Raw genomic sequence first — 276,470 nt, 5'->3', positions numbered from 1 at the left:
ATCGTCTTTGCACACATGTTAATACACGTAAACATCTGTATGTACGAAAAACAGCTGATTACTCTACTGAATGTACTCGTATCGGCCCTATATTGCAAATAAAGCTTTGGGGGCTTTCAGAGAACCATACATACATATGTTACTCGCGATGCTTTTGGGCTCTCTAAATATGCATTTCTAAATAATTTCATATGAAAGCATGCATATACATACATATACGCGTATGTAACATATGTACATGATTCAACCCGGTATGCATACATATGTATGTATGTATAGAAATAGCCTTGAATGCACTTTTGCGCAGCGACTCTCAATTTGTTTACGTATGAAGTAATGCTAGGAAATTGGTTGGGTGCGCCTTTTGGTATTTTTTCGTTTACATATGTGCATATATAGTATGTGCACACATATGTACATAAATTTTTATTTTCACATTTTAAGAATTTCATAATAAACTTTTTAAATTCTACTTAGGTGTGACTGAATGTGATATAATATAAACTAAATAAACTAAACAGAAATGAATATCATAATTTTATTTATTATATTACTTCTTCATGTGCTGTATAATTTTAGAACTTGTTAATGTTTTTACTTATTTGTTTTTTTGTTCATTTTTTTTTTTATTTATTGAACTTACACATTTTTTTCACAAACTATCAACACAGCTAAGCTCAATTCTTCTTCTTCTTCTTAATTGGCGCGATAACCGCGATTTTGGTCGAGTTTAACAAAGCGCACCAGTCGCTTCTTTCTCGTGCTAACCGGCGCCAATTGGGCACACCAAATGAAGCCAATTCCTTCTCCACCTGATCTTTCCAACGCAGAGGAGGCCTTTTCCTCTGCTCCTACCAACTGATACCGCTTCAAATACTTTCAAAGCCGGAGCGTTTGTATCCATTAGGACGACAGACGTAGCCGATGGATCTTTATTCACTACGCTATATCTATGCCGTCGAAAAGCTTATCGTTCCATCGTCTGCGATATTCACGTGCAAAGGTCCAAAAATCTTACGCAGAATCTTTCTCTCAAACACTCCAAGCGACGCTTCATCGGATGTTGTCATCGTTCAAGCTTCTGCGCCATATGTTAGGTCGGGCATGATGAGAGTCTTGTAGAGTGTTAGTTTTGTTCGTCGAGAGAGGACTTTACTACTCAATTGCCTACTTAGTCCAAAGTAGCACTTGTTGGCAAGAGAGATTCTACGTTGGATTTCAAGGCCGACATTGTTATCGGTGTTAATGCTGGTTCCTAAATAAACGAAGTCTTTTACAACCTCGAAATGATAACTGTCAACAGTGACGTGGGTGCCGATACGCGAGTACGCCGACTGTTTGTTTGAAGGCAGGAGGTACTTCGTTTTGTCCTCGTTCACCCACTCGCTTTGCCTCTTTATCCAGTTTGGAGAAGGCAGAACTAAAAGCTCGGTTGTTAAAGCCGATGATATCAATATCAAGGGCATAAAATATTGTGCCTGAGCGATTAAGTTCTGCGGTTCATACGATGCTCTCCAACATCAGGTTAAAGAAGTCACACGACAGCGAGTCACCTATTCTGCGGAAGATCGGACCTTTGGACCTTTGCACGTCGGCGACGGCGAATATCGCAGACGATGGAACGATAAGCTTTTCGACGGCATAGATATAGCGCAGTGAATAAAGATCCAGCGGCTACGTCTGTCGTCCGAATGGATACAAACGCTCCGGCTTTGAAGCGGTATCAGTTGGTAGGAGCAGAGGAAAAGGAAGGACTCCTCTGCGTTGTAAAGATCAGATTGAGAAGGACTTGACTTCACTTGGTGTGTATAAATGGCGCCAGTTAGTACGAGAAAGAAACGACTTGCGCGCTTTGTTAAACTCGGCCAAAATCGAGTAAGCAGTTAGCGCGCCAATCAAGAAAAAGATGAACAATGCTGAAATCGATAGATTTTTTTATGATGATGAGTTAATGGCTTACCCTTAATTACTCGGACAAAATACGATGCACTGCTCATTATCTGAGGAATCCCAAATACAACTTCAATGATTTTCGCAGACAATTATTATTCTTTTTAACACTAAACCTACCGGTATTTTATGTATTCCTATTCCTACCAAAATGGGTCAAATGACCCGTCTTTAAAGTGTTATATATATCGTCCCCTTAGTATTAAAATAGCCTATAAATTTTTTGATGTTTTGAGAAAATGAATTTCAAACTTTTTGTCGAAAGTAGCTCTCACTCAAATCTCGTTATGTCTGTAAATATTTATTATTTTTTGACTGACGTTTTGACCCACTTTGTGGAACTAGAATTTGGCAAAATTTTGACCACATATAAAATTGACGATGGAGAATCCAAAAATTCAATAAAAAAATAATAACCTATGAGCACATAGGCTATTGTTATACTAAGGGGACGATATTATTAAGATCACATATATTTCTCGGTAAAACAATTCACAAGAGAAGAGTAAATCTTGAAAAATACATTCGATCTATTTTTTAATAAAAGTCGTGAAGGCAAACGACGATTTAATAATGTTATTTCTAAGAACTTCTGACAAAAAGTTTAAAATGGGTCATTTGACCCGTCCATGGTAGGTTTAGTGTTAATAAAGCCAACGACTTTTTCCATGTTTTCTGGAGGTAATCCACTCAGCGGACGACCTGGTCTCCCTTCGACACTAAACGTCCCACTATCTGATTGAAATCACTTGTGCCAATTGTAAATTTGTGTACCTGTTAAACAATCATCGTCATTGACCACTTTTGGTGGCATTCGTTTGGTGACTCGTTAAATGTGACTTTAGTAAAATCTTCAATCTGTGAACTTCCATTTTTTTTTTACCTCGTAAGCAAATGAAATTTTGTTGCTTACCACTTCGGCAATTCATTACGTCGTACGTAAAAATATCAACTAACGAAGTATCGCGCTTGGTGTCAATGCCTCTAATAACTATCAACAAGGCGCAAGGTGAATCGCTTCGTGCGTGCGAACTAAATCTTGGAAATACTTTTTTATATTGCCAGCTACATGAGTTGCCTGTGCACGAATTGGACAACCAAATTAATTATATATTTAGTGTCACGCAACATTTGAATAATATTGATTTATTTACTCTTGCAGTTCTCACTTAACCAGATTGTTTTCGAGGGGGGATAGCAATATAAGCGATGCACGGCAGCTACAATCTACATTCTAACATCACGTGTTTACCACATATTTTATGTGCCTAGATAGGTATTATCGGTGCTTTATGAATGGAATTTTTGATATCAGGAATTGCAATTCATCTAATTTTATTAATGCGGATAAAGATCAAGTCAGTATGTCGCAGTTAATTACTGTTTTAATCTCAGCGGCCGCCGTCGCTGAATGGGTTGTTGGTGGTGCGGGGGTTGAATGCTCGATGTGGGCATGAAACAGCAAAATAATAAAAAATAGTTTAAAAAAACTAAAAAACACACTTTTATTGCTAATCGAACTAAAAAGTAGAAAATAAATTTTAATGACAAGGGGACCTATAATGAAGTAATAGCAAATCGAACGATCAGTCATAGACAACTACCTCAGAACAGAATTATAACAAAAATTAAGATACAAAGAGAGTAACTCAAATTAGAGTTAAAAGCGTGGGATGCATTTTGCTTCACTTTCATAACCCTCTGTACAAAGGTAGTTGCCAATAGAATGATTGTAATATTTACTATAACAAGCATTCGTGTTTTTTAGTTTTTTTAAACTATTTTTTGTTTTATACTTTTTAGTTCGATTAGCAATAAAAGCGTGTTTTTTAGTTTTGTTTTTAACTATTTTTTATTTTTAGTATATGTAGGTGTTTACGAGTAATATAAATACTATTACACAACCGCACACTAAATACTAACCTCAATGGTGGTGTGGAAACTAAAAATTCCCAATTTTTGTTTAAAAAAATACCCAATTCATGTTTCTACCGGTGTGGCAATATTGGCAAATGTTATAAAAAATGCACATTTTCAGCGCTCTCACGAGAAAAAGAGTTTCCCATCTAGTCATCTATGTTGTGTGTTCCGAGTCGATCAGATTTTTAGAAGCCAGTGAAAATTAAGCTCAAAGATTCCGTTACATACATATATAACGGGTGATCAATTAAGAGGAGTTTTTTTCATTTGCGTTTTTTTTACAGATCGCGCGCGAGTTGTGGCAAACTGTCATCGTGGATTTGTTGAACAGCGTTTGGCATTTCATCATGGAAAGACTCACACCGCAACAACGTCTACAAATTGTTCAACTGTATTATGAAAATCAGCGTTCTGTGACAAATGTTTTTCGTGCGCTTAGACCGCATTATGGTCAACATAATCGGCCTGCCTTAAACACTATTCGACATAACTACCATCAACAAATTTGAATCCGAATATTCATTGGTGAATAATTCTCGACCGAATAGACCACGTCCAGCAAGAAGCATTGAGAATATAGCGGCAGTAGCAGAGAGTGTACGTGAAAACCGCGATGAATCGATTCGGCACCGTTCTCAGCAACTTGGACTGTCGTATGGAACAACTTGGTCAATTTTACGGAAGGATCTTCATTTAAAAGCATACAAAATACAGCTCGTACAAGAACTAAAGCCAAATGACCTTCCTGCACGTCACCGTTTTGCTGATTGGGCTCTTGAAAAGATTGAAGAAGATCCGCTGTTTTCGAGCAAAATTTTGTTCAGCGATGAGGCGCATTTCTGGCTCAATGGTTACGTCAATAAGCAAAATTGCCGTATTTGGGATGAAGAGCAACCAGAACAGCTGGTGGAATCATCGGTCCATATTTTTTCAAAAATGATGATGGCCGCAACGTAACTGTGAATGGTGCTCGCTACCGTACCATGATATCGGACTTTTTGCTACCTGAAATTTAATCTAATGATCTCTACGACATTTGGTTTCAACAAGACGGAGCCGCTTGCCATACAGCTCGTGAAACAATGACTTTATTGAGAAGTCATTTCGGAGAGCAGCTGATTTCACGTTTAGGACCTGTGAGTTGGCCACCAAGATCTTGTGATATCACACCTTTGGACTTTTTTCTTTGGGGATTCGTGAAGTCCAAGGTCTATGCTGATAAACCAGCTACGATTGAAGCTCTGGAAGCCAACATTACACGTGTTATTCACGAAATGCTCGAACGAGTGATTGAAAATTGGACCTTCAGAATGGACCACCTGAAGCGTAGTTGCGGCCAACATTTGAATGAAGTCATATTCAAAAAGTAAATGTCAAAGAATGTCCTTTCAAATGATAAATAAAGGTTTTGAACATAATTTACATTTTTGTTTTTTTTTATAACATTGAAAAAAGCACCTCATGATTGATCACCCGTTACATACAACCCGACCTAATAAAAGTGTGTTAAATAGGAAAGGGTTTTTAATAATAGCGGTCGCCCCTCGGTAGGCAATGGCAAACCTCCGAGTGTATTTCTGCACTCGTGAAAAATCAGTTGTCATTCGGAAGCGCCTTACAACTGTAGGTCCCCCATTTGTGGTAAAACATCAAACTCGCACAACAATTATGTCCCCATTTACACAGGAAAACATTTGGCAGCGAAATATTTTGTTCGTGGGAGAGGAGACTTTGTTTCCCGTACTGGCGACACGCTTTTTCTTCTTATTCGTATTGCCTAACTTAAAGAAGTAAACGTCAAAATCAACGAATGTTGCCGAAAACAATGTTGCCCGTGTGACCACGAATGAAGCATCAAAAGAGAATTTCCAGTATTTCCCTTCCAGATGCCTCTGTGTGTAAATCGGGACTATAAGACAAGCTACCACCAAAAGATGTAAGCATCAAGTGATTAGTTTGTGAACGATTTATTTACTTTGCATAGCAGAAACCGTAGGAAAAACTTTCGCACCTCCTATCAAGCAAATATTATGAACAAATTTAATATAAAAAAAGCCTAAAACTTAAATTACCGCATTGAGATTTGCGTTTGTCTATTGAAGCCATAAAGACAAATTCACTGTCAGCATTGATTTCGAAAAGTTCATATTAAAAATGTGGCAAAAACTGAAAAAAATCTGGAAAATGCAATATTGTATTAGGCTTCATGATGGGCTTTGGGGGCGCCAAAATTAAATACCGAGTAGAAGTTTAACGAGTAGGTAGCTCAATAAAAATGGAAGCGCTGACTCATTCATTGCAATTTTTACAACGCACTGAAATTCCAATCAATCCAATTAACGAGTTAGCAATACACGTACATAGTCCAGTATATATTTTATATACATATGTAAGTATGCACATATATATGTACAATGGTTGGTTTTTAGTGCGCCGCCATCTACATCATAAAATTGTAAAAGTTTACGTAGACGATAATGAATATTAAATAAACAGCAACACTACTGTGGGCAAAAAGTAAGGTGAATTTGGTTGTAAAATGAAAAATCTTTATTTATTCTTGTAAATCAATTTCATCCCTTCAAAATAATCTCCCCCCACTTATGCCACTTATGCGATTTTTCCAATCCCCGAAACATGCCAAATAGTCCATTTCCGGTATAGCCATCAGCACCTTCTTCGATTCAGCTTTTATCTCCTCAATCGACTCGAAACGCGTTCCCCGGAGTGGTTTCTTGAGTTTTGAGAATAGCCAGAAGTCACACGGAGCCAAATCAGGCGAATACGGTGGTTGCGGAACGATATGCGTGGAATTTTTGGCGAAATGGTCACGAAGAACGAGTGCAGTGTGAGACGGTGCATTTTCGTGATGCAAAAACCAAGAGTTGTTGGCCCATAATTCTGGTCTTTTTAGACGAATTGCTTCACGTAAACGACGCATAACGCTCAAATAATATTCCTTATTAACAGTTTGGCCAGGTGGAAGGAATTCATAGTGCACCACTCCACGAAAATCGAAAAAAACTGTCATCATGACCTTTATTTTTGAACGACTTTGACGTGCTCTTTTCGGTCTGGCCTCGCCTTTAGCACGATATTCGCTTGATTGGTCGGTTGTTTCAGGGTCGTAAGCATAAATCCAAGTCTCATCTCCCGTAATGATGCATTTAAGCTTGTCCTGATAGTCTGAAAGCATTGTTTCACACACATCAACGCGACGGCTTTTTCCAAGAAATTGAGAGTTTTCGGTACCAAACGAGATTTGACTTTTCGTAGGCCCAAATGGTCTTTCAAAATGGTTTTCACAGATCCTTCTGATATTCCGATCATATCAGTAAGGCCTTTAACAGTCAACCGACGATTTTTGAGCACTAACTCCTTCACTTTATTGACGTGTTGGTCATCTGTTGACGTCGATGGTCGTCCGAAGCGCTCCAAGTCATCAACACGTTCTCGACCCTCTTTGAAGTCTTTGTACCACTTATAAACATTTTTCTGCGACATGGTCGAATCACCAAATGCCTTCTGCAACATGCTAAACGTTTCCGCAGCCGAAATTTCATTCTGCAAACAAAATTTGATGGCACTTCTCTGCTCAATCAAATCAGGCATTGTAAAAATCGAAAAATGCACTCTTGGTCGCTGGGTAAACACAAGCGTAAATATATTACTGATAATGACATTCACATGAAAGTTGGCCCGGATGTTATTAACAGTGCTGCCAACTCATGAAAAAAATAACTAGAGCGAAATTTTAATCCCGCGAAGTTTGACAAATAAATTCACCTTACTTTTTGCCCACAGTAGTGTGTAATAATGATTATACAACTTGTATATATGGTACTCACGTACACCCTCACATATATAAACTTCTAATGTGGCGCTTAGCGAAATGTAAAATCTCTGCACTCGTACCGACGATGGTCTCTAATTCTTGTTGTGTGGGGTTGGTCAATGTTTACTGGTTTTTAACCCTCATGCTTGGGACAAGGACAAATTCTTGGGCGAAAACAGCAAAAGAAAAAGCAAAAATACTCGCTGATCATTTAAAAAAAAACCATTTACAAATCAACATAATAGCCAAGGTATTGACAACTCTGAATTTCATATACCAATTAAGAAAATAACTTCGAAAGAAATACGAACACCAATTGAGACAAAAATTGACGTAAATAAATCCCCAGGATATGACGGAATCACAGGAAGGATTCCAAAGGAGTTACCTGGGCAAAGATACTCTCTATTTAAGAAATATATTGGACTCAGCATTACGAATGAAGTATTTTCCACTGCCTTGAAAAGTTGCTGAAATCATTGTAATACCCAAACCTAATAAAGACGCCTCTGATGCTTATTCATACAAACCAATTAGTTTATTACCATCATTATCCAAACTTTTTGAGAAGCTTATACAAGGTGGCGCAAAAGTAACCTTGCGATGTTTTTTGCCTGTAATTTAAAAACAAAATGAAAAACTTTGATTCTTCTTATGGATTATTTTTATTTGGTCTTTTAATTTTTTTTTTGCATCAAGTCGAGAATATGATGTCATGTATATAAATGGCCGCCGCCACGGTTGATTGCCATTTGAGCCCTTCTTATGACATTTTGCATCACTTTGGCCAAAACTTCCGGCGATAGGTCCTCACATTCTTGACGGATATTGTCTTTAAGAGCTGCAAGAGTCTGAGGCTTGTTTACATAAACCCGCGACTTCAAAAAGCCCCACAAAAAGAAGTCTGGAGCGGTCAAATCAGGCGATCTTGCTGGCCGGTGCAAATCGCCAAAACGGTAGATTAGGCGCCCGCGAAATGCATCCTTCAGCATATCGGTTGTGGCACGTGCAGTATGTGCCGTTGCACCGTCCTGTTGGAACCACATGTTTTCCAATCCCAATTCATCAAGTTGCGGCAAAAAGAACCCGTTAATCATTGCTCTGTAGCGCTCACCATTCACAGTAACCGTTTGGCCCGCGACGTCTTCGAAGAAAAAAGGTCCGATGACTCCTCCAGCGAAAACAGCACACCATACAGTGACTTTGAACGGGTGTAATGGCTCTTCGTGGGTTACACGCGGATTTTCAGTGCTCCAAAAGCGTAAATTTTGCTTATTTACGTACCCGCTAAGATGGAAATGGGCCTCAGCACTCATGATTATTTTTGATGAAAAATCATCTTCCTCTTGGTGGTGATTAAGAATGGCTTGAGCGTACATATGTTAGACGCGATTGGCGGTCAGCAACTAACAGCTGATGCACCGTCTGGACTTTGTACGGAAACATCTTTAAATCTTGTACCAAAATTCGCTGTAAAGACAGTCGACTGATACCCATTTGCGTGGCATGTCGTCTGGTCGATGTCGACGGCGCTTCCATGACATCCTCGGCTACAGCAGCAATATTCTCTGCAGAACGGCTACTCCGGGGTCTGCCACGCCTGGCAGCATCTCGTGTTGTGCCAGTCTCTGCGAGGCGAGCGGCTAAACGTCGCAGTGTTTCACCAGTAGGCGTTGGACGGCGAGGAAATCTGCGACGAAATTCACGTTGTGCCAAAGTCACCGACCGATTATTGGGGTTTAACATTTAAACTTAAACAGTATCTTCCGCTTGACTACTATTGGTTAATGAAAAGCTATTTAGCAAACAGATACTCTATGTGAAATATGGAGATAAATACTCTAACATTCAACTTATGGAAGCCGGTGTACCTCAGGGCAGTGTACTAGGGCCTGTACTATATACCTATGCTGTATACAGCTGATATTTCCTTGGCTGCAAGTATCGACATGATAGCAACTTTTGCCGATGACACCGTCCTATTGGCAACTAGTAAAACCTTAGGAGCTGCAACAAACAAGTTACAGCAGATTTTGAACAAAACACTAACATGGTTTAATGCTTGGGGTATACAAATCAATAGTCGCAAAACAATTCGTGTAGTTTATTCTAACAAAAAAGTAGGAGATAGGAATCTGACAATAAACAATTCACAAATCCCGATAGACACCAAAGCAAGATACCTTAGAATGACGATGGACTCCAAACTTCTCTGGAAAGAACATATCACGTTGAAAAGAAATTAGGTAAAAAACAGATTTCGACAACTATGATATATTGGCTACTTGGCAGGCGCTCGAAACTGTCATTGCTGACACAAAACTGTGATTGTGCCAATCTGGGCATACGGCATAGAAGTCTGGGGAACTGCAGGTAAAAGTAGCATTAACATTATCCAACGACTATAATCGAAAATACTGAGAACTATAACCAATGAACCTTGGTGCGTCCCAAACGAAGATGTTCAGCGCGACCTCAACATCGATACAGTAGCAGAAATCATCCGCAAACGCAGCACAAATCATATTGACCGTTTAATGAACCATACGAGTACTGACATGCGACAACTCTCATCAGCAGAAAGGGCAAACTCCAGGCGGCTCAAACGACCAACCCCAACACAGCTGATAACTAGAATCATTTAAACCTGTAAACTCACATAAAAACTTTACCGAAATGTAATATTGATAACACCGCGTTACACACATTCTGTCCTATGAACCAAATATACTTTTTCGGAAAGGAGATAAAAAATAAAAATACACGTGTATCGGCGATTTTCATGTACACGTCACAATTTTTTTGAAGTGAAACTTCTTTAGGCGCGTCGGGGGCCCCAAGGCAGATTGAAAATAGGCGAGTGAAACGGTAAGTTCGGAGCGTTACCGAAATCCGTCAAATGGGCGGGGCCAAGGAGCAGCTGCTCCTTCCCACTCTCGCCTATTGGCTCTCTCTGTCGCTCTCTCGCATCGCAAGCGCTGAACGATGTGAGGGAGCCACCGAGACACGCCGTCTCTCCCCTTCTCTCTCGAATGCCTTTCTTTCTCTCCCGTTTGCTCTATAGCAAACTACCCACGCCGTGCATCAGCCGTTCAGTAAGTGTGAAGTGTGTGTTAGTACAAGTGTGTGTGTGTGTTAGTACAACTAGACAGGGAACAACAATAGACGCAGTTTTCGCACGATTCATCAACAATTTGAGCGCAAATGTATATATCTCCCACTTTAGCTATCATAAGCCGATTATTAGTATATTAGGAAACTAGCAAACCCGGCCCCCTTCGCTGGGCACACTAAAATAGAATAGATATGGTTTAGAACAGAAAATATATGGTTTTCATACTATTTATTTCTTTATTCTTTATTCAAGCGCTTTGGCATAAACAATATTTTTTGTTTTTCTATTTGTTTTTGAGTAAATATAAAATATAAATTGAAAATCAGGAAAAAAGAAGATTGTTTTTAAATTTCAAATCAACGCATATGAATAAACAATCGTCTTTTTTTCCTGATCATCCATGAATTTTTCGTTTCAATTTATATGTTTTATTAAGCATTGGAGCTTTTTTAACCATTATCCATTTATATTTTTCAAAAAAAAAAACGAAAAAAATTTTTTTTTCACGAACACATAATTTCATTCGGATTTCACATTAAATTCTCAAATTTCGTAAGAAATTATTCACTGTTCCAAAATCCACTCCAAAAAAATTCACAAACAATTTTTACATGTTGCACTTACGTGTTTTCCTTATGGCATCCAAATCAGAAAGAAATATAGACCCATTGTAACTCACACTGTCAATTTGACAGTTCAGTTCCGCCCCAAGCGTTAAAAAAGTAAGCGACATTATGGATGGTTCAAAAGAACGCTGTACCCGTTGCCAGTGCTCCGAATTACAACCAAACTTTACGAAACCCATTTTCAATACTTACTTAACAATGTGCATAAGTTTGGTTTAATTCGGTGCAAAGACACGGCGGGTCCACGTTTTGGCATATATTTCGAGACCCTAGTCATCAATAGGTATGAAAATTACCCCGTATTAAAGCACTTATCAACAGCTTTCATTTGATACCCATATTGTACATACACAACCAAAGGTTACCCGGGTCCACGTTTTGACCTATATCTCGAGACCCCAGTCACGGAGCGGCATGAAAAATACTCTGTACTAAAGCATTCCCCAACAGCTTCAATTTGATATCCATATTGTACAAACACATTCTAGGCTCCACGTTTTGGTCTCTATCTCGAGACCCTAGTCACGGAGTGGCATGAAAAATACTCTGAACTAAAGCATTCACCAACAGCTTCCATTTGATACCCATATTGTACATACACATCCGAAGGTTACCCGGGTCCACGTTTTGACCTATATCTCGAGACCCTATCTACCAATAGGTATTCAAACTATACGGAAATCATCTTCAATATCTACTTAAGAATGTGTGTAAGTTTGGTTTAATTCGGTGCAAAGACACGGCGGGTCCACGTTTTGGCATATATTTCCAGACCCTAGTCATCAATAGGTATGAAAATTACCCCATATTAAAGCACTTATCAACAGCTTTCATTTGATACCCATATTGTACATACACAACCAAAGGTTACCCGGGTCCACGTTTTGACCTATATCTCGAGACCCCAGTCACGGAGCGGCATGAAAAATACTCTGTACTAAAGCACTCACCAACAGCTTCAATTTGATACCCATATTGTACATACACATCCGAAGGTTACCCGGGTCCACGTTTTGACCTATATCTCGAGACCCCAGTCACGGAGCGGCATGAAAAATACTCTGTACTAAAGCATTCACCAACAGCTTTCATTTGATACCCATATTGTACATACACGTCCGAAGGTTACCCGGGTCCACGTTTTGACCTATATCTCGAGCCCTATTTCCAAAATAAAATATAATCCATGTTACTCGTGGATAATGTAGCTTTCGAATGGTGAAAGAATTTTTAAAATCGGTCCAGTAGTTTTTGAGCCTATTCGTAACAAACAAACAAACAAAGTTTTCCTCTTTATAATATTAGTATAGATAACCACTGTGAGAGTGATCCTGAAAATTTTGCGATGTCATGTGAATAATTTGTGAATACAATCGATGTATATACTAGAAATGTGTTGAAAAGGTGCCTATGATTCCATTGTAATTATAACTATATTTTATCAATGTATAATAAAAAATTTATGAGTAATATTTACGCTTTTCTGAAAAAAAAAATGAAAACCTGAATTTAACACGAGAGAGGGGGGAGAGATCTAAACCGGGGCTCCCATGCATGGAACAACCAACTTAGAAGTTTCACTTCTACCGTGCGTGAGTCTGACAGACCCTAGATTTTTTTTGTATTTTACAACTTTAAACGAGCAATTCTTGTGTGCATATCTATATAGCCACACGATCTCAGGATTAGGTTAACGGATTTGAATGAAATTGGGCACACAGATAGTGTATCACATTTCTAGGCTTATCACCTAGGTGTTGCCAATGACAATGTTTCACAGGGTTGCCACCTGTTCGAAATTAAAAAAAAAAATTGCATGAGATATGCCGATGTGGGCATCAAAAGAAAGGTATTTCACTCCGCATTACAATAGAGATATAGAACCCCGAACTTTTTTATTAATTTTATTATATTAAAATTAAAAATTGTTACATTAAAAATTTTAATGCTTTTAAAGAAACTTAGGTCTTATATTTTTGCGTTCGTAAGCATTTGTGTCTACTGTTGGTTCTCCATCCCTTAATTCGGGAACATCATCAAAAATCTCCATTGAAGCCGCTATACGTTCTTCTGGTGAGTACAGAACCGCTGAAATAACCGATTCTACATTAGCGTAGCGAATTTTGTTGCGGCGAAAGTATTGGTACCCTTTAGTTTGAGTAAAAGTTAGGCAAAAGTAACACAGTTCACTGCAGTGATCCGTACGTGGTAGCCAAATTGTTGGTACAGAGTACTTTATTGTTGACCTTCCATCAGTAAACTTGCATAAATTTCTATAGCAATAGTCGCACACGACTTCCGGGGTATACCACAAGTAAGGAACATAAGCAGTCTTGAATATTTTCTGAAACGAATTAACCACTGTTTTCGTAATATTTTTAAAATTTTTACTTGGTGCGAATAAGCCACAAACGTAACAAAAGTTATTTCGAGTCGGGCACTGCATTTTTCGTAAGATGAAATATACAGAAAGACGTTTTCGCGCAACAGAACTTAAAACAATTGTCAAAGTATACGTCTCCTAGTAGCGCAACTGTCAGATGATCGGAACTTCCGGAACTGTAACAAACACACAAACGGCACAGAGTGTGTTGTATGAAACAATAAATTAAAGGTTAATAAGTTGTTTAAAAATTTGGAGTCCCTTCAAGTTATGCCGAAAATTTAGAAAAAAAATTTTTTTTTTTAGAAAAAAAAATTCAAGAAAATCTGAGAATTGATAATTTTTTTTTTAATTTACATAATTAAAACATTTCCACGAGTCTGCCTGCAGAAATTCAGCGCGATTGATCCAAAGTTTTTCACACAGGCGGACTACGAGCTCTATATTTTATACATAAAAAAAATTCTGACGTGTACATGAAAATCGCCGATACACGTGTATTTTTATTTTTCTCCCTTTTCCGAAAAAGTATATTTGGTTCATAGGACGGAAAAAAGCTCGTTTTTGTAACGCAGTGTAATGATTAATGTTGTAAAATCCAAGCTTTAGAAAGAATTACTTAGTGTCATACGAGAGGTGTAGTAATAAAAAAGGCAAAAAAAACAAATGCTTAGAGGAATTTAAAAAGTTTCAATACAGTAGTTAATGTACTGGATGGTGTCTACTGAATTGCCGCGAGCAACTGGTTTAAGTTATCTAAACAGTAGAAAAAGTGTGCTCTAACCCTCAACAAAGAGCTCTGGAAATTGGAAAAGCAGGCTTTATCATTGAGTCTTTATCATCCTCTGAGATAAAATCTGCAATAATTCTAGAGTACATAGAGAGAGTAAACCCACTATGGGCACGCACTTGCATTCAGCTTCTACAAGTATGGCTCCCTAATCACACCCGGGCATCCAGGGCACAGGAACGCGGCAACTGAATTAACCAGGGAGACTTGGGCTTCCAAACTTATAGGATGTGAACCTTACCTGAAGGTCGGCAACACAGCATCAAGGATGAGACCATAGGAAATAGCAAAAGCTCACTAATCACTCTTATCGGTTTTGCGACTCGTCCCAAACTCTCACTGCTCTTGGTGCTCGAATTGATGCCACCTCTATCTGGGATACATAGGTGAAAGGGAAGCAAATACGCTTAACCCAAACCTGTATTATCTTAGATCATCGGGATGCAGAAGAAGTTCATGTGAGGAGTTAGACGACGTGCAAACCTTCCTTTCCTATTTATGTATCTATATGCCAAGGTGACATGTCTACTACAAAGGAGGACTAACTTTACTCAGCTCAGATCTGATTCGTTTGGGAAACCGTCTAAATGAACTATATAGTGACATAGGTATATGGCACCCGCCGTAGGGGAATCGGTAGGTGTGAGTACCATTCGTTAGTGCCCGAGTTCGAAACTCCGGGCATAAAACACCAATGGTCGCTCTTCGATAGGCGTGTTCTTCTGCCATGAAATAAATTCTGTTAAAAAAAACCATCTGCCGTTAGGTCCGTCAGTCATCGTTCGTAATCCACCAATACTTAACCCTCTCATTCCCCCACCCCCTCCTCTCTCTCTCTCCTTTCGCCCTATCGGTTTCCTTAACCTTACTTCCTCTGCAATGGTATCGCAAAGGATGAATTTGATTTCTTCGTCCAAGTGTGCATACTCTTTTGGCAACCATTTTTAACCTAACCTAACCTAGAAGGCGGCATACAACTGTAGGTCACATCATTTGTGGAAAACTTCAAGACTAACGCCACAAATAGGAGGAGGAGCTCGACCAAATATTCGGCGCTTACATTCCTCCATATCGCGTCATATCATACACGTGTAATGTCGAGAGATGGTCGGTGTCAGGAAAAATATTTTATCTGTGCGATTCACTATACGGAGCGTTTACAGAACTGTTTGACAGTTTTAGGAGCAGTTCAAAGCTCAAATAATATCCGTTTGAAATATTTTGAAGCTAACATGCGCTGATCTGAATCTTTTGCCTGTATTGCTTTTATAGAATGAGTGGCCTGAAGATGGCAAATCGAAATGGATTTTGAAGTCTGCACATTTGGAATGCCTGCCTTAGATTTCCTACATTTTTTCAGCCTTTGACATCTATGTATAACTCGCCTTCAAGGGATTTACTCCTACCTTATTAGATTCGCCAGAGAAACGCGTTTTTTTTAGATTCTCTGTATATTTGTGTCGAAAATAAAAACTAAAAAACTAAATTCTGGTGCTTTATTGGAAAAATTCAAAGGTAATAAGAACATACACAAGATAAAGTTAGAATTCGAATTTTTAGATTTATTTTGTTTATTTCTCATTTTTTCAGAAGTACACCACACAACAACTCATTCCAACTCTGATTTTGAAATCCTGTTGGAATTGGTGATCGATAATTTTGTCACTATAATGGTCAATGGAAATTTGCGTGTATCAGACCCTGCATATTATTTACCATATCAACTTTTTATGGAACATATGGACCGAATGAACACAAAAAAATAATTTAGTTTTGTTTTGACTTTTTGCAACATTTTGGTTTTCAGTTAATACAATAAAAACAATACTGTTTTTTCGTGAACACAAAATTCTAAATTTATTACGTTGTTTCTTTAGAATTTTTTTAGAAAAAAAGTAAATTTTTTGGTTTTGAGGAAATTTGTTTATTGTTGCTATTTGTGAAAGCGTAGATATTTGTAAGTATTTGACTATAATCCTAAAAGTTAAGGGAATACCACTATGACACATAGAAAACATTTTTTCAAAGGGGTGTTTTTCGAAAATTATAAAAAAAATTGTTTTCAAAAATTTTGAAGAAATAAAGTAAAATAAAAAAATTTCGAAAGCATGAAATTTTTTCAAAACCAAATTTTCCTCAAAAAGATAAAAGAAATTTCTTCGAAGAGGTGTTTTTCTAAAATTACAAAAAAAAAATTTCAAAAATTTTATACAAATAAAATAAAATAAAACTTCTTCAAGGGTATGAAATTTTTTCAAAACAAAATTTTCTGAAAACCAAACAAAATTTAAAAAAAGAATAGTGTTTTCAAAGCATTTCATATTCCACTATTAATAGAGAATACATTTTTTCGAGGGGGTGTTTTTCAAAGCGAAAAAAATCTTTTTTAACAAATCAATTTAAACTTTTACAAAAGTATGAAATTTTTTCAAGAACAAAATTTTCTCAAAAACGTTAAATTAAAAAAAAATAGTTTTTTCAAAATATTTAATTTTCAGCAATTAACTGAGAAGAAATTTGTTAGAGCGAAGAGTTTTTCAAAACTTCAAAAAACACTTTTTAACCAAAAAAAATAAACCTTTTTTCAAAAACAACAGGAATGATAACATTGCCTAACAATTTCTGCACTTTTGCATAGTCTAAAGAGGCATTGACACAGAGTGTATTTCCAAACATAGTTCAACATTACAAAAACCATGATTGACTCAGCGAAAGAGCAATTTTAGCTGGGAAAAATAAGGACGTCAATGATATAAATTCAGCTATTTTAGATCAAATACCTGGTGACATAGTTGCGTATAAGTCAATGGACACTATTGCTGATCAAGATGAGGTCGTAAATTATCCAACTGAATTCTTAAACTCACTCGATTTGCCAGGCTTACCACTTCATAATTTACGATTAAAAATTGGAGCACCGATTATTATGCTGCGCAACATTAATGTGCCACGACTTTGCAACGGTACCAGACTCGCTGTGAAGAAGCTAATGGGTAACGTTATCGAAGCAACAATTTTGAAAGGGAAGTACAAAGGAGAAGACATTTTGATACCCAGAATTCCACTGATTCAGACGGATTTACCATTCGATTTCAAACGTTTGCAGTTCCCTATTCGCCTTGCCTTCGCTATGAGAATTAATAAGGCGCAAGGACAGTCTCTACAAATGTGCGGTATTAATTTAGAATACCCAATTTTTTCTCAAGGACAATTGTATGTAGCTTGCTCACGAGTTGGCAAACCATCGTCATTATTCCCGCGAAAGATGAAAAAACCAAAAACGTTGTCTACCAAAAAGTGTTACAATAAAGTTCGAATGAAATTGTATCAAAGAATTTGCTTTGTTTCGTATTAATTTTATTCTCTTTCAGCAAATCATTGAATTTATCGTCTAGCGAAGCGGGCGAGGGTACGCTAGTTGAATATAAAGTGCCATACTCTGTATGTTCGGAACCACTAAATATCTACATATCTTGCAGGCGTTGTCAATATGGGCATAACATAAGATTTGTCTAGTCCAATAGAAGAAGTTTCTGGCGCTTCAAATAACAAAAGGCTTCACTTCTTGAATTTATTTGATCCGATAAAGGTGCGAGTTAAGATCTTTAGGCAAAATTCGTCACAATTCAGGCTGAGAGACTCTTAATTTATGTGAATAATATGGATCCGATTGTATTGGCTTATTTGGAATAAAGTTGCAATATTTTTTGTACATCGATCGGCGCGTTGTCACACAGCCACAGGAATATATTGATTCGACTTTATCCGCTATAAAATGCAGAGTGTGTTTGGGGAGACAGGAGACTCAAAATTTCGGTAATCGTTTTCCCAAACGTTACTCGTTCATGAATTTCAAAATAATAAAAATGTCAAATGACGGTTTGATTTTGCCAGATTATAAAAAAATTGAAGAGTGCATTTGTATTTAAGTACAAAATTGCTATGCCCCTATTTAAACACCTTATTGGCGATGCACTATTGCCCCATTGAGGCGCTCATCGAACGCCCAACTCATGTTCGTTTGAAAGTGATTCTATGTGCAACTGAAACCACAATGACGCACAACAGCCTGTTACGAAATGATAACAAATTTCCTATGAAACAAATGTGTCTCATCAGCGGTTGGAATGTCCCTATGAATTGAATCTAGTCATTAGCTTATTTCAACTGAGAATTTAGTCTGTTGGATTCTGGTATAGACTTTACGAGTACATCAAACGACGAAGCCGCAATTTTTTAATTTTGAGTTACTAGATTGTCCTAAGATTTCAACGGGCGTCTCCGTTAATTGTGCTCTTCCTGATTAAATAAAATTGAAACTCATCCTTTATCGACGAAATATGAGTCTCCAATCATGCCTGAATGCTCGGGTGTTCTGGGTGCTAAAGAAACAAAAAAATATGCATTGCAAATAAACTGTAGTGGATATGTGCAAACGCATAAATGCAAGTATTTTCGCTATTAACGGTTCCTTGCATTAGAATGCATTATAGGGGATGTGCATATATATACATATATACGTATAACTAATTGAAAATGCAGTCACACGTAGTTCATTTCACGTGAACTATTGTTAATTGTTGGCTTTTTTCCGCTCTTTTTGTTATGATGATTTGCATTTGCTGTAAAAATGAAATAATCGTCACTTTTTAGCGAGAGAATACAAATAATTTAAATACTATTTGTTGTCCACTATCAGCACTTTAAGAAAAAATGTAAGTAATTTTCTTTTGAATTGAATAGAATGAAGATTAAGGGAAACTAGGATGAATCATAGAATATTTTCTTAGCGACCGCAAATTACCCAAAAATCAGTGAGTAATCATTCATTACTTTTACATCGCTGAGCAAAATTTCATCATGAATGTAATACAACAACAAAAGCAGCAACAATGAAATAAATACTAATCTCTTTTTCTACTCGATTGGCACGATAACCGCTTACGCGATTTTGGTCGAGTTTAACAAAGCGCGCCAGTCATATCTGTCTCGTACTAACCGGCGCCAGTTGAACACATCAAGTGAAGTCAAGTTCTTCTCCATCTGATCTTTCGTTGAGGAGGCTTTTCTCTTCCTCTGCTAGCACCGGTGGTACCGCATCGAATACTTTCGGAGCGTTTGTATCGATTCAGACGACATGACCCAGCCGATGAGCCGCTGGATCTTTATTCTCTGAAATATGTCTATGTCGCTGTAAAGCTCATACAGCTCATCGTTGAGAGCCTTATAAAGTGTGAGTTTTGTTCGTCGAGAGAGGACTTTACTACTCAATAGCCTACATAGTCCAAGTAGCACTTGTTGGCAGATACTCTGCTGGATTTCAAGGCTGACTTTATTACCGGTGTTAATGCTGGTTCCTAAACAAACGAAGTCTTTTACAACCCCAAAATAATAACTGTCAACAGATACGCGAGTACGCCGACTGTCTGTTTGATAACAGTAGGTATGTACTTCATTTCACCACCAGACCCATTCGCGTTGCTTCTTTATTAAGTTTGGAAAAGGCAGAACTAACAACACGGTTGTTAAGTCCGAGGATATCAATATCATGGGCATACGGCAACATTTGTACACTTTTATGAAAAATTGTGCCTGAGCGATTAAGTTCTGCGGCTCGCACGATCCTTTCCATGAACAGGTTAAAGAAGTCACACGTCAGCGCGACCGGCTCGAAGAGGTTCTTCCCAATTCTAACGGCGCTGCTGGTATTGAGCAACGTCATTCTGCATAGCCGTACTAGTTTTGCGGGGATACCAAACTCAGCCAATGTGGCATGCAGATAACTCTTTTTCGTACTGTCGATGCAACTTTGAAGTCGGCGAAAAGATAGTGTGTATCGATTCTCCTTTCATGGGTATTTTCAAAGACTTGGCGTATTATGAATATCTGGATTTTCTTGGTCTAAGTCCACACTGATCAGGTCCAATCAGTTGGTTGGTGGAGGACTTCAGCCTTTCAATCAATATCTTAAATTCGATCCAATGTACTAGCTACGATTTAAGGATATTCCACATTTTTTTCCTAGAACGAATTTTTAGGATAGTGAAAAGCTTTCGGTACCATTCATCGATGATGAATTTCGAGTCGAGATTTCTATCTAAAATTAGATGAGTACCTAAAGAGAGTACAAATTGTACTTTCCTCAACATGGATATTTTTCACTGCTCAATGGAATATACAAAAAAAAATTGAATTGAATATATTAAATATAGGTTAGATTAAATGCTAAACGGAGAGATTTAGTCCCATCAAAATATAGTGAAGGCAAACGTTTAGTAAGCAATTCGGGACACAAAAATGTAAATTAATATATTATATTTCGGGTATTCACAGTCCCAGTTTAATGTGTGATAAAGAACATGAGCTGAATGTCTGTTTTGTCATTGCTCCTATGAACTCAATTAGCTTGTATATATTATATATATATATATATAATTGGCGCGTACACTCTGTTTGGGTGTTGGGCCGAGCTCCTCCTCCTATTTGTGGTGTGCGTCTTGATGTTCTTTCACAAATAGAGGGACCTTTCAAGCCGACTTCGAACGGCAGATATTTTTATGAGGAGCTTTTTCATGGCAGAAATACACTCGGTGGTTTACCATTGCCTGTCGAGGGGCGACCGCTATTAGAAACAACTTTTTCTTAATTTAGAGTTCTCCAATTTTGGCCATTTAGTATGGTATAAAGGGTGGTTCAGTTTCAAGGGCAGGTGTTGATTTTGAATAAATGCAAGTTTTTTTGGAAATGATTATAATTTCTCTTTATTATGATAATATTGGTATAGCTCAATTACGTATGGAACAAAATATCTGCCAAATGGCCGCCGCGGCCTCGGCGGCACACCTCCATTCAATGGTCCAAATTTTCTATGACGCTGAGGCATAATTGAGGTTATATGCCGTCAATGTGCCAAATTATCTATCTTGAATTGTTGCTGGCTTATCGACGTACACCTTTTCTTTCAAATAACCCCAAAGAAAGATGTCGAACGGTGTCGTTGACGTTTAAATGTGGTTCACACTCAACATCGGCCCTTGAAATTTAACCACCCTTTATATATTATATTACTACAGTACAATCGTGATAGTCCGACATTTCTTAATCCGACACGTTCGGTAATCCGACAACCTCATAACGTCTATGGATGCAATTGGCATTATTTTATTTTGATCAGTCGTAGCAGAGCAGCAGAGGGGATTGTGTTTTGTTTCCCGGTCACAACGTATTTGTCATTAAATTTGAACGACGCCAGTTCTCTCGCGATTTCTGACGGTGTTGATGTGATTTTTTTTCTGTCTTTTCGTGTCATTAAATGGAACCTTCGGTAGTCCGGAATATTTGATAATCCGACAACGAGTCGGTCCCGTATGTGTCGGACTATCACGATTGGACTGTACTTTTACAAATCGAAATGTAAAGTATAGGTTTTAGCAAAAACCAGGAGGCAAACCAAAAATCTTAAAACCCACCTCAAATTTACGTTCGGCAATTAATGCCCGAATTCTGTAAGCAGTCTCAAGTCACTAATTGAGACTTTTCGTGGTGAAATTTGATTTTGAGACTAGTTGCAATTCAGTAAGCAATCTCACGTCATTAGTCTCAAAAAAAGGTCACTAATTAGTGATCTACTTCTGAGCAGCTCACAAAACGAAAAATATGGAAGAGGAATTAATTATTTTATATATATTGCAAAAAAAGCGCGAAAATGAAGCAAAGTAATATGTTTTGGGTAAAAATTTCTTAAGAACACGAATAATTATGTATTTATTAACGTTTTAGAAATATGCGTAGACGGATTCCGGCAAGTTTACGCAGCACGGAAGACCCATTCCTTCTGGAAGAAGACATTTTCAGGAGGTTTTTTAGATTCCCGGAATCCTTCTGCTGGGAACTTATTCAAGATCTCAAACCACTTGACAAGTTTGAGCGGAATTCCCAGCTCGGTCATTTCAACGGAATGTATATAGAGATGCAATTCAACATTTATCGATTATTCATTTTGTTTGTCTCAATTGAATTGTTGATAAGCCGATTCAGGTAAATGGGTTTATAAAACAGAAATTAAAAACGTTATTTTGTATGAGCTTAGTAATATTCATATTCTTAATGTTTTTGATGAAGAATTTCGGTTGATAAATGAGTTTAAAAAATTCCATTACATATGGAATCGATAAGTGAATTTTTGCTCAACTTTTTGACTATCTCTAGCCGATACGTGCCATCAGCTGTCTCTATTTATTTTCACCATGATATTTGGTGAAATTCTTGTGACTTTCCCTTACTGAATAGCAAAATCGTCTCAAGTCACAAAAAGAGTCACTAATTTATAATCTCAATTTTAGTGACTTGAGATGAGATTTGCTTACAGAATTCGGGCATAAGACTTTAGTCGCTTATAATTCAGTCACTTCGTTATGCGGCATTCAGTTCATATGAAGTGGCTTATAAATCAATTCAAAAGAGTACGACTCTTGGTGCTCGAGAAATAATTTCATAAAGAGTTTAATCTAATATGTGCTAAGAAGCTATTTACAAACTACAAATATGTAACTCCAAGTATGTAGTTGTAGATGCACGAACGTTTGTAAACATTAAAACAAAATTCTCAAGAAAATAACAATACTTGGTAGACTTCCGCGTTGCAGCGAAACGTAGCAGCTGCAATTCTATGGAAATTCGCCATAAAAAGCGCGCCAAGTTTATATGAAAACAAAGTGATTACACACATATTTGAGACAACTCGCTCACACACACACCCTAACTATAAGACTTGTAAATATATGTACATATTCACTCGTATTTACATACGTATGTGTGGCTACTCAATTGAAAAAGCTATCGACTGCCTGAATGTAGCGAACTTTTAGAATTTTTCAAAATATTTGTGTATGTTTTTGGATTAATATCTCACTTCATATGTATGTATTTGAACTGCAAAATTACACAAACAAACATATTCACATACAAATTTGCAGAAGCTTTGGTGCCCCACTAGGAACACAATCTCATCATCATTTGAGCATTAAAGATTACAATTAATGGAAATGTTAACTCTCAAAAAAATGTTAAAGTCCGTTAGCATGGACGAACAGAACGACATAAGCATGAAGGAAGCCTTGAAAGCCACTGGAATGGCCTAAAATTGCTAAATCTGACAACACTAATAACACCTGGTGCGGACTTAACGTAAATATATTATTTATAAATTATTATAAATATATAATATATATAAATAAATATATAATTATATATATATTATTATACATATATCTATACTAATATTATAAAGAGGAAAACTTTGTTTGTTTGTAATGAATAGGCTCAAAAACTACTGGACCGATTTTAAAAATTCTTTCACCATTCGAAAGCTACATCATCCACGAGTAACATGGATTATATTTTATTTTGGAAATAGGGCTCGAGATATAGGTCAAAACGTAGACCCGGGTAACCTTCGGATGTGTATATACAATATGGGTATCAAATGGAAGCTGTTGATGAATGCTTTAGTCCAGAGTATTTTTCATGCCGCTCCGTGACTAGGGTCTCGAGATAGAAACCAAAACGTGGACCCTAGAATGTGTTTGTACAATATGAATATCAAATGGAAGCTGTTGGTGAATGCTTTAGTTCAGAGTATTTCCATCCGCTCCATGACTAGGGTCTCGAGATAGAGACCAAAACGTGGACCCTAGAATGTGTTTGTACAATATGGGTATCAAATGAAAGCTGTTGATAAGTGCTTTAATACGGGGTAATTTTCATACCTATTGATGACTAGGGTCTCGAAATATATGCCAAAACGTGGACCCGCCGTGTCTTTGAACCGAATTAAACCAAACTTACGCACATTGTTAAGTAAGTATTGAGAATGGGTTTCGTAAAGTTTGGTTGTAATTCGGAGCACTGGCAACGGGTACAGTGTTCTTTTGAACCAGCCATAATGTCGCTTACTTTTTTAACGCTTGGGGCGGAACTGAACTGTCAAGTTCACAGTGTGAGTTACAATGTGTCAATATTTCTTTCTGATTTGGATGCCATAAGGAAAAAACGTAAGTGCAACATGTAAAAATTGTTTGTGAATTTTTTTGGAGTGGATTTTGGAACAGTGAATAATTTCTTACGAAATTTGAGAATTTAATGTGAAATCCGAATGAAATTATGTGTTCGTGGAAAAAAATTTTTTTTTCGTTTTTTTTTTTTTGAAAAATATAAATGGATAATGGTTAAAAAAGCTCCGATGCTTAATAAAACATATAAATTGAAACGAAAAATTCATGGATGATCAGGAAAAAAGACGATTGTTTATTCATGTGCGTTGATTTGAAATTTAAAAACAATCTTCTTTTTTCCTGATTTTCAATTTATATTTTATATTTACTCAAAAACAAATAGAAAAACAAAAAATATTGTTTATGCCAAAGCGCTTGAATAAAGAATAAAGAAATAAATAATATGAAAATCATATATTTTCTGTTCTAAACCATATCTATTCTATTTTAGTGTGCCCAGCGAAGGGGGCCGGGTTTGCTAGTAATTATATATATATATTATTATAAATATATAATATATATAAATAATATATTTTTTTAAAAACGAAGCTGGCGCCAATGTAACAGTGAATGGCGAAAACTATCGCGCCATGATTAACGAGTTTTTAATGTCGGAAACTGAAGCCCGTGATCTCCACAACAAATGCTTTGTGAATAAACCAACTAAGATTCTTCATGAGATGCCGCACGAAGCCCTCCAGCGAGTTATTCAAAATTTGTATTTACGGATGGCCAAATTACGGCCCAGTTGGTGCCAACACTTGCAAGGGATTATCTTTAAAAAATGAATGTCAAGAATGGTTCTACACAAAAATAACAAAGATTACCCAATTTCGTTGTTTCATTTCAATTTAAAATCCTATACCTCTAAATTGATCACCCTTTGTAATATAACAGTATTATAAGCCAAACCCATATTTCACAACGTGTTTATGTTAGGTTTCCGTGCACTTTATTATTGAATGGTGGCAATAATGTTTATTTACACGAATTTATTCTCTTTTGTTATTGCTTATCGAAACACGGCATCGATCGGGGGAGGGGGAGGGGGCGTGGCACCACTCACTACGCCCATTAGAAAGAGCAAGGTCACACCATTATAACTGTGAAAGTCCCAACCTCTTAGGGTCCCTATAGAACCCCCAGGAGATGTTTAAAAATTTGGTTTTTTTCGACCGCATTTGCAGTTTGTACTGAAATACAGTTCAAGAGAAGAGTATACAGCAGTCGTCAACCCAGCAAGCATTTAACTTAGGTTTTATAACTCATAGCACTTATGAAAATGTTGTTTTATCGTAAAAGTTATGAGTGCCGATGGCGAAAATTTAGGCCAAAAATTGTCCGATTTTGCACTATTTCACTATTTATAAAATTTTTTTTTGTAACATGTATGTATGTATATATATTTGAAATCAGAAAATCCCCGCAGGCGAAAATTTGGGCTGAAAATCGCGCAATTTTTATTCCAAATTTTCAGTATTTGTAAAAATATTCTTTTTTGTAATATATTATATATGTAAAGGGTTGTTCAATAGGTGCGCTTCAACTTTTTTCCGATAGGGAGGGCGAACGACGCAATATTTTTTATTTTTCGCTTGTCATTTGTAAACTTCATTAGTATACATTTCATCATGGAACGCTACACACTTGAGCAACGATTGCAAATCGTGTAAATTTTTTATGAAAATAATCGTTCTGTTGCTGCTACTTTAAGAGCATTACGGCCATTTTACGGTCCATTTAACAAGCCGTCCCGTTTTGGGGTTATGTGAAGTCATTGGTCTACAGTAACAAGCCGGCAACTATTTGTGAGCTCAGAGCCAATATTGAATGCGAAATTGCTGGAATTTCGGCCGATGTATGCAAAATTGTGGTCGAAAATTGGGTTCAACGATTGGACTTCGTAAAACGTGCACGCGGTGGTCATGCAAAAGAAATCGAATTTCATACTTAAATGTATATGTTCAAACTCGATAATAAAAAAAAAAAATTAGTTAAAAAAGTCAAACCGTTTGTGTTTTATTCAAAAAAGTTCAAAAGTTGAAGCGCTCTTACTGAAAAACCCTATATATTTGAAATCAAAAAAGCGCCCCTATAAATAATGATAAAAGAATTGTTCCCTTTTGGTTAACTGGGTTTTTCTTATTTCGCTTTGTTGTTCTCTCTCTCATCGTTCGTTTGGCAGTTCATTTATTCTGCACGGTATTACAAACGGTTAGAAGAACATTTGTAATAATAGAATTTTAATAGAATTTGGAGTATTATTTAGTAAAAATAGCTTTAAATCGAATCATAATGTAATAAAGAATGTTTATAAGTAATTTTGTTACTTTTCTGTGTTTGTATTTAAGTGAAATAAGCGTCTGTAATAGGGCATTTTTTCAAGCTTATGCAAAAAAGATGCATTTTTAACGTTAAATATTGCTATTAATTCTTAATTATAATTTATAAAAAGTAATATAAATCAAAAGGCTGATATAGTGACTACATTTGCGTGTTATAATTTTTAAATTCGGTCCACGCACTTAGACATTATAAGCAAATACATCGTGGTAGAAATGGAAAGCGCAGCCAAAATATTATTTAAGGAAGTTATAATCCGGAACAACAGCAAAAATATACGGAAATCTCGGTAATATTGGCATCCCTAATGTTATGAGAAGCACTAGCCTTTGTGATGCACCACAGTTATGCGTATATACATACATACACATGTATAATATATATTGTATATATATATATATATATAATTGGCGCGTACACCCTTTTTGGGTGTTTGGCCGAGCTCCTCCTCCTATTTGTGGTGTGCGTCTTGATGTTGTTCCACAAATGGAGAGACCTACAGTTTCAAGCCGACTCCGAACGTTAGATATTTTTATGAGGAACTTTTTCATGCAGTAATACACTCGGAGGTTTGCCTGCCGAGGGTTGACCGCTATTAGAAAAATGTTTTTCTTAATTTTGCTGTTTCACCGAGATTCGAACCGACGTTCCCTCTGTGAATTCCGAATGGTAGTGACGCACCAACCCATTCGGCTACGGCGCCGCTGTACAATACATATAAATAAATATGCATTCATAAAACATAGACGCCTAGAAGACGCGATTGCATCATTTAAATATGTACGTATTTTTATTTTCAAAAATTTTCACTATTTAGAAAACTGTACAAAAACGCCGATTTTTTAGCCAGAGTACAGGGCGTATGATAGACTTACGCATATGTATGTATGTGAAAATCATTTCAAATTATGTACCAAACAATGCTTGTACACACATTTATTATTATTTTTATTTTTTATTCTTAATTTTTTGTAATATTTACCCAATATTTTTGGTTTTGGTTAAATTGTTAAATTAACACTTTCCACTTAGTTTGATTGTGGCAGGCAATTGGAACTATTCCACGAAAAATATTATACATATATCATAAAACTATAACAAAAATGGTAAACAAGTGAATATGCATACGAATGTGCATATGCGAAAATTTGACGAGTAGTCGCACTAAACCCCGTTCTCTGCAAGACAAAAACGTTTTTTGGCCGCCAAAGCGGCACTAAACACTGAAAATACGTCGCAGGGCAATTCTAGGAATTCGCTATTCTTCGAACTTTCATTTACGTACATTCTCAAACACTATTGCATCTAACCGTGTGTGTGTGTATGTAAATACTTAAAATGCTCTGTATAATTTCACATACATACATATTAATACGTATGTTTACTCTCTTTTCTATTTTATAGTTCTCCGTTACTGTCTATAGGTAAGCACGTGTGATATGTAGTTCTGGGAAACTCAGAACACGCACATATGCATTTCATATTTCTATACGTAAAAAGCGTGCATTCATTACATACCTATTTATGTATATGTGTGAGATTAAGTTTAGTGAGAATATTGCAAATATGGAAGCCGCCTGTTGCAATTTGCAAAGTTTTGTTAAAAGTTTCTGTCTATGAGCTCTCTTTTGCCAATGCAACTGTATTGATGCATTTATGTAGAGGTGTATATACATACATGTTTTTTTATTTTCATAGCCAAAGTAAAAATTCTCTCTCTCTCTAAAGCTCCTAACTTCTTCAAAACATAACAAATCTTATGCTGAAAACAGTGCACACCGCACGCAGTCCCTTACCGCAGTCCCTTACCGTGCACAAAAACTCACCCCCGAGAACAACTGTGTTCTTTTAATTACATATTTATACAATACATCGGTTTGTGTGTGTATGTGTTGGGTTGTATCTACATAATGTTGCCATTGATATTTTTGCCTACACACTTTTTCACATATCCGCGTTATCAGTTACAATTTTTCATTGTTTAATAAACCAAAGCCAAAACCCAACAAACGCAAATAGTTCATTTGTCTATAATTAACATTATTCAACAGTGTTTTTAAGTTATTTAAAAAAAAATTATAATTTTTCTAAGTTTATTTTGTAAATGAAGCACTGTGTGGTGAGAGTGCACTCAGCTGACAGGGTTTTACGGGATTTTTCAAATATCGTGAAATAAAATCTACGATACTACGATACGGAAGGAAGGAATTTTTCATTTACATGGGGTTCTCATTAGTTTGATCGTAACAGCTGACTGGGGACTGGGTTTACGTCGTTCACTGTTTTCAGCATAAGTCTGTGTTTATTTAAAACTATGATATGAAAATTATAAAATATACATACAGTTAGTAACATAAATAAGTACACAGGAGCCTGATTTATGGAATTGTTTGACACTAACGCTTTCCTTAATATGTAATCAAAATATTTCATACATGGTAATTATGTACTGGGATAAGCTTTCATATGCGCCTTAATTTAGCTGTAAATTTTAGGTACCTTTATCCACGCTTTGCATTGTGGAAAAAGTTAGTATACAGCAAACGATTGTTCAGTTAGCATAACATTTACTTTTACGTATTGATTAAAAAAGCTAAAGCTATTAAAAGGAAATAATTAAAGTGAGTATAAAAATTTAGGGAAGTAGGTTTTGTATAGTCTTGTTAAGTCTTGCGGTATTTCCGCAAGCTTGTCTTTGCAAGCGCGTAGTTCTAGTTGTATTCGTCGCATCGGTTCACGCTAGAGCTTTTTGGAAAGCTCTTTTCACGTGCTAACACGTGTTTGATTAATTGTTGTTTGCTTTTAGTCGTTCGTGAGTTATAGCGTCGCAAACATGGAGCAAAATAAAGAGAAAACACGGCATATTTTACAGTACTACTACGATAAAGGCAAAAATGCATCTCATGCTGCCAATAAAATTTGTGCAGTTTATGGACCCGATACAGTTTCCATTTCCATCGCACAACGATGGTTTCAACGTTTTCGTTCTGGTGCAGAGGTGATCGAAGATGCGCCACGGTCCGGAAGGCCTGTCGTCGAAAATTGCGATAAAATCGCTGAATTGATCGAAAGAGACCGGCATAGTAGCAGCCGTAGCATCGGCCAAGAGTTGGGCATGAGTCATCAAACCGTTATAAACCATTTGAAGAAGCTTGGATTCAAAAAGAAGCTCGATGTATGGGTGCCACACGACTTGACGCAAAAAAACATTTTTGCCCGTATGGATGCATGCGAATCGCTTCTGAATCGCAACAAAATCGACCCGTTTTTGAAGCGGATGACTGGCGGTGACTGGCGATGAAAAGTGGGTCACTTACGACAACGTGAAGCGCAAACGGTCGTGGTCGAAAAGCGGTGAAGCTGCCCAGACGGTGGCCAAGCCTGGATTGACGGCCAGGAAGGTTTTTCTGTGTGTTTGGTGGGATTGGCAGGGAATGATCCACTATGAGCTGCTCCCCTATAGCCAAACGCTCAATTCGGACCTGTACTGCCAACAACTGGACCGCTTGAATGCAGCACTCATGCAGAAGAGGACATCTTTGATCAACAGAGGCCGAATTGTCTTCCATCAGGACAACGCCAGGCCACACACATCTTTGGTGACGCGCCAGAAGCTCAGGGAGCTCGGATGGGAGGTTCTTTTGCATTAACCGTATAGTCCGGATCTCGCACCAAGTGATTACCACCTATTTCTGTCCATGGCGAACGAGCTTGGTAGTCGGAAGTTGTCCACAAGAGAGTCCTGTGAAAATTGGCTCTCCGAGTTTTTTGACAACAGGGAAGCGAGCTTCTATAAGAGGGCATTATGAAGTTGGGAACTCGTCATCGAACAAAACGGCGCATATTTGACTTAAATCGCATTATTATAACCAATTTTATGAACAATTGAAAATTCAATAAAAATACCGCAAGACTTTTTTGCCAAGCTTTATTAATTTTTGCGACATTTTTAGTAATGGCACCAAAAGGAAAAGAGCTTTCTGATGATTTAAAAAAACTGATTATAATATATCACAAGGAACATAAATCATTGCGAGAAATCGGTCGTTTGATAAATAAGAGTTTTGCTACAGTTCAAAAGATTGTGAATAAATATAAAAAAGATGGGAAGCACCACTAATAAAGAGCGGTGTGGGCGTCCGCCGCTCTTAAGTCCCAGAGGAAAAAGCTGAGTCGTACGGAAAATCAGGACAAACCACAAAATAAGTGCCCCCAAATTGAAATCTGAAGTTGAAAATGAGACTGGAAAACAATTTAGCAAACTATTCGCCGGGTTTTGCATAGTGCTAGTTATCATGAGCGCAGTGTTAGGAAAAAGCCCTTCGTGAGTAGTGTCAATCGGAGTAAACGGATTTCATTTGCAAAAGATCATGAAAAATATGACCAAACGTTTTGGAACCAAGTCATATTTTCTGATGAGTGTAAGTTCAGTATCTGTGGATTTGATGGGCGTGAAAACGTTTGGAGAAAAGTTAATGCGGAATTGGATCCAAACAATATGACCGGCACTGTGAAGCATGGAGAGGGCTCTGTGATGGTTTCGGGATGTATGGCTGCGAACGGGGTTGGAAACTTGGTATTTATCGAAAATATTATGGACCGATATGGTTATTTAAATATTTTGAAAAATATTTTAAAAGAAAGCGCTACGAAATTGGGCCTTGGAGGAACGTTTATCTTCCAGCGGGATATTCACCCCAAGCACACATCCAATATTGTACGAGCGTGGCTGTTATATAATGTACGAAAACAGCTGAAAACACCGCCACAGTCCCCGGATACCAACCCAATCAAACATTTATAGGAACATTTGAAGCGGAAAATACTTAAACATTCGATTAGAAATAAGGAACAACTGAAAAACGTCCTTCAAGAGGAATGGAATAAAATACCACCAGCTGTAACTGCAAACTTAGCGAAATCAATGCCATCACGACTTAAAGCGGTTGCAAAGTCTAATGGTTATCCTACCAAATACTAGGATTTGATTTTAATTATGGTTTTGATTTCACAAATTAATAATATGATGAACTGTATACTTACTTTTGAGACATGAATTTTTATAAAGTTTAATACAAAAAGCTATAATTTTGTTGCTTTTTAAAATTTTGTCAATATTTGGATTAAATATGACTTTTGGATTTCATTCATGTAAATAAAACACAATTTTACTATAGCTTAGGTTGTTTGAAGGAATCGATTGGGGGATAATTGAAAACGTCTCCCGTGTATACTTACTTCTGTTACTAACTGTACATACACATTTCTGCTAATAATGATGTTCTTACCTCTGTCGACTTGATGTGCACTTACATATATATATATACTTCGGCACATACCGTTGCTTCTAAACAGAAGAATATTTATGCCGGTATTGATTCCGCTCTATCCAATAAAATACACTCTCTCTCTGTAATAATCCATAAAAACAATAATGTTTGGAATAAATTTACTACTATTGTTGTATCCAATTTACTACTATTGTTGGATCCAATATTAATACTGAGCTGAACGTTGCTGTACGTTTGAAGTAGTAGCATTTGACATCGTTGAAACCTTCGGTTACAGAAAAGAATATCGTGAGTTATACCTCATGGAAATAGGTATATGTGCATGACAATTTATGTGAAAAAAATATATTTCAAATGAAATAAAATTTATTGACTTATTTTTTACTTATAAATCTAATCAAAACAATTAAAAAACAATAACAAAAACTTCATTTTTTTTTTAACTTACAAAAATAAAAAATAAAATGAAAAAGTTTAATAGGAAATAATTATATGTGCATTTCACAATTTTGTCGCATTTCTTGCCGAAGTTCAATGATTTCAACTTATTTTTTTTAATTTAATAATTAATATGGTTGCCTTTGGCTGAAATAACTTTGTTTAAGCGAGTGGGCATTGAGTCGGCCAACTTTTCTAGCGTGGATTTGCTAATTTTTGCCCACTCAGCGACCACAGCATCCTTGAGGTGCACAATGGACTCAAACTGACGTCCATTTTTGTAAACCTTGGCAGAAAGTATGCCCCAAAGGTCCTCTATTGGATTAAGGTCAGGACTTAATGCTGGCCACTCTAAAACATCAATATTTCGTGATGAAAAAAACATTTTGGACAAGTTTGCAGTATGTATTGGAGCATTGTCCTGCTGAAAAGTCCACTTGTCAGGATAAAATGTTTCCGAATAATCAATGAGCTCTTGGTCAAGAAGCTGTATGTACATTTCCGCGTTGGTTCTTGTCGGAATAAAGCATATTCGGGACTTTCCGGCATATCCAAATTCAGCCCATACCATTAACGACCCTCCACCGAAGTTGCGTTTGTGACGGGTTTGTCGGGGCAGTCTTTTATCTTGCCAATACTTGTGGCAGCCATCTGGACCGTCTAAATTAAATTTTTTCTCGTCGGAAAAAACCACATTTCGGAACTCGTGAGTCCAAAATTTGTATTTTTCCGCGAATGCCAAGCGGGCCTTAAGGTGACGTGGTAGTAGCTTTGGTACAGGCTCTCGCAAAGCATATGACAGATTCTTATTTTCGCAAATTATTTGGTTGACTCGTCTCCTGGAAACGTTCAGATTCAGATGGCTGCAAATTTCGCTGTAGGACATCTCTTTTTGGGCAGCAAGACGCCAAATCTCCCTTTTGGAGCGTTCTTTAAGAGACGTTGGGCGGCCGCTGCGCTTGCTTTTACCATAACTGGATGCATTTTTGCAAAAGTTTGCTATGGTGTTGATGTGACGATCTACGCGGGAAGAAATTTCTGCAATTGTTTTGCCACTTTCTCTCATTCCCAGGATCAAACCACGCTCTTCAGCGGTCAAATGGGTCCCACGTGGCATTCTACAGTTCAATTCAACAACAATATGACAATTTCTAATTGCTCACGCTTTTAATTAATTACTTACGTGATTAACAATTTAAAAAAAATTAAAAAGAATTGCCAAAATATTTCAATGTGATCGCGATCGCTGCCAAATACCCACTAATGTCATATTGCACATATACTTATTTCCTATGAAGTGTGCTATGATGACACACAAAACTATGATAACGGTACCGCGAATGGTGACGAAGAAGAATTTTACAGTAATATTCTTGCAGTAGGCTCAATTGTGTATACCAAAAATAAATAAAAAATAAATGTACCATTAATTTTAGTAGAGATACAGAAAAAAACTGTGTGCACATATACTTATTTCCATGAGGTAGGACTAAACATGCTAAGATGGATGGTCAAAGCCAATAAATATAAAGATCAATAAAAAAAGAGTAAATTTTAAGCTCGGAGTACTCTACTACCACTTAGAGAAATTACTATGTTCGGATATATGACGAGTTGATGTAAGAGCTCGGCTTTTTTCGCGAAGTAGGAGTTGCTCTATACTACGAAAATGTGAGTGGTATGCGAACAAAAACCGCTCAATTTTATCGCGAAACAGCATTACATGAGTAATGATATAAGTTCTATACATGTAAAAATTATCCAGTAACTTGCCAGCAACTTAATTTCCGTAAATTCGCTCTCAAAGGGAAAAGTATCAAAAAAAAAGTGCATGAACTAAGAACCAGTAACAATTTGCAAGTTTTACAAGCAGCTGATTCAATTGTTGGCGAGAAAATCACAAAAGTAAAAAAATCAGTGGAGTTACCTTGTGTTAAATTATACAAAAAAATATTAATAAAGCAAATAATCTACAAAATAACGAGCTCAGCATCACATGTTTTTATTTTGTCCACAATAATTCTCCATTTTAATCACAATTTTTATTTAAATTTAGAACTTTGACTAAATTCGCAAATTTGAATTCGTGTTTTTGTTTTTTTTTTTTTTGTTTTACGCAATCAGCTGGCGGCCGCCGTAGACAAATGAGTTGGTACGTTGATGCGCGGAATTCAGAGAGAACGTAGCTTCGAATCTTGAGGAAACACCAAAATGAAGAAAAAGTATTCTCTAATAGCGGTCGCCCCTCGGCAGGCAATGGAAAACCTCCGAGTGTGTTTCTGCCATAAAAAAGCTCCTCATAAAAAATGTCTGCCGTTCGGAGTCGGCTTGAAGGTCCCTGATGTCACAATAGCCTTTTCTGTACGTTTTTAAAATTTGATTGTGGTGGTCACCTATATACAGGTAAGGTGAAAGACCCTATAAAAACTTGTAATTAAACTTCGATTCTTTAATTTCCATTTCAATTTTTTACGCTAAATAAATTATGCTAAAATAAATAAAGTTAAAAATGTTTCTCCAGTTCCTTGAATGCTCCAGTTTTTATTATATTTTCGTCCAAAATTAATATTAACATAATACACTTACAACCACAACAGTACAACAGAAACGCTCATAAGCGGCTGTGTATTTGTTGTTGTTTTTCCCATAGAGGCATTTCGTATGAGAGGAAACCATTACTCACATAAAATGTCATAACTCAGGAACGGCTGCACCGATTTCAATCAAACTTCACACAAACTACCTCCTCAAAGATAGAAAAGAACTCTAATTTTTGTGTCAATTGGTTCGGCGGTTCTTGAGTTATAAGATTACCAAGGAAATGTAACTTCTTTTTATATATATAGATTTCTGTTAAAATATTTACTTTTGTTTTTAATTTACAATTGACTTATAGCTTAAATGTTTAAAAATAACACACTGTAAGTGCTTAGTCTATAATCATACGAGTATACATTTTATTGCTTTCCTCAAGTGCTACTTCTCCGCTTCTCCTCATTTCTCACAATGCTATCTAAAACATTTTCCAAATTTTGTGTTGCTGCTGCTAGTTCTGTATTATCACTGAAGGAGTCCTCGACAATCTCCTTAACTTTATTTAATAGTGCCTTGAAATTCATCATATCCGTGTCACGTAAATCGACAATTTCGAAACCATCATAAATTTTTGGTAGTATTTCCCAGCCACCATCTATATTACGACTTGGCATTGGAATTGAAGCAGAAGCTCTCCGCTGATTAAACCACGCACTCAAGTCATTAATTGAAGCATCCGATTTGTTCGCATCCAAATAACTCCGATTTAAATCCGCACCATTGACTGGAAAAAAAATTTCCTTCGTTATTGAAATATTCGGCGACAATTTATCGTCACCTAACGAGATTACTTACTCGAACGCGCCAAAGTACTTCCCATGACACTTGAGTTATCTGTAGCGACTGCTGTAGCTCCTGTTGTCTGGGGTTTTCCAGAAATGGAATTTTTCGGCGTACTTGATGTTGGATATAAGCTCAAAGATTTGGATATTTGCTAAGGATTAGATGAAAGAAGCTTGATTGTGTGTGGAAACAAACGAATTTTGTATTTTTTTACATACCGAAAACCTCCGCATTTCATTTATGATGCCTATTAAGAACTGCTGATGTGATTCTAGAAAATTAGAAATTTCCTCATTGGTGGCAGTCGTCACGAATTTGATTTGTTTTTCAAGTTTACTGAAATTGAAAGAAAGACAATTTTTATAAACTAAATATATCGATGTTTTTATTTTAAAAAAAGCTGGTTGTTGGAGTTATCGCGTTTCTACTCAAAGTATGTGGCTGTCTCACCAGTTTCAAGTTGCCCTGGCTAAATTATCTCAGTAAAAGTGCTATAATTCCCTAATTTTTACTTTGATTTGCTTGGAATTTTTACACAAGATCACAAAAGCGTCAGCCTTATGCCAAAACGACAAAAATCGGGTGAAAAAAAAACAGTCATGTGACCATACAGACTCACTAGTTCCAAGTTGCCCTGGCTAACTTCTTTCCGTCCATGCATGTGGCGGTCGCGGTGGCCGAATGGGTTGGTATGGGGCTAACGTTCGGAAGTGCACAGGTTTCAAATCTCGGGCGTGCAACACCAATTGATGGAACACATTTTTCTTTAATAGCGACGGCTCCTCGGCAGACTATGGCAAACCTTCGACTATATATTTGTACTGAAAAAGCTTCTCATAAAAAATCCAGCTGCCGTTCGGTGGCGACGTAAAATTTTGGTTAGATTCAACGCACTAAAGAGGGCTAATTCACTGGGACGGCAGGCTTTGTTCGGAATTGACTACTGTTGGCAATTCTTGCTGCGCTATTAACGCAGGAACCACCCTTGCAGGCACTTTCTGGAACGTTTCCACGGCAGTCGGTTCTACGTTACCGAAACGACCCGGATTTATATCCGGCCAAGGATTGCCACTCCAGCAGCATTCCCCATATGTAAGAATAGGGAATGTTTATGCTGCAACAACAACAGCTGCTGCACTTTCTGGTGGTCTTAAGTGGAACGACCCCGATTTATATCCGGCCAAGGACTGTCACTTCAGCATAAGGCCTTAAACGGCATTCTTCGGGGGTCTCTTACCATCTTTTTAAACTCCCGTCCCCGAATACCGTCACCTTAGTCCAACCACTATCCATCGCAGACGAGAGGTTCAGCTGCCTCGTAAACCCGCGTCATCTTGGCACAATTGCGTCCTAGATGTTGTACTAAGTTAACGTCTCACCTATCCAGAGTCAACCCCGCCATATTCAGCATGTATTCGGCATGGGAAGGTACTCCGCACGACTACCACATAGCGACCTATCCACGTGCCCCCCTAACCCATTCACCCAACACCCCTCTCCCTTTGGACCCACCGCGCGAAAACGCATTTTTCTCGGGCGTACTAAAGATAGATGGCAGGGCTTGATGAACTGCTACAACAACAACAATAATAAAAATTCTTCAGTCACTCGCATGGACCCCGTGAAAAGTTTATATACTACTTACGAGTTCTGTTGTAATAGCCTATCGATGATAGATTGCAAATGTTCAGACACGTTTGAAGCAGTTGAGGCGCTAGTAGAGAGTCCAGCAATTGAAGCTGCAAATAAGAAACAATTATAACGTTATGTAATAGTGTACTTAAGTATTTTCCACGCAAATAATATAATAATATATTTCAAATATCAAATATAAATATAAAATTAAATTATGACCCAGGTTCATGCTAAGAAGTAACACCACCGTGAATTAAAACAAACACTTTTTTAATAACTTAACTGTATGTAACACAGCATAATGCTTCATAAATGATTCTCTTGAAATTTTTTTAACCCTGTATCACTAAACATTCGCCTAATAGATTACGCACGCCTGCAGTTTTGCGAATTTGACATACAGTGCACTCGCGATAACTCGAACTAATTAAAACAGGCGCTGTTCGATTTATCGAATTTGTTCGACTTATCAATTGAGTGTGCTATGTTAAAAAACAGTCATCGATATCGATTTTTCGATCGATTGTTGAAAATGGAAGCCAGTAGAAAATTTCTGTAGTATAGTTTCGTTATACGAATTACATTTTGGTCCATTGGCTGGATCAATGGTGTCGCATTCGGCGGCAAAAACATAGTTAAAATTAAACCATCCTCGGACTTTAATTCGATTTCGTTGGGATGTGATTGGGCATTATCAATTAGAAGAAGAGCCTTCTCAGGTAGTCCCCCATCTTTCAAATATTTTCTTACCTAAATATTAAAGTCATTTAACTTGGTTAAAAAATTGTTTTAATGAATCTGGATTTTACCTGCGGCACGAACGAATTATGAAACCAGTCTTTGAAAATCGCCGAAGTCATCCAGGCTGATTTGGAATTTTTGTACTCCACCGGACAGTTAAAATTTTTGAAAACACGAGGATTTCTTGCTTTGTCAATAACGAGAAGTTTAAGCTTATGGTTGCCGGTAGCGTTAGTGCAAGCCATAAATTGCCTCATCTTTCTTTTTTATAAGACTTATGGTGGACTTGGCTACCCCATATTCCTTCGCTAGAGAAGTAACACTACGTCCACGTTTAATTTTGTTAAGGACTTCAGCCCTCTCTTTTAATGTTAAACACTTCAACCTTTTACGATCCATTACTCACGTGCACTGATACACCACAAATGACAAATTTAAAGCAATTTGGTCAATGCAAGATGTTGTTCCCAGAAAACTAACGGGATATTAACGCCGAAATATTCATATGGACAATACACTAGTATACATATAATTTATATACATATACTATTACATATGTATGTATGTACAAAATGTACATGTTTGAAAAGAATGTGTGTACAAATAAATTTGTTTTTTTGTTCGAGTTATAGCGCTTTTTTATTGTTCGAGTTACAAAGAAGTCAAAAGGGGAAAAAATGTGTTCGAGTTAGCACGTCGTTCGACTTAGCGGCTATTCGAGTTACCGCGAGTGCACTGTATTTCCGTTACGCCACCTCACTAACAAAACTTTCATAAATAGGTAAATAGTTCACTCATTTAAGATAAAGAATATAAAAATATACTCGTTTTTAATTTGTAATCTGTGAGTCGAATGATTAGTGACTGAGTAACACTGATTTAAGTTTAGTGATCTAGGGTTTATTCTATTTTTCGTTTCGAAACAATATTTGCAAACAATTTTTTTCTTAATTAAAATTTTAATATTATTATTTACTCTCCAACCAAAAAAATAAAAAATATATTTGAATGGATTCGTTTTTGTGTTGTTATAGTGGTATTACTTTCGGGGGTAGATTGGATTAATTAGATTTGTGTGGTGTTGGGCAGGTGCAAGCACTCAGTCACGAGGACCATTGTACTACACCCGGATAGATTAGAGCGGAAGGAATAGATAGACAGGATCGATTTTATATGGATGGTAAGACTGAAAAATTGATTTGAGGTCACTCTTCCACAAAGCTTTCGAATTTGAAGATCTAGAGGTTGCAAGTTTAGGATGGCATTAGGGGCATCGCCAAATGTTTTACTCATTGGACCTGTGATGCCCAAGCACACACTTCCTGTAGTCTGGTTAGGGGTTCTACTCTGGAACTAACAATAGTACCCTTCCACCAGACTACTGAGGTGTTTGTACAAATGGAAGGAGAAAGGAGCTATAGGTCTGTTATATAAATAATTTTAATGATTACTTTCAATTCCATCAGTTTTGGCTTCTATAACTGTGGTCATCGCGAAGCTGGTTGTAGTGGTATCAGTATTTATCATTTCCTCTTCCGTGTCATCAACACTAGTAGATTCATTTGTATTACAAAAGCCTCTTGCATCCTCATGCCTTTGGTTTTTCATTTTGAAAATATTACAAATTTTAGCAAAGAAATGTGATATCCGTTTTTGTGGTTCATCCTAAAAATAATAATATTCAATAATTGTAATAAAAACAATTTTAGCAAAATAAATATCAAATAGTACCTCACTGAACATTTCACACATCCGATGCCTTGCGTCGTGTTTGCTTGTAGTGTATCCAGTTGCGAAACAGGGAAAGCAAAGCGACAAATTTTGACAAGTCTTGCATTTAAAACGAATTCCTACAATGCCTACACCGCAAGCGGCACAGTTGGTGCTATGTATTAGTTTCTCAGTGTCTTGAATGCGTTTTATTAACTTGATCAGATTGGCGAAAATAGTGAAACGCGTGTGTTTATCACTCCATAAGTTTTTGAATTGCAATTCAGTTAGGCCATATGAGTTATGAGACTGAAAAATTAAGAACAAAGAAGTCATATCAACACTATATCAATCACAACACTATTGGATACATCTAGTTTTCCTGGCGATGCCAAATATTGAATAACTTTTAGAGAAATTTGTTAAACAACACCTTCGGTTTGAAAAGGACATGCCAAAAAGCCACCCATTTAAAAATATATATATACTAGCATTACCCAGTGGGCTTCGCACCACCATACATAAAAAGTTTTTTTTATATCGCAAGAAATTTTTCATATTAAGTTTTCTTTATAGAACTCGTAAAATGTTTAAACAGTTGAATTAGTTGATTTTTTCATTCGACATACTTTCTAAAGATGTCACAATAGCCTTTTCTGTACTTTTTTAAAATTTGATTGTGGTGGTCACCTATATACAGGTAAGGTGAAAGAGCCGATAAAAACTTGTAATTAAACTTTGATTCTTTAATTTCCATTTCAAGTTTTTACGCTAAATAAATTATGCTAAAATAAATTAAGTTAAAAATGTTTTTTCAGTTCCTCCTGGAGAATTCAATTTTTTATTATATTTTCGTCCAAAATGATTTGCAATTCGATAAAAAATGTATTGCTAAAAAGATTTGATTTGTGAACACAATAACGTACAAAATAAATTGAAATAATTTTTATTTTTATTTCGGAAAAAGAAAAGCAACGTTTAATTTAATACAATTGTATACACAACATTTTTTGTTTTATTTTGTGGTGCATAAATAAACAAATTTTTTGGCTACAGTTGACCGTGGGAAAAGCAAGCTTCCTCTAAATTTACTCCAGACACCTGGAACGTTTGCCCTTGGGCTTTGTTTACGGTCATAGCAAAAGATAGCCGAACAGGAAATTGAAGACGTTTAAATTCGAATGGCATGTCCGTTGGTATTAATGGGATGCACGGTATTGGTACAATTTCACCTTTTGCTTTGCCAGTGAGAATTGTTGCTTGAATTAAATTTGGCATCAATTTCTTCACTGAAAGTCTCGTCCCATTACAAAGTTTCGGTGCATTAAGATTTCGGAGAAGTATAATCGATGAACCAACTTTCAAATTCAAATTATGCGGTGGCATGCCTGGTGGTTCCAAAGAATTTAAAAATTCGACCGGATAATTGACTGCTTTTTCATTATTCATAGCAGTAGCAATGGATTTATACGTTACCGAATCACCTGGCAATTTTTCCTGGATGTGGAAATTGATTTCATTGAGATTGATATTTTTTGGTGCTAAAATTGCACGTTCTCGTAACCAATCATGGTTATTGTAATTTTGAACAATATTTGGGAAAACGCGATCAATGAGTTCTTGTTTTGATGATACAATTATGCAAAAATTATTCGGTAACATGATAAACCCATTTTGATCACTTGCAATTTTTCCATCGCCAATCTTCAGCAATTGCTTTGAAAACTCACGTGCTGATGAATCATTTTGAAGACGCACCCACATATTGGTCGTCAACGAAAGCCTTTGTACGTGTGCCCACAAAAATGAACTTTTCAAACATGCATTAATTTCATCAGCTGGTGTTGATCTCGGAATAACAGGCAACGTTTGACGAAAATCACCAGATAATAATATTAATGCACCGCCAAACAGCTGTTGACTCTGTTTCAAATCTTGCAATGTTCGACTTAAGGCTTCCAAAGATTTTTTATGGGCCATTGGACATTCGTCCCATAAAATAATCGAGGTTTGTTGCAAGACTTTAACCATTCCAGAACTCCTTGAAATATTGCATGTTGGTGTTTCAATTGCTTGCATGTTCAATGGCAATTTCAAGGCGGAATGTGCTGTGTGGCCGCCATCAAGTAATGTAGCTGCAATACCGGAAGAAGCAAGTGCCAATGCGATTTTTCGTTCCGACCGAATCGTTGCCAATATCAATGAAATCAAAAATGTTTTTCCAGTGCCGCCAGGTGCATCCAAAAAATACAATTCACCAGTGTTGTCATTGACAGCTTGCATCACTTTGTCATATGCATCTTTTTGTTGATCATTTAATTGTGGAGTATACGTTTGTACGAACGCACGCATTTCATCACGATCGAATTGCTGTTCGGGTTGCAATTCTCGTTCAAATAAATCATGCATTGGACGATTTGGTTGAGTCAATCCTAATTGCCCTAATGCTTTATTTGCAATAGTAAGGCACAAATCTTCGATCATTATCAAGGCTTTATTATACATTTCCAATGTGAGCAGCAATGCAGGATCATTGGAACGATGTTGAAGTCGAATCAAAATGTCTTCAGCCATGAAATTTTTGTATTTATTTCACAATTCCAGTGGATTTGATGGAAAACATGTTGATATTATGATCGCAAATAACATACGAATTTGATTTGGTGGAGACGAAATTGATGCATCACGAAGCGTAGCATCCCAATGCGTATCATCTTCCAGCAAATACCTACAATTGTTGACATGCTTCACGGTATGTGGCGCACATTTGACCATTGATAGTTTGGAATGATTGCGGTCCATGTACGTTCACCAACAAAAGTCGCAAGTAAAAACATTCAATATTAACTGGACTAACTGTATAAATGCGTCCCAAAGCATCTGTTCGGAAAATACCTGGATAATCATCAACAGATGTGCCTTGTTTGCGACGTTGAAATTTTTTTGTTGATGCATTCCATGTGAAATAGTGTGGCACTTCTGAATATAGCAAAGTCCTGGCAAATTCATCCGTTTCACATAACTGGAAATAAGCTGTCAGTGTAGTTGCTCGTGGCTCTACTGCTCTTTGTTCGGCATTTGCAGCAGTGAAGTAAACACGTTGGCCGTTTTCAAGATGAACTGCCAAATGTACAACAACCGGATGTCTGGAATTGGAAACGATAAAATACGCCATACAGCTTCATTCGTACTAATATAGCGCCCCATTTGATACTGCAAAATTTCATCATGACTATTTTCAGGAGCCACTCCAAAAATAGCCATATCGCTGCCCTTATTCACATGCTTGCAAATATATTTGATTGATTTTACAAAATTGCAATATTCTACATTTATGTGAGCGTTGAACATTTTTGATAGTATCGGTGAGTACGGAACTATCCACCGGTTATCGATTTCAACGTCTTGATTTTGAAGTTTAATTACAGTTGATTTACCGCTGTCTTCAGTTGATCGTCGATGATACTGTGGATATCCATCATCTCCTGTAATTGTTTCAGCAATCAATTGTTTTGGAAAACGTTTCGGCTGTGTATTTGTTGTTGTTTTTCGCATACAGGCATTTCGTATGAGAGGAAACTATTACTCACATAAAATGTCATAACTCAGGAACGGCTGCACCGATTTCAATCAAACTTCACACAAACCACCTCTTCAAAGATAGAAAAGAACTCTAAAATTTTTGTGTCGATCGGTTCGGCGGTTCTTGAGTTATAAGATTACCAAGGAAATGTAACTTCTTTTTATATATATAGATTACGGAAATTTAATCAAAGAAGTTCTCTGAAGACTTTGCAGCAGAATAATCATTTAATTTTGAAGAAGCTTTATTGACTGGTTAGAAACTTTATGGAGGGATTTTATTGTAAAACAAATCATCGGTTTATTGCAGTTCTTAATCACATTAAAAATTTGCATTACTTAATTGAAAGGTAGTGATTTAGAAATAAAGAAAGACTAGCAAACTGAATTTAAATAATATAGATATATATATATATGTATAATATATATTATTATATTCATATATATATATATACATATATACATATATATATATATATATATATCTATATATGTGTATATATTTTTTTTTCGAGTTCTTTTCATTAATATTTGCGCCAATGGAAATTAAAACTAGCGGGTTTTTCATTATATTCATTGTTTAGCAAACTCAATCACATTACAAAGATGGCGTGCATATAAAAAGTATTAGTTTAAATTGCAATTATACAAACGTTACCTTCGCAAAGCATTCCTCCATTATAGGAGTTTTATTTTGTGCTCCATATCCGTTCTCTTCCCCTATGTAGCTAAAAACTTTTGTCAAGATATTCACTAAATATTCAAAGTTTTTCTTTGAAACACATTTCGTTTTTGGGTCATGCAGCAAATTATAAAATTCCACACTCAAATCCAGTGTAAGGTAATGTTTGCAAAGCAACATAAACGTTACTTTGATTTCCAATGCCGAAATAGAATGACGCCGGTTTCTGAAACAATAGCAATAAAACGAATTCGACTAACCTATTTAAAGAGCAAGTTAAACTTACGGATCAAATATATTCCAAAAGAATGTCGCTAACACGCTTGTGGCCGTTTCAATTCGATATGCAGTTGATTTGCTGAAATGCCCCAAAGTCTCACAAGCATAATAAAGGTCGTGTATAAATGTTGTCAGTTGAAATGGTGGTACCATGAAATTGGCATCTACGTCAATTATTTTATATCGATCCATTAGAACTTGTACTAGCTTGTATGGAATATTCGCAGCTGGAATATTTGATTTTTTAAATTTTCTAAAACTTTTTATGACAAAACTTACTAAATAAAAGCTTTTGTATGCTCAAAATTTTGGAGGCGCATCGGTAGACGGTGAATTTGTAAGCGGCATGTTCATCTTGTATAAACGATACAATGCTTGATATTTTGGTGCAATCACAAGTACGCATTTGTTGCGAGTCTTTGCAACGCGCAACTGGTAATTCATTCACAGAAGGCGGCTGTACAAATAAGGATGCGGCATTCATTTTGAAAAGCACAATTTACTACTGCGATAATTATAATATGTTTCAGCAATTTGCAATTTAATCCAAATAAACTGTTCGCGGCTACCTGTCGGTTTTAATCCAAATGTCATATTTAAAATTGGTGTTATGGTCATGTTGGTAGCAATACAACAGGTTGCGATGAACGCTGCCAACATTTAAAGATGTACTTTCTTAAGGCTGCGTTCATACGGGCGATTTTTGCGAATTTTCATTAATGTTGCTCAAGACATTCGCACGTCAGGTCAAGGCTACTCAATTTCAATTTATTTCATTTATTTATTCATATTGCTGGCTGAACATAAGACATGATCCAACCCATTCGGTTACAGCGGTCGGTCACCCATACACGAACACAGTATACCTAATATAATATATTTTAGTCATAGTAGTTTGCGGCCCATCTGACGAAGTGGTAGGTAAACAAGCGCGAAAGCAGGGCGCATGTTCTTAGTGTAAATGTCATCTGTTTTTCAGAAGTCTGCATTGAGAGTTCTTGTGACGACCGATGCGCATTCGCATCGCAAAATTGCACTGGCTAACCAGCCTTTGAACTTCGTCTGAAGGCACGACGTACGTAATACAAAGGCGTAGCCAACTATTAATCGGTTAAGAAATCAGCTGATTGGCTGACGTAGCCAGGTTTTTGACAGACAAATTTTGCATAATTCCAAAAAAACTCAAATGAGCCAGATATCAGACGTTGAAATGAAATGATTATAAAATTCACTTTCTTAAAAAAATTTTAGATCATTACAATGTTTGCGTTATTCGTTTAACAAACTTACTGATAATATTTTTCGGATAGCTACAGTTTCGGGTGAAATCGAATTTCGACGCCAACAAAAAATTAATTTCGTTCTCCGAGCGATTTCGTACTACAAAAAATAATCTTAATTCAGGGAATAGTTCTTTGGAATAAAAATTCCATAGTCTGAAATCCCTTAAAGCAATAATTAAAAGCAAATACTTGTTGCATACAAGTACGGTTTCACATACACATCCTTCCGGATATTCATTTTATTAATACAATATATGCATATGAATTTTAAATTCTAGTAAAAAATAATATTTATTTTTAAATTAAGACCGACTAGAGTACCTTGTATCTGCCTTTATTGAAGACGTGATGGGCTGAGCTTAACTTTAATAATTCCTCTTTAATAAGACGTGTTATTTCGCGCTTCGCCTTCTGTACAGCCAATTCGCTGCAGCTTTCGATAGCCAAGTATAGTTTACGTTCACCTTCAGGTGGATTTTTGCCGGTTGGTACATATGTACCGCGCACAGTCAGACCAGCTTCAGAATATTCTGATATTTGAGCCAACGCTTCCTTAGATGTTACCTTCCAGCGGGCCTGCTGAGGGAAGTCATTGATTTCCAGCTCTTCTTCATATTTTGTGAATGAATTTGGTTGATTGGGTAACAAGGGATTAGCTCCATCTTCATCATCTTTAGGTTGGTAATTTAATTTGTTATTTAGTTTAGCTGCCAATTGTTCTACTACGGAACGGGCCGTTATCATAGGTTGACCTGTACTACCACCCTTGAGTATTGTTTCAGCAGAAACCTGGGTGTTCACTTTACCATCAGCCCCCAAATTCTTTGTCGTACTTATCTTCGAGGCGAGGCGTTTTGCCAATTCTAGCTTGTCTGAGCCGGAAGCGGCGACCGTCACGCTGGCGACACCAGTTGTATTTGTACCGGCTGTTGCTGTGACTGTCACAGCAGGCGTGGGAACCGAGGTATCTTTTACCGTTCGTTTAGCTGCAAATATCTGCTCAATTTGTTGATCTATGTCTTGTTCAATATCCTCCTCATCATCCGAATCGGCCAGTCCAAGAGCAGCTTTCTGCAATTTTTTGCTTTCCTTTGCAGCATTGGCTTCTTGTTCGTCAAACTTGAATCCTTTGCCACTAAACCCACCACCGCTATGAACTTTTTTGCCTTCAGCTTCTTGCGCAGTTTTATACTCAGTCCAGAGCTTTTGAAGTTCTTCAGGAACTTTAGCTTCAGATAATTCAAGAGCACGAACAATATCGCCAGCATATCGGGCTTGCTCTGCTGTGAGGAACGTCCAAGCACAACCCTTCTTGCCAGCACGTCCAGTTCGACCACATCTGTTTTTATTTTTAATACATTTAATCAAAATCACATGATAATTAAAATAAGCCTTTTACCTGTGGACGTAGTCTTCGTAGTGATTTGGTACGTCATAGTTTACTACCAATATTAAATCCTTAACATCTAAGCCACGGGCAGCTACAGACGTTGCAATCAATAGACGCACTTTTCCCGATTTGAAATCAAGTATAGTGGAATCTCGATCAAACTGGTCAATACCACCGTGCAAGCTCATGCAGGGATATGAAGCCTTCATAAGATCCCTGAGTAAAATGTCGGCATTCTCCTGCTTATCCACGAAAACTATTATACTTCCATGTTCCTGATAAACCCCTAGAAGCTCAAGAAGTTTAAAGAATTTCGCCTCATCCTCCAAAATGGCCACATTTTGCTCGACATCCTTGCACACCACAGACCGTCCGCCGACAATTACCTCAATTGGCTTTTTAAGTATTCGACGGGCCAGCGCCTCCATTTGACGAGGAAATGTAGCACTAAACATCACCGTCTGTCTATCTGGACGCACATTGTCGATAATGCGCATCACTTGTGGTTCAAAGCCCATATCAAACATCCGATCAGCTTCGTCCAGCACGATATACGTCACACGACGCAAATTTGTGACGCGTCCAGAGTTGGCTGCTAACATGTCGATCATGCGTCCGGGCGTACACACAATGATCTCCGCGCCACGCTTCAACTCAGCTATTTGTTCAGAAATACCAGTGCCGCCATAGACGCATACAGGACGCAGACCTATACTTTTTGAGAATTTGCGTATGTCCTTGCCGATTTGCATACAAAGTTCGCGCGTTGGTGCCATTATTATGGCAATTGCACCATCACCATCCTCTAGTGGCGGCTGATCCAGTATGTGCCTAAACATTGGTAAAATGAATGCGAGCGTTTTGCCACTGCCAGTTTTAGCAATACCTATCAAATCTCGTCCAGACATAATGGCCGGAATCGCCTGACACTGGATGGGAGTCGGTTTCTCGAACCCTAGCTTGCGCAAAATATCCATTTCTTTCTTGCTCACACCACACTGTGCCCAAGTCTACATATTGAAAAAACAAATGAAGATATACGTTTGGAAAATGGTATAAAAGTGATATTAAAATTTGTTTGTAAGCATACTTATGCATTTAACTTAGAGAATAATCTATACAGAAAAGGTTAGTTTAAAAAAATAAGTAGGGTATAAGAAATCAAATAATATTTATTCGACGTATTGAATTTATTATAATACAATTTACCTTAATAGGTTTGGGACACCCCTTTCCTTTAACTTGAATACCTTCCAGTTCAGAGCGATATTTATCCACATCTTGTTGCTTCATTCGCGCCAACTCTGGCACTTCGACATAGAAATTTTTGCGAAATGGCGCGTAATTTACCCCAGAGTGATCGATCTTAGCCAATTCTTTACGATGTTTGTTGGCCAAATTTGCGGCAGTGTCTTTTATGTCTTCTAATTCTTCTTCACTTGAATATTCAAGGCTATCCATATTTTGTTCCAGTAGTTCGCCTTTATTCGACTTTTCTGTATTCTTTTTGGCCACTCCAGTGAGAATGACAACGCCCTGTTGCTTTTTTGGTTGTGTTACTATGTGATTTACTTTCCGCACTTCCTTATCTACCTCTTGCATATAAGCATCCAACGGATCTATATCATCATTTTCTTCAATTTGGCTTGTTGTAGGCTTTTCGTCAACATTGTCCTCGTCGTCAAGTTTTGATAATTTTTTTATTTTTGGCTTTTCATCATTTTCATCATCGTTTTCATCTTGCAATTTTTTCAAACGTTGGAATTTTGGCGGTGGCGAGTCCGGCTCTTTTTTAATATCAGTTGTGGGTACTATTGGATTAACATTATTGTCTTCCTCCTCGGACTCGTCTTCTAAGCTCCACTTCTTCGACGTGCTAATTGGCAATTGTACTGACAAAGACTTTAGATCCTTTTTATTACCTTCCAATTCTTTTAGTTTACGCTCTGCTCGCCAGCGTTCAATGCGTTCTCGTCTTTTTATCATCTCTTGTTCAAGTCGACGTTGCTCTTCTTCTTTGTCAATTTCTTCTTCTGAGGAGCTGCTTGGTTCTTCTGGGACTATCTTTGCCACTGGCTGTATAACATTGCGCCTATTTTCGTTTTCTGTTTCACGAACGCGATCCCGATCACGGTCTCGATCCCGCTCTCGATCACGCTCACGGTCACGATCACGTTCCCGTTCTCGTTCCCGGTCTCTGTCCCTTTCTCTATCACGGTCACGTTGTTCTCGTTCACGTTCACGATCCCTTTCCCGTTCTCGTTCCCTTTCACGCTCCCGCTCACGTTCTCTATCCTTTTCTCTTTCACGATCTAAAAATCTCCTAAAAAAAATTTTAAATAAAAATATACTTTTTTTATTACTAGAGCAACTTACGATTTTTCCCGGTCGTAATCTTTAGGAATGGATTTTGATCTTGACCGCTTCCGACGTTTATCTTCCCGCCTATTGCGGTCAATTTCTCGCTGCTCCCTATCTCTGTCTTTTTTTCGATCATCACGATTTCGGCTATTTCCATTGTCATTTCGAAATGGCTTGGCCTCTTTCGGTGTTCTCGACCGGCTTCTGGAATAGCGCCGCTTCTCGCGCTCCCGATCCCGTTCTCGTTCACGATCCCGGTCTCGGTCTCTCCTAGAAAACACTTTAAGGATTTTCATTAACAAATTATCATGGCTACTTACCCCGAATACGATTTCGACATTTTGTTAGAAACTATCTATCACCCCCTATTGTTTCAGCACTTCCCGGCAAATAGCAAAACCTTGTACCAAACTTTTGGTTTTGTCCAAACAAATGTGAGCTCTTATTATATTTCTTAAAAACACATTTGCGTAATCTCACAATTAACAATTCTCCTGTTTTAATATTTCAAAGATAAAAAAATCTTTATAAACCAACTAAATCAGAAAACCACGATACGCTTCTGCAAATTTGTCAGTTCATTGTGAACTGAATAGATAATAATAGGACAAAGTCAGAGATGTAATTTAAAAATAAATTCATATAATTCGACGTGTCTATTTGTTATTTATTAAAACTATGTATTGACCATTTTGATTATATATATTTATAGATGTTATAACACGTTTTAATTATTTATTATAGTTTTAATAAACGGTTCTTACTGAGATAAATATTCTATACATATAAATTCTATATTTGTTTTGACATGTCCACGTCGTTCCATCAGCTTCAAATGCCAATGATTCTATCAATACTTGAAACAATTCTTTTAGTGATTTTCGGTCCCATACCTCAATATTGTCGAAACTATGTCCCCGAAGAATCGTCTTGAATTAAAGGTGTAGCTAGAAGCAACCCAGTATTAAGAAAGTGGTGGTGGTTATGGAGGGATATTTGTTGAATTGTAAGCTGGTATTTGGAATGTCAACATTTCAATTAGAATATAAACAAACAATGCAAAACAAAAAACCAGATCACTTAGACCATTAAACCGTCAAATTGCGAGAAAAAAAACAAAACGCTTGCTTTAGTAATAACATTCTGGATGAATTAGTCTAAAATATTACATCCGACTTTGTGATGCAGATTAAAGGCCAATCACAGCAGAAGTAGAAAACTGCAATAAATTTAAAGATGATAAAATTTTATTTAGTGGTTTATTTTGGGATTCTCTGTCGTTCGGTCCAGTACTGATGTGTTTTAGCCTATACAGACGGTGGCGTTAATCCTGTTTAAAATTGTAGTGTGACAGACGGTTGTGACGCTGAATAAATAATGAATAGCTGATTTGCTTATTTTTAGCTTTGTTTGTAAAAGATGGACCGCAGGCAACAAATACGCGCATTAGCTGCTCTGATACTAGGAAGTAATTATTTATTTAAAATATCTTAAAATTCAATTTCTCAAACTGCTTCGAAATATGAAAACAATTAATTTATTATTATTATTATTATTATTATTTAGTGACTGGTATGAATACCAGTACTTAAATTATGTTTGAGCATTGGCTGCAGAGGCCATCAGCTCTGTGTCGTCTGTGGGTGTCTGGATTATTTGTTATATTGTCATTTCGATAGTTTTAATGAATTTGCTTATTTTTTCGAACGTGTTAGTGCAAACTGGCATTGCATTCAGTTCTCTTTAAAAGTTTCATTCAAGTTGCCATCGAAAATTCTCCTAATCCGCTGAAATTATTAGAATTGAGTCTGGTTGTCAATGCGCATTCGTTGCACTTAATTCCTGAGATAACTTTGAATTAATTTGTTGATCCCAATTAACGCCACCATTTGTCCCTCTCATCGCTAAAAAAATACGATCTGGTTTCAAACAGTTCCGGTTTTGGCTTTGTTTACTTTCTGACTATTTTTCATAACAACACGAATATACTTAGCGCGGATAGAATTATTCTGATAAAGTATGGCATCACAATGTTTTCATTAGTCTGGGCAACACTGTCTGTCAGTTATGGGCATCTACAACACTGGAAATCAGCTTTGGTGTTGCTGTCAGTGTGTGTGTGTCAAAAAACCAAAAACCCGACCGACAAATTCCGGAAAGAAAACACATAAATAAAGCGAAATACTTAAAACTTTAAATTTAGCAGCAGCAGCCTTGGCTTGTAAGTTAAATGTGTGCTTATATCTATTGGCATGGACTTTTTAGTTGCATTGTCGGCAGTGTACAATGATAGATATTGACCGAGTGAGTGACGTCGAAGTGATAGATTGCGAATGGACGGGTAGTACAAAGAAGGAAAGAATTAAAGGGAATTGGGAGGGGGCGCAGTGACGATTATAGTTGAAAGCGAACATAAATGAGGAGCAAGTTGAAGCAATCATAAAAAAGTGAAAACATAATCTTCATTTAATTGAGAATATATTCTACAAGCAGTGCATTTTGTTCTTCCGGTTTTCGGGTTCATATGTCGGCATTCGTAAGTCCTATGGGAGCTTAACGTAGTCACTCAAAGAAAAGGTGTTGGCCACCACCTTAGTAGGCAATGTTCTGCTCGTTAATCTCGTTTAATTTTTCTTTGTTGGAGAAAAGCTAGTTAATGATATAACATTGTGTCCATCTGTACGCTTTTACTTAAATTACTATTTTCCAAAATTAAGAAAGAAAAAAATATGTGCATATATTTAAATCTTCGACATATTATTTCTCCCAAAGGACTTCAAAAGCCGCCTTATATGAACATGTGTATGTATGTATGTATATACTTGCGTTTATATAGAGAATTTTACTAAAACACCCTGATTGACCAGCTTATATCCTTGAGTCTCGTTTTTAGTTAACTTATAAATGTATGGCGGGCGCCGTAGCCGAATGGGTTGGTGCGCGACTACCATTCGGAATTCACAGAGAGAACGTTGGTTCGAATCTCGGCGAAATTACAAAATTAAGAAAAACATTTTTCTAATAGCAGTCGCCCCTCGGCAGTCGATGGCAAACCTCCGAATGTATTTCTGCCATGAAAAAGCTCCTCATAAAAATATCTGCCGTTCGGAGTCGGCTTGAAACTGTAGGTCTCTCCATTTGTGAAACAACATCAAGACGCACACCACAAATAGGAGGAGGAGCTCGGCCAAACACCCAAAAAGGGTATACGCGCTAATTATATATATATATATATATATATGTAAATGTATGCCAATACAGGTATGGACGTTGCTAAAAATGTCACAAATGTCGTTGTCAGTGCACTTGGTCACATTGAAACCCATAAAAAGCTTCAAAATAGACTACACTCTGATCAGCTAATAGTTGCGAATTTGACTGTTGTCAATACAATTTCCAATTCGATTAACCACATTACGTTGCTTAAATTAACTTTACTATTGTCAATAACTCTTCTTGCTATATAAATGCTTTAAAAGTATGTATGTATATACCTATACACGTATGTTTATCACGAAATATAATATACATATAAAATAAAATATTTTTTTAGGTTAACTCCTTTACTGGTATAAAAGTAAAATACCAGGGTTTTGAGATTATGGACAGCAGTGGAGCTGTTGGTCGTCGTCGATGCAATTCACGCATAAATGCTGAAGATCAGGCGTTGGACCAAATCGCAAAAGAGGTAAGTAAATTAAATAAATCTTATCAGCGCCAGATGGTCGCATCCACAAGGCTCGTTTAAGCCGGTGCTCCGATTACGAAACAAATAATGAAATGAGCAAATTGCAAATGCATCATGTATATGAATAATATATAAAAATTAATGCAAGTTTGTTCCATATATGTACGTTCCAATATAGTTTATCCCATGGCTATGCAGAGTGAAGAGTTATAAAATTGTTGATTTGCTTGGAATGTTGCTTAAGTCGCATGATATAAATATGGGATGTTCCGGTGTTCAAGACACTCAACTGAATTTCCGGAACGAAAACTATAGCAAATTTTTACACAAGAGTCCATTAAGCGAACCATTCTGTATAAAACATTGGTATAGTGTATTCTGGGATATATTATATTAAATTTATAATAAAAAATGTGCTTTATTTGCACAGAAACTCACACCCTATTTTGCGCACGCACACATTGCCAGTAAAAACTTGAGTGTGAATGATAAGAAAATTCGAAGGAAAGTCCTTAAAACAATTTAAGGAGCAACATGCCAGCGGAAAACCGTTGCCTGCAAAGAAACGCTGAGTACTGCCAACAATTTATTTGCCATTAATTGATTATTTTAGCAACATTTTGGTATTTAGTCGTACTTTAACTCAAATACAATGAGCTTGTGAGCCGTAGAGAAATGGCAAAGGAGTTTTTCTTAATGAAGAATCGAAATTTTACAGAATGTGCACGATGAATGGAAATAGATGCACCCACCTTCAAGTTAGATAGTTACATATTAAGCATTGAATAGCGAAGTGGAAATATGGCGTGATCCTCTGTTTCTGGTACTGCAGTCATATCTTTTATAAAATAGAGATTATAATAATCCTCTTCTTGTTAATTGAGGCGATAACCCTTTACACGATTTTGGTCGAGTATAACAAAGCGCGCCAGTAGTTTCTTTCTCGTGCTAATCGGCGTCAGTTGGAAACACCTAGTGAAGCCAAGTCTCCACCTGATATTTTTAACGTAGAGAAGGCCTTCCTCTTCCTCTGCTACCACCAAGTGGTACCGCATTCAATACTTTCAGAGCGGGAGCGTTTGTATCCATTCGGACGATTCTTTCTCTCAAACACTCCAAGAGACACCTTATCGAATGTTGTCATCGTCCAAGTTTCTACGCTATACAATAGGACGGGAATGATGAGCGCCTTATAATTACTCAATTGCCGACTTTGTCCGAAGTAGCACTTGTTGGCAAGAAAGATTCTTCGTTGGATTTCAAGCTGGTTCCCAAATAACCACCAGCGTTCGGTTCCCCGAAGTCTTTATAATGATCCGGATTGTCGAAGGTTATAATGATCCAGATTTTATCAAAACAGAATAGTGGAATACGACTCTCCTTTATTTGTTTATTCATATGACCGCTTAAACCCACTTTTCTAACACCTCTCTCCCTTTTTTTGTTTTGCTATTCTGGGCCTACCGTTAGATGACATCGACGAAAACAATTAATAACTAGTTACTAACAACATTTAGCCATTTCACTAGATGATTTAGCTACTACAGGGTGGGCCATATAGCGTTTGCTTTTTGAACCACCTATTTTTTTGAGAATGGTAACACAAATGACATGTCAAATGTGTTCATAATTTACTTAAAGGTTTGACATTTACGAAATGGGACGCTCTACCCTTGAACAAAATTGGGAAGTATTGAAAACCTATTTCCAAAGTGATGAGTCTTCTTCTTCTTTTCTGATGAAGCTCATTTTCACATCGGTGGCTACGTCAATAAGCAAAATTGTCGGATTTGGGGCTCAGAAAATTCACACGTTACTGTAAAGAAGCAAATGCATCCACAGCGAGTCACTGTTTGGTGCGGTTTTTGGTCTGGCGGCATCATTGGGCCATTTTTTTTTTTTTTTCGAAAATGAGCGAGGAGCCGCGGTTACAGTAAATGGCGAGCGTTACCGTGACATGCTCAACGAGTTGTTTCCAAAAATTGAAGAGGATGACATGGATGACATTTGGTTTCAACAGGACGGTGCAACTTGTCACACTGCCATGTGTGGCACAACTACGTTCTGGATACTGTAGCAGGTTAAACTCCTACATATCCAGAATCGACCCCGACATACCAAACACATGTCCGGCATGTGAAGGTACCCCGCACGACACTAACCACCTCTTCACATGCCCCCCCCAAACCGACTCATCTAACCCCCCTCTCCCTTTGGACCCAACCTGTCGAAACAGCATGTTTCCTGGGCCTACCCTTAGATGAGCTAGACGAAGACGAAGGGGGGTAAGGGATAAACGCTAAAAAAAACACTTTTTTCATGAATTTATTGTAGCGAAACGGTTCAAGTCAGTTTATTAAAAGTTGTTGCATATTATAAAGTAACATTTCAAGAATATTTGATAAAATTTTCATGTAAAAATATTGCAAAATGAGCGAATGAGAGCACATTTACGTAGACGTCTTTTCAAAAATACATTTTGCAGTAGTCAGCATATCTCAGCGTAGAATCATCTGAAATCAAAAAAATCGAATAATTTAGTTAAAGTATGAGTTAAACTTCCTCCCAACGTTTATTTTGACGATTTATTTTCATTTTCAGCCATTTGGTAGTCGTTTGAACTAAAAAGTGATTTTTGACGAAAAAATGCCGCCATTTTGTAGGTGTAATAAATATAAAAAAATTAATATAAAAAAATTGCGAAAAAAAACGTTGGGAGGAGGTTTTTTATATGTAAAATATGTGTGCAAAATTTCAAAAGGGTCGGTTGAGTAGTTTTCAAATGCCAATGACTACGCACTTTAAAAAAAAAGGTTCGAGAAAGCCGCGTTTAAAGTTTGTAACGGACTACGCGCGCAACTGCTGCGTCTCGGCAGATGTTTGAGGCGGCTCGGCTTTACGCTCCATAACTTAAAAAGTTTTGCTCGGATTGACTTAAAATTTTAACACGGTATTTTTGAAATGTTTTACTACAATAACATGCAAAAAAAAATCGATTTTTATCCCTAACCCCCCCTTTAAAGAAAATAATTATTCCAAAAGTTAAAATTGTAAAGGAAGACTGTCTTTAAATATACGAGGGCTAATTAATCGTAAAGTAGTCACGTTATTTTGTGAAACGTGAGTGATCGCGTGCAGAGCATTTTGCCCCACATATTTAAAACGATTTTGTTTTGTTTTTTGCATTGAAGAGTTGTCTCAACTTTAAATTATTTTATAAGAACAAAAAGGGAGGTACACTATGAGAGAAGTGACATTGAAATTGAGAGAAATTTTGCAGTTCTAGGCAAAAAATAATACTTGAATAAACTTAGGCAATCATTTTCAGGTGACAAAACATTCATAGGACTGCTTTTCAAAATATCCCGGTTGAAAGTGTGCAAAATGTAATAAAAATATATCCCTACACTGGGAAGCACTGACTGCTGTTGTTCTAGCAGTTCACTAGGTCCTGTCAATTTGGTGTAGTCACAGAACGTCATCGTCTAACTCATCTAACGGTATACCCAGAAAGTGCGCTGTTTCGAGGGGTTAGGCCTAGAGGGAGAAGTGAGTGAGTTTGAGAGGTTATATAAATAGGGTGTTAGTATCGTGCAAGGTACCTTCACATGCCGGTCATATATTGAGTATTTTGGGGTCCATTCTGGATAAGTAGGAGTTTAACCTACTACAATATTCTACAGTTGAAACTCTTCGTCTGCTATGGGTGGTGGTTGGACTCCGTTAACTGCATTGGGAGGCTGGGAGTTTAGAAAGGCGGTAAGAGACTCCCGATGAATATCGTTTAATGTCCAATATATGTCCTATAGGCGGCCGCCGTAGCCGAATGGGTTGGTGCGTGATTACCATTCGGAATTCACAGAGAGATCGTTGGTTCGAATCTCAGTGAAAGCAAAATTAATAAAAACATTTTTCTAATAGCGGTCGCCCCTTGGCAGGCAATGGCAAACCTCCGAGTGTATTTCTGCCATGAAAAAGCTCCTCATAAAAATATCTGCCGGTCGGAGTCGGCTTGAAACTGTAGGTCCCTCCATTTGTGGAACAACATCAAGACGCACACCACAAATAGGAGGAGGAGCTCGGCCAAACCCCCAAAAAGGGTGTACGCGCCAATTATTTATTTTAATATGTCCTGTCCGTATCTGAACAAAAAAAAATAATTTCGCCTTAGGTTTACAAGCTCAACCTTGAATGGTAAAATAAGGCACAAATTAACATCAGATACGTTTGTTCAGATGCGTAATAAATAAATACATTTAGAAAATACTGTTTTTTTTTTTTTTATACTTTCATTAGAAGAAAAGTTATAGCAATGTGCCAATACTTTTTTGACTAAATCCATTATTTTTTCAATTTAAGTTTATGTTCGTTTTCAAGGTGACATTTTACGCTAAAAAAATTATTTTACAGTTTTTTGTTTGTTGCATTCAATTGTGAGTTACAGGGTGTTAACAATGGAAGTAAAAAAAGAGAACATTCGGTATATTTTAAATTTTTACTGTGCACAGTGGGCCAGGAGACCCTTATAAGTGGCCAAAATTCATAATTCCCAAAACACCAACAATTTATAACTTTTAATACCGCTATGTACAGGTTTTGGGGTCTCTGATTACGAATATGAAGTCAGATTTCAATAATTCAAAATGGCGGCTCCAATATGGCGGACATGAAATTTAAAAAATTGGATTTTTTTCACCAAATTTGGTATTTAAGGGTTTTGATGGTCTCTGATTACGAATATGAAGTCAGATTTCAACAATTCAAAATGGCGGATCCAATATGGCGACATAAATTTTTTAAAATTAATTATTTTTTACCAAACTTAGTATTTAGGGGTTTTTGGGAGCGCTGATTACGAATCTGCTGCCAGATTTTAGAAATTAAAAATGTCGAATCCCTTATGCGGACCTTTTTTTTAAATGTTATATGATTAATTTGAAACTTGTTACTCGGCTTGACTCTTTCGACGGTATTAACTTTTCTTTGGCTTCTCTAATCGCATTATACGCAGGCCAAATGTCTGCTCCACTAGATTTGGTCGCTAATCGCATATTCTGATAGACTTGTTTAGACATAGAATTATCGAAAAGAAATGCTAAAGCCACTTCTGGACTTTTCTTTTCTATTGTAGGAAAAGGTGTTGTCATTATTTTTCTAATTTTCTTAGCCTGTTCCTCGCTTTTTGAAAGTTCGTTAAGTACCGATCGCAAATCTGCTTCCCCTGACCTCGTGCCGCATGACTAGTAGCCATTAATAGTTTCTGACGATCATTATCATGTTCTTCACTGATTTTAGACACTTCTCGTCTTTTCGATCTAGTAGATTTTTCTGCAAAATCGAGCGATGGACGACCTCTTTTAAGTATTTCAGTCTTACTTATTTTAGCTGTGAGGTCTAAGTCAGGAATAGTAAATTCAGAATCTAACCACTCTGAATTTTGTGACTCAAAGACAGCTATTTTCCTACTGCAATGCTGATATTTTGCATTTCTTTTTGACTTTAATCTATTTAAAGCATTTTTCAAGCGTTCCAATCCTTTACAACCTACATCTGATTTATTGATACCAATTTTAGTTAAAATTGAATCAACGGTTATATTCATGTCATTATTACCTAACATAATTTGAAGAACCTCTTTTTTCTTCAATGAAGTCATTATGAATTAAATAAGTTAAAATTGTGTGACTCTTAATACTTGGTTAACTTTTTACACCCTATTGGCAAATGATTGATATACAGTCAACTCGCGCATAGATCAGTAAAACTTCATTTTTTTTAAAAAGAAAATGAAAAACCGCAGCAAACCGCACCTTTAGCTTGTTACACATGAACTACTGAAGGCGTTAATGTAAAGAAATTGTTAATAGCTTCTGGAGTTTTGCCCAAGGCTCAATCGGCGTATTAACAAGTAGTAAAAAAAACAAAATTTTTCACAATTATTCTCAATATTTCTAACATCAGATTTATTTTTTCAGCTATTGACTATTTTCACATACTACATGATTGCAACTAATGAGAAAATGCAATATAATTAATGACAAATACTACATTTCAGTAAAACAGTGACAGTTTAGAACAATAGCTATATGGTGATCATTTAAGCCTTACACTTATATTAACTTATTAAACAAGCTTAAATATTTCATTAAAACTTATAACATTTACAAAATAACTACTTTCACTTATCTATATGATGATACTATATTGCATTTTGAAAAATCTTTCAATGACTTTTGGCCAAATTTTTTGGTCTTCTGGCCCACAGTGCTGTGATAAAGACGAAAATACAGGTCAGGTCGCTAAAATAGTGAATGATGTTTATGGTGCCGCTACGATTCCGTTCAGACGTTTATCGATAATGTCAATAGAAATAATCGAAGTTGAACGGTCGCTCTGGAGCTAAAGATCGACCATAAAACAGTTTTAAACTATTTGCGCAAAAATAATGCATATCTTTATCCTCAAACCTTATTTTGATGGGAAAAATATAGACTGAAACCAAATTGGTCACATTGGATTATTTAGCGCTATTTGAAATTCTATATAAGGTGGGTGCTTTAGTTTTGACCAATACTGTATATACTTAATTATATGTATATGGATATGTATGTACGTAAATAAGGGTTGGAGTGTTTGACATGAATCTAATGTCAGAATATCCACTCAGTGCGTTAAAAAGGTGACCGTATTAACTTGTGTGCGATCTAGTAGGATCATTCCATACTTTTCGGAAAAGAGTAGAAATAAACATTAGCAATTGGCCGCCATAGCCGAATGGGTTGGTGCGTGACTACCATACGGAATCCACAGAGAGAACGTAGGTTCGAATCTCGGTGAAACACCAAAATTAAGAAAAACATTTTTCTAATAGCGGTCGCCCCTCGGCAGGCAATAGCAAACCTCCGAGTGTATTTCTGCCATGGAAAAGCTCCTCATAAAAAATATCTGCCGTTCGGAGTCGGCTCGAAACTGTAGGTCCCTCCATTTGTGGAACAACATCAAGACACGCACCACTAATAGGAGGAGGAGGGGTGTACGCGCCAATTATATATATATATATACAGTTATGTGAAAAATAATAAGGACAGTTGTATTCACCGTTTTTGTGTTTACGACTTCATGTAAAATGAAAGAATTTGTGCTAAAAGAGCGTTGTATAACAAAGCTTGTAAACGTCATTGAGAAATCCCGTTACAATTTGTGTGTCTTTTTCTTTCGTTTAGATAACAAATTATTTTCTTTAAGAAGTGCGCGATTTCTGCTGTGAAAAATAATAAGGACAGTTTTTCGTTTTGGTAAAAATACAATACTAAAAATTAGAGAGACTTGTTTTTTTTAAATACCAAGTGCGTCAAACAAATACACAGCTTCACAGTAATTGCTAAATAAATTGCAATTTTGTAACTTTTTAGGCAAATATGGGTAGAAATACGCACTGCGACCACGCTACTAGAAATAATATTAAAAATTTAAGTAAAAGCGGAAATTCGTACAGAAAAATTGCACAAATGCTCGGTATTTCAAAAACGATGGTCGAAAATGCTATTAAATGGATAAACGCTAACAAAAAACACTTTTTTCATGAATATATTGTAGCGAAACGGTTCAAGTCAGTTTATTAAAAGTTGTTGCATATTATAAAGTAACATTTCAAGAATATTTGATAGAATTTTCATGTAAAAATATTGCAAAATGAGCGAATGAGAGCACATTTACGTAGAGGCTTTTCAAAAATACATTTTGCAGTAGTCAGCATATCTCAGCGTAGAATCATCTGAAATCAAAAAAATCGAATAATTTAGTTAAAGTATGAGTTAAACTTCCCCCCAACGTTTATTTTGACGATTTATTTTCATTTTCAGCCATTTGGTAGTCGTTTGAAGTAAAAAGTGATTTTTGACGAAAAAATGCCGCCATTTTGTAGGTGTAAAACCACCTTAATATAAAAAAAAAATGGCGAAAAAAAAACGTTGGGAGGAGGTTTTTTACATGTAAAATATGTGTGCAAAATTTCAAAAGGATCGGTTGAGTAGTTTTCAAATGCCAATGACTACGCACTTTAAAAAAAAGGTTCGAGAAAACCGCGTTTAAAGTTTTAAGTTATCTCGGCAGATGTTTGAGGCGGCTCGGCTTTATGCTCTATAACTTAAAAAGTTTTGCTCGGATTGACTTAAAATGTTAACACGGTATTTTTGAAATGTTTTACTACAATAACATGCAAAAAAAAAAATCGATTTTTATCCCTTTTTTTTCATGGCAGAAATACACTCGGAGGTTTGCCATTGCCTGCCGAGGGGCGCCCGCTATTAGAAAAATGTTTTTCTTAATTTTGGTGTTAATTGCTGTAGTTAAAGAATAAAACATTTCAAATACATTTTTGAATACTGCTACTGTGGCGACAATTCATGGCCGGATATGATTCGAGGTCATGCCGGTAGTGCAGACAAGGACTTAAAAGTTTGTGGTAAAGATAGGCTTGTTGATTATATAAGCATTTTTATTTTCATTAAATATAGGTATATGTATATGTATGTTTCTTTTATATAAAAACTAAGTAGAATGTGCCTAAATATTTGATTTGATGAAAAACTGAAAATATATCTTAAAGTTGCTGCTTAGTTATTTGCTGTGAAAGTGATAATTCGACAACATTCATTGTGCAAATATTGCCAGAAATAGATAAGATTATAATCGATATAAAAAATAGGTAACATCAAAATATCTTAGTTTTTCCTTTGCGTTTTTCTCTCTTTTCATGAAATATGAATGCTCTTCCAATAAATACCGTTATGATTACCCATAAGTACATACTTATTTTGTAAGAAAACATCACAACATGCAGAACAGGCGGTTTTTTTCTCGGTTTCTAAAAATTTATTTACTAATTTTTTGTTGAATATTAAAGAAAAGGCAAATGGCAATATTAGTCAAACAAAGGTTATTTAGCGTCAAGCTGTTAACTTATGAGCAACATTCATATCTGCCTACCTACCTACATATGTAGATACATATAAATGCATATATACATACGTAGTATGTACGCAAGAGATTCAGGTACACTCGCTGCATTCAGCTGGGTATGTACACGTACACTAGGGTAGTTCAAAATTATATTCGATTAATTAATTTGTCTTATCTTGAGGGTTCAGATATTTATATGCGAAGAGCTTCAGGAAACTGTAAACAAAAATTATTAGAGTAGAAACAAGTAAAGAACTGGTTTAGTACGAACAGATGATATAGTAAAATGTGAATAGGGTAGAATGATGCATTTAAGATCAAATTTCATTGTGTGACCATTTACTCCAACATACTTTCTAGCTATACATAATATTTGAAGTTCATAAAAATATTCTAAATTTGAGTAATTTTTCTCTATTAGTTATTAATTATTATACATATATGTGATTTGTAAGGTTTTGGTTTTCTTGGTGTTTTAATAACAGTTATATAGCCAGGGATATTGAAATTTTTTGTTCCCACGTCTACGTTACCAAAGCGATTCGAATTTATATTTGGCCAAGCACTGTCACTCCAGCATCATTCTCCAAATATATATGGGGTATGCTTATGTGGTTGCAACAAAAACAACCTTTTTTGCAATTTCCTCTATAACACCCAAAACCAAAAAACTTGCCAAAAATCAACGTGGTCTTTGAGCCACTTAAAACCTGCACTTCATTATATAAACATTTAGTGAGCAATAAAACTGTATACCCGAATTTTACCTAAAGATTCTGAGTAAAAATTTGGATGAAAATTTTATAAATTTTGTACAAAGTTTGAAACTATTATAGTTTAGTAGTTGAACTATATATTTGTAAAATCAATAATTAAAATGAACTTGAATGAGCCACTTAAAACCTGCACTTCATTATATAAACATTTAGTGAGCAATAAAACTGTATACCCGAATTTTACCTAAAGATTCTGAGTAAAAATGTTGATGAAAATTTTATAAATTTTGTACAAAATTTGAAACTATTATAGTTTAGTAGTTGAACTATATATTGTAAAATCAATAATTAAAATGAACTCTACAGCTGTCAGTAGAATAGCACAAGCAAAAACTTTTTTTGTTGATTCTAAAAAATAAAGATTTAATCTTTGTTGTAGAGAATATGTTTTTTTATATTTTTATTTTTTGTTTTTTATTTTTTGGTTTTTTATTTTTATTTTTTAATTTTTTAGGGTTCTCAGGGTCCCTAAAAAAATAGTTTAAATTATTTAAAAATAACATGGTTTATCATTCTGACATTTGTGCATGAAAATGAAAGGGGGAGATAAAATAATATCGATCTGTAAATATTTTATACTAAATTTACGGAAAAGTGCATTCAATAGTAATTTTCAAAATAGGTGTCTAACTTTTTTGGCTCTCAGAAATTTGGAATTACCTACAGAGATTCGATTCTATGTCCATAGTGGGATTCGTTTTCCGGATAAAATATGATTAAAAAAATGTAACAAAATTTTTATGACCTATGCATTCTGAATGGTTTTTAGTGAGAAAAATGCAATGTTTTGCTCTATATTAACGCACAAGTGGCTCAATATTGTTTTGTCATATATCTATGCCCACAATCATTTCGGTAACTAATTTAACTGAATAAATTTTTTTTGGTTATTTTCATGGGCTCTGCGCATGTTTTATTGTTTGTTGTTTTATAGTGGATTCCACATTTTTTGTTGTTTTATAGTGGATTCCATTGATTTTCAAGTCGACTTTTCATCGTTTTTTAAATGCTTTTCTAAACGTAATTTAGCTTAGCACCAATAATGATCGTGCACATAATAATTTATTTTTGGATCACCTTAACGCTCGTACACTCATACATACATAGGTAGGTACGCACGGTTACCGACTGAAGTTGCCCAATACCTCACTGCTTGCCACTTTAGCCTCGTCACTCTCTTTTCTCTGCGTCCATCGCTAACAAAATCGGTAAGTCAACTTCTCAAGCAATCGATCAGTAAACGAACACGCGGCTCTCTTCTCAAACGATAATTGTTTTTTTATTAAAATATTGTATATTTGTTACCCCAGTTTGGCATCGTCGACTTCATATCCCCATTTTTATTTGCCATTTTGGATAATATTGCTGTCACCGTTGTTGTTTGGTTTAGATTGAGCTTTAGCTTCAGCTAATCGCCATCGACACAACGCGTCTTCGTGCTGAGAGCTCGCACATTTTAGAGCCAATGAAGCGAGTCTTCAGTCTATTGCCAGCCGTTGGTAAAGTGAGTAACGCGCTTGTATTTTCTTGCCCGTGTGCTTTCGTGTAGACAACCAAAGACCACACAATTTCTTATCGCATTCCAAGAGACGAAAAATAACAAACAAACAAAAAGTAACAAATAAAGGACTTGGGAAGAAATTTAAAAATGGCTTTGTAGTTTTCGCAATCGTTCTTAAATATTATATAAGTCAAAGTGATTTTTTGAAGATTTTTAAATAAACTAACCAAGCCAGTTCGTCGCGCAAGCTGGCACGACATAACAAATACACGAAAAACATACAAAATTTAGCTCAAGGGCCAACCAGTTTCAATGTGTTAAGAAGCTTTTAAAAAACAAAATTATAATAAACGCTATAAAACAAAATTAAAAAAGAAAAAAAACTTACCGGAGCTCCAACAAAATGTCAGATACTCAGAACAACAATGTCGTCCTGTGTAGTGTTGGCACAGAACTAATTCATAATAGCACAGAAATTAATGATAATTGCGTAGCTTCAGACTCATTCAATAAGGAAAAACACCATAACAACAACGTTCATAGCTTAAACAAAAATTCTACAAGTATTAGTAGTAATGATGAAGTCATCGAGGAGGGATTCGACTATAGCGAAACCGACCTGTTAGACGAGTTGAATGCCAGCGATGAAAACGACGACACCAACAGCAATGTAACAAATGAGAACTGTCAAAAAAATTGCAATCAACATCTCCCAATCATACGCGACTCTGACAATGAGAAGGGAGAAGAAAGAAGTAATATCAGCGCAACTCCTCTTATTGATATTACAGACGATACACATTCTCATAACATCGTAACTTCGCCGACCACCGTTGCGTGCGTCGACAGTGATTGTGTGCCAATTGCAAGTGCTGATAATGCGACTACCGCTGCAAGTGATAAGCACAAATTCACACCGCCTAACTTGGATCTGCGGCTCACTGACGAAGCGAAAGCAACAATAAGTGCTGTTGACTCATACTGTCCTATAACACCACGGCAAATAGTTGATGTTGATGCTGAGCCTAACCAATTGTTGAGACGTAATTCGACAACGCAGACAGAAGTTAGCAATGATGATGTTGCTGGTGTTGGTGTTGGCAACAACAACTCTCGTAATGATGAAGGTTATTATTATGCTGATGAGCCTGAAGATGAATTGATTGTTCAGTTCCTGGGAGAAGCCAATCGTATTGTAAGCATTTGCATTGATTAGTGCACATAAACGTGTGAATACTCATTTAGGGTAAGACTTCATGATGCGAAGCCCAAAATTATGTAGTTAACTTGTTTCAAACACTTCTCAAAATTTCGGTGCACTCTTAGTCTAACGTAAAACTTAAAGTTACGCAAAACTATAAATAGAATTGGACAAATACTTGAGAAGCTTGCCTGAAACTCGCTGCTCATCCTCTTTTGCAATCAAATCACAAAAAAAAAAGAAAAAATTCTTACATATTATGCAAAATTTCTTTTAATTTTTTTCTCGTAACACAAAAACTTTTAGGTTAGGTTAGGTTATGGTGGTAGTCGGTCTGCACGACCAACTCACTTAGACCTTACAGGTCCGTTGTGATACCACTGTGCTACACGGGAACCTCGTTTATCTTCCTTCGTGGAACCATTTCGTTGCTCTTATGAAGCGTAGTATTGATGCCAACCCCACGCCCGACAGTTCTGTAAGAGAGTTAAAAAAGTGTTTACCTAGACAACCTGCTCTGATTTTAGCTAGGGCTGGACAATTGCAGAGGAAGTGCTCAACTGTTTCTTCCTCTTCCTCATCTCTGCAACTTCTGCAATATTCATGGGAGAAGACTCCTAGCCTCGAGGAATGCCTGCCAAATAGCCAGTGACCGGTTAAGCAAGCCACGACCTTCGAGATATTGTCTCTTGAGAGACTAAGCAATTCCTTTGTTCTTTTCCTGTTTATTTGCGGCCATAGTAGCCTAGCTGTTAGACACGTATCTTCATTTCTCCATGACCTATTGGCCTCTTGGATAAAGTGGTTTTTTATTATTAGTTTACTCGTGGCCATGGGTATTCCAATGGTACTTTTATCACTCAGCAGTTGGAGAGCGGTACCCTTTCTGGCTAGCTCATCTGCTTTACAGTTTCCCTCAATATCTCTATGTCCCGGAACCCAAATAAGGCTGACCTTGAATACGTCACTAATATCATTTAGAGCTGCCCGGCATTCCTGTGCAACCTTCGATCTTAGTAATGCCGCATTCATTGATTTGATGGCCGCCTGGCTATCCGAGAATATATTTATAGTCGTTTTTGTTAGGGCGTGCGTATTTAGGTATGTAGCCACTTCTTTTATAGCTAATACCTCTGCCTGATAGACGCTGCAGTAGTCTGGTAGTCGAACGGATAGTTCCAGTCCTAATTCTTTCGAGAAAACTCCGTAGCCAACCTTATCGTCTAGCTTGGAGCCGTCTGTATAAAAGTTTAATTCCCCCCTTCTCCATGGCCTTCTTGTATGCCACTCCCTTCTTGACGGTATACTCGTCTTGAAGAGTCTTTCAAAGGTGGGTCTAGGGATAGAGTAGTCTATTTCTTGTTTATGACTATTCAGAGAGTGCAAAATGGAAGCGTGGCCAAAGAACCGGTCTTTCCATAGCGCCATACTTTTTAATCTGAGCGCCGAGGCGGCGGCCACGTGTTTTCCTACCAGATTTAGGGCAGGTAAGTTGATTAGCACTTCCAGCGCTTTGTTTGGAGTAGTCCTTAAGGCGCCAGAGATGCACAAAAAAGCTGTTCTTTGGACCTTACTCATGGTTTTAGCGTAAGTCGCCTTTTGAGCAGATGGCCACCATACAAGTATTCCGTACATTAAGATTGGCCTAACTACCGAAGTATAGAGCCAGTGCGTAATACGGGGTGTAAGTCCCCATTTGATACCGACCGCTTTTTTGCAAGTGTATAATGCAACGTTGGCCTTCTTTACTCTTTCCTCAATATTAGATTTCCACGTGAGTTTCCTGTCTAATATGAGTCCTAGGTACTTGACATTCTCTTTCAAAGGAATCTCCACACCCTTAAGAGTTAGCGGGGAGATTATAGGGAGCCTGTGTTTCTTTGTAAAGAGAATTATTTGAGTTTTTGAGGGGTTTATATCGAGTCCCCTGCTCTCGGTCCAGCTTCTAAGCGTGGCCATGTTAAAGCGCAGAATATCTATAAGGGTGTTAGGATATTTGCCCTTAACGGCGATTGCTACGTCATCTGCGTAAGCTGTGACGTGGCAACCCCCTCTTTCCAGGGTCAGCAACAGGGAGTTTACTGCCAAAATCCAAAGAAGAGGGGAGAGGACTCCACCTTGCGGTGTGCCTCTGCAGACCTGTCTGCTTAGAGTAGTGCTTCCTAATTTAGCCGTTACCTTTCTTTTGATGAGTATATCCTCTATCAGGGCTACGACATGTGGTTCAACTCCAAAATCTTCTAATGGATCTACTATAGCGTTTGCATTTATATTGTTGAAGGCGCCTTCTATGTCTACGAAAGCAACCAATGCAAACTCTTTGTCTGATAAGCTTTTTTCCACCAACCCGACTAGTGCGTGTAAGGCGGTTTCTGTGGACTTCCCTTTAGTATAGGCATGTTGCGCCGAAGAGAGCCTATTCAAAGGCACGACACCCCGTATGTATTCATCCACAAAAACTTTTACTTCAATCTCAAAATTTTAACACGGAAAATGAAAGAACTTTTGAAAAAACGCTTGAAAACAAGTAAAGAAGTGCTAAATTCGGTCTGTCCCAAACTTAATTTTATTCGCGCAGTCCAAATCACATTTTACTGAAATGTTAACGCGTATACAGCCATGGTCATATAAATAGCACATCAAGGCTTTGAAAGCAAAGAGTTGAATATGTTTTAAATAATTATTTTTTATTGGAAAAAAAGCAACATAAAAAATAAAAAACTTACTTACACCTCCAGTTTAAAACAAAAAAATGGTCAACAAGAATTTCAGTTCTGATTTAAGGGGTTATACGCAGTTATGAAGCAAATAAAAGACGGGTTGTCAAGGATTTATCCTGAAGAAACTTCAGAATATTTTAATTTGAAAATTTTTGGCGGTTATAAAAGCATCCTTCAAGAACGTAACAAAATTGTTTATTTATGAAAATGTTGATTATAGAGCGCGCTGCAGGCGATTTCTGGAACCTCCTTTAAAAAAAGACGATTTACGGTGTACATCGTAACTCAGGATTGGATTATCTGAAATCAAAAAACCAAACAAATTTTGTTAATATATTAGATTATCTAGTAATTAATCGTTCGGCTAATCAAAATAGTGAATTTTCACAAAATGGCAGCTTTTAAAAGAAATGATTTCGATTTTTACGTTAAAATTTGGCCGTAAATTGATTATAAAATGGAAAATAAGTATCAGATTTACAAAAGGAACGATTAATTACTAGAAAATGTATCTTTAAAGATTGAGTTAAAACGGTTGACCGATCAAACAAGCCGTTTTCGAGATATCGTGTACACCGACTTGAAAAATGCCGTTTTGAAAAAAACACGTTTAAAGTTTCAATACCTACCTTAAAACGTGCCGAGGCATCTCTACATATTTAGGTATAACTCCGAAAGTATTGCTTAGATCTACTTCAAATTTCGTGCGTATACTTTTGAATATATGTACATTACAAAAATGCAATAAAAAATCGATTTTTTTTAAAGTCATAACTGCGTATAACCCCTTAATTTACGAACGTTGAAATCTTCTGGGCACATAAATAGCACATCCTAAACAATTCCAAATAAAAGCAGAAATAGTAAACAAATCAGATAGTTAAGTAATAATATTGTTTTACCAGATTAGTACTTTGTACTATATCCACTAGGCCGGGTCGATTTGTGGGGAGGCAAAAAAATCGCCCATTGCTCTGTGAAAATCATATTCTAGGGATCAAAATAAGAAACTTTGTCGAAGGAACCATAGACATCAGAATTCGTTTTAGAGGTATGGTTCCTTCGGCAAAGTTTCTTATTTTGATCCCTAGAATACGATTTTCACAGAGCAATGAGTGATTTTTTTAGATCGACCCGATATTTTCCACCGTTTTTGATTACTTCTTCAAGCCGTCGCTCCATGCTTTCTACACGCTTGTGACATCTTTCCATCGAGTACCAAGCCTCCTCAACTGCGGCCCACATATCATCAAAATGTTTAAAATTTTTGTTAGCGATTTTGACCTTAACGTCGTTCCACAAATTTTCTATTGGATTGAGATCAAGGCTCTGCGCCAGCCAATCCAGTACATTAATTTTTTCTCTTGTGAACCATTGCTTCACTGTCTTTGCAGTATGCTTTGGATCATTGTCCTGCATAAATGTCCAATTTAATGGCATAAACTCAAACACAAATGACTCCATTTTATTCTGGGGTATATCCAGATACTGAAATCTATCCATTTTACCAGCCACGCGAACAATCGGCCCAACACCGTGCCAGGAAAAAGTTCCCCAAACCATGATGCTTCCGCCGCCGTGTTTAGTCGTCTTTTTTGTGAACCTAGGATTTAGCGCTTGATTTTTTGGAGGACGTACAATAGTTCTCCCATCTGGTCCCATCTTATTTATTCCGATTTGGTCCCAAAGTACGTTTTTTCAAAAGTGAATAGATTTGTCTTTGTGGGCTTTTGCAAAGGCAAGTCTTTGTTCGATATGTCTTTTTGAGAGGAGTGGGTTTTTTCTGCTTATGCGGCCGAATAGCTGGGCTTCGTTAAGTGGCCTGCCTACAAGCTTTCTGGACACCTGTAGACCAGATTCTTGGTTTATTTCAAGCATTATTTGCCGTGCCGACTTAAAAGGATCTGCTTTGCTCTTGCGTATTATAGCTCGATCCACATTAAGGGGGGGTAAGGGATAAACGCTAAAAAAAAACACTTTTTTCATGAATTTATTGTAGCGAAATGGTTCAAGTCAGTTTATTAAAAGTTGTTGCATATTATAAAGTAACATTTCAAGAATATTTGATAAAATTTTCATGTAAAAATATTGCAAAATGAGCGAATGAGAGCACATTTACGTAGACGTCTTTTCAAAAATACATTTTGCAGTAGTCAGCATATCTCAGCGTAGAATCATCTGAAATCAAAAAAATCGAATAATTTAGTTAAAGTTGGTAGTCGTTTGAAGTAAAAAGTGATTTTTGACGAAAAAATGCCGCCATTTTTTAGGTGTAAAACCACCTTAATATAAAAAAAGAATGGCGAAAAAAAACGTTGGCGGGAGGTTTTTTATATGTAAAATATGTGTGCAAAATTTCAAAAGGATCGGTTGAGTAGTTTTCAAATGCCAATGACTACGCACTTTAAAAAAAAAGGTTCGAGAAAACCGCAGGTATAGGTTTGTAACGGACTACGCGCGCAACTGCTATTTCTGCATAGCTTTTTCCGTTTTGACTCGTACGGTATATAAGAGCTCTTTTCTCCGGCGCGCAATGTTTTCCACGTCCCATTTTTACTTTATTTTAATATTACTTTAAAATTTTATTTAAGAAACAAAAAATTATACTAAAAATCGCTGAAACAATATTAAAGTTTTGCTCTCCGCTGCACAAGTTAAAATGTGCTATTTTTGTGTCCACTTCAAAACAGCAATAAGCATAAATAAAATAGAGCGCAAAAAATTCCATCGAAAAAAACGGAAAATTCCTTGCATAAATGTAAGCCTAATAAAGGTAATAAATGTAAACAAACAAATGTATTTGATCAAAGCAGAGTTTGTACTAAAAACTTAACATATAAGGTTCACATTTGCGCTATTTATCTGTCCATGGCCGTTTATAAAGTTTAGTTCCGCTCGAATTTAGGCAATATTTACTTGCTTGAGAGGTATGCGTTGTTATTGATTTGACGTTGCAACACTCATTTTTCCAAATTTTTGTTTTAATATATTATATTTCTTTTTTTGGGTTCCGTGATTTTATCAAACTTTAGCAATTCCGCTTAATTTACATTTTTTTGGAAATTTACGTTATATATGAGGTGGGTGTGGTTATTGACAGATTTCGCCCAACTTACCTTTTACAATTTTTGCTCCAGTTATCGTGCGAACTGACAAACGGACGGACATACGTGGCTGAATCGACTCCTGTCATCATTCTGAGTTTCGAAATAATCAGCTATTGTAACAAAAATTAAGGTTAGGTTAATGCATGATACAAAAATTAAGATAGTTCAACTTAACAATATTAGAATCCACTTTAACTACTGAAGACGATATCGATATAAAGCTACCACATTGAAAATATTAATCCAATTTTTTACAACTGCCTTTGAAAGAATTTTATGATGAAAATGTCTTCTTCAGAGACAGCATTACAGAAATGTGATAAGCGATCCGTGAACGGGCATAAAAAGTTATGAAGAACTACGAATTATTAAAATACGTTGCCATGTTATTAAGCTCCGATATTTCTTTCGAAAAACTGGTATTGTTAAAATAACTCCCTTTAATATACGAACTTGTTGTTATTACTTACAGATGGTTTTTTAGGAGAAGCTTCTTCATATTTAAAGGGTGTTTTTTTAGAGGCTAGGTTTTCAAGATGAAATAAAACGTATATAATTTAATGTTATGGCCAAGAATTTAGCTTTATTATAAAGATAAGGGTTTGCCATTATGTTTTAAAAATGATTTCGGGCAAGTGGCCGCCGCGGCTGGCTCGAATAAATTCCAGCCAAGAGGCCCAATTTTCGACCACTTTTTGCAGCAATTGGGGCCGTATGTCAGCAATAACGCGCCGAATATTCTCTTCCAAGACGTCAATCGTCTCGGGCTTATCTGCGTAGACAAGCGACTTCACATAGACCCACAAGAAATAGTCCAGCGGTGTTATATCGCACGATCTTGGAGGCCACGCCACAGGTCCACGGCGCGAGATAATGCGCTCACAAAAGTTTCCTTCAATAAATCGATTGTTGCGTTGGCTGTATGGCATGTAGCGCCGTCTTGTTGGAACCAAAGGTCGTCCACATCAACATCGTCCAATTCAAGCACGAAAAAGTCATTAATCATGGCTCTATAGCGCTCTCCATTGACTGTAACATTATGGCCGGCTTCATTTTTAAAGAAATATGGACCAATGATTCCCTCTGCCCATAGAGCACACCAAACAGTGACTTTTTGGGGATGTAACGGCGTCTCAGCAATGGCTTGTGGATTATGTTCACTCCAAATGCGACAATTTTGCTTATTGACATACCCATTCAACCAAAAGTGAGCTTCATCGCTGAACAAAATTTTCTTGTGATGCGTCGCGCGAACCGAACCATTATTTTCGTAATAAATTTGAACGATTTGCAAACGTTGTTCAGGTGTAAGTCTATTCATTATGAAATGGCAAACCAAACTGAGCATAAATCAAGTGACAGCTGTCAAAAAAACCATCTACGAAAAAAGTAGTGCCAACTTGAAAACCTAACCTCTAAAAAAACACCCTTTACTTTTTTTTCAATGATAAATAAACATGATAAATTTTTGATTACTTCTAAGTGTAATCGATTACTCATCATGCAAAAGTGCAAATAATCAATGGCGGAACACAAAATGCTAACTACTTGAGACTGATTAACTTCTTCTTCTTAATTGGCGCGATAACCGCTTACGCGATTTCGGCCGAGTTTAACAAAGCGCGCCAGTCGTTTCTTTCTCCTGCTAACCGGCGCAAATTGGATACACCAAGTGAAGCCAAGTCCTTCTCCACCTGATCTTTCCAAAGCCTTCCTCTTCCTCTGCTACCACTAGCTGGTACCGCATAGAATGTTTTCAAAGCCGGAGCGTTTGTATCCATTCGGACGACATGACCCCGCCAACGTAGCCGCTGGATCTTTATTCGCTGCGCTATGTCTATGTCGTCGTAAAGCTCATACAGCTCATCGTTCCATCGTCTGCGATATTCGCCGTTGCCAACGTGCAAAGGTCCAAAAATCTTACGCAGAATCTTTCTCTCGAACACTCCAAGCGTCGCTTTATCGGATGTTGTCGGACGGGCATGATGAGAGTCTGGTAGAGTGTTAGTTTTGTTCGTCGAGAGTGGACTTTACTGCTCAGTTGTCTACTTAGTCCAAAGTAGCACTTGTTGGCAAGAGAGAATCTGCGTTGGATTTCCAGGCTGGCATTGCTATCGGTGTTAATGCTGGTTCCTAAATAAACGAAGTCTTTTACAACCTCGCAATCATAACTGTCAACAGTGACGTGGGTGCCGACACGAGAGTGCGCCGACTGTTTGTATGAAGACAGGAGATACTTCGTTTTGTCCTGACTGATTAACTAACTGATAACAAACTTGAGTAGTGCATTTCGAATTATTCATCGCAGAGTAAAAAAGAATGAAGTAAAAATGTCTCAATTTCGATTATTGAATTAATATATGTAGTTATAGTTATCATTATGTAAATGGGTTCACCAATCTTCCACTTCTTTGGCAATTAAATAAGTATTCACATGCCGGTCCGACTTCATGATAGCCATAATTTTATCGACATTTTTGAAGATTGGTTTACCATAACCTGCCATCTTCGACGTACAAATTATAAAATTATAAGTTTTTTATAATATAAAAATTATAAGCTTTATTGAACACAACCTTTTACCACGGAGTCTCTGCCAAAAAGAAGGGTCCATTTTCAACAGAACTCCCATTTACAAATTCTAATTGGACAATAGTGAGTTTCACACTTTATTACTCATCGCTGTTAATTGCTCTGGTCGCTCTCATAACAGTCGCCTCACACTTTCATTGTAACTGCAAGTAATGTGTGTGCTGTTCGCTGTTAACTGAACTCGCTTTCACAGCAGTCGACTCACACTTGCATTGCAACTGTAGAAGCGCTGTAAAGTCGTATGCTTAAGATGTTCGCTGGTAGGAACACATCAGAGAGCATATCCGTGTGTGAAGGTGGCCAGCAGTTATTTCTGCTTAACTTGTATAGCTTAACTTACATATTACCAGAACGCTACTGTTAGAGCCACCACTTGTTGTTGCATGCGATACTGCATTGGGTCCATTAACATTACACATTTTTTACCGCCTGTTACGATTTTTCACCTTACTCATACATATGTAATGGTACTATAGAATATAGCGAATTTTCTTTTTTTTACCTTAATTTTGAATAAATTTTTTTCGAAGCGAAATGTCAACTTTAACCCTCCCTTGGGCATCCAGGTCTGGCCCGACCTTTTCGACTTTGGTCGTGTAATTAACTTATTTCTATTATAGCTAACGACTTGAGGCTCGAGGTAGGTTAATAAAATTTAATTTTCTATCGATTTTAAAAAGGATACTCGAACAGGAAGAAAAAAGGCTAGACCTGGGTGCCCAACCGAAGGTTTTAAAAAAGGTGTCCAACGGAGGCTTAAATACCATCGTGAGATAGAACCTCACTAACCACATATAAGGAAAAACATTCAGAACTTTTTACTTTCCCTACAAAACTAAATATTTATTTTAGACGGATCCAATCGATTCGACTTTAAAAATTATTAGTTACAATTAATCACTCTTTTGCATTATTTTCAACAAGTATCCGCATGCAATTAAAACAGCTTTTCGGCAGTAGTAACTGTAAATTTGGAAATGGAAGTTAAACAGTGCTCGCCTAGCAGATTCACAAAGTTTTTTCAATTATGTTTTTGGTGCATAGTTGCCATTCAAATTCCATCCAAATCCCCGCAAGCGAAGAAAGGGCGGGGTAGAACATTTGGACGCAGGCCTTATTGAACCTGTTCATAAATGGCTCGAAATGCGATGGAAAGCAATTGATTCGCTGCTCACTTGAGTAACAACTGTCAAGAGCTTCGCGGAAACTCAGTGGGCGCTTCTGGCTATGCGTAGATCGGAGAGATTCGAGGAAGTTTCTAAAGCTAAGAAAGCGTCTGCTCTCGAATATTGTAGGTAAGACTTGGCAGTAGTATGAAGCGGTTAACACAATCGCAAATGGTCATCGTCTTTCACACTCCTTACCTATTCCTATTTCCCCGCTTTCCCTTCTCTTTGCGATGGTACCACGAAGGACGAATTTGAACGAATTTGATTTCCCCGTTGATGAAGTGTTGGGAGCATGAGTACTAACATAACCGAAAAATAAATAAATCCGAAAATCGAATAGTTAGCGAATTTTGGGCAATCATCTTTTCTTCAACAAACGTGAATCAGAAATGTTTATATGTAATTACTATACACGGATTCCTATTAATGTCAACTGACAAACGTTACGCAAAAATATTCAAAACGACGCTTAGATTCGTTTTTTCGGAGCTTTTTTTTTTTGACGCAGTTGTTTACTTACATACATATCTAATGATGACGCAATTTTCAAGTGAGTGAGTTTGCTTAACGTGTCACTGGCGTCACGTACATATGTGCATATGGCGGCTTAATAAAATAAACGTCAATATGCTTACTACTTATACTATATGCAAAAACGAAATAAAAACTTTTAAAAGCATACGAGACCCGTATTCTAGAATACACAGTATTTTCTGATGAATCATAAATGTTGTTCTTAATTAAAAATAACTCATTTTACATCTCAAGCCCTTCTGAATTACTAAATGGGCATTTCTTAACGTGATTTATGTACACATGGTAGAAAAAGTCTGCGTTCACCCAGTGTTATAAAGTATTAAAATAATTTAACGTGTTTATCTTAAAACTCTCAGTTATTTCTTTTCACTTATTCCAAAGAAAATTATTCGTAGAGGGTATGAACAAAATTTTTTGGAGTTTGAGCTGCGTCGTGTTCAGATAACGGGATTGTAGTACAGTTACTTTAATAGGCTGAGCAGAAAAAGTGTGCGTTCATTTCGAATAGTGACGATTATTTGCATGGCAATTACGTTAAATTTAATTTTAAATCATTCATGTAGTTGACGCGGTTAAGAACAAATCTAAAGAGGGGAAAAATTGATATTAGAAATACATTTTTTGTTACTATGGACCAAAGGCGAAAAGAAATAGATATTGGTGAAAGGAAAATCATTGTAAGTTTGTGGCAAAATAGTAAGAGCTATCGGGAAATCGCGAAAATTGTTGGGAGGCAATACTCCTCGGTCCAAAGAGTGATAAACAACTTCAAGCAAACGAATTGTTTGGAGTCTAAGCCTCGTTCTGGGCGTCCAAAAAAACTGACGGAAAGAGAAGAACGCAACATAACTATTCTTGTGAAGTCTAATCCACGACTAACAGCAAGCCAAATTTCAAAAGACATAGAAGTAAAATACCAAAAGAAAGTACATCCAGATACAGTAAGAAAAATTCTAAAATGAATCGGATTTCACGGCAGAGTGGCCCGAAAAAAACCCTTCATATCGCGAGTAAATCGACTTAAGCGGATGGCTTTCACCAAGCAATACGTAAACAAGCCACCTGAGTTTTGGAATAGTGTGATTTTTTCAGATGAGAGCAAGTTTTCCATTTTCGGGATTAAAGGTCGTAAAATTATTTGGAGGAAAAACGGAACGGCACTTGGAAAGCAAAATCTGGTACCTACGGTAAAGCATGGGGGAGGAGGTGCCATGATATGGGGATGTATGGCTAGTTCGGGCGTTGGAAATATACAGTTTATTGAGTCGATTATGAACAGACATGATTATCTCGATATTTTAAAAACGAATTTGAGAGAAAGTGCAATCCAACTGGGACTCGGTGAAAGATTTGTTTTCCAACAGGACAACGACCCGAAACACGCAGCAGAGATTGTTAGGTTGTGGTTGTTGTATAATGTTCCAAAACAACTTCGCACACCCCCACAATCACCTGACCTTAACCCCATTGAGCACTTATGGGACGTTCTAGAAAAAAAAATACAAGAGCGTACAATAACTAGCAAGGAAATGCTTAAGAACGCGCTTAAAGAGGAATGGGAAGCCATAAGTCCAGAAATAACAGCCAAACAAGTTGGATCAATGAAAAGACGCCTTCTAGAAGTCATAAAAAGGCGTGGATATCCAACTAGCCATTAATTTTAAAACATTTCTATGATCTTAAGCCTTTTATTTTATTATTATTGAAGTGAACGCAAACTTTTTCCGTTTAGTTTGAATGGCCTTTTTAATTTTATGTGATCTCATTTTAAATTTGATTTTGTTATTGGTAACGAAATATGTGTGATAGTTACGTTTAAGTGAACTAAATAAAACTCATTAAAAAAAATTTCTGAAATATTTATTGTTTTGAACTTTTTCCAATGCAAAGAATATTTGCATAGGTGAACGCAGACTTTTTCTACTATGTGTATGTATATATTATTGCCCTTTTTGGGTGTTTGGCCGAGCTCCTCCTCCTATTTGTAGTGTGCGTGTCTTGATGTTGTTCCTCAAATGGAGGGACCTACAGTTTCAAGCCGACTCCGAACGGCAGATATTTTTTATGAGGAGCTTTTCCAGCAGAAATACACTCGGAGGTTTGCCATTGCCTGCCGAGGGGCGACCGCTATTAGAAAAAACTTTTTCTTAATTTTTGATCTTTCACCGAGACTCGAACCGACGTTCTCTCTCTGAATTCCGAATGATAGTCACGCACCAACCCATTCGGCCAAGGCACGGCATTCTCTAAAAATTGATTGAGAATGTTCTATGCTGTTACAACAATAACTAAAAATTATAACAGGGTTTCTTTAAATGTTTACATTCGCTTTTCAAAACTATTTGTATAAGCTATTGAAAGTATTTACCTACTTTTTTGTAAGAGTTACATATTATTAATTCCAATTATAGGCTGAGGCCCGTTTGGCTGCCCGCCGGCAAGCACGCGCTGAGGCACGTGAAATACGAATGCGAGAATTAGAACGCCAACAAAAGGAACAGGAACAAAATGCAGATCGCGTTTTTGACATGCACAATGTGTCCGGCATTGATCCACTATCGCGATCGCGACTTGCAACAGGTGTGGGAAGTTCGCCTTTGGGTGCGGTGCTTAACAGCACACGCGTTAGCTCAATGTCATCACGACGCAGCAGCGAAGATTCACTGGAAGAGGAAGGACGCAGCCTGCGAGATATACGACATGAGCTTAAGGTAGGATTTTTACAAAAATTGAATTGTATCTTTTATTTAATACCTAAAATAAATTGCAGGATGTTGAGGAGAGATTTCGGAAGGCAATGATAGCCAATGCGCAATTGGATAATGAACGTGCCTCACAAACGTATCAAATACAACTGTTGAAGGACAAACTGGAAGAAGTGGAAGAATCATATGCGCAACTTCAGCGAGAATTCAAAGAGAAATCACGTGATTGCAATGCGCTGAAAAGAAATTTAGATAAATTAAGTGAAGAACTTAAACTGGTGCAAGGTCAACTGACTGAACGCGATAAACTTATCGCCGATCAGGGTTTAGTTATTGTGGCCATAGAGAATGAAGAGGGTACTGATGCAAAACGTGCTCTAGTCAGTGTAGAGAATGCTCAGCTGTTAGGTTCAGTGCAAGGTTCTTTGGGTGTGTATTAATATTGGTAAAGACCTTTTTTCTTTGTACTAATTTTATATTTTCCCAAGATGTGCGACTGAAAAAATTCAGCGAGGAAAAGCAACAGCTTTTGGCAGAAGTGCAGAAACTACAGGAAGCATTAGAGAACTACAAGAGTCAAGGCAAAGGGCGTTCGAATTCGCTTAACGGACCATCAGGGTCTGATGAGGACTACGAAGCACAAAGTATTTATTGTGTGACATTGTCAATGCGATGGTCAATAGTACATTTTTATTTATTTATATTCGGGTAATAGGAGAGGCGAACAAAATAATATCAGACTACAAGTATAAACTGCAGAAGGCTGAACAAGAGATCGCCAGCTTGCAGGCCAGTTTGGCACGTTCAGAAACGCAAGTCATACGTTATAAAAGCACAGCTGAGGCGGCTGAAAAGGCAGAAGCGGAACTTAAAATTGAGCGGAGAAAATTGCAAAGAGAGGTAAGAAAACAAGTACATAATTTAAGGTGTTTAAATACAGGGTGGCTGATGAATTTTGTTACATTAAGAAACTCAAATAACTTTTTTTTTAGTGTATGGAATTCATTTATTTTTTTTCAAGTTGAAGGTCATTAAATTTTATTAAATGTAGCTTAACTAGTTTTAAAAATAATTGAATTTAAATGCCCCCATGCTCGTTGACACAAGTGCGGCATCTTAGTAAAAAGTTGTTCATTGCTGCTTTGAGAGTTGCGACAGGAATAGCCGCAATTGTTGCCCGAATGGATTGTTTTAGTTCATCCAAATTTGTTGGCTTTGTTTTATAAACTTCTTGTTTACATAAACCCCACAAGAAAAAGTCAGGTGCAGTAAGGCCAGGCGACCTGGGGGGCCAACGAAATTCGGAGTTTCTTGAAATCAGTTTATTGGGAAATTTTCGTCGCAACTCTGTCATAACAGTCTGGGCTATGTGAGACGTTGCCCCATCTTGTTGAAACCACACAGAGTTGAAAGGAATTCTCTTTCGGCGTAGTTCTGGATAGAAAAATTCTTTAGCATTTTCAAATAACAGTCTCCAGTAACCGTAACGGTGTGACCATTTTCTTCAAAAAAATAAGGCCCGACAATACAGCGTGAAGCGTGGAACCGCACACCACACTGTCACGCGAAGAGGATGCAATTCCGTCTCGTGGAGTATCTGTGGGTTAGAAGTACTCCATATTCGACAATTTTGTTTGTTCACATTGCCGTTTAAATGCCGAAATGGGCCTCATCAGACATGAAAAGGCAGTTTAACATGTTTTGGTCTTCTTCCACCATTTGCAGGAGCTTCTGGCAAAATTCCAAGCGAATCGGCAAGTCAGCTGCATTCAGTTTGTTAACCATTTGAATTTTGTAGGGAAATAAGTCTAAATCTTTGTGCATTATTGTTTGCAAAGACTGTCGGCTGACACCAAGTTGAGCAGATAAGCTTCTTGTTGAAACCCTTGGATTGCTTTGTATAGCTGCAGCTACAGCAGCGATCGTTTCCTCCGTCCGAACTGGTGGGTTTCGATGATAAGGCCTTCTTGCGACTGTTCCTTGCTCAGCAAAATTATTCACCAGTCTCATTATGGTCCATCTGCTCGGGGGATCGCCGCCAAACATCCGCCTGTACTCTCTCTGTACCAAAACTACGGACTCCAGTGCGTGATAGCGGCGGACTATCCAAATTCTTGTTTGCGTGTCCCAGTTATCCATTTTAATAAATTTTAAAGATCAATCTGCAAATTAAAACAAAAATGGAACAGATAACTTAAAAAGAAAAAAAGTTATTCAATTTTTTTTTGGTAGCGGCTTTCATCAGCCACCCTGTAGTTTTATATTATTTTAATTGATATAAATACAAATTTCTCCAATTTAATTTAGGAATTATTAGTTATACATTTTTGGGATGAATGTCATTGCCAATAAATATGAGTAAATGGTTTTGTTAGTTGCCAAAGGCAAACCCTTAAATTCACTGCTACTAAAATGAGAACATTTGATATCATAAAAAACTTTATGGCTTAACGGTACAGATATGCATTTATAAATATATATGTACATGTGCTTTGTTCTCTAAACTATTTACTTACTGATTTATGAAAGTCCTAACTGTTGTGAAGAGTGTACGCCGAAGAGTATGAATCAATGCGCTTCAAAATAACGTTGGACATCTTTTTGAATGGCCTGAAGCGTTGATCAATATTTCAATTGCTTCGTTACAAATACGCAAGATGGCACTAAAGGAAAATAGTCACAAGTTCAATTCACAGCAAAAGTTACTGCTTTCTCTATTTAATTTTGTAAACAAAAATGTTCAGCTACCCGGAAGTCCGTTTAGTATTTTTTTAGGTTTAATTTTCAAAGAGTTTACATTTACAAATAAGAGAAGCAGCTCGCCCAAACACCGAATAAAGGGGGTAGGCGCCAATTATATATATATTTATATACAGTGAAACCTCCCACAAGCGGACACTCACGGTTCCACAATTTTCGTCCGCTTATGGGGAGTGTCCGCTTATGGGGGTTGAAAAAAAAACTCTAGGTTAAAATTACTATCCCACCTCTTTAAATATTGTAATTTTTTTATGTTATTTTATGGTACGTTCAGTTTTTTTCATATTTATTGAAAAATATATATGTATTATATGTATGTACATTTTTATATTGGGAACAATGAGTATATTTACACATTTGAATATACATATTTGATTGAACATATTTATATTTTAGGCTTCAAAAATTCATATACCGTAGTCTGTCGGAGATTTTCCTGTTTATGTTTCAGAAAAAGGTTTTCAAGATGACATTCTAAAGTCTTGGCGTATTGGAATCCAGTAATATCGTCTCTTAAAAATAGTTTAATGCGACGCAGTTGTTCTAATGCTTCAGGATATGACTTGATCTGACATTCATCCTGGACACATACATGGTTTGAGTCTTCGCTTTCTCCGTCAGATAATTCCTCAGTATTAATTTCGTCAATGACAACGTCAACATTATTGTCTTCTGTATTAACAACTTCGTCGATTAACAATAACTCTTCTGACCTTGCTGATTTTCATTTAAAATCTTTATCAAAGCCGCTAGTGTCGATATGGGAATATCATCCTCTGCCTCGTAGTCAGAACATTCAAGCGGAGCTTTTTGAAACCCGGCTTTCGAAAAACAATTCTTAATTGTTTCTGCCGTTACGTTGTCCCATGAAGATTTAATAAAAAAAAAAACAGCCTCCAAAATGTCAAAAGTTTTTGAAAGTCTGTCCATTGGAAGGTGTCCTAATTTTGTCAAAATATGTTTGATTATATGGCATCTGCACTTAAAATTTTGTATTATACCCTGATCGAGGGGCTGACAAACGGATGTTGTATTAGCAGGTAAAAAGATCAACTTTATGTTATCTAGTTTAATATCTCGAGGGTGAGTTGTAGCATTGTCCAAAAATAATAAAATTTGTCTCTTCTGGCAGCCCATTTTTTTATCAAGCATTTCTAGCCACTCACACATAATTTCATGAGACATCCAAGCTTTCCGGTTTGACTTCCATTCCACTGGCAAACTTCCTATACTCGTATTGCCTCTTTTAAAGGCGCGTGGGCATGCTGCTTTTCCGATAACCAATGGCTTTTCTTTATCTCCAACCATATTGGCACACAATCCTCGAAATTAACCTCGGAAGATCCCCCACATGTTCTTTTGAAAGTCACATTATGACGCCTACGCCATTTCTCAACCATCCATTTGACGCAGAAAAATTTTGAATACCGATCGGCCAGCGATTTCTTTTGCTTTTCCTTTATAATAATACCCGATATTGGTATATTTTGGCTTCTGGCCTTAACGAACCATTCGAAACTCAAATGGTCAATTTTTGAGCCATCCGCGTTTAAGGACTTTTTCTTTTTGTTGACGTTATCACCGCCCATCCATATTCTTTTAATATCTTTTATTTCAACTATTGTCAATCTACTATCTTTGTTGTCCGTGGATTAGAGTATCGCGTCCGCTTATGAGAGGTTTTTATTGTTTTCTTTACACATTTGTTCAGTGTTATATTTTGCTTGTCCGTTACCGAGAGGTCCGCGTCCGCTTTCGAGAGGTGATTAGAATAAAAAAAATGAGAAAAAGTGTCCGCGTCCGGTTATTAGAATGGAATTCGTTCTAAAAACACAACATAAAGCTTGGTTCCTCAGTTTTTGTCCGGTTATGGGGAGTGTCAGCTTATTGGAGGTGTCCGCAAGGGGAGGTTTCACGGTATATACATTTTATACGGACGTCATGCCTGTTTGTAAATATTTTGCTCTACTTTTATTGCAGTGCACATTGGATTATTTACATATGGCACAGAAAACAAATCTCAAAAGAGATTGATTTTTTCTTTCAATTTAATTTTTTTTTTTTTTCAGTCATAATTTCTGAAGGCTTTGAGACTCCATCTTGGAAGATATCTTATTTTTAATGATTACCTATCCTAGTTTAAACAAAAAAGTTTTTTTTCAGATAAAGACCGAAATTTAGAAACGTAACAATTAGAGCCTTTAAAAAAAATGTTTGTGAAAAAAATTATGGAGATAATAAAACTGAGATACTATCTGACTTGTTATAATCCCATTTATGCAAATCGGAGCGAAAAATGTTGACTCAAATTTGAAAAGAGATTAATTTTCTCTTTGAATTGGATAATTTTTTGTTGAACGCTTAACCTTTTCTCATATGGATATTTTCTCCACCTTCCTGTGACGTATTGTATACAAATTTTTGTCATAATTGTATCTCTGTACTGTATGGTATACTTGTAGATATGCCTGGAATGAATGACAGGGTGCTTCTCATATGATTATTTTACTCAGTCAATATCAAGGAAGTATCAACATAAAGAAATAATCAAGACGTATAAGAATGTATGGTTTTATTATATTATTATTTATTCTAATATTATTTCTGGAAGTTATCGAGAAATTCATTACTGCTCTGGCTTACACTCTACACCATCAAGTTCCAAAACAGGTTCCGTTAATTTAACTTGTATTACTAAGACAATTGACAACTTGTATTATTAAGACAATTGTTTGGCATTGCATTGCATTTTCTTAAGTTACTCCCTGACTAACCGAAAAACGTTGAATTTTTAATTAACTTTACTTTTACTTTTGTCTGTATGTATTTTTTTTTTTGTTTTTGTAAAAAATAATTTTAATGATAACAACTAAATTATGGTTTTCTTTAGAATCGTGAGGCCATGGAACGTCTGGAAGAGTTGGAAACTTCAAATAATCACCTGCTAAAGCGACTGGACAAACTAAAGAATGCTAAAAGCGCATTACTGAAGGACCTTTGACCGAAATCTATACATGCAACCTCGATCAGAAACAATTATAGCATAGATAAATGCAAACATAATGGCGAAACTTTAGTTGGATGCGAAAACTGTGAGCAATGAAATGGCATAAAAATGTTCACAACAAAGTGACGGCAGAACAAAGACATCAAATCATAGAAGCTTCTTCAGAAGAAAAGCAAGTCTGAGTAATGAAGTGAGAGTGCTAATGGCACGATGTTAGCAAAATTGTTGCCATTTGACATTCCAACATGAATAGTCAGAAAACATATGTCGCCTAAAATTACCAACATAATCAATTTAATATTTATTAACATACATAAATAATAGTTAAGGGCATAAAGCGTAAAACATACATATACGCAATATGTACTATGTATATGTACATACATACATATATTAGGCGCATACTGTCAGTAGTTAATAATAAATAACCCAACTAAAATGTCAAAAGTTTTAAGTTTGCAAAAATAATAATAATACTAATTTATATCGCAAATTTCAATTCAAAACATGAATAGAAAATATGGAAAGAAAAATATGGTATTCCATTATGACAACATAAACATGACAACTAAATTCGTTAATTTGAACTGCTCGCGCATGGATATTCTAGGGGAATATACTCTAATATAGTACATACATTGGCAAACATACCTATTGCAATCGCATGGAACTTCAAACACATGCTGAAAAATATTAAACCATGCATGTACATATATAGGCGAACAATCATGACACTGAGATATCCCCTATTTATGATCTTTTAATCTTCATAACGACCAAAAAGTTAAAAAAAAGATACTAAACCACAAATGCGAGAAGTGTGGATGCGAGTGCATTATGTTCAAAAGTAAGCTTGTACAATAGAATCATGCATATACATATATATATGTGTATTCATATGGTTAAATCACTTCGCTTTTCTTGTTTTTGTTAATATGCATAAGTGCAAACTTGAATCATTAATTCGTCGTATAGTCGGATACAAAAGTTTTCAAAATGATTTAGATTGTTAGTTATTTTTGTAAAATAACTTATATATACATACATAATAAAAATAACAGTGGACTTTTGACAGCACAATTTATTTTCACTTAGCATTAGTGCCTACAGGGCACTGCATACATTACTGAGTTGTAGGCAGTATTTAAAATTGTTAACTCATCAAATGTTAAATAAGAAATATTATTATGCCCATTATTTATTGCTTAAAATAGAAGAGCTCCTGAAGTTAGTCAGTTCGATTGCTTTGGTAAATATTCCACAATTATGTACATATATGTATGGTGCACATATAAATGCATATGTAAATATCTACATACATATTCGCATACATATCGCACCCTAAATACAAAAGGGTCACAACTCAAAATTTTCCAAAACTGAGTTTTTTGCATAAATTAATTCAGACTACACATTTCTAACTGCTGCAAATATTTCATTCACATAACTATCTTCTTTAACTGGAAAAATACAGTTATGTCTATTTTTATGTCAAGTGTGTTGCTTTTGCACGATCAACTAAAGAGAATTATTTTTAGTTGCGTTAATGGGCTCAAGAACAGCTGATTACTTTTATTACACATAAAGAGTTTTATTTTGAGTTCTGCCTCTATAACTGCAAAAGGTGATAAATTTCATGGTATATTATTTTGCATTGTGCCTCTTTAGTTGTGAAAAGTGAGTTCAATTAGGTTAGGAAACTTATAAAATTAAAACATTTATCAGTTAAAAAGGCACAACTTAAGATAATATCACTATTTAATTGAAAGAATTTCAGTTAAAGAGTCATAAATCAAAATTTTGTTTTATTTTCGCAAACATAATTTAAAATTGAAAAACATATAGTAGAACCTTCTTCAATGTTGTATATTTTTAGGATGGAACAATATTTTCTTTAAATATTACAATAATTTTTACATAAAACGTTTTTCGTCTCTCCTGAAAATCTTAGTATTTTGAGTTGTGACCCTTTTGTATTTAGGGTGCGATATGTGCCCAGCAAATGTTAAAAATCATAATTGAATATCATCATTTGCAATCTCGTAAACGATGCTCTCACTAATATTTTTCATTAGTAAGTGAAAGGCGTTAAAGCAAAAATGATTTTAAATTACGCGTATATCAAATGCGTTTGTTTTAACTATTTATTTGTATCTGCCTACAAAAATATATAGAAAAAAAAACGATGTTAACACCATATGAAGACTAAAAAATTAAATGTTTAGAGTACTTAAAATTCAAGTATTGCAAAAACAGAAGTAATAGGAAATTTAGTTTTTGAAAAGTAATTTAATGACAGAAGTAAATAGAAATAAATTTGGGTTGAATCTTGCCAAGACACATCATGAGTGTGTAGAATTAATGTAACACACAAGAGCCCGGGCAAATGCATATTCTTTTTATTACAATATATTGCACTTTGTTGGCTTTGCCTCATCCATGCTTAGAGTTATGTGCAAAAAGGCGTAAAGAGATTAATTAATATGGTTCTACTTAATTTAATTCGAAAAGTTGTAAAAAAATTATTAAAACAATATTTAATTGACAAATAAAACTAATTTCAATACACATCTTAAAAATATACTACAAACCCAACTTTCACTTTACGATCTACGTTAAAGCAATTGCCGGTAATTGACGGTAGGTATTGGTCATTCTACACGGTAGGCAGGAAGCATCGATAGGTTGCACAAAAATGTCGACAAAAACTGCAAGCTGGGTTGTATTTGTTGATGATTATAGGTGCAAAATCCGTTGGAATTGAAATACTACCTGCTCCTTTTCAAAAGTTATTCATATTTTTATATTTCAGGTTGGGACAATTTGGAATAAATATCAAAAGTTATTTTCTAAATAGATATGTAAAAGTGTTGTATACTCAATACATGGTATATAATACGTATATCAATATTATGTAGCTATATTATATAAATTAATACAAAACACTTTTTAGTATTGTATTACTTTTTTTATTCATCAAAAGTTCACAGCGATGTTACTCGCTCTATGACAAATCTTATATTGCCCTACTATCACTCAAGTGCGTTTTGGGAGACCTCTGATAGGTATGAATGTGCAAACGCATTCCGTTGCTTGTAGCGGGATAACAAGAGGCGTTATTTTGGGGAAATGCAAAGGCTGGGGAAATGCAAAGGCATACCGAAGCTATTTTCTTTTTGTAATGCGGGACGCTTCGATCAGCAACTGAAGTTATTGTTGGCAAATCAACTGTGTCGATAAACGCGTGTTCGAAGGTGCCGCTAAGCGGGGACATAGGTATGTTGTTGCCGAATTCTTATTGTAATGCTATGATCATAACGCAAACGTACGATCAATACAAAATTATTATAAGTTTAAGCACAAAATTGAGTGCCAAAGCAGAATTTCGACAACAGCTTTAATTCTGCGCCTCTGTTACTTTAACTTATATAATAGTTACGATAAATGCCGCTAGGTGGCAGAGGGCAGTCGAGTGCTTCCCGCAATAAAAAAGTACAGTTTAAACTATTAATATTAGTGTTTTCTGGCAAATGTATTTTCTAGTTTTAGAAATTCTTATATGAGAAGATTAATTAATAATGAATAGTCAGCTGAATAGTCGGGTGAATAGTCAGCATCCGCTTTATAAATGCGATCATGAAGAAAATCGCACAAAAGTATGCGCTCTTTGTGGGAAAAAAATTATTTTCCAAAATAAACCTTCTCATCATTTCTTGCTATCTGAAAAACATATTGAAGTTATAAAAAAGCACATTAATGGTGAATTTAATATTTATAATATTGTAGTAAAGTCCCAAAAAGTTTATGTAGCTCTTGCCGACTAACTATAAATGAATATGGAAATGATATTTTCAAAAGACCTTGTCCAACTATGCCCAATTACGAGGATCTTAAATTATCAAAAGAAACAAGAACGATGGGTTGTAATTGTTACATCTGTCTAACAGCACGAGTTACGAGTCATAAAAAACAAAAAAAAGGTAGAGGTCAAATTAGGGATTTCTCTACAAATATTGACGTAAACAAGTGTTTAGATGATACTTCGCAACAAAAAGATTTTACTTTCTAAAAATGAGGCAAAGGCAACTAAACCGAGAACTTCTACTGAGTTATGTAACAGTTGTTTTCAACAAATAGGTAAAGGCATATCACATTCTTGCAGAGGTCCTTCTACTTCTAATGCTCCTAAGAATGTTTTGAATATAGTACAAAAGTTACCCGAGAAACAGCAGAACCAAATAATAACTAAAATTTTGAAAAAAAAAAAATTTCCAACAATGATAACGAAGATAAAGATGAGCTCGTGTTAAATACTCTGGGATCGAAGGTTCGGGTAACTGTTAATAAAAAAAAGAAAAAGAATTAAGATTTTCTGCCGAAAGATTAGACAATTTCCAAGCTAATACTGGATCGTCTACAAATGATATGAAAAAATTGGCTAACTTCATTCGTAGTTCTGCTGGTAGAAACTCAGTTCCCAAGAATTACAATCAACATTTGTATGAAAAATCTAATATCCTGGAACACATTTATAAAGAAGGTTACTACGAATTCGAAACATCCCAAGATGGTATTAAACAGAGACCAGTTGTATATGCTATTGCATCAGAACTCGTAGACTTTGTCTTTGAAAATCAAAACATTGAACATATTGAACAATCAAAAATAAAAGTAATGGCAGATGGAGGACAAGATTTCTTCAAAGTTTCTCTTTCAATATCAATTCCAGAAGACGACTTGAAAGAAAATGACTTGGATAAAAGTAAAAATGTTTCAACTTACTCTACTGGTGGAAGTATGGCAAATAAACGTAAGTTGACTAGTGTATTTAAATTGCTTTTATTAGGCATAGTGCCTCGGATTAAAGAGACCTATGATAATTTTAAAATTTTGGTTGAATTGACGAAACTCAATGAGATACCATTTAAATTTGTTGGAGATTTAAAGCTCGTTCTATTCGTCAGTGGGCAGCAAACTGCAACGGCTTTCTACTCTTGCCCTTATTGCTTCGTCACATTAAATGAACTAAAAAGTTAATTATAATAAAATGATTGAGGAAAATTATATAAGCAGTGATGACAAAAATCTTGATTTAAAGACCTACAAGCATTTAAAAGATGACTACTTTAAATTCAAGAGCTTGGGTAATGACAAAAAAAAGTCTAAAGAATGTCGCAGTACAGTAAATCACCCTTTATTCATTGAATACGGCACTACTGAAGATGATAACTTGTACGTACTTCAGAAGTGCATTCCTCCTGAATTACACCTATTACAAGGGTTTGTCAACCATCTTTTCTGGGACGGTATAGTTAAAATTGAGGAAATTGGAAAATATAGAGCGTTATTGTGGCCGAATAAATTAGGTATATCTCATAAGAGCTATCAAGGAGATATGTTTGAAGGCAATCAATGTCGAAAATTACTTAAAGAGGCCGTTAAATTGCAGGATCCTGAAATTTACGAGCTTGCAGGACCATTTCGTTTACAGCCTTATATTGCTGCATTTAAAGCTATGAATAAAATTGTTGAAAAGTGCTTTGCTGCCAAAAAAGCTGATCTTACTGACTTTAACAAAAATTTAAAAGAACTCCGTGAAGCCTTAAAAAGTACTGAAATTTCTCAAACACTAAAAATTCATATTATCCTGGAGCATTTGGAGGAAGCAATCATATTCTTGAATAATGATGGCTTAGGTTTATGGTCCGAGCAGGCTGGAGAGTCAGTTCATAGCGAGTTCAATAAATATTGGAATAGATTTAAAATAAATTTGCTAGATGAACCATCTTTTATAAGTCGCTTAAAGAAAGCTGTCGTTACATTTTCATCACAGCATGTTTAAATTTACAAACTTAAGTTTACAAATTCTAAATAATATATACAGAAACTAGCGAAAACCCGCCCGTTCCGCTGGTCGTCTTTAAAAAAATCTAGATTAATTAATTAAATTAAGCCGAAAAATACTGTGTGTTTTTTATAAAAATTCTCGCGCATGAATAGTAATGAAAGAAGTTTTAAATATTAGTAGCAATTAAAAAACGTTTGATGTGATTTACTTTATTACTTTTTTATCGTAATGCTCTTTGGTATACGTACAATATTCTTCGTTTTTCCATGCGTTGTTGAATAAATGAACAATACCGATGGCTTACCAACTCTTGAGCATGAAACATAAAGTTGGCTATGAGAAAAACATGGATATTCTAAATCAATACCACAAATTGATAAAGTTTGGCCTTGTGACTTATTAATAGTAATCGCGAATGCAAGGCGAACAGGAAATTGAAGACGTTTGAATTCAAATGGCATATACGATGGTATCATTGGTATTCGCGGTATTAAAACGTCTTCACCAGAGTATTTTTTTTTAATTTAACGTTTTTGAGAAAATTTTGTTCTTGAAAAAATTTCATACTTTTGTAAAAGTTTAAATTGATTTGTTAAAAAAGATTTTTTTCCGCTTTGAAAAACACCCCCTCGAAAAAATGTATTCTCTATTAATAGTGGAATATGAAATGCTTTGAAAAAACCATTTTTTTTTTAATTTTGTTTGGTTTTCAGAAAATTTTGTTTTGAAAAAATTTCATACCCTTGAAAAAGTTTTATTTTATTTTATTTGTTTAAAATTTTTGAATTTTTTTTTTTTTTTTGTAATTTTAGAAAAACACCTCTTCGAAGAAATTTCTTTTATCTTTTTGAGGAAAATTTGGTTTTGAAAAAATTTGATGCTTTTTATTTCTTCAAAGTTTTTGAAAACAATTTTTTTTATAATTTTCGAAAAACACCCCTTTGAAAAAATGTTTTCTATGTGTCATAGTGGTATTCCATTAACTTTTAGGATTATAGTCAAATACTTACAAATATCTACGCTTTCACAAATAGCAACAATAAACAAATTTCCTCAAAACCAAAAAATTTACTTTTTTTCTAAAAAAATTCTAAACAAACAACGTAATAAATTTAGAATTTTGTGTTCACGAAAAAACAGTATTGTTTTTATTGTATTCACTGAAAACCAAAATGTTGCAAAAAATCAAAACAAAACTAAATTATTTTTTTGTGTTCATTTGGTCCATATGTTCCATAAAAAGTTGATATGGTAAATAATATGCAGGGTCTGATACACGCAAATTTCCATTGACCATTATAGTGACAAAATTATCGATCACCAATTCCAACAGGATTTCAAAATCAGAGTTGGAATGAGTTGTTGTGTGGTGTACTTCTGAAAAAATGAGAAATAAACAAAATAAATCTAAAAATTCGAATTCTAACTTTATCTTGTGTATGTTCTTATTACCTTTGAATTTTTCCAATGAAGCACCATTCATTTTAAATTTTCCAAGAATTTTTTCTTATCATTTCGCGTTTCTTTCCTTTTTCATTCGATTCCAACATTTGTTCATAGCCGAAAACATCGTTTGCAAACGCATTCATTTCCATATAGAATTGGTCAAAGAAAGCATTGCTCAATTGAATTGAAACATTATTTTCATAAATACTTAGGACCTTAACTAATGCACCTTGGTACATACCAAACGCAGATATTCATCGCGACCTTGACATCGATACTATTGATGAAACAATACAAAGCGCTAGCAGAAGACACATAAATAGACTATTAACGCATACAAATCCTATGATGAGAAGACTACCAAATAAAGAAAAATCTACCCAAAGTCGGCTTAACCGTCAAACACCAACAGATCTTGCAAAATCCTTGTAATCAATTGCCAACTAATCGTATATGTCATTGTTTGTTAACCACTTGTTTTTAAATAATATGTATATATTTCTTCTAAATGAGCTTGGGCGCATTGGCCCTTCAATATCACTCTCATTCCATCTTTTTGTAAATCAAATTACTTATTGTCTAACGACAGGTGTAATATTTTATGGAAGAAATAAAAAAAAAAAAAATTTTCATTCGAATCATTTGAAATTTCTGTATACAATAACGAAAAATTCAAAAAAAGTTGTACACATAAAATGAATGTCGATTTGAAACTTACTTTAATCTAAGAATCGAGCAAGTTTTGTTTTGTACAATATTTTGATTTTTTCTTTTTTTTTTATATGAAGAAAATATTTAAAAGAAATTTTTTTTTGCTAAAAACCTTCCCCTAGTGGATCCCTATAATATGAAAAAAGAACGAATAAAATTGGCCTCGTATCGGCCCAAAAAAATGCGTACAAACGAACATCATTTCATTTTTATATATATACATAGATATAAGATTTTTTTCAGTGAAAGAATTTTTAAAATCGGTCCAGTAGTTTTTGAGCCTATTCATTACAAACAAACAAAGTTTTCCTCTTTATAATATTAGTATAGATAATACACTTTGTACTCCTTCGTAATCAAAATAAAAGAATCATCTTTGTCAGCTGCATCAACAACGGCAAGCAAAAATGTAACTGTAAGTAAGAAATTCGTACAGCAAAAGTGTACTTTGCACTTTGAAGTAGGAAATGCGCGAAATAACGGTACTTTTTATTTGCGATGCTTCGAAATAATATTTGTTGGCAGACTATTTTCAGTATAACTGTCGTGTATTACGTGTCGAATCATGTCTCGAAAAGAGTTGACATTGTACACATGCATAAGGATGGGAAATCATACTCTGGAAAATCATCAGCAGAAGTAGAGCAACAAAAAATACTTTTATTCTGTTCGGCAGCAGAATTGTGCCTGTAAATTGCAATTGCCCAATATCAGACCGTTAACCGGCTCTCACCGAATTTGAGAGTATCGGCTGATGGGCTGACGTAACAGAAGATGTATTTAGAGAAAAAACTGATCTTGGCCACACCTTCTGAATTCTTTTCACCATGTCGTAACTTTTTTCTAATATCCCCAACACAATCGTGCTATTGACGTAAACCAGCCGCTATCACATCCCTTGTTACGCCAGCAAATCAATTCATTCCTTCAAAATCGCTCAAAGCCGGCTAATGATTGATGTTTTTATGAATTTTGTCTGTGTCTGTTTGAAAAACCGTGAGATCCATCATGCTAATAAAAAGGCATTCCCAAAATATTATACATTTTGTTTTAATTGGAAGCCTTCAAAGATAATTGTATCCAAATATAACAGAAATAAAGTTCTTTAAAGTTGCGTGCTTCAATATCTCTACAGCTATTAAAACAAAATATAAAATTTTATGAAATTTCCTATATAGTTATAGTAAAAGTGGTTGAATATACCATACACTTGTAGAATGAGTTTCGAATCTTTGCGTTATTGCTTACTTTATTGTAAATCCTTCATCAATTCAACGAAAGTTATGCGCATTTTTAATTGAAAGTTCAATTTAATTTAACCAGTAGAAAAACATGTTTGCATGTTTATATCACAAACGAGTTTTAAATATTTTGGGCAACGTTTTTACTGTATTGGTGAACGGAAAACACCAACATGTTCTAATTTTTGGCTCAATTCGCTCCGCCTAAATTTTAAAATGGCAACACTGACAACAAGTTTGCTTGGTTCGTGTTTTGCTGTAAAACGGCAGCACTGCTCAAGAGCTTTTATGCTCACTAGCTATGCTGCTCTAACTAATGACAATGTAAAATGATGGCGTATTTCCAGCGCAGAATTTGCAAAACTTTGAGGATGAACTCGAATGCCCTTCAACTGACATTGGGGCAAACCGGCTTGGTACTTCTCTGGTGGCGCTTTACAACGGCTACAATTCCGTTCTCAGTTGTCTCTTTGCGAGTGAACTGAACAGTTCTTTTGCTATCTTATCCAATTAAAGTGATTAAGCCAATTGAAAAAAGTGAATAATGTCCAAAATCGGTATTAACGGATTCGGTCGCATCGGTCGTCTGGTGCTGCGTGCTGCCGTCGAGAAAGGTGCCCAAGTTGTTGCAGTAAATGATCCCTTCATCGATGTCAACTACATGGTTTACTTGTTCAAATTCGATTCGACTCATGGTCGTTTCAAGGGCACCGTCACCGCTGACAACGGAGCGCTAGTCGTAAATGGACAGAAAATCACCGTGTTCAGCGAACGCGACCCAGCCAACATTAACTGGGCTAGCGCTGGAGCTGAATACGTCGTTGAATCGACTGGCGTCTTCACTACTATCGACAAGGCTTCCGCTCACTTGAAGGGTGGTGCCAAGAAGGTAATTATTTCGGCACCATCTGCCGATGCACCAATGTTCGTGTGCGGTGTCAACTTGGACGCTTACAAGCCCGACATGAAGGTTGTATCTAATGCCTCTTGCACCACCAACTGCTTGGCTCCATTGGCTAAAGTTGTCAATGACAATTTCGAAATCGTTGAGGGTTTGATGACCACTGTGCACGCAACAACTGCCACCCAGAAGACAGTCGACGGCCCCTCAGGCAAACTGTGGCGTGATGGACGTGGTGCCGCTCAAAACATCATTCCTGCTTCAACCGGTGCAGCTAAGGCTGTTGGTAAAGTTATTCCCGAATTGAATGGCAAGCTGACTGGTATGGCTTTCCGTGTCCCCACACCCAATGTCTCAGTCGTTGACTTGACCGTGCGCTTGGGCAAACCAGCTACCTATGAAGAGATTAAGCAAAAGGTAAAGGAAGCCGCGGAAGGCCCAATGAAAGGTATCTTAGACTACACCGAGGAGGAAGTAGTGTCTACCGATTTCGTCAGTAGCACACACTCTTCCGTTTTCGACGCCAAGGCTGGTATCCCATTGAATGACAAATTCGTGAAGTTGATCTCATGGTACGATAACGAATTTGGCTACTCCAACCGTGTCATCGATCTGATCAAGTACATGCAGACCAAGGACTAATTTGGATAAGGGAACAACGTAAAACAGTAGTGCCCGTATGGATTTAAAAAATTAATAACTTTCAACACGAGTAGCATTTAATCCAGAAGACGGAACTAAAGACAGAAAAGAAACTACAACAAAAGGTAGAGAAACTTCAAAAAAATTGCTGCTTCAATGAGTACTATTATGGAAATAAAATAATATACATATGTATGTTTATAAAAAATTATCATCAAATTATCTAAAGATACAGCTGAAAAGAAATTAAATGACATAATAAATGACTCGTTAAGTAAAAAGTTAAGAATATGAATTTTTTCCTTACGGAAATGATTGTGAAACTGATACTTGTATTACGATAGGGGGAGGAGTTGAAGGAATGGGCGTTGTTTCAATTATAAATCTGAATATATTATCACATTTCACTTGCATTGTTCTGAATATTTTCTTAGCACGTAGTTGATATTATGTAACATTCACTATAAAAGCAAATGTACTCGTATATAGATACAGAAAAAGCCGACAAGAAAGTGTAGCGAAGAGCAATGAATCTAGAGAAGAATTCATTACACCGACGGTAAAGCTCTTGATAGCGTTATTTCAGCGAGAGGAATTCGGTTATTAGACATTAAAATGAGATACCGAAATAATAGAGAAGTTTTGCCGTGACCAGCGCAAAATTTTCCTCTACGCACATAAAACATTTCAATAAAAGTAAATTAATCTTATTTCGATTCTATTATACTGTTCTAATGTACCTCGTAAAATTATGAAATTGTTGTAATTATTGTTGCATATATAAAAATAAAGTGATGAGTTTGGTTACAATTGAAACGTTAAAATATTGGATTATTAAATTTAGTTTTACCTACATATCTATGTACATAGGCACGGTACACATGCATGCATAAGCCAATTGCGGTCTTTCGGACAACTCTCCGTTTTTTTTTTATTTCGTATTTATTCTTGCCTATAATGCATTTATTAAATAAATAAATCTTCTTAAAATAATAACTAATCATATAAATAATTAACAATTCAAGTTTATCTCTTGCTAAGAAGTTAGTATTAAATAAGAAGTTAGTATTAGGAAATGTGGCAATGCAAACTGGTTCTAATGTTCATCGGAACTATTCAATCATTTAGTAGTTCTTTGGATGTCTGGCAAACTTAAAATCCGCAGGTATCCATGATATACTGTTTATCCGAGAAACGAAGTGGTTTCGCCACATTGGGAGTTAGAAGGGGAAACTTGAGTCCAAATTATATAGAATTTATGGAGTCCTTTGTTGGGGTCGTAAGGAGTTCAATTCACTTGATTTTGCTTGTGTGGAGGATATATGAAAACGAATACAAATCTCCAGTTCCAGCGCAATGAAAAATTAAAAGTACAAACTTGGACTTAAACAAACAAATATGTTTTGGTAAATAATTATGTAGATTGTCCGATTTTATAACGTTATCTTTTTAATGCGTATTAAGCTTGTGGAAAAATGTATAAAAAAAAAAGCTATTAAAATAGCTTCTTTTTTTTTTATGTATAATATTAAAATATATGTATGTATATATTTATGTAGGAATGTTTCCACTTGCGAAGGCTATATATGTATATGTACACACATACTTTGTATATATTATATACTTACATATTTGTACAATATTATCAATATTTATATACGTCACAGAAACCGGCACCATTCGTCGAAAAAGTAGGAGGCTTTATATATGATAACCACGAAAAGGTTACAATCAGAGGTCATTCGATTAGAGCATGTCCAATTTTATAAATGTGTGTATATACATACATACCTGCGTGTTTACATTAAAAGTATATACATAGAAATCTGAAGCCGCCCTTTTTCAAATGAAAGTGCAAGTTACAGGAAAATTTTCAATTAAATCTTAAACGCAGTGTGCAAATATTTACATATGTATGTATGCCCCCGTTTCCACCAAAAGCAAACACCGTGTTTGCAGGAGTTGTGTTTATGAGAACTGTCAACTGTTTCCACCGAAATGTGTTTGCAAAGTGTATGGTCTTTGGTATGGTAAACAGATTTATGATACATTATTTTGCGGCGACAGCACAGCGCGATAGCCCAGCGGCTAGCAATGTGGGCTTCCGATCCGAAATCCTTGGTTCGAATCACAAGAAAATTTTTTTTTTTTTTTTTTTTTTATGCATTTATTTCATTTTGTTTTATGATATGTTTATGAGCAGATTTTTTTCATGGCAGAAATACACTCGGAGGTTTGCCATTGCCTGCCGAGGGGCGACCGCTATTAGAAAAATGTTTTCATTAATTTTGCTTTCACCGAGATTCGAACCAACGACCTCTCTGTGAATTCCGAATGGTGATCACGCACCAACCCACTCGGCTACGAATGCAATAAAAAATGAGGAAAATGAGCAACATTGCCACCACTTAATAATTAAATTAGACGCAAACCCAACAAAACACGCTTTAAATTAGACGCAAACCCACAAAACACGCTTTGAAAGTGAGTTTAGGTATGGAGTTGTGTTTTAATTTTGTATGGGATTTGACAGGAGTTTTGTTTCGTGTTTGCGCTAAGAACACGATAGCGGCAGAGAACACGCTAGCGGCTGCGGTGGAAACTTACTATATGAATGCATTCGGTTAACAAACAAATAAATAAAGTTCGCATATACCGGCATGTTGCCACATGGGCTGAAATGCGTATATGTATATATACAAATATCTACATACATATCGATATATTATATATGTACATATGTATGGTATATAAATTCATTCGTAATATACATACATATGCGTAAGATATTGTGTGTGAACATACTATACATACATCCGAAGTGACATTGAGTTGGTCACACGTTTAGAACAATGTATACAGATATGTATATACTTACATACATACATATTGCTTTTTTTTGGTGATATGATGTGCTTCTGTCGCAAGATCAAATAGGTCAAATACACAATGTTAACAGCTTTGTACAAGTGATACAAACTAATCATCTGCAGCTAGCAGAAACTAGCGTTCCCATGGCAGCCGGTTCTACGTTACCGGAATGACTCGTGTTTTTTCCGACCAAGGGCTGCCGCCCCAGTAAACTAGCCCTACCTAGTGAACAGCATATCACCCCACCCCTTACGTCACAGGAGCAACTCCTTGCAGCAACCTTGCTCCAAATGCTCCTCAGGGCTGGAATTGAATCCAACCCTGGGCCAGAAGTATTCTATTGCTGCGTCTGCAATGAACGACTCCACCCAAACTCCACCTCGGTTAGGTGCAAAATATGCACTTATTTATGAATTTTTTTTGGAAAGATGATTCATGTAAATTTATTCATCCAATTAGTATACTGTAAACTCATATTTCAAAAATATTTTCAAAAATTTTCACAAGAAAATATACAAAATTGTGCCGTTGACAGCAGATCTACGCAGACGTCTCGAAAAAAATGCAATTTGCCGTGGACAGTTTTTCTCAGCATTGGATCATCTGAAATCAAAAAATCAAAGAGTTTTCATTAGGTAATCAATTGTCCGAGGTAACCCTGTCGAGTTTTTATTAAAAAAAAATTGTTTTTCAATTTTTTTTTACATTTGAAGTAGAAGTGCGATTTTTAGACGATAAATCGCATAATATTGTTTATTGTAAAATAAATAAAAATTGAAAAAAAACCTCCCAGGGTTACCTCGGTAATTATGTAGAGAAAGTGTGTACAAAATTTCAGGAAGATCGGTCGAGTAGATTCAGAGAAAAAGTGTCCACCGACTTGAAAAACGTCGTTTTCCAGAAAATGTGTCAATGGTGTTCGACCATAGCAGGTAGCCGAGTCGGAGCGGCCAACGGTTATAATGCTCTAACTTTGTGAGTTTTGCACCGATTGACTTAAAATTTGGACACAACATTCTTGAGATTATGTACATTCATTTTCTCAAATAAACCAAAATCGATTTTTTTTTACCCTAAAAACCCTACCCTCCCTTAAGACCTGTTCAGGTCTTAAGACCCATAGGGAGTGGTTCACACGGTATGTGGCCATGTGTTGCTCTCGACAGCAGGCGTCTGATGCCTCCACGGCTAGTACTCCCCCTGATAGGCCGGCACCACCAACCGCCACCACAACCCATACCTCCACTGTAAGGAGCCTATCGGAGCAACACAACTCCCCCGATTTAGCCCATCCCCTTCCCTCCTGCTCCAACCCCAGTGCGGAAACAAACCAGCAGCTCTTGGTCCCCCGCACAGTCTGTTCCGTGTGTCAGACCGGAATACCTCGGAATCTGGTATCAGTCAAATGCAATTCTTGCAATGGTCATTTTCGGAGATGTTCCGGCCTGCGCACCACCCGTGAGTGGACAACTGACTACATTGCCCCTGCTGCGGAGCGGCAACCGCCCCCCGTGGCGCGGCCGCCCACCATCATCAGTCCGCAACAACTACAGCAGATTGCACAGCAGGCCCAACGTAGGCAACCCCACGCGTCCCTCACCACGTTAGGTCCCTGTCGAACCCGACGTAGCACAACGACAAGGTGGCTATCACCTTCAACGGTTGCACTTCGTCGGACCCGAAGAGATGCGCGAGCTACTTTAACCGACTTTTTATACTGCATCCTCCGGCCGACAGAACCAAGCGTCGTGCTACCAGAAGGCTGCACAAACTGACGAACGACAGTACGCCACTTGCTTTCTCCGGTGATAAGGTTCAAGGGGCCATCAATAAATCTAAAACATCAAAATCCATTGGCCCTGACGGACCAAACGCGCTGATGCTAAGGCACCTGGGACCATTGGGAGTAGGGTTTCTCACAAGGATTTTCAATCTGTCCTTGGCCACTCTCATCATCCCTGACAAGTGGAAAGCAGGGTAGTGAAGACACTTGAAGTCCTCCTAATCCCACTCTTCACGAAACACCCCACATCAGCACGGTTTCCAACGAGTGCATAGCACCACCACTGCACTCACCGCCATAAACGCCCAGATAAACTGCGGGCTTAACCAAAACCAGCGGGCTGAACCTGAAGAAGGCTTACGACACAGTCAGCCATTCCACGCTACTAGATGATATTTATCAGTCGACACTCCCGCCAGGGCTGAAGAGGTGGTCCGCAAACTACCTGAGCGATCGTCACTCGTCAGTGATTTTTCGAGATCAAACATCAAAGCAGAGGAAGATTAAGCAAGGTGTAAGGTCAAACTGTCCCTTAAGGTAAAAGTCGACGACACACCAATTCCGACGGTAAACAACCCCAAAATTTTGGGTGTAACCTTCGACAGTTTGCTCTCCTTCTCAGCGCACACAACCGCAATTGCCACTAAAGTCCAAAATCGCAACAAGATCCTCAAATCGCCCCACGCACCGCAGAAGACACATCTTAAACTACGCCGACGAAATCCAGGACAAAACTGACAGAAATTTAGTGGACCAGACAGTGTTTGGACAGTCAATAAACGACATTCACCGCGATATCGTCACCACCTTCTTAAGCTCCCGTTCTGTGAATGCCGTAATCGGAGTCCAACCACCACCTATCGCAGATGAAGAGCTCCAGCTTCCCCGTGAGACTCGTGTAACACTGGCACAATTACGTTCTTGATACTGTAGCAGGTTAAACTCCTACATATCCAGAATCGACCCCGACATACCAAACACATGTCCGGCATGTGAAGGTACCCCGCACGACACTAACCACCTCTTCACATGCCCCTCAAACCGACTCATCTAACCCCCCTCTCCCTCTGGACCCAACCTGTCGAAACCGCATGTTTCCTGGGCCTACCTTTACATGAGCTAGACGAAGATGACCGGTGATATGCCCTACACTGGCGGGGCTTCTATTACTGTTAACAAACAAACGATAAAAACCAATACATCTAGATGCATCCTCATGAAGATGAGAATAAGAACGTTTACACGACAGTTCTAATTTACCGGAACGACCCGGATTTATTTTCAATTTTATATGATCAATATTATGTAAATGCAAATTTAATCAATCTAAGCCTATATCATAAAAAAATACTACGTTTAAACTTGTAATTCTTTCATGAATACAAATTCTACTCATCACTTTTCAAATCCATTGTGTCATCTTGGCCTGTTGGATTGGTAATTCGTGTGTCTGTTATTCGTTCTCCATTTTCATCAAAACGTATATGTAATCCATGCTTAATAAAACGCCCCGCAGCTGCTTTGTCTAACACCGGACGTATAGTATTGCGTTCATGAATTTGTTGATCACGAATAAGAGTTTGCCGCACACGTGAAAGTTCATTTTTTATGTTATGCTGTTAACATAAACAAAATCAATAACATCACTAATATTAAAGATATTAAAATTACCTCGTTAGGATCATCTCCGTTCAACTTAACATACATCCAATATAACGAATTTATTGCGTACGCGAGATAATTATCTAGTTTTACTTTTTCTTGCACTGAAAGTTCTTCGAAATCCTTTAACTCGACTACTGTATTAAGGCTCTGCTCAATTTTATCCAGAGCAGTTGAAAAGTTTCCTACAGTGTTAGTAAACTTTTCATCATTTCGTAACTCTCCGAATTCCATGATTTCTTTAATTTCTTTAAAAGCGCAAAAGCTATAAACCAAAACAAAAATATAATTTTCTCTAACCAAGAACATACAGCTGTTGTTGCGGTTTAACCGGTTACCTTACAATATTTGGATTTTGAGCTACCAAGTTGTAAAGTTGCCCATAAGTTTCGAGTGATTTAACAAGTTCATCAGGGCAAACTGAAATTCGTGTAACTCAGTCTATACATCTCAAGGCGCATTTATTAAAGGTGATGGTACGACACCAACAACAATGTTTCGTACGTTTGATTGTCACAGCAAGATATTGGCCAAGGCGAATTTATTATAGGTGACAGCAACCACATATAAGTAAAACCCTACATGTATTTGTTGTTGCGTTTGGTCCAAGCATCACGTCACGTACAATCGCAAATGTAAAGATACGAATGTAAACATACCAATACATACAAACAAAGCATATCATTTTGACGTAAGCCATACCTACGGCGAAAAATTCAGCTGGGTGAATGCTGTCACCTATAATAAATCCACCTTGATGTTGGTGAAGTAGAAAACAAAACATGAATTCGCCTTGTTTTATTCTGAGCTACATAGACACAGCGAAATGAAAAAAAAAAACATATCAGCTGATTAACCAACACCACCTTGAAGAGACTCACCTTGGTACATATCCTCAATTAAATTCAATGGGTAGTGAAATTTTGCTTCTGTTTAGTGGATATGCTAAACAGCAAACAAAGAATATTTCTCCCCTACTTAAGCATTAACATAGGTGCGTGCTTGAAGATAAAAACAAGAAGAAATCAGAAAATATAATAACGGCTGTTTGAAATAGCTTATAGGAATCGTCTTGGTAATCTTTATTTTTCTATCCATCTCTCAGTACTTTAAAATAATTATTTGTTACTTTTGGTATTGTTGTTTTTATTGTAGCATCATACATTTTTATGAAATACTGCTGAAATGACAGTCTTAGTCGGATTTAAATTCAGGCTGTTCCGGTTGCCACACCTCTGAAATATTTTTCTCATGGTTAAAAAGGATAAAATGGAAGTTGTAAAGTATATTTATGGGAATTTTTTGGGTAACACAAATTTTTGACGTGATAACGTCTTATAATTCGATGTAGCCGGCTGCACGCATCAAAAAATGCTGCGTCACCTTGCTTGAACTGCATGTTATGCTATGTTATTTTATGTTATGTTATGTTACGGCGGCCGCCGTAGCCGAATGGGTGCGTGATTACCATTCGGAATTCACAGAAAGAACGTTGGTTCGAATCTCGGTGAAACACCAAAATTAAGAAAAACATTTTTCTAATAGCGGTCGCCCCTCGGCAGGCTCCTCATAAAAATATCTGCCGTTCGGAGTCGGCTTGAAACTGTAGGTCCCTCCATTTGTGGAACAACATCAAGACGCACACCACAAATAGGAGAAGGAGCTCGGCCAAACACCCAAAAAGGGCGTTCGTGCCAATTATATATGTATATATATATATATATATATATATATATATGTTATGTTATGTTGTGTTGTGTTATATTTTGGTTTGTGTGCGTGTGTGCGTTATTATGTTTATATACATAACAATTATATGTTTATATATACATATATATATTATTATTGTTATGTTTATATAAAAATAAATATAATAATAATATTTATATAATGGGTTATTTGTATATATAAAGATAAAAATATAAATAATGATACATAAATATAAACAATGATATATGTATATATACCGAATTTATAATTAGAGTCGTCACTAATTGTTGTTGTTTATAATAATATATACATAAGTTGTTTATAATACCTGTTGTTTTAATGTTTTTATTATTATATATGAAGGAAAAAATGTATGGTAATACATACCTTATAAGATATATTTCGTATACTAATATATGTATATACACATGCATACATACATATACTTTGGCGCAATTTTCAGTCTAATATATGAACATATGTCCTATGCCAATTCATATAAACATCCATATCGCACCCTAAATACAAAAGGGTGACAACTCAAAATGTACTTCTGCTCAAATATGAACGAGACGTTATCAATAAAACGGTCCGCGGGTGACATATGGCAAAAATAAATTTTTTGTTTTTTGGTAGGACTGTTATAAGCTTACATGACAAATTTCAGCGTGATATGTCACATAGTTTGTTTTCTGTGCTACTGTAAACAAGTCAAGCTCGAGTGTGGAAAATTTTGAGTTGTGACCCTTTTGTATTTAGGGTACGATATATACAATTTCGCGCAATTTTCAAACAAAAAGAACAAATCTATATGTAAAGATGCATACAAATCTTATGGACATATCAAATGTACGAATCTATTCTCCACGATATGATATGATATGAAAAGTAGGAAATGAAAGGGAGTGTTTCGAGTGTATTGTGTCTTGAAAAAGTCAAATCGATGATGTTGCCTATTAGTGTTGTTGACTTATTAACGCCTGATGCACGAAATGCATCGAAATTGAACATATCTTTCATGAATTTGATAAATGATTCGTAAGTTTTCACGTTTGTGTAAATGTAACTTGATCAATTCCATTGCGATTCCATTTACCTCCTTCTCTATATCCATACAAAATATCTATCAAACAAATAAAATTAAAATTTTCTTTTGAAAAATTCAACCATTCCATCAGTATTTTCTTATGACGTTGTCACGTTAAACTATTGTCTGTAAACCGACTGTACAGACAACCTCCTTTTTTTTAAATAAATTAGCTAATCTATTTCCTACCGTTTTTTGTAAGTGATGGCAAATTTCCGGTTCGTTACCTTTTTTGCTTTTTCTTCTATATGAAAGGGAATTTTCGCAACCCTTTTGATTTAGATTGATGGATGTGTTATTGACCACAAGTAATAAAAACTAATAACAAAGTAACAACAAAGAAGTAGGTTAGGAATTAGGAAAAAGCAACCAATCAGTTTCTCTAGTAATAACAGCAATGCTCATTCATTCAAAAACAATATACATGTTAATGTATTGTTCCTCTAGTGTTGCCACTCTGTATAAATTCGCCTTGAGTAATACTGTATGAATTCGCTTTGGAATTTAGTATACAGGGAATCCTATTCGAAGAATTTCACTTGGTTATCTGCAAAGTAAACTGGTTAATAATTGTGTAAATGGCTAACAATTTTGAAGGAAACCATGTCGTCCGAAAAGCTGAAGAAAATGACGGCCCACGTATTAATGAATTTGCTCAGAAATTCCTGGCAGACTTGAGCGAGGAACGTGAACGTTTAGGCAGTGAGTTTCCATTATGCGCACAGCTTATTGATGAAGGTAAGAAAAGCTTTTGTACTGGCTATTGGTTTTTATATTTTGTAAAATTAATATTATAGCTTTCGAGCGGGTCTATACAACCGGTCGCATACCGGGCACTGAATACCTAGCCGACGTTTATAAACAGAAGCCCATGAAAGTCACTCAAAGGGTGTTTGTACCAATTAAACAGTATCCAAAGGTAACTATTAATTTTGTAACTTAGAAGAATTATCTAAATTTGTGGTGTATTTGTTGCAGTTTAACTTTACTGGAAAATTATTGGGACCAAAAGGTAATTCATTACGTCGTTTGCACGAAGAAACACAGTGCAAGATTATTATAAAAGGACGTGGTTCTATGCGTGATCGTACTAAGGAGGAAGGACTACGCCAGTCTGGTGACCCCCGTCATGGGCATTTAAATAGAGATCTATTTATAGAAATAAGCACTGTTGCAACGCCTGCAGAAGCCCATGCACGTATTGCATATGCTTTAGCTGAAATTCGTAAATACCTTGTGCCTGATAAGAACGATGAAGTTTCGCAGGGACAACTACGAGAACTTATGGAAATAGATCCGAAATCAGCTGAACAATATTCAAAGTGTGTGTTGTTGTGACTCTAGGTCTTAATATTTAGTGAATGAAATATTAAAACTAAATTTATTTCAGGACAGTGCTAAGTAAATTTTCCACAGGAGATGGTACATCTAAATTTTTAAACATAATTAAACAACATAGTGCACCACAAGAGGATCCCAAGTATGTACTAATTGTTGTGAATTTAATATAGTTAGTTGTTGTTGTTGTAACATCATAAACATTTCCTACACATTATGGTAACGCTAGTGAAGTGCGGATTTGAGCCGGAAATAAACTGGGTTGTTTCGGTAACATAAAACCGACATTCGAGGTAGAAAGTCGAACATAGTTTATGTAATTGACTGTATTCGAACAGAACAAAGTATACTCAGGTGCGGTATATGCGTTCCTCAGAAGGCCGCTTATAAAACTAATTCGCTTCATGCAAAAGCAGAAGATCCGTTCCAGCACTTTTAAAAATCGCATAAGTGCAGATACTCCATGAGTAACTACATATTTCAACTTTCTGCTCTTTTTCTACTACATCAAAAAAGTCCTAGGTATTCTCACACGGCTACAGTAAACATGTGCCAAATATTCTGAATTAGAGTAAGCGCTTCTGACTACCCATACTTTTAGAAAATTAGTTTACATGTATTTTTCATTATATTATGACATATATACATAAACATTATTCTGATTTGATTGCAGTGCAATGGAGTCAGATGAAGAAGTAGAGGAATATCAAACTCGTTATGTTAAGCGGTCGGTTGAATCACCTTATGTGAAGGGTAAGTTCACTTTAGAAGTTGATAATGCGTAGGCTTAAATGGGGAACGGCGAGCGAATAATATAATATATTATTGCTCAATAGTAAATTTTCTAAAGTAAAAATATTTGGACCCTATATTATTTACCATTTGGAGCAATTAAACAAAAACAAAAGCTTTTATAAAATGCCTATGCTTAGGCATGGATATATATAATCCAAATAAACAATTAATCAAATCAATAATATTAAAAATTCACATAATATTGTTATAAATAACGCTAAATAATAATTTTAAAAATAATTTAGTAAAAGTTATCCCATCAACAGTGTCCGCTAAACGACCATCGACTACTCTTATTGGATCTGGATTTAAACGCACTCGCGAGTCACCTATAAAATCTTATAAACCTATTCAAGGTGTTCTTAAGAAATACAAATAAAATGATGATGGTTAATAATTGTTTACCAAATATTGTAATAATAATATTCCATAACAAAACAACTAATAATCACATTTTATAAATCATTCAACTCTGGTAATAATTTCAATAATAAATAATAATAATTTACTTTCATCTTGATATTTGTGTATGTATATAGATATGGGGCTTTAATTTCTAAATCGAGAGCATTTGAAGACGACGCCTTTCGAGTTCATTCTGAAAATATTATGTGATATTCGTACCAATGATAAGCACTATTATCATATTTTTGATCTTTAGTTTTTTATATAATTTGAACCTAGCACAATGTATTTATTTATTAAAAACTTCTATCTAAGTAAACATGCGTTTCACACAATCAAGTAACATAAAAAGAGATGAAAAAAGAGAAAACTAATATCTTATCCGCAATCGGCCTAATTAATTTTATTTTTATTAGATATTTGGACAATTTATTTTAAATTTTTGTTTTTATCGTACAAATAAAAAAGCTAGTAAAAAAATTTAAATATAGTGTCATCCAAAATAAAAACATATGTACACGATTTTGTGCGGGACAACTGTGACCGATTTGAAAGCCCCATATACAAATAATAATAAATATGAGAGAAAGCAACATTAGCAGTTATTCTGTTGAGCTGGGTGCCATCTTAAACACGTTTTAATCGAAACTCATCTAAAGCACGGATGTCAAAAATGAATGATAAAAATATGAAAAAATTATAAAATAGCAATCTATAATATTATTATTATTATTTATTAGAATAATATAAAATATTCTTAACTTAAAAACAAAAAAAGAGCACACTAGCTGCTTGGGCCTTCGGTAATCTATAATATTATATAAACTATAATAACTAAATTTCCATAACCTTTCCGAAATTTCAAAGGGGTAAAAATAATTTGATATTCTAAATTTAATACTTCAAACGTTTTGGTGGCGATAGGAACTACTTTATGGAGTTGAATCTTCCAAGTATTGTCACTTTAGAGAACATTACTGAAAATATATTACTTTAGTTAGTGTTAGTCAGTTAGTTAGTTTTGTAAGTGGGCGGGTATGAAGATTTCATAAAGGGTGTTTTTTTTTACAAGTATTTGATAAAAGATTAACTCCAAATTCGAAGGGCACTTAGGACTACATTATTGCAATATTTACGCTATCTTGCCATTATTTTTTATAAAATTGTACAGCAGCGTTCAAAAAGACTCCCTGCTTGAAAGTTTGGCATATACTACAGGCGATTTTAAGGGGTTAGGGGTAGTCAGAGGCCCGAAAAAATGATGATTTTCACGAATTTTTTTTTGCTACTTAATTAATCTATTTAACAAAAATAAAAACATAGCATAAAAACATCATGTTTTAACTTGACTTCACCAAAATTTCAAAAAAAAAAAATTAATAATTGCAAAAGTTATCGCTGTTTGTGTGAAGCCCGTTTCTCCAGAAGTCCCTTGCGGTGAACATCACAAGTCCTTGCAGATTCATCTAAAACCAATCGGACAAGAAAAATTAGTTTTATTAATAGATAATCTTGTGCCTGATCGAAGCTTTTTTTTTTTTTCAAAATGAACAAAATGGCGGCCTCAGAAAATTTTTTCCAGATTTTAGACCAACAGTTAATTGTTAAAAAAAAATCGAAATTTTTGAAAAAAAAAAATCCTTCGATCAGGCACAAGTTTTTTATGTTTTTCAAAGGCTGTATAAATTTTATTGAAATCTACGTAGCGGTTTTTAAGTTACAGTGTTCACCAGTTTGAAAAACATAGTTTTGAGAAAAACGCATTTAAAGTTTTGCTATCGGCTCCGGAGCGGCCGAGCGCCCTTTGTTAATTGTTGAATAACTTGAAAAGTATTTGTCGGATTCACTTCAAATTTTTACACAATATTTTTAAAAAATTATACTTTAAGAAAATGCAAAAAAAAAAATAAATTTTTTGAAAATTCTGACTACCCCTAACCCCTTAAGAAAGCATGCACGGTAAAGTCTACTATACTCAACGTTGAAATTTGTGCTTAACACCTCCGTATATAAATTTCCCCCCTCTGAAGGCGATCGCATTAAGTGCGAAGTGCAAGTCATATTCACTTTATTTACTTGTGAACTTGTTCCATTAGTCGTTATTATCATGAGCAAAAGCACCCATTGGCATTAGAAGTGCTCGCCAACACTAAGCTCGTTTCGTTGGCGATGAGCGAACTGAAAAATATAGTAAATCATTTCAAACGTTTGGCTTGTGAAATTTGAGAGGTGAATCCTGATATATTGTTGGCAGCAATGTGTATACAACAGTGTTAAAGAACGTGATACCGTGTAGGTGAATACTTAGTTAATGTAGGTACGTAGTACTATATATGGCCGCCATATATGACCAAATATGGTGCTTGTTTTAAAAAGGATTTCAATATATTAAATTCACAAAGTACGATTTAGGTGTTTTAACAAAATGTAATTTATATAAAGCGAATAATAAAAATTAATAGATTTTAATTTATCCATTTATTTATGTGAATTCTTTATATGCTTATAAAGGTATGGTTGTATAGCGGGTGCAAAAATTTAATGCAATAAATAATACAATTAATATTTATTGCACTGATGTATGGAGCACACATTTAGATGTATGTACATATATAATATTAATTCGTCTTAATTATTATCTTAGTATTTTAGTCTCAAGGTGTTAGATGAATTTCTATGGTTATGATTCATCATAACCCATATGAAATCGCGTATTGTGCGGCAATGTTAAGTTTTTTTAGTAAGTGGCCCTAAGGAAGCAATATTGATTAAGAATGTTGACGGTCACAGTTAAGTAGGAAGACGTGTGTGAACACACATTATTGCTCAATGAGAACTTTTGGTACAGGCAGTTTGGGGGTCGTCTTAACATGTGAACAGTTTGATGTAGATCAAGGTATTAAACTTAAGATAGAGCTGAGTTGGACTAAGCGTGTGTGCCTTTCTTCTGGATGCAATTGACTGCTTCACTGAAGGATAAGGTGCATTGGAGTCTTCATGGATTGCTCGCAGTAATGGTAAGAGTATGGTCTACTGATGTCTATTATGGGGTTATACGCAGTTATGACTTTCAAAAAAATCGATTTTTTTATTGCATTTTTGTAATGTACATATATTCAAAAGTATACGCACGAAATTTGAAGTAGATCTAAGCAATACTTTCGGAGTTATACCTAAATATGTAGAGATGCCTCGGCACGTTTTAAGGTAGGTATTGAAACTTTAAACGTGTTTTTTTCAAAACGGCATTTTTCAAGTCGGTATACACGATATCTCGAAAACGGCTTGTTTGATCGGTCAACCGTTTTAACTCAATCTTTAAAGATACATTTTCTAGTAATTAATCGTTCCTTTTGTAAATCTGATACTTATTTTCCATTTTATAATCAATTTACGGCCAAATTTTAACGTAAAAATCGAAATCATTTCTTTTAAAAGCTGCCATTTTGTGAAAATTCACTATTTTGATTAGCCGAAAGATTAATTACTAGATAATCTAATATATTAACAAAATTTGCTTGGTTTTTTGATTTCAGATAATCCAATCCTGAGTTACGATGTACACCGTAAATCGTCTTTTTTTAAAGGAGGTTCCAGAAATCGCCTGCAGCGCGCTCTATAATCAACATTTTCATAAATAAAAAATTTTGTTACGTTCTTGAAGGATGCTTTTATAACCGCCAAAAATTTTCAAATTAAAATATTCTGAAGTTTCTTCAGGATAAATCCTTGACAACCCGTCTTTTATTTGCTTCATAACTGCGTATAACCCCTTATGCCCCAATCATGTGCAATGGCATGTAAGAATGCCCGTGAACGTTCTCAGTTTATCCCTAGCGGGGGCTATGAGGTTTTTTCCGGAGATTCCTGTCTAAATTGGTCTCTGCTCATAGGTAGATGGCATACACCTCCGCTTGGAAAACTACCCATAGGCACGGAACGCTTTGTTCTGGGGCCATTTATTCGAGCGTCTATGCCTACTGGTGTCCCACGGCAGTCGGTTCTACATAACCGGAACGACCCGGATTTATATCTGGCCAAGGACTGTCACTCCAGCAACATTTCCCGTATATGTATGGGGAATTTTTATGCTGCTACAACAAGCGCTGAAGTTTAGTTAGTGTTGCCCACACTGTCGAGAGAGCACGACTCCATACACCATTTACCTTATTGGCTGTAACCATAACTTCCGGATATGTTTCCTTATCCCAGACAACCTTCTGCATCCATGGTCTCATGGTGACAGAGCTGAACCGGCGATTCAGCCGGAAGCTCAACCTTCTAACGGTTCCGTAGGAGTCTTTATTAATACTCAGGTTAAATCTGAGTCCGTATCCTCAACGTCGCTGCTCAGAAATCGCCACGCTTCTGTTTTTAGGCCCCCAAATCGCAAAGTCCCCAGACTTGTCTTCGCTCCTCGACAGGTTATGTGTAGGTGTTTGATATCAGGCTGCGTACCCTTGGACTTCGAAAGCCTCCGAGCCACTCCGCGGTCTATTCGTCCTTGCAGTCTACAAGTAGAAATCCATCCTTCGAATACCTCTTCCATTATGGCCCTTTGGAGCACAGTCTTTTTGCCCTTGCATTCCCGTAGGAAAGTTCTTGGGCAGCACTGTGAAAGGGATGTCTTTGAGAGCATCCAAAAAGCTCGTGTGCTTGTTCGTTAGTATCGAGCCGGGCTGCCAAGGGAGGAATACCCTGTTGCTCCCTGAGCCATGCGGCAGGAGGTGATGAATGCGTTCGCTGCCTCTTAGCGCTAAGTGCCTGTGGGGTAATCTGCCAGCTTTTTCGTTTTGCAGCGGGTGCGGACTCAGCTGTTGGTTTCCCACTTCTTTGTTCTGCGGACCTTCCCCCTGCTAAAGTCGGATGACCCCTTTGACTTACGGGATTGAGTTACGGGGAGGTTTGTGGCTCCTGCTTGCTTGAGATAGCACCCGATTTTGCTGCTGGGATACCTCCCACTGAGCCGCTGTCTATCGAGATGAATGTAAAAATTTTAAAATATTTCGAAAGTCGTTCAATGAACCTTAAATCTAAAATTATATATAACATAACGAAACACCGGACACCCTTCTCTCTTCCGCGGCCGTCCTTCTCCAACGAACAAAATGTTTCCCTTCCAAATGTTTCCGTGTGTAAATGGGCACTTTGCGAAAATACTGGAAATACCGAGCGAATGAGATACTAAAACCAAAACATGAATGACGGATGACAAATCAAAAGTTGCCAGAAGATACGAGTTGCCACATCCAGAAATTACGATAGTTGTTAGGCACATGTTTATAAGCAGAGGTGCATGCGTACAAAATAATCAGTCTTAAGGGGTCCCGATGGTCTAGTTTGTCACAATTTTGCTGCGGATGGCCAAACCTTGTTTCTATCATCTTTGAAATCTTGAGTAGAAAGCGTAAAATAAATGTAAATGTATTTTGTTTGTAATTTGATAGCTCTATTGTCAAAGTCACATTCAGTTATATGAATACGCCTTGTCAGGAATCTACGGAAAGTTGCTTTTCCCGTTCAACCATGCCGGCTGATTAGACAAGTTTGCCAGCTTGTACTTATTGAATGTGAAAAACTTGGAAATATAATTTTAATTTACAGAAAAATTAACTATTTATGTTTGGTTTATTAGAGTTTTGTTCACTTTTTACCACCATAAAGGTGAGTAGTAAGGTACATTTGAACAAAAAAGTATATGCAAATAAAAATCAACACAAAAAATCAGTTAAAAATACAAAAATACTCGTTCATGTGAAATCTTGGATATTTAGTTCATGGTGACGACCGATGACTTCACTATTCCTAAAAGATTTACCCACCCGACAAAAAGAACTTCTGACCGAGAGAATGCGTTTTATCAAACCTACTAGGTAAATAATGAAAAGCGGGAGCCAAATTTTATCAAACGACGACGTTTTGGTCGTAGAGTTAATATTCAAACAATGGCCCGTTTGCCCCAGCCCCTTATTTGGCTGGAATTTAGAACAATGTCTATTTTGGAAAACTGGCAAACTATAATGTTTTTTTTAATGAAACTTGGTGGAGATGTTAGTGAGGTGTTAAGGAACACTCTTTATAACTTTAAATTAATCGGGAAATAATAATTTTTTAATTATTTACATTCAAAATGCCCTTGGGAACATCACTATAATATGCCACATTACACTCTATATTTTTTAACATTTCACTATAAATCACCAAATATACACTCACACGCGTGTTTTTACCGATTTTTATGCTAATATTCTAATTATATCTATTAAAATTAAATGCAAATACATTTGCCTATGCAATCACATTCCAATTTTAAGCGCGAATAAGAAGAAGATTGGAATTACAACAGTATGGTGTTGCCGGATGCCTGCGAATGAAAACAAAAATTAAGTACTTGAGTTTAGTGTTAATGATGTGAATGGGGGTTATTGTGCCTGCTTACTACATACACGCATATGACGTTTTAATTTTGGGTTCAATGGTTTTAACACGGAAAGGAGTTTTGCGCAAAAATACTGTGGATTGCGTAGCCGGAGTTGGACTGATGAGGGTTATTTTTTTGAAGTGCGGCCGAAGGCCGCCCACGCGAAAAGGAGTTCTACGCAAAAATACTGTGGATTGCGTAGCCGGAGTTGGACTGATGAGGGTTATTTTTTTGAAGCGCGGCCGAAGGCCGCCTACGCGATAAAGAGTTCCACCCAAAAATACTGTGTTAATTAATTTAATTTAATTTTATCTACTTTATTATTTTTTGTGATACGCTTAATATCATTGTTTTTAAGTTTAAATGAGTTGTATGTTTTTATTTTCAAATTTATTTCTCAACTTTAAATTACAGCAAAAAATACTGCAGTTTTACAATGAACCTTCCACTGAACATCCCTGCGTGCGAACTTCGTTTTCATTTCAGGTGTATGGCAACACCAACTTTTCGTTAAATTATAGAACTTTAACATTAAATTACTTAAAAACTATAAGCCTCCGGCAGGTTCTGTTTTCAGTTTTAAGATGGGGATGCACCCCTCTATCACCCCCTTTTTACCGTTTTTTCCAAAGCGATAGACATTATACTAAATTCTAGCCCCTTATTTAAATAAATAAAGGTGTCTACAAAGTATTTTAGCGAAATGCTGTCGATTCGCATTGTGAATAGACGTATATGAGCGAAAATATATTCGAAAATGAAGGGCGTTGGCAACAATCAAATCATGTGTCAATTATTATTTTTTTTTATTTTGATATCGAAAGATTTATATTTGGAATATTCTGCCTTATTTGTGAATGTAGGAATGTTCAAAGAGAGCTTTAAATATTTCAAAAGAAAAACGCCAGAGCCAGACTTTAGTTCTGTTATTGATCTGGACAGCAACAAGTTTGCTTCGCAGGTGAGATAGCTATATATGGAGTTGGTACAAGAGCGATGTATCCTGTACACCGTGAAGCTGGTGAATGTTAAATTCTTAATACGAGTTTTTTTCTTAGGGTCGCCGGATAGATCTAAGTAATGTACCAGATGTAAATAAAGGTTTTCCGGGCTTAGAACCGGTGAACAAATGGCTCGCCTATGCCCTTAACTCTTCAGGCCTTATTGTAATACGGAATCCATTTACTGTGCAGGGTCAACGTTATTGGATTAGTCGCTGTTTGCAAGACTATCCGCGTTATCCAAATATAAATAATCTAAGTCCACATCTCTTTTCCGTGGAAGTATTAAATGATTGGTGGCGATCTCTGCACAAATGCAATGATCCAAATGAAGTCCGACGCATGAGCATATCAATGCGCTGGGCTACGCTTGGGTATCATCACGATTGGGATTCAAAAAAGTATACCGAAGAGAAGCATGGAGAATTTCCGAAAGATCTTGCTGCATTGAATGCATTCTTTGCGACTGTGCTTGGTTTCAAAAACTACGAATCTCAAGCGGCAATTGTAAATTTTTACCCAATAGGAACAACACTATCTGCACACACTGATCACTCAGAGCCTAATCGAACGGCACCTTTATTTTCATTGAGGTTTGGTTTTACTATTCACGTATCTTGTTTTAAAGTAACCCATTTTTTATTTCATTTAGTTTCGGACAAACAGCTATATTTTTAATTGGTGGAAAAAGTAAAGAAGTCTCGCCTTTAGCAATTTTCTTACGCAGTGGAGATTTGCTTGTAATGTCTGGTGAATCACGGTTATTCTATCACGCAGTACCACGAATAATGAAATCTCCCGATGAATCGTGGAACGATCTAGTACCTACAGCAAGTACAACATCTTTAAAAACGTCTAGCTGTAAGAAGCCAAGAATCGATGCTGAACTTTTGCAAGAGGAAAATTCATATGGAATCGATTCGTTACTGTATCAACAAGTTGTTGATGAAAGTTTCTGGTTGTCATTCAAAAAATATCTTAATTTTGCACGCATTAATATTAATGTACGGCAGGTGTTAAATAAGGATGAAACAAACCTCCCAACACCAGATCAGTCATTAGAAACTAAAATTGAAGGTAATACACCCAAATAAATCAGAGTGACGATGCTCGTTTAGCTTTAATTATGTATATTTCATATTTATTTAATTAAGCATAATAAACTTATAAAATACAAAGGTACACATATACTTGTACATGTACAAAATGGATGTACATATATTTGACGATGGTAATAGAAGTACCCTTAATGTATAAAGCAAGTAAACATAGCTAAATACAATAACATAGTACAAAAGCAGCGTTAATGTGAGTAAGAAAGAGTTCGTATTTAAGAAATGATATATCTGCTACAGTAATTAAGGAGAATACTTACCAAACTTTGTATAAGAAGTACTTCAAATGCAAATTGTGCGATTCATTAAAAAATGTTGGAAAATGCATATCATCAATGAGTTTCTTAATAAAATGTAACCAAAATTTGTATTATAATAATATGTATATTTCATCGGTATATTTCAAAGCTGCCGTAGTTCTCAGAGGAAAGTTTTCGAGATTTTTGATGCAATATGCAAATAAATAGTTTAAGCTTGTTGTTGCTGTAGCAGTATACTTTGCCCTGTCAGGGTAGTGTAAATCACCGATCGTCTTCGTTTAGCTCATCTAACGATAGTGGCTTACTGTTTCGACAGTTGGGCCCAGAGGGAGAGGGGTCTTAGATGAGTGTGTTTGATGGGGCATGTGAAAAGGTGGTTAGTGTTGTTGTTGTTGTTGTAGCAGCATAAACATTCCCCATACTTACATACGGGAAATGATGCTGGAGTGACAGTCCTTTGCCGGATATAAATCCGGGTCGTTTTGGTAACGTAGAACCGACTGTCGTGGAAACGAGTTGCTTAGTGTCGTGCGCGGTGCCTTCACATGCCGGATAGGTAGGAGTTTAACCTGCTACAGTCTCCAAAACGTAGTTGTAGTTGTTTAAGCTAAAGCAATATGCTTAACTAATGTCGACTTATGACTGTCCCAAGACAGTCGGTTCTACATAACCGGAACGAAACGGATTTATATCTAGCCAAAGACTGTCATCTCAGCAACATTCCCCGCATATGTTTATGCTGTTACAACAACAACTAATGTTGATAAGTTTAAAGGGTTATATTCAATATTAACAACTTATTCAAAGGTGATAAGTCTTACCTTAAAATTACTTAAGTCGACTCCAGCAAATTGTATAACGCTCTGCTACTGCATATGTCTAACGGAATATCTAAAATCGAAAAGTTTCATAGTACGTAAGTAAGTAAAAGAAAAATTATATAAAAAATGTTTCCATCGAATAAGACAAAAAAAGATATATTTTTTTTAAATATAAAAAAAATATAAACTTATATGAAATTGTAAGTAGTTTTATATTTATTATCAATGCAACCAAGCTCGTCAATCATGTTGTTTTTGGCTTTCATGCTTTCATTTATTTATCAAAAGGACTACCCCAAAAACCAATGTGCAATCATGTAAAGAAAACTTCATTTAAATGCAAAACACCAACTTCGCGAGCCATTTTTTATTTCCCTAACAAATTTTTTGGAAGTCAACGAAATAATTGTTGTTGTTGCCGTAGTATACCATATATGTAGGAGGAATGTTGCTGGTCCCTTGACCAGATATAAATTCGGGTCGTTCAGGTTACGTAGAACCGATGGTCGTAGGAACCGTGATCATAAGAATTGTCGCTATTTTCGTGCCGCTATTATGTCTATCGTAAATTTTAAATCAAAAGAAAAATATAAGGTTGAATTCTTATTACGCAATCAAGTAGGGCGAATCAGCAAGCCGCTGGAATATTGTTGAAAATTTGTTGAAAGAAAGAATCTGAAGAATCAGAACTTTGTCAAGTGATTCAAACCCTTGGAATCGCACTCCTCCAGTATCATCTAATTTTGGATTTTCTTAGCATTTTCAATAATTTTAGGTTAATAATAATAAACATAAATGCGAATAAACTTATTATCCTGATTTTTTTATATAGATTAGCATTTTCAGAGCCACAAAGAATCGTATGGAAAATAAGACTCTGTTAAGTTCCCTATCATAAACATCATCTATATCATAAACATTTCTATAGTTGCATCTACTTCACATATGTAAATGATAAGAAAAAAAGAGGTTGTCTGTAAAGTCGGTTTACTGACGATAGTTTAACGTGATAACGTCATAAGAAAATACTGATTGAATGGTTGCATTTTTCAAGAGAAAATTTTAATTTTATTTGTTTGATAGATATTTTGTATGGATATAGAGAATGAGTTAACATTAACATAACATAATATACTTTAACATAACATAACATAACATAACATAACATAACATAACATAACATAACATAACATAACATAATATAACATAACATAACATAACATAACATGACATAACATAACACAACATAACATAACATAACATAACATAACAAAACATAACATAACATAACGTATCATAACATAACATAACATGACATGACATGACATAACATAACATAACATAACATAACATAACATAACACAACATAACATAACATAACATAACATAACATAACATAACATAACATAACTTAACATAACATAACTTAACATAACATAACATAACATAACATAACATAACGTATCATAACATAACATGCTGTTCAAGCAAGGTAACGACGCATGAGCAAGATAACGACACATTTTTTGGTGCGTGCAGCCGGCTACATAGAATTATAAGACGTTATCACGTCAAAAAATAATAACAACATTAAAACAACAGGTATTATTAACAAACTTGTTTTTATTTTGAATTTTTCAAGTAAATCAAATTAATAATAATCAATAAGAAGGCATATGCAAATACAAATACGTGAATTTATATGTGTACATATGCGCATATACATACATATAATATATACGCTCACTTAAGTAGGAGAGAGCAAGATGTCGAACGTTGCCGTTCGTTTGCTTTGTTTGCTTTGTCGTTCGCTCCGCGCTTTCGCTTGCAGTTCATTCAAGGTAACGGCAATGAGCAAGGTAACGACATATGAGCAAGGTAACACTAATGAGCAAGGTAACGACACATTTTTTCGTGCGTGCAGCCTGTTAAATCGAATTATAAGACGTTATCACGTCAAAAAAACCAGAATTACCCAAAATTGTCTTATGGTGAACTTAAGCAGGTTTGATAATGTACAGACTCATTTTATCTCTCAAATTCCAATAAAACGGGCACTTTAAAAGCTGTAACATTGACCCGTAAAACGTTTAAGCACCCTTGTTTGTTTTAAAAACGTTTGATTTGTTTTAAGCGAATTCTAATTCAAATGAAAATTTGACACTCGAAAACTAAGAAGAGCATTAACATAATTATGATGTTCTTTATTAGTTGGAGATCGTAGGTAAGTCGTGCGCCTGTGATTGCGATTTGTGGAACACCTGAAACTTTGAGGTGCTCATCAGAAACGGTCGAGACAAGTGAAGACTGTGTGTGGGAACTAGGTTACACAGGCCAAGAAAATCATACAGGTTAACACCAAATACAAATGGCCAGAAGAAATAACGAATCTTCTTCGTCCTAGTTTGTCCATGTGAGTTCTATTGAGAAAATCGAAAGAAAATATGAGAAATAAAGTTAGAATGAGAAGTAAAATCACAACTTGCCTGTGATAAAAGAGCTTTACTATTAGTGCTGCGTGACATAGCAATGGTACTTCTGGTGGAATCTTCCTATGAATATCAATAACCTATAGGCAATATTTTTTACAGTACATTGTGATAAATACCGTTTTCGAATCGTAAATATTATACTCCATTTTGCTACTCTTCAGCGTGAGATCGTTTTAATGAATATCTTGGATAGTAAAGAATGAGAGTTCACAAAAATATAAAATTAAATGCGAGAAATGAAAAAATAAAAACATCAAACTTCACACTAAAAAATTTCATCAAGATTCATCAAGCCAAAGAATAAACCAAAATGTCTTTCAAAGCTTCACATTCAATCATTCCATGATATCGGATCCAATTGTTATAATTCAATAAAAGGTGCTTCTGATTTAATTGAAAATTTGATAACTCGCATGTTCACCAGTACATTGGCCTATACTTTCGGAGAAATTGTATTTAAAAATTTGTAGGCCCTAGCTGCCTCTTATGTATTACTTCTAATAAATAAATTTAACTATTATTAAATTATTAAATATATTTTTTTTGTGCTTAAGAAATGGGGAAAAATTATTTAAGTTATTTTAGAAATAATAGCAAAGTGCGTGAGAAAAATTTGGTAGTTCCAGTTTTTATCGTAGCAGCAGATACCAAAAGTTTGCCAAATCCTGGGCTTTCGTCCCAGTAAGCTCATATATATACAGTGTGCGCCATCTCGAGCTTCGGTATGGAAATATTGAATAACTTTAGCAACTAGCAAAATTGAATGTTTGTTGGTGTTTTTTTATTTGATTTTGTCCTTTACAATCTGTTTCAACTGCACTTAGAACACAACATCCAACAAATGACCACCTTTACGAGCCACACAATATTGTGCTCTTTTTTTCGCATTTTCCATTACTTTTGCTAGCATTTCGGGTGATATTGCCTCTATTTCAGATCTAATGTTGGTCCTGAGCGCTTCCAATGTAGTCGGCTTGTTGGCGTATACTCTACTTTTTAAATAGCCCCACAAAAAAAATCCGGCAGCGTCAAATCCGGCGTTCTTGGAGGCCACTCAACATCGCCACCTTTCGACATCAACCGGCCAGGGAACGGTGACGATATGACAGATTTGGGCTTTTCAAAACACTCTGCTTGACAGTTTCAACAATTTCATTGGAGCGTCTTTTACGAACTGAAACACGTTGATGATTTGCTACAGACCCCGATTCTTCAAAATTTTTAGTCAGATTGCGTATGGTGTTATCAGAAGGCACTTTACGATCGCGGAATTTTCGACGGTATGCACGTTGAGCAAGCACAATTGAACGACCATTTTCCAAACACATGGTCACAATTTCCGCGCGCTCTTTAGGTGTAAAGTTATTCATCGTTAAAATTGTACTGAATTGACGTTTCCAAATTATTTTTTCTCATGTCCTTCTGACAATGGATAGCAAAGTTATTCAATATTTCCATACCGCAGCTCGAGATGGCGCACGCTGTATATAATTGGCGCGTACACCCTTTTTGGGTGTTTGACCGAGCTCCTCCTCCTATTTGTGGTGTACGTCTTGATGTTATTCCGCAAATGTAGGGACCTACAGTTTCAAGCCGACTCCGAACGGCATATATTTTTATGAGGAGCTTTTCCATGACAGAAATACACCCGGTGGTTTGCCATTGCCTGTCGAGGGGCGACCGCTATTAGAAAAATGTTTTTCTTAATTTTGGTGTTTCACCGAGATTCGAACCGACGTTCTCTCTGTGAATTCCGAATGGTAGTCACGCACCAACCCATTCGGCTGTGGCGGCCGCCTGTTTAGTATGTACAATAGAATTTCACCCCTCGACAATTCGCACTGAAGCAATTCTATGCAGTTAAGACATCCCTGGTACGGAAGTATATTTATGCCGCTTTAGAAGGCTCCACCCAAATAACCATGTTAACTTTAATAGAGCCAAGGCGAATTTATTATAGGTGACAGCAACCACATATAAGTAAAACCCTACATGTATTTGTTGTTGCGTTTGGTCCAAGCATCACGTCAAAATCAGTAATCAAATTGTGGGGGACTAAACCCCCCACATATGCTTCTTATTTTATATTAACACTCTTTATTTGTGATGTTTAATTCAAGGCAGTTAAAATAAAACTTATAACTTATAAAGGAACTCTAATTTTATATGTCTTGTCGTTTGCAAGAACGCTTCTCGAATCATCTCTTTCTTAGAACGAATAACGACGTTAAAATTAAATTGAATAATGAATAAAAATGAATAATGAATTCAGTGTGGCCAAAAGGATAGGTATAGGTGTGTTCCCGTACGACACTTTCAGCTGTGTTCCCACAAAATGTAAACATACGAATGTAAACATACCAATACATACAAACAGAGCATATCATTTTGACGTAAGCCATGTCTATGGCGAAAAATTCAGCTGGGTGAATGCTGTCACCTATAATAAATCCACCTTGAATATAGCAGATTTTATCGGCTTCGTGTGCTTTATTGACAACAACTTTGCCGCTCTGCCCATTTCTAAGCAGACTAAATTCGTTCAGCCCCGAAAAACTTCAACTTCCCTTCTGATTGAGAAAGATTTGGTCCACGGTAAGTTCCCTGTCCAACCAGAGAAAGCACATTGACAGAGTGGCAAACATATTCGGTGATTGTATTTCGTCGGTCTCGAAGACATGTGTGAGAGTTCACGCTGTATGCTCCGGTGTACAGTATCAAGCGTAGTGCAACCACAAGGCTGCAAAACCTGTGTATCACTTGCTTTCACCAGCGATGAAGTTCAGGTGGCCATCAGGTAGGTAAAAGCTTCCAAAGCCATTGGTTCAGACGGACCAAACATAAGGGTTCAGTGCAATAGACAGTCCTAGTTTACTGGTGTGGCAACCCTTGGACGGGAAAACTCGAGTCATTTCGGTACGTAGAACCGGCTGCCACTTTCGGTAGTTATACTTCGACGGACCAGAATAGATGCGCGAGCTTTTTTAGTTGGCAATTTGAGAAAAACAATTTGAGCAAAGTAAAACGCTATATGCCCTCTCAAGCCTACTCACCTAACATTACTCTCTCTCTGGACCCAACTCGTCGAAACAGTATCTTTCCTGGGCCTATCGTTAGATGAATTAAACGACGATGATCGGTGATTACACCGCACTGGCAGGGCCTTGAACCGCTACAACAACAACAACACTTGAAACCATTTGGCTCCAGAATAACCGTGGACTTAACTAAATCCGCCCTTGTGTTAGATCTGTACAAGGCTTTCGATACAGTTACAGCAATGCCTGTTTTTTTTTTTGCAAATTTGGTTATGTCGCACCTGTACCACCAGAGAAACTTAATACAGGTATTTTAAGTGGTACACAACCATTTAGAAAAACTTTCGATTTCGATGAATTAAAGAAAACTATCTGCCAAAGACAAATCATCCTCCTTGACTAAGTCAATGCGAGTTCTCACATATCGGGTCACACAACAGATCGAATTAATGGGTTATGCACCTTATTTGGTACCTAATGATTTCTTTTTATTCACAAGGATCAAAAATAAAATATGTCGTCACAGTTGTTCAACGTCTGAAGAAGCTATTTAAGCGTCAAACAGCTCATTTGGAAGTATCCACATCTGAGTTACAAAAGTGGTTTGAAAATTGGTTCAAACGAATGCAGAAGTGTAAGTCACAAACGTGTAAATTCTCCTCTTGCATTGGTAAGAGACTTCACGTCAGACTTGTTAAAATCACGAAAAATAGAGCAACTGTTTTGGAAAGGCGCCTCAATATGCCTTGTTCTGTGAAGAATTTGCGTTTCCACCTAACATTTCTGTAGATATGGTTATTTTCTTCTGATTGCATCCATAAGTATAATATGAGAAAATACGGAAAATATTACTGATATTATTTAAATTAAATCTATGTAGTTCATACCATTATTATCAAATACTTTATTTAAATCTTTAATATGGACCCAATTCATAGTTGTATTTAGTTTACGTAGTATGAATGAAATAAGACCCTTTACTTATAAAACGTCGATCGCGAGTGGCAACGCTTATTATCAGGTAATTTTACCTGGCCGAAAGGAGCAAAATTGACAGGTCAAACAGTTAAGTTCGATTGAAAGCAGTTAACATATTAGCTGGAGTTTTAAATTATAAAATTTTCAGATTGTATTACAAATATAATTATAAAACAGTTATTTTTCTGAAAATACTTTAAAAGTAAACGATTGATCCAATGAGTGAACTTCAAATAAAAAATTTGATCGACCTAAGCATTGAAGATGACGATGAAGAGTTGGTAACCTCAACTGATCGATCGGAAACAAGTCTTTCAAATGGGCACCAAAAAGTCTATGAGCAACCAACTATAGAGTGCACAATGCCTGATTGTCTAATGGTGGCAAAGGGAGAAGGACGAGAAAGTGACAATAATCCTTTTGACTTCGTGCAGACATTGTCAAGTCGCTCAGAAGACCCTTTTGATATAGTAGAAAAAGAAGCATGTGTTAAGGTTTGTAGATATATAAACATTTGTAAAGAAATATGTGAATATTTAAGGGCGACATATGTATGTATGTATATTATTTGTTTGATCAGGCGCGATATTCTGTGCAACCGGCACAGGAAGTAAAAGTGGGAAAACTTTTGTCGATAAGCGATGATAATATAATAGATGATGATAATTGGCGCATGAACGAAAATACAGCGATTGAAAGAATTACACAGAAAACTGTTTTTGACATGACGGCCACTAACGTGAGTTCGTCCGTTTACCATTCAGCTCTGGAACACGATTTAGATAATGAGAGTCCGCCAGTTTCAATGTCCATTAAGTCTACACCAGAAACCTGTAGCTCAGCCTTCGAAAGCGATGAAAGTTCTGCAAACAGTACAGATAACTGTTCTGCAAAAATTCGGAAAGCATTAGTAACTAGTAAGCGTTTACTCAAACTAAGCATAGCGAATTCAACATTTAATTCGCCATTGAGTTGTCGCTCACGACAGGGAGAGAGTGGGGTTTCAAGAGTTTTCTCTGCTGCCGCACACTTCAGTGATTACATGCTAGGCACAGAATCTCCGTTAAAATTGGTGGATGATGATCTTATGATGGAAGAACCGCCAAAACGATCAAACCCGGAAAAAGATTTTGAGGCTGATTTAAAAATGTTAAGTATTCCCATGTTGAGAAAATTGTCCTCTCCACTGCCTGAAGAAACATCGTTAAATGTGAAAGAAGCAAATGAATCAATTCCTATTGCGCAAAATGTGACATCTCCTGGTTTATCGGCGATTCGAGAAAAATTATGGGCAAAGCAGATGGAATCTTGCAAAGGCCAAAATGTTTTGTCGTTAATAGATAATTTAAAATCCCTGCTGTGTGGAAATGCTATTGCAGACGAAGAAAAAATGGAACAAGCAAATAGTTTGTTAAAACAACTTAGCGCAACCTTAAATACAGATAAAGGAGAAGATAACGACAAAAAGGCACAAAATAAAGGCAGCTGCGAAGGATCACTGCAAGTACCACAAACTATCGTCCGACAAGGAACTTTTGACATGGAACTACAGGTATGTTGAAATATGTAGTTACCATCCAACCTAAATTTATTAAGGCATTTTTTTAGCCGTTAGCGCAAGAAAAGAGTGACCACACTGAAGTTACATCGCCAATATCTGCTGATACTTCACGCATGACGCATTCTTTACATTCAGTGCAATTATTGTCACCATCGAAGGAAGTACCAGATGTTATGGTGAAGTCATCCTCTACTTATGATTGTGAACCTATAGCCGAAAGGGAAAATCTTCTGTCACCACACGTAGATGCCATTTCACCAATTACGTCACCGAATTTTAAGCCCAATTTATCGAATGCAGCAACATCATACGCTGACGTAAACGATATCATTGAGCAAATTAGTAAATTGCTCGATCAACACCAGATGACATTGCAAGCAACCAATAGCGATAGTAAGAACGGTAGCGATTTATCAGGAAGTAATGTGCAACAACAACCGTCAATGTATAATCCTACATTTATTGTGGTTATGCCAAGAAATTCCGTTCAGTCGACTAAGAAGCAAAATGCTAATATTTCAATTTGTGAGGACTTTTTTGAAGACGCGAATAGTAATATAGCAATGCGTCGGCGTTCGCAGTCTTTGTCACTACATGATAAAATCAAGATTTTAAAACTCCCGGTGCGACCGAATCCGTCTAAATCCGGAGCATCAGGCTCGTCAGACCTTGAGTGTGTCCCTCAAATTGATATAAGTACATCCGATGTAAAAACACCATTACGTCGTCCTGTGAGAAGAAACTCGGTCTCCAGTGATATGCCTCGCACACCGCTGAATCGCGGAACTAGTTTGGCAAACGCTAGGCGAGTCCAAAAGTAAATTTGATTACTTAAATATTTATAAATTAATGATTTTATTTAAATTTTAATTTATTATTTAAAGTTCACAAATTCAATCACGTCACGTACTCGGTCCTTCTAAGCAACTCGAAAGTGAAATTCAGCAGCAAGCTGTTGTTCATCCAATTCCACGAACCAATCTCAATGTATTTAAACCTGATTTGAAGAAAAAAACTAAGCAACAAACAACGAAAACATCCATAATGGCATCTCGTGAACCACTCAAAGCTGTGATACCCATAAAGAAAGTAGCACCAATGCTCACGGCTACCATGGCTACACCCGAGGGACCTGTTGCGAATTCACGATTGCTATTTCAAAAGGACAGTACGGAAACTTCAATGCATTTACTTACAAAATGTGGTAAAATGTCGAATACAAGCACGCCAATGCCACCAGCAAAGAGTACTGGTAAAATACCTGTGTTGCCCAATGCCTGTTCCACTCCTGCATTTTCAAGTGCTAAGGCAAATACGAGTGGCAATGTAACAAAGAAAACTTCCACGCCTACTTCCATATTACAGCAACCGTTTGCGAGTACTTCTGGGGTTAAAAAACGGTCTTTGTCAGAGCTGCCCAGGTCCAAATCGCCGGGGCGCTTGCGCAATAGTTTGCCGGGACCATCATTATCAACACTCAAGAGCAGGCAGCCAATAAAACAATCGAATGTTTCAAAACCGGCCACTTCGAGATTGGTAAGCCACATTAACTGAAACGCTATACAAATTTCATTCAGAGATTTTGATTTTGTTTTCAGAGTACACGGTTAAATACGCGATCATCGCTTAGTGCTGCACCTACTTCTACTAACAAGGAAAATAAAAAACCTTAAAATATTTTTCAGTTTCGACTGGCCTTACCCATTGGTATTTATCCTTGCCTGTTTTATAAATTATTCGAAAGATATTTTCAGTTATTTGTTAAGGTCATTAACTATAAATTATTTAATTTGATATTTTTTAAATTGATCATTATTACCAAATTGTAAAGCTTTTAAGTTATTTTTTTTTACATAAAATTAATTAACTTTTTTAAATTTTTCCGCCGGCCATTTTTTTTTTTTTTTGATATTCCTAGAGTTTTGTCTGCTTTATGTGCAGTCGGACAGAATGCATCTCGAATGGTCTGAAAGTCGCTTGCCAGTCTTTGATATTTACATATTTGTTAAATTAATCTTAAATATTTTATGTCTGATTCGAGTCCTAAGGACGTACATATATTGAGCTAACTGTAAGTATTGGCAATATAAATTCTTCAACTTTGACACAAACGCCTAGTTCACGAGAAAATTCGTCGAAGCTTGTTTTGCCACATAAATAAATAAAAATGCTCAGAATAATGACAGAAATCGATTTTGCCATATATGTTCGTCCGTCTGTTCTTGCGGACGATAATTTGCGCAAAAATTAGTGTATGTATAAATAGTTATATTAATATAATCAAACATGGTACACATATTACTCTTTGTCCAATGACGTTTGGTATTGAAAAACGGTCAATAACCATGCCCAAGTTTACATAAGTAATGAACCCAAGAAAATAAATACCGGTGACTTCGCCGCACTCAATTACAGCAGTATTGGGACCCTATAACTTTTTTGTACAAAAACAAAAAGTTACATGTATTTTGTTCTTGGCCTTTTGGCACAAGTGTCAAAATAATTACTTCCAAGGCGAATTGGATTGTGAATAGTAAATCAACGCAAACAAAGTTTTTCGAGTGTCGCGTTAAATTGTTCGAAGTGCATTTGTGCTATTAATAGTAAAAATAATTAGCAACTAGGATTATTAGAACCAAGGTACCAAACTTTAATCTCCCAAAACTAAACGGCGTTAGTCTCACGCTAACCAAACAGGCAAAATACCTAGGTGTTATCCTAGACCCCAATCTCAGCTGGAAGTCCAACGTAGAGTACAGGGTAAAGAAAGCGAATATAGCACTTTAGACGTGTAAGAGAATGTTGGGTAACAATTGGGGTATCCAACCAAAACTATTCAATTGGTCCTATACAACCATGGTAAGGGCAATACTAACATATGCGGCACTAGTTTGGAGGCCTGAAACAGAAAAGAAATACAACAAAACTAAGCTGAAAGCGTGCATCTTAACTACAGCAGTGCTTAGCACCAGTCCTACTGAAGCGCTCAATGTACTAACACATATATTACCATTAGATTTACCCATTAAAACAATAGCTACTTGCAACGCCATGAGACATAGGAAGCTGGACAACAAGGTCGTACGGTCACAGTAAGATCCTTCTACAGGGACCCTCGCTGCTCAAAAACAGATCAGACTACACAGTCCCCGACCTTAACTTCAATAAAGGCTTTACGGTACGTTTTCCACCGAGAGCCAAATGGAGCAAAGGGAAGATGATTGGAAGATACGATATCGAAATCTATACCGATGGTTCTAAGACGAACTGTGGTGTGGGAGCTGGGGTAATGAGATAGCGGATGAGCTAGCAAGAAAAGGTTCGACACTAGACTTAGCAGAGGCGGTGACAGTCTCCACCCCACTGAACACATTAAAAGCGTACATTGCTTCACATTATCTTGCTTTAGCCGAAAGAAGATGGAAGCAAATAACTACATGTATTACAACAAAAAACACATGGCCGTCATACAAAATCCAAAGGACGAATGACCTGCTAGGTTGTTCTCGGCCAAACATTTCACGCATGACTGCAACCCTTACAGGTCATTAGAAAGTAGGGGATCATGCAGCTAGACTCAATCTACCCTTCAATCCTATCTGTAGAAGCTGTCAAGCGGAAGGGGCGAAGGAAAGTCTGTTCCACTACTTATGTGAATGTCCGGGACTAGCCAGGGCACGACTCCGATCCTTCGGTAAGCCTTTCTTACAGCAAATTAAAGAAATCTCAGACATAGAGATAAAGGATTTGCTGCTATACTTGGACCTCACTAAATGGATCTGACTTGGAAAAAAAAAAAAAAAAATAACAACATCATCTTCACACGAGATAGTGGTAGTAAAACGGCGCTGGTCACTAATTAGGGGTATTTCAGTGGAAATATTCAACCACTTCAACAACAACAACAACATGGCTATTTACTCCTGAGCAAGAAGTTACAGCATTCATAATAACAAAGTGTTCAATTTTGTTATTAAATTAAAATGGAGAGCAGGTGAAACGAAATTTGCGGAGACATAGGTATAAAAACACATTTTGAATTTTATTAATATCTTGCAGACACAAATTATACATGTGAATCATCATCATCAACATGCGTTGTGGTGATGTGCATGTATTTGCAAGTAAGCAAGGGAATACTTCCTATATGCAGCGCCTGCTACGAGGATTTCATAACCGTTTCCACGACAGTCGGTTCTACGTTACCGAAACGACCCGGATTTATATCCGGTCAAGGACTGTCACTCCAGCAGCATTCCCCGTACGTAAGTATGGGGAATGTTTATGCTGTTACAACAACAACAAGGATTTCATAACTCCAAATTGAAAACCTGCCAAAAAGCTAGTGAATAAAGGGATGCTATAAAAATTCTCGGCAAATGTTATTTAAATAAATTAAAAATTAAAAACTAAACAGATTCTGTTTTCTGTATCAGCTGTGAAATTCTTTATTACGATACTAGCAAACCCGGTCCCCTTCGCTGGGCACACTAAAATAGAATAGATATGGTTTAGAACAGAAAATATATGATTTTCATATTATTTATTTCTTTATTCTTTATTCAAGCCCTTTGGCATAAACAATATTTTTTGTTTTTCTATTTGTTTTTAAGTAAATATAAAATATAAATTGAAAATCAGGAAAAAAGAAGATTGTTTTTAAATTTCAAATCAACGCATATGAATAAACAATCGTCTTTTTTCCTGATCATCCATGAATCTTTCGTTTCAATTTATATGTTTAAGCATTGGAGCTTATATTTTTCAAAAAAAAAAAAAACGAAAAAAATTGTTTTTTCCACGAACACATAATTTCATTTGGATTTCACATTAAATTCTCAAATTTCGTAAGAAATTATTCACTGTTCCAAAATCCACTCCAAAAAAATTCACAAACAATTTTAACATATTGCACTTACGTTTTTTCCTTATGGCATCCAAATCAGAAAGAAATATTGACACATTGTAACTCACACTGTCAATTTGACAGTTCAGTTCCGCCCCAAGCGTTAAAAAAGTAAGCGACATTATGGCTGGTTCAAAAGAACGCTGTACCCGTTGCCAGTGCTCCGAATTACAACCAAACTTTACGAAACCCATTTTCAATACTTACTTAACAATGTGTGTAAGTTTGGTTTAATTCGGTGCAAAGACACGGCGGGTCCACGTTTTGGCATATATTTCCAGACCCTAGTCATCAATAGGTATAAAAATTACCCCGTATTAAAGCACTTATCAACAGTTGTCATTTGATACCTATATTGTACATACACAACCAAAGGTTACCCGGGTCAACGTTTTGACCTATATCTCGAGCCCTATCCACCAATAGGTATCCAAACTATACGGAAACCATCTTCAATACCTTCTTAGCAATGTGTGTAATTTGGTTTAATTCGGTGCAGACACAGCCGGTTAGCGAACACACACAAAAAGTTGACTTTATTTTATATATAAGATTTTTTTCAGTTTGTGTCCGAAAAATCGAAATATCTTACGGAACCCTATTTTTTTCCAAAATAAAATATAATCCATGTTACTCGTGGATAATGTAGCTTTCGAATGGTGAAAGAATTTTTAAAATCGGTCCAGTAGTTTTTGAGCCTATTCATTACAACCAAACAAACAAAGTTTTCCTCTTTATAATATTAGTATAGATAAAATATCGTTAAACTAACTAATTTATTACATACTAAGTATATGCAAAAGAAAATAAAATACAAAAGAAGCAAATAATTCATTTCTAAACAGTTTGTCGAATTAGCAAGTTTTATAAGCTTAAAGGTTTGCAAGCTAATTTTGTCTTTTTTATTACAATTTCTTTACTTAGCTTAAAGAATTGAAGTTGACTATGATGAAGTTGTCGGATAACTAGAAGAGATTCGTTCTGTACTACACGAAGCTAGCGTTATTATAATATAACTGCATATACATATATATACAGCTCCGGTCAACTAATTAGCAACGCGTCGGTACCGGTATTTGTTTTATTAATAACTAGAAACAGCCCTAACATTATTGACTTTTCCCCAGTAGGAACCTTATTGTGAGTAATGTTAATTAAACCCAACCTGATTTTGAAGCATACTTCAAATATGTTCCGTTTTTTTGTTAGAAATAAAATCAAATTGTTCTAATCTATCGTTCACGTAATTCACAACGCTTCGGATTTAACGTCCAAAAAGTATATTTTTATTAAGGAAGAGTTAATATTTGGTTGAAAATCCATTACTTCTAATAACTGCTTCACATCTACGCGGCATGGACTCACATTAGCTTTTTGCAGACATCATTTGGATTAGCTTCCCACTCCATTTTGACTTTTGTTACCAGATCTGCAAAATTTCCTATTTTATGTAAGCGAACTTTCCTCTTCAAGTACTCCCAGAGATTCTCGATGGGGTTCAGGTCGGGACTACAAGAAGGCCAGTCTAGCAATTTTATCAACATTTCTTCCATCCACCGTTTTGTTGCTCGTGCGGTGTGCTTCGGATCGTTGTCCTGTTGAAAGATCCATGTAACGGGCATGTTGTCATCGCAAAATGGGAGCATTACTTCATTTAATATAGAAATATATTGATGTTGGTCCATATGACCCTCAATTTTAGTAATAGGACCAACACCACGCCATGACATAGCACCGCATACCATTACCACCACCGTGCTTAAGCGTAGGGCGGGGGTATTTTGGGTTGTACGCTTCCGAACGGGGGCGCCGAACATAATATTTTCCATCGGTTGAAAGTCTATTTATTTTCGTTTCATCAGAAAAAAAGAGGTTGTCTGTAAAGTCGGTTTACTGACGATAGTTTAACGTGATAACGTTATAAGAAAATACTGATTGAATGGTTGCAAAAGAAAATTTTAATTAACATAACATAATATAACATAACAAACATAACATAACATAACATAACATAACATAACATAACATAACATAACACAACATAACATAACATAACATAACACAACATAACATAACATAACACAACATAACATAACAACATAACATAACATAACATAACATAACATATCATAACATAACATTAAAACAACAGGTATTATTAACAAACTTGGTTTTATTTTAAATTCTTCAAGTAAATCAAATTAATAATAATCAATAAGAAAGCATATGCAAATACAAATACGTGAATTTATATACATATGTACATATACGCATATACATACACATATACGCTCACTTAAGTAGGAGAGAGCAAGATGTCGAACGTTGCCGTTCGTTTGCTTTGTTTGCTTTGTCGTTCGCTCCGCGCTTTCGCTTGCAGTTCATTCAAGGTAACGGCAATGAGCAAGGTAACACTAATGAGCAAGATAACGACACATTTTTTCGTGCGTGCAGCCTGTTAAATCGAATTATAAGACGTTGTCACGTCAAAACACCTTCTTCCACTCTTTTACAGACCAATAGCGGTATTTCATAGCGAACTCTAACCTTTTTTTGCGATTTCGTTCCGATAGTAAAGGTTTCTTCCGAGAAATCCTTCCAAAAAAATCATTTTCTCGTAAACGCCTCTTAATGGTTTCCACTGATGGAGAGCTGTTGTTTTCGCCAAAAACACTAACACGGATTTCATTTGCGGATTTTTGTGGGAATTTTTTGGATTCGCACACTATAAGTTCATCTTCTCTAGCGGATGTTTTTCGAGGTCTTTGCTTTCGAGGAACTCTCTTCGTGGTTTTATTTTTCCTGAAATAGCGTTGAAAACCATCCTTTTTGATACGTTTATGGTTTTCGCGATTTCGCCATACGATTTTCCGTCGCTGTGAAACTTGACTATGATGGCTCTCATAGTTTCGTCGTAGGATTTATTTTTACCCATGATGTTCAGAAACTAAAACGCTCTAGTGTATAAAAAATTGATTGTGTTTTTATATTAAGTGCACAATCTTACCGAAAAAGTGCAGTATATGATAATAAATGCCAGTAAAATCTCCCGTTGTTAATTACGTGACCGACTATTTTTCGAACTAACTCTTAAAAATGCATAAATCTAAAGAAATAACGGGAGTGAATGAAAAATTTTGACGTTAAATTTAATGCACATTTTTAATAAACAGTTAACTAAGAAAAAGTAGACGTATTAACGGTAAACATTAATCTAGCCCAGTTGAGGATAATATCTGGATATCGTTGTTAATTAGTTGACCGGAGCTGTATATGTACCAAATAGATACGTGGCTTTGAGGAGAACACATATGTATGTATGTATATAAATTGGTTTACATGCAGGGGAAAACTGTTTGCTAATTTACAAATTAAAAGAGGATTTGTTCGCAAATAAAAAAATTGTTTATTTCAAACTAATAACTATTTGGATTTTGGATGTAATGATTTGCGAGTCATGGTATCCTTACTGTTGCGTAGGCCAAAGCACCTCCGAAAATGGCACCAGCCATTGCAGAAATTGTATTTGATTGATGTCAGATTCCAAGATACTCTGATCTGACACACTGAGCAGACTGTGGTCCTGGTTAGTCCTCGCATTGGGGTTGAGGCTAGAAGTAGGAGAGGGTTGGGGTTGGCGTACAGTGGGTAGTTGTATTGCCTGGGCAGGGCTTAAGATGGCACCATCCGTAGCACTGATTGCTCCTAACCAATGTTGAGTTTGGATGTAGCCGTTTATGGCACACGCAGCAGAATTATTCTTCGGTTCCAGGGTTGGGTTTGATGCCAACCCTGAAGAGAAGTTCTCGGAGCAGACATGATGCATAGATCTGCTCCAGTGACGTAGTAGCTCCGGCTGCTACAATAACTCTCATGGCTACGAAATCAAAAAGTGCGTCACTAAAAGCAGTACCAATCCAAAGGCTAGAGTTGCAGACTGCGGTAATTAGGTTAAAATCATGGCCGAAATATGACAAACTACATCAGGATGTGGCAGAAATCCGGAATTTTGGTTTGCACGCTACAAAAACACTCACATACGGTACCCGAAGTTGACCACAGAATTATTTTCTGATTGGAGATAGTTTCACCGAACTGTAGCTACGTTCTCATTATATGTATATCGATCGACTTCACGCGCTTGAAACATGCGGAAAAGCGAAAAGCACCTAACGTGTGTAAGATAATGAGTTATAACAGTTTTATGAGGTTTATTTTTCGCAATTTTGACAAGTCTCACATTAGTTCTCTTCGCAATACAAAAAAAAGGAGGAGAAATTGCACGCTTATGCTTGTTTATTTTGTAAAGGATTTCGAAATGTACTGTTTGGCAGCACTGTGTGGTGAGAGAGCAATAACCTGATACGATAATAAGGAAACAATCCAAAATCCCACGTCAACGATTTACGATACTATGAATCGGAACGGTGGTGAGAATTCATATACATGAGACTCTCATTAGTTTCATCGTCTCAGCTGATACGGGCATACGTTTACGTTGGTGAGTGTGAGCACCATTAGCCACTAGCGGCGAATCTTGCTCTATAACTTTGTTGTTGCTTTCGCATAAAAATTTTTCGTCAAGTTAGTCGAGTAGAGAGATAGCATGCAGAGAAATGGCCTAATGAATACTGATCCAGTATACTAAATTCAGGCTGCACATAATGCTCATTCGTAATTCACTTCTCAATTATCCTTCAAATAACGTAATTCGCCATACAAAATTTTGAAAGCGAATTATTTGATTTGTAAGTTATTCCATCACCTTGTGGGTTATGTATATTTTCGTTTACACTTCCATCAACAAAAGCACAGATTCATGGTTCTTTAACTCTTGTACCATTTCCAAAATTGTGCAGCAGCATGCTACTCGTTAATTTTTTCGTCCCATATCTCTATAAGCACCCTTTCGCCGGCGCGCTATCATTTGATGAAAGCTTTGCTTAATGCTGCAAATTCAATGGTATAAATCTATACAATTTTCGGAAAAACTTTCCTTTACTACCACGATATATTTGAATGGGGGGCGGAGGGGGAGGGGGCGTGGCACCACCCACCACGCCCATTAGAAAGAGCAAGGTCACACCATTATAACTGTGAAAGTCCCAACCTCCTAGGGTCCCTGGGGGTTCTACCCAGGAGAAGTTTAAAAATTAGGTTTTTTCCGACCACATTTGCAGTTTGGACTGAAATACAGTTGAAGAGAAGAGAATACAGCAGTCGACAACCCAGCAAGCATTTAACTTAGGTTTTATAATTCATAGCACTTATGAAAATGATGTTTTATCGTAAAAGTTATGAGTGCCGATGGCGAAAATTTAGGTGATTTTTATTCCAAATTTTCAGTATTTGTAAAAATATTTGTTTTTGTAATATATACGTATATTTGAAAGCAAAAAAGCGCCGCAGGCGAAAATTTGGACTAAAAAACGCGCGATTTTTATTCCAAATTTTCAGTATTTGTAAAAATATTTGTTTTTGTAATATGTATGTATATTTGAAAGCAAAAAAGCGCCGCAGGCGAAAATTTGGACTAAAAATCGCCCGATTTTTATTCCAAATTTTCAGTATTTGTAAAAATATTTGTTTTTGTAATATGTATGTATATTTGAAAGCAAAAATGCGCGCGATTTTTATTCCAAATTTTCAATATTTGTAAAAATATTTGTTTTTGTAATATGTATGTATATTTGAAATCAAAAAAGCGCCGCAGGCGAAAATTTGGACTAAAAATCGCCCGATTTTTATTCCAAATTTTCAATATTTGTAAAAATTTTTGTTTTTGTAATATGTATGTATATTTGAAAGCAAAAAAGCGCCGCAGGCGAAAATTTGGACTAAAAATCGCGCGATTTTTATTCCAAATTTTCAGTATTTGTAAAAATATTTGTTTTTGTAATATATATGTATATTTGAAAGAAAAAAGCGCCCCTATAAATAATAGAAATAACAATAAAATAAGTGTTCCCTTTTGGTTGGCTGGGTTTTTCTTATTTCGCTTTGTTCTTCTCTCTCTCATCGTTCGTTTGACAGTTCGCTCCTCACATTTATTCTGCACGGCATTACAAACGTTTAGAAGAACATTTGTAATAATAAAATTCTAATAGAATTTGTAGTATTATTTAGTGAAAATAGCTTTAAATCAAATATTCAATTAATAAAGAGTGTTTATAAGTGAATTCGTTACTTTTCTGTGTTTGTATTTAAGTGAAATAAGCGTCTGTAATAGGGCATTTTTTCAAGCTTATGCAAAAAAGGTGAATTTTTAACGTTAAATATTGCTATTAATTCTTAATTTTAATTTATAAAAAGTAATATAAATCAAAAGGCTGATATAGTGACTACATTTGCGTGTTATAATTTTTAAATTCGGTCCACGCATTTAGACATTATAAGCAAATATATCGTGGTAGAAAAGGAAAGCTCAGCCCAATTTTCATCATAAAATAAGGTATAATCTTTGTTTCACCATACTTGTTTTCATCACCGATATTAACAGCAAATAATAATAAAATAAGAAGCCTGAAGGATAGCTGCCAAAGTAAAAAATAAATTATGAAGCAGCGTAGTTCTGGAGTTACTTTAAAACAAGTGATTAATGCTACGTGGGAACATAGCATTAGTCTAAATTGCTTTTGTCAACACTGAACTATATCGTTACGCAGTATTGAAAAAATCGTAAATATGGTAAATATCGATTATGGGAGTTGCTATCGAGTATTAATGGTCTGAGCTCATTACTAAAGGAGTTGTGCTATAGATTGTTTATATTGTGTTAGTTAACAAAATACTACAACAGTTGTAATATTATTATAAATACAAATCATGGAAGAAAGTGATAAACAAAAAATTCAAAGCGACGACTTGAAGAAATGTGGTGAAATCACCACCCTGTTGTCAGTTGGCAAAAAGGAGTTTTTTCTCAATTGTGGCCTTTGTGACTACACTTTCATCAAATTAGAAAATTTCATTAGCCACATGTGTGAAGATCATATAGTTTATTTTACTGGCCCTAAAATAGAAGAAAGCCAATTGTCTTTAGATTTTCAAGAGGAAATGGATGATGGAGATATTCACACCCAGTCGCCATATTCGGTAGAGGTAATATGTAATGCATGCTATATATTTATTATATTTGAATGTCCTGATGCGGTAATAATCTGCTGATTACGCTGTTTAAATCTGTTAATATTTTTTTACGAAAAAATGTCTGATGGGAAATACAGGTCAGGAATCTTGACATCTACCGTCCAGACTAGCATAGTGGCCAGGTAGACTGTAGTTGTTTTTGTAGCAGCATAAACAATCCCCATGCCGCCAATGCTGCTGAAGTGGCAATCGTTGTACGGACATAAATCAGGTTCGTTTCGTGGGAACGAAAGACTAGTCTATCTGGACGCTTATAGATCCCTACCAGCCAAATTAATCAGTGCTTGGTTGCTCAAGTTGTTAGGAGTTATTCTTAATAACCACTTTCTATCACATACTATTGCCATGTGCATCCTGGTGTAAGTATTTTTGAAATACCTATGTATATATTTTTCTCAATTCTAGATTTTGTGAGAAAAAATATATACATATATTTATATATATATTAGGCCGGGTCGATTTGTGGGGAGGCAAAAAACTCGCCCATTGCTCTGTGAAAATCATATTCTAGGGATCAAAATAAGAAACTTTGCCGAAGGAACCATACCTCTAAAACGAATTCTGATGTCCCCCAGTTTGGGTCGAACTTTTAGTGTCTTTTGTGAGGAAGCAAAAAAATCGCCCATTGCTCTGTGAAAATTCGGAATTCACAGAGCGAACGTCGGTTCGAATCTCGGTGAAAACACCAAAATTAAGAAAAACATTTTTCTAATAGCGGTCGCCCCTCGGCAGGCAATGGCAAACCTCCGAGTGTATTTCTTCCATGAAAAAGCTCCTCATAAAAATATCTGCCCTTCGGAGTCGGCTTGAAACAGTAGGTCCCTCCATTTGTGGAACAACATCAAGGCGCACACCTCAAATACGAGGAGGAGCTCGGCCAAACACCCAAAAAGAGTGTACGCGCCAATTATATACATATATGTATATAAATAAATGCGTACATCTATAAGAAGGCATTTAACACCTTTCCCTGTGGGCGGTTCCGGTCGCAGGAGACTGTTGTTACATTTTTCGTGGTATGCATTGTGATGTTTTTCCACAAATGAAGGGACCTGCCGGTTTATGCCGTCGGCAAACGGCAGATAGTTTTTTATGAAGGGCCTTTTCATGGCGAAGATTCTCCATTGCCTGCTGAGAGGCGTCCGGTATTAAAGAAACAACTTTTTTTTGTGACGTCAGAAACGAACAGAAAAGCAGAACAAATGTTACCTCCCAGAAGAAGTGTCAAAATCACATACAAATGCAAGAATGATCAAATGACCCTTCTAACCAAAGGATCCTAAAATGCTTGTGGATATTTCCTGAGCCTAAAAAATGATTCCAAATCCAATGAAGTCGGTATATACATTCATATAATCAAAAACAAAATCGTAGAACACTTCATGTTGGAAATCAAAAATGTATAATTTCAAAAAATAATATAAAGTTGTCTCGAAAGCTTAAGCGTTCATTTCCATTATTTTCGTTAGGCAAAGGCTTTCTTTCTTAATATGATCTATTATATCTGCAGATTTCCTTCTACGTAATTTTTAAACATGTTTCTTCTTAATAATTTAGTTATTCACCTCGTTTTTCACATTACTTAGCACAGAAACGTGTGAGTGCCTCACGGCTGGACTTGAAATATAAAGTTGCAACAGGTAGTGTCATCCTAAGGCCTGCTCAGGAGTGGATCCGTAATTTAATTTGTTGCTCCATTATTAATCCTGCCTTGAATTCACAGAATAAAATAAATAATAAATATATGGAAGGAAAAAAATCAGCAATTTGTTTAATAGCACACTTGACCGCCAGTAGTAAACTATTGACAGCACTTAGAAAAAGGCGACTACTAAGGGGGCAAAAGAGTGTGGCCAATCCCCTTATTCAATTACGGATTGAGGAATTAAGCTTGAGATTGAGGAGATTATCTGCATATGTAACCATACTGTAATAGATACGCATAATCAGTTTTTTGTGTACGTGAAATGTTAGAAGCTATCTCTATGAACATTTATTTTTTATGCTGGTATAACAAGAACAGTGGCGGCATATCGAAAGGTTTTGAACGATCTATGACGAAATACTATTACTACCTTCACACTCACTCGGTAATCAGAGTCGTATCAGTGCCTGTTGCAGACTTCAGATCTCTCGTAACACCCGCCTATCATTGACATAATTACGTTAGAGATACTGCAATAGGTGATTAACCCCATCTTTCATACCAACTAATAGTTTACATCGCTGACCATTGTGCAATAAGAGAATAAGATATAAATACGTATATAATTAAATAAAAATTGCATTAAAATTATTCTTAGCTAGATAAGGTTATATCCTTAGGTTCCTTATCCTTATGATAATTTCAAGCTTACTAATTTTTGCAAATATATTCATGTTTTTACAGGAAAGCGATGATAGTAATTCCAATTTAAGAGACTTCGAAAGAGTTGAAATAGAATTGGATGACAGCAAAATGAGTGAATCACTGGATGTAAAAGAAGTGTTTGTGGATAGATTTATGAGCGAAGAGAGTGAGGAGAGTTTAACTGTTAGTAGCATACATTTTCTATTTAAAACCCAAATATACACTATAGTATATTAAATATTTTTTAAACAGGATAATAATGTGCCCAATAACCGTGACGCTGAACTTTCCGAAATAGTTGACAATTCCGATGACGACGTGGAATTTACGACTTGTTTAAAGGTTTGGTATTCAGTTTATTGCCTTTTCAGGTTTTGTATTAAATAACACTCCTTTTTAATTCACAGGCCCTAGGACTTGGAAAAATGTTTGATAAAAATATGATACTTGCAATATTTGCAAACTATGAGAAACGACCTGTACTGTGGGATGCAGACCTTCAATTACCAAGGTATAATAGGAAAAAGGAAAAAGAGATAAAGAGTATAGCAGAAGAAGTGGGAATTCCAACTGAATGGGATACCATCCGAAAATTAATTGGAAAATTAAGTACCAGGCTTCGAACAGAAATGGTGCGAAAAAAAATCTACAATTCAAAAGGGAAAACATACTCTCCTGCTTGGTATTCAGATTTAAATACTTTTTTAAAGCCGAGGAGACAAAATGTGCGGGTAAGTTCAACTTTACGAGAATATACGTGCCTATAGTATGTAGTATATTACCTCATATGCTCAATAAAAAATTAGAAACATTCTAATTTTCAACTAACATTTTCAAATGTGTAATATAAAAATTTTGAAATTATAAGCTATTTTTTCAACTAATTTGGCCGTAACAAAAATTTTACTTTCCTGTGCAAACAACTGAAAAAAAATTTGTTGGATGTTATCATAATTTCGAAAATGAAATGGCGTTAAAGATATGCAAATCACGAAAGTTCCAAAACCAACTGGCAACAAAAAGCCTTTTCACATATGACACGGCAGAACTCGCTATAAGATACGAGTTGCCAAATCGAGAAATTACGATAGTTATTAAGGGGGAAGTCTACTGTGACAAGGGAAAAAACAGGCTTATTTTCCGGATTTTATTTCTAACAAAATATTGCTCGTACATAAAATCTATTTAAACTCTTATCTTTATTATATATTTAAGTTTTTGAAAAAAAAATTTTAAGTCAAAATATTCAAAATGGCCGCTGTGGCACTTCTGCAAGCGCAGGTCCGCTTTTCTTAGGTGCCTAAACGGTGTACATGAAATCTTACGTTTCGGTGATCTAAAACAAAAAAAACAAAATATTGTTATCATATACAGGGTTGGCCATATTAAACTGACCCATTGAGTAACCCTATAACTTTTTACTGTAATTTGAAATCTAAGGTTTACGTCAACAAGCCAAAGACACTAGGCGTACTTAAGGCCAATATCCGACGGGAAATAGCCGCCATATCGGCCGAGACGCTGGCCAAAACTATGGAAAACGCCGAAAAACGGGCACATTACGCTATACGAGCTAAGGGCGACCACCTGCGCGATATCATATTCAAAAAGTGATGTAAACGAATCTCCTTGAACTAAATTAAATGTTTTTCACAATGAAACACAAAAAAATGTTTCTTTTTCCATATTTTTTTAATAATCACATGGGTCAGTTTAATATGGCCAACCCTGTACATAGTATTGACTCTCGTCTGACGTAGGATTATGTCGATAAAAAATTTTGGCGTTGAAAAAAAAATTCTTGAAATTTTTTTCTTTTTTTTTTGCCTACAATTGATGTTACTATTGTTTATAATATAACAATTTAACAAATAACGATATCAAAAAAATCCTATGTCAGACGAGAGACACTATTACAGAGAATATATAATTAAATTTTTAAGCTGATTCATTTATCAGAACTCGAGATATCGTGTACACCGTATACAAAAACTTAGTTTCGAGAAAAATGCGTTTAAAGTTTCATGTGCCGCAGGTACGCGCTTTGGAGCGCTTCGGGAAAAGGTCGAAATTTCAACGAAGAAAAATTTAGCCAGCTGTAACACATATTGTACCTTATTTAAGAGGGTTCAAAGTATTTAAAAAAAAAAAAAATCGATTTTTTGAAAAATTCACAGTAGACTTCCCCCTTAAGCACATCCATATAAGCAGAGATGCATACGCATAGAGTATTCAGTCTGAAGTTAAGCCAGTAAGCGTGTAAACGAAAAGTAATAAAGCTGCTGGCAAGTTGTGTTGCCATTAGTTCGTGATTTTTTTAAATTAACAATCCAGTGATCAAACTCAGAGGAATTATTGTGAGAGATTTTAAAGTAACAAATTCCTGTTGGTTTTAGTGTCAGAAGTGGAATTTTTGAATAAAGTCCCATAGAACAGGATAGAGAAAATGTCAAAGCTAGATGAGCTTACAAGCACGGCTATGGAGACAGAAGGCGTCGATGTCGAAGAATATGTGTTCTTCGACCAAAATCGAAGAAAAACAGATAATCCAGGACCAGCACCAGAAGCAGACATGAATGTGATTATGGGTGGAATATTACAAATGTCATCGCTGATGTTGCACATGCTGTCCCAAATATCATCGCAGTTGTCGCAATGATATCGTCACAAATATCATCAAAAATGTCATTGCAGATGGTACAAATATCATCACAGCAGAAATATTCCGCAAATACAGCAGAAATATCATTGCAGATGTCACAAATGTCAGCGGAGTTGTCGTCGCAGATAAACTCGCAGCTGCAAATGCAGGATACTCGTACAGCTGCGGTCAATATAATAGCACCACGCACAAATTTATACTGATTCCGTTTACAATTGTTTAACAGTTGGGCCGATTCAACTCAAAACAAAATAATAAATTCTTTGATGTTAATGGTTTATTATCCTAAGAAATTTATTTTTCAACAGTTTATAATACGCTAATTAATTTAAGGGGGTCCTCTAGTTTCTTGGGTCGAAAATATCGAAATTTTTTTTTTTTTTCATAAATCACATTTACAACATGTGTTAAAAGTATGTGCTGAAGGATTTTTCGATATTCGAAGTGGCTCACAAGTTACGGCCTTGAACGGAGCAGGTATACTTAGCGCGCTCAACGCTGCGCGAACTTTGAAACGCGTTTTTCTCGAAACACTATTTTTCAAAATAGTGACCACGATATTTCAAAAACTACTGAACCGATCTTGTTCAAATATATACCTCATCTTTAATATATTATAAGCCAGCGATTGAACTAGGATTATCATGATTGCTTCGATAGTTTTTTTCCTATGAGCGAAAAAATTAAGAAAAAATAAGTAAAAAATAGAATTTAATTTTCAAAAGTGTATACAAAAATTAATTTTTGTAATTAAGAATTCATTCTAGTTCAATCGCTAGTCTTAAATATGAAGATTAAAATGTCGTTTGGTTTTTCGATTTCAGATAAGCCAAACAGCCGCAATCTTGGTCACCGTCAAGCACCTCTTTTACTTTATGTCTTCTTGTCGGCCACTATAACTTTTATTCTATTATATATTTTGTCTTCAAAAAATTTGTAAAACTCATTTAAATGTTACTAAAGATTATGTGAACACAATGAGATTTATTATTTTGATCGTTTGCCCGTTAAAAATTATTGAAAAACCCGAAAAAAAACAGACGAGGAACTAGAGGACCCCCTTAAACAAAAAACTTAAAAACTACACAGTCAAAATAATAGCACTTCGGTTCATTTTTAACAAAAGTTAGTGGTCTTTGTTAAAATAAATAAAAATTTTCACTCAGATATCTTGTAGATAAATTAATTGTATGGTTTCAATACTTTGCCACGTGCCCTTTGTACGCTATTACCGCGACACAACGCCCTCCCATGGAATCCACTAAATGCTGGCATCTTTCAAATTTTCTGCACAGCCTCCCAGAGCCCTTCAACCCTTGTTGGTTTTATTGTAGATACACCCTTCTTTATGTCCGTCCACAGATTTTCGATAGGGTTCAAATCTGGGGACTGTGCAGGCCACTCCATTACATTGATAGAGTTATCGTTGAACCATTTTTTGCCATTTTGCTGGTGTATTTGGGGTCATCGTCTTACTGGAAGACCCACACCAGCGGCATTTCGTAGGAAGCATACGCCAGCATAATTTCATCAAGGATTTTTACATAAGCCGATGAATCCATAACGATTTTGATCCAATATATAGGACTCACACCTTGAAACGAGAAGCAACCCCATACCATAATGCTCTGACCTCCATGTTTTATAGTTTTTGCTGTGAATTGTGGCTTGTATTCGCTGTTAGGTGGCCTACGGACAAAACATCTGGAACCCTTCCCACCAAAAAGAACAATTTTGGATTCGTCAGTCCATAGCACATTTCTCCACTTTTCCTTTGGCCAATTTAGATGTGCTTTAGCAAAAGATATCCGTTTAGCAACATGCTTAGAGAAAAAGAGTGGCACTTTTCGAGGACTACATGCATTGAGGCTGTTGTCTCGAAGTCTGCGGGGAATAGTTTCCACGCTTGCCGGCACATCCAATGTTGTTTTGAGCTCTGTAGCTGTCATAAAGGAATTCGCTTTAGTCGTCCGTACTAACCGTTTTACTATTAAGGGTGACAAAACTCGCTTCCTACAACGGGATTCAACTTTTTGCTCATATCTTAGGGCATTTATTCTCATTTTATTGGAACAGCCCAGCAGTTCCCTTATATGGGAATACGATTTACCCTCGGACATAAATTTTTTTATTAGTCCACGTTCTTCAGGAGAAAAATGCTTTCCGCGACCCATAACTATACAATTTTTATAATATATTATTATTACACGATTTTATAGAGAGTATTTTAAAACCATTTTATTACCTTCCGTTTTCACTTTTTTTCACAAAATTTTGCAAAACAAAATTAAAAAAGCCTACTGGTGTTATTTTATTAACTGCACGAAATGATAAGTGTTGACAAAAGATCTTTTATAACTGATTAGCAGTTACGAAATTTGACAACAAATGCACACACTCTGAGATAGCATAAAAAATGTAACAGTTTTTTAAACTCCAAAAAATAATATAGTAAATAGGTGAAATTTTTACATCTTTTGAATCAGAACATTGCAACTGGTGCTATTATATTGACCGGCACTGTATATCCAAATTAAGAGTAGTGAAGATACTATTAGTCGCAATTGGAAACGATTGAGTTGGATGTAAATGCAGTGAAGATCCGCCTCTGTGAACTACAATTAAACAAACCAGTGGTATCAAAGTAAAAGCTCCATCATTCGACGGCACTGTACTATTCCCGACATTTAAGCTCCAAGCAGCAGCAAAAACAAATCATTGGAGTACTGCAAACAAAATTGGGATCTTGCGAATATGCGACAGAAATTGAACGTTAAATATATTTGGCACATGCCAAGGAAACAACAGACTTCGTTGAAAAGATGAAGTTCCAAGCATTTATAAGGGTTGTACGAGCTTCAGGCACGAAACGAACATCATAACGTCAACACCGAAAGGGAAAGTGCCGTTTGCGCTGACACAGGAAACAGCAGCTCGTCTTAGCCAGCCAGTGCACAAAGTCCATCGGGTTGAAGTCGAAAAAACACTAAGGAGAATAATAAGAATAATCCGTTTCGCAAATTGGATGAATAAGCAATAACTTGACTATAAGGAGAACTTTAAATAGTCGATCCCAGGTGCTTACTCTTGACGCAGCTGCAACGAACTAGATCATTCGGTCAGACTTGGTAAATGGTAATATGGACAGGTAATATCAGACAGCTACAGGAGAGAGATTTCCGAAAAGGTAGTTTGTCGTTATTGGAGCTTTGTCGGTAGTTTACACATTTTTACTGACTGAAATCATAGACGAAGTAATAATTGGTGTGGATTTCACGCTGCTGCATGGATTTACCTTGGATTTGGTTAAAAGGATTCTATCGTATCAAAATATGGAGATACTTCTGAGTACTGAGTATGTGCGCAACATACAGTCCAGAAAGGTGACCTAAGTCACCGTCAACGGATCTCGCCAAAATCTGAAACAGTCATATGGGCTAATATGGAAGAAGGATGAGGGACAGGTAAAGTGTGAGTCATAGAATCTGCTCATGAGACGGCGAATATAATCGTCGAAGAACACTAGTGGAGACGGGTAAAGACACGAGAATTCGAGTAAGGGTACTCAATGATTTCAAGCTACTAATCATTCTGGATAAAACAGCTGTAATTGGGATATGTCGTACTGTAGAAGCCATAATGAACTGCAATGGCGCACAACAGGAAAGTAAAGAATTCCAGGGAGCAGGAAGGAAAACCCCAGGTTTCATAAGAACTTGGTTGCAGAAATTAAGAGGGCTAGAGAGGACAAAAGGTAAGAGATTGTTGGGGAAATGCGGCTACATATTCAGCGGTGATGGCGGGAAGTTTGAAAAAAATACCATCGTGGATCGAGACACAGGAGATGCAAAGCCAATTCGACAAGTTCCACTAGCAAAGCGCGAAGAAGCAAATCAAATAATCCAAGATATGCAGCAAAGTTGAGTAACGGGTTGTGCTGGTTAAAAAGAAAGATTGTCGCACCGGTTTTGTGTAGATTATAGAGAGCTGAATAAAGTCACGAAAAAGGACAGCTACTCGTTACCCCCAATAGATGACACTCTCGAAACTTAGACCGGTGCGAAATGGTTTTTCACGCTTGATTTAAAAAGTGATTACTGGCAGGTGGAAATTGACGAGTGTGATATTGCATAGGAGATGGGTTTTAGCAGTTTTCGGATTATGGGGGAGGCGTTCCTGCAGCTGAAAGAGATTATTTGTTCTACGCCAAAGATACAGACGCTAGAGCATGCAGAATAGGAGGAGTACTAATTGATGGAGTTCTGCATCACGTGTGGGAAAGCGAAGAAGGAAATCATTCTGATTATCCTTAATCCAGAATTACATCCGTTTTAGAGGAATTCCACAAGGGGCCAAGTGGAGCTCATCTGGGTGAATTGCAGAGCAGCAGTTGCCGAATGGATTCGAAATTGCACGCAGTGCATAGCAGCGAAAGGTCCAAAAGAGAGAAGTTGTGAAAGATTTAGTAGTACACCATTTGAATGAGAGGACATCGTTTCTTTCTAGTACTAACCGATGTCATTGGGCACACCAATTGAAGCAAAACCCTTCTCCACCGGATCTTTCCAACGCAGAGGAGGTTTGCCTCTTACTCTACTACCACCATCGAAAACTCTTAGAGCTTTGTATCCATTCGGATGACATTACGCAGCCAACGATCGCGCCGACTGTTTGTTTGATGACAGAAGGTACGGTTGTTAAGGCCGATGGCATCAATAACAGCGGCATACGCCAACAATTGTATGCCCTTATAAAAAATTGTGCCTGAGTAATTGAGTTCTGCGGCTCGCTTGATCCTTTCCAGCATCAGGTTAAAGAAGCCACACGGTAGCGGATCATCCTGTCTGAAGCCTCGTTTGGTATTAAACGGCTCGGAAAGGTCCTTCCTTCTGACGGCGCTGCAAGTATTGACCTACGTAATTTTGCATATCCGTAGTAGTTTCGCGGGGATACCAAATTCAGACATCGCGGCGTATAGGTAACTCGTTTTCGTACTGTCGAATGCAGCTGTGAAGTCGACGAATAGATGGTGTGTATCGATTCTTCTTTCATGGGTCTTTTCCAAGACTAAGCGTATTGTGAATATCTGGTCGATGATGGGCTTTCCAGGTCTAAAGCCATACTGATAAGGTAAGGTCCAATCAGTTGGTTGATGGTGGGCTTCAGCCTTTCACACAATATGCTCGCTGGAACCTTATGGGCGATATTTAGAAGAGTAGTCCCACACATGGCACAGATTGCAGGATCACCCTTCTTATGAATTGGGCAAAGCACACTAGAACTCCAATCGGCAGGCATGCTTTCATTCGACCATATTTTGCATAGAAGCTGATGCGCACGCACCTTACCAGTTCCTCGCCGCCATGTTTGAATAGCTCAGCCGGCAGTCCGGCGGCTCCCGCGTCTTTGTTGTACTTTGGAAAGCAGGAAATAAAACCCAAAAAAAAAAAAGACTAGGTTATTCAATAAGTTTAGCGGTTCGATAAGAGGTGCTACTAGCCTAAATTTGTTTTTTTATGTTATATGGATACACTCTTCAAATGAGCGTATGTGAAGTTTCACTTCAATCTGCCAATTCATTCTTTGTTTATAAACCATTTAGTATCGACAAGATTGAATTTTTATTTTTGGGAGGTCTAAAAGCAAAGGATATTGAAGTATCAATTAGTACAGGAGAAAGGTGGGTTGCTGAATTTAAACGTGGTCGCACCAGCCTTGAACACAATTCACGTCAAGGACTTTCAAAAACAGCAACAGAACTCGTAGAAAAATACAGAATGTTGTATTGGAAAATCGTCGAGTGACTGACATCTCATTGGGTAGTATAAGCAATATTGACTGAAGTATTGGGTTTCAGAAAGCTGTGTGCATAATGGGTGCCGCATTTACTAACAATGGAACAAAACCACATTCGATTGCGACTTTCTCAGCAACATTTAGAGTGTTTTCGAAAGGTTTATCCTTTGTATTTTGTGCATCGATTCATAACTATGGATGAGACTTGGGTCTATCACCATGATTCTAAATCAAAACAAGTGCCTAAAGAGTGGTATGAACCTGGTTCGAAATTATTATAATTCATGTCCTGAAATCGGCCAAGAAGATGGTAACATCAGGATCCGAAAGGAATTTTGTTTGCGGACTACTTGCGAAATGGTAAAGCAATAAATTCTGTGAGGAGTATTTAAGTCGCCATTAGGTACATTCTCAGAAGTAAGCTTTAAGGGATAAACGCTAAAAAAAACACTTTTTTCATGAATTTATTGTAGCGAAACGGTTCAAGTCAGTTTATTAAAAGTTGTTGCATATTATAAAGTAACATTTCAAGAATATTTGATAAAATTTTCATGTAAAAATATTGCAAAATGAGCGAATGAGAGCACATTTACGTAGACGTCTTTTCAAAAATACATTTTGCAGTAGTCAGCATATCTCAGCGTAGAATCATCTGAAATCAAAAAAATCGAATAATTTAGTTAAAGTATGAGTTAAACTTCCCCCCAACGTTTATTTTGACGATTTATTTTCATTTTCAGCCATTTGGTAGTCGTTTGAAGTAAAAAGTGATTTTTGACGAAAAAATGCCGCCATTTTGTAGGTGTAAAACCACCTTAATATAAAAAAAAATGGCGAAAAAAAAACGTTGTGGGGAGGTTTTTTATATGTAAAATATGTGTGCAAAATTTCAAAAGGATCGGTTGAGTAGTTTTCAAATGCCAATGACTACGCACTTTAAAAAAAAAGGTTCGAGAAAACCGCGTTTAAAGTTTGTAACGGACTACGCGCGCAACTGCTGCGTCTCGGCAGATGTTTGAGGCGGCTCGGCTTTATTCTCTATAACTTAAAAAGTTTTGCTCGGATTGACTTAAAATTTTAACACGGTATTTTTGAAATGTTTTACTACAATAACATGCAAAAAAAAAATCGATTTTTATCCCTTACCCCCCCCTTAATGTACGAAGAAATTGGTTTTTCTAATTACGTAGTTTCACTAAAGTTTGCATAAGGCGTTGTGCCAGGCCACTTTATAATGTTTTTGTTAAGATCGGATTGCTTTAGAACTACAACAGTAATTTTAAAAATCTCGAAATACTTAGAAACATTCTGGTAGTGAAAGAAGTTATTCCAGTTGTCATTCAATATATAATATCTCCAATTTCAAAAAATGTATTGCTTAAAATTAAAATATTAGCACTGCTCATTTTAACAAATTTATAAAATTTAAGATCAATAACTAGTGGTGCTTGGTGCATATCTGGTTCACACTTCTAAAAACTAACAGTTTTATTTAAAAATATCAAGTCTAAAGACTTGCCCCTTAAGCTCTCAAATTACTTTTTACTTCCTTTATTTGCTCTAGATTATAGTATACAACATTTATCGGAAGGCTTAGCCACTAATTTGTAAATATGCTCCCAGATAGTTAAAATTCTCCCTTTCCCTTTCTATAATTGCCATATGATTTTTTTGAACTTAAAGTCTCTAGATAGTAGAAGGTCTATGCTCTCACTGTCAATTGTTTTGTATCCCTACAATTCTCTACTCAACACCTATTTCGTCTTAAATTGCTTAAAACGAATTATGCGCGAAATGCTCCTATTGCCCGCGCTCTAAGATAATTCAATGAGATCACGAGTTCTATTCCGCTTGGCTTTACGGTGACAAAGAATGAATTGTATACATTTCTACCCTTTTGTTTTCAATTTTATTTATTTAACTATATTTTATGTAGTAAATAAAACCATAGTTATGTTTGAAATAAACAAAAACGAAAAATGTTTGGCGAAAACCGATCTTTGGTCTAACTGAACTTTTGTGGGCGAAGCAAATGCCGAAAACCGGTTGTAGACTTTTACAACAACAACTCCAACCGGTCGAGAAATGGTTGTTAAAATCAACGGTATGTCATTCGACGGTCGACGAGTGAACGACGAACTTGAAGAGGGGGCTATAGGATTATCACATGGATCATCGTTCGTTCATTGTAGGAAGTTAAAGTAAACGTTTGACAACTTCAAAGTGGTTTTGGCGATGTATCATACAATGGCAATTCGAATGAGTTTTTGCACCGTTTCGTAACCGTGAACGAAAATGCAACACATCTGGGAATAACCGTCGGCACAGTGGACGCATCATGGTGAATCGAATCCGAAGAAGGCCAAGATGGCTCTGATCACGGTGTCACTTACATCGAAAAGGTGCCTGGCGCATATCATAGAAAGTTATTGAGTGGCTGTGACGCCAATTGAAAAAAATTTGTTTCACCACTACAATGCACCAGCGTAGTTCTGCCAGGTGGATGAATTTTATCGACCTTATTGGAGATTGTGTTAAGAATTAAAGCGTTTCGTTGCCGAGTGTTGCTTATTTCAAATTTCAAGATAATTTGATCCATACCAGACTTTCGCTAATAAACCTTTAAAACTTATGTAATAATATGCGTTCAGGAAAGAAATTTTTGTCCGCACTTTTATTGCCAGCAGCTAGCTGCTCTCCATACTGAGCGTCTCGCTCATTATTAAAGATTCCAATAAAAGCGAAAAAACGTCTACTTATCACTAACACATATTAGTGACTTGAAGCTGGTTTTGATTAAGTAAGGACTCATTTAAGAAAAAAGTAAGTTACAGGGTAATCCAATTGAACGCTAACCCACTTAAAACCTGTGCACTTTTTGAACCGATGGCAACGTTGAAAATTTCTGTCCCAGTTTTTTGATGGAAACTTTAACATTGAGTCGCTCTTAGTTGGCGTTTCTGAATCGTAACGACAAAATGTGGAAATGTCAAGTTGTAGAAAATGCTCCAAAGCCGCGGATAACCAAATATTTTGATGATAGATTGTCGCTTCATACTTCATTTCAAATTCAAGCGCGTTAAATTTTTTTACAACAACATTTTGCAAGTAAAGGAAATACGGAACTGTTGATGTGCGCTAGAAAGTATTGATTTGACGATTTATTGCCATAGCTCTTGCCGAAATTCGAAAAATTTAATTGCTTTCCAAAATTTTTTCAGCATTTTAAAAAGTTGAAGTTCAATTGGGTCTCCTTGAAGAAGAAAGCATATAATAATTTTTACTTCTATAGTGGCTGTTTTAAAAATGTCTACCCATTTTTTTTTTTGCAGGCAGAACCGAAACCGAAACCGAAAAAATTCACAGCACCCGAAAGCATTTTAAATGAAGAACAATGTGTGATATTAGCTGGAATTTACAAGGCATGTCCAAGCCTTTGGGATGAAACAGATATAACTTATAGGTTTAGTAATAGAAGACGAGAAGCGTTAAAAAATATGTACGATGAATTTATTAAAAAAACTGGGCTAAGTCTAACGCAAAGTGATTTGGATTTGGAAATTTCGCGTCTTCGGAAAATATGCTCTTTTGAAAAGAGACAAAAGTTGATGTGCAAACGACAAAATTTGGTTTATAAACCAAGATGTCAATATTACGAACATCTTGCATACCTCGAAGTAGACGTTACCCCTTATGAGTGTGCAATATGTGGAAAATTACTTGCAGGCCCAAGCCAGTACAAAGTCCATTTAGCATCGCATGATGGTTCTCTACCATTTAAGTGTCATGTCTGTGGACATGGTTTTAAGCTGACGACTAATTTAACTGTACATTTACGGCGACATGTCCAAGACTACATGTACAGCTGTAAGATATGCAACAAGACCTGCGCAACAACTACCGATTTAAAGGCGCATATGCGTTACCACACCGGTGAAAAGCCCTATGTTTGTGAGATTTGTGGCAAAAAATTTCGTTCGCTGTCAGAATTTAGAGTGCATATGCAACGTCACGAGAAACGACCGCGACACAAGTGCGAAATTTGCTCAAAAACATTTTATAGGAAATCATTGGTAACAGAACATATGAGTGTTCACATAAAAATAAGAGACAAGATATGCAATATATGCAATAAAGGATTCACAAGCTCTAAACATTTACGACAACACAAACAGATTCACGCCGATGAAAAGAGATATGAATGTAAAATTTGTGGTAAACGTTTTGCGCAATATGCTGGACTCAGTGGGCATGTTAAGTCACATGGCACAACATTAATTGAGATAAGCTCCAAGAGTGTTGGATTAGTTAAGGAAAATAATTAATTGTACATTATTACTTTACTTACATACATATACAAATAAACAAAATTTAATTTAATACTAATTTTAAAAAATTTTCAATGGGGAAATACAGTTATAGATACGAAAATAAATAATAAGAAATATCATTAAATATAGTTTAATTTACATTTATACAGTAAATTTGTATAATTTAAGTCTGAATGGAACAAAAATTCAAATTTGTTTCGGTTTACACAGCAAACTTAGGCGTGAAATGTAGCAAATTTCAGATGAAAATTTAAATAGCAAATGCAAACAAAGTACGGGTGGGCCATAGCGTTTGCTTTTTGAACCACCTATTTTTTTGAGAATGGTAACACAAATGACATGTCAAATGTGTTCATAATTTACTTAAGGGGGGACCCTCATTTATCGGGTCAAAAAAATCGATTTTTTGGAAATAATTTTAATCTATTCTACAACTATTTAAGAATATACTTTCAAAATTTCAAGTCGATATCTGTATTTTTGAAGGAGTGACAAAATTTTTAACAGGACGCGACGGGTGGCCTGATCGCCTGTATCCAAAACTTTAAACGCGTTTTTCTCGAAACATCATTTTTCGATTTTGTGTACACAATTGAGAACGCTGTATTGAACCAATCAGGCTTTACAATAGCTCATTTTAAAGATAATTAAATTGTTTTCAATGTGACATTAAGTGTTTTTTAAAAAAAAAAGATTTTCATATTTTTTTGTAATTTTAAAGTCAATTTTTATGCATGAAAAATCACTTTTAACATAAAACTGGGTAAAAAATATCAATTTCGACATTTTTTTTTTAAATCAAAATGTCACATCGAAGGTATTATCCTAAAGTTTTAAAAAAAATTTGGGTCAAATGAGGGTCCCCCCTTAAAGGTTTGACATTTACGCAATGGCACGCTATACGCTTGAACAAAATTGGGAAATATTTAAAACCTATTTCCAAAGTGGTGAGTCTTTTACTCAAACTGTGAGAAATTTGAAAAAAAAATTCAAAAAAAAAAAGATTTGCCAGCAAGACAGTTTGTGGATCAATTTGTTAATCGTGTTCGTGAAAGTGGATTGTTAATGGATAAAACAACACGTGAACATGCTCCTACAGTGCGTACATCCGAAAACATTGCTGATGTAGCCGAAAATGTGCGTGAACATACAACAACCGCAACTCGTCATCGTTCTCAAGAATTGCACGTTCACACACTTCATTGAGGAGAATTTTGAATAAAGACCTCGGTATGAAGGCTTACAAAGTTCAATTGGTGCAAGAACTGAAGCCTCATGACAATCCAATGCGTTTTCGGTTCGCTCAATGGGCAGAAAATCGTTTGACCGAAGATGAGCATTTTTTTACCGATGAAGCTCTTTTCTGATGAAGCTCATTTTCACATCGGTGGCTACGTCAATAAGCAAAATTGTCGGATTTGGGGCTCAGAAAATCCACACGTTACTGTAGAGAAGCAAATGCATCCACAACGAGTCACTGTTTGGTGCGGTTTTTGGTCTGGCGGCATCATCGAGCCATTTTTTTTTTCGAAAATGAGCGAGGAGCCGCTGTTACAGTAAATGGCGAGCGTTACCGTGACATGCTCATTGAGTGTTTGTTTCCAAAAATTGAAGAGGATGACATGGACGACATTTGATTTCAACAGGACGGTGCAACTTGTCACACTGCCAAAGTTATGGTACACTCGAACTTTTGGCTACCGTTTTTAGAAAACCGAATAATCAGCCGAAATTCCGATATCAATTGGCCGCCTTGGAGCTGTGATTTAAGCCCGTTGGACTATTTTTTGTAGGGAGCGGTTAAGGACAAATGCTATGCGAACCATCCAGAGACGATTGATGCTTTAAAACGAGAAATCGAAGTTGCTATTCATGAAATTGGAGCCCAAACAATCGAAACTGCGCTTAAAACTTGGGTTGATCGAATGGCCTACTGTAAAGCCAGTCGTGGCAGTCATTTGAACGATATTATTTTTCATTCATGAATGACAATGTTCAATCTTCAAAATAAAAAAAAAAGTTTGAAAAAATATTGATTAGTTTTTTTTTATAGCCGATTCAAAAAGCAAATTTTACATGGCCCACCCTATAGTTCTGTGAAAACCCAAAAATTTATAAATTTTAACGCTATAATGATTACCAAACTAACATTTTGTTGTATCTGCCCTGTGGTATGTTGTTGTAATGTCTTTTCAATATAATATCTAGATCAGATATATCTTGAATTGTTGGCATTGAGATCATCTAATGCGAAGCTCAGTAAACATAATTTTACGGCGACTCGGAACAAGCGATTGCAGAGCTCATTCGCAAGCTAAACATATTTCTCAAATAAAACGTCTCCCTATAATTTCTCTGAGTTCCATCACTTTTTTGCTGATTAAAACTCATAAACTAATAAGCAATACCAGCAAGCTATGATTTTTTAAATTTCAGTGCTTTATCTCTTTATATTACTTTTAGTTCCTTATTCGTACGGTATTGGTACCAGAAGCTGCGCGGCGTATGTTTATGATTCGTCACAATATATACATATGTATGTAAAGTTAAAGCTGTAGTGAAAGTCTCTCTGTGAATGTTATTCAAGGCCTGTCGATGATAACCGTGTTGCTGTTGTAGCATCATAAAGCATTTTCAAATTTTTGAGGAATGTCGCTGAGGGGTTAGTCATTGGCCGAATATAAATCGGGGCGGTTTGGTAACATAAAACTATGGTCTTCGATAACATTCGGTTCCATATATTTTTAGTTGTTGTTGTAGTAGTATAAACATTCTCCATACATTTACGGAGAATGCTGCTGAAGTGACAGTCCTTGGACGGATATAAATCCGGGTCGTTCCGGTTCCCTAGAACCGACTGTCGTGGGAACGATATATTTTTAGTGCTTTTAGTTTGTGTCAGTCAATTTCAAGAAATGAATTTTGCCACGTTTGTACCGGAAATGGACTTTTAGCCATATAGGCTTTTATGTTACCAATTCCAACTAAGCAACCCAAGCAATTGGATGTAACTTTGGATACCTTCTCGGCGCATACAACCGCGACCGCTCTATGGTCCAAACCCGTAGCAAAGTCCTCAAGTCGCTAGCTGGAAGCATTTGAGACAAATACAAAGAAACATTGCCGTCGACATTTAAGGCAATCAGTCTGCCAGTCGTGAATTACGCAGCGCCCATCTGGTCGTATTGAACAAGTGATACGTATCATGCCGCCCAAGTATTGCTCGCAGGACAGCGACGGAATATATCCTGATGTCGCCTTTCCAACATCTCAATCAGAAGATATCTTCATCAATTGGCTGACGAAGTAAGGACATATGCACAACAACCACTGGATCCTACAGTACAGGGTTTGATTGAAAAGGAAATGGGCCTTATTTTTTTTTTAAGCAGTTTTATTAAACCTTTTGGCTTATACAACTAATATTCTTCAAAATAGGACCCTTAAGCGTCAATACACCGCTGGTAGCGGTCCTTCCACTGCAGGAAACATTTTTTAAACTAATTCGCCGGAATCGCGTTCAATTCGGCTGTCACAGTTTTTTGGATCACCTCGATGGAGTCGAAACACCTCCTCTCCAGCTTTCTTTTCAGGCGCGGGAACAAGAAGAAGTCCGGAGTGGACAGGTCTGGGCTGTAGGGAGGGTGGGCAAGCACCGGAACCCCCATCTTGGCCTTCGTCTGTTTGCATCGTCGAAGGCCTTCCAGATCGCTGTTCGTCTTCGACGTCCTCCCGGCCTTCCTTGAACGACTTGTGCCACCGTTTTACCTGGGCACTGGACAGAGATTGGTCCCCGTAAGCCTCCTTGAGTAGCCCAATGGTTTCGGTACTCGTTTTGTTTAGCTTTACGCAAAATTTGATCGAGTAACGTTGCTCCAACGATCGCTGCATTTTCGCCACTGCAAAATCCCAACACACTTTTAAAACAGCTTTCACGCGCGGAGCGATGTTGACTGCACCGCTGTCAGCGAACTGGGATCGGTTTCTAGTGGAAGGGGAAGGTCCAACGATCATTTTCCCCTACCAGCCGATTCGGTTGATCGCTTGGCAAGCGCTCCGCGCGGGAAGGCTCATTACTTTTCAATCAAACCCTGTGTACTATATAGACAGGTTATTAACGACTTCCCCCGGCAGTCTCTTTCCACCTTTATGAGGTATTGTTATCGGAGTCTAACACGGCACATTTACATCTTCAGCTGCTTCATGGACACGCGTTATTCTGACACAATTATGTTCTGGATATAGTGATAGGTTAAACTCTTACCTATCAAGAATTGGCCCAGACTTACTCAATATATGGCCAGCATGTGAACGCACCCCATTCATGCCCACTTAAACCCACTTGTCTAGCACCGCTTTCCTGTTCCATTAGAAGAAATATACTACAACGGCTCATGACTTCACCGCACTGAGCAGGTTTTTGTAGACTGATCCAACAAAAACAACACTCTGGTTGTCAAAGCCAAAACCTGCAAATAATTTTGTTAGTGATTTGCAAGTCTTGGATTTAAAAGGCGATAGTATAAAACTGCTTTACTGTAAGAGAGAATATTCGAAAAAGTAGCCATTTTTAGTTGAATACAGTCATCGTCACATGGGGCCAGTTAGACCTCCTTTGGTGTTGGGGATAGTTTTGAAATATATTTGGAAGTTAAGAAATAGCGAGGAACTAATTCGTAAGTTTCTTCATACGTTTAGCGGACACTTCAAAATACTTTTTTGACGTGATAACGTCTTAAAATTCGATTTAACAGGCTGCACGCACGAAAAAATGTGTCGTTACCTTGCTCAGTGCCGTTATCTTGAATGAACTGCAAGCGAAAGCGCGGAACGAACAAAGCAAACGAACGGCAACGTTCGACATCTTGCTCTCTCCTACTTAAGTGAGCGTATATATGTATGTATATGCGCATATGTAGGTATATAAATTCACATACTTGTATTTGCATATGCCTTCTTCCTGTGTGCATGGTAATGAACCATTTCTCTGTTGAGAATAGGACGATGATAGAAAAAGTAGGAAATGAAAGGGAGTGTTTCGAGTGTAAAGTGTCTTGAAAAAGGCAATCGAAATTGAAGATATCTTTCATGAATTTGATAAATGTTTCGTCATTTTTCACGTTTGTGTAAATGTAACTTGACCTATTCCATTGCAATTCCATTTACCTCCTCCTCTATATTCATACAAAATATCTATCAAACAAATAAAATTAAAATTTTGTTTTGAAAATTGCAACCCTTACATCAATATTTTCTTATGACGTTGTCACGTTAAACTATCGTCAGTAAACCGACTTTACAGACAACCTCTTTTTTTTTTGCGATATTTACGTATGCAGTTCCATTGCGCAGTTCTGAATTTTGCATTATTTTAAGGACTAGTATTTTCTCTTTACTTAAATTGTTAAATCTTTCCATACTTGATAATATATTTTTAATTTTGATTTTATTATTTTTCATTTTCTATCTTTTAATGGCTGTCTAACAGTTTTTTGCTTTATTTACAGACGACCACAAATCATGGAACTATTCCTAAAACTAAAAAGTTCTTGCCGCCCGAAAGTCTTTTAAATGATGCACAGTGTATGATTCTAGCCAACGTATACAAAGAGTATCCATGCCTCTGGGATGAAACAGATATAACTTATAGGTTCAGCAATAGACGACGTGAAGCGTTAAAATCTGTGTACGAAGAATTTAATAAAAAAACGGGATTACGCTTAACACAATACGATGTAGGTTGTGAAATTGCACGACTGCGAAAAATTTGTTCCTATGAAAAGAAACAAAAAATAATAAGTCAACGACAAAATAAAGCTTTTGAACCAGAATGCGAATATTATGATCACATTGCATACCTCGAAGTGGATGTGACCCCTTACGAGTGTCCAATATGTTCAAAAATAATTGCTGGCTCCTGCCAGTACAAAGTGCATTTAGCATCGCATGATGGTTCTCTACCATTTAAGTGCCATGTCTGCGGACATGGTTTTAAGCTGGCTACTAATTTGTCAGTACATTTACGTCGGCATGTACACGACTACTTGTATAAATGTGAGGTATGTGACAAGCCTTGCGCCACAACCACGGAAATAAAAATCCATATGCGGTCACACACCGGTGAAAAGCCATACGTTTGTGACGTGTGTGGAAAAAAATTCCAAACATCATCGAAGATTAGTACGCATATACGACGGCATGAGAATAGGCCTAGCCACAAGTGTGAAATATGTAATAAAACTTTCTTTGGTAGAGGTTTATATAAAGAACATATGTTAGTTCACAGGAATGTGCGAGACAAAGTATGCAATATATGCAACAAAGCATTTACAAGCTCTAAACACCTACGTCAACATAAGCAGATCCACGCCGAAGTAAAGAAATATTCGTGCAAAATTTGCGATAAACGTTTTGCGCAATATGCGGGCCTAAGTGGGCATATGAAGACACATGGCACAACATTAGTCCCTTCAAGTAGTAAGAGTGATGAATAAAAGATATGTAATATTGTTCATTTAAAAAATTTACTAAATAAAAGACTATACATTTTTAACTAATTTAAATGTATTACTTACTTACTTATGTGGCGCTACAACCATGTGTACAAGATAGCGCGCTAGCTGTTTCTGTCCTGTAGCTGGTGCTAATTGGTAATTTCGAGCGTTGTCAGGCCCCGCAGCACTTTTCCTTCCAACGGAGATGTGATTTTCCACGTTTTCCTTATGAGCATGGGGTACCGCGACATAGATTCGCCTTGCTGGACCGTCTTCGTTCATACGGTTCCACGCTTAACTATTTTCATGTTTCTATATAGCTCATACAGCTCGCTGTTCCACCGTATACATAACTCCTCACCAACGCGGAGGGGCCCAAAGATCTCTGATTTCATTTGGACATTTGGTCGCTAATTTACTGATTGCTTGCTTTACAAAGCACTTAGCTACTTTGCAGCAACCCAACTCAGACGTTGGTCTATGGTCTATGGGTAGACCTCATGAAGTCATCAATACATAGTTGAACCGGTGATGATTGACCCCTGGGAAGGGTTCAGCGCCCAGTGGTGTGCTTGCAGAGCCTTCATTAGTCAGTTTATCAGCCAACTCTTTCTCTGTAATATCGCAATGTCCAAACAAGACAAACTTTATGGTGTTTGGCAACACTCTTCAGTTTTGTTTTACATTCATCGAATAACACTGTGTGACAAAAAAAAAAAATTAATATACTTTTATGGAGACCTAGCACAACTTGTGGCTATAGAAAAACTAAAAAAAATGGTATAGGAGAAATTTCCAATACACCCCCAAAATCTCATTTTATGGCCATAAAACCGTTTTTCAGTAGGTTGATGTGAAGAATCACTCCTAACTTCGCCAATTTCCATCCGATTTCAAATTTGTTTTTTTTGTTCGAAAGTACAAAAACAAGCCTTTTTGACAGTGTGCTGACAATTTTTCTGAAATGACAACTGACGAGACTGTAGACGGAAGTATTTGGAATTTTTTTATTTTTTCTCTATTTTTTCAACTTTGACATAATTTTTACGATATTATCCGATATTGAGGACTTTTTTTAGTACACTACTGTTATAGTAAATTTAATTTTGCGTCGAATGAGCTATATTTGACTGCAATTGAATTAAAATTAATAGAGTTGTGTGGGTTTTAAGATTTTTTCTTTTTTTTTCAAAATATGACCCGTATGAAGCAACACACATGTGCCTTTTAACGCAGTCCTCCATGCACACCTGGTAGGCCGACGAAGAAATGGCCTTCAGCTCCTTCGTCGTGTTCTCTTTGATCTCCTCCATCGACTGAAATTTCTTTCTCCTGGTCAAATAATCCAGCACAATTTGGGTGCGAGTGGTAATATATAATATTCTTTATTGACTGTCTGGCCCGATGGAAAGTACTCATGGTGCACTACGCCTTGGCAATCGAAGAAAAAATTTAAAACAACAAAAAATTAAAAAAAAGAAGGACTCTGAAGTCGCACTGTAACCTCCTCGTGGTAGATTCCGGAAACTACAACTTATTATGTAGGCTAACTGCAGGCGTGTCTCTTTATCTGACATATTGGATCCACCATTTTCAATTGTTTAAATCTAATTGCAGATTTGTCAACAGCGATACAAAAAAGCCCGAGTAACAAGTTTCAAATTAATCAGATAAAATTTAAAAAAAAGGTCCGCATAAGGGATTCGACATTTTTCATTTCTAAAATCTGGCAGCAGATTCGTAATCAGCGCCCCCAAAAACCCCTAAATACTAAGTTTGGTAAAAAATAATTAATTTTAAAAAATTTATGTCCGCCATATTGGATCCGCCATTTTGAATTGTTGAAATCTGACTTCATATTCGTAATCAGAGACCCCAAAACCTGTACATAGCGGTGTTAAAAGTTATAAATTGTTGGTGTTTTGGGAATTATGAATTTTGGCCACTTATAAGGGTCTCCTGGCCCACTGTGCGGCGTATTAACAAGTAGTAAAAAAAAAAAATTTTCACAAATCTTCTCAATATTTCTAACATCAGATTTATTTTTTCAGCTATTGACTATTTTCACATACTACATGATTGCAACTAATGAGAAAATGCAATATAATTAATGACAAATACTACATTTCAGTAAAACAGTGACAGTTTAGAACAATAGCTATATGGTGATCATTTAAGCCTTACACTTATATTAACTTATTATACAAGCTTAAATATTTCATTAAAACTTATAACATTTACAAAATAACTACTTTCACTTATCTATATGATGATACTATATTGCATTTTGAAAAATCTTTCAATGACTTTTGGCCAAATTTTTTGGTCTTCTGGCCCACAGTGCACCCATTAAAAATCGGTTGTCGTGACTATTAATTAGCTCTATGTATTGGTCGCATTTGATCTGATGTTTTAGGGGACTATATATTGCAGTGACTCATAAATTCTTATCACCCTCCACTGTTATTGGTCATTGCTTGAAATTCGGGTATAGAAATGCTGCTTGCGTCTAAGATATTAGACAGATGTCGATTTTTGCGGTTTCTAAAGGCATTTCCAGCTCGCTTTGATGTTTAAACATGCCGTTTGCATTCTATAGCTTCATTTTTTTTAAATTTAGTCATTTTTATTCAGCAGGTGTGTTTTTTTCGAGATTCTGCAATCTCTTTTCTAGTGCAGTCATACGTTTTGTGTCATTATTTCTTCTAATATTTGTTGTAGGATGTTAGCGTTTTCCGAGTGATTGTTTTCTTTTACTACCTGTAAGAATGTGGGTCTTGTAAGTGATGTAGTATTGTTTTGCAAAATTGGTTTGCGGGTAAGGTTATTTGGGCAGCTTTCTATAAGCTTTTTATTTATATTTTTGCCTTGAGTACTATTTCTATTATTTATTTTTGAGCTAGCTCGTTGGTCACGTATCTTTTGCAGTCCTGTAGCTCGCAGGATGGGTCTCGCCACAATTGCAGCATTTTGGTTGTTGTTATGCAGGCTTTGTGCATTCAATCGTTTTATGCTTCCCTGCGCATTTGACACACCTTGGTTGTTCGCCACAGTAGTTTTGCGTGTGTCTATACGCCTGGCATGATTTGCATTGCGGTATGAGTTTTGATTGCCTCACAGCTTCGATAGTGACAACAGAGTGTAAAACTGTTTTTATTTCATGTATTTTCTTGATGTTTTCACTGGAATCAAACGTAAGGAGGAACGTATCTAAAGGTTCTGTAGTTTTTCATATCAATTTATTGACTGCGCTGATGGTTTTAATTCCTTGTTTTTGAAGGTATGACATTACTTCTCCTGGATCACTCGTATGATGCAAGTTCTTTACCATCACCTTAATCGATTGGGATTGCTTGTTTTCATATGTATACCACGATAGATTTTTACCGGTGAGCATTTTTGTCATGTTTCTATAGTCATCAGGATCTGATGCATTGATTTTGTAGGCATCAATATTTAAAAGTTTAATAATAAAACCTTTTTGACGTGATAACGTCTTATAATTCGATTTAGCAGGCTGCACGCACGAAAAAATGTGTCGTTACCTTGCTCATTAGTGTTACCTTGCTCATATGTCGTTACCTTGCTCATTGCCGTTACCTTGCTCATTTGTCGTTACCTTGCTCATTGCATTGAATGAACTGCAAGCGAAAGCGCGGAACGAACGACAAAGCAAACGAACGGCAACGTTCGACATCTTGCTCTCTCCTACTTAAGTGAGCGTATATATGTATGTATATGCGCATATGTACATATATAAATTCACGTATTTGTATTTGCATATGCCTTCTTATTGCCGTTATGTTATGTTATGTTATGTTGTGTTATGTTATGTTATGTTATGTTATGTTATGTTATGTTATGTTATGTTATGTTATGTTATGTTATGTTATGTTGTGTTATGTTATGTTATGTTATTTTATGTTATGTTATGTTATGTTATGTTAAAGTATATTATGTTGTGTTAATGTTACCTCATTCTCTATATCCATACAAAATATCTATCAAACAAATAAAATTAAAATTTTCTTTTGAAAAATGCAACCATTCAATCAATATTTTCTTATGACGTTATCACGTTAAACTATCGTCAGTAAACCAACTTTACAGACAACCTCTTTTTCATTTCTTTTTTCGCAATATTAAAGATTTGTTGATAATCGCATTCTCCAGATATCATTATTGGTACTTTTTCGCGCTTAACTCAAAATCCGTGACTAAAAAGCGCGATTTTCCATACAAAATTTCTCTCCCAAAATCTGAGATTATAAAATAATCCTAGATAATAATCATACTTTTGGACATGCAATCCTGTGTTTTCTGTGTTATCGATAATTATTATTACATATGTAAGGAGAAACATCAAAATAAAAACTAAATGAAATGGACGCCGGCAAAGAAAACAGATTTGTAGATATAATTTTAGTTAAATGTTTGTTAAATATTATTAATTATGCGTTCATATTACAGAAAAAAAGGTGTGTCCACAAACGCTTTGTCCTCTTATTAAACGTCGCATACGGATTTCTGCCAACAGCTGGAGGCCTTCGTCTTCCTCTGCTACCACCGCATCGAATACTTTCAAAGCCGGAGCGTTTGTATCAATTCGGACGACATGACCCAGCCAACGTAGCCGCTGGATCTTTATTCGCTGCGCTATGTCTATGGCTTCGTAAAGCTCATACAGCTCATCGTTCCATCGACTGCGATATTCGCCGTTATCAAAGTGCAAAGGTCCAAAAATATTACGCAGAATCTTTCTCTCAAACACTCGAAGCGTCGCTTCATTGGATGTTGTCATTGTCCAAGCTTCTGCGCCATACGTTAAGACGGGCATTATGAGAGCCTTGTAGAGTGTTCGTAGTAATAATTAAAGAAACCAAAAACACCGAAATATTCCACCAAAATAATTTCTATGAAGAAAAATCTCTCAAAGCAGTATTGACAGCTGATTATTATCAATTTTGCAGGTAATCTGCCATATGTGAACGGGTAGATTAATTTGGTGGCTTTATAGGTGATTAATGCATATGTGAACGTATTATTACTTGGTCTTTACTTGTATGTTAGTATCATTTTTTTTAGGAGTTGTATTATTATTGTTTTTTAAGGTTTTTATTTGCTGTTTTGGGTAAATCAAGTTCATTCTTTAATACCATGCATGTTTTGTTCATATTTTCCAACTGATTAGCTGAAGAACTATATGAAGTATTGTTAGCTCGAGCACTACTTTCATCGCAGCTGTAAGATAGGTGCGTATTGCTCTCGGGATGCACATACATGCTAAGCTATGAAGCTTATTGTCGATAGGGTGGTTTTCGATACCCACATAACCTCTCCGTATGTTATAATTGGTCTAATTATCCAATTCAGAATTCTTAGGCTACAACTCCTAGATTTCCCTGGAATTTTGAACACAATGAAGGCCTTCTTTGATTTTGACAAGGTTGCATCAGTGTCCCTCTTCTACTTAGGTCAAAGTACTTAACTTCGCCGTCAATTCAATAGTAATCCCATCGATATTAATCTCCCTCATTACTTGGCCTGGTGAAGCGAATGAGGACTGTTCTATAGCATTATTTAAAAAATTTGCTTGGCTTATTTAATTTCAGCGCCCGACACTTACACGTCTACACGTTCGCGCGCTCAACTTAAGACCTTGTGCGCATGCACTTCTGCTTATATACATGTGTTTAATGTTATCGAAATTGTGGATGTGGCAACACATTTTTTCTGGAAACTTCTCGCATGCACATTGCTGACATACCAATTTACAAACTACCCTCTAGTTGAACATCTATGTAAAATTCTACCTGCATACCAACATCGTTCTTTTTAGAGGTGTCTGGCAACACCAATCTTTCGCTAAATTACAAAATTTTAACAAAAATTACTTAAAAACTATAAGCCTCGGGAGATTGGTTTACATCCTTTTTTGTTAAAGCGTGCGGCATTAAACTGAGTATTCCTCCTGATGAACTGCTACAACAATAACAATAAAAAATATGAAGCATTGCCAAGATTAATTAGGAATCCGGCGATGAAACACGGCGAGTTAGTAGCGTGGGAACATAGCATTATTGTTCACGATATATCGATTAATATCTCCACTTCCAAGAATGTTTTGCTTCATATTTTTACTCATTGGAATGCTTAAAGTAGTTGACGAATTGTTTATTTTATAGAATTTTTGTGTCGCCGTGTATTATCGGTCGCTCTTTCCTTTATTGTCTAATTTGAACCACTTTTGATGCTTGAGAGCGTGTACATTAAAGTTATTTTAGAATTGTATTTTAATAAAATGTTTATAAATAAGAGATACTAACAGTTTTAAAGAATATAAAGTGTTTGTGAAACTAAAGCAATCGAGATATGTGCTTTCTTCCATAGAAAAATGGCGTTGTGTGGTTAACAAATTCAAATACTTGAACTACAAAAAAAAAAAAACTCGAACACAAATATTTCTAGCGGCTAAATTCGTGTATATTTTAGATCAGTCTGGAGTCAATTTGCAACGGCACCACTTGTACTTCCAAGAATCAGTTGCCCTTGTTTATGATACAAAACTATTTATGATACAAAACCGATCTCTTGGTAGGAATTTCCAATTAAAATTGTAATAATGGCTTTAATACAAGAGACCGTTGAGAATTGGGGCTTAAGGAAATGCGGAGAAATTTCGACATTGTTGTCAGTAGGAAAGGAAGAGTTTTTCCTCAGTTGTGAGTTTTGTGACTATACAGTTCTTCAATTAGACAAGTTCATACGACACATGTGCGAAAGCCATCAACCAGAATTTACTGAAATAAAAACGGAAACAAATTTAGCGAAGCTAACGGCTCAGCTGCAAGATGAGGAAGTGGGTAGTCAATGGGAAAACAGTGATGAGGTATTAAACCAAAAGCCATTGAAAAATTGCAAACTAAATAGACGCATTCATACGTATGTATACGTTTACAGGAAAACGATGACAAGGATTATGCATTAAGGGGATTTGAAAGAGTTGAAATCGAGTTGGATCCAATGGAAATGGAAGATTCATTGGATATGAAAGAAGAAGATATTTCGGAAGTGTTCGTGAAAGATAAGCACAGCTTAGTAAGTGTGGATAATGCCAATATAAGATCGTACATTTGATTTAGCTTTTCATCTTTCAGCATTACATTGAAACAAGTGACGCTGAGATGTCTGACGTTAGTTGCTACGATAATAAACAGGTGGGCGCCGATGAATCTGGGATGTGGGTTGAAGCTAACAAGTTACATGTTCCAAGTAATGGACGATCAGAGCTCATAGACACTTCAAGTTGCATGTTGCAAGACGATAAGGATTCGGCCGCGGAAAAAGAATTCAATATTGAACTTATTAAATTATACCGTTCCCTACCGTTGTTGTGGGACACGAAACACAAAGATCATAACAACCGTATTTTAAGAACAAGACAATATGATATTTTGCTCGCTAAATATAAAGAAATGTATCCAGATGCTGTTAGAAGAGACCTTTTGAAAAAAATTAACTACCTTCAGTCCAATTATCGGCGTGAATTAAGACGGGTGTCTTCACATGAGACATCTACTCTATATTATTTTGATGCCATGGATTTCTTACGCAACGATGAACAATCGTCCTGGGAATCACAAAGTGGAGTGAGTGATTTAGCAAAACTGAAGGTAAGTAACAGAATAAAAGAAATAGGTTTGCACCATTTTCGTGTTTTTAATACATTATTTTATTTACCGAATTACTTATTACTAAAGTTGGGCCTAACAGTAAGTTTTTAAACCTTGACCTAGTTTATCTACTTGTTATCCCGATGGGTGGACTTGTTTTTGTCTATCGCCAATTAACGCAGGGCGATTATTTATTTAAGTAAGTCTAAGAGGTCTGAAGTCTTTGGAGCTAGTGTGTGAGGACCTACCTGCCTTGGGTATGAATGAGACTTGTCCCTCTCCAGCCTAGCGGGATGTGGCACACGTTAAGAGAAACTTTTGATAATAGTTTTAATAGAAGGTAACTAATAGATTCGCTAGGTCGGATTGCCTTTCATTATTAGCGGAGTCGTTTTTTTTTCACCGAGTATCGGGAATTGTTCATTTAAAAAGCGCGCGTTACACATAAGTCTAAATTTTTTTTTGCTAGAATGTTGGTACAACGGTCCTCTATAGTGTCGCAGAGTTTGAGCGTGATCTGTCAACTAGCTTGTTTTTGGCATTTAATTATTTTCAGTATGGATAAAAATATTGAACAAAGAATTTGTCTTAAATTTTGTGTTTTGAACGGGATTTCGTGTGCCGAATCGTTGAAAATGTTGCAGAAAGCCTATGGCGAGTATGTTTTATCAAACACACAGAGCTACGAGTGGTGGGCCGAGAAGTTGTGGAAAATTTGCACCGATCTGGTAGCCCATCAACAACTTTAACGCATGAAAACGTTGACAAAGTCAAGGAAATGGTACTGAAAAACTATCATTTAAGTTTGAAGGAGGTAGCTCGCGACCTTAGCGTGTCAATTCGCAACATTTTACACCATCAATTGTGCATGAAACGCGTGGCTGCTTGACTCGTTCCAAGAGAGTTGAATTATCAGGTCAGTCCATAAGTTCATGCGTATTTTACCCATAATTTCACTTTTGTACGATTTTTGCATAATTATTCGCGGAATATAACGGAACTACAGTGCCAGCTCGCTAATCCGAATTAATGATTGCAGACCCTGATTCGGATTAACGAGATATTCGGATTACTGGATGTGCTGTTATTATGCTTATAATTCCCTATATTCGAAAATAAAACAAAAGCCAGGATTTCAAAACAAATTTATTTTATTTTTATTAATCAACAATCAAAAAATTAAAGATTTTTATAAATACATATCGTCCCCTTAGTATAACAATAGCCTATGTGCTCATAGGCTATTATTTTTTTTATTGAATTTTTGGATTCTCCATCGCCGATTTTATATGTGGTCAAAATTTTGTCAAATTCTAGTTCCACAAAGTGGGTCAAAACGTCAGTCAAAAAATAATAACTATTTACAGACATAACGAGATTTGAGTGAGAGCTACTTTCGACAAAAAGTTTGAAATTCATTTTCTCAAAACATCAAAAAATGTATAGGCTATTTTAATACTAAGGGGACGATATGTACATATGTACGTATGTATTTACATATTACGTTTTTTTTAACGAAGATAATTAATGATGTAGGTTTGCTTGTCTTTCAGTGCACATGCTTCTAAAGCCTTGTTCCGCAATTCTTTTAGCATTAATATGTAATCTGATTGCAGACCTCGTTCCTTTGCCCAATCTATTGAAATATTTAAGGCCTGTAGAGCTTCACGATTTTTAACGTGTTTCGTAATTAAAGGCTCTGGTTCCACATTTTCTGTATCTGACTCTGAACTACTACACGAAGTATTGTCAGAGTTCATAATCCAGCTAAGGACTTCATCTTCAGAAATATGCACGTCATTGTTGCGGTGAAATAAGTTGGTTATTGTGCGAAATTCTTCTGTTTCTTCAACACGATCATTCAGATACCAGCGGCTCTCCATGACACTTCGCATTATCCAGTAACAATAAAGCTTTTTTGGGCAAATTATTTTCAATTTGATAGTTTTTTACCTGTGGTATAAACGATTGAAAAAACCATTCAGTAAAAATATATGTTGTCATCCATGCATTTTTCGATGCGTAATATTCAACAATATGTTGTTTTTTAAACGAACGTGGATTTTTTGATTTCCCAACCACAGCAATGTTAAGCTTGTGAGTTCCAGATTTGTTAGCACAGCACAAGAAGGTGATTCTCTCTTTGCTCATTTTGGTACCAGGAGCAGACTTTTCTTTACAATGCACTAAAGTTTTTTCTGCAAACATTTTCCAAAAGAGTCCAGACTCATCAGCATTGTAAATTTGGTCGTCAATCAGATTTTTAGTCTCGATAATGTCATAGAGCTTATTTTGAAAATCAGGTACAAGATCAGGTCTAGCAGATAAGGATTCGCCGCATATTTTCAAAGTTCGCACAGAAAATCGCTTCTTAAAATTTTGCAACCATCCGTCACTAGCGTGAAATGATTGATTCGAATACATTTTTTGATTAAGTGATTTAGCTTTTTGTCGTATATTAAAATTTCTGCTGAAATGGTTTGATGCCGTGACCGCTTCTCTTCAAACTAAGCATACAACTTAATATCTAATTCTTCATTCTCTCCCGATTTGAGTGTCTTGCGCTGGTTTAAAAGTTTGGCATCTGAATTCTCAGCAAATCTTATAAAAGAATAAATATGTATGTACAGTAATATTTACAGAATACATTTTTTACACAGGTTTTTACCTTTTAATATTTTCAGCATTTCTTTTTATGTCGCAAATTGTTGAAGCTCTACCAAATTTCTTTGCTAAAACTTTTCCTGATTGTCCACGATTTACTTCTTCTATTATTTTAAGCTTATCAGCTAATGACAGTGTTTTATGTGCACGTTTTCTTGCCATGTTATTTAAATTGATGTTGACGACTAATACCGCAACTGAACTATTCGCAACGGGATAAATACACACTTACATACATAGAAGGCTCTGTATTTCAATAATGTCCCGTTAGTTTTAAAATTCCGTTCATGGTTTTGTAAAAAAATAGACTCAAAAATAAAAAAACAAAAATTCGGTTTAGCGAGCTTGCAACGAATGCGGACTATAGAGCACGTAATGCGTCATAAATTCAATTCGGATTACTGGATAATTCGGATTACACACCTTCGGATTAGCGAGCTGGCACTGTATTTATAATTACTTAGATATATTGTGCATTCAACAAGTGATTTTATTCGCGGATAGAAGCACGTGTTGTTAAAGAATAAAATGGAATCTTCGAACGCGTATAAGAGGCATATTTTGTATTTTTTTATAAAAGTGGTAAAAATGCCAGAACTACTGCTGCACAAATAAACACTGTTCACGGAGAGGATACCGTGAGTGTAAGCACTGCCCAAAAGTGGTTTTCAAAATTCCGAAGTGGTAACTGCGACGTGGAGTATGCCCCGCGCGCTGGTCGTCCTGAAGTCTTTAACTCCGACGCCTTGCTCGAACTCGTGGAAGCTGGACCAAATTTGACAATCGATATGCTAGCTCAGAGGATAAATTCATCGCATGGAACAGTTCACAGGCACCTGGTTCAGTTGGGAAAGGTTTCAAAGCTGGGAAAAAGGGTTCCACATAGACTTTCCGTCGCCAATCTTCAGCAGAGAGTGAATGTGTGTTCTCAGTTGTGCAAAGGCTTGAAAATGAAAGTTTTTTAAACCGTATCGTTACTGGTGATGAAAAATGGGTCCTTTACAATAATGGCCTTCACCCCAAGAAGATTCTCCTGTCTATTTAGTGGGATATGGCCGGTATTGTTTATTATGAACTTCTGGAACCAAACCAGACGATAACTGCTGATTACTATGCTTCACATGCCCCATCAAACCCACTCATCATCTCAAGGGATAAACGCTAAAAAAAAACACTTTTTTCATGAATTTATTGTAGCGAAACGGTTCAAGTCAGTTTATTAAAAGTTGTTGCATATTATAAAGTAACATTTCAAGAATATTTGATCAAATTTTCATGTAAAAATATTGCAAAATGAGCGAATGAGAGCACATTTACGTAGACGTCTTTTCAAAAATACATTTTGCAGTAGTCAGCATATCTCAGCGTAGAATCATCTGAAATCAAAAAAATCGAATAATTTAGTTAAAGTATGAGTTAAACTTCCCTCCAACGTTTATTTTGACGATTTATTTTCATTTTCAGCCATTTGGTAGTCGTTTGAAGTAAAAAGTGATTTTTGACGAAAAAATGCCGCCATTTTGTAGGTGTAAAACCACCTTAATATAAAAAAAAATGGCGAAAAAAAAACGTTGTGGGGAGGTTTTTTATATGTAAAATATGTGTGCAAAATTTCAAAAGGATCGGTTGAGTAGTTTTCAAATGCCAATGACTACGCACTTTAAAAAAAAAGGTTTTATTTTAAATTCTTCAAGTAAATCAAATTAATAATCCTCATACAGAAATGGTTCATTACTATGCACACAGGAAGAAGGCATATGCAAATACAAATATGTGAATTTATATACATATGCGCATATACATACATACAAGACTTAATGGAGGAGGGGTAAAAGTGGTCGCGTACGCTAATGATGTAGTGTTAATAGCATCAGTACTGTGCCCCAATACGATCAGTGGGATCATTCAAAGGGCGCTAAGCGAGCTTAACTCTTGGGCTACAGACTGTGGCCTAAGTTTAAACGTGCGTATAACAGAACTCATGCTATTTACGACCAGATATAAGGTACCAATTTTTACTCTACCAAGCATTAACGGACAAACCCTCTCACTTTCATCCAGTGCAAAGTACTTAGGGGTAATTCTGGACTCCAAACTTAGCTGGAAATTAAACATTGAAGAACGGGTAAAGAAAGCAGAAATCGCTTTATATGCCTGTAAGCGTATGCTGGGAAGAAGATGGGGTCTTCAACCCAAGTATACATTATGGTTGTATAAGGCGGTTATACGACCAATTTTAACGTATGGCTCGGTAGTTTGGTGGAAAGCTCTAGAGAGAGAATACAACATCAAATTACTTAGCAGAATACAAAGATCAGCCTGTGCAATAACAGTCGGTGTGATCAAACCATGTCCTAGGGAGGTCCTGAACGCTCTGCCACACGTTATTCCGGTAGATCTACATATCCAGAAGATGGCAACAATGAGTGCATTTAGGTTAAATGAAGCGGGTCGCTGAAAGGAAAAAGCTCATTGATATGCCAGTCTATACTGCGACAAACCTAGTATATCTCGAAGAGGACTGACTACATCATCCCGACGGTGACATTCAGTCGAAATTTTGTCAGTCTCTTTCCATCTCGGAAAGAATGGAATAAGGGATTCTCACTAAACAAGTTCGACACTACAGTCTATACAGATGGCAGTAAAATGGATTGTGGTGTTGGAGCTGGTATATATTCTCATAGACTTAAAATTAAATGATCTGTGCGTCTCCCTAATGCTTGCAGTGTCTTTCAGGCGGAAGTACTGGCAATAGGAGTAGCTTGTAGGCTACTAATCGTAGATCCCTCTTTTAAGGGCATTATCGCTATTCTTTCGGATAGCCAAGCTGCAATCCAGGCGCTGGGTTCAGCAACAACTACCTCTAAAGTAAAGCATTAATACATAATGTTTCGACTTGACTTTAGCAAAATTAAAAAAAAATTAATAATTGGATTATAATAATATATTTTCCTTAATTTTAATTAATTTTCTAGCCAACCTCTCAAGCTGTCGAACACTATGCAAAGCCAGAAAAGGTCACTGAGACCGTTAGCAAATCAAACTCTTCTTATATTCAACAAAATGATTTCCGAAGAAAAGAAACTGGTTTTCCACAAAGTTCTAAGGAAGAACAAGATCTTCAGAAGCTCACAGACGAACAGAAATTCATTCTTGAGCTGATTGAATTGTACCGCTCTTTACCGGCATTATGGAACATACATTGCACCGAATACAATGATCGAGAATCAAAAAACATACAATACCAAATTTTACTTGAGAAATATAAAGAAAGATATCCGCATGCCGACAAAGAAGAAGTTAAGAGAAAAATTAATACTCTTCGAACGAATTTTCGACGAACTTTAAAAACTCCGTATTCACAAAAACTATACTATTTTGATGCAATGCGTTTCCTTTGTATTATTGGTGAATCACAGAGTACAACGTGGGATTTTGATGATATGCAGGTGAGTTAAGTTTATTAAATGTTTTGTGGTTCAAGTTATACTATAGGTATGTGAATGAGTTCTTTGCAAAGTTTTCAAATCTTTTCATACCCACATAACGAAAGCAATCGGGGTCGAAATAGGTATAGGTTATTGTATGCCTGTCCGTACGTTTTAGCAACAAATAATTTCGGCAAAGTTCAGCTATCTCAATGAAGCGATAAACATGTCATTTTACATAGGCTCAGGCACGATTGATATTGAAAATTGGCAAAATTAGACAAAATCCACATATAGCAGATATTTTGATGTTCCTTTTTCCATCGGCTCGGCTAAAAATTGAGATACATCAATCTTTCGTCACAGGAGCAATCCCTTGCAGCACGTTTGCTCCAAATACTTCTCTTCAGTGCTGGCGTTGAACCCAACCCTGGACCAGAGGTATTTTACTGCTGCATCTGCCACAAACGGCTCCATCCGATGCTCGATTAGGTGCAATAAGTGCAACGGGTGGTGCCATCTTAAGACCTGTTCAGGCCTTAAGACTCACAGGGAGTGGCCCACAAGGTATGGGACCACGTGTTGCTCCCTAACAGTAAGTTTTTAAACCTTGATCTAGTTTAACTGCTTGTTATCCAGATGGGTAGGCTTGTTTTTGTCTATCGCCAACTAACGCAGGGTGATTATTTATTTAAGTAAGTCTAAGAGGTCTGAAGTCTTTGGAACTAGTGTGTGAGGACCTACCTGCCTTGGGTATGAATGAGACTTGCCCTCTCCAGCCTAGCGGAATGTGGCACACGTTAAAACAACTTTTGATAATAATTTTAATAGACGGTGAAACAATATACCGTGATTGCTGCAGTTCAGTAGGATAGATACCGTCTAGTACTGGCGATTTATAAGCACCAAAAATGTTAGTAGCCCATTCAATCTTTGTGTTTGTAACTAATAGACTTCCTAGGTCGGATTGCCTTTCATTATTAGCGGAGTCGTTTTTTTTTCACCGAGTATCGGGAATTGTTCATTTAAAAAGCGCGCGTTACACATAAGTCCAATTTTTTTTTTTTTTTTGCTAGAATGTTGGCACAACTGTCCTCTACATTGTCGCAGAGTTTGAGCGTGATCTGTCAACTAGCTTGTTTTTGGCATGTAATTATATCAGTGAACCGCAGGTGTGCTCTGCAATTTTCACTATGAATAAAAATATCAAACAAAGAATTTGTCTTAAATTTTGCGTTTTGAAAGGAGTTTCGTGTGCCGAATCGTTGAAAATGTTGCAGAAAGCCAATGGCGAGTGTGTTTTATCAAAAACACGGATCTACGAGTGGTGGGCTGAGAAGTTGTGGAAAATTTGCACCGATCTGGTAGCCCATCAACAACTTTAACGCATGAAAACGTTGACAAAGTCAAGGAAATGGTACTGAAAAACTATCATTTAAGTTTGAAGGAGGTAGCTCGTGACCTTAGCGTGTCAACTCGCAACATTTTACACCATCAATTGTGCATGAGATGCGTGGCTGTTCGACTCGCTCCAAGAGAGTTGAATTATTTTCAAAAAATTCATCGGAAGAAGGTGGCTGAAGACCTGAGAGAGAATGTGCGAGGGAAACGCCCAATTTGTGGAAAGAAAACTCATGAATAACGCACCGTCTCACAAGGCTCATATTGTGGACCGTTTTTACTTGACAATATCATCGAACAACCACCGTAATTACCGTATTTAGCCCCCTTTGTCTTTTTCCTTTTCCCAAAACTTAAATTACCACCTCGCGGACGCCGCTCGGAGTCGATAGAGGTCATTAAGGAGAATTCGCTGAAGACCTCTTCAAACGCGTTTAAAAGGTGCTTTGATGACTGGACTAATCGTTGGCATATGTGTATTGCTTCGAATGGAGCCTATTTTGAAGGCGACAAAATAAATTTTGATGATTAAATAATTATTTTGCGTTTTATTGAACAATTCCCGGTACTTTTTTTGACAGAATGTATATAATAATAATATATGCCATTACCGTTAGAATCGTTAAGTTTGCTACTACGATAATTTTCTATTCAAGTTAATATGTAATAAGACAATTATATAAAAATAAATGAGGAAAACTAACAACTAAGTTCCGAATGGATCATCAAGAATTATGATCCCACTCAAGGGGTTAGGGGTAGTCAGAGGCCCGAAAAAATGATGATTTTCAAAAATTTTTTTTTGCTAGTCTATTGCTTTATTTTACAAAAATAAAAACATGGCATTAATACATCATGTTTCGACTTGATTTTAGCAAAAATTTAAAAATAAAATTAATAATTGTATTATAATAATATTTTTTCCTTAATTTTAATTAATTTTCTAGCCAACCTCTGAAGCTGCCGAACGCTATGCAAAGCCAGAAAAGGTCACTGAGACCGTCAGCAAATCAAACTCTTCTTATATTCAACAAAATGATTTCCGAAGAAAAGAAACTGGTTTTCCACAAAGTTCTAAGGAAGAACAAGATCTTCAGAAGCTCACAGACGAACAGAAATTCATTCTTGAGCTGATTGAATTGTACCGCTCTTTACCGGCATTATGGAACATAAATTGCACCGACTACAATGATCGAGAATCAAAAAACATACAATACCAAATTTTACTTGAGAAATATAAAGAAAGATATCCGCATGCCGACAAAGAAGAAGTTAAGAAAAAAATTAATACTCTTCGAACGAGTTTTCGACGAACTTTAAAAACTCCGAATTCACCAAAACTATACTATTTTGATGCAATGCGTTTCCTTTGTATTATTGATGAATCAAAGAGTACAACGTGGGATTTTGATGATATGCAGGTGAGTTAAGTTTATTAAATGTTTTGTGGTTCAAGTTATACTATAGGTATGTGAATGAGTTCTTTGCAAAGTTTTCAAATCTTTTCATACCCACATAACGAAAGCAATCGGGGTCGAAATAGGTATAGGTTATTGTATGCCTGTCCGTACGTTTTAGCAACAAATAATTTCGACAAAGTTCAGCTATCTCAATGAAGCGTTAAACATGTCACTCTACATAGGCTCAGGCACGATTGATATTGAAAATTGGCAAAATTAGACAAAATCCACATATAGCAGATATTTTGATGTTCCTTTTTCCATCCGCTCGGCTAAAAATTGAGATACATCAATCTTTCGTCACAAGAGCAATCCCTACTGACCCACAGCAGGAGCTCCTATCCCAGTGCGGAGACAAACCAGCAGCTCTTGGTCCCCCGCACAGTCTGTTCCGTGTGTCAGACTAGAGTTCCTCGGAACCTGACAACAGTCCAGTGTAATTCTTGCATAGGCTGGTGCCACTTTCTGAGGTGCTCTGACCTGCGCACCACCCTAGAGTGGACACGCGACTCCGTTAACATCACGCCATAACAACTTTTGCGGAACGCACAGCAGGACCAACACCACGCGTCCCTCACCCCCCGAGTTAGGACCATACTGCCGAGGAGTTTTAGACTTTTACAATTTAACTGCAACGGACTTACGAGTAGGATTGACGAGACAGTCCATTTCATGAGCCGACATGGTATCAAGATAGCTGCGGTCCAAGAGGCAAAACTGCACGCTAGCTTCTCCCTGATCACCAGGGACGGCTACAACGTGCACAGAAAGGATCGCGAGTTAGACAACGGTGGTGGCTTAGCGTTCATAGTCCACCATACAGTGCAGTATCGTCTCATTAATGAAGGCATCGACCGCAGGGACAGCACCTTATAATGTCAAGGGATAGCTGTCCCGTCAGGCGATGCCGAGCTCGAAATTTATAATATATACATACCTCCCGTCACCTGCTGCCCGGCAGGATATGACCCTGAGAGAGGTGCGCTCATCAGGGGTGAAAACCGATTGGTAATAGGTGGCTTTAATGTGCATCACGATCTTTGGCATTCGAGCCAAAGTAGAGAATCGCCGAGTAGGCCAACTGGTACTAAACTATGCTGCGCCTGTCTGGTCTCCTGGAACTAGTGAATCGCAGTGGACGAAGCTTCAGACCTGCCAAAACACTGCAATAAGGACCGCCACAGGATGTCTCATGATGTCCCCATAGAACACCTACATGACGAGGTCCATATGCTGCCTGTGAAGCAGCATAACAAACTGCTCAGCAAGCAGTTTCTGCTAGGGTGTTACCGTAGGCCTCACCCTTGCAGGCATCTGCTTAAGCCTGAGCCACCTCCCAATCACGTCAGGAGGCACTTCCTCAACTAGGAGACCATTACCACCTTCCTAAGCTCCCGACCCCCGAATGCCGTTATCGGAGTCCAACCACCACCTATCGCAGACGAAGAGCTCCAACTTCTCCGAGAGTCCCGCGTAACCTTGGCACAAGTACGTTCTGGATACTGTAGCAGGTTAAACTCCTACTTATCCAGAATCGACCTCGACATACTAAACATATGTCCGGCATGTGAAGGCACCCCGCACGACACTAACCACCTTTTCGCATGCCCCATTAAACCCACTCATCTAACACCCCTCTCCCTCTCGATCCAACTTGTCGAAACAGCTAGTTTCCTGGGTCTACCGTTAAATGAGCTAGACGAAGACGACCGGTGATTACACTACACTGACAGGGCAAAGTTACTGCTAAAACAACAACAACATACATCAATGAATTTTAGCGTAAATGTTACATAAATATATTTATACAATATTGCATACAACCTCGATAACTTTTTCTCTACAGCTAGGTAAGGTTAGGTTAAATGGCTCCTCATGCAAGAGCCCACTTGGGCGAAAAATCAAATACGCCATTTGTGATACCATGTAGAGGAAAACAGGAGAAAAATGAAGGTGGGCTTTGATTGGGAGGAGGATGATAACCGAACGATGGCTAATTACATTTGCGTTAACCGCTTCAAGGTACTGATGAAATTCATGTATCCACAGGTGTAGCAAAAAAGTGAGAGCCAAGATGTACTAAAATGATTCCGATGATCCTCCGGACAGCTGCAGCAGAAAGGACGCGAAGCAATCCCAAATCTCACCGTAGGGATACCTAGACTGTGGTAGCCTTAAAAGTTCTCTCGATCGCCGATCTGCCGTGTCCAGAAGTATCTCGCGGAGTTGCATGTTTGCTCACTAGCTCAGCGCTCCCTGAGTTGACGTGAGGCTTAAATTCATAGAAGCATACTAGGCACCCCAATTCTCTCATTTCGCTGGGAAACTGTATTGAGGGCCCTCAGGTAGGTAGGTAGGTGCAATGGTTGAAGTACCAGTCTGGCACTCCTCAAGTAGCACTGAAGCGGCGTTTTGATACCATTATGAGACCTCCAACAAGCAGATATCTACAGCCAGCCAGAGCTGTTGATATAATGGAGAAGATTGATGAGATTTAGGTTGACACACTGCCCCAGACTGTCGAAGAAAGGAGAACCCAGTGACCTTGATCGTCTAGCCGCCAAACCCGAACATTTACAGAGAAAGTGCTCAACAGTCTCCTCTGAAAGATCCCCACAGCTTCTGCAATGGGGGTTAAATGGTATCGTCCAGTAACCTGTGTTTACCGGCTCCGAATTTGGAAATTGAATGGCGAGTTTACAGGGGCGTTAGAGAGTTAAAAAGTTTGAATTTGCATATCTAAAAGTCTCCAATTCAAAATAGAATAACTTTTTTTATATTAATCGTAAAAATATTTTAAAAAAGGACCTTAAAGCTAAAGAGTAGTACTTTGCGATGCCGTTGTGGAAAATTAAAAAAAAACTTTACCTTGCTCAAAAAAAAATTAAAAAAATGGCTAAAATATGCATTTTTTTGACTATTTAACCTCAAATTGCCATTGCATTTTCAAGGTCATATTCGTTTTCAGCATAAGAAAACCTTCAGGAAACACCCATAGCGGTTTTAGAAACTGTAAAAAAGCGAGATTTCGCAGGCCTGTGTAATTAATCCATGACCATCATAATTTCTCAATCAAATTTATAATAGTATTGATTCACAATATACCTTCTACTCAAATATGAACGAGACGGTATCAATAAAACGGGCCGCGGATGACATATGGCAAAAATAAATTTTTTGTTTTTTGGTAGGACTGTTATAAGCTTACATGGCAAATTTCAGCGTGATATGTCACATAGTTTGTTTTCTGTGCTACTGTAAACAAGTCAAGCGCGAGTGTGTTCTTCGAATTCTCTTTTATGAATTCAATTGTCTCAAAATGTTTTCCACGGAGCGGCAACTTGAGCTTGGGAAACAGGAAAAAGTCACATGGAGCCATATCAGGCGAATACGGTGCTTGCGGAACGATATTAACATTATTTTTGTTCAAATAATCGCGAACAAGACGTGATGTGTGAGCTGGTGCATTATCGTGATGCAAGAACCATGACTTGTTGTCCCACAATTCCTTCTTTTTAAGACGAATGTTCTCGCGCAAACGCTTTAAAACGTCTAAATAATATTCAGCGTTAACCGATTTTGCGATTTGTGCGATTTTCAAGCACAATTTCCTTTACTTTTCCGATGTTTTCGTCGTTTACTGATGTTGCTGGACGACGTTCATGAGGCAAGTTTTCAACCGATGTACGGTCCTCTTTGAACGATTTGTACCACTGGAAAACACGTGCACGCGATAGAGCAGAGTCCCCATAGGTTGTCTGCAACATTTTTAAGGCGTCTGAAGCCGAAATTTTGTTGGAATAACAAAATTTCAAACAAATTCTTTGAATTTCTATCGTTAAATTCGAAGAACACACTCGAGCTTGACTTGTTTACAGTAGCACAGAAAACAAACTATATGACATATCACGCTGAAATTTGCCATCTAAGCTTATAACCGTCCTACCAAAAAACGAAAAATTTATTTTTGCCATATGTCATTCGCGGACCGTTTTATTGATACCGTCTCGTTCATATTTGAGTAGAAGGTATGTATAAGTTTCCAGTTGTTTCATCAACTTTAATATCATGATACAAATATATAATATCATGATACATATTATAGCATGAAATATTATAATACAGGAAAAATAGTGTGATTAATTTTACCTGCACCTATTCACTTATTATCTATTTTAATTCATTGTTCAAACCGTCTCCACATATGCTACCCAATGGTATATGTTTAAACTTTTTTCTATGACTATAAATACTAAAAAAAGGTACGACAAAATTTTGCTCTCCGTATTAATATATAGATTTCGGTAGAAGAGAAGGATTTGGCTATTTAAGAGTTGAAATGTCTCAGTTTTTGCTCCGAGCCTTTCGTGTTAAACATAAACGAACGAACAGAAATAAAAGTTTTGTAGCCTATAAAGTTTACGTACACCTTACAAATACTTTTAAAATGATTAAAAAAAATGCAAATTTATAGTTGAAAACATATTTTATTTATTAATTCCTTCATTGCATTCTTAAGTTACAAATGCAAGAGAAAATAATCAGATTACTAACTTCACCAGATTACTAACAATTTCAAGCAAATCGGCGTTTTAACATCTAAACCCGGGTGTGGGCGTATAAGAACACTATCGGTCTGAGCAATACACAGTAAAATCAATATGGCAAAGGTTAACCCTTGAACTAATTCCTAAAAAATCGATAAAAAATTTTATCAAACATTTAAAAAAATATTTGTGCGGAAACTGCTTGAGAGGTTTTATGTAAAGCTGTATGGTTAGTGTCGCTCGAAGAAAGCCGTTTATTTTAGTTCTGAACAGTTGAAAGCGCATTAAATTTTCTAATAATTATATAAATAAGCTACCAGAGTTTTGGAAACACAAGTCATTTTTTCAGACCAAAGTAAATTTTGTATTTTTGGGATCTTGTTGGTACAGTCAAAAACGGCGGTTGTGGAGTTATGATGTGGGTATGCAAGTGGCGGCAAGTGGTGTGCGGGCCAGTTAAAATTTATTGAATAGACAATGGATAAATAGGGGGATTTTAACATTTTAAAAAGGAATTTGAAACAGAGTGCCGGAATTCTTGGCTTATCAATAACCTTTTGGTTCCAACAAGGTAACAACCCGAAACACACAGCCGAGATCGTTAAGCTTTGGCTCTTGTGCAGCGCTCCAAAACAGATCGAAACACTCTCACATTCGCCGAATCTCTATCCTACTGAGCAAAGGAGAAAAAAGCTACAGAACGTCTTCAATCCATAGAAAAATGGCAACATAGATGGGATCTATCAGTCAACGGACGTTGGATCCATAGGCTTATACCTGAAATTGCACCATGGGGGACTAGGAAACATGGCGATGTTGATTTTTGTCTTACGCAGTTGATCAGCTGAAACGGATGCTTTCGTTCTTATCTCCACCCTTTTAAGTTGGCAGGCAACCCCTACTGCCCATACTGCTCCAACACAATCGAAGATGGAGAGCATGTTATCTTCCAACGTGACCGTTTTCGAGACGAGCGTCAAACACCGGAGGTGCTACTTGGACTCGTGTTGCAGGTGAACAATCTGATACCAGCCAAGTGTGCATCAATCAATAGCTGGAATGCTGCATATTCAGCAAAAATAATGCAGTAGCTCCGATACCTGGAGTGGGCGGCTGAAGAGTAAGAACTCCTGAGTAAGGAGGCACTAACTGTTTGACTCACGACAATATGAGACCGGAATAAGTCGGTAGTAACAAATTTGATATCGCATTCTTTCGATGTTCCTTTTGTTTCAAGAAGCGTAGCAATTGAGGCTATCGATGGCATAAAACCTCCATATGTCAAAAGGAGAGGACGCGGGAACCAACTGGAGTCAATAGACACAAACGCGGCACAGATAGAGAAATAAGATATCGAGCCTGTAGCAGGAAGCTGGCTACAAGTATGGTGGACCCAGACGTGAGTTAATAGAACTGACCCACTTTATGCACGCCGTTCTGGGCCCTCCCGAAGTAATTCAGAAAGTAGTTCCGGGAAAGCAATCTCGACAGAAGAGGAGGAGAGATTGTTTTAGTGGCCACACTACTCAACGCAATAGACGACGGCGTGCACTGGGGATTTAGCGGAAGAAAGTCAAATTTGCAACATACCACCTACGCAATGTTTAATGGTATTTCTAAATTCCAGAATAGAACCAACAATAAATTCAAAAAGAATTACTAAACTCCGACTTACAGTTTTTTTTTTATAATAGGACTATGAATAAGTTCGTGCGGTTTTACAACAGATGGCGTAACTTGATTATTATTCCATCGATCCACATTTCCAAACATTCATTGGAGAGCTACTGTCGTAAGGCACAAACGTCAGTATAAGTTTTTTATTTGAAGCGTAAACAACAATATTTTTACCACACTTGAAAATGTCGAATTTCGTGCCAAATAATGTGTTTTTGCGGGGAATTCTTCTTCATTATTTTAATATGAAGAAAAAAGCAGCCGAAAGTCATCGTATCTTGGTGGAAGTTTATGGTGAGTATGCTCTAGCTGAGCGAACGTGCCAGAAGTGGTTTGCACGCTTTAAAAGTGGTGATTTTGGCTTGGAAGACGAAGAACGCGAGGGTGCGCCGCCAAAGTTCATGGATACCGAATTGGAGGAATTGCTCGATCAAGATCCGGCTCAAACGCAAGAAGAGGTTGCAAAAACTTTGGGAGTTGATTAATCAACCATTTCCAAACGTTTAAAAGCCATGGGAATGATCCGAAAGGTAGGCCATTGGGTGCCGTATGAATTGAAGCCAAGAGACGTTGAACGCCGTTTTATGGCATGCGAACAACTGCTTCAACGGCACAAAAGAAAGGGTTTTTTGCATCGAATTGTGACTGGCGATGAAAAGTGGGTCCATTACGACAATCCAAAACGTCGGGCAACGTATGGATACCCTGGCCATGCTTCAACATCGACGTCGGCGCAGAATATTCATGGCCTGAAGGTTATGCTGTGTATCTGGTGGGACCAGCTGGGTGTTGTGTATTATGAGCTACTGAAACCGAATGAAACGATTACGGGGGATGTCTACCGACGACAATTGATGCGTTTGAGCCGAGCACTGCGAGAAAAACGGCCGCAATACGCCGATAGACACGACAAAGTTATTTTGCAACATGACAATGCTCGGCCACATGTTGCACAAGTGGTCAAAACATACTTAGAAACGCTCAAATGGGATGTCCTACCCCACCCGCCGTATAGTCCAGACCTTGCGCCATCCGATTACTATCTCTTCCGATCGATGCAACATGGCCTGGCTGACCAGCACTTCCGTAATTACGATGAAGTCAAAAAATGGATCGATTCGTGGATTGCGGCAAAACCGACCGAATTTTTCACAAAGGGAATCCGTGAATTGCCAGAAAGATGGGAAAAAGTAGTAGTAAGCGATGGACAATACTTTGAATATTAAATTTGTAACCATTTTACGTCAATAAAGTTTCAAATTTCGAAAAAAAAACCGCACGAACTTATTCATAGTCCTATTAGATATGTCAAAAGTATAATTTTTTTATAGTATTGAACTGACTAAGAAAAAACTTCAAAGCCCAAGGTGGTTTTTTTTTCCTTTTACTTGAGTCGACTTCCAATTTTTTATTTTTCATTTAGGGTACGATATTTTTATATATTTTAGCCGGAAGAATAAAGGCTGTGAAGCATTTGATTATCTATTTATAATTAATTTTACAAAAAAAAAAAAAAAAAAAAATCATATTCCTTCATATTCTTGGATCTGCAAGTTGAGCTATATTTACCTACGGTCAGAAACTAGTATCAACGTGTTGCTTAATAGCGTCTCTTTCAGTTTTAATCAATTGCAGGTGCCACCAGGCGCCACTGATTATTTTTTGGCAATGATAATAACTAAACGCTTTCTAGTGTGTGCATAATGATAACGAAACACTTTTAATTTTGTTTTGACATTTTTGGGTAATTCAGAATTATGAACTTACATGTATCCTGTGCGTAAATATTTGCTGGCTTATATTAATAAAAAAAAATAAAAATTAAAATTTATGAATTTTAAAAAATATTGTTTTTTTAAATTTTTTTAAAAAATAGTTTTTAAACATGTTCTTTTTATACACAAATATATACAACTTCGTTAGTAGTAAAAATGTAAATATTTTTTGGGATGTATACTTTTTTCCGCAACTCTGTACAAAAATCCCCAGTGTGCGGCGCTGTAAGCGAAAGCGTTTTGAACCCTACCTCACCCACCAAAAAACAAAATCCTATTGAGCATCTGTGGGATCCATTAGAAAATAGAATTCGTCATCATGTAATAACAAGTAAGGTGGCTTTGCGAAGTGTACGCACTGTACGCAGACATTCTGGTTGCTATATTTATATGTTGCTGCAATTACTTACCATTATGTCAACAATGAAGTGAGGAATCTTTTTATTTATAAAATAAATTATGTTTTTAGCTGTAAATTTATATTGTACGCAAACTTTATTGGCTATGTGTACGAGTATATATATATTATATAGAGTATATTGTGCCAAGTACGAATAAAAGTACTCATCTGAAAAAATGCTGTAACTGTGTAATCGTGTGATGTAGCCGATTGGTAACTATTCACATATTCCCACATTTGGGTACTAACAGTAAAAAGTAAGCTTTTGTTGATTATAGGATTTAGTTTTTGTGCGGGTAACTAAAATTTTTGAAAAGGATCAAAATGGTCAGTTTTAGGAAGGATTTGCGTAGCTATTAATTACCGATATTTCCGTGGCTCCCTATTAGCTCATGCACAAATTTCTAAAGAATATGTATTAGCATACTATATTAGTTATTTTTTAAAGACAAATTTACAAAAATTATAAAAGAAATTAGACTTTTAACACTGTATTTATTCGAATTTATTTTTGTTAACCATTAGGAGGAAGATAATGCTTGGCAGTCAGAAGAAATCAATAAATCTGATAGTGATTCCGAAATTACCCATAACGAATATGATATTGATGTACGCAAGGACAGAGAAGATCGTACATCACAAACTGATGAGGAGAGCGAACAAAACAATAAGCTCACATCTGAAAAAGAATTTGTGATTGAGTTAATTAAGCTGTACCACAAATTACCGGCGCTTTGGCATATCAACAGCAAAGCTTATCAGAACCGTTTATTAAAATCTAAACAATATGAAACGTTACTTGCAAAATATAGAGAAAAATATCGAGATGCTACCATGTGTGACCTTAAAAGAAGGATAAGTAACCTTCGATCAAACTTTCACCGGGAATCAAAACGAATATCTCTAACGGGAGAAACAAATCTTTATTATTACGATGAAATGAGATTTCTGCTTAGTAATTATCCTCACTCTGATGGCCAAAACCAGACGGATGATCTAGAGGAAACGCAGGTAAGTTTCATTTGTTTTCTGCGGTTTAAACGTATCTATACAAATAGGAAATATTCGTAATGCCTGCTCTGCCGTTAGGGCAAAGTATTTTATTTTAATGCCACTTTCTGTAAAAATAAAAAGTTTTTAATTTCCCAATCGAGACCAAGCGACACATAATTGGTCGTACGAAAAAGGCGCATTTTCGAGATTTATTATTATTATTTATTGGAGATATATACAATATAACCCTAACTTAATTATCACACTGGCTACTAGGGCGTTTTTGGAATCAAAACAATCTTTTCCTTCGATTTATTGGGTTTGGGAATAAGTTTCCGTCCTTTCTTAGCCAAAGTTACGAATTATTTAAGCAATTAAATATATTAACGTGTGCCAATAAAGTAGCTGGACAAATTCCTTTTTATTAGAACCTAAGAGTGGTGAATAATATCTTTTTCATTTAATCCTTAAATTATTTATTAGTTTATGGCCTTTGATTAAAAAATTATTTAAATTAATTTTTTATCATGAAGGTCGCAAACCAAGACCATTTACGTCAACGCATTTATGACATGCTTGGACAGCATTCAAAAAAAGAGGTTTTGCAACACTTTCTTCTGGAAAATATTGCACGTTCAACAATTTATTTAATTTTTAAACGTTTTGATAGTGGGATAGCTCCCTCAGGAGTGAAAAAATCAGGTCGCCCAAAAGTTCTGAACGCAAAACAATTAAAAAAAACTGCAAAAAGCTGCTATTGACAAAAAAGGTGCATCAAACCGCAAGTTAGGTCGAAAGTTTGGTATTTCTAAAGAGACTGTACGTCAAAATTTGTTGAAAAGTGGTATTAATTATCACAAAAGGGTAACGGTTCCAAAATATAGTGATAAACAACTAGAAGAAATACCAAAGAAATGTAGATTGCTCCGCCGTAGCTATTTTGTTGGCGATGTTGAGGTGATTCTCGATGATGAGAAATATTTTACGTTTGCTTGGAATAACGGAGACCAAAACTGTGGATTTTATACAAACAACATAGAGAATACTCCTGATAATATTAAGTTTGCTCCTAAAGCTAAATTTGAACCGAAAGTTTTAGTTTGGGCTGCCATATCTTCCAAAGGACTCTCTCAACTTTATCTTCAAGATTCCACAGCTCCTGCCATAAGAAGTGACATTTACATTCAAAAATGCCTTACAAAACTTAAAAAATTTATCAAATCCGAGCATTCTGATGGTAATTACATCTTTTGGCCTGACTTAGCAAGTAGTCATTATGCTAAAAAGACCTTAGAGTGGATGTCAGAAAATAATATAAAATTTGTTCCGAAATGTGCTAACCCACCAAACATCCTAAAGGCCAGACCAATTGAAAATTTTTGGACTCTACTTTGCCAGAAAGTGTACGAAGATGGCTGGGAAGCTAAATCAAATCAACAGCTGAAGAACAGGATCAAATTATGTGCAAGGAAAGTGGACATGAACGTCGTCCAAAAGATGATTGGAGGTATCAAATCAAAGCTTAGGAAAATAGAAGACCATGGTCCTTTAGAACTATACAAGTAATGCTTTTTTTGTGTAACAATCATATGTTTTATAAATAAAAAAAATTAAACAATTTTGAACAGTAGTATGGTTTTTTATTTTTAATCAAAATTTGTCTAGCTACTTTATTGGCACACGTTAATACATGATATTATGTGAAGTATGTGCCACTGGAAGCGACAACTTTACTCCATCTTTCAGGCAGGATACGGATTCCTCTTCGAGTTCTTTTGACTTGATTCATTCATTGCGCCAGTTTGCGACGCTCTCGTAAGAAGTGAACCGCTCTCCAATAAGGGGTGGCTGCATTGATCGGAACAGATGATAATCCGAAGGTGTAATGTCTGGGGAATATGGCGGGTGGGGCAAGATTTCCCAATCCAGTACTTCTAAATATTTCTGGACTGATTAGCAACGTGTAGTCTGGCATTGTCATGCATCAAAATCAGTTTGTGATGTATACCGTCCCATTCCGGCCGGTTTTCTTTGAGAACTCGATTCAAACGCATTAGCTGCAGTCGGTAACGATTGGCAGTGATGATTTCAGATGACATCCTTGTGATCTCACCAGATGCACAACATAACCTTTGAAGCATGAATATTTTTTTCGCTGTCGATGGACCTTGTTCACCTGGCAGGCTCCAACATTTTCGACGCTTGGGGTTATCATATTAGATACATTTTTCATCGCCAGTAACGATGCGATGCCGAAAACCTTTTCTTTTCTGCCCTTCAAGAAGCATCTCACACATCACTAAACATCTCTCCATATCCCTCTCCACATCACCCGGTTACCTGCTTTCTGGACCATTCCCATCGCGTACAAACGTTTACCGACGGTTGATCTGTCAACATCCAACTCTTTAGACATATCAACAAGGGTTCGACATGCGTCTTCATCCTATAATTGTTGTAGTTGAATATCTTCGAATTTTTTCGGTGCGATATTTAACACTCACCTCGAAATTGCCACATTGGAAGCGTCTAAATCACTCTTTACAAGTTGTATTTGATGGAGCGTGATTACCATAAATATTGATCAATATACGACACGTTTCACACTTTTTTTAAAGGTAATAATGAAGCATGACTTCTCGCAAATGCTGTTTACTCGGGACGAACGTAGACATTTTTGACGGCAGATAAAAGAGGATCTTTACGCTTTAAACAAATGTCAACTACAGCGATCGAGACCTCATATATGCACCTTCAAATCACCAGCCAACACAAAAATGGTGTCAAGAGCGACACCTCTTTTACGAGGGTGGAAACTTATTCCCATACCCATAACATTGAGAATTGTGGGTTCGATAATCTTGGGCAATAGTTTTTTTTAGCAAGTCTCGTCCCATTACATAACCGAGGTGGATTTATGTCGCGGAGAAGAATTATAGGCACACCAACAATGAGTGAAAGCAACGTGTTGGTATTCTTGGTAAGACCAAGAAATTCAAAAAATCGGTAGGATAGTTAACGATTTCATTTGTACTAATAACAGTATAGCGAATGGCATAGCCAAATGGGTTGGTGCGTGACTGCGGAAGTGCACGAGTTCGAATCTCCGGCCATGAAACATCAAATGATAGTAAACGTTTTTTCTAACAGCTTTAGCCCCTCGGCAGGCAATGTTAAACCACTATCTGCCGTTCAAAGTCGGCTTAAAACTATAGGTCCATCCATTTGTGGAAAACATGAGGATGCACAATACAAATGGGAGGAGGAACTCGGCGAAATTTCTACCGAAGCAAAAATATCTCATAAGAAAAAACAGTTATCAACGAAAAATACAATACTCAATTTTTATAAAATTTTATAAATTGAAAAAAACACAAATTACACGGTGCAACACTGAAAATACACCTGACAAATTACACACTGTAGGTTGTTTATATGGTCGAATAATGCATAAAAATATTTTTGTTATTTTTGTTGTACCCTCCAATTTTTATTTATTTATAAAAAACCGTTTTTTCAGACTTTGCGCGGTAATCTACGGATATCTCGGTCATTTTTTCACCGATTTTCAATATTTTATATGTTTTGAAAATGATATTGTCAGACCTTTCAAATGATGTACAACAAGTAATTATTCAAACTAGCTAGTTGTGATTTTTATTTGATTAAACCTGGAGAAAGTGCTTTTTTTATCATTTTTTTAACTTTAACAATTTTTTATTTCATAATTTTACTACAAAATTAAAGATGTTTGTTAATATTCTTTGAGTGCATTTATTAACGAAGAAATTAATGTATTATTTTCAATAATCGGACAAAAATTGCGTAAACTACGCTAGTTTTCCGTAAATAGAAAATATGGGCCATCATGTGTATTGCAGTGTGTACAATGTATTGGAGTAAAAAGAACAATCATACTGTTTTTTATATAAATTTTTTTGTTGATTTTACATACCTAACTTTTTCTAAAAATGTTTACCCGACCTTCGTCGTTTTAAAGAAGAATCGCTCGTCTCGCATTTGAGCGACTAACAGTAATCCGCCAACATACCATATGTATTTTGTTTTTTCCGAGGAAACGTTTTTCAATTGACGCAATTTCTTGATGAAACCTTTCCCCTTGTTCATCGCTGAATTTTCCAAGGTTCTCCGGAAAGAAGTCTAAATGTGAGTGCAAAAAGTGAATTTTGATGGACATTCTACATCCCATGTCTCCGTAGGCCCGTAAAAATTCATCCACGACGGCAACGTAGTTGTCACTTCTTTTTTTCACAAAGAGAAATGAAACTCATCCATGCTCTTCTTTCCACCGGATTCAGTGATATGGAGCACGTGGAACATATATATTCTGGTTCATACCAGCGACTTTCACTATAATTGCGCTCAAAGTGAAGATTGTATGCTTCAACCACGATAGTATTTGTTTTTAATTCACGGCGATGTTGTTTATCAACAAATAAACCGCAAACGTAGCAGAAATTATTGCGTTTGTCACACATCTTTAACTAACTTATAAACAATTTTAACAAAAAAACACACTTGAGAAAAACGCGATTTTGGAAGAAGGAGATAAAAAGGCACTGCCAACCAAAGACTGGTCTAATAGCTGTTTCAGACTATGGTGCGTTTCATAACTATAGGACACATAACATGAATATTTAATCTTTACTCCAAAAATATGTAGGTACTCTGTAAAAATAAATGAATATATGGAATAATACCGTTATTCTTCTTAGTATCAATAAACAATAATTAATTTAAATCGTTTTTTAAGTAAATAAATATCAATATGCCACGCGGTTCAAAACTTACCGAATTAGAGAGAGGTAAAATTACTGCGTGGGAGGAGGAGGGTCTCTGCGCCTCAGAAATCGCGCGAAAATTATGTCTCAAAATTATATAGAAACACGTAAACCTTTCATTTGTAATTTATGATAAATTGTCATTGTCAAACATTTATTGTCAATACATAAAGAATGCAGTGATTTTTCCAAGTAAATAATCATTAAAGACAAAAACTATGGTTCCACAAATGGATAGACATTCAAGGCATTTTTTTCTATTTACGGAAAACTAGCGTAGTTTACGCAATTTTTGTCCGATTATTGAAAATAATACATTAATTTCTTCGTTAATAAATGCAATCAAAGAATATTAACAAACATCTTTAATTTTGTAGTAAAATTATGAAATAAAAAATTGTTAAAGTTAAAAAAATGATAAAAAAAAGCACTTTCTCCAGGTTTAATCAAATAAAAATCACAACTAGCTAGTTTGAATAATTACTTGTTGTATATTACATCATTTGAAAGGTCTGACAATATCATTTTCAAAACATATAACATATTGAAAATCGGTGAAAAAATGACCGAGATATCCGTAGATTACCGCGCAAAGTCTGAAAAAACGGTTTTTTATAAATAAATAAAAATTGGAGGGTACAACAAAAATAACAAAAATATTTTTATGCATTATTCGACCATATAAACAACCTACAGTGTGTAATTTGTCAGGTGTATTTCGTTTTTTTTTTTTGTAGCACCGTGTTATTAATATTTCGTCGAATGACCCTTATAGCGAGTACTGCCTCGCCCCTACGTGGCATAGACTCCACTAAACGTCTACACCACTTTGCGGGAATGACCTCTCACGCTTTTCTCACAATCTTCCAGAGCTCTTTGATATTTGTGGAATTATCTTTGCCTACAGCTTCTTTGACATCTGGGCCGTTTAAATGGAAACAATTGTTTGCCAACTTGCTTGTGTGCTTTGCATATTCACTCATTTCAGAGACATCCTACACTCCGCGTGTGGTAGCATGGTTGACTCCATTATCTCCAGATACAACATCCGTGTTTTCTTTTATCCAATATTAGTGGAGTGCCCAGGGGTTTTGACCTCGGATCTCGTAGGCACTCAATGAATTGCCATGTAACCAACATGATTTTCTTTTGTATGCTCTAAATTGTAACTTCTACCAATATTATATTGTGCAATTAATTTTTTCATTGTTTAAACAAAAAAATATGAAAAATTAATATATTGGAGCATAATATTGAGTTGGAAAAATTTTTTTTTTAGTTCTACGTTAAATTTTACTTAAATAGATAAAGACAAACATCTTCCCAACGTTATATATTATTGGTTATATTATGGCTGGAAGTGGGATAAAAGAAGTTCTTTCTACCATTTATCCAGAAAATACGATTGATCACATAACGTCAGGACGTGCCTATGCTAGAGCAGTACGTGCTCATACCTTATTGCAGCAAGCTTCAGCACAATTAATTTTTGAAGATCTTAAGGAGAATAATGCGGATTTTTTAAATGTATTGAATGACGAACAAATATCGATGTTTTTTGAAATGTTCAATTACAATGAAATTACAGAAAACCAAGGATTTCAAATGCTGAGTAGAATTTTTGAAGATAAGTTAGTTGAGCTTGAAAATAAAAATAAAACATCAAAACTATGGATTACGTATTTTCGAATGGTAACAATATTGAAAGACTTCATTGCTGCCGACCGTATGGGGGATTGGAATTTACATCTACATAGTATTGAGCTGATGATTGCACTATTCCACGCATCAGGACATTTTCCCTATGCGAAGGCTGCACAAATTTATCTGCAAGATATGAAGGAATTACAGTATATAATGGATCCAGCAGAGTTCGAAAAATATACAACAGGATATTTCACATCTAGGCGATCAGATTTTTTTTTTTTCTGGTATTGCAAGTGATCAGACTATTGAGCAGACTTTAATGAAAGGAATGAGCGTCGAAGGGTGTCCTTTTAAACGAGGTGCCACTGAAAGTGTAGTTTATAAATGGATCAGAGGAGTTATTTATAGTAAAGATATTATTCAAAGCATAGAAAATTTTTGTGACATATCTTTCAATAAAAGTCATCAACACAGTGATTCTACAGATGCTAGAATAGAAAGGGATGGTATCGATGTAAAAAGATTGGTAGACTTTTTCAAAGAACACAGTCCTTTTCCTGATACAGATGCAATTATGTCAATTGCCACTGGAATTACCGGTGAGAAAAGTAAAAATTGTTACAATGCTTTTGAAGAAGGTTTAAAAGTTATGAAGAAAATCGAAGGGAAAAATGTACGCGAATTCAAGTTTTTAAGGAAAGATAAAATAAATTCTCTATTGGCTAAAAATAATAAAATAAAAATTCATAACAATGTTATTCCCGTTGATCCGTTGTTGCTGTTTCAACGTATTTGTGTGTTGAAAAAAACAGATGATGAACTAAAAACTTATATGAATTATGAACTGGCACCATATCCACTTGCTCTGTTTGAATATGACCAAATGCGAAAGACAAAAAAATCAACTTTCTACGAATTATTCCCAGAAATTCAGATTAATTTGAAAAGCTTGGAAAATGTTCATTATGTTATTGATGGAGGCATGTTGTTATATCGTTGCAAATGGCAATTAAATGAAACATTCAAAATGATATGCGAACATTACGTAAGATATTTGAGGAATAATTTTAATAACGCATACGTGGTATTTGATGGATATAAGAAGGACGGTATTAAATATATGTAAGTACAGATATTGAATTTGATGTAAATATGCCGTTAAAAATCGCTCAAGATAAATTTCTAACGAATAAAAAAAATAAATCTCGCCTAATCGAAATGTTAAGAATAAAATTAGATGATAACAATATTTTTACATGCCAAGCGGAAAGCGATGCAGATAAATTAATTGTTGATACAGAATTAGTTTAGAATCTCAAAATATTGTTGTAATTTCTGAAGACATTGACGTCTTGGTTGTGTTAACGGCATTGACGTCTACTGATCGTGAAATATATTTTTTAAAACCATCCCGCGGCAAAGTTAACCAACAAATATTTTCATCGAAAAGTTTAGAAAAATCTCTACCAGCATGTAAAGAACATGTTCTATTTTTACATGCTTTCACGGGCTGTGATACTACTTCTGCGTTTTACAACAAAGGAAAAATTAAGTTTATCAAAAATTTTGCAGCAGTATTTAAAAATGTACATGAAGATGCAAATAATATATTTCAAGCTGGTATTACATGTATTTTGGGACTGTATGGTGCTTCGGCAAAAATGACAGATTTGAATACATTCAGGTTCAATTCCTTCATCAAAGAAACTGGCAAAGACACAAGTGTTCTTTTATCTTCGTTACCTCCCACATCTGATGCAGCATTTGAACACTTAAAACGGGTTTACCTACAAATCCAGATGTGGTTAGGGAATGATTTAATCATCGAAAATTGGGGATAGAACTATTCCAATAATACCTATCATCCAATATTTACGAATCAATTACCTGCTCCGGAAAATTTATTAAAAATGTTATTTTGCAATTGCAAAAAATTATGTGGAGCTGCATGCGGATGCCGAAAAAGTGGATTATACTGCAGTGTAGCATGCCTACAGTGCAACGACGACAGCTGTCTAAATGTAGCGCCTATGATTAACATCAGTGAAATTGAAGATGATATTTGAAAAAATGTAAATTTTTCAATAGACAAATTTTTTTTGTTAATTCATTTTTTTCTTTTAAATAGTCATAATTTTTTTGTTTTTAATAATTAATTCGATTTTACTTTTATGCTATAATAACAGAAAACAATTTTTTATTTTTTTTTGTATGCTAATTATTTAATTAAACGAATAGTTTACATAATATTTTTTTTTTTAACATTTAATTATCCATAATCTATTTATTTTTTCATTTGTTTCCACTTCTGTTACAAAAACAATAAATTCTACAACGTTATTTGCATTATAGCACATAAGTTATTGCAATCATAAATTTTTGCTATTTAAAAATCAAATGCACAACTTTTAAATAGGTAGAGATTATTATTTATGTTATTCACGACACATTTTCGCAAAGATAATTTAATTTCATCTAGTCCCTAAGACATCCTAGGTTTTCACGTTTTTAACGCTCCAGACACTCCACTATATACTGAATCAGTATCGTAGCAGGAGAAACAGCCCTATACATTGATTTTGGCATCTCCCTGCTTTACTGTCCTGGGGACGTATTTAGGGTTAAAAGAGGCTTTGCTCGGTCTTCGTACAAATTGTCTGCGTTTTTTAGAATCAAATGAAGCTATTATAGGTTCCTCGGACTATAAGCTAATGTGGTATTTTCGAACTGACCTATACAGGTGCTCTTCAGCTAATCTTATTTTGGTCTGTACAAGGGTTTTTTCTCTAAAGTTTAGCCGCAATGAGCTTCTTTCTAATTGTTGACCAGCCCATATTAAGACTTAGCTCATCTCGAATCTTTTTGGAGATATAAATTCCTCGAAAAACTGTTTTAATGGTTTACCATCAATGTTTAGTTATAAAATAAAATGTATACACAACTAAAAATATTTAAAAAAATTCACTAGATTTCGTCCAAATGTCTCGACTACTTCTCTTGCAATGCTATTTTGACCACATTAAAAAAGGAGTACATAGCATAAAAATTAACGGGACTTCCTGAACATCGAAACTAGATCAGGAATTAAAATAAGTTTAGTACTTAGGCTATCATCTGCCATCAAAAAGTTTGCTATTAAAAAAAAAATCGAAATATTTTTGTTATAAGCCATAGCTATTTTGCATATAAGAAAGAATTTAGGGGCGTCAATATTTATTTCAATGTCTTGACTCCAGTCATTTTCTGCAAAATCATTATTTCTTAAGTACCCAACTCAAATCCCAAATTAAAATATCTCTACCCTACTCCTCCCTGATGTGACCTGAATTTATATTAAGCGAAGGACTGTGACTCCAGTAGCATTCCCCAACCATGTATTGCCCGTACATGTTTATGTTGCTACAACAACAACAACATCCTTCAGAATTCAACACCGCGGCTCCTTCATCGACTTCATCTAAGGGAATAAGAAAAGGTCAAAGGGGCGATATCGAGGCCATAGTGTGGGTGTGGAAATTTTGGAATGCTTTTTGTAATACATGGACTGATGAATGAAAAAATATGATATTTTTGGATAAAAAATATTCAATCTCGATGATCCTAGTGATTTATTTACTTACTACTGGTATGACTTGAAAGTGCTTAAGAGTTTTTCTACCAAGCGAAACTTTGGAAATGATTCTTTAGTGTTATTGTTGTAGCAGAATAAACATTCCCATACATATATGGGGAGTGCTGCTGAAATGATAGTCCTTGGCCGGATATAAATCCGGGTCGTTTCGGTTACGTAGAACCGACTGTTGTGGGAACGGTGATTCTTTGATGATTTGGGCTGGTTTAAGTTACCATAGCAGAACACCCATGTGCAAAATATTCAGTAGTATAAACTTAGATAGCTACAGAAGCTTGCTGGTCAAGATCTTTATGACGGCCCTAATGCCAAATGCGGCCGCCGTAGCTGAATGGGTTGCTACGTAACCACGATTCGGAAGTGCTCAGTTTTGAATCTCCGTGAAACATCAAACGATAGAAAATATATCTTTTTTTCTAATAGCGGTCGCCACGCGGCAGGCATTAGCAAACCGCCGAGTGCATTTTTGCCAGGAAAAAACATTTCTGATCATAAAATCACCTTTCGGTCCGGCTTAAAACTTGTTGGGTATAGCGCCAATTATGTATATATACTTTACAATAGATCAGCTCTGGTCGCAGTGCGTAATGGCCTTCTAATAATAATGTATATATACTTGAGTCACGTGCCAGCTAAAGCTGGCTTCAGGAGCAGTTTCAAATATTAGAGGGTCCATAACGTACCCGGACTTAAATCCGATAGAGAACATGTGAGGAAGTCTTTCTTGCCGAGGAACACTGGAAGAGGTAAGCTTCAGATCTTAGAAGAGCTACCCATTTTGAAGGGCTTTAAAATGTCCTTGTTCGATGCCAAACTGAAATTTTGAAGTTCTACGAAAGGAGAAACTGACCATGTTTTCTTCGAAGATACACAAGTAGGAGGAAAAATAAAAAGTAGCCCGCTCATTCCTCTACCTATCAGTGAAAGTCTTGTCGAATTCGGTCCATCTTCCGGAGATTAGCGTGTGAAAAATAAGAAAGTACCAGGTGTATAAGCTTAAATCCGCTGATTGCTCGTAGATGGCGTTAGTGAGCATATCAAGTTACCATAGAAATGCCATATTTTTTTTTGCATGGGTTCGACACCTGTTTACATCAATCACTGCACATCATCAGTGATTTCATACAGCAACACACTTTTTTCCTTGCGTAATCATGTCTAATTTTGTGCCAAAAAAAGAGCATATGCGGGAAGCTCTACTTTTTTGCTTTAATTTGAAGAAATCGGCTGCCGAATCGCATCGAATGCTTGTGGAGGCCTATGGTGACAGTGCATTATCGGAAACAACTTGCAGAGACTGGTTTCGTCGGTTCAAAGACGGCCATTTTGACTTGAGTGACAAGAAGCGTGAAAATCGGCCCAGAAAAGTTGAGGACCATGAATTGCAGGCTCTTTTGGATGAGGACGATACCCAATCGCAAAAAATGCTTGCCGAGCAGTTAGGTGTCACTCAACCAGCCATTTCCATGCGTTTACGTGCCATGGGAAAGGTCCAAAAAGTCGGAAAATGGGTACCCCATGAATTGAACGATAGACAGATGGAGCGACGCCAAAACACATGCGAAATCTTGCTGGCTAGGCATAAAAGAAAGTCGTTCCTGCATCTTGTGGTGACTAGCGATGAAAAGTGGATATACTTTGAGAGTCCTAAACGAAAAAAATCATAGGTCGATCCCGGCCAACCATCAACTTCTTCAGCAAGACCTAATCGCTTTGGACGCAAGACGATGCTGTGCGTTTGGTGGGATCAGCAGGGTGTCGTTTACTATGAGCTGTTGAAACCTGGTGAAACTGTTAATTCTCATCGCTACCACCAACAACTCATCAAATTGCGCCGTGCTTTGCGTGAAAAAGGCCTCGTTATGAACAAAGACATGAGGAGCTGATTTTCCTCCACGACAACGCCCCATCGCACACGTCAAGAATGGTCCAAAACTACTTGGAGACAATCAATTGGGAGGTGCTACCTCATCCCGCTTATTCACCAGACCTGGCCCCTTCGGACTATCATCTGTTTTCATCGATGGGTCACGCGCTCGCCGAACAGCACTTCGATTCGTACGAAGACGTCCGGAAATGGCTTGACGAGTGGTTCGCCTCGAAAGATGAAGAATTCTTTTGGCGTGGTATACACAAATTGCCCGAGAGATGGGAAAAATGTATAGCTAGCGAGGGCAAATACTTTGAATAAATTATTTTTTTGCTTTCTATAAAAAAAAATGGTTTTTTTTTTTACTAAAAAACAGCGGATTTAAGCTTATACACCTGGTATTTTCCTATTTTTCAATAATATTGTATTTTCAATGTACAGACAGGACGGTCCACAGGATTTATTATAGTATTAATTACTATAGTATTAAAATTACTTTTTGCTACATATTATTGATTTTACAAGAGAGCTTGCAAATGAAACTTCTAAATGAAACTAAATGCATCGTAATCAATTATCTCGCTTTAGCCCTCTAATTTGCATCACTTTCTGAGACACCTTTTCTGTTTTTTAACAGGTAACATCGGGCCTGCCTACTCAAAAATTCACAAGACCAGACAGCCGCTTAAATGATATACAATTTATCGCTTTAGCTAAAATATACAAGAGACATACATGTCTTTGGGATGAAAAGGAGATAGCGTATAGATTCAGTAATAGGCGCCGCGAAGCGTTGGAAGCTATAGTTGAGAAACTTAATGATATCTCTGGATTAAACTTAACGAAAAGGGATTTAGAAAAAGAAATTACACAACTACGAAAAGCCACTTCAAACGCGAAAAAGGAAAAACTACGATCTAAACGAAAGAGCTTAGCTTTTAAACCAACATGTCCATTTTACGATCACATTTCATTCCTCGAAGTCGATGTTCCCCCTTTCGAGTGCCCAAAATGTGGGCAAATATTACCTGGCTCATGTCAGTTAAAAATTCATTTAGCATCTCATGACGGCTCGCTGCCTTTTAAATGTAATGTTTGCGGCCATGGATTTCAGATGGTATCTAATTTAACAGTACATTTACGAAGGCACGCGCAAGACTACCTGTACAGCTGTGAGGTGTGCAACAAACCTTGCGCTACCACAACCGAATTAAAAGCCCACATGCTTTTTCACACCGGCGAAAAACCATATATTTGTGATATGTGTGGGAAAAGGTTCCGTTTACTTTCTAAATTTAAGTATCATAAGGATCGTCATGAGAAGAGACCTCGCCACAAATGTGAACTTTGTCCAAAGGCCTTCTATAACAAATCAATGATTAACGAACATATGGCTGTTCACTTGAAAGTTTATGATAAAATATGTGATGTGTGTGACAAAGCATTTACAACTCAGAAACAACTCCGTCAACACCAACACATTCATGATGCGGAAAAGAAATTCAATTGTAAGATTTGTGAAAAACGTTTTGCCCAAAGCGCAGGACTTAGTGCGCACATGAAATCCCATAGTATATGGCCATCTCCCAAAAATACTGATGGAGAATAATTTGTACTGAACTTTTACTTAAGTAAAAAACAATGTATGTATACATATAATATAATACAAATGTAATAAAATATACAAATTCAATTATTTGCAAGTCTTCCTTAATAGCACACGCAATAGTAATGCAATTCCCTTACAACATGAAAAACATTAGGGATTTTGGAAAAAGTGGCATAACAAATTTACCTACATCTGCTTGAAGCCTCATACATCACGTGTGTTATTGATAATTGAAAAAAATTGAAGTCGTCAGTATATAGTAGGGAATTAGCGAAATTGCCAATGTCGTTGATAAATAACACAAAGCGCTTCCCTCAAGCACAACCGAACAGGTAATGAATGATTCAGAGGCTGTACCATCAATTGTGCTTACGCAACGGCTTTCGCAAAAATACGATCTCAGCCACTGCAGGAAAACATGGTGAAATCCAAGGGGAGATAGGTAGGTAGGTAGGTTTGGCAGCCGCATCGCACATAGAGACAACGATGCCACTTAGACCACGGAATGGGTCCGTTGTGAGCCGCGGGGGCTGGGCTACATTTCCCTTTCCATATTGAACCATCCTGAGCTTTTGACAAAGCGTAAAAGGTTGTTGATACCTAAAGTGTATAGATTATCTATATTCGTTAAGAAGTAGGATTTTAAAAATCGGTTTCTGCTTCTGGCTAGAGCCGGGCATGTGCAAAAAAGGTGTTGAATTGTTTCCAATTCCTCCTCATTTCTGCAGCTACGACAGAAATCATGCGTGTATACGCCTAATCTCCTTGCATGATTTCCTATGAGACAATGTCCTGTGAGGGCCCCTACTAAGGTCCTGATTTGAAGTCTACTCAGTTTTATAATACTCTTGGACAGACGTATATTAAATTTAGCCTTGGCCATGTTTGCCTAGCAATTTCGCAGGTGTTAGCGCTAATCCATCTCTGATTTACAGAATTGATTAGTGCGTCCTTAATGAGAAGCTTACAAGTTGCGAGAGGTATCTCCATAAAATTACTTATGTCTGGCATACAGGTAACTTCCCTTGCAAGTTGGTCTGCCATACAATTCCCTGGTATATCTCTGTGGCCTGGGACCCAGCATAATATTATACGATATTGTTTGGCCATCTCATTTAGAGATTGGCGACAACGTAAGACACTACTTGATGTTGTTTGGAATGCATCCAGGGCTCGTAGGGCAGCTTGGCTGTCTGATAGAATACAGATATCCTTTGATGATATTCTGTTTATCTTTAACCATTTTAAGGCTTCATGAATAGCGTTTATTTCCGCTTGAAAAACGCTACAGTGATCCGGTAATTTAAAGGATTCACTAATAGAAAGCTCTTCGCAAAATAACCCTGATCCTACACCGGTGTCCATTTTGGATCCGTCCGTGTAGATCTTAACGGGTGTGTTTTGGGTGTTGGATCTTCTTCAAGCCATTCCAGTCTAGAAGGGATTTTCATTAGGAAATTCCTTTCGAAACAAAGAATGGGAGGGTGATAATCACAGTCACTGGGTATATCCGTGTAGGAGTCTAAAATGGTTGAATGTCCATGTGTGACAGTTCTCCATTGTGAGCTCGCTTTGAGCCTTAAAGCGGCGCAGGCCGCTGAGTATTTGCAGAAGAGATCTAGGGGTGGCAGATGTAGCATGATGTCCAAAGCCAAAGGGGAGATAATTTATAGAATAAATAAAACAAAACAGCGAGGTTGGATACTACGGACTGACCAGTGACGAATCTATGCTGATTGAACGAACAGCACAACACAAATTTACACATATGAGCAATGCCTATCTATATACTTATATATATATATATATATACAGGCTGTTTATATATTATATATATATATATAATTGGCACGTACGCCTGTTTTGGGTGTTTGGCTGAGCTTTTCTTCCTATTTGCAGTGTGCGTCTTGATGTTGCTCCACAAATGGAGGGACCTACAGTTTCATGCCGACTCCGAACGGCAGATATTTTTATGAGGAGCTTTTTCATGGCAGAAATACACTCGGAGGTTTGTCATTGCCTGCCGAGGGGCGAACCGCTTTTAGAAAAATATTTTTCTTCATTTTGGTCTTTCACCGAGATTCGAACCTACGTTCTCTCTGAATTCCGAATGGTAGTCACGCACCAACCCATTCGGCTACGGCGGCCGCCACTCCTATACTACTCGTATATTCTGAAAGAGTATAATTCTCTATATAAATACTTTTTCAAGAGTAATTCGCAATTTCATTTAAAATGCATGTGCAAGTTGCTCATACCGGCGTGTTGCAAAGTACGAAAATAATAGATTTTTAACCGCAGGCATGAGCAAAAATCTCAAATACGTACAGTGGTCACACCATTTATTCGTACACCCTGCGTAGTACGTAAAAACTAGCTTTGCGCAAAATATTTGCTTTGACAATATATTTCTTTTGGGTGATTGTAAGAATGTTAAATTCCTGTTGAATTGCCGCAAACACAACTCTAGTTATTGCAACTCACTCTGAGGGGTTCCAAGGAAAGCAGGCAGACATAGGAAAATGCTGCAGAACATTTATTCGTACCCTTTCAGCTCATGATATTGTTGCGTTTTTTTTTTTTACTAATATTGCTGAAATTGAAATAATACTGGGTTTTTTTAGTTTTTATCGTCGATTCAGTTTCTCGATTGAAAATAACAAAATGGGACGAAGTGCGGATTTACCACTAGAAATGCGTAAAATTGTTCTTGGAAAACAAGAAATTGCGCGAAATTGACAAATCGCATTACAGGGTTTGATTGAAAAGTAATGAGCCTTCCCGCGCGGAGCGTCTGCCAAGCGATCAACCGAATCGGCTGGTGGGGGGAAATGATCGTTGGACCTTCCCCTTCCACTAGAAACCGGGCCCAGTTCGCTGGCAACAGCGGTGCAGTCAACATCGCTCCACGCGTGAAAGCTGTTTCAAAAGTGTGTAAGGATTTTGCAGTGGCGAAAATGCAGCGATCATTGGAGCAACGTTACTCGATCAAATTTTGCATAAAGCTAAACAAAACGAGTACCGAAACTATTGGGCTACTCAAGGAGGCTTACGGGGACCAATCTCTGTCCAGTGCCCAGGTAAAACGGTGGCACAAGTCGTTCAAGGAAGGCCGGGAGGACGTCGAAGACAAACAGCGATCTGGAAGGCCTTCGACGACGCAAACAGACGAAGGCCAAGATGGGGGTTCCGGTGCTTCCCCACCCTCCTTACAGCCCAGACCTGTCCACTCCGGACTTCTTCTTGTTCCCGCGCCTGAAAAGAAAGCTGGAGAGGAGGTGTTTCGACTCCATCGAGGTGATCCAAAAAACTGTGACAGCCGAATTGAAGGCGATTCCGGCGGATGAGTTTAAAAAATGTTTCCTGCAGTGGAAGGACCGCTACCAGCGGTGTATTGACGCTCAAGGGTCCTATTTTGAAGAATATTAGTTGTATAAGCCAAAAGGTTTAATAAAACTGCTTAAAAAAAATAAGGCTCATTACTTTTCAATCAAACCCTGTATATGACGCGTAAAATATGCGCTAAATTTTTTTTTGTCTTACAACTTTTGTTGTAATTTATTTTTTTGTTGTTTTCTGGTAATTAGTAGAGAATCAAATACTAATTAAAAAAACATGAAATTAAAATATATTCTTTTGCTATAAAAGACTGAAATAAAATCCATATTATACAAAATGCTTTGTACACTTTATTTTGACGCTCACAGTATATATAGGGTGTTTTTTTTAGAGGTTAGGTTTTCAAGATGAAATAAAACGTATATAATTTAATGTTATGGCCAAGAATTTAGCTTTATTATAAAGATAAGGGTTTGCCATTATGTTTTAAAAATGATTTCGGGCAAGTGGCCGCCGCGGCTGGGTCGAATAAATTCCAGCCGAGAGGCCCAATTTTCGACCACTTTTTGCAGCAATTGGGGCCGTATGTCAGCAATAACGCGCCGAATATTCTCTTCCAAGACGTCAATCGTCTCGGGCCTATCTGCGTTGACAAGCGACTTCACATAGCCCCACAAGAAATAGTCCAGCGGTGTTATATCGCACGATCTTGGAGGCCACGCCACAGGTCCACGGCGCGAGATAATGCGCTCACCAAAAGTTTCCTTCAATAAATCGATGGTTGCGTTGGCTGTATGGCATGTAGCGCCGTCTTGTTGGAACCAAAGGTCGTCCACATCAATATCGTCCAATTCAGGCACGAAAAAGTCATTAATCATGGCTCTATAGCGCTCTCCATTGACTGTAACATTATGGCCGGCTTCATTTTTAAAGAAATATGGACCAATGATTCCCTCTGCCCATAGAGCACACCAAACAGTGACTTTTTGAGGATGTAACGGCGTCTCAGCAATGGCTTGTGGATTATGTTCACTCCAAATGCGACAATTTTGCTTATTGACATACCCATTCAACTAAAAGTGAGCTTCATCCCTGAACAAAATTTTCTTGTGATGCGTCGCGCGAACCGAACCATTATTTCCGTAATAAATTTGCACGATTTACAAACGTTGTTCAGGTGTAAGTCTATTCATTATGAAATGGCAAACCAAACTGAGCATAAATCAAGTGACAGCTGTCAAAAAGACCATCTACGAAAAAAGTAGTGCCAACTTGAAAACCTAACCTCTAAAAAAAAACAGGGAAGTTTTGAAAATTATTTTTTTTTAATTAAATTTTAATAAATAAAAATACAATTTATTCAGTGCAACCAAAAATCATAGAACATGTTTCAAACCTTTAAAAAATTAAAAATAAAAGTCATCAAATATTCATTGAGAATGAAGAAAAAAAATATTTTTCATAAATTTTTGGAGATGAAGAGGGACATTTTATTCCATATATCGAATGCTGGAAATATTTTTACTATGGGAAAAAATGCCCAAATCTACCTGCAAAGATAATTATTTTTAATTCTGCATAAAATTATATTCAAATCCAAAGAGCCTCAAATTGGTCATGTATTCTATATTTCAAACTAAGTTTTGATAACTGTACTATTATCTTAAACTTTTTTTTTCATCCCATTACTTCGTCATAAATCTATTGTTTCTTAATCCATTCGAAGCCCCGTACTCAACTGAGTATAGCCATAGTTATATCTAAGTGTGGATGATTTTAGATTTCAAATAATTAGAGGTAGTCTTCTTGGTTTTTTTATTATTATTATACTGTTCAAAGCTATATTCGTGTATATTGAGTTTTTTTTTACATTAAAACATCAGTTAAAGTTGTGTAAGTTATAAACTATAATATAATAAATTAGTTATAATAACAACAAAACTGTAGTCTTATAACTCTTGTTGTAAGTACAGTGACAACATACGTAAGTAAAATAAGTGTTTTTGCAGATTCCTAATAATGAGCAAACAACAATTTTCGGTTAAAAATAGCTACAAAGGGCTTCAAGAAGCTACTGATGCCATTATCTGCATTAATGACGATGTTGAAGTTGAAATGGTTATCATACCACCTGAACCAAGTGAATTGACCGATGCAGAACAAACACTATTAATGATAAAAAGTGGTGGGAGGTGTTATTTACAACTATGTTCGACATCGTTGTTGCTTATTCCTGGCGTCTACATGTGATGAGTAATGATGTAATCATGGATCAACTCATGTTCCGACGTCATATCGCACGATCATCCTGGTTCCAGGACTACCTCAAGATAGAATTGGACACTATCCACCTAAAATTGAAAACCAGTTGGGGTGTATTTTGTCATTCAAGAGTGCGCTGGCAATGTAAGAAGTACCCAAAAACACTGTGCATCGAAAAAGTATGCGATCAGGATACTAATTTGAGCACACCCCTATAAATTATGTTTTTAAGTTTTTTTATTTTATGTTCCTTTGTCCTAATTTTATTGCATAAATAAAAATGAATCCAAAAATATATTTGTACTTTAGGGCAAAATAACTCCATTATTTTCTCGGTAGATGGCTCTAGTGATTGATAATTCGTGAAGTACCGATCTTTATGCTCTGTCAGTGTAATATTTCACACTAAAAAATTCTTTTGTTCCATTCAGTTGTGAGTTACAGGGTGTTAACAATGGAAGTCAGCAAAGAGAAAAGAGAAAATTCGGTACATTTTACAATTTCTTTGATAAAGGCGAAAATGCAAGCCAGGCCGCTGAAATTATGAATGGTGTTTATTGTGTCGATACTGAAACAGCTAATGGCGTGCAATTTTTCCGTTCAGGCATTTTTGATGTTTAAGAAAATGTCCAAAATATCGATAAAATCACAGAAATAATCAAAGTTGACCGGCATTTTCGTAGTCATAGCAAAACCGTTTTAAACCATTTCCCCCCTAGCTAATAAATATATGCAAAATATAAAATGTTTGCAGTTTGGATGAACATTTTTGAATTTTTTAAATTTTCCGCAAAGTTTTAAAATTCCATTTACATGGTTTTGGTTCGAGAATAAATAAAATAAATATAAAAAAATTAGTTACAATATAAAAAATGTATTATCAAAAGTACCCAATATTTACGGGTGTATGTTTACTAAAGGGTGTTTTTTTTTAGAGGTTAGGTTTTCAAGTTGGCACTACTTTTTTCGTAGATGGTCTTTTTGACAGCTGTCACTTGATTTATGCTCAGTTTGGTTTGCCATTTCATAATGAATAGACTTACACCTGAACAACGTTTGCAAATCGTGCAAATTTATTACGAAAATAATGGTTCGGTTCGCGCGATGCATCGAAGAAAATTTTGTTCAGTGATGAAGCTCACTTTTGGTTGAATGGGTATTTCAATAAGCAAAATTAATAGTCCACAAGCCATTGCTGAGACGCCGTTACATCCTCAAAAAGTCACTGTTTGGTGTGCTCTATGGGCAGAGAGAATCATTGGTCCATATTTCTTTTAAAAATGAAGCCGGCCATAATGTTACAGTCAATGGAGAGCGCTATAGAGCCATTATTAATGACTTTTTCGTGCCTGAATTGGACGATGTTGATGTGGACGACCTTTGGTTCCAACAAGACGGCGCTACATGCCACACAGCCAACGCAACAATCGATTAATTGAAGGAAACTTTTGGTGAGCGCATTATCTCGCGCCGTGGACCTGTGGCGTGGCCTCCAAGATCGTGCGATATAACACCGCTGGACTATTTCTTGTGGGGCTATGTGAAGTCGCTTGTCAACGCAGATAGGCCCGAGACGATTGACGTCTTGGAAGAGAATATTCGGCGCGTTATTGCTGACATACGGCCCCAATTGCTGCAAAAAGTGGTCGAAAATTGGGCCTCTCGGCTGGAATTTATTCGAGGCAGCCGCGGCGGCCACTTGCCCGAAATCATTTTTAAAACATAATGGCAAACCCTTATCTTTATAATAAAGCTAAATTCTTGGCCATAACATTAAATTAATATATATACGTTTTATTTCATCTTGAAAACCTAAGCTCTAAAAAAACACCCTATATAACTATACATAATTGTTTTTTCTTTCCTTTTTAAATTTTAAAATTTTTATTGGAATTAGTTTTTGCATCTTCCTATAAAATGCGGGTGATAACTTCCAGAAGTATTTTAGTTGAAATTAAAAATTGATCTAGAAAAACTGAGTGTATGAGTAATGTGTACTTAAGACCCTCTTTCAGATTATATCAGGTTGTTCAATAAGTTTTGCGGTTCGATGATAATACACTTGTTCCAACGAGATTCTAATTTATGAACTCCTTCACGGAAGTGAGAATCTGGATGGCCTGCAAAATACATTTCCAAATGCTTTCCGCGCATGCATTTTTTTAGGTCTGGAGACAAACCCAGTCCAATTATTTGTCTTAAAGAAAAATAATTTTTTTCTTTTGTAAACTGTTTTTTTTCACTAATTTTTTCTAATAATCTGGTCTAAAAGGTTACAATAATATTTAGGTTTTGGTTTGTTTTACCACTTTGCAAGTAATCCACAAACAAAATTCATTTCGCATCCCAAAAAACTGATGCTAACACCTTTTTGGCCGATTTTTGAACATGAATTAAGTTGACATCGCTCTTTAGCCTCTTGTTTGGATTTATAATCATGGTGATACCAACGCCCTCTCATAATGTACCAACGCCTTCTCTATTATTGTCGGACGGTGTTACAGTAGAGCGCCGATTATCCGGAACAATTGGTGCAGAGGGTGTTCGGATAATCGATTTTTCGGATAAACGAACATTTGCGAAATTCCAGTTCTTTGTTGAGGGTAGGGTAATAAAACACGTCATTGGGCTAGGAATACATATTATGTATGTAATACTTTTTAATGATACACTAGAGTACAGTACATATTATGAATAGACACATACACATTAAAGTCGGGATTGCACATGCGGTACAGAAATACATACATATGTCTAAACATTTTTGTAGTTAAGTGGCGTAGATGTGATAATACATAGTACAAAACTAATCTAAAAAAAAAGTCGAGCATATTTGTTTGCTTAAGTTTTGAGACTCGTTTTTTTGCCGCCAAATCTCTTAGGCGTTTTAAAGACAGCAACTGTCGGTGCTTGGTGTTCCAACCATTTAATAGCAGTCTCAAAGCATTTAAAGGCTTGTTCATTGGACGGACATTTTTCAGCTGAGACGATGTCATCACTAATTTCGTCTTCATCTTCAGGAACTTGAACCTGAGCTATTATATCGTCGTCTGTCAACAATTCGTAGCCAGTATCATCCTCGTCAAATTCTAGCCATTCATGCACGTTTTCTTGGTCACATTCTTCAAATCCTGAAACCTCTTTCATCAACTCAACCATTTCTGAAACAAAGTTTTCAATTGTTGGTTCTTCAGATGTAGGGCTAGCTTCGGATTCAACTGCTGGACAAAGCTTATTTCAGGATTTCTTTAGAGTAGTCGCTTTGACATTAGCCCACGCTTCTGCTGCCATGTAAACAGTATCCTTCAAGTTAATACCTTTATAGATTTCAAGAATTGTTTTATCTTCCTCTTGGTCGATTAGGACACTACGAAGCAACGCTTTTCTGTAGTAACGTTTGAAGGCTTCGATCACCTCCTGGTCCCTAGGTTGAAGGACTGAGGTAACATTGGGTGGCAAGAAAATCACCTTAAATTTTTCCTCTTCTCTCTCAAGTGAAAGGTTTGAGGGATGACTTGGAACATTATCAATCACTAATAAAACATTTCCAGTGTCTCCAGTTTCTATCTGATGTTTTTTAACCTCTGGAATGAATACAGCGTCATACCGCTCGATAAATACTTGAGTGTCCATCCAAGAGTTTTTTTGATTTTTGTAAATAAGCGGCAGTTTTTTTATTCCTTTGAAGCATATTGGATTCTTAGATTTTCCTATGATCAGCAAAGGTAGATTCCCAACACCAAACTCTCGAGCTAAACTTGATCCACTTGCACCTTTTTTTAACCCTCATCGGTTGTTAGAATTCGTATTACATATACGTTGTTTGGTATGCGCACGAATACAGGATTAAAATCCAATTAATCGTTCCAAAATTTTAAGTTTGTCAGAAAGACTAAGCACAACTCGTTTACGTTTCGGCATTGCTAGAAGTCACAGAGCGATTGCCCAAACAAAACTATCGTAGTCGGATGCGCGTTCGTTTCGCGGCACGATAACACAACCGATGCTGTTATATTTAGGAACTGCGATACTAGCTTAAATTCATAAAGCGCGTGACAGAAAGCAAGTATGTATGTACATATGTACAACGCTGTCAATACCTATGAATCATGTTCTAAATATAACATGCTATCGATGAAGACACGGAAAATGCCAAAATCATGATGTTCCCTTGCGTCGCTCTCTGAATCATTTCTATTAAACGTTTCTATTTCATTTGTACATACTTTTTTTTTATTCTTTATATCCGAAAAAGCCGTAATTTTTCCTTTCGGTTAACCGACGTTTCGGATAACCGACTTTCGGATAATCGACGCTCCACTGTATTTGACTTTTAATACGATAGTAAAGCTAATTAGTACTTAAAAAAAAAAAAATACCAGTCTAACGGTTAGACTTGATAGAAATATTTATACCGATTCACTTAAACTGACTTTCAGTATCTAAACCAAAAATAGAAAAGCCAAAAAACTGTTTTCAATAAATAATCAGAAATGTCTTACAATGCAAATTTCAAAAAAAAAAAAATTCCATTTTCGTCTACATGTATTCATATAAAAATTTATGGCTCTTCCCACCAAAGCTAAATGTATTAGCATATTTTTTCTTGTATTTATTCAAAGCCGAAATCCCGGCGGTACTACAATACCGGGTCAACCCGTGGCAGAGAAGGAGCAAGCCCCTAAAACACTCCGCCCATTTCCAAAAATCAGTTTAACATTTGTTGTCCTCCGATGGAGGATCTATCAGATGTTAAGCTGATAACCACACTACCTAGTCAATACATTTTAAATAATAAACCTAATAAAACTTTTGAGAATTACACGCTCACAAAAATTATTTATATCAACATATAATATAACGCTTCGTAACTAAATAACTTTTAGGCCAGCGACGACAGCATGGCGCGGTAGCCGAGCGACTAGCAATGTGAGCTTCCGATCCAAAATCCTTGGTTCAAATCACAAGAAAAAATAAAAGTTATTTTTATTTATTTCGTCGCTACTTTTATATCAACATATAATATATAGCGCTTCGTAGCCAAGTTGGTCGCTTTTTTCGTTTCACTTTTCCTCAAATCACTCCCAACGATTCTAAAGAAGTTTTCACTTCAAAAACAAAATCTAGTTAAATAATTAAATTGTCTACATTGTTACTAATGCTTTTGTTTCAATCAAAAAATATTTATAGCTATCATTTGAACAAGCACAAGGTATTTCGAAGCTCGAAGAAATTGTGTCATCCGACAATGAAGACGATGATTTTGAATATATGTCCACGGATACGCTACCACAGACGCAAAAAGGCAACAAAGGCACAAACGAAAAAGATTTCATTCTTGAGTTGATTGAAGTGTATCGCTCCCTACCGGCACTATGGAATAAGAAGTATAAAGATTATCACAATCGTCAAGTAAAAAGCCAGCAATATAAAAAATTGCTTCAGAAATATAAAGAAGGTAATCCAGATGCCGACGTCAAGGACCTTAAAAGAAAAATTAATTGCCTTCGATGCAATTACCAAAGAGAATCGAAACGAAATCCTCGATATGGGGTATCAACTCTGTATTATTTTGATGCAATGAGTTTCCTACGTAGTAATGAACCGTCTGCTGACTCACAGAACATGATGAATGAATTAGAAGCTACAAAGGTAAGTTGAGTCTATTAAATATTTACTTGAATCCAGGTTTATACTTAGCGCAATCGTAAAGATGAAAATTTTAGTTATAATTTCACATTAGCAGAGTGGTAAAGATTTTGGTGTGGTAATTAAAATTTTGCTTTCACGCGGTCACTTACATTTTCACTAGAAGTGATTTGCTCTATGGAGAAGAAGGTTTTTTTTATAAATTGCACGTTGTATCAATCACTAGAAAAAATGTTGTACATTTTTCACTATGACCGGTCTCCGCGGCATGTCGTTTTTTCTGATTAATCTTTCATACGGCGTAAACATATACGAATTGCCGTTCGAGTTTCTAGAGTTAGAGCATTCTCATCAGCCTCTTGTCCCTAAAAACTTTTTTCAAACCGTCTGAAAAGCCATATGTATGTACAGGGTGTTAGGTGGCAGAATTAGGTTTTAAATTTAAAGTTTCTCCCTAACGGCTGAGTATATGGTCAGGGAATCGCGTTAGCTTCGTTATTCGTGCTGGTTATATAGTCACGATGTCGCAGTGGACGGGTGAATAACTTCCGTTCACAATCTAAGTGTATTTCAAGACCAATGATTCGTGTGCAACTGCTGGCCGTAGACTACAATCTGACGTTTACGTGATGCACCAAGTGAAGATTTGATTCGTTCATGGGTGTAAAGAATCCGGGCACCAAGTTCGGTGCCAAACAGCCCAGGCCCAAGACCCAGCCGGACATCAAGAACAAATGAAAATATTAAACTCGTCCGTGCGCAAGAGAGCCTTTGGAACTTCCAAGAACTATTGTGTGTAACGATTACAATTTGCGTAAAAATTTTTGCAAGTCAAGGTTTGAGCGATTTCGTACCGTAGGCACTATTTTTTGAAGTGATAAATCCCATTTTCATTTAACCCTGGAGTACGAATGATCGACGATTCGACGAACATCGTTTTTTTTTTTTACTAAATTGCTTATAAATGTGTGTGTCTAACAATCTCAAATTTTGCATGGTGTTAGTAGGTCATTGACTCTTGTTGCAAGCAGTCGTGTTTTTTAAACCGCGTTGCTAGAACATTTCTTATTTTTGTTTTGTGCTCGTCGAATCGTCGAAGGTTAGTACTAGCGTGACTTTCATGTCTGGATTAATATCATTGCTTATTTGTATTTTTATATTGCGGAATTATTTACTTTATCCTTTTTTACTTTAGTTGAAAAACAAAATGGCTTATAATAAAAATACATTAACCGATAATGAAATTGAAAAGTTTTTTGAGAGTTGTGATTATTCTGATAATGAGGATGTAATTGAAAGCGATGCAGACGAAAGCGACGTGGTGTTAAGTGACGACAGCTTTTCAAAAACTTCTTCTGAATCAGAAGAAGACAATGTTTCCCCGTTTGTTTCTAGAAACTCAGGCAGTGATATTGAAATACCAAATGAAACTGAAGAAGCCATTAATTCACAAAACTTGGGATTAAGACCGAATTCACACATCATAACATTTTCGAAAAATATATTACGTGGAAAGAACCTCCACAAATGGTCAACCGTTAAGCCTAAATCTCATCATACAGCATGTAACATAGTGCACAAAGCTCGTGGACCTACTCGCAACTGCAAAAATATCGTTGATCCACTTAAATGTTTTGAAATGTTTATAAGTGAGGAAATATTAAACGAAATTGTACAATGGACAAATGCCGAAATAAATTTAAGACACAATAATTCTAAACCTGCTACAGCCACAAATAGAATAACAAACGCAAAGGAAAGAAAAGCTCTGCTTGGAATATTAGTCCTCTCAACTGCAAGAAAAGATAATCATTTCGCCGCTAGGGAGCTCTTTGATAGTACATATTCTGGATCACGATATGTGGCAACGATGAGTAAAGACCGATTTTTGTTTCTTCAAACACGTTTAAGATTTGATGACAAATCGCAACGTATCCAAAGAATCTCTGACAAATTTGCTCCAATTAGAAACGTTTGGGATTCTTTTATACAAAAGTGTATTGAAAACTATATTCCAGGTAATTATCTAACAATAGATGAACAACTTCTGGTATTTAGAGGTAGATCGTCTTTTCGCATGTATATACCCAACAAGCCTGCTAAGTATGGCTTAAAAATTATTATGATGTGTGACAGCGGCACTAAGTATATGGTTAATGCTACACCATATTTGGGAAAGGATTCAAGTAGAGGAAATATACCGATTGGAGAATATTATGTGAAGGAACTTACAAAAAGCATTCATGGAACAAACAGAAATGTAACGATGGATAACTGGTTTACTTCGGTTCCCTTGGCAAAATCGCTATTTAAGTCACCGTATAATCTAACACTTGTAGGAACCTTGCGTAAGAATAAAAAAGAAATACCCAAAGAGCTGTTGAACATGAAAGGACGTAAATGCCAAACTTCGATTTTCTGCTACGACCAGGAATTGACTTTACTTTCATATAAACCAAAGCCCAATAAAGTTGTGTGTCTGTTGTCATCATGCAATGAGGAAGGAACGGTTAATATTGATAATAAAAACCCGCATATGATCGAATTTTATAACTCAACAAAAGGCGGAGTCGATACGCTGGACCAAATGTGCAGTGTCATGTCGTGTTCACGAAAGACAAATAGATGGCCAATGTGTATATTTTATGGTATCCTAAATATAGCATTTATTAACAGCTACGTAATTTATACACACAATATGTTTACTGCCGGAATAAAACCTCTCAACCGCAGACAATTCATGAAAGAGCTCCACAAGAGTCTTGTTGAACCATGGCAAAAAGAAAGACTGGAAATGCCAAAGTTACTTAGCAAGACAAGAGTAAATATTGAAAATATTGTTACTCCGAATTGCAGTAAAAACAACGGGGAGTTAACCAAAAAGGATAAAAAAGAAAATAAAAGAAGTATGTGCAGATCATGTCCGTACCAAAAACGACGAATGACGAAGTCAAAATGTGATAAATGCGAAAAACCTATATGTGGAGAGCACAAAGTTGAACTGTGTGACTCTTGTTCGATGTGATAATTTTTTGAATTTTTCTTTAACTTTTTTTCAAGCTAAGAATGTGTAATTTTTAAGTTTTTACTGCTTTTATTTTTTTATTTTTGTTTTACAATAATATTTAGTTGCTTTTTTTATGATCTCAAAATTTTGTACAACATGAAATGAGTTAGTACAAAAATTAAATAAATCCTTTCCCTATGAATAAAAATTGAATTTGTGGTTTATATAGATTAATCGGATGTCAAAATAATTAAAATCATTTATTAACAGAGTATGTTTGGTTTTAAGCTATAGCTGTAGTCAATTAAAAAATACATCGTCGATTCGACGATCATTCGTTACAACGTACGTAAAATATGTTTCGTACTCTAGGGTTAAGTGGAAGTATAAATAAGCAAAATTGATGTTATTGGTCACCTAAAGGACAAACCTCAAAATTAAAACATTAATAGCCATTTCACAGTCCTCAATTTTGCATGAGTACTGAAGTAGTGACGTAATTGGACTTAATTTTTTTGAAAATCGTCGAGGACAAGTAATTTGTGTGGAGGTGTTTATAGGTCCACGCAGAATGATTATTTTCTGCCAATAATGCGTGAACGTCCTTCCTTCAGTACACACATGGTTTCAGCAAGACGATGCTACGCCGCACACGGCCAGAGAGACCATGGCGATAATTTATTTTATTATTATTATGATTTATCTCTAACAAACTGATATCCTGACCACAAAGTTCCCCTATCTTATCCCTATGGACTTTTTTCTGTGGGGGTACCTCATATTGTTCGCGAGGTAATTAGAGGCTAGTTTCCAAGCATTATCCGACGTAACGCTTAACATTTAGGGGAAATAATTAAAAAAAAAGAAAAAAACCCCTGTCTTCTTTGTAATTGTTGTAGAAATAAACTTTTATCATTATTAATTATTTTTAAATTTAGCTATTAATTCCTAATTCTGCCACCGAAATCATGTACCGGGAAAAGCATCGGGGAAGACTGCTACTAAAATCGACATTTTCTTACGCATTTTCTAGTCCATATCTTTTTATTTTCTTGTATGTTCATTAGGGTGCATCATCATCTATGCAAAACAACATCGGTTATGTTTACCATTGGAATAATAAAATTATATTTTAAGAATTCCACCAAAAAATTTTGGAATAATATTATCGTTTCTGTTAGCTGGACCGATTTAAGAGTACTTTCTAAAATCTCTGTTTGAATTTCGAAAGGCAGACCTTTTACGCTTAAGCTTTTTTATCATCTGAGGTGATTTTTTGGAAAAACAATTGATTTTATTTGTACTCGACTTCTGGAAGTATTCCCGTCGAAAAACCGCACCCTTTATTACAAGGCATTTCTAATACTTTTTGCAATAAAAATATGAGTGGCAACGTCATCCAAAAAATAATTTTTAATTACACGTTGTTGTTGAGGTGGTTGAACATTTCTGAGCTGAAATGCTCCTAATTAGTGACCAGCACCGTTTTACTACCACTATCTCGTGTGAAGATGATTTTTTTTTTTTTTTTTTTTTTTTTTTTTTTTTTTCCAAGTCAGATCCATTTAGTGAGGTCCAAGTATAGCAACAAATCCTTTATCTCTATGTCTGTGATTTCTTTAATTTGCTGTAAGAAAGGCTTACCGAAAGATCGGAGTGGTGCCCTGGCTAGTCCCGGACATTCACATAAGTAGTGGAACAGACTTTCCTTCGCCCCTTCCGCTTGACAGCTTGTACAGATAGGATTGAAGGGTAGATTGAGTCTAGCTGCATGATCCCCTACTTTCCAATGTCCTCTAAGGGTTGCAGTGATACGTGAAATGTTTGGCCTAGAACAACCGAGAACAACCTACAACCTTTGGATTTTGTATGACGGCCATGTGTTTTTTGTTGTAATACATGTAGGTATTTGCTTCCATCTTCTTTCGGCTAAAGCATGATAGTATGAAGCAATAGATGCTTTTAGTGTGTTCAGTGGGGTGGAGTCTGACACCGCCTCTGCTATGTCTAGTGTCGAGCCCTTTCTTGCTATCTCATCCGCTATCTCATTGCCCCGTATGTTCCTATGACCGGTAACCCATATCAGGGTAATTTCAAGCCAATGGCTAGGGGTAAAATACGGTGCACTAGACAGGGCTAGTGTACTGGGGCGGCAGCCCTTGGTCGGGAGTAAAAACCCGAGTCATTCCGGTAACGTAGAACCGGCTGCCATGGGCTGCCAATGGCTGAGCAGTTTTAGCTCCTCTCTACACTGTAGGACCAGTTTGGATGAAATGTAGTTGGAGTCTAAGGCCTTAATAGCTGCTTGACTGTCTGAGAAGATAGTTACTCTTGCACCAACTTCCTTGTAGAGTTCTAGGGATTTGCATGCTTCTCTGATCGCTAAAAGTTTTGCCTGGAACACGGTGGCACAATCAGGAAGACGAATTGATTGAGATAGGTTGAGTGGCTCCGAATGGAAGCCAGCTCCCACACCACAGCTCATCTTAGAACCATCGGTATAAATTTCGATATCGTGTCTTCCAATCACCTCTCCTTTGCTCCACTCGGCTCTCGGTGGAAAACGTACCGTAAAGCCTTTCTTGAAGTTGAGGTCGGGGACTGTGTAGTCTGATACGTTTTTGAGCAGCGAGGGTCCCTGTAGGAGGATCTTACTGTGACCGTACGACCTTGTTGTCCAGTTTCCTATGTCTCTGAGTCTCACCGCGCTGCAAGTAGCTATTATTTTAATGTGTAAATCTAGTGGCAATAGATGTGTTAGTACATTGAGCGCTTCAGTAGGACTGGTGCTAAGCGCTCCTGTAGTTAAGATACACGCTGTTCTTTGAATCTTGTTCAGCTTAGTTTTGTTGTATTTCTTTTCTGTTGCAGGCCACCAAACTAGTGCCGCATATGTTAGTATTGGCCTTACAATGGCTGTGTAGGACCAGTTGGATAATTTTGGTTGGAGACCCCATTTTTTCCCCAACATTCTCTTACATGTGTAAAGTGCTATATTCGCTTTCTTTACCCTGTACTCTACGTTGGACTTCCAGCTGAGTTTGGGGTCCAGGATAACCCCTAGGTATTTTGCCTGTTTGGTTAGCGTGAGGCTGACGCCGTTTAGTTTTGGGAGATTAAAGTTTGGCACCTTGGTTTTCTTGGTGAATAGCATCAGTTAATTACACGTTGTTACTCATAATTTGCGGGATACTCACGTTCTAATACTTAATTCGTTTGTACCGCTATTTACCATTTGTGCTTTAACAGTTAAGTGGCAACACCATACACCAATATTATAGTTTTAATTAAAGCTTTGATCATACATTCCACATATTTTGTTTGGTACCCATATCCTAACCTCTAATTAGGTTTTGTCATTAATTTCAATTTTCTTCTAAAATTAGATGACAATAAAAAAAAATAAAGAATTGGCGCGTACACTTCTGTTAGGTGTTTGGCCGAGCTCCTCCTCCTATTTGTGGTGTGCGTCTTGGTGTTGTTCCACAAATGGAGGGACCTACAGTTTCAAGCCGACTCCGAACGGCAGATATTTTTATGAGGAGCTTTTTCATGGCAGAAATACACTCGGAGGTTTGCCATTGCCTGCCGAGGGGCGACCGCTATTAGAAAAATGTTTTTATTAATTTTTGCTTTCACCGAGATTCGAACCAACGATCTCTCTGTGAATTCCGAATGGTAATCACGCACCAACCCATTCGGCTACGGCGGCCGCCAGATGACAATAGCTTTCAAAAATATTGGATTGAAACTATTGATATGATATAGATTTCTTTTAATTTTGATTAAAAATTAGCTGAACATAAAAATAAAATCCATTGTGGGTATTATTTGTGTACAGGATCCTTTTAATATAGATTTGAAATAGGTCATAGCCATAGGATCGCGTTCCATGGTTAAATACAAACAGGTGGCAGCAACACCCAGCTAAAATAAGTGTTACACGCAAACCATCTACGATTCTTAAGCTTTCTAACGGTGTAAGGGCATTTGTGCATTTCATATTTTAGTTATTACTGACCGAGTGGTGCGGAAAACAGCTGCCCCAACGTGCATAACTCGGTTTTAAAATTTTTTATCCGTCAATTTGTTTTTAATAAGCAACAGTTTTAATTGGTTCTAAAAGTTGTAGGAGGTTTGTTTTCGGTCCAAAATAACTCAGAAAATTCAAAGTTGCATTTCAAAATAATATTAAACACCTTGGGAAATTTTTCAACAATTTTAGTTTTAAGTTAGCTGTAGTAAAGAATAAAAGAAGGGAGAGCTCTCTGCTTATTTCAGTTGTATACACTCCACGAAATAATGATAAGACCAAAACAAAATGAGTTTATAATCAATAAGAATTATGCATATTTTCAAAAATGATATCTCATTAGATGAATTATTTAAAAAAACGACGAAAATAAATTTCGTTAAATCTATGATACATGAAATTTTTTATTTAATATCTACATTCATTTCAAATGAAATAAATATAAGACCAAAATTCATTTTGATAAAAAAAAAACTTCGGGAGTTTTAATTTTTTAACTTAATATTTTGTATTTGAACCACTGTTGAGGACGCCGTAGCATTAAGGGGTTAGGTGGGTTTGAAAATTTCAAAAAATCGAATTTTGTTTTTTTGTCTCATTAAATAGTACAGTATGTTTAAAATACTCTCCTAAAATTTTAAGCCAATCCTTCAGAAGTTCCGCCCATTAGGCCACGTCAGTTGAGCGCTTCGCTCGTATACGTGTTTATCTCAAAACTCCATTTTTTAAGTCGGTGGACACGATATCTCGAAAAGTTATGAAGCGATTTAGTTCAAATTTTGTACAAATCTTTGAAATAACATTATCTAGTTATTGAACGAAGGATTTTTTTTTGTTAATTACAACAATTTTTTTTAGCCAATGTATGTCGAAAATTTCACTAAAAAATGTGTTTTTTGGTTCAAAGCCTGTCATAAATTCAAATTTTGATTTTTTTTTCCTTCGTACAACAACGAGATTTATCCATGTACTGACGAAATCCGTTTGGTTTTCTGATTTTAGATGAACCAATAATGAGCTATGCTGTCCACGGCAAGAGCATTTTTTTTTTGAGACGTCAAGGAAGATGAGGTACCAACGGCTGAGTTTTCGAAATTTTTAAATAAAAATTTCACAAAAAACTATTTATATATGTATCTTAGATACAGCGAATTGCTTAAATAAAATATATGATTTTATATATAATACTAAAAAAAAATAGTCAAAATCTTCTTTTTTTCAACCTCTGAAACCCACCTAACCCCTTAAATTAATCAGGGGTCGCAACAAATTATTGTCAAGTTTGGCTCATTCTTCTTTTTTGAGTGAAGTCCATTTTTAAAAACATTTTTATGGTTCATACTATCTCGTTCGGTTTTCGATCTGGGCTACACCCCGGACAGTCCTCAAAAAAAAAAAAAACTGATATTTGCAAGAAAATCTTTAGTAAACTTGACAGAATGAGTTTCAGCATTATCCTCCATCAATATCAACTAACACTTTTAATTTTTTTGATATGAAGCATATATGAGACTTTCCGAAATTACTCATAATTTGCAAAGGCGTTAGTGTAGCACGTCCAATGCTGCGATCAATACTTTTGGCAACCATCCGGCTCATCCAAGTTATTTATTGCTTTTAAGCGGACACGCCAAGAAGAATGATCTCGACCTAAAATTAATACTCATCTGCAAACCGTAGTCTATTCGCCCATGTTGTTGAGCTGTAAGCTCAGGTTTAGGTACCCGTTTAGTGTCTAAGTCGTAAGTCTACATACAGTGGCTCACAGCTTATTTCGTGTGAGACAATATTTTTACTTCTCATTGAAAAATAAACAACAAAAATGCAATATTACAAAAAAAAATTTTTTGCATTTTATTCTTTATTCACTTCTTCGTGTAACGGGACAAAAACAAAATTCAAAAATATTATCAAAGAAGAAAATATATCGCAACAACAAAAGCTCTTGCAAAATCGTCATCACAGCTTATTTCGTGTGTTTCAATTAACCGTTATTTAAGAGTAATACAAAACTTCAATTGACTTTTGATTTGTTTTTTACTTGCTTAATATGCTATTAGAAATTATTTCAGTTATTATTTTGGTGGCTATCAGGATGGGTTGACGCGCATCAATTGAAAGGCGTGAAATCGTGGTTAAACACTATAAGGAGGGCAAAACCCAAAAGAAAATCGCTGAAATTGTTGAGCTGAGCCCTTCAACAGTCCAATATATTATACAGCGCTTCGTACGGGAGAATCGCATTGCAGATAAGGGCAGAAATGCTCCTAATAAGATATTTAATGAAGCTGATGAAAGGTGGATTCTAAGAAAAATTAAGCAGGATCCAAAAATAAGTGCACCCCATTTAGCTGCGGAAGCAGAAAAGTACCTTGGAAAAAAGAGCAACCCTGAAACCATCCGCAGAATTCTTCGGAACAACGATTTTCACGGTCGAACGGCTCGAAATAAGCCTTTTATAAGCGCAAAAAATAAAAAGGTTAGAATACAGTTCGCAACGGAGTACCTTGGAAAGCCAGACTTATTCTGGGATACGGTTATTTTCTCTGATGAGAGTAAATATAACCTATTTGGGTCTGACGGAAAGGTTTGCGTGTGGAGGAAACCAAATACGGAGCTCCAAACTCAAAATTTACGTGGTACTGTAAAGCACGGCGGTGGTCATGTGATGGTTTGAGGGTGCATATCGGCAGCAGGAGTTGGAAGCTTGCACTTCATTGAAGGGAATATGGACAAAATTCAATACCTAAATATTTTGAAAGCAAATTTACTTCAGAGTGCGGAAAAATTGGGCATAAGAGAGAATTTCAGCTTCTATCAAGACAACGACCCAAAGCACAAGTCGGGTGTAGTGCAAGCATGGTTGATTTGGAATTGTCCACATGTGCTCCAAACGCCACCCCAATCCCCGGATATAAATGTAATTGAAAATTTATGGCACCTGCTTGAAACAAAAATCAGACTTTATAACATATCCAACGTAAACGACCTAAAAGAGGCCCTAAAAACTGAATGGTATAAGATTTCCCCGGATTACACAAAAAAATTGGTTTCTTCGATGAATTCTCGTTTAAGAAGTGTGATAAAACAAAAAGGCTACCCAACAAAATATTAATTAGACTTTTTGTAATTTTTAGATAAGAATTGTTTTTAAGTTTAGTATATACACGAAATGAGCTGTGACTTTGACTTTGTATGAATTTTTGTTTTTGTTATATTTTTTCTTATTTTGAAACATTTTTCAAGTATTGTTTTTGTCCCGTTACACGAAGAAGTGAATAAAGAATAAAATGCAAAAAATTTTTTTTTGTAATATTGCATTTTTGTTGTTTATTTTTCAATGAGAAGTAAAAATATTGTCTCACACGAAATAAGCTGTGAGCCACTGTATGTCTTTAAAATTTCACAATATTAATTGCGACCCACCTAATTACCGTTTTACCTCGATTTGGGAGCGCTGCAAATTGCCTTATCCCCTGTTCCCGGTAAGCTAACACTCGTCCCTGTTCTACCTCTGTCAATGGCTACGAAGCATTCTTAAAGTATTTATATCAAACCCGAAGATAACGAAAAGTTATATTAATTTAAAAATTTTGAATTGGCAAATATCAGCCAAAATTTAATTTGTTGAACGATCTTTGTTACTTGTGCACTTTTGGTCTTATTAATATTTCGCATTGCCGTGCACATCGTCACTATTTCAGAACAAACACAGTAACATTTATGACATACATATAGTACCGTTACAAAACACAAACTGATCATAAACCATCTTTGCCAGAGAACAACACTATTTTATATATGAACTGTGGTAACACAGTTTTAATTTTGGTCTAAGGAGTATTATTATTTTGTGGAGTACAGTAACGGTTAAAATTTTTTGTTTTTCAGACCACACCAGAAACTGGTTTAAATGACGAACAGTCCATAAATTTAGCCGAAATTTACAAGACATATACTTGTCTTTGGGATGAAAACCACATCGCATATAGGTTCAAAAATAGACGTGAAGAGGCACTCAAATCTCTGTGTGAGGAATTTAATAGAACAACCGGATTAAACTTGACACAACACGATTTGGAAAGTGAAATAACACGGCTGCGAAAATTTTGTTCATATGAAAAGAGACAAAAAACAGCATGCAAACAAAAAAACACAGCATTTCGTCCAACAATTTCCTATTATCATCACATTTCATTCCTCGAGGTCGATGTTCCCCCCTTCGAATGCTCAATATGTGGAATATCGCTGTTACATTTAGGTGCACTCAAAAGACATGTAGCATCTCATGATGGTTCGCTACCATTTAAATGTAATGTTTGTGGCCATGGATTTCGCCGGTCATGTAATTTAGCCCTACATTTACGTACGCACGTAAAAGACTATAAGTTTAAATGTGAGGTGTGCAACAAGCCGTGCGCATCAACTACACAAGTAAAAATCCATATGCGTACGCACACAGGTGAAAGACCATTTATTTGTGAGATTTGTGGTTACACAGCTCGAAGATCGTGCCATCTTTTATTGCACACAATGCGTCACCAGAACCGACCACGTCATAAGTGTGTATTTTGTTCTAAAATGTTCTATGAAACAGGAAGGTTGAACGAACACTTGAGCAGTCACAGGAACGTGCGAGACAAGATATGCAATGTGTGCAATAAAGGTTTTTTAAACAATAAGCACTTGCGCCGACATCAGCTTATCCACAGCGCCGAAAAGAAATATTTATGCAAGTTTTGTGGGAAACGTTTCGCCCAACAGTCTGGACTTAGTGCGCACATGAAGTCGCACGGTACAAAGTTGTCTGCGAAACCTCCGAAAGCCTCTTCTTAGAATATAAAACTCACTAGTATTCTAAGGCAAATAAGTAAATAAAAATAGTAAATGGATTTGAATCGCTATTTTAGAATAAAAGAATTAATTACTTGAAAACCAAAGGATGATTATTTTAACCACATTAACTTGTAGGCAAGCATACAAGTGTTTAATTATGAACCGAATCTCGTACAACGTTTAATGAAAAAGTGCAACCCTTTCTACCTTATACAAAAATCGGTAGTAAGTGTTGTGCAGCTGATTACAATTTATCTAACTAAAGGGTGATTTTGTAAGAGCTATAGGAACATTTTTCAAAAAAACACACGTAAAATTAAGAAAAATGCATAAAATTTTTATTTAAATCGATAGTACGGTCCATATAATTTAATGTTTGAAGATTATTTCATGCAAATGTTGGCCGCGACTGCACTTCAAATGGTCCATCCGCTTAGTCCAATTTTAGCATACTCTTTCCAATGTTTCGGCCGGTATCTCACATATATAAGGTTGGCCAAAAAGTCTTGCGGTATTTCCGCAAGCTTGTCTTTGCAAGCGCGTAGTTCTAGTTGTATTCGTCGCATCGGTTCACGCTAGAGCTTTTTGGAAAGCTCTTTTCACGTGCTAACACGTGTTTGATTAATTGTTGTTTGCTTTTAGTCGTTCGTGAGTTATAGCGTCGCAAACATGGAGCAAAATAAAGAGAAAATACGGCATATTTTACAGCACTACTACGATAAAGGCAAAAATACATCTCATGCTGCCAATAAAATTTGTGCAGTTTATGGACCCGATACAGTTTCCATTTCCACCCCACAACGATGGTTTCAGCGTTTTCGTTCTGGTGCAGAGGTGATCGAAGATGCGCCACGGTCCGGAAGGCCTGTCGTCAAAAATTGCGATAAAATCGCTGAATTGATCGAAAGAGACCGGCATAGTAGCAGCCGTAGCATCGGCCAAGAGCTGGGCATGAGTCATCAAACCGTTATAAACCATTTGAAGAAGCTTGGATTCAAAAAGAAGCTCGATGTATGGGTGCCACACGACTTGACGCAAAAAAACATTTTTGCCCGTATGGATGCATGCGAATCGCTTCTGAATCGCAACAAAATCGACCCGTTTTTGAAGCGGATGGTGACTGGCGATGAAAAGTGGGTCACTTACGACAACGTGAAGCGCAAACGGTCGTGGTCGAAAAGCGGTGAAGCTGCCCAGACGGTGGCCAAGCCTGGATTGACGGCCAGGAAGGTTCTTCTGTGTGTTTGGTGGGATTGGCAGGGAATCATCCACTATGAGCTGCTCCCCTATGGCCAAACGCTCAATTCGGACCTGTACTGCCAACAACTGGACCGCTTGAATGCAGCACTCATGCAGAAGAGGCCATCTTTGATCAACAGAGGCCGTATTGTCTTCCATCAGGACAACGCGAGGCCACACACATCTTTGGTGACGCGCCAGAAGATCCGGGAGCTCGGATGAGAGGTTCTTTTGCATCCACCGTATAGTCCGGATCTCGCACCAAGTGATTACCACCTATTTCTGTCCATGGCGAACGAGCTTGGTAGTCGGAAGTTGTCCTCAAGAGAGTCCTGTGAAAATTGGTTCTCCGAGTTTTTTGACAATAGGGAAGCGAGCTTCTATAAGAGGGGCATTATGAAGTTGGCATCTGGTTGGGAACTCGTCATCGAACAAAACGGCGCATATTTGACTTAAATCGCATTATTATAACCAATTTTATGAACAATTGAAAATTCAATAAAAATACCGCAAGACTTTTTTGACAACCTTATAAATGCTTTAATGTTGTCTTCCAATGCGTTAATTGAAGCAGGCTTGTCTGAATAGACATGAGCTTTAACATAGCACCAAAATAATCGAAAGGCGTTATATCGCATATTTCGCACTGCCGTGCAAATCGTCACTATCTCAGAACAAATATATATATCTATATCATATATCTATATATATATAAAAATCAATTGCTGTTCGTTAGTCTCGCTAAAACTCGAGAACGGCTGAACGGATTTATCTTATCTTGGTCTTGAAATGTCCGTGAAGATCTAGGGAAGGTTTAAAAGGTGAGAAAAATTCGAATAATTGCCGGGAAAACCCTAAAAACAGCACTTTTCTTCTTCCCATATAAACGTTTTCTAAATAAAATTTAGAGTCAATTTGAACTTTATTGATATTTAATAAAGTTCTTATTAAATTATATTCACTCACTGTGTTCATCGGACCTCATATTACAGCTATGAAACGGACAAATTTTTTAACGCACCTAAAAATATTTGACAAACAAGTGATAATCTTTAAGATATCAAATGTTTCACCATAATATTTGACATTAGATTTGACAACCAACTAATATGCCAATCCATCCTGTCGCACTTTAGAACACGGAAAGAAGTATTACGATATTGTGTTACAATATCTATGATGGCAATCCTCTATGGCAATCCTTTGTGATAGTGACATTCAAAGTAATGTACTCTTTTTTATTGATATTTTGTGATTGTGACACTTTACTGCTAAGCGAGCGACACTTTACAATTTCCGATGCCGAGAAGAAGACGACCTGACTTACCTGTAGGTCGTCGCACTCAATCAAATGTGCGAAGAGCTAGCTACCTCACGTTCTAACTGCACTGATGACCAGAGAGAGACAGATCAAGAAAATAGTCGTATTGCTATGTCAGAATTGCGTTATTTAGTGAGTGATAATGAAGTAGATAGGCTTAGAATACAACGAGTTCGAGCACACAAACACAACAACAGCAAGCACGGCATAATGAAATTGAGCTAATCCGCCGACGGAATGCTCCTGTGATTCTTGAACGAGCTGCATTCCACTATGAACCTGAAATTGATTCTTGTGCTGACAAATCGGTTGAAAGATCTTCGTGACAACCAAAATATTTTTGGTGGGGCCATGAGACTGTTGTCAGGTGATTTCGTGAGACTCTTCCAGTAATTCCCCGATCAACTGTTGCTGATGAACTGAATGCATGTCTAAAATCATCGATTTTGTGGCAGTATGTAAAGACACTCCAATTATGAACTAACATGCGAGTATTTTTGCAACAAGATGAAACTGCGAGTGTGTTTTCGAAGCAGTTGTTAGACATTGGAAATAATAAAGTTACAGTGGACACCTCAACCAGATTCATCACGTTACCCACAGATTTCTGTCAAATCACAGACTCAAAAGAAGAGCTTATTCAGCGTGTTTTCCCAGATATAGCGCAAAAGTTCAATAACCATCATTGGCTGGATGAACGAGCAATATTGACAGCGAAAAATAAAGATGTCGAGGATCTCAATGCGACCATTCAGAATTTTCTTCCAGGACAGTTGGTTTCCTTCAAATCAGTCGACACCGTTATGAACCTGGATGACGTAGTCAACTATCGCACGGAGTTTTCAAATTCACTGGAATTGTCTGGATTACCTCCTCACAATTTGCAGTTAAAAATAGGGTCAGTTGTCATCATTCTGCGTAACATTAATCAACCTCGATTGTGCAATGGAACAAGACTGGCTGTGAAACAGCTGATGAATAACGTCATTGAGGCAACAATCATAGAAGGAAAATACAAAAGAGAGGATGTCTTGATCCCGCGGATACCGATGATTCCAACGGATTTACCATTCGATTTTAAACGCTTACAACTTTCAGTACGGCTAGCCTTTGCGATGACCATAAATAAATCGCAAGGGCAGTCGTTAGAAGTTTGCGGAATCAACTTGGAGTTTCCCTGTTTCGCCCATGGACAATTATACGTCGCGTGTTCGCGTGTCGGAAAACCGTCTTCTTTGTTTATTTACGCACCACAAAACAAAATAAAAAAAAGTAGTTTATGAGAAAGCTTTAAATTGATTAACAAACTGTTCACAGCACTGTGTGTCTGTTAATATCAAATTTAAACCTTAGGGTGCGGCCAGAGTGAACGCTGAAAGCCGAGCCGAGATTGTCAGTGCGATAAAGATTGTCAGTGCGATAAAACTGGTTACATACAAGTCAATACAAATAAGCTTGTGTATAACACAGTGAGCGCCGACAAGAGCAGAGAGCAAAGCCGATGAGTGCGAGAAAACAGTTTGAAAGCGTTTTGCTCGCTTTTTTGGATTGTTGATGTTTACTTTTTAGAGTGCAGTTGTGTTTTTAACACATTTTTATTAGGTCGGGTTGTATGTATGTATGTATGTATGCATGTAACGGAATCTTTGAGCTTAATTTTCACTGGCTTCTAAAAATCTGATCGACTTGAAATTTTGCACACCTATCAAGGACCGATGACAATGCAATAATTTGATAAAAGTTTTCCATTATCCTTATTAGGATTGCCGGGATTAATATTTTCTTTTTTTACCTGTGGGCAAAAAGTAAGGTGAATTTGGTTGTAAAATGAAAAATCTTTATTTATTCTTGTAAATCAATTTCATCCCCTTCAAAACAATCCCCTCTCGATGAAATACACTTATGCCAACGATTTTTCCAATCCCCGAAAAATGCCAAATAGTCCATTTCCGGTATAGCCATCAGCACCTTCTTCGATTCAGCTTTTATCTCCTCAATCGACTCGAAACGCGTTCTGCGGAGTGGCCTCTTGAGTTTTGGGAATAGCCAGAAGTCACACGGAGCCAAATCAGGCGAATACGGTGGTTGCGGAACGATATGCGTGGAATTTTTGGCGAAATGGTCACGAAGAACGAGTGCAGTGTGAGACGGTGCATTATCATGATGCAAAAACCAAGAGTTGTTGGCTCATAATTCTGGTCTTTTTAGATGAAAACGACGTATAACGCTTAACAATATTCCTTATTAACAGTTTGGCCAGGTGGAAGGAATCTATAGTGCACCACACCACGAAAATCGAAAAAAAAACTGGCCAATGGAGTGGGGTAGCCGTTTCTCAGGCTCCCTCCTCGAAATAAATATAATATAAATCATTATATAAATGATGAAATTCACCAAATTCATTCCTTTTTAGTGTAATTGGATGTTTTCCAAACTCTTTTGTGTTAATAATTGCATTAATCACACTAGGAGAAGCAAAATACTCTTCATCAGATGAATCCATTACCGTGTACAGCAATTTTATAAACACAAATGAACAACAAAATTAAATGACATAAGAGCAAAACACATGGAATAAACAAAATTTCAGCGCTGATTCTCGCATTCACTGTGTTATATACAAATTTTCTTCTCGCATGAAAATAAGCGTCAATAAGCTCGGCTCGGCTCGGCATCAGCGTTCACTCTGGCCGCACCCTTATAAATAGCCAGCATCTCAGGAAACCCCTATTTTATAATTAAGCAACATGATGTGTCGAAAATAATAATAAAACTTAATGCTTAAGTCAAAATATGTTTTTTTTTTTTAAACGGATTCGTTTTGTTTGTTTTAAAATTATTTTATATAAAAGTTTAGATGTTTTATTTATCGATTGAGGCAGTACGAAGTGTGCCGGGTCAGCTAGTACAATATATATATATAGGAGGAGCTCGGTGTTTAGCCTATTTATGGTGTGCGTCTCGATGTTGTTCCACAAATGGAGGGACCTACAGTTTCAAGCCGACTCCGAACGGCAGATATTTTATATGAGAACCTTTGTCATGGCAGAAATACACTCGGAGGTTTGCCATTGCCTGCCGAGGGGCAACCGCTATTAGAAAAAACTTTCTTAATTTTGGTGTTTCACCGAGATTCGAACCGACGTTCTCTCTCTGAATTCCGAATGGTAGTCACGCACCAACTCATTCGGCCACGGCGGCCGCTTAAAACAAATACAGTAACATTTATGACATACGTATAGTACTGTTACAAAACACAAACTGATCATACACCATCTTTACCAGAGAACAAAATTATTTTATATATGAACTGTGATAACACAGTTTTAATCTTGGTCTAAGGAGTATCATTATTTTGTGGAGTATAGTAACGGTTACAATTTTTTGTTTTCCAGGCTACACCAGAAATTGTTTTAGACGACGAACAGTCCATAAATTTAGCCGAAATTTACAAGACATATACTTGTCTTTGGGATGAAAACGACATCGCATATAGGTTCAAAAATAGACGTGAAGAGGCAGTCAAATCTCTGTGTGAGGAATTTAATAGAACAACCGGATTAAACTTGACACAACACGATTTAGAAAGTGAAATAACACGGCTGCGAAAATCTTGTTCATATGAAAAGAGACAAAAAGCAGCATGCAAACAAAGAAACATAGCATTTCGACCAACAATTTCTTATTATCATCACATTTCATTCCTCGAGGTCGATGTTCCCCCCTTCGAATGTTCAATATGTGGAATATCGCTGTTAGGTTCAGATGCGCACAAAATACATGTAGCATCTCATGATGGTTCGCTACCGTTTAGTTGTCATATATGTGGCCATGGATTTCAACTGTCATGTAATTTAGCCGTACATTTACGTAGACACGTACATGACTATACGTTTAAATGTGAGGTGTGCAACAAGCCGTGCGCAACAACTACAGAAGTAAAAATCCATATGCGTACGCACACAGGTGAAAGACCATTTGTTTGTGATATTTGTGGTCATAAAGCTCGAACATCGTCCCATCTTTTATTGCACACAATGCGTCACCAGAACCGACCACGTCATAAGTGTAAATTTTGTTCTAAAATGTTCTATGAAACAGGTACGTTGAACGAACACTTGAGCATTCATAGGAACGTGCGAGACAAGATATGCAATGTGTGCAATAAAGGTTTTGTAAACAATAAGCAATTGCGGCAACACCAGCTTATCCATAATGAGGAGAAAAAATATTTGTGCAAGTTTTGTGGGAAACGTTTCGCCCAACATGCTGGACTTAGTGGGCACATGAAGTCGCACGGTACAAAGTTGTCTGCGAAACCTCCGAAAGCCTCTTCTTAGAATATAAAACTCACTAGTATTCTAAGGCAAATAAGTAAATAAAAATAGTAAATGGATTTGAATCGCTATTTTAGAATAAAAGAATTAATTACTTGAAAACCAAAGGATGATTATTTTAACCACATTTACTTGTGACAAGCATACAAGTGTTTAATTATGAACCGAACCTCGTACAACTTTTACTGAAATATAATTAGACCAGCAGATTAATTTGGACAAAATTGGTAGCGTCACACGTTGTTAAGAAAAATGCTTGGAAATACTAAGCGCGTTTTCTTATGACGTAATAACGTTGGATTTATTCTACCCTACGTCAGTGCTATCAAATTTTCGTGTGCTGATCTCAGTATGTTTATACAATTACGTGTTCCTTTCTCAAAATTTTGCAATCTAACCAGGCAAAAGTGCAACCCTTTCTACCTTATACAAAAATCGGTAGTAAGTGTTGTGCAGCTGATTACAATTCATCTAACTAATATATATTCGTCAAAATTGTGCAAAACCTTTACTTGTTAAAAAATATCTAAGTAGATCGTTCAATTTTCTTATATTCATTATATGCAGGATGGGCGATCTAACGTTTGAAATTTTTAATAGCTTCAAGTAAGAAACGAATGATTTTTTTGAAGTGAAAACTTCTTTAGAATCGTTGGGAGTGATTTGAGAAAAAGTGAAACGAAAAAGCGACACCAAAAAGAAGAAGAAAAAAGATATACGTATATATGTATGTATAGAAAATGCTTCATTACCAGGCACACAGAAGGATGGCATAAGCAAATTTAAATTTGTGAATTTATATATGTATGTATGTATATATGCGGATATATGTACAGGGTTGGCCATATTAAACTGACCCATTGAGTAACCCTATAACTTTTTACTGTAATTTGAAATCTAAGGTTTACGTCAACAAGCCAAAGACACTAAGCGCACTTAAGGCCAATATCCGACGGGAAATAGCCGCCATATCGGCCGAGACGCTGGCCAAAACTATGGAAAACGCCGAAAAACGGGCACATTACGCTATACGAGCTAAGGGCGACCACTTGCGCGATATCATATTCAAAAAGTGATGTAAACGAATCTCCTTGAACTAAATTAAATGTTTTTCACAATGAAACACAAAAAAATGTTTCTTTTTCCATATTTTTTTAATAATCACATGGGTCAGTTTAATATGGCCAACCCTGTATATATGTTGTGTGTATGTACATATGTGCCTCGCCACAGCAAAACATACGGTAAAATTTCTCAAGAAATCCAGCGCGCATTCATAGGCACAGCATTGCATGTACAGTAGGGCGGGTCGATTTAAAAATCGCTCATTGCTCTATGAAAATCGTATTCTAGGGATCAAAATAAGAAACTTTGCCGAAGGAACCATACCTCTAAAACGAATTCTGATGTCCCCCAATTTCAAAATATCACCATTTTTGGCCTTTACATGAAAAAATCAGCTAAATGGCTATGTTTTTTCTTTATTTTTATTTATTTATAATATTATCTATTTTTTCTCTTAAGAAATTTATTTAGTCAGAACATATGTAAATGAATGAATGTGAGTTATAGAAAAGAAACTAAAAAGTTCGACCCATATTGGGGGACATCAGAAATCGTTTTAGAGGTATGGTTCCTTCGGCAAAATTTCTTATTCTGATCCCTAGAATACGATTTTCACAGAGCAATGGTCGATTTTTTTGCCTTCCCACAAATCGACCCGGCCTAATGTACAGTAACCTTGAACAGCATTTAGAAACATATATTTACATATATATAATATATGGGTGCAAACATATTTACGGAGCCGCGGGCACTCGACTTGACAAAAATTGAATATTGGCAAATAATTCTACGCGAAATATTCCAATATTGACTATTTTCGAATTGTCGAGAAAATTAGCATATGGGCGGCTCGTTTTATGAATGAAAGTACTTGCTCTTAGAACTATGAGCTCGAATTTATAAATCAATTTTTTGATGATGAGTTTTTGTTGTACAGTACAATAGTTGAAACTGTTCGGCGTCGCCGCGACTGTTCAGCGCTATGGCAACTAGGATGATGGCCGCTACGCCTGCGCCTATTAATGCATTTTGTCCTTGTAGTCGCTAGGCATAGAATTTTAGCTTTGGACGACATACGCATTTACAGGAATAAAGTGAGTGGCCTGTGTGTGCGGTTGTATGTAGATGCATATGTGTATATTAATAAGCATTGTTTTGCTGGAAGTTCAGAACACAAATATGTATGTACGTACATAGGCTAGGCCATAGTATAGCATACATACATACGTATAAAAAATTCAAACCAAGCGTCCTACGAATGTTTGTGTGTATGTTAGTACGTCTGTGTAATATACGCGTTACGACGCTCATAATAGCAACCGCGTGTGCTGTATTGCGTCCATATTTTTATATTCGTAAATATTTTCATTTTTAAATGTTTACCGCAATTATGCCGAAAAATAATGCAGAAAAGTGTCGTGAATATCGACAGAAAAAAACAGCAATTGACACGGTATTTCAAAGATATGTTGACAACATCGAAACCAAAGCATTTGTATCATATTTTAGCTATCATAAGCCACTCATATCATTTGTTGAAATTGAAAACATTGAGGATGAATAAAATATGAACTTTATAGCAATATTATAATGAACCTATAATTATCCCGCTCCTAATGCTGCCTTCGTCTCATTCTCTCTCAGTTTGTTTTACGGAAGGTTTCACTTCTATCGCGTCTAACCGTTAGACTGGTATTTTTTTTAACTTTTTACAATCTCGAAATTATAACTGCAAACAGTGACGTGAGTGCCAATATGCGAATGCGCCGACTGTTTGTTTGATGACAGGAGGTACTTCGTTTTGTTCGCGTTCACTACTAGACCCATTCGCTTTGCTTTTTTATCGAGTTTGGAAAAGGCAGAACTAACAGCGCGGTTGTTGAGGCCAATGATATCAATATCAAGCAAGCACGAAGTTTTATATTACGAGGGGGGTTCAGTAAGAAATAAAGACACACTTAAAAAACTTTTTTTTTCAACATAGTCTCCTTTTAGAAAAATACACTTCCCAACGCTCCGGCCATTTTTTAACCCCTCCAAAAATAGGAGTTGTCGAACACTCCAAAATACGCTTCTGTTTCGGCGATGACTTCCTCGTTTGAACTAAATTTTTTTTCCGCGAGCCATTTCTTCATGTTAAAGAACAAGAAAAGTCACAGGGAGCCAGATCAGGTGAATCCGGGGATGTGACAGCAATTCATGCAGTTTGGCAGCGACAACTCCGGCTGAATGTGTTGGTGCGTTATCGTGGTTAAACAGCATCTTCTTTTTCGCCAATTGCGGCCGTGTCGTCTTCAATTTTTTGTGAAAGCGGTCCAATAACTCACCGTAGCATTGTTCAGTGAACGTGCTTCATTTTGCTAAAATATCCATGACGATGACTCCGTCCGCATCCCGAAAAATCGTCGCCCTGACCTTTCCGGCCGATTGGACTGCCTTCGCCTTCTTTGGAGCAGATTCACCGAGAGAAATCCGTCCTTTTGGTTGTTGCTTAGTTTCTGGTGTGTAATGATGAATCCAGGTTTTATTAACTGTGAATTAAATTGCTCCAAACACTTCTTCAAAGTTAACAACGGCATTCGCTTGTTTTTTACCGTGAGCAATCGGAGCTCCCATCGGGGCGACATTTTTTTATCATGTAACTGTTCGCGCGCCTTAGCCGAATGGGTTGGTGCGTGACTACCATTCAGAATTCACAGAGAGAACATTGGTTCGAATCTCGGTGAAACACCAAAATTAAGAAAAACATTTTTCTAATAGCGGTCGCCTCTCGGCAGGCAATGGCAAACCTCCGAGTGTATTTCTGCCATGAAAAAGCACCTCCTAAAAATATCTGCCGTTCGGATTCGGCTTGAATCTGTAGGTCCCTCCATTTGTGGAACAACATCAAGACGCAAACCACAAATAGGAGGAGGAGCCCAAAAAGAGTGTACGCGCGAATTATATATATATATATATATATAACTGTTCGCGCACTTTTGTTCGTCGATCAACAAGAATCATGTCGTGCACTTTTTGAATGATTTCCTCGGTAACTACATCTGCCGAGCGTCCTAGTTGCTCCTCATCAAAAACGGATGTTCGCTCACGTTTAAATTCGTTGAACCAATATCTAACTGTGGGAAAGCGTCCCTATAGACAGCAACCAACTTTACTTTTAGCTTCTCGCATGTTTTCCCATCCAAAAAATTTTTGTTTTTTTGCCTGCTTTATTAATTACACCTGTCGTATGACACTAAGTAATTCTTTCTGCAGCTTGGATTTTATAACATTAATCATTATCAATATTACATTTGGGTTAAGCTTTTGTGTGAGTTTACAAGTGTAGGTATGTGCATAGCTTTAAATTATTCTATCAGCTGTGTTGGGGTTGGTCGTTTGAGCCGCCTAGAGTTTGCCCTTTCTGCTGTTGGGAGTTGTCGCATGTCATTATTGGAATGGTTCATTAAACGGACAATATGATTTGTGCTGCGTTTGCGGATGATTTCTGCTACTGTATCGATGTTGAGGTCGCGCTGAATATCTTCGTTTTTGACGCACCAAGGTGCATTGGTTATAGTTCTGAGTATTTTTGATTGTAGTCGTTGAATAATGTTAATGTTACTTTTGCTTGCAGTACCCCAGATTTCTATGCCGTATGCCCAGATTGGCACAATCACAGTTTTGTATATAAGTATTTTATTCAGCAATGACAGTTTCGAGCGCCTGCCAAGTAGCCAATATAGTTGTCGGAATCTGTTTTTTACCTCATTTCTTTTCATCGTAATATGTTCTTTCCAGAGAAGTTTGGAGTCAATAGTCATTCCAAGGTATCTTGCTTTGGTGTCTATTGGGATTTATGAGTGGTTTATTGTCAGATTCTTGTGTCTTACTTTCTTGTTGGAATAAACTACATGAATTGTTTTGCCACTATTGATTTGTATACCCCAAGCATTAAATCATGTTAGTGTTTTGTTCAAAATTTGTTGTAACTTGTTTGTTGCTGCTTCTAAGGTTTTATGAGTTGCCAATAGGACAGTGTCATCTGCAAAAGTTGCTATCATGTCGACACTTGCAGCCAAGGAAATATCAGCTGTATACAGCATATATAGTACAGGCCCTAGTACACTGCCCTGAGGTACACCGGCTTCCATGAGTTGAATGTTAGAGTATTTATCTCTATATTTCACATAGAGTATCTGTTTGCTAAATAGCTTTTCATTAACCAATAGTAGTCAAGCGGAAGATACTGTTTAAGTTTAAATGTTAAACCCTTGCGCCACACGCTGTCGAAAGCTTTCGCTACATCAAGATACACAGCAACACATGTATTTCTTTTGTCAATTTCTGATAATATTTTATTTGTTACTCTATGTACCTGTTCTATTGTTGAGTGTTTTCTACGAAATCCAAATTGGTGTGAGGGAAATAAGTTTCGCGCCTGTAGTATGGGGTCAAGGCGGTCAAGTATAAGCTTCTCGAAAAGTTTAGATAATGATGGTAATAAACTAATTGGTTTGTATGAAGAAGCTTCAGAGGCATCTTTATTAGGTTTGGGTATTGCGATGATTTCAGCAACCTTCCAAGGCAGTGGAAAATACTTCATTCGTAATGCTGAGTTAAATACATTTCTTAAGTACAGAGTTGCTTTGTCAGGTAACTCCTTTAGAATCCTTCCTGTGATTTCGTCATATCCTGGGGATTTATTTACGTCAATTTTTGTCTCAATTGCTATACGAATATCTTTTGAAGTTATTTTCTTGATTGGTATATTTATGTTATTTGTGAGGTGGGCATGAAATTCAGAATTGTCAATGTCTTGGTTGTTATGTTGATTTGTAAATGTTTTTTTAAAATGATCAGCGAGTATTTTTGCTTTTTCTTTTGGTGTTTTCGCCCAAGAATTTGTACTTGTCCTTAGAGGGGGTTGGTGCATAACTGCGTTTTCGATTTTTTTGCAGGCCTTCCATAGTGTATAGTTTGTAGCTCTAGTAGCTCCCAGTGATGCGATATATTTTTCAAATTTTTCGTCCTTGTCCACTTTTAATATATCTTTAATTTCTTTTGCTGCTATATTCAGCCTTTTTTTGATATCTGGTAAGCGTGTAGATTGCCATTGTTGCCTTAGTTTTCGTTTTTCTCTGATTTTTTCCAAGATTTTATGGGGTAATTTGTGTTATGTGTTACTCATCTTGATTATAGGTGTGGAAGTTGTTGTTGCATACACTATACTGTCATTGAAGTATGCGATTGCGGAGTCTATTTCTTTTTCGCTCTTTAGGGGGACTTTTATGTTAAGGCTTTGCTCCATAATTTCACGAAAATAGTTCCAGTTCGTATAATTATTGTAAAATTTATGTGTCTTGTAGTTTAGGATAGAACTGGTTTCATAGCTTAAGAATATTGGAGAATTTTCAGATGAGAGGTCAAAGCTTGAATTTATTTCCAGTTGCTCACTTTTAATATCTTTCGTAATATAAAAGACAATTAAATCAAAAATTAAAAGCGAATTACCGAACGATGCTGCTCTTTTTCCATCTTAGCGAAAATCATGAAATACGTCTCACTCGAATAGCTGCCTAATCAGACTGAAATTTGTTTTGCTGTCGTTTGACAAACACCAACTTCCCTCAGGAACAACCGCTGTCATCAAACACGGGTACCTAATGAACGCCCTCGTAGGTCAAGTAATTTTATATTTTGCATAAAATATGTGCACGTGCCTTTGTTATAAGTGTTTCAGGGGAAATAAAAACAACAAAATTGGTGTCGGTACTTTGAATTGTTCTCCTTTGCACAAGAAACCCGATTATTTCACTTAAGAGAAAGATCACTTAGACGACACAAAAATAGACAAAAATATTTTTTTTATGAAACGAGGGCTTTTCTCACTTCAATCACATCTGGTATATTACAAAAAAAAAAACCAAAAATTGAAATGGCGGAGGCGTGATAGTTTTTCCAGGGCACTCCTTCATGGTGGGCAGTAGTCCACTGCTGGCGGCATCTATTGACAAACAGCGGGAACTTAGTTGCGCAACTGATATATGTAATTTGATGTAATCAAAAACACCAACGATAAAAAATGCGGGATTGCAAAATTGTTCTTCTTTAAAGAGTTGTCATTTTCGCCGTACTTGGCGAACAGCAAAAGCAGAATGTTTCCAATTTTTGTGCGTTCCAGCGTAGCGTACGGCACGTATGTGACGCCTTCGACTCAAATACACATAATTTATTTTGCTGTCAGTCCAATTCGTTGCCACAACAGAAGAAACGGACCCATTGTGACGGAACTTTATGTACAGGGCCCGGCACTCGAAGTGTAACCAACTTCAGACCGCTCGATGTCGTGCATCAGCTGTCTGTTAGTTGGCTAAATGACAGTCCAGAGTATTGTTTACACGCGCGCAGAAGCATTTTGCCGAGAGTAAATGCGAAAAAAGAAAATCAGTAATGGATTTCAAACGTAATACGACTATAGTAGTGTGATTACATTATATTTGGTTGGAAAATCACGAATAATCGTGAGTTCGATCACCTTAAAGTAAATAAAGTTTTGTTTATCGTACCAGTACTCGTTACAATGATACTGGTAGTATCGCGAAACGTCATGAAGGTGGTCATCAAAAGACTGCAGCGTCACATGAAATGGTTCAAAAAGTGAAGAAGCGACTAGAGCGAAATCCCGACGAAGTTCAATTCAAATGGTGAAACAACTGAAAATATCTGACCGTAGCATCTGCCGTATGCTGAAAAATTATCTCAAAGTCAGGCCTTACAAGATCCAAAAGGCGCATAATCTTAGACCAAAGCAACAACATGTCAGACTTGAGAGAGTGAAGGAGTTGCTACGCTTGGCCGAAAGCGGTCAATTTCCGAACATTGTGTTTTCTGACGATAAAAGTTTTCAAATTGAGCAATTCGTAAACTCCGAAAACGATAGGGTTTATTTGATCGACCGTTTATACGAGAATTTGAGTCATCCATTGGCCACCAGGTTTCAGCACCCGCCACAGGTAATGGTTTGGGCGGCTGTAACCCCAGATGGGTACTCTCCAATCGTTTTCATCGGGAAAGTATTCTGAAGGTTGCTTCAAAAGCAGTGGGTAGGCAAACATTTCGGTGGCTGATCAGGGACGTTTCAACTGGACTCGACACCGTCTCACAAAGCTGGAGTGAACCATGAATGGCTAAAAAACAACATCCCGAACTTCATAACGTCCGCACTTTGGCTCTCAAATTCACCAGACGCGAATCCGATGGATTATTATCTTTGTCCCATTTGGAGAGCAAGGTCCGAACTAAAAGATTCACCAGTCTCAAGGCGCTGAAAAAAGCCATTGTCTCCGAGTGGGCCAAAATACGTGCAATACATTCGGGCAGCTTGCTGCGATTCGTTTCTGGACCGTCGCAAGGCCATAGTCAAGGCAAAAGGTGATCATATCGAGCAAAAGTAAATAGATTCTCAATTCTTTATTGTTTTTACAGATTTTTTAATTTGAATTGAATAAAAGTAATTTTCCAAGGTAAATTTATGGTCTTTTTAATTGGTTACACTTCGAGTGCCGGACCTTGTTTACGCACATGCGCTATTTAGGTACATACAGGGTGGCTGATGAATTTTGCTACATTAAGAAACTCAAATAACTTTTTTTTAGTGTATGGAATTCATTTATTTTTTTTTTTTTTCAAGTTGAAGGTCATTAAATTTTATTAAATGTAGCTTAACTAGTTTTAAAAATAATTGAATTTAAATGCCCCCCATGCTCGTTGACACAAGTGCGGCATCTTAGTAAAAAGTTGTTCATTGCTGCTTTGAGAGTTGCGACTGGAATAGCCGCAATTGTTGCCCGAATGGATTGTTTTAGTTCATCCAAATTTGTTGGCTTTGTTTTATAAACTTCTTGTTTACATAAACCCCACAAGAAAAAGTCAGGTGCAGTAAGGTCAGGCGACCTGGGGGGCCAACGAAATTCGGAGTTTCTTGAAATCAGTTTATTGGGAAATTTTCGTCGCAACTCTGTCATAACAGTCTGGGCTATGTGAGACGTTGCCCCATCTTGTTGAAACCACACAAAGTTGAAAAGAATTCTCTTTCGGCGTAGTTCTGGATAGAAAAATTCTTTCAGCATTTTCAAAAAACGGTCTCCAGTAACCGTAACGGTGTGACCATTTTCTTCAAAAAAATAAGGCCCGACAATACAGCGTGAAGAAACCGCACACCACACTGTCACGCGAAGAGGATGCAATTCCGTCTCGTGGAGTATCTGTGGGTTAGAAGTATTCCATATTCGACAATTTTGTTTATTCACATTGCCGTTTAAATCGAAATGGGCCTCATCAGACATGAAAAGGCAGTTTAACATGTTTTGGTCTTCTTCCACCATTTGCAGGAGCTTCTGGCGAAATTCCAAGCGAATCGGCAAGGCTGCTGCATTCAGTTTGTTAACCATTTGAATTTTGTAGGGAAATAAGTCTAAATCTTTGTGCATTATTGTTTGCAAAGACTGTCGGCTGACACCAAGTTGAGCAGATAAGCTTCTTGTTGAAACCCTTGGATTGCTTTGTATAGCTGCAGCTACAGCAGCGATCGTTTCCTCCGTCCGAACTGGTGGGTTTCGATGATAAGGCCTTCTTGCGACTGTTCCTTGCTCAGCAAAATTATTCACCAGTCTCATTATGGTCCATCTGCTCGGGGGATCGCCGCCAAACATCCGCCTGTACTCTCTCTGTACCAAAACTACGGACTCCAGTGCGTGATAGCGGCGGGCTATCCAAATTCTTGTTTGCGTGTCCCAGTTATCCATTTTAATAAATTTTAAAAATCAATCTGCAAATTAAGGGGGGACCCTCATTTAGACGGTCGAAAAATGCATCATTTTTGGGAATTTTTTTCTCAGGTAAAATAACTTCAAACGTTTTGTAATTCATAAAGTACTTTAATAAATGTCTTGACTGTCTACAAAAATTTTCGGAGAAGAAAAAAAACATTTTAAGTATGGAAATATACACCTCGTCCATGGCACCTCATTCTATCTGTGTACATTCTAGCGCTCTGAATTTTTTTCTGAAATAAAAAAAACAAATTTTTTTTAAAACTTTAGGATAATACCTTCGATGTGACATTTTGATTTAAAAAAAAAAATTCTAAATTGATATTTTTTACCCAGTTTTATGTTAAAAGTGATTTTTCATGCATAAAAATTGACTTTAAAATTACAAAAAAATATGAAAATCTTTTTTTTTTTAAAAACACTTAATGTCACATTGAAAACAATTTAATTATCTTTAAAATGAGCTATTGTAAAGCCTGATTGGTTCAATACAGCGTTCTCAATTGTGTACACAAAATCGAAAAATGATGTTTCGAGAAAAACGCGTTTAAAGTTTTGGATACAAGCGATCAGGCCACCCGTCGCGTCTTGTTAAAAATTTTGTCACTCCTTCAAAAATACAGATATCGACTTGAAATTTTGAAAGTATATTCTTAAATAGTTGTAGAATAGATTAAAATTATTTCCAAAAAATCGATTTTTTTGACCCGATAAATGAGGGTCCCCCCTTAAAACAAAAATGGAACAGATAACTTAAAAAGAAAAAAAGTTATTCAATTTTTTTTTTGGTAGCGGCTTTCATCAGCCACCCTGTATTTGACTCCGCCACGCACTTGTCTCTTTGGCAACCAATCTACAAATACAATCTTTACAAGTTCACTGATTATGCTCATACCACGGAGCTAATAAAAACGGCATGCTGTTAACGAACAGACAAAATTACCCCCACCAAAAATTTCAAAATCACATCAAGAAGTTGTCGCTTTAAAGTTATAAAAGTTTTTTTGATTAACCAATCGTGAACCAAATCCTACCTCACTCTGTGCACAATGTATTTAAAAAGATATGTTCCAAATTTCTATGGGAATCGATTGAAAACTCTTACTGATAACTCGAGCCCACCGTTTTGAAGAATGTAGTTTCGAGAAAAACGCAAAAGAAAATAAAAAATCGTCTGTGCTCTGCTGCAGCGTTTTCTTCAAATAATCATAACTTCTCCAATTACACTGTGTGACAAAAAAAAAAAATTAAATATACTTTTATGGAGACCTAGCACAACTTGTGGCTATAGAAAAACTAAAAAAAATGGTATAGGAGAAATTTCCAATACACCCCCAAAATCTCATTTTATGGCCATAAAACCGTGAAGAATAACTCCTAACTTCGCCAATTTCCATCCGATTTCGAATTTGTTTTTTTAGTTCGAAAGAACAAAAACAAGCCTTTTTGACAGTGTGTTGACTTTTTTTCTGAAATGACAACTGACGAGACTGTAGACGGAAGTATTTGGAATTTTTTTTATTTTTTCTCTATTTTTTCAACTTTGACATAATTTTTACGATATTATCCGATATTGACTGTAATTGAATTAAAATTAATAGAGTTGTGTGGGTTTTAAGTATTTTTTTTTTTTTACTACGAGATTTTGTATGCGTTTCGAAGCATGAAAATGATAACAAGTGTCATTATAAACACATAATATTTATTGGAGTATTGTGCAGTGCAGCACTGTACGGTATGGTACGGTGCAGTACACAACGCAACTGGTTCCAAACTTAAAAATGCATTTTAAACGGCCCTTTGGAGTTTAGTATGGTACGGTACATTTGTCATTCTCTTTATTAGTTTTGAATACTTCTCTGTAAGAAATTCGATCATCATCATTCATCTGAAGTCGTCATCAACTAAATTCCATTGTTTAAATCGAGAAGCGAGCATTTCAGATTGTATTCCCGATAGAAAATCTGAATTTGATACAATGTGTCGTTCTGAAGACTTAGAACCAGACGGAAAGTACTCTTCATCATCAGGTTTATTGTTATCAGTTTGATCATCATCAGCAATGAGTTCAACTTCATTCAGTTCATGTCCTGCAGTTGAGTCAATCATATCGTCCAAGACTACGGGGTTCTTAACAGTTGCAACATCAGCATACTTTATGTGCTTTCGAGCTTTATAATGATGACCGTTTACGTCCGTTTTATAAAAATAACAATCATCTGGTTTATGATAAGGCTGATGATGCCACATCATCGGAGAATATTGAGAAATTTGACTTTTCTGGCAACGTTTTGATTTATATCTCTTGAATTTCAATGAAACAAACAATAAAACTTTGACGTTTTAAGGGGGTCTTCTGGTCTCCAGCGAAAAAAAAATCGATTTTTTTTTTTTGCATAATTTTGTTGTATGTGTATGCGAGAATACGCCACAGAATGGATTTTTTGAAAATCGCATTTTTTCACATTTTTCTGGGCACCGAAGTGTACCCTCCTCCGGCCGTTTTATCATAAACTTTATCTTTAAACGCGTTTCCCCGAAAATCGTGTTTTTTAAGCATTTTGGTCACACTTTTCATAGTAGTTATACTCCGATTTCAATGGTTTTGGTCTTAAAAGGTTCGGAAAACTTACCGCTAAGTTTCCCCGTGTACGATTTTTGAAATCTTTTTTCATTCCATTTTTATAACCTTTTAAAGTTCAAAAAATGAGCAAAAAAAAATTTTTTTTGCAAATTGTTGCATAACTTTTGAAAAAAATTAAAAAAAAAAATCTGTCACGGGAAAACTTAACCAGGGCAACTCTGAAGACAACGCATATCTAATTTTTGCTTTCTGATTACCCAGGCGGAAAAACCGTGACCAAAATGGAGACCTGTTTCGTTTGGAGGTGGACGTCTTCAGCGCCATTTCAAGGTCGCGGGTGTTAATTTTTTCAAAGTCAAAACCATTTTTTAAAAGCCAAGACATGTACCTTTAAAATAAAAAAAAATTTTTTTTTAAATATTCACAGGATTTGTCACAATCAATCCCCAAAAAAACCCTTCATTTCAGGGCCTCGAGACCAGAAGACCCCCTTAATAAGGTTAAATTATAATAACAAACTTCTTTTGTTAATCAATGTACAGTGTGAACTTTGGTACACTTTGGAGCTTTTTCATATTTCTATTGAAAAAAAATGTGCTATAATATGTCAGATATTTTCGTAAGTTCTAACCAGTTCTGTTGTATGCAGTAAAGTGTACTCTTATGTATACATATACACTCCAATAAATATTACGTATCTATAATAACGCATCAAAACACGTCCTTATTCTCATTTAGCGTAAGCTATACCTACATACCAAATTAGTAAAAAAAAAAAAAAATCTTAAAGCCCACACAACTCTATTAATTTTAATTCAATTACAGTCAAATATAGCTCATTCGACGCAAAATTAAATTTACTATAACAGTAGTGTACTAAAAAAAATCCTCAATATCGGATAATATCGTAAATATTATGTCAAAGTTGGAAAAATAGAGAAAAAATAAAAAAATTCCTAATACTTCCGTCTACAGTCTCGTCAGTTGTCATTTCAGAAAAATTGTCAACACACTGTCAAAAAGGCTTGTTTTTGTTCTTTCGAACTAAAAAAGCAAATTCGAAATCGGATGGAAATTGCCGAAGTTAGGAGTTATTCTTCACATCAACCTACTGAAAAACGGTTTTATGGCCATAAAATAAGATTTTGGGGGTGTATTGGAAATTTCTCCGATACCATTTTTTTTAGTTTTTCTATAGCCACAAGTTGTGCTAGGTCTCCATAAAAGTATAATTTCACTGTCGCACAGTGTTATTTTTATCGGATTTTTTTTAATAGTCCTAGAATGTGCACTATAAAATGAACCAAAAGGGAAAGACTTTTTTATATTTCCAAGTTCACATTAACAGAATTGTATAATGTTTCGTACATATATATGTATGTTTGTTAGAATTAGGTCTACATTTACTAAACTTAACATGAATACAGAAAAAAATCAATTATTTACTATTATGTTTCTACTTTCTGACAGGCAGGATCGGGACTGGACAGTGGAAAATTTGCCAGGTCAAAAAGTCTTTTAAATGATGCACAATTTATCGCCTTGGCAAATATCTACAAGGCGCACCCCTGTCTGTGGGATGAAAATGTCCTAGCATATAGATTCGCTAATAGGCGTCGGGAAGCATTGGCAAATATACTTGAAGAACTTAATAAAGAAACTGAATTGAACTTAACAAAGTGTGAATTGGAAAAGGAGATTTCTCTACTCCGCAAAATATGTTCAACTGAAAAAAGGCAAAAAATATTTAGTCGACGCAACAAATCTGTTTATGAAGCAAAATATCCCTATTACGAACAAATATCGTTCGTTGAAATTGATGTTACTCCTTTTGAATGCTCCATATGTGGAAATTTATTTGCTGGCTTAAGTCAGTACAAAGTACATTTAGCATCGCATGATGGCTCGCTACCATTTAAATGTAATGTTTGCGGCCATGGATTTCAGCTAGCATCTAATTTAGCGGTGCATTTACGAAGGCACGCGCAAGACTACACGTACAGCTGTGCGGTATGCAACAAGCAATGTGTCACCTCAACTGAATTAAAAACGCACATGCTTCATCACACCGGCGAAAAACCATATGTTTGTGATATCTGCGGTAAGAGCTTTCGTTGGCTACGAGAATTTCAAGAGCATATAAATCGCCATGAGAACCGGCCCAGGTACAAGTGTGAAATTTGTTCAAAGGCTTTCTATAAAAATGGCAAGCTTAAAGAACATATGGCTGTTCACTTCAAGGTTCGTGATAAAATATGTAAGGTGTGTAACAAAGCATTTACAACCCAGAAACAACTGCGTCAACACCAACACATTCATAATGCGGAAAAGAAATTTATATGTAAGATATGCGGAAAAAGTTTTGCACAACCCGCGGGTCTAAGTGGGCATAAAAAATCACATTGTATAACGACATTTACTAAAAATCCTGATTTAAACTAAGAAAATCATATTTTGTAACTCAGGTTAAAAATAAATATTAAATGTACATATCCATGCTAGGCATTGCGTAATCGACTTCTTCGATTACCGTTTAACCCTCCGATGTTCGGTGCCTTATGATGCGGTAAGTGCATCATAAGGGTCCGCCCAGACCCATACAAATAATGTAAGAAATACGGTTGTTGAGCTTCCAATATTTTTTGGTAGCTATATGTTGCGAAATAAAAACTAGGTTTTTTTAACACGTTATAATTTAATTTTAATTTATTGCGTGGCCGTGTTTACAAAAAGTTCAAATGCTAATGCTAATTTGCGAATATTTGCACGTATATATATATGTGCATATGTACCTGTATTAGGCAAGCGAAAGGAGGAGTAATGTTATGTATACATATCTTATGCTAAGTAAATGCCTGCGTATACTTTGTATTTTTGTATGCCGTTAAGCGAAAAGGAATATTGTAAGGAATGTATAAAAACTGAAAAATAATATAACATGACATTTTAAGGTGACCAGCTTATATAAATTATAAATATTGGCTATAGTTAAGCAGTTACTTTGTAGGTTGTGGAACGGGATTAGCTGCTGCTCCGAGCAACGGTTTTAAAAATAATTTTATTTATTTATTTGAACGGGTTAGTATTAATTACGAAGAGCAATTGTGTTTACAACTATATAGTTGCATGGAATGTTCATTAAGGCATATGGAACGATTACATTTGCTGCAGTTATAACGAGTTTTACGTCGCTTTTTCGAAGAAGAAGCAGCACAATGGTAGCACGATGACCGTGTTGAAGCAACTTGAGCATATGGTTGTTGCTGTGCTGCATCTGATGTCGATGGACAAGATTCCGGTACCTAAAAGTAGCGAAATAATTTATTTTAAATTAGTAAATATGAATAAATGCATACACATATCTTTATACGCGGAGATATATGTAGGTGTGTATAATTCATACTCACCTTGATATTGAAAAGATTCATTGCTTGTCTTATATGAGCAAGCCTCCATACTAATGGGTTAGTCGCCAGTTTCTTCATATCTGGGATAACTAGCTGCCGTGCCAATTCAATGATAAATGAGCGCCTCTTATCACTCTGCTTTGTCGGATTCAGCTCGTCATAGATGATGAATGAGGCCAAACCGGCAATATCAAGCATATTATAAAACATTGCCAGTGGCCAACGGTTTGTCGAGCGTTTTCAGCCAGTCAACATTTGATCCATTGCATCTACCCCCGCTTTAAATTTATTGTAGTCCAAAATTTGATCTGGCTTGAATCCTTGCAATGGATCGGTGCTTTGACGGTAATGGGCAGTGGATAACATAATTTTTCGGCTTTGCCATATACGAGCACAGAGCGATATTCTTATTGTGATAACAAAATAAAGTGCTTTTAACATCACGCTTCGGGTGAAGCAATTCATGCGGAATGAAGGTCTTATTTTTTCTTACGGTACCGACGAAAGCCACTCTACGATCCATCAACATTTCTGCCAAGTTGTATGTTGAAAAAAAATTGTCAGCATAAACAGTCCTACCGCTGTCCATATAATTTTCCATCAATTTCATGCCGACCCGTTCACCTTGATTCGTTTCTCGCTGGCCACCTGGTGGTTTTCCGGTATAAATTATACCTTTCAAAGGGTAGTTTGAAACAGATCACAAATCCACCACACTTTCATGACATTTTTTGCCGGCTTACTCGGAATATATTGGGTGAATCGAATGCGCCCACGATATGGAAATAACTGTTCATCGACATGTAACCGACAATCCGGAGTGTATGCTTTCTCTAAATTGGGCATCAGCATGAGCCATACATCGTCCAGGGCAGCAGATTTGCTTTGCTTCAACCCCTCAGCACGAGTACCACTGTTATCGAAACGGATGAAAGTAGTTAAGCTCTTGAACCGATTCAATGACATAGTGGCCTTATAAATTGGCACATTGTAACTGGCCCACAATTCTTTCGCTGGCTGAGAATTCGAGTGGAATACACCAGCAATAAGTAGCATCCCAAAAAAAGCATACATTTCGTCTTCGTTAGTCATTACCCAAGAACGCTGTTTATTACTGGGATGCTTTTCATTCCATAGACGAAACGCTTCAACGGCTTTTCTGTTGGTTTCCCACACAATGAGACTTACGATTTCAGGAGACAGCAATAGCTTGAAAAGAGCTTTATGACTCGGTGACGCTCCTCGTAGTGGCCCTTTACGAGTAAAAGTTGTAACATTGTGACAACGAGGCCTTCCAGATGGTGAAGGATTTGGATTCCCCATCTTACCATCTTTCGACCTGTATATAAGGCCCTGGGTAATAGATGTGCTGCATGATTCCATTGTGGTTGAAGCCTGAAGGGCGATAGCTTCTCTATACAAATCCTCAATATCATCATGGTTTTCATCCAGAACAGCCTCTAACTCGATTTCCTGTTCTATATCTGATGCTTCACCGAAGTCATCATCATCTGGAAAATATTCATCATCTTCTACGTCGCCACTTGTTTCAAATGGATCGGACTCCTGTCCCATAATTTCTTCAATTTGTGCTTGAAGTCGTTGACGTTCTTCCGGACTTACATTTGCTGTACTTAGCTTACGAAGCAAACGCGTCATCACATCAACTTCATCCATATTTACTTGTTCCATTTTATTTAAAAAAACACGTCCCACTAATTAAAAAACACGTGTTCACTTTAATTTTCAAATGTCAACTAAAAAATTATCTCTGCCGCTGCCTCCGCTAACAGTTTAGTTGTTTACACCTAACGGTTAACCAATTTACATGAGAAGCTTATATGGGTCTGCACAGACCCATGTGAGCTTAATTAACGAAATTAGTTTAAAATTATTATTTTTACAACAAATATAGCAAAAATCTTAATTTTGCTACTTCATTGTATTTAGCACATTACAATTTAGGAAGTTATGGACTACGAAGCCTCAGATATTAAAAATAAAAGATCTACATACATTTAAAGATCGAATGGGTCTGGCCAGACCCATATGAACATCGGAGGGTTAATTGGTTTCAAAATCATATGGAGGTTATGCTGGGAACACTCAAATGTAGTAAGTCACTTTCCGAACATGCCAAAAACCGTGTAGAAATTCCAGCGACCACTAGCAGGTGGTGAGCTCGTTACTCCATCGTCTGTGATATTTGCCACCGCCAACGTACAACGGGTTCAAAACTATTCCGCAAAATCTGCCTCCCGAGCATTTCAAAAGACGCTTCACGACGATGTTGTCATATGTAATGATCAAATGTTTGTTCGTCGAGAGAGGACTTTATTACTCAATTCCCTACTTAGTTCAAAGTAGCACTTGTTGGCAAGAGAGATTCTCCGTTGGGTTTCCAGGCTTGTGCTGAAGTTGAGGAATATCTGAGAAATAATTAACAACTTTCTGGCACATATGTATTTGTATTTTCCTTGCAATTTTATATTATTTTTAGTTTACTTAAGTTATGTACTTTTATTCAAAAAGTGTATGTAATGAATTATACGGTAGCGGATAGTTTGATTTGGAGCGTACTCGTGTTTTACTTGCTATTCACTCAGATATTCCTTTCTGTGCCGTTTTAAGTAAATGTACTTTTCATTCTCAAGTTTTCATATAACTTAAGTGTATATATACCTATAGTCAATCTTTATTAAAAAAGTTTGTATAACTAATTTTTGATCAAAATAAAAAGAGGTTATTTAAAAATTATAAAATAAAAAATATTATATACAGTGCACTCGCGGTAACTCGAATAGCCGCTAAGTCGAATGACGTGCTAACTCGAACACATTTTTTTCCCTATTGACTACTTTGTAACTCGAACAAAAAAACAAATTTATTTGTACACACATTCTTTTCAAACATGGAAGAGGAGAACTTTAAAAGCTTCTGAGTTTCCTAAAATGGAAGCCGCTTTATACAAATGGTTTCTGTCCCAAAGAAAAAAGAATTACCCAATAAGTGGACTCATCTTGAAAGCTTTTCATACCCAGTTGTGTGGGGAAAATTCTACATTTTTTGCCAGTGACGGGTGGCTTCAAAACTTTAAGGGGTTACATCTAGTTAGAAGCCCTGAAAAATGAGGGTTTTTAAACAAATTTTCCTGAGAAAACTTCTGAATTAATTGTTTTAAGCTTTTGTACACATATTATGGTAACTTTGAATAATATTTAAAAAAAATTTATTTGCAAGAATAACAGTTTTTATAGCTGCTACAGCAGATTTCCAGGAACCCCTCCAAAAAAAAGACGTTTTACGGTGACCACTATATCTCCGAAGTGGATTATCTGAAATGAAAAAACCAAACGGATTTGATTAAAGTATTGTATATTCTTGTAATTAATCGAAGAAATAAGCAAAAAAAAATTTATTGACAAAATGGCGGCTTCTCAAAAAAAAAAATCTATTTTCTGGAATAGTTTTGGCCTTAAATTGTGTATAAACAAAAAAATGTTTATCGGTTTTAAAAAAGCTTCGATTAAGTACTAAAAAATATAGTTCAGAAGCCGGTGTAAAAATTTCAGACTAACCGGTTTAGCCGTTTCCGAGAAATCGTGGTCACCGACTTTCAAAACACAGTTTTGAGAAAAACAAGGTTAAACGCCGGCCTGCTAATTTAAAGTGCTCTGACGCGTCGTTACATTTATGCGTATAACTTCAAAAATAATCTTCGGAATGACTTGAAATTTTCATAGTGTTTACTTAAATATATGTACATTACAAAAATGAAATAAAAAAAAATCGATTTTTTGAAAATTCTAACTAGATGTAACCCCTTAAGGGGGTCTTCTACCGTCACGGTTTGAAAAAATCGATTTTTTTTTTTTTAGATTTTTTAAAAGCTACTAATGTTAAGAGTATGCTATAAAGAGGGTTTTATGAAAAACATGTTCCTTCATGAGCATTTCGGGGAGAATACACGCATGCGCGTGGCATTTTCGAGCGTTTCTTTATCTTTAAACGCCTTTTCCCGAAAGTTGACTTTTTTCAACTTTCTGGTCACACATCTACTATAAATATTTGTCGAATTCATTCCATCTTTTTTCCAGTTATTCAGTGAACATCTCGCTATGTTTTCCCAGACCACTTTTTTCAATTTTTGATTAGTTTAATTTTGCGGGCCTCTAAAGTGTAAAAAAAAGAGGAAATTTTCAAACTTCTTTTTTAAAATCACGCATTTTTTACAAATTTCAAAATATTTAAAATCGCCACTGGGAAAACATAGCCAACGCTACACTTTATGATAAAAAAAAAATTTTTTTTGATTTCAGATAAGTAAAATGGTCGATCGCGTGCCACAAAGTCGCCTAGGACATTTTTACAAGGGCAACCTCGAGGACGGTTCAAGGACACAGGGCCAAAGAATTCGATTTGAAAAATATATTTTTAAATAGTGCAAACTTGTGCAAATTAAATAAAAAAAAATCTGATTTCATTATCTCAAGTGGTTGCTTTGTAATTAATTCCCAAAAATAGGCCCGAGATTAAGGCGCGACGGTAGAAGACCCCCTTAAGAAACGTTATGGAGTACGTTTGTTAAAAATTTCTGGAGAAAAACTGTCATCACAGCCAGAGCTGGTAGACCCTTTCAAAATGGATTTACAAGAAAAAATAAAGGAAATGGAGATATGTGCCGACCAAATATATAACGCCGGCGAGTCCGGATTGTACTGGAAACTTCTTCCTGGGAAAACTTATGTTTCGTTGTCGGAAAAACAAGCACCGGGAAGAAAGTCTGAAAAGCAGCGTTTTACATTTATGGCATGCACTAACGCTACCGGCAACCATAAACTTAAACTTCTCGTTATTGGCAAAGCAAGAAATCCTCATGTTTTCAAAAATTTTAACTGTCCGGTGGAGTACAAAAATTCCAAATCAGCCTGGATGACTTCGGCGATTTTCAAAGACTGGTTTCATAATTCGTTCGTGCCGCAGGTGAAATCCAGATTCATTAAAACAATTTTTTTAACCAAGTTAAATGACTTTAATATTTAGGTAAGAAAATATTTGAAAGATGGGGGACTACCTGAGAAGGCTCTTCTTCTAATTGATAATGCCCCATCACATCCCAACGAAATCGAATTAAAGTCCGAGGATGGTTTAATTTTAACTATGTTTATGCCGCCGAATGTGACACCATTGATCCAGCCAATGGACCAAAATGTAATTCGTATAACGAAACTATACTACAGAAATTTTCTACTGGCTTCCATTTTCAACAATAATTCCGATATAACCGAATCTATGAAAAAAAGTAATTTAAGAGACTCAGTAACTTTCTTAGATGCAGCTTGGAGTCGGTTAGAAAAGGAAACTGTATCCAAATATTGGAAAAATATTTTGAGTTTTGCCAACTTAGGCGACTCTGATGAAGATAATATTCCATTGAGCATTTTAAAAAAACAATTGTTGGAAGAAAACCAGATAGTAACAGACTCTCTTCTTAATAAGCTTAACAATTTATCCCCACAGGTATTCTGACTGGAATATATGTTTTAAAACTTTGACTTCTTTATGAAAAAAATAATTTACAGGTCGAATTTACGCTTCATGATGTTAACAAATGGAATGATGGTGCCGAATTTACCGACACAGAAGTAATAATTGAAACTAGTGATTCTGAGTCTGAGTTTAACAACACAACTGAGACATGTGAGCGGATATCATCTGAGGAGGCAGTTAGCTCTATCAATAAGGTAATTCAGTGGGCCACAACTGAACAAGTAAGCCCCGCAAAGGTTAACACTCTTCAATTGCTGCGTGAAAAAGCCATATTCAACATTGCTGCAGGCAAGAAAAGACAAACACACATTACAACTTTCTTTTCGGCCTAACTTTTCTGTTAAAGCTGACTTTTTTGTGTAACTGACACAAAGACTGCCAAATATTTCATGAAAAATATTGAAACGAATTAATTATTTTAAACATATTCATGTTCATATCCATATGTAAATAAATAAATAAATTTAATTGAAAAAAATCGATATCGATGACTGTTTTTTTAACATAGCACACTCAATTGATAAGTCGAACAAATTCGATAAATCGAACAACGCCTGTTTTAATTAGTTCGAGTTATCGCGAGTGCACTGTATTTCATTTGCTATCAATTAGAGAAATCCTTTCTGGTCAAGTGGAGAATTACTACTTTCTCAAACTGTAGTGCAACTCACTAATTTTAAACGATTTGACAATTATTATTCTGGTCGACAATATTTGCCGTTTGCAGTAACGGTTGTGCAATTCCCAAACGTATGTTAACTAACACTAAACAGGTGTCTTCTTCTATTTATTCGAACTGAATCTACGAAGATAAATTTCAAAATGAGCGAATGAAATGCCCACACTCGCCAACATAAACGTACGTACTTGTCAGCTGGCACAATTACATTTATGAGAACGCCATGTAAATGAAAACTCTCCCAGCAAGAAGAGTGGCGGTCACGTTACCCTTCACGTAACCGCCACGCGTGGTCGTTAAACTATCACTACCCACGCCCCTTTACAATCACGTTGTTAAAAGCGTTGGGAAAATCGTGCCAAACATTTTGTGTACGTGTGATTTTCTATCCTTTTCATACATATGCATTCGTTTGCCCGTGCCAGTTTCATATAAACGTAGCGACGAACAAAATAACTTTTAAGCCAGCGGCGACAGCACAGCGCGATAGCCCAGCGGCTAGCAATGTGGGCTTCCGATCCGAAATCCTTGGTTCGAATCACAAAAAAAAATTTTTTTTTATACATTTATTTTATTTTGTTTTATGATATGTTTATAAGGAGATTTTTTTTCATGGCAGAAATACACTCGGTGTTTTGCCATTGCCTGCTGATGGGCGACCACTATTAGAAAAATGTTTTTATTAATTTTGCTTTCACCGAGATTCGAACTGACGTTTTCTCTGTGAATTCTGAATAGTAGTCACGCACCAACCCACTCGGCTACGGCGTTTGTTTACTTTGACTGATTCAAAAATGAGGAAAAATATATGAATGAAGTTTGCTTACTGCTTACACATTTGCCAAAGGTGACGGAGAATAAAAAAAAAGTCGATTTCCAAACAAATACGAGTGCATATGTGTTAGTAACACACAAAAAAGTGTAATTGTGTTAGAGTTTCGGTCACGCAGGTTTTGCTGGGCTCCATCGTGTACGTGTTACGCGTGACATTAGAAATATTAATTTTTGCCTTGAAGCCGTGTTAGCTGAGTGGTCTTTCGTTTTCATTTTTATTAAAATAATTTAAAAGCAATGTTTAATAATGTTAATTATAGACAAATGAACGATGGTTTTGGTTTACTAACATATACAAAGAAAAATTGTAATTGATAAGGTGTATGTGTGTAAAAGTATGTATGCCAGCAAATAAATGGCAGCATTGTGTCGATACAAGCAAACCCAAACCGATGTAGATATTTGTAAACAAGGAAACAAACAAACCCTTTTTTTACGTACATACAGCTGTTGACAGCTAATTAGAAACGACACTTATTTCAAAATAAATCTTCGATTTTCCTTTTAAACACGTATTTTCATAACTTTTTGCCAATTTTATTTAAACATATGATAAACTTAAAAACTAGTGGAAAACAATTTAATCGCAATTCTTTATTAAATATATATATATTTTTTTAAAGCATGTGAAATGCACGATTTGGATAGGGCAACTAATTAGAAACAGTAATGTATTATCAGATCAACATAAAGATTATGTTAGTATTTGGTTCCATAACCCTTTTGCTTCAACACTGCCTCACATCGATTGCGCATTGATGTAATGAGATTCTGACAGCGCGCCACAGGTATTGCTTGCCATGCCGTTTTTACTTCGGCAAAAAGGACATCCATATTTGGGATATTTTTGGCACTCATGGCTTTTTTAACGTCACCCCAGGGCTGCTCTATTGGGTTTAAGTCCGGACTGGATGATGGCCATTCCAAAACATTGATGGAATTTTCGTCGAAAAACCTGTCGTCAATTTTGCCGTGTGCTTTGGATCATTATCCTGTTGAAACTTCCATATAACAGGCAAATTTTCCTCAGCCCACGGCAACATTACATTTTTTAGTATATCGACGTATTTCTCCTTATTTAAAATTCCATAAATCCTATGGATTGGGCCAACACCATTCCACCAGAAACATCCCCACACCATGATTGATCCTCCACAATGCTTCACTACCCGTGAAACGTAGCGAGGATTGAATTCTTGGTTGATTGGCCGTCGAACATACCTTTTACCATCTGGGCCTATGCGATTTATCTTGGTTTCATCGCTCCAAACGATATATTTCCATTGATTTGGAGTCCATGACCAATGAGATCTCGCAAAGACTACTCGCCGTCTCCTTTGTATCTTGGTTAGAAGGGGCTTCTTGCGTGCTGCTCTGCCATGCAGTCCAGATTCGACCAGACGCCGAGCAATTGTCCTCTTGGATATTTCGAAATTATATTGATCCTGAATTTCCCGTTGGATGTCAGTGGAAGTCTTTTTTGGGTCTCTTTTGGAGATGATTGCTATCTTGCGGTCAATTTCTGCTGAAGTTTTCCGGGGCCTTTTCTTACGTGGAACATTGTCAACAGTCTTAAAAAGTTAGATATGTTTTAAGGCGTTAAAAACCATTTTTTTGAGTATTTGACTTGCTTAGAAATTTCACTGTACGACTTTCCAGCCTTACGAATTTCAAAAATGGAGCTGCGCAGGGCAGGTGTACAGCTGCTGCTTTTTCCTATTACACATCTTGAAGACGAATATTTTAGTTGCTTTTAAACAACCAATTTAAAATATATACATACCAAAAAGTCGATTATATTATATTACTATTAAAATAACATAATTTGCCGAATATGCTTCCATTGAACAACTGTTTCTAATTACTCGTTTCAGTTTATTTACCTTGAACTAAGTAACCCATGCACTGCGTTGGATAATATTAACGGTACTTCAATTTCACAACTACAAAACTAGGCGCATTGGGTAGTAAATAGAGTAACAAAAGCAATGCAAATGATTTTAAGAGAAAAAATAACGGTAAATTTAAACAGTTTAATATTACGCTCATCAAGCGTTTATCAAAAGGGAGCGTTTCTAATTAGCTGACAACAGCTGTACATATGGTGTATCTCACGTCAAACGGATACGGACGGCATACGTACACGTCGCAAATACGAATAGCAAAAACGATTAACGTATTACTACAGTATGCACACTAGCCAAGCTGTTAAATTCAACCATTGAGTAATGGTGCTCACACTCACCAACGTAAACGTACGCCCGTATCAGCTGAAACAACGATCTACGATACTATGGAACGGAACGGTGGTGAGAATTCATTTACATGGGGCTCTCATTAGTTTCTTCGAGTCAGCTGATATGGCCGTACATTTACGTTGGTGAGTGTGAACACCATAAGTAATAACACAGAATCACAACCTCTTTGTTTGTGTGGTGATTTATAAAGGCGACCAATGATGGCTTTGCTCGTATACATAAAGAGTAAACGACGCAGAGTGCTACAAGTCTGTATAAACAGTGGGCAAAAATAGGCAAATGGATGAATTTTGCTAAAAATTTGTTCCTTAGTGGGCTGAATCCTTGATATTCGGGTTTTTTTTTCATAGCTTTTATATTTTTATATAAACGCATACGTAAACATACCTACATACACATACATACAGCAAAACAAAGGCAGCAGTCTTATTCCAAAGTAAATTTCTAACTTCACGGCTATAATACTTATTTTGCATTATTATTTTATTTATTGGCTAATCCAATACTAAAGTCATTATTAATTAAGTATTTATTTACTACGAAAGAACAAAAGGGAATGGATTCGAAATTTTTAATATTATATTACGAAATGTCGAAGACTTGAACTTGTTTTAAGATAACGGCAGCTTTTTTTTACATCATTAGTGTAAGATTTTGCGCTCACTTGTCACAGCAACTAAAGCAATGACCGTTCGCTACGACTGTTACCATTCTGTCGCGCGCTTAAAAGACATATTTATGTAAATATGTATATGGGTGCATACATATGCAAGGGGTCCTTCGAAAGATTAACAAATTATTATTTTAAAATGGAACATGTAAAAATTTATATTCTTTCATGTTTCACTATTCAAAATACGGCCCTTCTTTATATGTGAAAAATTAATGTAAATCCCCTAAACACAAAAAAGGTACCCTGTAGGAATTATACACTGCTGACATCGAGGCGTCACTTTTGGAAGACCCTTTACATATGGAGCTAGTACTCGCTAGGGATTACCAAATATGTTTACGCCAATCAGAGCAAAACTGAGTGAGTTAGAGCAATTTTACTGGAAGGTAATCTGTCAAAGTTTCAGGCCAATCAGAGCAGAGATAAGGAAGTTACAGACATTTTTCCGAGGAGATTTCACAGTTTTGTTCTTTGCCAACAGGTGTTCATGATGCTCGAAAAGGCTGACGGTTTTGCAATTACGTTTTGGGTCATCGTGAAGCATCTTGTCGGACCACAATAGTGAAAAATTCGAGTTGTTGAGACAATTTAGTGATGTGAAGAATAAAATCCGTGTTCTTCGCTCAAGAACAGTCGAAAATATTGCTGTTGTGGCCGAAAGTGTTTAAGAAAAGCCAGGTTTGTCCATTCCTCGTCGTTCTTTGGAATTAGGCATTCCACAACCGTCATTACACCGTATTTTGCATAAAGGTTTGGGTCTTAAGGCTTATATATTATGGCCCCTATTATGAGTTGCATTCGATCTTTGATATTCGTTGGTTGTCGAAGATCGAATGTCAATTTGGTATTATGAGCGGTGCAATGCTGTCGAAATTTTCGTTGTATACCGAATTTAGAGTCGAATTCAATTTTGCTTTCGATTGTGTAGCGTATTGTGGGAAAACTTGTTAAAATGTAAGTTGTTTGCGATTATTTATGGTTTTATAGTAACCAAATAATAAATATATACTAATTTTGTTAATTTTATGCAGGTCGAAAGTTGTGAGTACCAAACAGCAGTTAGAAAGGTTAGTTGCATTAATGGAAGAGAATCCACAATTCGCAAAAGGGATTTGCAGCAAAAAAATGGGAGAAATTTACAACGGAGCTGAATTGCTTGGGACCACCAGTTAGAACGGCAGCAAAATGGATTAAGGTTAATAGTTTTTTTTTGTGATGTTTATAGAAATACATATTAATTTTCCCTTGGCAGGTATGGGATGAAATACGTAGAGGAACTGAAATACATATTTTTTTCGAATGGCGAATAATTGAATAAAGAAAATTTATAACAAAAATAAAACAGAAACTGTGGCGTAAAGGTTTCTATCTAATACTTTTTAGATTTTTCTATAATATTCTAAGAATTTCATTTCTTATGTTTTCTGCTTCTCCGTTGTTTGGCTCCACTTCAATATCTTCAGCATCATCGCACACAGTGGGTTGAGCAAGTCCTAGCATATCTTCATTACCAATACTCAATTGGTACGATCCCTGAGCACAAAATCGCAGAACTGTGGCTAGCTTTAAAATATTTGGAATGGATTTGGCTCGGGTGCACTGCTGCAACTGGTTTTCTGTACTGGAGAGTAGGTTCATAAACGCCTCTTTAGATAATCTAAAGTTCTTTAAAAATCTGTAAGAAAATTTCTGTAATATTAAGTACGGTAACACATTTTGAAAATACTAAACTTACTAAGTGGAAGCCATTTCAAGGGGGTTGGATGCGCCCCTCAGCTGTTTTCTACTTCTAGCTAGTTCCACTTATCTTTCATCGACCGATGAATTGTCGAACCACAACTCCGTTGTACTCATTTTCACAAAAAATACTTTTTTTAACTTTTAAAATTGTTGTTAGCAAAGAATTTCAACACAATCGGTTTTTCTTTTATTTTGATTTGCTGTATCAGCTGAGAAAAATTATCTATTGTAAATGCGTCGAGCGATCGAAATTCACAATAGTCCTATTCTTCAACGAATTAGCACCGTAATACCACATGAAAATTCGTTCGATCAGCACTTTTGACTATAGTCGAAGATCGAATGTTGCTCATAATAAGGGCCTATATTATCCAGTTAACACAAGAACTCAAACCGGCCGATCATCAACAACGTCGTGTCTTTGCTGATTGGGTCGTTGAAATGCATGAAAATGATCCGGAACTCCATCGTAAAATCATCTTGAGGCCCATTTCCACCTCAGAGGCTTCGTCAACAAGCCAAATTGTCGGGCCTGGGGCTCACAAAATCCAGGAGTTATTATTGAAAAGCTTCTCTATCTTCAACGTGTGACTGTTTGGTGCGGTTTTGTGGTCCGGCGGAGTCATTGGACCTTACTTTTTCTAAAATGAAGTTGGAATAACAGTTACGGTGAATGGATTGCGCTATCGAGAGATGATTAACGATTTTTTATGGCCGGAAGTGGATGGTATTAATCTCGACAACGTTTATTTTCAACAAGACAGCACTACGTGCTACACAAGCAACGAAACCATTGATCTTTTACGGGAATAACACCTCTTATTGGAAAACCCTTTATCTTTTATACTGCATGAATAATCGCGGATCCTTTTTTCTGGCACAGACCACAGACTGTTATCTGAGGGGAACTACTTCGAAGGAGGTTAAGTAGAAATTGATGAATAAATAATAAGAAGAATGAAAATTGACCTTATGTTTTGAAGACACTTCGTGCATCCTCTATAGTATTTGTGAAAGAAAAATGCATATTTTTGTAATTTTTGCAATTATTTTTGTTTTTTTTTTTCAATTTATTTTCTAAATTTCTTTTCCACTTAAATTTTTATTTCTTTTCATTTTATTTCCTCTTGTGTTTGTGGTAATAAGGTTAGTTTGGATTTTTTTTATTTTTTTAGTTTTTTTTTTTTAATTTTACACCTTTATTTCATTGTAGTCGTGTTGTCTTTTATTTATCATTTATCATTGTATATTTTGTGTTAATTATTTATATAATTAAATTATAATTAATTTTATGTATTGCACTTCATAATTATTTTATTATAATAAATACATATGTATGTAGTATATATATTATTTGTAAGTAATGCTTACGTATTTTTATGAAAACAGAAATATTCCATACCGTTGACACCGGTGACGAAAAAAGTAGGGACATTTAAATTAAGAATTTGTGTTTTTTTATTCTTTTTTTTTTTTTTTTTTTTTTTAATTGGTTTACTGCTTTTAGTTTTGTTTGTTATTATTGTGTTTTAGTGTGAAACTTTAATTTAACTGGCGACAAAGAATTTAGTAAAAAATATATTATTTTATATTCATATGCATATGCATGTAGCTTCTGCTCAAATATGAACGAGACGTTATCAATAAAACGGTCCGCAGATGACATATGGCAAAAATATTGTAAATTTTTTGTTTTTTGGTAGGACTGTTATAAGCTTACATGGCAAATTTCAGCGTGATATGTCACATAGTTTGTTTTCTGTACTACTGTAAACAAGTCAAGCTCGAGTGTGTTCTTCGAATTTAACGATGGAAATTCAAGTTGAACAAAGAATTTGTTTGAAATTTTGTTATTCCAACAAAATTTCGGCTTCAGACGCCTTAAAAATGTTGCAGACAACCTATGGGGACTCTGCTCTATCGCGTGCACGTGTTTTCCAGTGGTACAAATCGTTCAAAGAGGACCGTACATCGGTTGAAAACTTGCCTCATGAACGTCGTCCAGCAACATCAGTAAACGACGAAAACATCGGAAAAGTAAAGGAAATTGTGCTTCAAAATCGCACAAATCGCAAAATCGGTTAACCCTGAATATTATTTAGACGTTTTAAAGCGTTTGCGCGAGAACATTCGTCTTAAAAAGAAGGAATTGTGGGACAACAAGTCATGGTTCTTGCATCACGATAATGCACCAGCTCACACATCACGTCTTGTTCGCGATTATTTGAACAAAAATAATGTTAATATCGTTCCGCAAGCACCGTATTCGCCTGATATGGCTCCATGTGACTTTTTCCTGTTCCCCAAGCTCAAGTTGCCGCTCCGTGGAAAACATTTTGAGACAATTGAAGTCATAAAAGAGAATTCGAAGAACACACTCGAGCTTGACTTGTTTACAGTAGCACAGAAAACAAACTATGTGACATATCACGCTGAAATTTGTCATGTAAGCTTATAACAGTCCTACCAAAAAACAAAAAATTTACAATATTTTTGCCATATGTCATCTGCGGACCGTTTTATTGATAACGTCTCGTTCATATTTGAGCAGAATATATGTGTCATTGAATGGGCGGGCTGTGCGGAAATATCTGCTATACGTTAAACGTTTTCTTGATTTTGTGTTCTTTTAACCCTTAGCGTGGAAAAAAATCTCTATTTCCATTTACATGCACTTTTATGTATGTGTGTTTATGCATAAATATATTTCTTTTAGCATATTTACGGATTTTGTAATGCAATATAAATTCTTGTGTGTATGAGTGAGTATTGATTCCAGTGCGCAACTCTGCCTGTGCATATTCTTTTATAGATACAAAGCGTGAAAAGATGGGGCTGAATTTATTTATTTATTTTTTTTTTCAATTAATTTGTAAATCAGTTTTTGGCTAATCGTAAACAAAATAGTATACAAAAAAAAAAAATAAAAGCAAAAAAACATTGTTTAACGTATTATAAAAATTTGGAAGTGAATTTGCAATGAAATAAATCTATACAAATAATTGGCGCTTACACCCTTTGTTGGGTGGTTGGGCCGAGCTGTTCCTCCTCTTCCTGTGCGTCTTGACGTTTTTTAACAAATGAAGAGACCTGCAGTTTTATGTCGCCTTCGAACGGCAGATGCTTTTTATGAGGAGATTTTTGAAGACAGAAATAAACTCGGAGATTTTCTATTACCTGCCGAGGAGCAACTGGAAACTTAGAATAAACATCAGAAACAACTTTTTCTATTACTTGGTATTTACACTTCCGAGTTGTAGTCACTCACTAACCCATTCGGGTACAGCTGTCGAACTGGGCCAGGACAAATTACGATGATCGCCACTCTCCATGAGTGTGTAGAGGAACCCACTCAGGCCTGGATCCCCATTATGATACCACTTGTTTCAGCTCAAGCTGCGCTCTCTAACTCTCAATGTGGTGAAACTACTTCATCTCTCGAAATATGTTTATTAATAACTTAACCTAACCTTCAATTTTTGTTCACAAGGGTTGGCTATTCTGACATTTGACTTCCATCACAGTAGAATTGTGTTACACCCAAAATTTGACCTCTACCTCCTTTACATTGTAATCTATCATTCTTGATATGATATACAAGTCTATATTTACTCGCTTTATTGACGAAATTTTTCTATTGTCGGATTATGATGACCAGAAATGGATTAAACTCTGGCCTGCAAAGATCGAATATCAAAGTTTAACCTTCTGAGACCGTTTCTTTATTTTTCAATAGCTCGCGCTGACAAAAAGTGGTTCTAATTTGTACTATTTGGGCCATTTAAAGCTCGTTCTCGACGAACCAAAACCACACTCACTCCCACAATTTTTAATTTTGACTGAGACACGTTTTCACATTTATTCCAGAAAAGAAAATCTGATTTGTTTGGAAACCGATTTATTTCCACACCTGATAATTTTTTTAAGAATATCTACAGAATTTTCTCTAATTTCCATGGGTGTTGGAAAAATGCAACTAATTTAAAAAGGTTTCAAGACTCTAAAGCTAGAACTGCATAGCAGACATTCCAAGCCCTGCTAAGGCTTTTGGAGCCTTATTCAGCTGACAAAACTTATAGCTGACAAATCTTAGCTGAATAAAGCGCTGAAAGCCATAACATCTAGAACGCTTGATATGAAATTTTAGTCTTACAGCTGCATTCTGCACGACGGAACAAACTTTCCTCCTGTCGCACAGTGCGGCCGATTCCCGAAAAGCTGGCCAAAACTCAAAAAATTAAGTAATTGATTCAAAATTTCTTACTCGGGGGTTGTCGGGGTCGCTGATTACGAATTTGATCTTAAAATTTTGAAAATCCACCCCCTTCCACCCGCTCACGTGAAATAGCGTATATTCTAGAACATAATCAAGATGCATGTAAATTTATATGTTTTCGGGGTCGCAAGGTAGCAAGTGGTAGCAGCTGAATCTTGTTTTATTCAGTAACCATTACTTTTTTGAGTAACCTTTAATAGGTTTCAAAGCAGCATATGACGGCGTTGTATTACTATACAGTTTGAAAACTCAAATTTTATAAAAAAAATTGCAAAAAATGTATCTACGTATTGCTGCAGCTAAAAATTTTGTGTCGAGGTATTGATATGTACTAAAGATTTCTCGTATTTTACTAACCTTCCGAAGATGATTCCATTTGGTTTTGTTCAATTTACTCCATTACAAAATCTTTCAAATGTGTACAACTTTCACTATTCATCGACAGTAATACGATGCTCAAACGAAGGCACGTTGCGACTGAAAATACAGAGGATACTTAGGGTACAGGACGTTGCTATGAACGGTTTTCACTACTCAAGGCATTACTGTAGCCAACCCAAAGACAAAAAAACTTTATCTAGAAACTTTTTTTTCGACTTTTGGCCAGCTTTTTGGGAATCGGCCGCACTGTGTGTCGTAAATGGTTTTATTTCGTGGTGCGCTGGTGATATGTAAGCATTGCTTATTGGTACTTGTTGTTATTGTAGCAGTAACTTTGCCCTGTCAGTGTAGTACAATCACCTGTCGTGTTCGTCTAGCTCATCTAACGGTAGGCCCAGGAAACTTGCTGTTTCGACAGGTTGGGCCCAAAGGGAGAGGGGTGTTAGATGAGTGGATTTGGCTTGTTGGTACTGATTAAGGCTCTTCATCAATTAAAGCCAATAAGTGTCCTTTCGCATGTGAACAGTTACTAAAACGTGGAAAAGATGAGATTTTTTTACAATGAAAAGTAGATATACTCGATGACCTCAGGCGTACAAATTTAATCAAATTTTTGCCAGTTGAGGTTATTGATTTGTTTATGCTGTTACATAAAAACGTTATGTGATTACGATTATAATAGAAGAAATTACAACGAGGCTACAATAGGAAAATTGTTCAAAAGCTTTCTATGCTTTCCTCTACCTATATTCAATTAAATTTATTTATAAGAGTTGTTGTAGACTTAGAAGTTATCTTCACGGAGCCAGCGCATATGGTCAAATCATTTCTGTCGCTTCTGGGAAATGGCCGCAAAGCCTTCTGAGTGTGTACTTTTAGCGATGCTATATGAAGAAGCTGGAAGAAGTATGATGGCTGATCAAGACTAGAGGTAAGTTCGTTATCATAGAAACCCTACCTACTATCTTTACAAAGTTTAGGTCTAGATGTAAAGGGTGTTTTTGTAGAGGTTAGGTTTTCAAGTTGGCACTACTTTTTTCGTAGATGGTCTTTTTGACAGCTGTCACTTGATTTATGCTCAGTTTGGTTTGCCATTTCATAATGAATAGACTTACACCTGAACAACGTTTGCAAATCGTGCAAATTTATTACGAAAATAATGGTTCGGTTCGCGCGACGCATCGAAGAAAATTTTGTACAGCGATGAAGCTCACTTTTGGTTGAATGGCTATGTCAATAAGAAAAATTGTCGCATTTGGAGTGAACATAATCCACAAGCCATTGCTGAGACGCCGTTACATCCTCAAAAAGTCACTGTTTGGTGTGCTCTATGGGCAGAGGGAATCATTGGTCCATATTTCTTTAAAAATGAACCCGGCCATAATGTTACAGTCAATGGAGAGCGCCATGAGAGAGCCATGATTAATGACTTTTTCGTGCCTGAATTGGACGATGTTGATGTGGACGACCTTTGGTTCCAACAAGACGGCGCTACATGCCATACAGCCAACGCAACAATCGATTTATTGAAGGAAACTTTTGGTGAGCGCATTATCTCGCGCCGTGGACCTGTAGCGTGGCCTCCAAGATCGTGCGATATAACACCGCTGGACTATTTCTTGTGGGGCTATGTGAAGTCGCTTGTCTACGCAGATAGGCCCGAGACGATTGACGTCTTGTAAGAGAATATTCGGCGCGTTATTGCTGACATACGGCCCCAATTGCTGCAAAAAGTGGTCGAAAATTGGGCCTCTCGGCTGGAATTTATTCGAGCCAGCCGCGGCGGCCACTTGCCCGAAATCATTTTTAAAGCATAATGGCAAACCCTTATCTTTATAATAAAGCTAAATTCTTGGCCATAACATTAAATTATATACGTTTTATTACATCTTGAAAACCTAACCTCTAAAAAAAACACCCTTTAGTATTGTGACGAATAGAAGGCACGAATAGATCGTAGTGCATGCATCGAATTACTTGCCGATATACATTCTGTCAAAAAAAATATCGGGAATTGTTCATTTATAATGCGCGCCTTACACATATATCTAAATTTTGTTTGCTGGAATGTTGGTACCACTGTCATCTTTAGGGTCGCAGGATTTGTGCGTGATCGTCAATTAGCTTGTTTTTGGCATTTAATTATATCAGTCAATCGCAGGTGTGATTTGCAATTTTCACTATGGATAAAAATATCAAAGAAAGAATTTGTCTTAAATTTTGCGTTTTGAAAGGAGTTTCGTGTGCCGAATCGTTGAAAATGTTGAAATTGCAAGGAAATTGAGCTAGAAAACCATCAAACAATCATTTAAGTTTGAGGGAGGTAGCTCGTAACTTAGCGTGTCTCACAAATCAATTCGCAACATTTTACACCATCAATTTGGAAATGAGAGGCGTGTCTGCTCGACTCGTTCCAAGAGAGTTGAATTTCTTTCAAAAAATTCATCAGAAGAAGGTGGCTGAAGATATGCTTGCACGTTTATTCAGCGCATCATAACAGGTGATGAGACGCGGGTATATGAGTTTGATATGCAAACCAGTTAAAAGGCGGCTGAATGGCGCTATCCACATGAGCCAAAACTCAAAAAACCACGTCAAAGTCGGTCAAAGGTGAAAGTCATACTAATCGTTTTCTTTGATTATCATGGTGTTTTGCACTCGGAATTCATTTCTCACCATGATAACGTATCGTCTCACAAGACTCATATTGTGAATAAAAACTACACAAATATCATCAAACAACTACCGTATTCACCTGTGACTTTTTCCTTTTCCTAAAATTTAAATTACCACTTCGCGGACGCCGCTTTGAGTCGGTAGAGGCCATTAAGGAGAATTCGCTGAAGAATCTAGAGAATATCTCTTCAAACGCGTTTAAAAAGTGTTTTGACGACTGGAATAATCGTTGGCATATGTGTATTGTGTCGAGCCTTTTTTTGTAGGCGACAAAATAAATTTTGATGATTAAACAATTATTTTGCGTTTTATTGAACAATTCCTGGTACTTTTTTGACAGAATGTACTCGGATCTGTCATACAATTTATTGCAAGAATGATCGAATACAATACTGAGGAAATTGAGGTGGAATTCCGAATGTACTACTGTGGGCAAAAAGTAAGGTGAATTTATTTGTCAAACTTCGCGGGATTAAAATTTCGCTCTAGTTATTTTTTCATGATTTGGCAGCACTGTTAATAACATCTGGGCCAACTTTCATGTGAATCTCATTATCAGTAATATATTTACGCTTGTGTTTACCAAACGACCAAGAATGAATTTTTCGATTTTCACAATGTCTGATTTGATTGAGCAGAGAAGTGCCATCAAATTTTGTTTGCGGAATGAAATTTCGGCTGCGGAAACGTTGAGCATGTTGCAGAAGGCATTTGGTGATTCGACCATGTCGCAGAAAAATGTTTATAAGTGGTACAAAGACTTCAAAGAGGGTCCAGAACGTGTTGATGACTTGGAGCGCTCCGGACGACCATCGACGTCAACAGATGACCAACACGTCAATAAAGTGGAGGAGTTAGTGCTCAAAAATCATCGGTTGACTGTTAAAGACCTTACTGATATGATCGGAATATCAGAAGGATCTGTGAAAACCATTTTGAAAGACCATTTGGGCCTACGAAAAGTCAAATCTCGTTTGGTACCGAAAACTCTCAATTTCTTGGAAAAAAGCCGTCGCGTTGATGTGTGTGAAACAATGCTTTCAGACTATCAGGACAAGCTCAAATGCATCATTACGGGAGATGAGACTTGGGTTTATGCTTACAACCCTGAAACAACCGACCAATCAAGCGAATACTCGTATCGTGCTAAAGGCGAGGCCAGACCGAAAAGAGCACGTCAAAGTCGTTCAAAAATAAAGGTCATGATGACAGTTTTTTTTCGATTTTCGTGGTGTGGTGCACTATGAATTCCTTCCATCTGGCCAAACTGTTAATAAGGAATATTATTTGAGCGTTATGCGTCGTTTACGTGAAGCAATTCCTCTAAAAAGACCAGAATTATGGGCCAACAACTCTTGGTTTTTGCATCACGATAATGCACCGTCTCACACTGCACTCGTTCTTCGTGACCATTACGCCAAAAATTCCACGCATATCGTTCCGCAACCACCGTATTCGCCTGATTTGGCTCCGTGTGACTTCTGGCTATTCCCAAAACTCAAGAGAGCAGTTCGGGGAACGCGTTTCGAGTCGATTGAGGAGATAAAAGCTGAATCGAAGAAGGTGCTGATGGCTATACCGGGAATGGACTATTTGGCATGTTTTGGGGATTGGGAAAATCGTTGGCATAAGTGTATTTCATCGAGAGGGGATTATTTTGAAGGGGATGAAATTGATTTACAAGAATAAATAAAGATTTTTCATTTTACAACCAAATTCACCTTAGTTTTTGCCCACAGTAGTATGTAGTTTTGCGGTGATGCAATTTTAGATCGGCTCTCTCACACAACTGGGTAGAAGCTGAAAAAGAAGCGAAATTTTGTGCGAAAAAAAAGTTTAAGAATTAGATTTGGTTAATGTAAAAAAGAAAAATAGTGGAAAGAAAAGTTTTTCGAAAACAAAAAGAACAAAACAAAAAAGCAAAACAGATCACGAAATTACGTTAGCTAAACAACTGATTGCAAAAAACTGACCAAGAACCCAGTAGCGGTATCGATATATGAGCAATCTTCCGTATTTTTTCAACGCTGTACAAGAATAATAAAAGAGAAAACTGCACCCTGAGAATTACTCTGACGCCGAAAACATAAGATTACGAATAGGAGGTAAAAAGCAGCCGTCAAAATCACTTACAAGTGCAAGAATGATACAAATGATAAACAAAATTGCATTTTGACGTCACATCCAATCAGCTGCCTGCAGTTGAACTAAACCGAAAAGTTGGAAAAGTCAGAACTTTGAGAGAGCAAGGGAGAGGGAAAGAGGGGAAAAGGAGAAGCTATCAACTATATAACATCATAGGTGGGCACTTTGCAGTAACATTAAAAATGCAGTAAATATAATATTTTACTGATATTGCAACTTAATTTTCATTACCAGTAAACTTTTACTGATTACTGAAAAAAAATTGCAGTAAAAATATTTTTTTACTGATTACTGAAAAAAATTGCAGTAAAAATATTTTTTTACTGATTACTGAAAAAAAATTACAGTAAAAATATTTTTTACTGATTACTGAAAAAAAATTGCAGTAAAAATATTTTTTACTGATTACTGAAAAAAAATTGCATTTTTTTACTGATTACTGAAAAAAATTGCAGTAAAAATATTTTTTTACTGATTACTGAAAAAAAATTGCAGTAAAAATCTTTTTTACTGATTACTGAAAAAAAATTGCAGTAAAAATATTTTTTTACTGATTACTGAAAAAAATTGCAGTAAAAATATTTTTTTACTGATTACTGAAAAAAATTGCAGTAAAAATATTTTTTACTGATTACTGAAAAAAAATTGCAGTAAAAATATTTTTTACTGATTACTGAAAAAAAATTGCAGTAAAAATATTTTTTACTGATTACTGAAAAAAAATTGCAGTAAAAATATTTTTTTACTGATTACTGAAAAAAAATGCAGTAAAAATATTTTTTACTGATTACTGAAAAAAAATTTCAGTAAAAATATTTTTTTACTGATTACTGAAAAAAATTGCAGTAAAAATATTTTTTTACTGATTACTGAAAAAAATTTGCAGTAAAAATATTTTTTACTGATTACTGAAAAAAAATTTCAGTAAAAATATTTTTTACTGATTACTGAAAAAAATTGCAGTAAATTTTTTTTTACTGATTACTGAAAAAAAATTGCAGTAAAAATATTTGTTTACTGATTACTGAAAAAAAATTTCAGTAAAAATATTTTTTTACTGATTACTGAAAAAAATTGCAGTAAAAATATTTTTTTACTGATTACTGAAAAAAATTTGCAGTAAAAATATTTTTTACTGATTACTGAAAAAAAATTTCAGTAAAAATATTTTTTACTGATTACTGAAAAAAATTTCAGTAAAAATATTTTTTACTGATTACTGAAAAAAATTGCAGTAAAATTTTTTTTACTGATTACTGAAAAAAAATTGCAGTAAAAATATTTGTTTACTGATTACTGAAAAAAATTGCAGTTTTTGCCTTCTGGACCGATTTACAATTCCAGCGAATGAAAACAACCGTTCTACAGGTGCAGATGACGGTAATGGGGTATTATATTTTAAAAATACGTTTTTAATAGCCTGATATTTCTTTAGGCAACTTGTTGTTTCTTCTCGTTGGGCCAGGTATAAGAGCGTTTCTTGAAGATAATTTTCCGAGTCAGTGGAACCACATTGTATGCTAATATCTATTTAAGTAAATATAGTATGCATAAAACAAATATTTAATTCAAAAACCAAGTGTAAAAAGTTTACCATTACTTTCATCCCCGAAGTCAAACAATGTTTTTTGAGGTGGTTGAGGTAGAATACGAGTTTTGGCACAGGCTACTTTTCCATACTTGACCACTCTTTCTATGTTGTTTAGATATGTGTAGCGTGCAATAAATATTTATTGGCCTGTTTTTTTCTTTGCATCTTCATCCAATTCTTTTTTTTGGATTGTACGGCAGTTATAGTTATGGGGTTATTATTTTGTTATTTAGGAAAATAAGAGAAACCAAAAAAAAAAGAAAGAATTATTGAGTACATAAATGATTGAATTTCGTGATGAGAGTTTATTACATTTTGACTTCCCATAAACAGTAAATATTATACTGATAATGCAAATCAAATTATATTATCAGTAATTTTACTGCAATTTTTTTTCAGTAATCAGTAAAAAATATTTTTACTGCAATTTTTTTTCAGTAATCAGTAAAAAAATATTTTTACTGCAATTTTTTTCAGTAATCAGTAAAAGTTTACTGGTAATGAAAATTAAATTGCAATATCAGTAAAATATTATATTTACTGCATTTTTACTGTTACTGCAAAGTGCCCACCTATGTATAACATAAGTATATTAAATAACTGAATCCAACAGATCAATGCGCGGGATGCCAAGAAGTAGTTTTTCAGTGAGGTTTACGTCACACGAACGACCCGGATTTATATCCGGCCAAGCACTACCATTTCTGCAGCAATCGCTAAAAATTTATGAGGATTTTTCCTGCATCTCAAGAGCATTAACAACTTCGCTGATGTTTTGTTGTGACAGCATAAAGATCCCCCACACGTGTACTGGGAATGTTCTGAAGTGACAATCCTTGGTCGGATATAAATCCCGGCCGTTCCAGTAGCGTAGAAGTGACTGCCATTCACTGTCTCATGATTTCGCCGACCAATATTTTCAATTCTATGCAAATATATACAAAAAAAACTTGTATAACCAGAAAAGTTGAGCCATGGTTTATACCTATAAATGGTATTTTTATGATGCCGAAAGTATGAAAAAAGTAGTACGGATCCACATTAGTGACTGGTGGTTAGTAGAGATTGCTTGCAGTGACAAATTCCAATGACAATTGAGTCAAATTTAACAGAACGACTCGGGTTTATAGGAGACGAATGACTATTACGTCAGTAGCATTAAAGAAAATGTTAAGTGAAATGTCTGTTTGCTGCTCTTTTGTAATAACAACAACAATAAGTGAAAAAACTTTCAACATACCAAACTTTCCGGAGCAACCGCCAGGTCCTCTAAAGCAAACAGCCGTTTACGAGTGGCATGAACGCTTCAGAAGAGATCATGAGTCCATCGAGGATGACAAACGTAGTGGCAGGCCGCCGACATTGAAAACTAATGAAAACATAAATACAGTAGAAGCCCGATAAGTGCAATACCGATAACTGCAATTTCGCGGAAAGTACAATTCGATTTTGAGTCCATAGAAAACTCGAAAAGAGCAATAAAAAATTGCAATTTTCGGGCGCAAAAGAATTCTTGTTCGAAGAAATTTTTTACTTAATACGGCAATGTTCATCGCGCGCGAAGACACAGCTTTATAGCTATGCACAGTTATGGTTCTCGGAATTATTGCGACCAAAAACACTGTTCTCACGCTTTGTGATTTTTGATTTTTACAAATAACTGTAAAATTGTAGCGCTGATATCATAAAATATGGCATCGAATCGTTTGTGACATTCAACACGCGTTAGTTTCAAGCTGGCTCTTGAGAGTAAAACAATCGTTCGGAGTTTGAATCATTTTTTTTTTTGCTTTCATCAAATAAAATCATGGGAAAAGTGAAAAAGAATCTACATTGAAAGAAAGAGATGAGATTCTCCAAAAAATTGAAAAAGGCGTTAAACAACGAGATCTTGCATTCGAATACAAAGTTGATTGCGCAACGATTTGCCGAATAAAAAAACAATCCCGTTCATTAAAAGAAAATGCATACAATTCATTTTCACTTGGAAATAAACGGAAAACTTTGCGGTTTGGCAATCATCCAGAGCTCGAGAAGCGTTTGTACCAGTTTTTCATAAATCAGCGGAGACGAAATGCTCCTGTTTCTAGCTTCATATTGAAAAGCAAAGCATTAAAAATATTTGATGAAATAAAAAAGGATGGAGAACAATTCCGTGCAAGTGATGGATGGTTTTCGCGATTCAAGAAACGCTTCGGACTTCGCTATTTGACTGTGACTGGTGAATCATTTCTTGTGATCCAGAAGCCATTGAGCCATTTAAGGAAAAATTTACGCCGAAAATCGCTGAAAAAGGATATGTAACATCACAAATATATAATGCTGATGAAACGGGGCTCTTTTGGAAACTTTTGCCAAATAAAACCTACGTTTCGAAAGATGAAAAGAGTGCTCCAGGCAACAAAGTTTCAAAAAATCGAATCAGTGTTCTTTTGTGTGCAAATGGTGATGGCAGCCACAAAATAAAACCATTAACGATCGGAAAATCTATGAATCCGCGTTGTTTTAAAAAATTTCGTCTACCAGTGAATTATGATATTAGGTGATAGGATATTTTCAAAAAGTGGTTCTTTGATAATTTTGTCGAAGAAGTGAAAAAATTCGCCAAAGAAAATGATGTTCCACCCAAAGCATTACTCTTGCTGGATCAAGCCCCATCTCATCCGCCCGAAGAAGAATTAGTTTGTGGTGAGATCGAAGTGATGTATTTTCCGGCCAATTGCACAGCGATTTTACAGCCAATGGATCAAGGTGTCATTAACTTGACAAAAATTCAATACAAAACATTGGAAACCATAATTAGTGAAAAAGATTCTTCATTACATGAACTATTGAAGAAAATTGATTTGAAAACCGCCGTGATCATGTTGAGCCAAGCATGGGGGAAATTGCTCCCTGAAATGATCGCTAAATGCTGGAAAAGCGTATTGGGTACAAGCGCAACAGTTGACGCGATTATTGAATCTAATCCAGACGATATGCCATTGGATATCGAAATTGACGACCCCCTTCTTGTTGGAGGATTACAACGGTTAAATGAGATGGTCGAAAACTATGTGGGTGAAGCAGACACAGATGAAATCCGCAATTGGGTTTTGGAATTAGGAATAGATGAAGGTGATAGTGATAGTGAAGCCAATGAACCCGAAGATACTACTCAAGAAGAAACAACCGAAAAAGTCCAGCATGAATCGATTTTTGGCTGTGTCAATACAATTTTGAAATGGGGTGAACAGAACGATGTACTGTCATTCAATCAGATCGCTTGTTCGCATGATATCCGATCAAAAGCACTTGAAAAGTGTTACGAGAAAACGCAATCGAAAATAACAAAGTTTTTCCAAAAAAAAAAATTGAATTTTGGAGCACACACTCATATGTCCTTCCGCATTGATCTCTTTGCATTAATTTCAATAAATATGTGTTCATTTTTCTTGAATATCGACCTTTTGAGCTCATTAATTGCATTGAATAGAGTTAAAATATTTTTCCCCAGGGATTCCTCGATCCACAGGGGAAATTCGCAAAAGTGCAATTTTTCGCTAAGTGCAATCATTGCTGAAATTTTCCAATTGTACTTATCGGGCTTCTACTGTAATGCAACAGAAAAGTTGATCAATAACCACAAATTAACCATCAGAAAGCTGGCAATAGACTTAAACATTCCTTTTGGATCCATTCAGGGCATTGTAGAGAATGATTTGCAAAGACATGATTTCCAATTCTGGATCCGACCCAACATTCATCAAACGCGTCATTACTGGAGATAAGATGGGGTACATGGATTTAAGAGTAGGATAAGCAATCCAGACATCAGATCATTCGAGTGAGTGGAGAGCTCCGAATGAAGCAAGACCAAAAAAACCACGTCGTTTTCAATCAAAACGAGTTCACAGTTTTTATAGATTACAAGGGCATTACGTTGGCACGAATTTTTGCCAGGAGGTCAAACAGTTAACATGGGCTATTATTTGGGTACTATGAGACGGGAAGCAATTCACCAAAAAGAAAGGATTTGTGGGAAACAACTCATGGATTTAGCACCATGATAACGCACCGTCGCGCAAGTTCCGTCATTATTCGTGCGTTTTTGACCAAGACCGAGACGAATACCATACAACCGCCATAGAATTTATCTGATATGGCTTCTTGCGGTTTTTTTTCTGTATGATAGAGTCAAAAAATCACGCATTTTAATATAACTGCCGAAAGGAAGTAATGGAAAAGTCGAAGACGGCTCTGATGGCTGCATCGAAAATAAAGTCCCAAAAATGTTTCGACAGCCGGATACAACGCTAGCATAAGCGCGTTGCAGTTGATGAGAAGTACTTTGAAGACGATAATATCACTTTTGAGGAAGAAACTTGTTTTTTGAATTTTCTGAAAACAATCTGGGACTTTTTGATAAAACTCATTAAGCAGGTGTTCGATTGTGCACGTCAAAAATACACCCACCACTTTCCTCTTTGAAAACGGAACTAAATGAGGAATCGCTGGTCGATATGGGAACACTTAATCTGGTACAAAACTGTGCCAAAATTACAGGGACTTGGAATACGAAATCTACAAACTTTATTTTATCACTGTCTAGAAAAGACTGCAAAATATTGGTTGCAGTACTGACGGGACAATGTCTCGGCCTCACACCTCACATCACACAGCCAAAATGGGATTAGTCCCGAGTGAAGAGTGTAACACATGCAACGAAGCGAATGCTGGGGGTACTTTAGAACACCTAATTTGTCACTGCACTGCTCTTTGTTTCATCCTTGAAGAATATTGCTGACAAAAGGGTTGCATTCGATCTTCGATATTCGTTGGTTGTCGAAGATCGAATATCAGTTTGGTATTATGAGCGGTGCAACGCTGTCGAAATTTTCGTTGTATACCGAATTTAGAGTCGAATGTAATTTTGCTTTCGATCATGTAGCGTATTGTGGGAAAACTTGTTAAAGTGTAAGTTGTCTGCGATTATTTATTGTTTTATAGTAACCAAATAATAAATATATACTAATTTTGTTAATATTATGCAGGTCGAAAGTCGTGAGTACCAAATAGCAATTAGAAAGGCTAGTTGCATTAATGGAAGAGAATCCACAATTCGCAAAAGGGATTTCCACCAAAGTACATGCAGCAAAAAAATGGGAGAAATTTACAACGGAGCTGAATTGCTTGGGACCACCAGTTAGAACGGCAGCAAAATGGGTTAAGGTTAATAATGGTTTTTTTTTATGTTTATAGAAATACATTTTTATTTTCCCTTGGCAGGCATGGGCTGAAATACGTAGAGGAACTGAAATACATATTTTTTTCGAATGACGAATAATTGAATAAAGAAAATTTATAACAAAAATAAAACAGAAACTGTGGCGTAAAGGTTTCTATTTAATACTTTTTAGATTTTTCTATAATATTCTAAGAATTTCATTTCTTATGTTTTCTGCTTCTCCGTTGTTTGGCTCCACTTCAATATCTTCAGCATCATCGTTGAGGGTCTCATCGGATAACTCTTCCTCCGGAAGTTGAACATTATAAAACAAGCAAATGTTGTGCAAAGCTGCACACACATTAATAATTTGTGTTGCTTTTTTTGGAGAATAGTGAAGAGCTCTTGGCTCGGGTGCACTGCTGAAACTGGTTTTCTGTACTGGACAGTAGGTTCATAAACGCCTCTTTAGATAATCTAAAGTTCTTTAAAAATCTGTAAGGAAATTTCTGTAATATTAAGTACGTCAACACATTTTGAAAATACTAAACGTACTCAGTAGAAGCCATTTCAAGGGGGTTGGATGCGCCCCTTAGCTGTTTTCTACATCTAGCTAGTTCCACCAATCTTTCATCGACCGATGAATCGTCGCACCACAACTCCGTTGTACTCATTTTCACAAAAAATACTTTTTTTAACTTTTAAAAATGTTGTTAGCAAAGAATTTCAACACAATCGGTTGTTCTTTTATTTTGATTTGCTGTATCAGCTGAGAAAAAATTATCTATTGTAAATGCGTCGAGCCATCGAAATTCACAATAGTCCTATTCTTCAACGAATGAGCCAAGGCGAATTTATTACAGGTGACAGCAAACACATATAAGTAAAACCCTACATGTATTTGTTGTTGCGTTTGGTGCAAGCATCACGTCAAAATCAGTAGTCAAATGTAAACATACGAATGTAAACATACCAATACATACAAACAAAGCATATCATTTTGACGTAAGCCATACCTACGGCGAAAAATTCAGCTGGGTGAATGCTGTCACCTTAATAAATCCATCTTGGAATGAGCACCATAATACCAAATGAAAATTCGTTCGATCAGCACTTTCGACTACAGTCGAAGATCGAATGTTGCTCATAATAAGGGCCATAGCACTGGTAACACAATGGACCCTAGAAGTCTAAGTGAGATCTTTTTATCGATCCAGCTGGTACTACCTAACCTAACCTTGATCAAGGTGGTATGCCGGATAATGTAACTGATTTAATTTCCACCACTAATGCATAGAGCAGGGCATATGCCGACCATTACTAAACTCCTCTTCATGATCGCACTCCGACCAATTAATCTAACACGCCTCTCCTCGTGGACCTCAGAACAGATCCCAACATACCTAAAATGTATCCAAATATGTGAAGAAGTGTCACACGTTACTAGCCTGCGTCGTGCGTGACTACTTAAGGGGTTAGGTGGTTTTGAAAATTTCAAAAAATCGATTTTTTTTTTGTCTTATTAAATAGTATAATATGTTTAAAATATTCTCCTAAAATTTCAAATTGATCCCAGTAAAATTCTACGAGATAGACCCTTCAGAAGTTCCGCCCATTAGGCCACGTCAGTCGAGCGCTTCGTAGGTATACGCGTTTATCTCAAAACTCGATTTTTTAAGTCGGTGGACACGATTTCTCGAAAAGTTATGAAGCGATTTTGTTCAAATTTTGCACACATCTTTGGAATAACATTATCAAGTTATTGAACGAAGGATTTTTTTTTTTTTTTATTACAACTAATTTTTTCGAGCCAACACATGACGAAAATTTGACCAAAAAATGTGTTTTTTTGTTCAAAGTCTGTCAAAAATTCAAATTAAATTTTTTTTTCCTTCGTCCAGTAACGAAATTTATCCATGTACTAACGAAATATTTTTGGTTTTTTGATTTTAGATGAACCAATAATGAGTTATGCTGTCCACGGCAAGAGCATTTTTTTTTGAGACGTTAAGGGAGATGAGGTACCAACGGCTGAGTTTTCGGAATTTTTAAATAAAAATTTCACAAAATACTGTTTAAATATGTATCTTTTAAAGTGGTGCACAAGTCGACATATACATATGTGCTTTCAAGTCATTTGCTAAATTCTCACAACAATGCAGTGTTTTGTTCTCAACTAACAGTAACAGGCAATAGCAGCTAGAGAGAAAACCAAATCATGCTTTTGTATGACTTGTTTCTCTCTCAGCATTGTCACTACACACATATTTCGGCAAGATAGCAAGAAAAGCAATGACACTGAAAGGCAATGAAAAACAATTCAATTCAAACAAGTGAATTGTGTCAAATGTGGATTATTTGCTTACATGAATTCCTGATATTTTAAAATCAAATAGGCAGTTAATGTTTGGTATGATGGTTTTGTAGAATAAAAATTAAATTCTGATTAATATTTGAATGTAACTTACACTTTGCCTGCAAATATTCTTCTGCGCACTTTATTGGCTTTTAAATTTACTAAAAGCTGTCTTATTTCATAACTTCAATAGCTTTAAAAATTATTCATCGAAAGTTTACCGTTATTTATTAATATTCTCCCGTTAATACGCAAAAGTGCGCGGGGAGCGAAGAAATGTGTATGTTTGCAATTTTCATACATCTCGAAGGTGTGCTAATACACACTACGTGCATACATGCATATGACACCAATTCACACATTGTACTTGATGTCTTTCGGCAAAGCTTGTATGAGAATGTTTTTCTACCATTGCCATGCAAGCAAATAAGCAGCGTCGTGCAATTCGTGCACTGTCGATAGAGCCGAAGTAGTATTGCTTGTTGAAGACAGTTTTTCTTCGTTGCTGTTCAAGTTGTGTGCCTACATTGCTTTTTGTCATCACAAACAGTGTCACATGCAATGTGTGACTTGTTGCTTTGTAATAAGCAAGTCATTTGTGCACCACTTTAGTATCTTTGATATGCTGAATTGTTTAAATAAAATATATGATTGTATATATTAAAAAAAAAAAGTAAAAATACCCTTTTTTTGAACCTCTGTAACCCACCTAGCCCCTTAAACCAATTCCTGTTCCTGTTTCGCCCATTGAAGCATAGGGCCTTAATGGCATCATATGCATATGTATAAGTGAAAATTATTTACAAAGCACGAAAAACAAACCATAAGCACGAAAAACAAACCCAATAAAACAGCATTTCACAACCTTCAAATTTTCAGACCTATAGAAAATTCCAATGAAAAGCAAATGCGCACACGTCAGGGGCTTAATATAACACCAGGTTGTTTTTTTTTTTTTAATTTTAATATGCTCATTTATTTATTTTCTATTTTAGCAATAAAAACCATCATTATCATTTTTAATTTTTTGTTTTTTTTTTCATATTTGTTTTGTTGTTTGTAATCATAAAATAAAAGGCAAAATAATAATTTTAATTTTAATTAATAATAATTAAAACTGTAGATAATTCACACAATTGCTAACTAAATTAATTAATTTAATCAATTTAAATTAAATTACAAAAATAATCATAGTGAATTAATTATGCTTTATATAGGTTTTACATTTAAGAGCGTTTTAACATTTATAATATATAATTAATTATACATAATTGTATTTAATTATAAGATTTAGACGCTTGTATTTACTTTACTTTACTTTACTTTATTCATCATTTATTATTTTTCACTTTTTTATTTATTTCTTGTTTTTGCTTTTTAATTATTATTTTTTTATTGAAGAATTTTAAATGTAACTGTATGGTTGGTACAAAAAACTAAACAAAACAAAACTAAACGCAAATATTCCGTTGCAATTAAAGACTTAATTAACATTCTTTCATATACATACATACATGTAATATTTATACATATGAATTGATAAAGTAACTATTTGCCTTAAATTTAAAGTTAAAACTTAGGGGTATAAGTAAAAAAAATATATCAAGTTATTTTCTAAACAAAAAAGAGCAGTAGAGCGGGGAGCGCTTTTAGTTGAAAATCAAAACATTTACTAATTGTTAGCATAAATGAGTAAGTGGATATTATTCAGATGAAAAAACTGCGGTACGGAGAATTTACAAAAAAATATATAAATATTTTTCACTTTTACCAAAATTACATTTCTAATTTGTAACGCTAAGTAGAAAAAATTACTACTTTGTTGGTTCAACAAATGTGGGCAGTGCAAAAAAATCTTCTTTTTCATTTTTGCCAAAATAACAAATAAAAAAAAAAAATAAAAAAAAAGTTAAAAGAAGTTTTATAAAAAATTTTCTGTAAGAAAATTTATGCTATTACACTTTTACGCTAAGAAAAATTATAGTTATGTGTAAAAACAAATTGCAATACGAAATATTTTTTTAGCTGCTACCGAATAAAAAAAAGTAGTAGTGTTCTGTATTTATGTAAAATTTAAAAATTAGGAGCACGCACAAAATAGTTTTAGTAGCACGAAATAGTTTTGCTCACCTTTAAATAAATATGAAACTTATTTAAAAAACTTGCTGAACGAAATATTATTATTATATGTTTTTTCAACTAACTAGTAATTTTTTATATTAAAACTGCGGAGTTTAAAAAATTAGAAAACTTTACTTTGCACGCTTTATAAAATAACAAATTAGTAATTTTCGTTTTTTCTCAAACTTT

At 36.3% G+C, this 276,470-nt stretch overlaps 11 protein-coding genes and 1 pseudogene across 23 annotated transcripts; 7 read left to right on the top strand and 5 right to left on the bottom strand.

The window, feature by feature from the left end:
* Positions 1-35,586: 35,586 nt before the first annotated feature.
* LOC129239258 (dystrophin-1) lies at positions 35,587-45,337 on the bottom strand. Its single transcript, XM_054874626.1, has 9 exons — positions 45,030-45,337; positions 44,758-44,977; positions 44,448-44,697; positions 40,229-40,516; positions 39,949-40,162; positions 37,767-37,860; positions 36,340-36,457; positions 36,134-36,272; positions 35,587-36,062 (listed from the first exon to the last, which is right to left on the bottom strand). The coding sequence occupies exons 1-9, from the start codon at positions 45,232-45,234 to the stop codon at positions 35,713-35,715; spliced, it is 1,878 nt and encodes a 625-aa protein (XP_054730601.1). The 5' UTR covers positions 45,235-45,337; the 3' UTR covers positions 35,587-35,712.
* An 899-nt stretch (positions 45,338-46,236) lies between these two features.
* On the bottom strand, positions 46,237-50,354 carry LOC129239584 (probable ATP-dependent RNA helicase DDX46). The gene is made up of 5 exons (XM_054875185.1): positions 50,105-50,354; positions 49,800-50,054; positions 48,633-49,746; positions 47,433-48,433; positions 46,237-47,372 (listed from the first exon to the last, which is right to left on the bottom strand). Exons 1-5 carry the CDS (start codon positions 50,122-50,124, stop codon positions 46,346-46,348), a joined length of 3,417 nt encoding a protein of 1,138 aa, XP_054731160.1. The 5' UTR covers positions 50,125-50,354; the 3' UTR covers positions 46,237-46,345.
* A 1,551-nt stretch (positions 50,355-51,905) lies between these two features.
* LOC129239585 (leucine-rich repeat flightless-interacting protein 2) lies at positions 51,906-87,098 on the top strand. 4 transcript variants are annotated; one of them, XM_054875188.1, is made up of 7 exons: positions 51,906-52,005; positions 53,338-53,472; positions 78,448-78,747; positions 78,807-79,170; positions 79,230-79,385; positions 79,457-79,641; positions 84,392-87,098. In XM_054875188.1, exons 2-7 carry the CDS (start codon positions 53,386-53,388, stop codon positions 84,500-84,502), a joined length of 1,203 nt encoding a protein of 400 aa, XP_054731163.1. In that variant the 5' UTR covers positions 51,906-52,005; positions 53,338-53,385; the 3' UTR covers positions 84,503-87,098. The 4 variants fall into 4 exon arrangements, with proteins under 4 accessions (XP_054731163.1, XP_054731164.1, XP_054731162.1 ...); XM_054875189.1 differs by lacking the exon at positions 51,906-52,005 and adding an exon at positions 52,149-52,231; XM_054875187.1 differs by lacking the exon at positions 51,906-52,005 and adding an exon at positions 52,202-52,320.
* Positions 87,099-94,205: 7,107 nt separating this feature from the next.
* LOC129237114 (glyceraldehyde-3-phosphate dehydrogenase 2) lies at positions 94,206-95,586 on the top strand. The gene has a single exon (XM_054871552.1). It carries the CDS (start codon positions 94,299-94,301, stop codon positions 95,295-95,297), a length of 999 nt encoding a protein of 332 aa, XP_054727527.1. The 5' UTR covers positions 94,206-94,298; the 3' UTR covers positions 95,298-95,586.
* A 5,613-nt stretch (positions 95,587-101,199) lies between these two features.
* Positions 101,200-101,928, bottom strand: LOC129237775 (nuclear nucleic acid-binding protein C1D). The gene is made up of 2 exons (XM_054872709.1): positions 101,623-101,928; positions 101,200-101,567 (listed from the first exon to the last, which is right to left on the bottom strand). The coding sequence occupies exons 1-2, from the start codon at positions 101,920-101,922 to the stop codon at positions 101,340-101,342; spliced, it is 528 nt and encodes a 175-aa protein (XP_054728684.1). The 5' UTR covers positions 101,923-101,928; the 3' UTR covers positions 101,200-101,339.
* Positions 101,929-104,849: 2,921 nt separating this feature from the next.
* Positions 104,850-107,063, top strand: LOC129239010 (KH domain-containing, RNA-binding, signal transduction-associated protein 3-like). Of its 3 annotated transcripts, none has more exons than XM_054874270.1 (6): positions 104,850-105,148; positions 105,208-105,329; positions 105,389-105,732; positions 105,801-105,890; positions 106,422-106,501; positions 106,789-107,063. In XM_054874270.1, exons 1-6 carry the CDS (start codon positions 104,989-104,991, stop codon positions 106,920-106,922), a joined length of 930 nt encoding a protein of 309 aa, XP_054730245.1. In that variant the 5' UTR covers positions 104,850-104,988; the 3' UTR covers positions 106,923-107,063. The 3 variants fall into 3 exon arrangements, with proteins under 3 accessions (XP_054730245.1, XP_054730246.1, XP_054730247.1); XM_054874271.1 differs by having other exon boundaries at positions 104,851-105,148; positions 106,795-107,063; XM_054874272.1 differs by having other exon boundaries at positions 104,855-105,148; positions 106,810-107,063.
* Positions 107,064-114,031: 6,968 nt separating this feature from the next.
* On the top strand, positions 114,032-115,864 carry LOC129237447 (nucleic acid dioxygenase ALKBH1). Its single transcript, XM_054872214.1, has 3 exons — positions 114,032-114,330; positions 114,428-114,963; positions 115,023-115,864. Exons 1-3 carry the CDS (start codon positions 114,127-114,129, stop codon positions 115,462-115,464), a joined length of 1,182 nt encoding a protein of 393 aa, XP_054728189.1. The 5' UTR covers positions 114,032-114,126; the 3' UTR covers positions 115,465-115,864.
* A 2,818-nt stretch (positions 115,865-118,682) lies between these two features.
* On the bottom strand, positions 118,683-119,470 carry LOC129237446 (uncharacterized). Its single transcript, XM_054872213.1, has 3 exons — positions 119,175-119,470; positions 119,053-119,118; positions 118,683-118,986 (listed from the first exon to the last, which is right to left on the bottom strand). The coding sequence occupies exons 1-3, from the start codon at positions 119,202-119,204 to the stop codon at positions 118,774-118,776; spliced, it is 309 nt and encodes a 102-aa protein (XP_054728188.1). The 5' UTR covers positions 119,205-119,470; the 3' UTR covers positions 118,683-118,773.
* Positions 119,471-123,172: 3,702 nt separating this feature from the next.
* LOC129237444 (uncharacterized) lies at positions 123,173-126,924 on the top strand. Its single transcript, XM_054872209.1, has 5 exons — positions 123,173-123,568; positions 123,655-124,626; positions 124,683-125,452; positions 125,520-126,171; positions 126,234-126,924. Exons 1-5 carry the CDS (start codon positions 123,293-123,295, stop codon positions 126,306-126,308), a joined length of 2,745 nt encoding a protein of 914 aa, XP_054728184.1. The 5' UTR covers positions 123,173-123,292; the 3' UTR covers positions 126,309-126,924.
* A 9,357-nt stretch (positions 126,925-136,281) lies between these two features.
* LOC129237445 (zinc finger protein 829-like) lies at positions 136,282-158,386 on the top strand. 2 transcript variants are annotated; one of them, XM_054872211.1, is made up of 5 exons: positions 136,282-136,642; positions 139,080-139,223; positions 139,293-139,382; positions 139,448-139,771; positions 157,337-158,386. In XM_054872211.1, the coding sequence occupies exons 1-5, from the start codon at positions 136,367-136,369 to the stop codon at positions 158,321-158,323; spliced, it is 1,821 nt and encodes a 606-aa protein (XP_054728186.1). In that variant the 5' UTR covers positions 136,282-136,366; the 3' UTR covers positions 158,324-158,386. The 2 variants fall into 2 exon arrangements, with proteins under 2 accessions (XP_054728186.1, XP_054728185.1); XM_054872210.1 differs by lacking the exon at positions 157,337-158,386 and adding an exon at positions 150,831-151,884.
* Positions 158,387-164,467: 6,081 nt separating this feature from the next.
* LOC129237442 (uncharacterized) lies at positions 164,468-242,878 on the top strand. 7 transcript variants are annotated; one of them, XM_054872202.1, is made up of 9 exons: positions 164,468-164,587; positions 164,714-165,212; positions 165,284-165,421; positions 165,481-165,996; positions 171,639-172,112; positions 174,440-174,913; positions 183,877-184,362; positions 208,695-209,156; positions 241,859-242,878. In XM_054872202.1, exons 2-9 carry the CDS (start codon positions 164,946-164,948, stop codon positions 242,828-242,830), a joined length of 3,789 nt encoding a protein of 1,262 aa, XP_054728177.1. In that variant the 5' UTR covers positions 164,468-164,587; positions 164,714-164,945; the 3' UTR covers positions 242,831-242,878. The 7 variants fall into 7 exon arrangements, with proteins under 7 accessions (XP_054728177.1, XP_054728178.1, XP_054728176.1 ...); XM_054872203.1 differs by having other exon boundaries at positions 164,468-165,212; positions 165,484-165,996; XM_054872201.1 differs by having other exon boundaries at positions 164,468-165,212.
* On the bottom strand, positions 208,117-208,300 carry LOC129239888 (U2 spliceosomal RNA; annotated as a pseudogene).
* Positions 242,879-276,470: the final 33,592 nt, after the last annotated feature.

Source organism: Anastrepha obliqua, chromosome 2 (genome assembly GCF_027943255.1).
Source record: "Anastrepha obliqua isolate idAnaObli1 chromosome 2, idAnaObli1_1.0, whole genome shotgun sequence".
Lineage (NCBI taxonomy): Eukaryota > Metazoa > Arthropoda > Insecta > Diptera > Tephritidae > Anastrepha > Anastrepha obliqua.
This window is presented reverse-complemented; position numbering and strand designations above follow the sequence as displayed.

What these genes read in the sequence shown, in the direction of transcription:
- LOC129237445 (XM_054872210.1), top strand. Translation starts at nt 136,367, where the DNA reads ATGGAAGAAAGTGATAAACAAAAAATTCAAAGCGACGACTTGAAGAAA. An exon ending in AGAGTGAGGAGAGTTTAACT is followed by an intron (nt 139,224 to 139,292) that starts GTTAGTAGCATA and finishes TTTTTTAAACAG; the next exon opens with GATAATAATGTGCCCAATAA. An exon ending in CGAGGAGACAAAATGTGCGG is followed by an intron (nt 139,772 to 150,830) that starts GTAAGTTCAACT and finishes TTTTTTTTGCAG; the next exon opens with GCAGAACCGAAACCGAAACC.
- LOC129239584 (XM_054875185.1), bottom strand. Translation starts at nt 50,124, where the DNA reads ATGTCGAAATCGTATTCGGG. An exon ending in ATGTCGAAATCGTATTCGGG is followed by an intron (nt 50,055 to 50,104) that starts GTAAGTAGCCAT and finishes AGTGTTTTCTAG; the next exon opens with GAGAGACCGAGACCGGGATC. An exon ending in GATTACGACCGGGAAAAATC is followed by an intron (nt 49,747 to 49,799) that starts GTAAGTTGCTCT and finishes AATTTTTTTTAG; the next exon opens with GAGATTTTTAGATCGTGAAA.
- LOC129239010 (XM_054874270.1), top strand. Translation starts at nt 104,989, where the DNA reads ATGGCTAACAATTTTGAAGGAAACCATGTCGTCCGAAAAGCTGAAGAA. An exon ending in CGCACAGCTTATTGATGAAG is followed by an intron (nt 105,149 to 105,207) that starts GTAAGAAAAGCT and finishes TTAATATTATAG; the next exon opens with CTTTCGAGCGGGTCTATACA. An exon ending in GCACCACAAGAGGATCCCAA is followed by an intron (nt 105,891 to 106,421) that starts GTATGTACTAAT and finishes ATTTGATTGCAG; the next exon opens with TGCAATGGAGTCAGATGAAG.
- LOC129237444 (XM_054872209.1), top strand. Translation starts at nt 123,293, where the DNA reads ATGAGTGAACTTCAAATAAAAAATTTGATCGACCTAAGCATTGAAGAT. An exon ending in CTTTTGACATGGAACTACAG is followed by an intron (nt 124,627 to 124,682) that starts GTATGTTGAAAT and finishes GCATTTTTTTAG; the next exon opens with CCGTTAGCGCAAGAAAAGAG. An exon ending in AACCGGCCACTTCGAGATTG is followed by an intron (nt 126,172 to 126,233) that starts GTAAGCCACATT and finishes TTTTGTTTTCAG; the next exon opens with AGTACACGGTTAAATACGCG.
- LOC129239585 (XM_054875186.1), top strand. Translation starts at nt 65,114, where the DNA reads ATGTCAGATACTCAGAACAACAATGTCGTCCTGTGTAGTGTTGGCACA. An exon ending in TGGGAGAAGCCAATCGTATT is followed by an intron (nt 65,906 to 78,447) that starts GTAAGCATTTGC and finishes TTCCAATTATAG; the next exon opens with GCTGAGGCCCGTTTGGCTGC. An exon ending in ATATACGACATGAGCTTAAG is followed by an intron (nt 78,748 to 78,806) that starts GTAGGATTTTTA and finishes AATAAATTGCAG; the next exon opens with GATGTTGAGGAGAGATTTCG.
- LOC129237446 (XM_054872213.1), bottom strand. Translation starts at nt 119,204, where the DNA reads ATGGAGTATAATATTTACGATTCGAAAACG. An exon ending in ATATTTACGATTCGAAAACG is followed by an intron (nt 119,119 to 119,174) that starts GTATTTATCACA and finishes TGATATTCATAG; the next exon opens with GAAGATTCCACCAGAAGTAC. An exon ending in GTAAAGCTCTTTTATCACAG is followed by an intron (nt 118,987 to 119,052) that starts GCAAGTTGTGAT and finishes TTTTCTCAATAG; the next exon opens with AACTCACATGGACAAACTAG.
- LOC129239258 (XM_054874626.1), bottom strand. Translation starts at nt 45,234, where the DNA reads ATGAATGCCGCATCCTTATTTGTACAGCCGCCTTCTGTGAATGAATTA. An exon ending in TGGAGGAATGCTTTGCGAAG is followed by an intron (nt 40,517 to 44,447) that starts GTAACGTTTGTA and finishes TTAATTTTTCAG; the next exon opens with TCTCATAACTCATATGGCCT. An exon ending in CAAAACTGATGGAATTGAAA is followed by an intron (nt 37,861 to 39,948) that starts GTAATCATTAAA and finishes TCTTATTTGCAG; the next exon opens with CTTCAATTGCTGGACTCTCT.
- LOC129237114 (XM_054871552.1), top strand. Translation starts at nt 94,299, where the DNA reads ATGTCCAAAATCGGTATTAACGGATTCGGTCGCATCGGTCGTCTGGTG.
- LOC129237447 (XM_054872214.1), top strand. Translation starts at nt 114,127, where the DNA reads ATGAAGGGCGTTGGCAACAATCAAATCATGTGTCAATTATTATTTTTT. An exon ending in GCAACAAGTTTGCTTCGCAG is followed by an intron (nt 114,331 to 114,427) that starts GTGAGATAGCTA and finishes TTTTTTTCTTAG; the next exon opens with GGTCGCCGGATAGATCTAAG. An exon ending in GCACCTTTATTTTCATTGAG is followed by an intron (nt 114,964 to 115,022) that starts GTTTGGTTTTAC and finishes TATTTCATTTAG; the next exon opens with TTTCGGACAAACAGCTATAT.
- LOC129237775 (XM_054872709.1), bottom strand. Translation starts at nt 101,922, where the DNA reads ATGTTCTTGGTTAGAGAAAATTATATTTTTGTTTTGGTTTATAGCTTT. An exon ending in ACGGAGATGATCCTAACGAG is followed by an intron (nt 101,568 to 101,622) that starts GTAATTTTAATA and finishes TTATGTTAACAG; the next exon opens with CATAACATAAAAAATGAACT.
- LOC129237442 (XM_054872202.1), top strand. Translation starts at nt 164,946, where the DNA reads ATGGCTTTAATACAAGAGACCGTTGAGAATTGGGGCTTAAGGAAATGC. An exon ending in ATGATCTAGAGGAAACGCAG is followed by an intron (nt 184,363 to 208,694) that starts GTAAGTTTCATT and finishes AAATATTTATAG; the next exon opens with CTATCATTTGAACAAGCACA. An exon ending in ATGAATTAGAAGCTACAAAG is followed by an intron (nt 209,157 to 241,858) that starts GTAAGTTGAGTC and finishes ACTTTCTGACAG; the next exon opens with GCAGGATCGGGACTGGACAG.